Raw genomic sequence first — 288,358 nt, 5'->3', positions numbered from 1 at the left:
ACAAGTTACATGTTACAATGCATTAAAAAAGTAATATTTCTGGTGCTATTTCTGGTGAGGTGAAATGTACACAATAAGAAATAGGACTTAGTGTGTCTATAACTAAGCATAATTATCTAACTGAGCTTCTTTGACATTGACAATGTGTTATGTACACAATTTAAAATGCATTATATTAACAATTCATAATGCATTACACTGCTATAAGGTGCAACACATTTACTGATCAGAAGGTTGGGGGTTCAAAGCTGCCACCATTGGGCTCTGAACCGTATCTGCTCCCAGGGAGCTGTATAATGACCGACCCTGCACCCTGACTCCAACTCCCTAATCAGAATGGATATGTGAAGAAAATGATTTCACTGTACTGTAATGTATATGTGACAAATGAAATCTTCTAATATAACAGTATGTATATTGCCAGTTAATATAACATGTTGTGAATGCAGATGCATATCATTAAAGACATGGTCTTCATAGAAAGTATTTCCCAACAAACCCCTTTATTAAGGATGTTACTAAAAACATGTATAACATGTGAGGAAGCTATGCTGTGTTTGACTTTATGCCTGGCCATGTTCCGTCCAAGAGCCTTACTGAAATTCTGGCATCTAGAATTAATCATTGCAATTAATGCGGTAATTTGTGCTGAAAAATGCTAAGATCATAATACTATGACCAACTATGGAATAATAAGCTAATAGCATGCACAATATTTAGGCATTTTGCAATAAATGGAGGTGAGAGCTATTATTTTGTGTTGGCTACATGGAGAAGAGTAAAAAAAAAATCGCACAACAGCACAGAATGCCTTTTCTCTGCCTCCATCTAGTGGTGGAGTGACTGAACTTGAGTATACATGAGTATAAGTATACATTTTACTTGCTTAAAATAATAAATGTAGGAATAATAAATACATTAAATAATACACAGAACCTCTTCATGATATATACAGCCAAGTCCATAAATATTTGGAAAAGTTCTCAACAGGAGTTGTTGCAGTAAACAACTGGTTGGTTTACTTCCATTCAGTTTTTAGCCAGACAAGGAGGAAGGTATCTTCTCTTGTGATCCTTTGATATGTAAAACAATTCACTGAAGTACATCATGAATGTGTTCGTCTATGAAGGGTTTGTGGAAGGCACCTCTAATCAAATTCATGATGTGTGCCATGCAGGTAATTTGAAGGGAAAGAGGGAAATGGAACTGCAATGCTTCTTTGTATGCTTTCAGCATGTATGCCGCATTGTCATTATCAAATACAATGATATCTTCATTGGCAATGTCATACTCTTGGAAAGTTTTGACAACAGCAATCGACAGGAGAGTGATTGCAATTCTACATGAAAACTGTATTCTCTAGATCAGGGGTTCCCAAATGTTTCCACGGCATTACATTAGGAATTGATTGTGTGTGTGTGGTTGTCTGAGAGTGAGAAATAGAAAACATATTAGCGGGAGGGATGGGCACAACAAATTGTTGAGGCCCCCCTGGCGCCCCCTGGCGGCCCCCAACTGGCTACGGCCGCCAGGGGGCGCCAGGGGGGGGCCTCAACAATTTGTTGTGCCCATCCCTCCCGCTAATATGGTTTCTATTTCTCACTCTCAGACCCTCCCTCCCCCTCCAACACACACACACACACACACACACACACACACACACACACACAATTCCTAATGTAACGTAATGTAAAGATGTAAGATGTAATTATTAATAAAAAAGGGGGATATATTCAGAAGTCTGTATTTTTTTTAATGTGTTTTAAAGACATCTTGCAAAAGAGGGGGCTCGGTCAAATGTTAATGCCATTTGGGGGACCTTGCCCTGGAAAAGTTTGGGAACCCCTGCTCTAGATGTACAGGATTCTTCCAGGCTGATCTTTCTTTAATGGTGCTATCAATATGTTTAGCACAACATCTGGATGGCATAGTGGTGTAATTTTGTCAGCTATTCTGTTTTTTTTTTTTTTTTTTTTTTTTTTTTTGGGGGGGGGGGGGGGGGGATTTAAAATATTCAAGTGTAGGTTTATTTTATTGTATTTTTTCTTTTAACATTTTTTTTTTTGGGAGGGCAGGGGTAATTATATTATAAATATAAATATGAATACTTCTATAAAATCTAATAACAGTACACTTATTTCATGTCTCCTGTAAACAATATGCTTTCTGGAGTATCAAGACAAGCACATGAAAGGTCAGTGAACAACATTAATGAATGATGACCTTTCATTCATCCTCATCTTCTATATGATGATCCTCTGCCCTCTCACTCCTGGCTTTTATACCAGGTGGTCCAAAGTAATTGAATATAGTTGTTTTTCTTCCATCCTGCCCAACTGACTATCTCTCTCTCCTTCAAACTCTTCTCTCTCTCTCTCTCTCTCTCTCTCTCTCTCTCTCTCTCTCTCTCTCTCTCTCTCTCTCTCTCTCTCTCTCTCTCTCTTTTTCTTTTTTTTCACCATTTTTTTTTTTTTTTTGCATATCAACAAAAATTTGTGACAGCGCAGTGTGTCAGAGCAATATAAAAGTTGTCGCTTAGGCTTAGGGTCCCCAAATGTTCAGAAAAAGTCCTTTCACTGCATTTACAGACTTTAATCAACAGCTGCGAATGGAACGGTAATAGTTGGTTTGCCATAGTCCTTACAAGAAATTAAGCAATACATTTCTGACAGCAAATTCATTTAGACATTCGTCTTTCTCCGTGTAATCAAGATTCAAAGGTAAGTATTGTATTGCTTGCATGGTAAATATAGGGTTTTAGACGTCTTGGCATCATACAAGAGTAAAAACTCTTCTTATGACAATTGATTATTATTTAATGCCAAAATCAATCATGCTCTTGCTTTTATTATTATTATCCATCTACCCATCCATCTTCTACCGCTTACTCCTTCTTCAGGGTCGCGGGGAACCTGGAGCCTATCCCAGGGAGCATCGGGCACAAGGCGGGGTACACCCTGGACAGGGTGCCAGTCCATCACAGGGCACAATCACATACACATTCACACACCCATTCATACACTACAAGCACTTTAGACATGCCAATCAGCCTACCATGCATGTCTTTGGCATAATAATAATAATAATAATAATAATAATAATAATAATAATAATAATAATAATAATAAAAATACATTATTATTATTATTATTATTATTATTATTATTGTTGTTGTTGTTGTTGTTGTTGTTATTAATATATTTCAATAAATGACTGAATGCTGCGTTGCGCCGTCTTGTTTACGGTTGCTTAGTGATATTGCTACGGCGGAGTAACAGCTTACTTCCGGTCGCCTGCCATTCCTCAGCCTCCGTTACGCACGCGCCACATTTTTAACACGCATGCGCACATCACACTATCTCCCTTTCTCGTATCCTGTACCCCCTAGTCAGTGATCAACCTTCCCCAGGCGAACATCATCATGTTTTCTGCTGCTGTTCGTGTTTCTGCAGCCGGCATCAGGAGTTTAGCACGAAAAGGTCCTCAGTGCACAGGTAAGTGTCTGATATATATTTTTAAATGTTTTAAATGTATATTTACACGAGTCGTCCTTATCTACTCTTTAGTGTTGTTTAGGTTCCTTAGAAGCTTTGGACTTTATATGGACTTTAAATGGTTCAGGCAAAGTTTTGAAAACTCTCTCTATAGTCCATATATCCAGTTTGGTATAAAATAAACATAGTAACAAGGTATGTTGATAATAATAATGTCTTTGTCACTTAACTTTCACTAGTTAGCATGTTAGCTAATAGAGTACATGCCCTTGTGATGACCGGGAAGTCATTAAACACAGCAAATACACTGACTCAATTCCTGCTACTTATTGTTTGCGTATAATAATGTACAGCATATATAATCTAATATTACGTCTTCATTTATATAGGGATGAAAGCGCTTTATACACCTAATATTAATATTAATTTATGCATTTTATGGCTTGTGATGTCCACTTCCTCATTTGTGAAGTCATCCATTTAATATCAGCAGTACATTTACATGGACAACAATAATTCGATATTAACCCGATTAGGACGATACTCTGATTAAGAAACTGTCATGTAAACAGCAATTTTTTATTACCTTAATCCGATTAAAGTCATACTCAGAGTAAACGCAAATCGAATGAAGACCTATGGAGTATTCCTGTTTTAGTCGCATTATCGACGTGCATTACAGATATGTACACACCTTAATCACACTATTAACGTCGTGTGGGAGTTTTCACCGCATTGTGCGACAGAACACATACACACCCGGCAGTGCTCAAACGTTTTACGGCAAACAAGAGAGCATGGCTGTGTCCGAAACCGCATACTTACCCGCTATATAGTAGAAGATATATATGCATTTCGGTAAATATGCGGTTTGGGACACAGCCCACGGCTTCAAGCAGTCGTCTATTTGCATGATAAATAATTAACTGCACTTGAAGCTTCTGTAAAATTACAAATGAAACACCCAAAACTGTATACGGTACCATAACGAAGAAGAACTGTATGCTGATACGTGAAATTCTGGAGGGAACGTCGGATGGCGTGACGTGGGGACGTAACGACGTGTGATGTTAATCAATCTATGTTCTATAACATGTAAATTAAAGGAATATTCAAAAAGTTACTCATGTAAACACCATAATCAGAATATTGTCTTATTCAGAATAAAATCAATAATTTGATTACTGCTGTCCTTGTAAACGTAGTTATTGTAAATGAGGCTGATTGTCAGTATTGATCATGTTGTTGTCATTATAAGGTGAAAGAGAGACTGGTTGAGACGGGGAAAAAAAGCATATTAGTCATTATTTTGAAAAAAAAAAAAAAGTCGACAGTGAGGTAACCTTTTGATCATTCACCATGGTGAAACCCTGAACAATGCTACTTTAGAATCCAGTTAATCCAGTTAAAGATAATGTGATAGTCCTATAGCAGGTTCTCCTTCATATTAATTCTAAAATTCATCCTAAGAGGTAAATGCTGTGATGATGATGATGATGATTTTTTTTTCCCCCCAGTCCCCTTGGCCTCCCGGTGCTACTCTCATGCCAAAGCAGAGACAGATGAGGAGTTTGATGCTCGCTGGGTCACTTACTTTAGAAAGCCCGACCTTGATGACTGGGAACTTAGAAAAGGTAAAATGTAAGGTGTCTGCTAGTTTGTTCACTGGCATAAATCAACGTTGATGGGTTAAATGAATTAAATAAAGCCAGTCTATTTCCATCAGTCCTGTAGAACCAGCATCATGTCAGGTACACCACTATGTTTTTTTCTCATCTCATTTTGTACTGGTTATAAAGCAAAAACTGGATGATCGGTGACAATGAGAGACCATTCAGAATTGGGACTATTGGGAAGTTATTTACTTATTTATTTTTATTATATTTTATTTATGTAGTGCTTTTGCAGCACTGCTTATTACAGTTATCCAATCAGCTAATCATGTGGCAGCAGTACAAATGCATAAAATCATGCAGATACAGGTCAAGAGCGTCAGTTAATATTCACATCGCACATCAGAATGGGGGAAAAATGTAATCTGTGACTTTAACTGTGGCATGGTTGTTGGTACTAGATGGGCTGGTTTGAGAAACTGCTGATCTCCTGGGATTTTCACACACAACGGTCTCTAGAATTTTCAGAGAATGGTGCGAAAAACAAGGTGTGTAGATGGTCTGTGCTGATGCACCTTGTTGATGGGAGAGATAATAGGAGAATGGCTAGGCTGGTCTGAGCTGACAGGACATCTCTAGTAACTCAAATAAGGATTGTTTACAACTGGGGTGAGCAGAAAAGCATCCCAGAAAGCATAACACATCAAACCTTGAGGTGTATGAGCTAGAACAGCAGAAGACCACATCAGGTTCCAAGCCTGTCAACAAAGTACAGGAATCCGAGACTATCATGGGCACAGTATTACCCAAACTGGACAGTTGAAGACTGAAAAAAGACCAGGTAAAAAAAATAAATATTAATAATAAAAAAAAATCTTCCAACTGTCCAGTTTCAGTAGGTCTCTGCCCATGATAGATATTTCCTGTTAGAGGGAAATCCTCACAATGGTGTGGTGTAATATGGTCAGATGCAAAGTTTGGTTAAGATGCTCAGTCAGTTCGTAAAAGCATACATTTTCTAGCTATTCAAAAAAAAAAAAAAAAATTAGCCTATCAACAATTCAATCCATGACACCATTAGAGGTCGAGCGATAACTAAGTTAGCTAGTACCTGCCGGTTAACCAAATGACCAATGTTTTTAAAATTGATACTGAATGAAAACATAAACACTAAAATTCATTTGAGTGTTTATTGCTGAACTTTATTGCAAAAATATACAGTATTGACTGTACCATGAACATCTACTATACTTTTTTTTTTTTAAATGAGATAAGTATATAAATATTCATATATAAATGATTAATACATTTTAACTTAAATAAAAGATATCCATCCAAGCCAAAAAGTAACAATCCAAATAACAAATACAAATCGAGACATCCAAAATCAATGATAATAAAAAAAAAACACTTCAAATAACACCACAAAATTTGTCAGTGTTAGTTTTTATTTCACCTCTAGAGGCTGCTCTCGTACTGTATAATGACAGCGGACACTTCTCAGCTATTCCTGCAATGGACGCAACTGGGAAAAACTGTCCGTGTGGATTTTTGCAGATAAACGATAGTTCCAGGAATTGGTTATTGGCAAAACCGATCAATTGGTTCAATCTCTCTAGACACCATTATCCACAATTCCTTACTTGTACCCGCATTTTGTATGCATTCAAGTGTTAAGTAAAATGGTGCCTTTTAAAGCCTTCTGTGCCTTTTTTTCTCTCTTAAAAACAATTCATCTTTAGGTGTGAACACTCTGATTGGTTATGACCTGGTCCCTGAACCTAAGATCCTCGACTCTGCACTGAGAGCCTGCAGAAAGCTGAATGACTTGGCCAGTGCAGTCCGCATTTTAGAGGCAGTAAAGGTGGGTTTGTGCACCTCTTATGGCTGCGATACAATGGACATGACGCATGCCATAAATTACTACAGCAGGTGGACAATATAACAAATTATGAGCCAATTAAAGTGTTTGTTTTTTTTTTTTTTTTTTTTAATCTTGGATGCATGTAAATCTATCGTATGAGGCCTTTAATACAAAATTAGACATGTTTGAAAACCATAATAGGTGCTCTTTAAGGCTTTTCTGATTAGCCTCACTGACAATTGGCTTTCTTAGACACAGCCGTTTGTCCTAATCCTGTAATTTCTCATCGCATTATGCATGTGGAATCGCATTTACTTTCGGTATTAAACATAGCTATGAGTTCTACTGTGTTCCACTGTATTTGTTTTTACATTATTCCAGGCAGTGTAGTACCATTGATGGCAAATTGTGATTATGATCCGAGTAATATAGTGTTCACATGTATTGGATGATAATACAGGTCGAGCTTTTGAATTCCAAAGCAAATATTTTCCGTCTCCCCCACTGACAACTTGTCTTATTAATCATCTTCTCAGGATAAGTCTGGACCACATAAAGATATCTATCCATATGTGATTCAAGAGCTTCGCCCCACACTTATGGAGCTGGGCATCTCAACCCCAGAGGAACTGGGCATCGATAAAGCCTAAGCAGGTGCATTCATGGAGTATCATTTGAGAGTTGCCCTTTCTTGTCTTTTGAACACGGTTGCCTGAATGAAATTGCTTTAACTATGATTTTGTTTTAAACATTTGGCATTTGACATTTTGTCACTCACAGGAAATTTTCCTCAATGTTCGGAATACGGCTGCAAAAAATGTTCGATAACTTTGCAAATTCAGCACTTTTGCTTTAAAACCTCCACAGACTTTCCTTACTGACAGCATGCTAACTTGCTCTCTGGAGCAGCATAAAACTCGGCATTGTTTACTGAAAACTCAGTTCAGATCTCCCAACCTGTGCACATTTTGTGAAGGAGCACTGCATTTTAACATCGGAGTACGCTGGTACAAGATATGACTCGAAATATGTGTAAAAGAGCAATCTTCTTTGTTTTCTTCTTGGTTCCTCAATAAAAACAGATGAGCCAGTCGACATATGAATCTGGATTGATTGACAGTAGATATTCTAAACTCCGATCATAACCAACAGCCGCTGGAAGCCCCACCTACTTTCCTCCCATCTATGATTAGTAATATTTTGACCAGTGCTCTTGTCACAACCTGATTTTCCCAGTGAAAACATGCATTGATTACTTTTGTCAAGGTAAATGGAAAATGTCTGAGTTCATTAACATGAAATATCTATTCATGTATGTCTGACTTAGCTGACATTAGACACGTATAGTTAACATCTGTTAATTACATTTATTAAGGATGCTACTGAGAAATTTCAACCTAAATTGATCTAAAACGTTTGAAAGTGGAAGAGCAGCAGCAGTTCATGAGTGAAAAATGTTAGACATGTGGAACCATTTAATGGTTTCTGAGAAATTTGTGATGAGGAATATATTGACAATAGACTTGTTTAAACGGTATGTGCATTTTTTTCTTACTAAAACGTCATAACATCATAATGCCTGATGTTTATATAGTAAGAAAAATATCAAAGTTTATCACAGAGGACTGTTCATATTTTCCCTCTTAAGTTCTTTACTGTCTACAATCTACTATCTTTCTGTGAAAATGCAGCGATTGCATGGGAAGTTGTGTGCTACTGTCTGCTACTAAAGTTTTGTTAAAGTAATTGTAATATCTTAACCATGGCATTTAAGACATGTACACTAAGTTGCCAGATTATTGTATACCCACCACTGTATAGGTATCCAATTACTGACTGATGTGTAACTGCATACTATGTAATCCCCACTCTAGCCCTGTCCATTTAATGGAAAGTCATGACTACCATAAATGATAACCAAGCAGATATTATGCAGATGACACTACCATGGTAGTGTTTATAACTTACGGTTTGCTACAAGGTTTACACACACCAGGCACAAGCAGCTAATAATCTGATAACTCCATGTCGGTATTGCTCTGGGGATGATCAAAAGGTGCACTGTTTAGTTGTTTACAGTAAGTTCTTCTTTGAAATGGTTGGTAATATCTTAATTTTGTCCTCTAGGTCTTGTGACACATCTGACAAGGTTGTTCACTGCACTTCAAGGCTGCCTTGTTTTTTAATATCCAGCGTTCATAAAGTTCTGTTCTGTCCTGTCATGTCTAAAAGTTTTGACCTAATAAACAGAGCAATATTTAATTGGTGTGTTCTTTTTAAGGAGGGATTTTTTTTAGTTCTGTTGTTGACACTTGCCCAAAAGTGCATGCAAATTTAATACTGTGCTAAACCCCCTGTTGAAGCCCCAGCACCACCAAGCTGCCACTGTTGGGCCCTTGAGCAAGGCCGTTAACCCTCTCTGCTTCAGGAGCGTCATATCACGCCTGACCCTTTGGCCTGAGCCCAACTTCCTAACTGTGCTGTAATGTATATTTAACAAATAAAGGCTGTTTCTTCAATTGAAAGAGTGATTAGTAGAAAACCAGAGTTATAATAAAGAAGTTATATTATGCATTCCCTCATAAGAACCTTATCCCCCGTGAGATATGGTGGTGGTAGTATCATGGTTTGGGCCTATTTTGCTGCATCTGGTCCAGGATGACTTGCCATCATTGATGGAACAATGAATTCTGAATTACACCAGCCAATTCTGAATTATACCAGTAAATTCTAAAGGAAAATGTCATGATATCTGTCTGTGAACTGAATCTCAAGAGAAAGTGCAGTGCAGTGCAGTGCAGTGCAGTGCAGTGCAGTGTCACGCAGCAAGACAACAACCCTAAGCACACAAGTCGTTCTATCAAAGAACAAATGCAGTTAATGTTTTGGAATGGCCAAGTCAAAGTCCTGACCTTAATTCAATAGAAATGTTGGGGAAAGACCTTAAGCAAGCAGTTCATGTGAAGAAACCCATCAACATCCCAGAGTTGAAGCTGTTCTGTACTGAGGAATGGGCTAAAATTCCTGCAAGCCGATGTGCAGGACTGATCAACAGTTATCGGAAACATTTAGTTGCAGTTATTGCTGCACAAGGGGGTGACACCAGATACTGAACGCAAAGCTTCACATACAGTCGAGAAATAAGTATTGAATGTGTCAACATTGCTTTCAGTAAATATATTTATATATAGGTTTTTCACATGAAATTTTCACTAGACATCAGGATTAACTCAAGAATTCTGCAAATATAAAGAATTCACAATATTAAATTCCATAAATAAAGTTATTGTGTGGAAGTGGAATGACACCGCAAAAAAGTATTGAAGATGCTAAGAAAAAGCAGTTCTCCAAGGCAAGGAACCAGCTGAAATCCTAAGTAATTATAACCCCAATCTGTGCAAATAAATATCAGCTGGGTTAGTAAATTGATGGTCTTCAAAAAGGCTGTTCATTACCAAGGTGTCACACAAGAAACATCTGGGTTATGCATGTAACCCTGTTAAGTGAGAAGGGAACGAGACATTGCTTTGGCTGAACGCTGTGTGGAGCACCCTTGCACCTATCTGAAGCTTGTGTAAAATCAGGCCTATTTATAGGTCTGCAGTGATCAGGTGATGTGGCAATTAAGCGCATCCTGTGATATATAAACGACACCTGTGAACCACGCTGTCAGCCTCTACAATTTGAAGCGAAGATGCAGTTCACAGGAATGCCCCAGTAAGACAAAGCTATGCAATGTCTCGTTTACTTCCCAGGGAACAGGGTTACATGAACGGGAACTTCATGTTGTGTTAGCTGAATGCTACAGCAACAAGGATACCCACTCCGCCATACTGAGGGTACGGCCTGTTTAAATAGACCCAAGCCCGAGGGTCACTCCAAGACACTCGAGCCTGGGCAGGAATGTATATCCAGGCTGTAAAATCGAATGAATGTGTGTGGCGTAGACCACCCCACCACAGCACACACATCCTGTTAGGATACCCCTTTAGACAAAGCCTTCGAGGAGGCGACCCCCCTAGTGGAATGAGCCCTTATGTCCAGAAGCGTAGCGAGACCGTGTGCCTCATAAGTGACAGAGATAGCTTCCACTATCCAATTAGAGATGCACTGTTTCAACACAGCATCGCCTCTGCTGTCACCACCAAAGCCGACCAGCAGGTGCTCTGACTTACGCCACTGGCCGGAGCGGTGGACGTAAGTACAGAGAGCCCTTACTGGACACAGTCGGTGCAATTTCTCTTGTTCCGATATGAGCAACAGAGGAGGGCAGAAAGCCTGCAACCCCACAGGCTGGGCAGCCGATGTAGGCACTTTAGGAATATAATCCGGCCTAGGATACAGGGAGGCCTTGGCTAATCCAGGGGTAAAGTCAAGACAGCAAGGGGCAACAGAGAGCTTGTAGATCTCCTACTCACTTGAGAGATGTCAGGGCCAGCAGAAGATCTTCCTTTAGAGTCAGAAGCTTCTCAGAGGCTGATACTAAGGGCTCAAATGCGGCACCTGACAAACCCTCTCGGACCACAGAAAGGTCCCAAGAAGGTATGCGTGGTCTGCAGATGTGCCTCAGCCACCTGACACCACACATATCCCTCGAAGTTATAGGATGTTGCCCCACAGAGGCTCCATCAATAGGGGCGTGACTGGCCAAAATGGTGGCCAGGTACACCCTGATTGTAGGAGGGGCCAACCCAGCTGAGAAACATCCTTGTAAGAACTCCTGGACTGTAGCTAATGTGCAGTTCACTGGGTCTACGTGTCGTTCCTCACACCACGAGAAAAAAAGTTGCCATTTGGGCACCTACATTTCGTCGTGGATGATGCCATTCTAGCATTCTACATGGTCTCTATAGTCTCAGTTGTGAGACCAGTATCTATAAGCTGGTGCCATTCAGGGGCCAGACTCACAGTTTCCGTAGTCCGGCCAAGGGTGATAAATCAGCCCTCCGGCTTGAGACAGTAGATTTCTGCTGATGTGAATCTCCGAAGGAGTGCCGTCTAGCGGGGATATCTCTGACAACCATATTCGAGCTGGCCAATAAGGTGCTACTAGCAGCAGACATAGACTGTCTTGGCGAACTCTCGCTAGAACTTGTGGGAGCAGAGCGATCGGGGAAAAAGCATATAGATGTGACCTCGGCCACATGTGCACCATGGCATCCAGCCCTAATGGTACGGGAGGAGTGTTGAGGTCACTCAGCAGGTCTGCTTGGTAGGCCTGCAAGACTGTCATTGCCTGCAGTGACCCACAAGCAAGACCCACTACTGCATAGGCCTTGCCCACCAATGCCACAGTGGCCTTGCACAGCTTGGATGGCAAAGCCGATAGCTCACAAGTGCCTCCTCCACCTTCAGCATAGCTAAATAGCCATGCCGTTCATTCCTCACGATGGCCGAATAATTCGACATCGCGGGGTTATAAATATGGCTTATGCATGGTTTTCCCCCAGAAGCCTGATATTTTGTCATTCACTTCTGGGGGGAAAAAGGGGAGTTTTCTGCAGTGTGAGGGATTTACTTTCACTAGGGAGAAAAAAGCTCATTTAGCCTTAGTAGTCACTTCAAGCAGCTCTTTATATGCTGCTCTCAGTTTTTAGCACACCCTCCTGGCTCCTCGGAGTCAGAGAGGAATTATTATTTTTTTATTTTTGTGTGAGGTTTTTTCTTTTTTGGCCTTCCAAGGAGTCGCCGCAACGCAAGCTCCAAAATCCAGCGGAGAGCCAGACAGAGAAGACCGAGCAAGAGATAGAGCAGTGCTCGTCTCCGGCTCCTCTTCCAGATCCATACAAGATCCTGCGGACCTGAGACGACTAGCTGCCTCGGCAGCGGCCGCCCAGATCTGCGAGGCTCTGAAACCCAACTCGCTTCGGCTTCCGAGAAGAGAGTGAGTCGCGAGCGGAGCCGCCTAATGTAAGGCATTCACAATGCGCACAGTCAGACCTCCTGAGGGCTGCTGTGGCATGCTCCACCCCTAAACACTTCACACAGAAAGTGTGCAGTCCTCCCCATGATGAAAAGGGAAGAAGGCATAACATACTTCCTGAATTCTTTCACTCATACTTTTCTCACTCGCTCATTTTTTTTTTTTTTCGTTACACAAACGACCGACATGCAGTCTCCTGGAAGATAATAAGGCTGATGGCGCGGTTCACAGGTGTCGTTTATATATCACGCGATGCGCTTAATTGCCACGTCACCTGATCACGGCAAGCCTATAAATAGGCATGGTCCGCGGCCACCATATCAACACTGAAAGGTACTGTTGTGGAAATGGAGCACACGCTCTCACGCTCAACTGCTGCTGTAGCGGCCTTGTTAAAGGAGGCGTTTGGTCTAGAGAAGGAGCCGGTTTTGGACCGGCCCCACTGGACCCTTCAGCCCAAGCCCAAGCCTGGTGAACGACCACGAGCTATTGTGTGCAGATTCCACTATCACAGTGACTGTGTTGACATTTTACGCCGTGCGAGAGAGATCCAGCGGATTAAAGTGACGGATTTGACCATCTCTGTTTTCCCTGACTACACAGCCAAGACCGCCCGGGCCGCATTTAATGAGGTTCGGCGTCAACTACGTGGTATTGAGGGCGCTCGCTATGGAATACTTCACCCAGCTCGGCTTCGCATTACATATAACGGTGTTCAGAAGGACTTTATTTCAGCGGAGGAAGCAGGAGACTATGTTAAACTCTTGATATCGGGTTGAACTGCGTCACCTACACAGCAGAGTCTTTTTCACTCTTCTTTTATTTTAATTTTTTGCACTCGGCCTTCCAGCTCTACAGAATTCGGATTCTTATTGAAGATATTGTCGTTGCATTACTCCACCTAGATTTTGTGGACTCACTCCTCTTAAATTAACTTCTGTATTAATGTGTTTCTCTGTTTTGATGCTCTGACTGGGTTAGAGTTTCTGTTTATTTAATTTTATTAGTGTTATCTCTTCGGCTTGACGTGCTACACTGTTATATTATTTGTTACAAGTCTTTAAAAAGTAAGGACATTATATTTATTATTGTGTGCAGACTGTTTATCAGTCTTGGTAATTTTGTTGGTTAGTCCAGCTTACTCTCCGAGTTGTTTTCACATTGTGCACAATGTTTGGTTTCTGTAGGATACACTGCTGTCTCATTTGTTTATGGAGACTTTGGGTGTGGGAGTTTGGAGGATTGTGAGAGTAAGCAGAACATGCCAATGCTTTGAAGGATGTAATGTTATTTAATTGCGAATCTGTTTTTAGAGGATTTAAACCCAACATGGTGAACAAATTATATTATAGAATTCAGGCAATTTTACTGGGGTTATCTCATACTGTGTAGCAAGTAATAACCTGGAAGGACCTTTGTAATATCACAGTCTAAAACTCGATTTAAAGAGAAGCAAATCAGTAAATGAATCACATGTAAATGAATCATACATAAATGAATCACATGAAAATGTATCACTTGAATATGAATCTCATGAATATGAATCACATGAAAATGAATCACATGTAAATGAATCATACGGAAATCAATCACATGTAAATGAATCACATGTAAATGAACCATATGAAAATTAATAAATAAATTAAAGACATATAAATAGGCATGATTTTACACAAGCTTCAGATACCGGTCACATGCGAGGGCGCTCCCCGCAGCGTTCAGCTAACACAACGTGAAGTTCCCTTTGAAAGGGAACATCTCATGATGGGTAAAAGCAAAGAGCTCTCCCAAGACCTTCACAACCTTATTGTTGTGAAACATTGATGGAATCAGATACAGACATATTTCAAAACTTCTGAATCCTCCAGTATTAGGGCCATTATCCGCAAGTGGAAGCAACATGACTCCATCAACCAGCCACACACAGGAGCTCCTCGCAAGATTTCTGACCAGGGAGTCAGAAGAATAGTCAGAAGAGTAGCCCAGGAGACAAGGACCACACGGCAAGAGCTCCAGAAACACTTGGAGGCAGCAGATACCATTGTCACAGAGAAAACAATAGGCAATGCACTCCACTGCCATGGCCTCTATGCACATTCACCCCACAAGACTCCATTACTAAAGAAAAGGCTTATCAAAGCATATTTAAAGGCTGCTACAACTCATTTAGACAAGCCTATGAAATACTGGGAGAGTGTAGTTTGTTCAGACGAGAACAAAATTGAACGTTTTGGCTGTCATTCTACACACCATGTTTGGAGAAGAAATGGCACTGCACATCACCCTAAAAACACTATACCAACAGTGAAGTTTGGAGGTGGAAGCGCTATGGTGTGGGGCTGTTTTTCACTGCATGGTACTGGCAGACTTCATAGAAACGATGAATGGAGACCTTTACCAGGAGATACTTGAGAAGAATCTGCTGCCATCCACCAGGATGATGATGAGATGTAGGTGGACCTTCCAGTAGCACACTGACCCAAAGCATACAGCAAAGGAAACTCTCAATTGATTTCAGATAAAAAAAAAATCAAGGTGTTAGAATGGCCCAGTCAATCACTTGACTTCAAGCCAATTGAACATTTGGGGAAGGTTTACAAGAGAGCCCTCCGGAATCTTCAAGATTTAAAGACAATATGTTTTGAAGAATGGGCAAAAATCACACCTGAATACTGCGGTCGATTAATTTCTTCATAGAGGAAGCATCTTGAAGCTGTTATTACAAACAAAGGCCACTAAGTATAAAATAAATTTCAGTTAGTGTGTTCAATACTTTTTGTCCTGTATCATTCCTCTTTGTACACACAACTTCATTTATGGGCTTTAATGTTTGGATTTCTTTATATGTGTGGATTTCTTGAGTTAATACCGAAGTCTCGTGAGAATTTCATGTGAATGGCCTCATTGGAAATATATTTACTGAAATAAATGCTGATGTGTTCAATACTTATTTCCACCAGTGTATTTTCTCACTCACAGATATGTATTGGATCATTTTTCCTCAATAAATAAATGAGCAAGTATAATATTTTTGTCTCATTTGTTTAAATGGGCTTTCTCTATCTACTTTGAGGACTTGTGTGAAAATTTGATGTTTTAAGTCATATTTATGCTTATATATAGAAAATTCTAAAGGGTTCACAAACTTTCAAGCCCCACTGTATAGATTCATATCACTTCTAAACAAGGCAGAGGCAACAGTGGCAAGGAAATACTCTGAGACAATATAAGGAAGAACCTTGAGAGGAACCAAACTCAAAAGGTAACCCATTCTCTTCACACTGGATTTTGGGATTTTAAATCATCTCAATTGTATTCCAAGTTAGTCAGTACTAAGTCTGTTGGAAGGATGTTCAATGAAAGTATTAATCTTCATGAATTTCACAAGGCTGCTTGACCACAATGTGAGGTATGTTAAAATCTCTCTGTAATATTGCTCAAATTAAGAAATAGTGAAAATATTATGTGTTCACAGAATTTCGGCTGTTTGCAATGAACAAATCAAACAAAAGCAATTTAAATAGTTCAACACAACGAATGCTTCAAGTGGTTTCCCTAAATTCAACTGAAAATACAACTTATAATGATTTCTCCAGTTTTAAAGTTATTTCACCCCTTCCTGGCAAGTAAATTTATTACATAGTAGAGCACCGTTTTGCTGTTATGACCTGCTGCAAATGAGATGCATAGCCACCAGAGACACCAGCTTCCGGCAGTGTTCCTGAGGAATCTTATCCCATTTCTCATGAGCAGTGGCCTCCAGTTCATTAATATTCTTCGGTTTGTGTTCTGCAACCACCTTCTTCAAATCCCACCAGAGATTTTCTATGGGGTTCAAGTCAGGTGACTGTGATGGCCCTGTAGCTCACTGAAACCTCAGTGCCTGTTGCTAACAAATCTAGCTGCAGGTCTTTTGAAGTCACTTTAGGGTTTTTCCACAAACTGTCTTCTCAGAAATCTGGTTGCATCTGTTGATAGTTTCCTTTTTCTGCCCCGTCCAGGTATTTCATGTATGTTCTGCCCCTAGCCAGTTCAAGTATTTCATGTGTTCCAGCTCAAGCACACCTGGTGCAACTAATGAAGCCCTTAGATTAGTTGCATCAGGTGTGCTTGAGACAAGACCTGTTTTGCATATTTGTGCTATTGTGAGGGACTCTATTCTGGGGGTTGAATAATTTTGAAACTGGAGAAGTCATTATAAGTTGCATTTTCAGTTGAATTTGGTGAAACCACTTGAAGCATTTGTTGTGTTGAACTATTTCAGTTGCTTTTGTTTGATTTGTTCATTTCAAACAGCTGAAAGTCTATAAATTTTGACAATAAACCTGATTTGCAATGGGAGGTTGAATAATTTTGATTGCAAGTGTATGCATGTCTGAAATTTGGAGAGAAAATGTCAAGAGACTGAAATTTCAGATTCCCATTGTTTATTGAGGATTAAAAGAGAAACTCAGCAGTAAATCAGTTTAACAAATAAAGATTTCAGCACAGATTAAGTAGTTAGCCAGAAGAAGGTAAAAATATATATATGGAAAATATGGAAGCTGTTTTCACCATACTCCCCAAAAAGGTACTCTTTAATCTAAAGCAGGACTAAATATCAAGTAGCCAATATATGCCCCTTAGCCCAAAAGACAAGTACAGGAATATATACCGTTATGTTCCCTGAATTCCCTCTTTGAGTCTCTCTTATGGAGAATCATAATGCAAGCTTAAATGCATCAAAACCTTTCCAATGAAAATTGTTGGCCAAACAAGCTACCCTTCAACAAAAATCTGCCCAGAAGTTAATTTGTAGCTTCTGGGCGGCCTTATCACTTCATTCCGCGTTTTTGCATAGACAAAAATGATTTTTTTCTGTTGCCATTGAATTATAAGAGAAGTATCCAAGCAGGCCTCACAGCAGACTTGTAGATTATCAATCAAAAAAGGTAAATATCTTGATCCAAAGTCGGTGTAGTATCCAAAAAGTATTTCAATTATGGATTTAAAAAAATAAATAAATGAATTGTAAAACTTTGGAATGTGATGAAAAGGTTCAATCTTTTATCCCTATGGTTGTTTTCCTGACATTTAATGTTACCTACATGATAAATAGCAAATCAATTTATGGTCATATTAAAACATTACATTATTTCACATGAAAGTCTGAAAGCCACATTTTTTTTTCTTTAAGAGACCAAAGTTATTCACAAGGAAGTTGAGGCAGTGTTGATTAAAATGTTAGCTTTTCTGTTGTTCAGATTGGTTGGTGAAATGTCCAGTGTCACATCCCAAGTTGTATAGTTTGTACAAAAACATAAATATAAGTTGGTGGCAAATTAAGGAGAGAATTTTTAAATCTACACCTACTTAAAAGAAATACTACTGTGGAACATGGTTGTATTTTTTCAGCCTCTGGAACTTCTTCCCCATGTACATGTGTTTTACTCATTTTAATTTATTTACTCCAGTTCTAATGGAAAGAAAAATAGAAAATGTGTTAATTAATGGAACTACATTAAACTTTTTCAAGAAGCAGAAAAGTGTTTTACTTACTTCAGCAAAACCAATTAGCTGAATAGTAGTGTCTCCATTAATGGCAATTAGGGACACTTTCTCTAAAGGAACGCGATGTTTAAATGTGCAGTGTTTCAAGCCATTCACATAAACCTGCAGAAGCATGGAAAATATTTTAAATGACTTCGAATCTTACATTTATTTAATTATTACTGTGAAGTAATTTAAGAAACAGACCTCGTAGCCCTCTGATTTAAAGACAACAATAATTTGGAAGGCTCCTCGGCTGGTGAAAGGTTCAATTGGTACATTTTCTGGTGTCTCCCAGCTTCCATTTCTGAAGCTGTTCAGGGTGGTGTGATCACCAATGTGAGGTTTGAAGTGAAAAGCGATGTCATCAGATGGCCCCGTTTTAAAATTGATTTCAAAGCTGTGAAGAAAAAAAGTAGAACAATTTCAAAATCTGTTATGGGAGTTTTATCATTCAAACAAGTTTCAGAGTGATATGAGGGCATACCTAACAGCATTTTCAAGAACATTCCCTTGAACAAGTACCGCCATATTTGGCTTTACCACTACTGGTATTTTTCCTGCATAGGGAATCGCCTGAAAAGATAAAGACAAGATGCACAGTCAAGTATCCACACATTTGAGTGCAAAAGTTTGTGTCAGATATCCTGTGTGGTTCCTAACAATCTCGTACTGTTTTACTTACAGGGTTGCTGATTGATTGTGAAATCTCTAGAGTGATGGTTGTCGAGGTTGTGCTCTTTTTGCTTTGGATTTTCTGAATTTCTTTATAGATGGGAGAACTACTCCAATTCTGGTAAGTAAAGGGGAAAAATCACAAAGCATTTATTTTCAAAGCAGGAAACAGAACAAAATGAAATTTTATCTAAGGTAGCAAGAGGATAGTGTTTACATACATAAATAAAACCAAATGTGGAGATCAAAACATCTCCTTGAATACCAAGTATGGAAACTTGCTCTAAAGATATGCGGTGCTTAAACAAACAGTGCTTTACACCATTCACATAGACCTGCAAAAAAGAGAGAAAATGTGGTTAATGTTCTTTTATTTAAATGAATAAATTATCATACATTATCATAAAAACACACCTCATAGCCCTCAGAGTTGATGACTACAAGAATTACGAAGGCTCCTCCCCTGGTGAAGGGTTTATCAGGTGCAGTTTCCTCTGTCTCCCAGTTTCCGTTTCTGAAGCTGTTCAGGGAGGTATGATGACCAATGCGAGGGTTGTAATGAAAAGCGACGTCATCACCTTCAGCCGGTCCCATTTTGAAACTTATTCCAAAGCTGTGAAGAAAAACAATTGTGTATTTAAGTGTTCTAAACTACAGCGTGAAAGGCAAACCAAACACGCATGTGTTCACTACTCTAACTTTTACTGTTCACGATTCTGTGGTTGTAGTACGTATACATGATGTGTTCAATTTTCCATTCAGTGGGGCTTCAAAGCGAGCGTACCCTTTGGCATCTTGAGGAGTAGTCCCTTCGAAGTATATAGCCATGTCGCTTTTAAACCCTCCTGGTATTTTACCCACAAAGGGAATTGCCTGGAGAGAGCACGTATTAGAATTTTTTTTAATTTTCAATGTTATTTTAGATCAAGTTGGTTGACTCTGAAGAGGTTTTCCTGACATTTTGTAGCTTTTATGTTGATCTTATGTAGTGTTTAACTTACTGGTTTGGTCATTGGCTGTGAAATGTCTAAAGTTGTGGTTTCCACGCTTATTGATGAACCTTCTGTGATTGCAAATTGCTGAAGTTCCGTAAAGAATGAAGAAGTCGTCCAGCTCTGAAGACAAAATTTTAATATTTAGCATGTTCTTTAATTACAGCTTCAACACAAAAAACCCCAAACATATTAATGAATAAAATGATATCCATATAATTAGTTTGCATCTATGCCATTAATAGTACAAAGGTATTAAACGTACATGTATAAAACCACATATGAGGTTGGAGAGATCTCCCCTAATGCCAAGTGTTGAAACTTTCTCTAGAGGAATGCGGTGCTTGAACGTGCAATGTCTTAAACCGTTCACATAGACCTGCAGAAAGGATATATGGTTGATTATGTTCACAGTATTCTGTCTATTACAGTAGTCGTCTCAAAAATAATTAAGAAAAGACACACCTCATAACCCTCAGTGTTGATGACTACAATGAGTTGGTAGGTTTGTCCTGCGGTGAAGGGTTTATCAGGTGCAGTTTCCTCTGTCCCCCAGTTTCCATTTCTGACGCTGTTCAGGGTGGTTTGATGACCAATGCGAGGGTTGTAATGAAAAGCGATGTCATCACCATCAGCTGGCCCCGTTTTGAAATTTATTTCAAAGCTGTGAAGAAAAACAATTGTGTATTTAAGTGTTCTAAACTACAGCATGTAAGGGAAACCAAACACCCATGTGTTCACTACTCCAACTTTGACTGTTCACGATTCTGTGGTTGTAGTACGTATACATGATGAGTTCTATATTTCATTCAGTGGGGCTTCAAAGCGAGCGTACCCTTTGGCATCTTGAGGAATAGTCCCTTGGAAGAATACAGCCATGTCTTTTTGAATCCCTCCTGGTATTTTACCAACATAGGGAAGTGCCTGGAGAGAGCACGTATTAGAAAAAATTATCCATTTTCAATGTTATTATCGAGTAAGTTGGTTGACTCTGAAGACTTTTCCTGATATTTTGTAGCTTTTATGTTGATCTTATGTAGTGTTTAACTTACTGGGTTGGTGATTGGATGTGAAATGTTTAAAGCTGTTGATGAACTGTCTGTGATTGCAAATTGCTGAAGTTCCGTAAAGAATGAAGAAGTCGTCCAGCTCTGAAGACAAAATTTTAATATTTAGCATGTTCTTTAATTACAGCTTCAACACAAAAAACCCCAAACATATTAATGAATAAAATGATATCCATATAATTAGTTTACATCTATGCCATTAATAGTACAAAGGTATTAAACGTACATGTATAAAACCACATATGAGGTTGGAGAGATCTCCCCTAATGCCAAGTGTTGAAACTTTCTCTAGAGGAATGCGGTGCTTGAACGTGCAATGTCTTAAACCGTTCACATAGACCTGCAGAAAGGATATATGGTTGATTATGTTCACAGTATTCTGTCTATTACAGTAGTCGTCTCAAAAATAATTAAGAAAAGACACACCTCATAACCCTCAGTGTTGATGACTACAATGAGTTGGAAGGTTTGTCCTGCGGTGAAGGGTTTATCAGGTGCAGTTTCCTCTGTCTCCCAGTTTCCATTTCTGACGCTGTTCAGGGCGGTTTTATGACCAATGCGAGGGTTGTAATGAAAAGCGATGTCATCACCATCAGCCGGCCCCGTTTTGAAATTTATTTCAAAGCTGTGAAGAAAAACAATTGTGTTTTTATGTGTTCTAAACTACAGCATGTAAGGGAAACCAAACACGCATGTGTTCACTACTCTAACTTTTCCTGTTCACGATTCTGTGGTTGTAGTACGTATACATGATGAGTTCTATATTTCATTCAGTGGGGCTTCAAAGCGAGCGTACCCTTTGGCATCTTGAGGAATAGTCCCTTGGAAGAATACAGCCATGTCTTTTTGAATCCCTCCTGGTATTTTACCAACATAGGGAAGTGCCTGGAGAGAGCACGTATTAGAAAAAATTATCCATTTTCAATGTTATTATCGAGTAAGTTGGTTGACTCTGAAGACTTTTCCTGATATTTTGTAGCTTTTATGTTGATCTTATGTAGTGTTTAACTTACTGGGTTGGTGATTGGATGTGAAATGTTTAAAGCTGTTGATGAACTGTCTGTGATAGCAAATTGCTGAAGTTCCGTAAAGAATGAAGAAGTCGTCCAGCTCTGAAGACAAAATTTTAATATTTAGCATGTTCTTTAATTACAGCTTCAACACAAAAAACCCCAAACTTATTAATGAATAAAATGATATCCATATAATTAGTTTGCATCTATGCCATTAATAGTACAAAGGTGTTAAACGTACATGTATAAAACCACATATGAGGTTGGAGAGATCTCCCCTAATGCCAAGTGTTGAAACTTTCTCTAGAGGAATGCGGTGCTTGAACGTGCAGTGTCTTAAACCGTTCACATAGACCTGCAGAAAGGATATATGGTTGATTACGTTCACAGTATTCTGTCAATTACAGCAGTCGTCTCAAAAATAATTAAGAAAAGACACACCTCATAAGCCTCAGTGTTGATGACTACAATGAGTTGGAAGGTTTGTCCTGTGGTGAAGGGTTTATCAGGTGCAGTTTCCTCTGTCTCCCAGTTTCCATTTCTGACGCTGTTCAGGGCGGTTTTATGACCAATGCGAGGGTTGTAATGAAAAGCGATGTCATCACCATCAGCCGGCCCCGTTTTGAAATTTATTTCAAAGCTGTGAAGAAAAACAATTGTGTATTTAAGTGTTCTAAACTACAGCATGTAAGGGAAACCAAACACGCATGTGTTCACTACTCTAACTTTGACTGTTCACGATTCTGTGGTTGTAGTACATATACATGATGAGTTCTATATTTCATTCAGTGGGGCGTCAAAGCAAGCGTACCCTTTGGCATCTTGAGGAATAGTCCCTTGGAAGAATACAGCCATGTCTTTTTGAATCCCTCCTGGTATTTTACCAACATAGGGAAGTGCCTGGAGAGAGCACGTATTAGAAAAAATTATCCATTTTCAATGTTATTTTAGAGTAACTTGGTTGACTCTGAAGACTTTTCCTGATATTTTGTAGCTTTTATGTTGATCTTATGTAGTGTTTAACTTACTGGGTTGGTGATTGGATGTGAAATGTTTAAAGCTGTGGTTTCCACGCTTGTTGGTGTACCTTCTGTGATTGCAATTTTCTGAAGTTCCGTAAAGAATGAAGAAGATCTCCAGCTCTGAAGAGAATATTAAAATATTTAGCATGTTCTTTAAATACAGCTTCAACACACAAAAAAACCCAAACAATTAAATTGATAAAATGAAAGCCATAGAATTAGTGTGCGTCTATGCCATTAATAGTACAAAGCTATTAAACATACATGTATCAAACCACATATGATGTTGGAGAGATCTCCACCAATGCTAACTGTTGAAACTTGCTCCAGAGGAATGCGGTGCTTGAACGTGCAGTGTCTTAAACCGTTCACATAGACCTGCAGAAAGGATATATGGTTGATCACTTTCACAGTTTTCTGTCAATTACAGCAGTCGTCTCAAAAATAATTAATAAAAAACACACCTCATAAGCCTCAGGGTTGATGGCCACAATGAGTTGGAAGGTTTGTCCTGCGGTGAAGGGTTTATCAGGTGCAGTTTCCTCTGTCTCCCAGTTTCCATTTCTGACGCTGTTCAGGGCGGTATGATGACCAATGCGAGGGTTGTAATGAAAAGCGATGTCATCACCATCAGCCGGCCCCGTTTTGAAATTTATTTCAAAGCTGTGAAGAAAATCAAAAGTATATAACATAATTTTGCTCAACATGTTTCTATAGTTGTAGTATGTTCAGTATATTAATTGTCCGGCATATGCATTTGCCCATAGCATTTTTCCACAATTTGTAATCTTAAAACCTGGATTCAATGTGTACTTAGTTGGGATAAATCTACATGACATAGTCCACAATATTGAAGTGGGGTAAAAAATCTATATAGTTTGCCAAATTTGTTACAAATAAAAATCTTACTGTTTTGGGTATTACATTCAGGATTCACCCATGTTTCTGTGAAACTAAGTTAATAATGTTGCACAACTTAACATCAGAAGTATCATAATTAGATTAATAAAATTCGCTTATGGGCGCTTAAAGTTTCCGATGATTTCAATATATATATATATATATATATATATATATATATATATATATATATATATATATATATATATATATATATACACCTGTTCCTGGATGGCACACAGTAAAATCCCTAGTGTTGAATCAAAACCCAGTGTTCATGTATGTAAACACTGTAGGGTGTAAATTCAACACTGGATTTTACTGTGCAGGAACATACCCAAATAAAAGAGCATCATGAAGACCACAGAGCTTTCAAAACAAGTCTGGGACAAGGTTCTGGAAAAGTAGCAATGAGGATTTGTTTCTTTACAAAAGTATCCCAAAATTTTATCTGTACCCCATTAAATCCATAATAAAAACATGGAAAGAATGTGGCACAACTGTGATTCTGCCCAAAAGAAAACTGTTCACCAAATGTGACTGTGGAAGGAGGGCATTAATCTGAGAAGGAACCAAGAGACCAAGAGTAATACTTAAGGAGATTAAGAGATCCACAGCTCAGCTGGGAAAAGCTGTTCATAGGACAAGCATCGACCAGACACTTAAAAAAGCAGGGGTTTATAAAGAAAATAAAAAATTAAAGCCATATGAGTTTGATAAAATGCCTATTGTAGATTGAACAAGCATATGGAAAACGGTTCTCTGGAAGGATGATACTAAAGTTAAAAATTTTGGCCTTGACACAAAGCATTATTTTGGACAGAAATCCAACAATGATCATCACACTGAGAACAATACTGCTACAAAGAAGCTTGGTGGTGGTATGATCATATACTGGTGATGCTTTACATTATCATGGACTGTGAAACTGTTCAGAGATAATGGCTTGGTGTATGTAGCCAAACACAGAGCAATCCTAGAAGAAAAATTGCTATACTCTGCCAGAGACTTTAGACTATGGTGGAGCATATAAACCCTATGGATAATGCCGAAACTACACTAGACTGGTTGAAAACCAAGACCTTGAATGTGCTAGAATGACCCAGTCAAAGCCCGAGCTTCAGTCTGATTAAGACTCTTGAGTCTCTATCCAGTTTCACACAGCTTGAGAAATGTTGTAAAGTAGAATGGGCAAACATATCAGGAAGCTGATGGGGAAAGATTATTCACTAATTCACTAATGTGTTTTCCATGAGGCTGGCCTGCCTCAAGGACTTTAGGATCACTTGGACATGCTGCATATGCCATGGCTAGTCGCCACCATCAATAATTCTCAGCTATATAGGCAGAGGTCTAAAAACCTAGTTCAGTGAGCTGTTGAAACAGCTAGAACTGTAAAGTCCTTAAATGGAGGGGTGGCTAATTGATGGACTTGCGGGTGTAATTTCAGCCAATAGCGGTTCTACCAAGTCCAGACCGCGGGGGTAATGCTGGTAATTAATGGTGATACTAATCCAACCAATAAATGCCTGGTTTTTTGTATTAATTATGATTTCTGTTGGAATTAAAAGTATTTTGGACCTTTAAATTAGTAATTCAAATAAGTTTTATATAAATATTGTATAAATCTAATGGTAAACATATTCTAGTTAAGGAAATTTCAACTTTAGCTTGTAACACAAGTACAAAATATGGAAAAGTTCAATGGGAGAGAATACAGAAGGAAGACACTGTACATAATGATTTGTGTAACTGAATTCTGTGGGTTTTGACAGCATACCCTTTTGCATTTGCAGGAACTGTGCCTTGGAAGAATACAGCCTTGTCTTGATGTATCCCTCCTGGGACTTTAACCACATAGGGAAGTGCCTGATGACAACAGGTGAAGTGCACAATCAGATATTCATCACTGGGAGAACAAATATTCTAAGATATAATGGTAAAATGCAAGGCTTCTCTCATTGAGCAAAATTGGTTGAGATTAAAAAGTTCCTTCTGACATGATGTGGCTTTCATGTATATATACTTTTTTTTCTTACAGGGTAAATGACTGGATGTGAGATCTCTAAAGGCAAGTATGTCAAACTGGAGGTTGGGCCCTGTGTGGTTGTGATTTTCTTTACTTCCTTAAAGGATGAAGTAGTACTCCAGCTCTGAGGAGAAAATGAAGATATCAAGCATGTTATTGAAATGCAGCTTGAACAGGAAATAAGAAAATAGATCAATAAATATATAAATAACATATATATTCCACTTGCACCTACAAGATTAATAACAAGAAACTTGTAAACATACGTCAATAAAACCACAGACGAGGAGGGAAACATTTCCACCAACGTTAACTGTAGTAACTTTCTCTAGAGGAATGCGGTGCTTGAATGTGCAGTGTCTAAAGCCGTTCACATAGACCTGCAGAAAGAAGGTTTATTTGATTATTGATCATAATATTCCTTTAATTACAACAATAGTCTCTAAACTATTAGGGAAAAAGACACACCTCATAGCCCTCAGAGTTGATGACTACAAGAATTATGAAGGCTCCTCCCCTGGTGAAGGGTTTATCAGTTACAGTTTCCTCTGTCTCCCAGTTTCCATTTCTGACGCTGTTCAGGGAGGTATGATGACCAATGCGAGGGTTGTAATGAAAAGCGACGTCATCACCTTCAGCCGGCCCCGTTTTGAAATTTATGGCAAAGCTGTGTAAAGAAACAAAACTATTGCAAATATCTCTATCAAAAATTGTCAACTCTTCTGGATTACAATTGAAGGCAAAAACAAGAAGAATTTCTTGAATTTTAGTGTGCCTGCTTTTATAACTGTTGTAGCTGTGTATGGTGTTTTCTTCTTTTTCACTCAAAGCGCTTTAGGAGCATACCTAGTTGCATCTGCAGGAACAGTTCCTTGGAAGACTACAGCTATATCTTGTTTGATCTCTTGTGGGATTTTAGCCACATATGGAACTGCCTGGGGAGAGAACAGACAATGTACAATATCAAATATCCATCATGTCAAGAAGAACTGTTTCAAGATTTAAGGATAAAATCGATATTTTCTCCATTATTACAAAGCAGCATTTTGCAAATGAAAATGGGCTTTTCGACAGTTAATCAGATCTATCTTAGGCTGATTTACTCACTGGGTTGCTGATCGGATCAGAAATCTCTAATGGGATAAATGTTGAACTTCCACTTCCCATCAGTAAAGTTTTCTTTTCTTTGATGATCCAAGAAGGACTCTTCCATTTCTGGTGAAAAATTGAAAATCTCAAGCGTGAGGTTTAATGGAGCAACTGATAATGAAATGATAAAAATGATCAAACTACACAGTGACCATTAAGAGCAAGAAGTTATTTACTTACATGAATTAAACCACATATGAGGAGGGAAACATCTCCAGACAAATGAACTACTGAAACTTTCTCTAGAGGAATCCGGTGCTTGAAGGTGCATTGTTTTAATCCGTTCACGTAGACCTGCAGAAATGAGGTAAAATTTATTGTACTGCATGATTCTCTGATTTCAGCATCCTGCTGCATATTATATAAAACATACCTCGTAGCCTACAGATGTAACGGCAACAAACATTTGGAAGGCTCCTCCCTTGGTGAAGGGTTTATCAGGTGCAGTTTCCTCCTTCTCCCAGCTTCCATTTCTGAAGCTGTTCAGGGCGGTATGATAACCAAAGTTGGGCCTGTAGTGAAAAGCGATGTCATCACCGTCTGATGGCCCCGTTTTAAAATTAAATACAAAGCTGAGAAGAGAAAAAAAAAAAAGAATTGCAAACATTTGTGTCAAAAATCTATAGCCTCTTAGGGATTACAATTTAAAAAAGAATTCCCTGAGTGTAACTTTTCTAACTGTAGTAGTTACATATGCCATTTTCTTCGTTTTTACTTCAAGAGCTTTAGGAGCGTACTTTTTTGCATCTGCAAGAACAGTCCCTTGTAGGAATACAGCCGTGTCTTGTTTTAAACCTCCTGGGATTTTAGTCACATAGGGAAGTGCCTGGAGACAGAACAAATGATGTGCACAATCAGGTGGCCGTCATGGCAAGTAAGAACAAATATTCTAAGACTTAATGGTAAAAATGTAAATTTGTTCATTAAAGACCAAGTTTCTTGAGTTTAAAAAGTTCCTTCTGACATGCTGTGGCTTTCCTGTCCATGTCATGTACTGGTTTACTTACAGGGCTACTGACTGGATGTGAAATCTCAAAAGGCATGTATGTCAAACTGGAGGTTGGGCCCTGTGTGGTTGTGATTTTCTTTACTTCCTTAAAGGATGAAGTAGTACTCCAGCTCTGAGGAGAAAATGAAGATATCAAGCATGTTATTGAAATGCAGCTTGAACAGGAAATAAGTAAATAAATCAATACATAACTCCTATTTTTATCTTGCACCTACAAGATTAATAACAAGAAACCTGTAAACATACGTCAATAAAACCACAGACGAGGAGGGAAACATTTCCACCAACGTTAACTGTAGTAACTTTCTCTAGAGGAATGCGGTGCTTGAATGTGCAGTGTCTTAAGCCGTTCACATAGACCTGCAGAAAGAAGGTTTATTTGATTATTGATTATAATATTCCTTTAATTACAACAATAGTCTCTAAACTATTAGGGAAAAAGACACACCTCATAGCCCTCAGAGTTGATGACTACAAGAATTATGAAGGCTCCTCCCCTGGTGAAGGGTTTATCAGTTACAGTTTCCTCTGTCTCCCAGTTTCCATTTCTGACGCTGTTCAGGGAGGTATGATGACCAATGCGAGGGTTGTAATGAAAAGCGACGTCATCACCTTCAGCCGGCCCCGTTTTGAAATTTATGGCAAAGCTGTGTAAAGAAACAAAACTATTGCAAATATCTCTATCAAAAATTGTCAACTCTTCTGGATTACAATTGAAGGCAAAAACAAGAAGAATTTCTTGAATTTTAGTGTGCCTGCTTTTATAACTGTTGTAGCTGTGTATGGTGTTTTCTTCTTTTTCACTCAAAGCGCTTTAGGAGCATACCTAGTTGCATCTGCAGGAACAGTTCCTTGGAAGACTACAGCTATATCTTGTTTGATCTCTTGTGGGATTTTAGCCACATATGGAACTGCCTGGGGAGAGAACAGACAATGTACAATATCAAATATCCATCATGTCAAGAAGAACTGTTTCAAGATTTAAGGATAAAATCGATATTTTCTCCATTATTACAAAGCAGCATTTTGCAAATGAAAATGGGCTTTTCGACAGTTAATCAGATCTATCTTAGGCTGATTTACTCACTGGGTTGCTGATCGGATCAGAAATCTCTAATGGGATAAATGTTGAACTTCCACTTCCCATCAGTAAAGTTTTCTTTTCTTTGATGATCCAAGAAGGACTCTTCCATTTCTGGTGAAAAATTGAAAATCTCAAGCGTGAGGTTTAATGGAGCAACTGATAATGAAATGATAAAAATGATCAAACTACACAGTGACCATTAAGAGCAAGAAGTTATTTACTTACATGAATTAAACCACATATGAGGAGGGAAACATCTCCAGACAAATGAACTACTGAAACTTTCTCTAGAGGAATCCGGTGCTTGAAGGTGCATTGTTTTAATCCGTTCACGTAGACCTGCAGAAATGAGGTAAAATTTATTGTACTGCATGATTCTCTGATTTCAGCATCCTGCTGCATATTATATAAAACATACCTCGTAGCCTACAGATGTAACGGCAACAAACATTTGGAAGGCTCCTCCCTTGGTGAAGGGTTTATCAGGTGCAGTTTCCTCCTTCTCCCAGCTTCCATTTCTGAAGCTGTTCAGGGCGGTATGATAACCAAAGTTGGGCCTGTAGTGAAAAGCGATGTCATCACCGTCTGATGGCCCCGTTTTAAAATTAAATACAAAGCTGAGAAGAGAAAAAAAAAAAAGAATTGCAAACATTTGTGTCAAAAATCTATAGCCTCTTAGGGATTACAATTTAAAAAAGAATTCCCTGAGTGTAACTTTTCTAACTGTAGTAGTTACATATGCCATTTTCTTCGTTTTTACTTCAAGAGCTTTAGGAGCGTACTTTTTTGCATCTGCAAGAACAGTCCCTTGTAGGAATACAGCCGTGTCTTGTTTTAAACCTCCTGGGATTTTAGTCACATAGGGAAGTGCCTGGAGACAGAACAAATGATGTGCACAATCAGGTGGCCGTCATGGCAAGTAAGAACAAATATTCTAAGACTTAATGGTAAAAATGTAAATTTGTTCATTAAAGACCAAGTTTCTTGAGTTTAAAAAGTTCCTTCTGACATGCTGTGGCTTTCCTGTCCATGTCATGTACTGGTTTACTTACAGGGCTACTGACTGGATGTGAAATCTCAAAAGGCATGTATGTCAAACTGGAGGTTGGGCCCTGTGTGGTTGTGATTTTCTTTACTTCCTTAAAGGATGAAGTAGTACTCCAGCTCTGAGGAGAAAATGAAGATATCAAGCATGTTATTGAAATGCAGCTTGAACAGGAAATAATTAAATAAATCAATACATAACTCCTATTTTTATCTTGCACCTACAAGATTAATAACAAGAAACTTGTAAACATACGTCAATAAAACCACAGACGAGGAGGGAAACATTTCCACCAACGTTAACTGTAGTAACTTTCTCTAGAGGAATGCGGTGCTTGAATGTGCAGTGTCTAAAGCCGTTCACATAGACCTGCAGAAAGAAGGTTTATTTGATTATTGATTATAATATTCCTTTAATTACAACAATAGTGTCTAAACTATTAGGGAAAAAGACACACCTCATAGCCCTCAGAGTTGATGACTACAAGAATTATGAAGGCTCCTCCCCTGGTGAAGGGTTTATCAGGTGCAGTTTCCTCTGTCTCCCAGTTTCCATTTCTGACGCTGTTCAGGGAGGTATGATGACCAATGCGAGGGTTGTAATGAAAAGCGACATCATCACCTTCAGCCGGCCCCGTTTTGAAATTTATGGCAAAGCTGTGTAAAGAAACAAAACTATTGCAAATATCTCTATCAAAAATTGTCAACTCTTCTGGATTACAATTGAAGGCAAAAACAAGAAGAATTTCTTGAATTTTAGTGTGCCTGCTTTTATAACTGTTGTAGCTGTGTATGGTGTTTTCTTCTTTTTCACTCAAAGCGCTTTAGGAGCATACCTAGTTGCATCTGCAGGAACAGTTCCTTGGAAGACTACAGCTATATCTTGTTTGATCTCTTGTGGGATTTTAGCCACATATGGAACTGCCTGTGGAGAGAACAGACAATGTACACTATCAAATATCCATCATGTCAAGAAGAACTGTTTCAAGATTTAAGGATAAAATTGATATTTTCTCCATTATTACAAAGCAGCATTTTGCAAATGAAAATGGGCTTTTCGACAATTAATCAGATCTATCTTAGGTTGATTTACTCACTGGGTTGCTGATCGGATCAGAAATCTCTAATGGGATAAATGTTGAACTTCCACTTCCCATCAGTAAAGTTTTCTTTTCTTTGATGATCCAAGAAGGACTCTTCCATTTCTGGTGAAAAATTTAAAATCTCAAGCGTGAGGTTTAATGGAGCAACTGATAATGAAATGATAAAAATGATCAAACTACACAGTGACCATTAAGAGCAAGAAGTTATTTACTTACATGAATTAAACCACATATGAGGAGGGAAACATCTCCAGACAAATGAACTACTGAAACTTTCTCTAGAGGAATCCTGTGCTTGAAGGTGCATTGTTTTAATCCGTTCACGTAGACCTGCAGAAATGAGGTAAAATTTATTGTATTGCATGATTCTCTGATTTCAGCATCCTGCTGCATATTATATAAAACATACCTCGTAGCCTACAGATGTAACGGCAACAAACATTTGGAAGGCTCCTCCCTTGGTGAAGGGTTTATCAGGTGCAGTTTCCTCCTTCTCCCAGCTTCCATTTCTGAAGCTGTTCAGGGCGGTATGATAACCAAAGTTGGGCCTGTAGTGAAAAGCGATGTCATCACCGTCTGATGGCCCCGTTTTAAAATTAAATACAAAGCTGAGAAGAGAAAAAAAAAAAAAGAATTGCAAACATTTGTGTCAAAAATCTATAGCCTCTTAGGGATTACAATTTAAAAAAGAATTCCCTGAGTGTAACTTTTCTAACTGTAGTAGTTACATATGCCATTTTCTTCGTTTTTACTTCAAGAGCTTTAGGAGCGTACTTTTTTGCATCTGCAAGAACAGTCCCTTGTAGGAATACAGCCGTGTCTTGTTTTAAACCTCCTGGGATTTTAGTCACATAGGGAAGTGCCTGGAGACAGAACAAATGATGTGCACAATCAGGTGGCCGTCATGGCAAGTAAGAACAAATATTCTAAGACTTAATGGTAAAAATGTAAATTTGTTCATTAAAGACCAAGTTTCTTGAGTTTAAAAAGTTCCTTCTGACATGCTGTGGCTTTCCTGTCCATGTCATGTACTGGTTTACTTACAGGGCTACTGACTGGATGTGAAATCTCAAAAGGCATGTATGTCAAACTGGAGGTTGGGCCCTGTGTGGTTGTGATTTTCTTTACTTCCTTAAAGGATGAAGTAGTACTCCAGCTCTGAGGAGAAAATGAAGATATCAAGCATGTTATTGAAATGCAGCTTGAACAGGAAATAAGTAAATAAATCAATACATAACTCCTATTTTTATCTTGCACCTACAAGATTAATAACAAGAAACCTGTAAACATACGTCAATAAAACCACAGACGAGGAGGGAAACATTTCCACCAACGTTAACTGTAGTAACTTTCTCTAGAGGAATGCGGTGCTTGAATGTGCAGTGTCTTAAGCCGTTCACATAGACCTGCAGAAAGAAGGTTTATTTGATTATTGATTATAATATTCCTTTAATTACAACAATAGTCTCTAAACTATTAGGGAAAAAGACACACCTCATAGCCCTCAGAGTTGATGACTACAAGAATTATGAAGGCTCCTCCCCTGGTGAAGGGTTTATCAGTTACAGTTTCCTCTGTCTCCCAGTTTCCATTTCTGACACTGTTCAGGGAGGTATGATGACCAATGCGAGGGTTGTAATGAAAAGCGACGTCATCACCTTCAGCCGGCCCCGTTTTGAAATTTATGGCAAAGCTGTGTAAAGAAACAAAACTATTGCAAATATCTCTATCAAAAATTGTCAACTCTTCTGGATTACAATTGAAGGCAAAAACAAGAAGAATTTCTTGAATTTTAGTGTGCCTGCTTTTATAACTGTTGTAGCTGTGTATGGTGTTTTCTTCTTTTTCACTCAAAGCGCTTTAGGAGCATACCTAGTTGCATCTGCAGGAACAGTTCCTTGGAAGACTACAGCTATATCTTGTTTGATCTCTTGTGGGATTTTAGCCACATATGGAACTGCCTGTGGAGAGAACAGACAATGTACACTATCAAATATCCATCATGTCAAGAAGAACTGTTTCAAGATTTAAGGATAAAATTGATATTTTCTCCATTATTACAAAGCAGCATTTTGCAAATGAAAATGGGCTTTTCGACAATTAATCAGATCTATCTTAGGCTGATTTACTCACTGGGTTGCTGATCGGATCAGAAATCTCTAATGGGATAAATGTTGAACTTCCACTTCCCATCAGTAAAGTTTTCTTTTCTTTGATGATCCAAGAAGGACTCTTCCATTTCTGGTGAAAAATTGAAAATCTCAAGCGTGAGGTTTAATGGAGCAACTGATAATGAAATGATAAAAATGATCAAACTACACAGTGACCATTAAGAGCAAGAAGTTATTTACTTACATGAATTAAACCACATATGAGGAGGGAAACATCTCCAGACAAATGAACTACTGAAACTTTCTCTAGAGGAATCCGGTGCTTGAAGGTACATTGTTTTAATCCGTTCACGTAGACCTGCAGAAATGAGGTCAAATTTATTGTACTGCATGATTCTCTGATTTCAGCATCCTGCTGCATATTATATAAAACATACCTCGTAGCCTACAGATGAAACGGCAACAAACATTTGGAAGGCTCCTCCCTTGGTGAAGGGTTTATCAGGTGCAGTTTCGTCCTTCTCCCAGCTTCCATTTCTGAAGCTGTTCAGGACGATATGATAACCAAAGTAGGGCCTGTAGTGAAAAGCGATGTCATCACCGTCTGACGGCCCCGTTTTAAAATTAAATACAAAGCTGAGAAGAGAAAGAAAAAAAAAAGAATTGCAAACATTTGTGTCAAAAATCTATAGCCTCTTAGAGATTACAATTTAAAAAAGAATTCCCTGAGTGTAACTTTTCTAACTGTAGTAGTTACATATGCCATTTTCTTCGTTTTTACTTCAAGAGATTTAGGAGCGTACTTTTTTGCATCTGCAAGAACAGTCCCTTGTAGGAATACAGCCGTGTCTTGTTTTAAACCTCCTGGGATTTTAGTCACATAAGGAAGTGCCTGGAGACAGAACAAATGATGTGCACAATCAGGTGGCCGTCATGGCAAGTAAGAACAAATATTCTAAGACTTAATGGAAAAAATCTCAGTTTGTGCATTATTAAAGAGAAAGTTTCTTGAGTTTAAAAAGTTCCTTCTGACATGCTGTGGCTTTCCTGTCCATGTCATGTACTGGTTTACTTACAGGGCTACTGACTGGATGTGAAATCTCAAAAGGCATGTATGTTAAACTGGAGGTTGGGCCCTGTGTGGTTGTGATTTTCTTTACTTCCTTAAAGGATGAAGTAGTACTCCAGCTCTGAGGAGAAAATGAAGATATCAAGCATGTTATTGAAATGCAGCTTGAACAGGAAATAATTAAATAAATCAATACATAACTCCTATTTTTATCTTGCACCTACAACATTGATAACAAGAAACCTGTAAACATACGTCAATAAAACCACCGACGAGGAGGGAAACATTTCCACCAACGTTAACTGTAGTAACTTTCTCTAGAGGAATGCGGTGCTTGAATGTGCAGTGTCTAAAGCCGTTCACATAGACCTGCAGAAAGAAGGTTTATTTGATTATTGATTATAATATTCCTTTAATTACAACAATAGTCTCTAAACTATTAGGGAAAAAGACACACCTCATAGCCCTCAGAGTTGATGACTACAAGAATTATGAAGGCTCCTCCCCTGGTGAAGGGTTTATCAGTTACAGTTTCCTCTGTCTCCCAGTTTCCATTTCTGACGCTGTTCAGGGAGGTATGATGACCAATGCGAGGGTTGTAATGAAAAGCGACGTCATCACCATCGGCTGGCCCCGTTTTGAAATTTATGGCAAAGCTGTGAAGAAAAACAAAAATGCTTCAAATATCTGTGTTCCGATCGTGTATTTAAGTGTTCTACACTACAGTGTGTAAGGCAAACCAAACACGCATGAGTTCACTACTCTAACTTTTACTCTTGTAGTGAGAGTAATAGTAAAACAGCGATGTCATCACCATCAGCCGGCCCCGTTTTGAAATTTATTTCAAAGCTGTTTAAAGAAAAAAAACTATTGCAAATATCTCTATCAAAAATTGTTAACTCTTCTGGATTACCATTGAAGGCAAAAACAAGAAGAATTTCTTGAATTTTAGTGTGCCTGCTTTTATAACTGTTGTAGCTGTGTATGGTGTTTTCTTCTTTTTCACTCAAAGCGCTTTAGGAGCATACCTAGTTGCATCTGCAGGAACAGTTCCTTGGAAGACTACAGCTATATCTTGTTTGATCTCTTGTGGGATTTTAGCCACATATGGAACTGCCTGTGGAGAGAACAGACAATGTGCACTATCAAATATCCATCATGTCAAGAAGAACTGTTTGACGATTTAAGGATAAAATTGATATTTTCTCCATTATTACAAAGCAACATTTTGCAAATGAAAATGGGCTTTTCGACAATTAATCAGATCTATCTTAGGCTGATTTACTCACTGGGTTGCTGATCGGATCAGAAATCTCTAATGGGATAAATGTTGAACTTCCACTTCCCATCAGTAAAGTTTTCTTTTCTTTGATGATCCAAGAAGGACTCTTCCATTTCTGGTAAAAAAAAAAAAAATGAAAATCTCAAGCGTGAGGTTTAATGGAGCAACTGATAATGAAATGATAAAAATGATCAAACTACACAGTGACCATTAAGAGCAAGAAGTTATTTACTTACATGAATTAAACCACATATGAGGAGGGAAACATCTCCAGACAAATGAACTACTGAAACTTTCTCTAGAGGAATCCGGTGCTTGAAGGTGCATTGTTTTAATCCGTTCACGTAGACCTGCAGAAATGAGGTCAGATTTATTGTATTGCATGATTCTCTGATTTCAGCATCCTGCTGCATATTATATAAAACATACCTCGTAGCCTACAGATGTAATGGCAACGAACATTTGGAAGGCTCCTCCCTTGGTGAAGGGTTTAACAGGTGCAGTTTCCTCCTTCTCCCAGCTTCCCTTTCTGAAGCTGTTCAGGACGATATGATAACCAAAGTAGGGCCTGTAGTGAAAAGCGATGTCATCACCGTCTGACGGCCCCGTTTTAAAATTAAATACAAAGCTGAGAAGAGAAAAAAAAAAAGAATTGCAAACATTTTTGTCAAAAATCTATAGCCTCTTAGAGATTACAATTTAAAAAAGTATTCCCTGAGTGTAACTTTTATAACTGTAGTAGTTACATATGCCATTTTCTTCGTTTTTACTTCAAGAGCTTTAGGAGCGTACTTTTTTGCATCTGCAAGAACAGTCCCTTGTAGGAATACAGCCGTGTCTTGTTTTAAACCTCCTGGGATGTTAGTCACATAAGGAAGTGCCTGGAGACAGAACAAATGATGTGCACAATCAGGTGGCCGTCATGGCAAGTAAGAACAAATATTCTAAGACTTAATGGAAAAAATCTCAGTTTGTGCATTATTAAAGAGAAAGTAGCTTGAATTTAAAAAGTTCCTTCTGACATGCTGTGGCTTTCCTGTCCATGTCATGTACTGGTTTACTTACAGGGCTACTGACTGGATGTGAAATCTCAAAAGGCATGTATGTCAAACTGGAGGTTGGGCCCTGTGTGGTTGTGATTTTCTTTACTTCCTTAAAGGATGAAGTAGTACTCCAGCTCTGAGGAGAAAATGAAGATATCAAGCATGTTATTGAAATGCAGCTTGAACAGGAAATAATTAAATAAATCAATACATAACTCCTATTTTTATCTTGCACCTACAAGATTAATAACAAGAAACTTGTAAACATACGTCAATAAAACCACAGACGAGGAGGGAAACATTTCCACCAACGTTAACTGTAGTAACTTTCTCTAGAGGAATGCGGTGCTTGAATGTGCAGTGTCTAAAGCCGTTCACATAGACCTGCAGAAAGAAGGTTTATTTGATTATTGATTATAATATTCCTTTAATTACAACAATAGTCTCTAAACTATTAGGGAAAAAGACACACCTCATAGCCCTCAGAGTTGATGACTACAAGAATTATGAAGGCTCCTCCCCTGGTGAAGGGTTTATCAGTTACAGTTTCCTCTGTCTCCCAGTTTCCATTTCTGACGCTGTTCAGGGAGGTATGATGACCAATGCGAGGGTTGTAATGAAAAGCGACGTCATCACCTTCAGCCGGCCCCGTTTTGAAATTTATGGCAAAGCTGTGAAGAAAAACAAAAACGCTTCAAATATCTGTGTTCCGATCGTGTATTTAAGTGTTCTAAACTACAGTGTGTAAGGCAAACCAAACACGCATGAGTTCACTACTCTAACTTTTACTCTTGTAGTGAGAGTAATAGTAAAACAGCGATGTCATCACCATCAGCCGGCCCCGTTTTGAAATTTATTTCAAAGCTGTTTAAAGAAAAAAAACTATTGCAAATATCTCTATCAAAAATTGTTAACTCTTCTGGATTACCATTGAAGGCAAAAACAAGAAGAATTTCTTGAATTTTAGTGTGCCTGCTTTTATAACTGTTGTAGCTGTGTATGGTGTTTTCTTCTTTTTCACTCAAAGCGCTTTAGGAGCATACCTAGTTGCATCTGCAGGAACAGTTCCTTGGAAGACTACAGCTATATCTTGTTTGATCTCTTGTGGGATTTTAGCCACATATGGAACTGCCTGTGGAGAGAACAGACAATGTGCACTATCAAATATCCATCATGTCAAGAAGAACTGTTTCAAGATTTAAGGATAAAATTGATATTTTCTCCATTATTACAAAGCAGCATTTTGCAAATGAAAATGGGCTTTTCGACAATTAATCAGATCTATCTTAGGCTGATTTACTCACTGGGTTGCTGATCGGATCAGAAATCTCTAATGGGATAAATGTTGAACTTCCACTTCCCATCAGTAAAGTTTTCTTTTCTTTGATGATCCAAGAAGGACTCTTCCATTTCTGGTGAAAAATTGAAAATCTCAAGCGTGAGGTTTAATGGAGCAACTGATAATGAAATGATAAAAATGATCAAACTACACAGTGACCATTAAGAGCAAGAAGTTATTTACTTACATGAATTAAACCACATATGAGGAGGGAAACATCTCCAGACAAATGAACTACTGAAACTTTCTCTAGAGGAATCCGGTGCTTGAAGGTGCATTGTTTTAATCCGTTCACGTAGACCTGCAGAAATGAGGTCAAATTTATTGTACTGCATGATTCTCTGATTTCAGCATCCTGCTGCATATTATATAAAACATACCTCGTAGCCTACAGATGAAACGGCAACAAACATTTGGAAGGCTCCTCCCTTGGTGAAGGGTTTATCAGGTGCAGTTTCGTCCTTCTCCCAGCTTCCATTTCTGAAGCTGTTCAGGACGATATGATAACCAAAGTAGGGCCTGTAGTGAAAAGCGATGTCATCACCGTCTGACGGCCCCGTTTTAAAATTAAATACAAAGCTGAGAAGAGAAAGAAAAAAAAAAGAATTGCAAACATTTGTGTCAAAAATCTATAGCCTCTTAGAGATTACAATTTAAAAAAGAATTCCCTGAGTGTAACTTTTCTAACTGTAGTAGTTACATATGCCATTTTCTTCGTTTTTACTTCAAGAGCTTTAGGAGCGTACTTTTTTGCATCTGCAAGAACAGTCCCTTGTAGGAATACAGCCGTGTCTTGTTTTAAACCTCCTGGGATTTTAGTCACATAGGGAAGTGCCTGGAGACAGAACAAATGATGTGCACAATCAGGTGGCCGTCATGGCAAGTAAGAACAAATATTCTAAGACTTAATGGAAAAAATCTCAGTTTGTGCCTTATTAAAGAGAAAGTAGCTTGAATTTAAAAAGTTCCTTCTGACATGCTATGGCTTTCCTGTCCATGTCATGTACTGGTTTACTTACAGGGCTACTGACTGGATGTGAAATCTCAAAAGGCATGTATGTCAAACTGGAGGTTGGGCCCTGTGTGGTTGTGATTTTCTTTAGTTCCTTAAAGGATGAAGTAGTACTCCAGCTCTGAGGAGAAAATGAAGATATCAAGCATGTTATTGAAATGCAGCTTGAACAGGAAATAAGAAAATAGATCAATAAATATCTAAATAACATATATATTCAGCTTGCACCTACAAGATTAATAACAACAAACTTGTAAACATACATCAATAAAACCACAGACGAGGAGGGAAACATTTCCACCAACGTTAACTGTAGTAACTTTCTCTAGAGGAATGCGGTGCTTGAATGTGCAGTGTCTTAAGCCGTTCACATAGACCTGCAGAAAGATTGTTTATTTGATTATTGATTATAATATTCCTTTAATTACAACAATAGTGTCTAAACTATTAGGGAAAAAGACACACCTCATAGCCCTCAGAGTTGATGACTACAAGAATTATGAAGGCTCCTCCCCTAGTGAAGGGTTTATCAGGTGCAGTTTCCTCTGTCTCCCAGTTTCCATTTCTGACGCTGTTCAGGGAGGTATGATGACCAATGCGAGGGTTGTAATGAAAAGCGACATCATCACCTTCAGCCGGCCCCGTTTTGAAATTTATGTCAAAGCTGTGACAAGAAACAAAATTATTCCATATGTATAGCTAAAATTTTTAACTCTTGTCGCCTTCAATTGAAAAATTCCCTGAATTTAATGTCTCTGCTGTTGTAATTGTAGTATTTATACATAGTGTTTTCCCCATTTTCATTTAAAGCCCTTTTGGAGCTTACAGATTTGCATTTGCAGGAACAGTCCCTTGGAAAAGTACAGCTATGTCTTGTTTTTTGCCTGCTGGGATTTCACACACAAAGGGAATTGCCTGGAGAGAGAACAGACGGTGTGCAAAAACAATTATCCATCTTGCCGAGTAAGAATAACTATTCTAAGACTTAATGATAGAATGCATATTTTGTCCATTTTAAAGCATTTTGTAATGAAAATGTCTCTTTTGACTTATGTTCAATGTGTCTTTTTTTAGGCTAATTTACTTACTGGGTTGCTGGTCAGATGAGAAACCACTAATGGGATGTATGTCCAGCCTCCGATTCCCATCATTATAACTTTGCTTTCTTTGAACAAAGAAGGAACTTCCCATTTCTAATGAGAAAATTAATATGTCAAGAATGATCCTCCAAGAAGCGACTTTTCTCATAAATTAAAAACTAGAATTGATCCAATTAATATGAATAAACTAATTTACTTACCTCAAAACCCAACCAGTATATTGTAACATCTCCTACTATGCCAAGTGTAGTAACCATGTCAAAAGGAATACGGTGACTGAATGTGTAGAATTTCATTCCATTCACATGGACCTGTAGATAAGTTGTAAATTCGTTTAGACTTTTCTTGAATACGTTTTTCATCAATTATCAGTGATTTATTTGAAGTAACCCACCTCATAGGAATCCTTATTGATGAGAAACAGTAGTTTAAAAAGTTGCCCCTTCACAAAGGGCTTATCAGGACCCAATTCCTCCTTCTGCCATTTCCCATTTCTGAAGTTGTTCATGTATACGTAGTGTCCGAACCGGGGATTGAAATGAAAAGCGACATCATCAGCATCTTTTACCCCTGTTTTGAAGTTTATTTGAAACCTTCATAGGGAAAAAAAAAGTTATTTACAATACCAAAATGGTACAAATGCCATTGAAAGAAATAAAGATTAAGAAATAAATGTTAGCATACTGTTTGGCATTATGAGGAACAGTCCCTTCGACATGTAGTCGTGTTCCTGGTCTTATACCTCCAGCTATTGGTCCAACATAGGGAATGCTCTGTAGCACAATGAATAAATTAGAATTGCCAAATAATAGAATTGCAAAATTCATATTTGGTGCATTATCCTGGGAATGATTAGAATTATTAAAAGAAGGACTTGTATTTATCTTTATACTGTGCTTTTTTTTTTACTCACAGGCTGGATGACTGGATTTGAAACCTCAGGCGGGATGGTTAACTGCGTGACCCCCATACCTTGAAAGAACGATTGTGCCATACCGGTAAATGATTGGACTTCCTCCTGATTGATAAAAAAAATAATAATAATAGGTATCAGAATGAAGTTGGGTGGTCTCAAAAAGTCTGCATTTTACATTCTAAATTATGTTATTTTCTGATTCCAAGATAATCACTCCTGACCACAAAAGAAAATTACAAACAACTGCTGGAGATAACTGTCATTAAACAAATATACAGTACAGTCATACAGTATATACACACTGTATGCAGTAAACATAGTAAACATATCACTCTTCATATTTGTGAGGATTTAGCTCTAAAATTTCATTGTTGTTTAGTGAGACTAAATGCTATGATGTCAGTTTCCTGTTGACCTGTTCAAAGTGACTCTATTTTGAGCTGAACACAATTTTCTCACATGTGACTTTTAAAAGTTACAAAATGTCACCTTACGTTTTGTTTAATATGGTTTGTCAGACTTGAATGTTCAAAATCCTATTGTATAGGAGTAGAGGAGATGAGAGAATATTGCAGCCCTGTGTTAGATATAGGACTTTAGATATAGCTACCATTAAAATCCATCAGGTAAGGTCAAGTTTTCACAAAGTTGTCACAACTTGGCCCAGTATAAACTGACATATAGAACTTGTTCAAAAATCTTAATAATATTGTGTATTCAATTCCTAGGTTTCTTATAATAATAGTAAATGTAGTTCACAATTCATTATTATATAATTATATAGCATAAACTGTATATTATTTATATTGCATTACAAAGCATATATGTGTACATGTGTGTGTCTAGTACTAACCCACTAGAGTCACACACTAGTGTGTGAGGCAGTATATCCACACATGCACATTTGGTTATTACAAATAAAGCAAATAATGCATTACCCTCAGAACGGTACTTACCTCAAAACCAGGACTCCCGTGATGGCTGTGCTCATGATGACCCCTTCCTCTTCCTCTTCCTCTTCCTCTGCCTCCACAACTCATGTTGGCAATAAGCAGGCGGGGCAAAATTCTGTGAGAACAGAATGAGTGTCTGAACATGTGCACCGAGGTTTATATAGTGTACCACTGATGGGGATGGAACTCTTTTTGACGTCAGGATAATGAAAATCCCCAAGGCATTTTAATAAATGTTATGAACTATTTTAAAACCGTTAGCCCTTTGGCAATGAACCGAATTGCACGAAACTCCCAAAACTTTAATGTAATGTACAACAAAATAAGTAATTTGTTACACCGTAAATCAGTTTAAAAAGCCTTGTGCAGGAATTGTGCATTTTGATTTTGACATTTTCTTCCATTCCTTAATACAATTATTTTCAAACTTTGTCAAAGAACATGGAGCATGTTGGTGGACAGCAATCTTCAGGTCATACCCTGTGCTTTGGCTCATTGGAACATACACTGTTCATCATTAAACCCACTGACAGGTGAAGTGAATAACAGTGTTTATCTTGTTACAATGGCACCTGTCAAGCAGTGGGATATGTTAAAGAGCAAGCAAACAGACAGTTCTTAAAGTTGATGTGTGGAAAGCAAGAAAAATGGGCAAGTGTAAAGATTTGAATGACTTTGACAAGGGCCAAGTTGTGATGGCTAAAGGACTAGGCCAGATCTTCTCCAAAATGGTAGGTATGGTGTTCCTGGTATGCAGTGGTTAGTACCTACCAAAAATGTTCCAGGAAGGGACAACTGGTGAACCAGGGGACCTACACAATATTAGGCCCGGGGGGGTGGTTGGGGGGTTAATATTATGGCTGATTGGAATATATTTTTGCCCTATATGCAGATTTCTGACTGACTGGAACAGGTTTGCCTCAACAATTTGCTTATATTGTTCATAAGCACATTATATTGTGATGGCAACAAGCTTTCCAGTGTCTCCTGCTGAAACACAACCCTAAAGCATGATGCTTCCATCAACATGCTTGATTCTATAAATGGTGTTACCTTGGTGTTGCACTGTATGTGATTTGCACCAAATTATGCTGTGGCTTTAGAACAAATGGCAAGACTTTAGTCTCATCAGACCACAAACACTTTATCCTAAAGCTCTCAGATTGTGTCAGTAGTGGCTTCCTTCTGGCCACTCTCCCATAGAGGCTGGATCTGTGATGAGCTGATGACATTGTTGAAGTCTGCACAGGTTCTCCTAATTCAGCCAGTGAGCTCTGTAATCCCTTTCATGTTGTAGCTGGACTCCTGGACACTTCTCAGTCAATTGCCCTTCTTGCTTGAGCATTCAGTTTGGCCTGATCTTAGTAGTGTCTGGGTTTGGCTTTGAAGATGTTTTGATAACCTTCTCCATCTTGTTTCTTCACAATATTTTTTAAAGCTTCATGGGTCTTGGTTTTCATGACCATAGGACTAATCTCATCTGGCATGTTTTGCCGTGAGACCTCCTAAAGTCACTGATATTTACAGTCAAAGCATTCAGCTGGACACAGGAGGATTTAATATTAACAAAAGTATTTAGTGTGAGCTCTTAAAAATTAACTACTAATTCTAATTTCGAGTGCTAAAAGATAAGGGGTGAATACTTAATACGCAACATCTAAAGACTTTATTTTATTTCATTTTTGTAAAGGATCGTGTCAAAATGAGCAGATAAATATCCCCTTCTAATCTACTTAATTTTGATGTTGCAATACAGCAAAGAAAGAAATAATCATTGGTGGGTGGGACCAGGAGGGCAGTACTTCCTTGGGGCACTGTATATAGGTGTACATCTAACATATGTATAAATTAACATCACTTCTTCATAGGCAGTTGAGTGTTCCTGGCAGTAGTAGTGCTGGCACCTTCATGTATTGCTTCTAAAACAGGAAATTATCAGAAGTACCAGTGTGCTGTGAGGTTTTTAAGGTCATGTATCACAATGTGATATGATCTTCATATGATCTGAATGAACCTGATATAGAGCTGTCACTTTGCTATTCAAATTATTCTTTCTTAGCGAAGTCTCCTTGTGAGCCAGGGGCATAAAGCCAGTGGGGTAAATAAGAAGAAAGAAATGTAAAAAATAAGAACATTTCTTACAATTTCTCACGGGAAGCTCATTTTTGTATTCTGTTAACTCTAATGAAATATGGTGGCCAGTCACAACATTTTTACATTTGAAACTTAACTACTCAGCTAATTTATTCATCTTTATCCTGGAAAAGGTTGCTTTACATCTGGCATGAGGCAGAAATACACACTAGAAGGGACAAAAGCCATACACTTTTATTATTCTCATGGCAACCTTTTATTTACATAATTATTCATCATACCTCAGTAACTAATAGGTCATCTTTAAGTTTTTCTTGTTGTTGTTGTTGTTGTTGTTGTTGTTGTTGTTGTTGTTGTTTTCTTTAAGCTGCTGTAAACTTTTAAAGACCAGCTAAATGTCCTCACAAGGTCATCTTCCCAGTCCACAAAAAGATACTCTTGTTCTTGTTGGGACATAAAGCAGGATTACCTTATAAACACATATCTTGTAAACACAGACACACACACACACACACTGTTGCACCACTGTTGAATTTATTTCATATTTATCTCCACTGTATAGGGTTTATGGTTTAGTTTTATAGCAAAAGTAATATGTAGGCATAATAAAGCTAGACTGTTGATGAACATGGCTATACACATGGAGGTGCTGCTAAATAAATATTTTATGTAACAAGATATATCATTTAAGTCTAAGTACAGTATATCATACATTTAAATGTACTTTTAAAAAATTGTTTTCAGGAATTTTTCACATAGCAATGGTACATGTATTAAACCTTGTGTGGAGTTTAAACTAAAAAAATGGGTCAAACGATAAATAGTGTTATTAAGGTCTAAAGGCACTAAAATTGCTATGCTCACATGCAAATGACCTGTTCTGATGCAAGAAGGAGGATGAAAGGTAGATCAAAGCAGCACACTCACATTTATTTGGCTGTTTTGCAATGCTGATTTGCAATGTAAATTTGCATCTAAAAAAAAAAAAAAATCTTTAAATGTAACAAATTCTATCAACTCATAGTGGGAATTGGATGTTGGCAGACTTCTAAATGGCAACAATAAAATTACATATAGTAGACAGCAGAAAATATGACTGTTGGCTTTTTCAAATGAGACCATCAGGCTTCTTTCTTATGTCTCATATTTATTAATGTTTCATACAGTCAAATCTGAAAACAAGCATGCACACATTTTACTCACAGTCTCATTGTTCAACAAATTCATATTTCATTTGGTCAGAGTGTATAAATTGAGTGTATAAAATGAAGTGTAAAATTTCAACAACCTAAAAATGCCTTCTTTACAGTTTAATAAATCAACATTAGTTATTATTATAGCAACAATCCCCACTGTCATGGGGGGACAACCAGGAAACTTGTGTGGCTAATTGCAGACATTTATTTTTTTATACAGTACTCTCCACCAATACTGGCACCAATGGTAAATATGAGCAAAGAAGGCTGTGAAAAATTATTTTTATTGTTTAAACTTTTGATCTTTTGTTTAAAAAAAAAATCACAAAAATATTCTGCTCTCATGGATATCAAACAATTGTGAACACAACACAGGTTTTTAATTTTTTTAAAAATATATGAATGGTACAATTATAGGCATCCCTAGAAATTCATATGAGAAAAATACATTTGAAGTATATTCCCATTATTAATTTAGGGCACTGTATGTTAATGGTATCTGGCTGTTAACACCTACCAGGTAATATGCATGGAAGGCTTCATAGCCTATACTATAATAACTATAATGAGTAAAGTAGTGTAGGTATTAACAATAAAATAGAAAAATAACATTGACAATCACAGTTGCACACATGGAAACTAAGCACTAAATTAAGTTGATGCAGTTCAGTGACAAGATGGCTGACAGCCTGTACAGTGTAATATCGCACAAACAAACTGTGTGCCCCTTGCTGATACTGTTCTTGTCCGAGGTCGAAGAGGCGACCTTTCAAGCCAAGGTCCTGTCTGAGGTCAAAGAGGCGACCTCTCAAGCCAAGTTCCTGTCGAGGTCAAAGAGGCGACCTCTCAAGCCAAGTTCCTGTCGAGGTCAAAGAGGCGACCTCTCAAGCCAAGTTCCTGTCGAGGTCGAAGAGGCGACCTCTCAAGCCAAGTTCCTGTCCGAGGTCGACGAGGCGACCTCTCAAGCCATGTTCCTGTCCGAGGTCGAAGAGGAAACCTCTCAAGCCAAGTTCCTGTCCGAGGTCGACGAGGTGATCTTCCATGTCACATTCCAGTCTGAGGTTGACGATGTGACCTTCCACGCCAAGTTCCAGCCTGAGATCAACGATGTGACCTTCCATGCCAAGTTCCAGTCTGAGATTGACGATGCGAACTTCCACACCAAGTTCCTGTCTGCGATCAACGATGTGACCTTTCAAGCCAAGTTCCTGTCCGAGGTCGAAGAGGCGACCTCTCAAGCCAAGTTCCTGTCCTAGGTCAAAGAGGCGACCTCTCAAGCCAAGTTCCTGTCCGAGGTCGAAGAGGCGACCTCTCAAGCCAACTTCCTGTCCGAGGTCGAAGAGGCGACATCTCAAGCCAAGTTCCTGTCCGAGGTCGACGAGGTGTCCTCTCAAGCCAACTTCCTGTCCGAGGTCGAACAGGCGACCTCTCAAGCCAAGTTCCTGTCTCAAGCCAAGTTCCTGTCCTAGGTTGACCCTGTTCTACTGAGGAAGTTTCTCCTCCTCCCGTTGCAGCCAAGAGCTCCATTTTGCTTCCCTACACTTTCGTGGATGCAACTACGACATGGTTCTATATGGATGTCGCTCCATTTTCCCATGCCACTGAGAACATCGCTCCGCCTTCCTGCTCCGCTGAGGACCCACCTTGAAGCTCCGCTGAGGAAGTCGCTCCACACTCAAGAAAAGCCGATGAGATGGCCCACCAAGTCAACCCCCGTCTAAAGCTGGCGACACAACTTCCAAAGCCTGGATCTCGCCTAATGACCCTGGCAAACCAGACCCAGCCTCATGTTTGCTCCATGGCTCCTCGAGAAAACTGCTACTTGTTGGACAATTCCTGCATTGGAACCTGAGGGGCTGTGAGGGGGTTCTGTCATATCACAGCAAACCAGTGACTACATTTCCCATACTGCACAGTGGCCTACAAACATGGCCGCCATGGACTGAAATTCCCAGAACACTCACACACACACTCACACACACACACACACACACACACACACACACACACACACACACACACACACACACACACACACAAACACACAGAACACTCATTCTAATCACATACACCTGCATCCAATCTCACACACACACTCACAACCACAGTATAAAAGAGACTTTGTGTACATTTAGACTTTGCGAAGTATTACGCGAGTTTTCCGTATACCAAACATTTGTTCTCGGTTCATGTGTTATTGTTTTGATCTTGTTCTCACCCTCGTTCTTGATTTTGGTTTTGCCTTGTTTATGCTTTTTTGCCAATAGCCTGACCCATTGCCTGTTTTTTGACCATCTGATGTTTTGGATTTGTCTGCCTGCCTCTCTTTAAGTAAAAGCTATTATCTCCACTTGCATCCATCCTAGTGTTCTTTACGTTTATTACGTGACAAATGTGCTTTGTTACTTGTTTCAAAACAGTTCTGAGAGGTTCACAGATCTGTGGGCCAAGCACAAGCAGCTCACAGGCTTCAGTACAAGAAACATCACTGTTTGGTTGGTAAAAGAGTATATGCTGTATACAGTATATGTCCTGGCCGAACTACTTTATCTACTAGCAAGCCATGTTTGTTCAAATGAAACATGACTGCCCCCTACTGGTCTTGTATTTCCTATGCCCGCAGCATGCGCATGATACCGCGTGATACTGCATGAAGTCGCAGGATCCCTTTTCTTTTGACGCACATTTTCAATGACCACATCTATATTTAGGATATTATTGCCGGTGGCCACAGAGGTAATATCTAATGCATAATTAACCAATACACTAATTTCTAAAATGTATTACATCACCAATAAGGTCATTAATGTACCATATAAACATGCTATTTAGTATAAACTCAGTATAAACTAAGATTGATTTGGTATACAACTGGTACACAATTATTTTGAATATGCACTGACTGGCACGTATGTGACAATCAGTCTTCACTTAAGTTTAGGACTTAACCAATATAGTTAACATAATAATCAGTTGAAGGATATGGGACTGGTTTATAACAACTTTTAATCCCCAAGGAAGGTTGTATAAAGAGATATGTGATGTGATGTGGTTATTTACATTACTGATTTTTTTTTTTTCAGACCAGTGGGAGGTGAACATTGTTAGATTCACATTGTAAATGTATTTTCCTCATCAGCTTTCACTATTCCAGTAAATTAGCATTTACTTTTTGGTGTTATGGTCCTCCCTAATCTAGAGAGAACACTATTTACAGTTTAGGGATATAAAAAGATTAGCATCTGAACCTTCATGTTTCCATTTTTTATTGAGAATTAACAGATAAATCAGTTCAACAAACAGAAATTTAACCAGTGAGCTAGAGAAAAGAAGAGGCCTGCACAGTTTTTAAAAAAAATTTTTTATTTTTTAAATCATATTACCCAACAAGGTGCCCATTTTTCAAACACAGGACTAAGTATGCATTGACCGGTATTAATACCCCTAAGCAGATAATAAAAGTATATGAAAGATTCCTTATGTTCCCTGAATCCCCCTTTGAGTCTCTCTAATAGAGAATCCTAATGCAAGCTTAACCACATCAAAGGCTTTCCAATGTAGATTGTTGGCCAGACAATCTACCCTTCAACAAAATTCAGAACAGAGTTTCACTTGTCACTTCTGGATGGTCTTGTCACTTCTTTCTGCATTTTTGGATAGACAAAACTTTTTTTCACCATTAGAATGCAATGGAAGTATCCAAGCTGGCCTTGCAGCAAAACTTAGGTAACCTGATGTAGAGACAGTATCCAAAATTTATGTCGAAATTATGTTACTCTTCTTAGATTATTATTTACTGATAGATGAACTCCAGCTCTAATGGAAACAAAAATATAAAACATGTTAATTAATGGAACTATAAACCTTTTTAAAAACTTGCAGAAAATAAATTGGAAGCAGAAAAATCTTTACTTACTTCAATAAAACTAATGAGCTGAATGGTAACTTCCCCACAAACGGCAATTGTAGAAACTTTCTCTAAAGGTATGCGATGTTTAAATGTGCAGTGGCTCAAGCCATTCACATAAACCTGTAGAAGAATGGAACATTCATTTAATGGTTTTTCACCATGCATTTGTTAAGTAAAATAAATTAAGAAACACACCTCATATCTATCTGATTGAAAGACAACAATAATTTGGAAGGTTGATCCCTTAGTGAAGGGTTTGTCAAGCACAGATTCCTCCTTATCCCATGAACCATTTCTGAAGCTGTTCAAGGCAGTATAACGACCAATCCGGGGGTTAAAGTGAAATGCAATGTCATCATGGGCACCTTGCCCCGTTTGGAAATTTATATCAAATCTATAAAAAAACAACAAAATGTTGAAATGTACTATAAGTGTATATGTTTTATTGTTCATGCTTCAATAAATTGAAATTTATTTTCTATATTGGCATTTGAGAGTGATGGGAAAGTATACCTTTCTGCATTTTTAAGAATGGTCCCTTGAAATAGAACAGCCAAATCTTGTTTTCTGACTGGTGGGATTGTACCTATATAGGGAATTGCCTGGAAAGAACACATATAGTGTGAATAATCAGGTATCCAACAGGTATAGTAATGTAGGAGCATGTTTTCTTATTCTTAATAGTAAAACCAATGTTTTTATTTATTATCATAGCTACATAACTACAGTAAATTGAATGCAAATAATTCTTTCTGACATGTTGTGGCATTCAACACCATACCACAATGCTATTTTACTTACAGGGTTGCTGATTGATTGTGAAACATCCAGAGTGATGACATTTGAGGTTATGCTCTTCATGCCTGTGTCTTTCTTTAGTTCCATAAAGAATGAAGAACTGCTCCAGTTCTGGCAGAAAAAAAAAATGTTAACCTTTTTCTTTTTCAAAGAAATAATAATAATTAAAAAATGGCATTATAGTAAAATTAGCAAGATGCTGTATACTTACATCAATAAAACCACATATGATTTGGGAAACATCTCCACGAATGGCAAGTGTTGAAACTTTCTCTAGAGGAATGCGGTGCTTGAATATGCAATGTTTTAAACCATTCACATAGACCTGCAAAAAGAAGGAAAATGTGGCTTTTAATGTTATCCTTTCATGTAAAATATGCATGCAGATGACCATAGAACATACCTCATAGCCCTCAAAATTGGTGACTATAAACATTTGGAAGGTTGCTCCCTTGATGAAGGGTTTGTCAGGTGCAGTTTCCTCCTTTTCCCATCTTCCATTTCTAAAGCTGTTCAGGTAGATATATTGACCAATGCGAGGACTGAACTGGAAAGCGATGTCATCACCATTAGACGGCCCTGTTTTAAAATTGATTTCAAAGCTGTGAAGAAAAACAAAAGTATTGGAAATAGCTATCTGAAAAAAAACATAATGCACCTTCACAGAACTCCCAATGTAGATCTAGATCCCTAATGAGCAAGCCAGAGGCGACAGTGGCAGGGCAAAACTCCCTGAGATGACATCAGGATGAAATTTTGAGAGGAACCAGACTGAAAAAGGAACACATCCTCTTCTGGGTGACACCAGATAATGGGATTATAAATCATTAGAGTATACAGGTGTAGAGAGGAGGACCAGTATTAAATGTATTAAAATATTTGACACATCCCAGGACTAATATTTGACACTAGTAATCTGTAATCTGTATGCTTTTATGTACAGTACTTCAACCAGATATTTTCTTCATGTCCATTCAACCAAATTTTGAGAGCATACCCTTTGGCATCTGTTGGAACAGTCCCTTGGAAAAGTAAAGCCACATCTTGTTTTATCCCTCCTGGGATTTTACCCACATAGGGAAGTGTCTGTAGAGAGCACAGACAATGTGAACAATTAGTTATCCATGATGGAGCAAGCTGGGTGACTGTGGGAAACTCTCTATTCTCTATTCCCTCAGATATGTATAAATATGTTTAGGTTATAGTTTAATTTCTGTCTCATGAACTTTCCAGACCTGTCTGTGATGTGTATTTGCCAGTAAAAATGTCATCATAGGAACTTCCTATTTTTTGCTAGCAAACATATACCATAAATGATCAAAACCTGTTGCACTTCCCTATCTGGCCTAGGATGTTTTTTCATGTACGTGGCCGACAGTTTAACTGCCACATTATTTCCACACAGCAGTACGCCTACCCCGGCTATTTGTACCTCTGTATATGTATGTAAACCTCTGTTATTCTACAATAAATCAGAAGTCTCTCTGAACTGCTCTGATTGCCAGTGTGTTCATTTAGACTCTCCAGGCCTGCATACGCTCAATCGTAAACCACATGCGCTAGTTTTTCTCTCGAATAAACGAACCAAGAGGATGAAAGGGTGTTGGAGGAAAGGTGAAGATAAAGCTATTATTTGCTTTATCCCAACAAACTGGTTTCAGAAGCGGGAATTCTCCAAATCAGGGTAAGTGACCATTCATTTTGTTCACTTCCCTGGTGTGGTGAATCCCTGAACCTTTAAATGTGAGTGAGTGTCTTGGCTTAGGATAATCTGTACTCTGTCTAGCTCCTCTGCAACGTCACGACTGCCTTATAATAGAAATAGTATTATTTTCCCGTTTGCACTTTTGTGGTTTGCCAGGGAGTGTATTTTTGTAAGTTTTGTGTTAAGGTGAAGATAAAGCTGTTATTTGCTTTATCCCAACAGTGACTATAGAAAGTTATGCCTGACATGTTGTTATATTCATTTTGTTTTATGTGCTGGTTTACTCACAGGGTTGCTGACTGAAAATGAAATCTCTTTAGAGATGGGTGTAGGGCTTGAGGCCCCTATAACTGAGTAAAAGGAAGATGTCTTCCAGTCCTGAAGAGAAAGGAAAACGATCAAGTAGTTTCTTTAAATAAGCAGCTTCTCCAGAAAAAAACGAATAAGAATAAACAACTTACACCTAAACCATTAATAGCAAGAAGCTTACATTATACTTACATCAATAAAACCACAGATGGGAAGAGAAACATCTCCACAAATCGCAAGTGTTGAAACTTTCTCTAGAGGAATGCGGTGCTTGAACATGCAGTGTCTTATGTCATTGACATAGACCTGCAGGAATTATGTACATTTAATTAATGCTGGTGCAATTGTTATATATATATATATATATATATATATAAAATGTAATCTCAAATCAATATTAGAACACACCTCATAGCCCTCAAATTTGATGACTAGAAGAATTTGGAAGGCCGCTCCCTTGGTGAAGGGTTTGTCAGGTGCAGTTTCCTCCTTCTCCCACCTACCATTTCGGAAGCTGTTCAGGTAGACATACTGACCAATGCGAGGGTTGAAATGAAATGCGATGTCACCGCCATCAGACAGTCCCGTTTTGAGACTAATTTCAAAGCTGCAAAGAAAAACAAAAGTATAGCAAATATTTCCTTTAAGGAATTGAACTATTCAATTCAGTTTTATTTGTAAGCCCTTTTAACAATATACATTTCCACAAAGTGGTTTAACAGAAATTTGGATATAGATGTAAATCCTTAATAAACAAGCCAGAGACAACAGTAGCAAGGAGGAACAAAAATCCCCGAGGTGACATGAGCAAGAAACTTGGAAAGGAATCAGACTGAAAAGGAAGCCCATTCTCCTCTGGGTGATACCGGTGTGTCTGATTATAAATCATAACAGTACACACTCATTTTAAAGTCAGTGAATGAAGTGCAGTTCTCTACTGTGTCCAGGTAATAATTTGCACTTGCTAAAAACTATAAAACTGTTTTAAGCTTCTCAAAAATAAACAAATAAATAAATAAATTCTCTAAGTCTGAATGTTTTTAGAATTATAGTACTTCTAGAGTATATGGTGTTTTATCATTTGGGTGGCTGAGGATCAGGTGGTAGAGCGGGTTGTCCAATAATCGTAGGGTTGGCGGTTCGATTCCTGGCCCACGTGACTCTACATACCGAAGTGTCCTTGGGCAAGACACTGAACCCTTAGTTGCTCCTGATGGCAAGTTAGGGCCTTGCATGGCAGCTCTGCTACCATTGGTGTGTGAGTGTGTGTGTGAATGGGTGAATGAGACACAATGTAAAGTGCTTTGGATAAAATTGCTATATAAGTGCGCCATTTGATATCATTTCAATTCAAGTGCATACCTTTTGGCATCTACAGGAACAGTCCCTTGGAAAAGTATAGCCATGTCTTGTTTTAGCACTCTTGGGATTCCATTTATATAGGGAAGTGTCTGTAAAAAGAAAATAAAAAATATACAAACAATCGGGTATCTATCACGGAGCAGGGTGGCTGACTGTAAAAAGTTTCGTTTGGCATGTTGTCATATTCATGCCCATGTTATGTGCTGTCTTACTCACAGGGCTGCTGATCAGATATGAAACATCTTTAAGGACAGGTGTAGCGCTAGAGGTCCCTATACCTGAGCAGAAGGAAGAGGTCTTCCAGTTCTGAAGAAAAAAGAAAAATATCAAGTATGTTCTTCAAAAAGAAGCAGCTTGCCCAGAAAAAACTAAACAAGAACAATGAACAAGAACAATCAGCTTACACCTAACTGTTAAACTTACATCAGTTAAACCACAGATGGAAAGGGAAACATCTCCACGAATGCCAAGCGTTGAAACTTTCTCTAGAGGAATGCGGTGCTTGAATATACAATGTTTTAAGCCGTTCACATAGACCTGCAAAAAGAAGGAAAATATGGCTTTTAATGTTATCCTTTCATGTAAAATATGCATGCAGATAATCATATAACATACCTCATAGCCCTCAAAGTTGGTGACTATAAACATTTGGAAGGTTGCTCCCTTGATGAAGGGTTTGTCAGGTGCAGTTTCCTCCTTCTCCCATCTTCCATTTCTAAAGCTGTTCAGGTAGATATATTGACCAATGCGAGGATTGAACTGGAAAGCGATGTCATCACCATTAGATGGCCCCGTTTTAAAATTGATTTCAAAGCTGTGAAGAAAAACAAAAGTATTGGAAATAGCTATCTGAAAAAAACATAATGCAGCTTCACAGACCTCCCAATGTAGATCTAGATCAGGAATGAGCAAGCCAGAGGCGACAGTGGCAGGGCAAAACTCCCTGAGATGACATCAGGATGAAATTTTGAGAGGAACCAGACTGAAAAAGGAACACATCCTCTTCTGGGTGACACCAGATAATGGGATTATAAATCATTAGAGTATACAGGTGTAGAGAGGAGGACCAGTATTAAATGTATTAAAATATTTGACAAACACTGTGAATAGGAGAATAAATATTACAGATCTGAGGAAGTGAGAGCACAACTCTCTACTGTAGCCAATAAAGTCTAGCCCTTTCAAAGGACTATGCCGTGACTATAAAAAGTGTCCTATGCTTATGCCAGGACTAATATTTGACACTAGTAATCTGCATGCTTGTATAAGTACAGTATTTCAACGAGATATTTTCTTCATGTCTGCTCAACCAAATTTTGAGAGCATACCCTTTGGCATCTGTTGGAACAGTCCCTTGGAAAAATAAAGCCACATCTTGTTTTATCCCTCCTGGGATTTTACCCACATAGGGAAGGGTCTGTAGAGAGCACAGACAATGTGAACAATCAGTTATCCATCATGGAGCAGGCTGGGTGACTATAGAAAGTTCTGCCTGACATGTTGTTATATTCATGTCTGTGTTAAGTGCTGGTTTACTCACAGGGTTGCTGACTGAAAATGAAATGTCTTTAGAGATGGGTGTAGGGCTTGAGGCCCCTATAACTGAGTAAAAGGAAGATGTCTTCCAGTCCTGAAGAGAAAGGAAAACGATCAAGTAGTTTCTTTAAATAAGCAGCTTCTCCAGAAAACAATGAATAAGAATAAACAACTTACACCTAAACCATTAATAGCAAGAAGCTTACATTATACTTACATCAATAAAACCACAGATGGGAAGAGAAACATCTCCACAAATCGCAAGTGTTGAAACTTTCTCTAGAGGAATGCGATGATTGAACACGCAGTGTCTTATGTCATTGACATAGACCTGCAGGAATTATGTACATTTAATTAATGCTGGTGCAATTGTTTTATACACACTCTCGCACACACACACACACACACACACACACACACACACACACACACACACACACACACACATATATATATACATATATATATAATGTAATCTCAAATCAATATTAGAACACACCTCATAGCCCTCAAATTTGATGACTAGAAGAATTTGGAAGGCCGCTCCCTTGGTGAAGGGTTTGTCAGGTGCAGTTTCCTCCTTCTCCCACCTACCATTTCGGAAGCTGTTCAGGTAGACATACTGACCAATGCGAGGGTTGAAATGAAATGCGATGTCACCGCCATCAGACAGTCCCGTTTTGAGACTAATTTCAAAGCTGCAAAGAAAAACAAAAGTATTGCAAATATTTCCTTTAAGGAATTGAACTATTCAATTCAGTTTTATTTGTAAGCCCTTTTAACAATATACATTTCCACAAAGTGGCTTAACAGAAATTTGGATATAGATGTAAATCCTTAATAAACAAGCCAGAGACAACAGTAGCAAGGAGGAACAAAAATCCCCGAGGTGACATGAGCAAGAAACTTGGAAAGGAATCAGACTGAAAAGGCAGCCCATTCTCCTCTGGGTGACACCGGTGTGTCTGATTATAAATCATAACAGTACACACTCATTTTAAAGTCAGTGAATGAAGTGCAGTTCTCTACTGTGTCCAGGTAATAATTTGCACTTGCTAAAAACTACAAAACTGTTTTATGCTTCTCAAAAATAAACAAATAAATAAATAAATTCTCTAAGTCTGAATGTTTTTAGAATTATAGTACTTCTAGAGTATATGGTGTTTTATCATTTGGGTGGCTGAGGATCAGGTGGTAGAGCGGGTTGTCCAATAATCGTAGGGTTGGCGGTTCGATTCCTGGCCCACGTGACTCCACATACCGAAGTGTCCTTGGGCAAGACACTGAACCCTTAGTTGCTCCTGATGGCAAGTTAGGGCCTTGCATGGCAGCTCTGCTACCATTGGTGTGTGAGTGTGTGTGTGAATGGGTGAATGAGACACAATGTAAAGTGCTTTGGATAAAATTGCTATATAAGTGTGCCATTTGATATCATTTCAATTCAAGTGCATACCTTTTGGCATCTACAGGAACAGTCCCTTGGAAAAGTATAGCCATGTCTTGTTTTAGCACTCTTGGGATTCCATTTATATAGGGAAGTGTCTGTAAAAAGAAAATAAAAAATATACAAACAATCGGGTATCTATCACGGAGCAGGGTGGCTGACTGTAAAAAGTTCCGTTTGGCATGTTGTCATATTCATGCCCATGTTATGTGCTGTCTTACTCACAGGGTTGCTGATCAGATATGAAACATCTTTAAGGACAGGTGTAGTGCTAGAGGTCCCTATACCTGAGCAGAAGGAAGAGGTCTTCCAGTTCTGAAGAAAAAAGAAAAATATCAAGCATGTTCTTCAAAAAGAAGCAGCTTGCCCAGAAAAAACTAAACAAGAACAATGAACAAGAACAATCAGCTTACACCTAACTGTTTAACTTACATCAGTTAAACCACAGATGGAAAGGGAAACATCTCCACGAATGCCAAGCGCTGAAACTTTCTCTAGAGGAATGCGGTGCTTGAATATACAATGTTTTAAGCCGTTCACATAGACCTGCAAAAAGAAGGAAAATATGGCTTTTAATGTTATCCTTTCATGTAAAATATGCATGCAGATAATCATATAACATACCTCATAGCCCTCAAAGTTGGTGACTATAAACATTTGGAAGGTTGCTCCCTTGATGAAGGGTTTGTCAGGTGCAGTTTCCTCCTTCTCCCATCTTCCATTTCTAAAGCTGTTCAGGTAGATATATTGACCAATGCGAGGATTGAACTGGAAAGCGATGTCATCACCATTAGATGGCCCCGTTTTAAAATTGATTTCAAAGCTGTGAAGAAAAACAAAAGTATTGGAAATAGCTATCTGAAAAAAACATAATGCAGCTTCACAGACCTCCCAATGTAGATCTAGATCCCTAATGAGCAAGCCAGAGGCGACAGTGGCAGGGCAAAACTCCCTGAGATGACATCAGGATGAAATTTTGAGAGGAACCAGACTGAAAAAGGAACACATCCTCTTCTGGGTGACACCAGATAATGGGATTATAAATCATTAGAGTATACAGGTGTAGAGAGGAGGACCAGTATTAAATGTATTAAAATATTTGACAAACACTGTGAATAGGAGAATAAATATTACAGATCTGAGGAAGTGAGAGCACAACTCTCTACTGTAGCCAATAAAGTCTAGCCCTTTCAAAGGACTATGCCGTGACTATAAAAAGTGTCCTATGCTTATGCCAGGACTAATATTTGACACTAGTAATCTGCATGCTTGTATAAGTACAGTATTTCAACGAGATATTTTCTTCATGTCTGCTCAACCAAATTTTGAGAGCATACCCTTTGGCATCTGTTGGAACAGTCCCTTGGAAAAATAAAGCCACATCTTGTTTTATCCCTCCTGGGATTTTACCCACATAGGGAAGTGTCTGTAGAGAGCACAGACAATGTGAACAATCAGTTATCCATCATGGAGCAAGCTGGGTGACTATAGAAAGTTCTGCCTGACATGTTGTTATATTCATGTCTGTGTTAAGTGCTGGTTTACTCACAGGGTTGCTGACTGAAAATGAAATGTCTTTAGAGATGGGTGTAGGGCTTGAGGCCCCTATAACTGAGTAAAAGGAAGATGTCTTCCAGTCCTGAAGAGAAAGGAAAACGATCAAGTAGTTTCTTTAAATAAGCAGCTTCTCCAGAAAACAATGAATAAGAATAAACAACTTACACCTAAACCATTAATAGCAAGAAGCTTACATTATACTTACATCAATAAAACCACAGATGGGAAGAGAAACATCTCCACAAATCGCAAGTGTTGAAACTTTCTCTAGAGGAATGCGATGATTGAACACGCAGTGTCTTATGTCATTGACATAGACCTGCAGGAATTATGTACATTTAATTAATGCTGGTGCAATTGTTTTATACACACTCGCACACACATACACACACACACACACACACACACACACACACACACACACACACACACACACATACATATATATATACATATATATATAATGTAATCTCAAATCAATATTAGAACACACCTCATAGCCCTCAAATTTGATGACTAGAAGAATTTGGAAGGCCGCTCCCTTGGTGAAGGGTTTGTCAGGTGCAGTTTCCTCCTTCTCCCACCTACCATTTCGGAAGCTGTTCAGGTAGACATACTGACCAATGCGAGGGTTGAAATGAAATGCGATGTCACCGCCATCAGACAGTCCCGTTTTGAGACTAATTTCAAAGCTGCAAAGAAAAACAAAAGTATTGCAAATATTTCCTTTAAGGAATTGAACTATTCAATTCAGTTTTATTTGTAAGCCCTTTTAACAATATACATTTCCACAAAGTGGTTTAACAGAAATTTGGATATATATGTAAATCCTTAATAAACAAGCCAGAGACAACAGTAGCAAGGAGGAACAAAAATCCCCGAGGTGACATGAGCAAGAAACTTGGAAAGGAATCAGACTGAAAAGGAAGCCCATTCTCCTCTGGGTGATACCGGTGTGTCTGATTATAAATCATAACAGTACACACTCATTTTAAAGTCAGTGAATGAAGTGCAGTTCTCTACTGTGTCCAGGTAATAATTTGCACTTGCTAAAAACTATAAAACTGTTTTAAGCTTCTCAAAAATAAACAAATAAATAAATAAATTCTCTAAGTCTGAATGTTTTTAGAATTATAGTACTTCTAGAGTATATGGTGTTTTATCATTTGGGTGGCTGTGGATCAGGTGGTAGAGTGGGTTGTCCAATAATCGTAGGGTTGGCGGTTCGATTCCTGGCCCACGTGACTCCACATACCGAAGTGTCCTTGGGCAAGACACTGAACCCTTAGTTGCTCCTGATGGCAAGTTAGGGCCTTGCATGGCAGCTCTGCTACCATTGGTGTATGAATGGGTGAATGAGACACAGTGTAAAGTGCTTTGGATAAAATAGCTATATACGTGTGCCATTTGCCATCATTTCAATTCAAGTGCATACCTTTTGGCATTTACAGGAACAGTCCCTTGGAAAAGTATAGCCATGTCTTGTTTTAGCACTCTTGGGATTCCATTTATATAGGGAAGTGTCTGTAAAAAGAAAATAAAAAATATACAAACAATCGGGTATCTATCACGGAGCAGGGTGGCTGACTGTAAAAAGTTCCATTTGGCATGTTGTCATATTCATGCCCATGTTATGTGCTGTCTTACTCACAGGGTTGCTGATCAGATATGAAACATCTTTAAGGACAGGTGTAGCGCTAGAGGTCCCTATACCTGAGCAGAAGGAAGAGGTCTTCCAGTTCTGAAGAAAAAAGAAAAATTTCAAGCATGTTCTTCAAAAAGAAGCAGCTTGTCCAGAAAAACTAAACAAGAACAATGAACAAGAACAATCACCTTACACCTAACTGTTTAACTTACATCAGTTAAACCACAGATGGAAAGGGAAACATCTCCACGAATGCCAAGCGTTGAAACTTTCTCTAGAGGAATGCGGTGCTTGAATATGCAATATATTAAGCCGTTCACATAGACCTGCAAAAATTATATATATATATATATATATATATATATATATATATATATATATATATATATATATATATATATATATATATGATCAATGCACTTAAATGTTAAAAAAAAACTAACAAAAAAAAAACACACCTCATAGCCCTCTGATTTGATGACAACAAACATATTTAAGGCTGTTCCCTTATTGAAGGGTATATTAGGTGTAGGTTCTGTCTTATCCCAGCTACCATTTCTAAAGCTGTTCAGGTAGACATATCCACCAATTCGAGGATTGAAATGAAATGCGATGTCATCACCATCACATGGTCCTGTTTTGAAATTTATTTCGAAACTGCAAATAAATTGTAAAAAAAAAAAAAAAAAAAAAAAAAAAAAATTATTCACAATATTTTGGTCTAAAAAGCTTTATCCTAATGTGTTTTAAACTTCATTGTAACATACGCCAAAAGTGAAATGTTTCTGATCCCTGAAATATTTTGGCTACTCCGAACTATGTTAATATCACTTATTTTTTCTACAATTTCACTGATTTTAAAATTTGTTTGTACCCATTAGCATGTGCAGGAATATTCCCTTGGAAGAACAAAGCCATGTCTGGTTTTAACCCTCCTGTGAGCAAACCCACATAGGGAAGTGCCTGGACAAAACACAACCAATATTCATAATTACTCATCCACGATGAGTGATAGAATGCATCGATTAAGATATGGACATATACATTTTAAATTTCAAATGAAACATATTGTGACATTAATCTCCATTGATTACACGGTTCAACTCACAGGCTGGATGAATGACTGTGAAACCTCTGTTGGTACAGGTAACAGACTTTGACTTCCCTTGCTTGTGATTTTAGATTGGTCCGTAATGAAAGAGGAATTGCTCCAGTTCTGATAAAAATGGAAAGATTAGACATATTCTAATACATTAATTCAAATTATCAAGCAAAACACATATTTACTTGCATAAAATAATAAGAAACAGCTTGACTTACATCAATAAAACCATAGATGGGGATTGAAACATCTCCATATATACTAAGTGTACAAACGTTCTCTAAAGGTAAGCGGTGCTTGAACATACAGTGGAACAGTCCATTCACGTAGACCTGAAGAAGCAAGGTAAGGTTCATATTTGAATATTTTTTGTTTCAAATATTATTATTATAATAATAATAATAATAATTATTATTATTATTATTATTATTATTATTATTATTATTATTATTATTATTATTATTATTTTAAGTATCTACAGATGTGGCCATTAAAAATGCTCGTCAAAGCAAAAGGAAATCTACGATTTCATGCAGTATCATAGAAGACCAGTAGGGGGCAGTCATGTTTCATTTGAATAAACACGGCTTGCTAGTAGATACAGTAGTTCTGCCTGGACATATACTGTATGCACATATATTCTTTTACCAACCAAATGGTGCTGTTTTTTGTACTGAAGACCATGATCTGTTTGTACTTGACCCGCAGATATGTGAACTTCTCTCAGAACTGTTTTGAAACAAGTAACAGAGCACATTTTACGTGAACCATTCGAGCACACATTCCATTTTTATTCTACCGTGTTCTGCTACAGTATGTTGTTCCATGCGCCACCTAGTGGTTATTGTGTGAAGCACAACAAATGAAATAAAATTCTTAAAACCATGCCTGCAGGATACCATGTGATCACACGTGCCGAATCACGTGAAAGTGCATGAAAAAACGCGCATTCTTAAAGGTCACATCTGTTTAGGCAAATTAAACTAAGAAACACACCTCATAGCCCTCTGATTTGATGACAATAAACATATTAAAGGATGTTTCCTTTGTGAAGGGTTTGATAGAGGCAGATTCCTCCATTTCCCAACAGCCATTTCTGCTGCTGTTCAAGTATACAAATTGCCCAATGCGAGGGTTAAACTGAAAAGCGATGTCACTCTCTGGACACCAACCTGTTTGGAGGTTTATCTCAAAGCTGTGAAAAAAAAAATCAAAGTCATACAAAATACAAGTAAAACTGCCATGCATGGGAGTATTTTTAAAATGATATGTAATGCAAAATATATTCATGGTCACTGTATTATATTGTTTGTACTATGTACTATAAATAGGACTGTTTAATTATCACGTCCTTTTTTTGTATTGAAGAAGAGTAAAGTGAGACCCTACCTTACAGCATGTGCAGGAACAGCCCCTTGGAAATATACTGCCATATCCTGTCTTAAACCTCCAGGTATTTTAGCAAAATAGGGAGGTGTCTGGAAAATGCATGGACAGTATGCAGAATTAGGTAACCATCTTTTAGATGTCCATGTATAGACTAAATCTAAAAATTAATGTTTGCATATTTGCATTGTCATGGTTCATTATTATTTTCGATTTTGTGGCATTCGTCTTGGTTTCATTTTCTGTGAACTCACAGGCTGAATGACTAGATGTGATAACTCTGAAGGGTTTGCTAACAGGCTTGAGAATGTGCTCCCCATGCCTGTGATTCTTGATTGATCCAGACATAAATATGAACTGCTCCAGTTCTGATGAGAAAATGAATATATAAGACATGATTATCAATGAAACAGTTTGACCAGAAAGCACATTCCAACAACGTACACAATACATCATTGTACATACATCAATACAACCATAGATGGGTTTGGAAATATCACCGCAAATGCCAAGTGTCGAAACTTTCTCTAGAGGAATGCGGTGCTTGAACATACAGTGCCGCAAGCCATTCACATACACCTGGAGAAGAGTTATACATGTATAAATTCACCTTGAGAAGTAGTAAATGTGTGTGTTTTTATTTATTTATTTATTTATTTATTTATTTTTTATAAGAGTGCTTGTTTAGAGGAATTTCTGGCAAAATAATCTTTAAAAAAAAAAAAAAAAAACATCACCTCATAGTTGTCTGACTTGATGACAACAAACATATAGAAGCCTGCTCCCTTGGTGAAGGGTTTGTCAGAGACACAGTCCTCCTTCTCCCAGCTACCATTTCTGAAGCTGTTCAGGTAGACATATTGACCAATCCGGGGGTTGAAGTGAAAAGCAATGTCATCAACATCAGACTCCCCTGTTTTGAAATTTATTTCAAAGCTGTGACAAAAAAATAATAATAAATAAATAAAAATAATGAATCATACATAAAACAACAACAACAGAAAAAACAGGTCATTAATACATGATAAATGATGAACACATTAATAATCGACTATTATGCTGTGATGTCAACCGAAATGATATGTTCATGATTGTATAATTTATAGCTGATTCTTTTTTAAAGGCTAGAATTTAGTTAGCGTTTCTGCATTTTATTTGAAAAGTAATGTGAAAACATACTGTTTGCCGTTTATTGGAATGGTCCCTTGGAAGAACACAGCCATATCTGGTCTTATTCCTCCTTTGATTCTACTCACATAGGAAAGTGTCTGGTAAAACAAAGGAATTTACAATTTAAAAAGTTATATTATGTTCAGGATTCATGGCTGTATTTAAAAGATATTTGAGATAACATGTTTTGACATTCTTCTCCAACACATATGTTGTTTCACTTACAGGCTGGATGAATGGACATGACACCGCTGATGGGAGTGATAAGTGTTTTGAAACTAAACTCCCCATGACTGTAGTATTTGATTGGCTCATATTCAGTGTGTTCCAGTTCTGATAATAGACATACCGATCATCATTTTTAATGTAACAGCTTGACTAGAAAATGCATTTCACTCAATTCCCAAAAGACATCAGTTTCATGGAATTGCTTTACTTACATCAACAAAACCAAAGATGGGCAGGGATACATCTCCACGAATGTTAACTAGTGAAACTTTCTCTAGAGGAAAGCGATGTTTAAACATGCAGTGTCTTATGCCATTAATGTAGACCTGCAGAAATGAGACATATTTGGTTGAACCTGATTTATTTTAACAACAACAGTTGATAAATGATCACAAATACACACCTCGTAGCACTCTGTTTTGATGATGATAAATATTTGGAAGGCTGATCCCTTGACAAAGGGTTTGTCAGAGACACATTCCTCCTTTTCCCAGCTTTCATTTCTAAAGCTGTTCAGGTAGACATATTGACCAATGCGGGGGTTGAAGTGAAAAGCAATGTCATCAACATCAGACTCCCCTGTTTTGAAATTTATTTCAAAGCTGTGACAAAAAAAAAAAATAATAATAATAATTACTCATACAAAAAAAAACAACAGCAACAGAAGCCATGTCATCCTCCTGCTGCTTGGTTTTAAAATTAATTTCAAAGCTGTGAAGAAAAAAAAAAAAAACTTAAGTCTTACAAAAATATGCAACACACTTTGTGTATTCTACTATTTGAAGTTGATTTTTCAGTATTTGTTTTAGGAGTAAAATGAGAGTATACCCTTGTGCATGTGCTGGAAGAACCCCCTGGAATAACACAGCCATATCTGGTTTTATCCCTCCCTTGATTGTACTCACATAAGGAAGGACCTATGAAAAGCACATGCAAATATGAAAAAATATAAACTATATATATATATATATATATATATATATATATATATATATATATATATATATATATATATATATATACACACACACACACATATATATATATAATTCAGATATACAGTCGAGACATTGTTAATCTTGTAAACGACTATTATGTAATCTTGTACATCTTCTCGAGATGTTAATAGTCAATGTCGACTATGTTTTCTATTCATTGTGCAACATATTTGATGAATAAAAGTATATGTTTTCATGGTAAATGTGACATTTACTGAGTGATTCCAAGATCTGAACAAGACATTAGAAATATATTTCTTCAATTATACCGTGGTACCTTGGCTGTGTCAAAAAAAAATGATCAAAAAGTACATGTGGCATTGTTGTCCAGTGCAATGTGTGCTTTGACTCACAGGCTGGATGACTGGATGTGAAATTTCTGATGGGACTGGTAACAGGCTTGTGAATGATCTCCCAACGTCTGTGAGTTTTGGTTGGTCCCTAAAAGTGTATGATCTTCTCCAATTCTGGAAAAGATAAAGCATGATATTTATCAAAACAGTTTGAGAAACAAACGGGTTGCTAAATGATGGCAACATCTGGGAATATTTTTACTCACATCGGTAAAACCACAGAAGTTGATGGAAACATCTCCCCAAATGTGAAGCGTAGTAACTCTGTCAAATGGAATGCGGTGCGTAAATGTGCAGTGTCTCCATCCATTCACATACATCTGTGGAACATATGTATATGTGCATTTTGATTTTATGTAATCATTATGATACAATTTAATTTAAACCAAATGTCGCTCATTGAATTCAAGAGACACACCTCATAGCCTTTGGAACTGATGAAAATCAATACATTAAAAGCTGTCCCCCTCATAAAGGGTTTTTCAGCCGCCAATTGCTCCTTTTCCCACACACCATTTCTGCAGCTGTTCAGGTATATGTAATGACCAATTCGAGGGTTAAAAGTAAGAGGAACATCATCACTGTTATTCTGCCCTGCTTGGAAATTTATCGAAAACCTGTAATAAAAAATACATATCATAAAGTATTGCCAGTCAAAATGGAAAATATAAGCCTGTAAGTATGTAACAGTATAGATATTATTTTTTTTATTCTATAGCAATAGCACAGAATTAAAAAAAAAAAAATCTATACTTTGAAAGAGAGAGAGAGAGAGAGAGAGAGAGAGAGAGAGAGAGAGAGAGAGAGAGATGACATACTGATTGCCATTTGCAGGAACCATTCCTTCGACATACAAAGCCATTCCTGGTTTTATCCCTCCACATAATGCGCCGATGTAGGGAATTTTCTGTAGCACAAATACCATGTACTTAATAATATCCATCACAAGGTATAACAAATTAATAAATACAAATTTCTAAAGATAATATTTGGTCCACTTTTTGTTTGTATATTTTAAGAAGTTTCTGAACATTTGAAGTTTCTTTACTGTTTAACTCACAGGCTGGATGATTGGATTTGGAAGTTCAGATGGGATGACTAACAGTTTTGATTGGTCCTTAAAGAAAGATGATGCGCTCCAGTTCTAATGAAACGATAGAGGCATCAAACATGATCTTTAGTAAGAGAGCTTGACTGGAAAACACTTTTCATCTGCTTGTACACAATTTAAATTTAATTTCAAGAACCTGTTTTACCCACCTCAATAAAACCATAGAAGTGGACTGAAACACCTCCCCAAATGCCAATTGCAGTCACTTGCACTAAAGGAATGCGGTGCTTGAACATGCAGCGACTTTTTCCATTCACATACACCTGCAAAAGGATTGTAAATTTGTTTCGTGATTTTATGTAAATATTTAATTTAAAAAAAAAAATGTAATTATTCAGAGTTACACACCTCATAACCTTCTGATTTGATGACAACCAACACAGTGAAACTTTCCCCTCTGATGAAAGGTCTATCACAGACCAGCTCCTCTTTCTCCCATATACTGTTTCTGTAAGTGTTCAGGTATAGGTATTGATCATACCGTGGGTTGAAAATAAAAGCGACGTCAGCGTTATAATTTTGCCCATTTTGAAAACCAATTGCAAACCTGTAAAAAAAAATATATATATATATATATCATGTCACAAAATATTTGTCAAAATAGAAGAGTGAAGACTAACTAATTTACACTGCTAATGTATGTATGTAGTTGTTTATCTATCAATTAAACACTTCTGTACTTAGATTATCTTTTCTAAATTTTGTTTGAGGAGTAAAATAACACCATACTGGCTGTCATCTGCAAGAACAGCGCCGCGGACATACAGCGCCATTCCTGGTCTCATTTGTCCAGTTATTGGTCCAATATGGGGGATTCTCTGTAGAGTGGACATTCATTATATGTATGTGTCTATCTCTCTCTCTCTCTCTCTCTCTCTCTCTCTCTCTCTCTCTCTCTCTATATATATATATATATATATATATATATATATATATATAAATCAACTTTGCAGGTGCAGTTCTACTCACAGGCTGGATGACTGCGTTTGCAATCTCTGATGGGATGGATAATGGACTGGTGACTGAGGTTACTTTGTCTGTGATTTTCAATTGATCCCTAAAGAAAGGTGATCTGCTCCAGTTCTGGTGGTACAATGTAAACATTACACATGACATGGAACGAAACAGTTTGGAACCAAAACATTTCATTCACTTGCACAAAATACATTAATATAAGAAATTGGTTTACTTACGTAAGTAAAGCCAAAATAGTGGATGCAAGCATCTCCACAAATGTAGAGCGTGGTAACTTTACCTAAATACACGCGGTGTGTGAATGTACAGTGTCGCATCCCATTCACATAGACCTGGAGAACAGTTGCACATTTGTTGAAATGACTTCGATTTAATTCAAAACAATTAAATATTGATCAAGTAACATACCTCAAAACACTCTGTATTGATAACAATCAATATACTGAAGGTTGCACCTCTGGTGAAGGGCTTATGGCAGACTAATTGCTCTTTTTGCCAGATACCATTTACAAAGTTGTTCATGTACACATATTGGCCAATTCGAGGATTGAAGATAAATAGGACGTCATCATTAGTGTTCTGTCCCGATTTAAAATCTATTCGAAACCTATGATAAAGAAATAATAGTTATGCAAAATAATAAATGTCAGTAGCATAACTGAGCATGATGATAAATGATTAGGGGTGTTTCTCGATTCACGATACTGGCTACATGATACATTAAATATTCTGAGAATTTGATTGTCTAATTATTTTGACCGCAATTTTAATGAAGAAAAATTATGACTGAAAAGACTCCTTTTATATATATATATTTTATAGTTAACGATGTAAAACAATGAGCATTTTTATGTATACAGCTAAATAAACCAAATATTGTTATCAGCAGAGGTTTAATATTGTAAGCCATACATCACTTTATCTTTAAACTTATAAACTTTCTTTCTATATTGGCTATTCATTAGCATACTGATTTGCAGCTGGATTAACAGTCCCTTGGACAAACAGAGCCATTCCTGGTTGTGTCCCTCCAGATATTGGACCAGTATAGGGTATCGTCTGCAGTGCAAACAACAAAATATATATATTTTTTAATATAATGCAGGAAAAAAATGGAAACAAGGCCTAATTTGTACGTGGTTTTAAACTCACAGGCTGGATGACTGGATTTACAAGCTCTGTAGGGATCGGTAACATTTTCAAGAATGAGCTCCCCAAACCTGTGATCTTTGACTGTTCTGCAAATAAAGAGGTCTTGCTCCAGTTCTGATGCAAAGAAAGATAGATCAAACAAAATCTTCAATAACATAACATTTGATAAGAAAATTAATTGATTCACTTGGACAAAAACATTATCAAGAACCTATTCTACTTACATCAATAAAACCACAGCTGGAAATGAAAACATCACCACGAATGCCAAGTGTCAGAACTTGCTCTAGAGGCATACGATGTTGGAACAGCCAGTATCGCAAGCCATTCACATAAACCTTCAGAAGCATGGCAAATTTGCTTTTAAGATTTTACATAATCCTTGTGTTTAAAGTAATTATCTGCAGTTTAGTTTAAAAACATACCTCATATCCCTCTGACTTGATGGTAATCAGTAGACTGAAAGATGTCCCTTTGGGGAAGGGCTTGTCATAAACAGTTTCATCCTTTTCCCACTTACCATTTCTGAGGCTGTTCATATATACATATTTAACTGTAATACGAGGGTTGAAGTGAAAAGCGATACCATCACTATAAGACTGCCCTGTGTGGAAATTTATCTCAAAGCTGTGAAGAAAAACACACAAAAACATGCTTTGAATTGCAATGTAATGTAAATTATATGACTGTATCCATAATCCTTAAATAATATTTCCGATGCTTGGGCAGCTATTTCGTTCACATTTTCTTCCTGTATTTGCTTTAAACGTAAATCGAGAGCTTACAGCTTGGCATTTGCAGGAACAGCCCCTTGGATGAACACAGCCTTATCTGGTTTTAAGCCTCCAGGGATTTTTCCCATATAGGGAAGTGTCTGGGGAGAGTACAAACAATATCAATCAAATAATCAATCAAGTATACAACAGCTACAGGGAAATATATAAATTACCATAAACATGAAGTGTTTTTTTTTTTTTTTTAATTATTATTCTTTAAGACTACATCCATTCATCTCTGTAGAACATGCAGTGTAACTCACAGGCTGTATGACTGGATTTGAAACTTCAGAAGGAATGAATAATGTGTTTGTGAATGTGCTCCCCAAGGGTGTGACTTTTGATTGCTCCATAATGGAAAAGGATTGGCTCCCCTTGTGATGGAAAACACACACACACACACACACACACACACACACACACACACACACACACACACACACACACAAACAAACAAATATATATATATATATATATATATATATATATATATATATATATATATATATATAAAATCTAAACTCTTGAGTTTCTTAAATGTAATCTGTTACCAACAAAGTAGAATAAATATTTGCTAAGCTAAGTAAGCAATATGAAGTAAGTAAGAAGTAAGAAGTACAAGAACCTTTTGCTAATTCAGATCAATCATTCATTAAAATTTTTTTTACTTGACATAAATGTACTCACAGAGCTGGCGTGGCAACTCATGTTGTCAACACTATGCAGGATGAGAAGATTTACACACCAGGCAAAATTCTGTGAGAACAGAATAAGTGTCTCAGAGTGTGCATGCTGATTTATAGAGTACCATTGATTGGGTGGATCTTCATTTAACCCCAGGTTAATGAAAGGCCCCAATAAGTTTTCACAAATGTTACAGACAAGTTTAAGCTCGCTCATTAACCCTCTGGCTATTAACTCTCCAGGGAGAACAGAAGTGACACAAATTCCTAAGGTAACTCAAAACCCATGATGTTCTCTCCAGTAAAACAAGTTATTTGTTACACAATAAATCAGTGACATTTCTGTTGTATAGAATGTGGTATATAAATGTATTTTTTTTATTACTCAAATGGAAAATTGGCTTGAATTATTGGATTTTTTTTTTTACACTTATTTTATTATCATTTGAATACTGAAGGTTTCAAGGCAACTGAAATGCAAATGCAATCTTTAAAAGTATTTGAAAGTGCTAATAAAAACAACATGGGTGTGTTTGTGTGAGTTTGGACACACGCACACACACACACACACACACACACACACACATTTACAGTCCCCTCTGAAACTTAGAAGGGCAAGGCCAATTCATTTGTTTTTTCTGCCCTTTAATAAAAACCTTTTTAATGCACTTGCATGTGCCTCACCCTGCTTTATGTGACACTTCTATGTTTTGGATCATGAGCAGATGCATTCTTTCTCCACACTTTGGCCTTTCCATCCCTTTGGTAGAGGTTAATCTTGGTTCCAGAACGTTTATGGCTCATCTCTGTATTTCTTTACAAATTCCAATCTGGCTTTCTGATTCTTACTGCTCATGAGTGGTTTGCATCTTGTGGTATGGCCTCTACATTGCTGCACTTGAAGTCTTTTTTGGATGTTGGATTGTAATACCTTCACCCCTGGTGTGTAGAGGTTGTTGGTTATGTCACTAACTGTGTGTGTGTTTTTTTTTTGTTTGTTTTGTTTTGTTTTTGTTTTGACAGCACTCACATCAGCTGATCAGTCTGTCATCAGCTGCTGTTGTTTTCTGTGGTCAACTTGATCCATGTCTGGTTGTTAGTACACCAGTGGTTTCTGTCTTTTTCAGGACATTCTAAATTGTTGTATTGGCTATGCCCAGTGCTTGTGCAAAGGCTTGGTTTTTATCCCATAGTCAGCTCTCTGGTCTTCATGTTGGTGTATTCTTTAAAAAAAAGAAAAAGAAAATTAAATGTAGTCTTCACAGGTGCAACCCAGGGCTCAAACCAAGAGAAGGCATTCAAAGCCATTAATTATTTGAACAATCAAATTAACAGGGCACACCTGGGCAGCAAGAAACACCTACCAGTTTTATGTTCCAATATTTTTGATCACTTGGAAAAATGGGTCGGTTAAAACAAAAGCTGCCATGTTTTAAGTTGTTTAACCAATATAGATGTAAATATGAGTAATTGAAAGCTGAAATTCTGAAATCGCAAACACAAATCTCTTCAATGTATAGCGAAAACAATAGAATTAGACTTACTGTTCCAATACTTTCAGAGGGGACTGTATATTAGGCATCAAGTGAACAGTCAGTTCTCAAACCTGATGTGTTGGAAGCAGGAGAAATGGGCAAGCGTAAGGATCTGAGTTACTTTGACCCGGGCCAAATTGTCATGGCTAGACAACTGGGTCAGAGCATCTCCAAAATGGCAGGTCTTTTCGGGTGTTCCCGTTATGCAGTGGTTAGTACCTACCAAAAATGGTACAAGAAAAGACAACCAGTAAACCGGCGACAGGGTCATGGCCGCCCAAAGCTGACTGATGCGTGTGGGGAGCGAAGGCTAGCCTGTCTGGTCCTCACAAATTGCTGAAAAATTTTATGCTGGCTATAATAGAACGGTGTCAAAACCAGCGTGATGCTCTGGGCATTGCTCTGCTGGGAAACCTTGAGTCTTGGCATTCATGTGGATGTTAATTTGACACATACCACCTACCTCTTTCAGCAGAATAACACACCCTGCCACAGTGCAAAAATGTTTCAGGAATGGTTTGACGAACATGACAAAAGTTCAAGGTGTTGACTTGACCTCCAAATTACCCAGATCTCAATCCAATCAAGCATATGTGGGTTGTGCCGGACAAAGGCATGGATTTTTGGAGTCTATGCCTTGATGGATTGGAATTGTTTTGGTGGCACAGTAGGGACCTACACAATATTAGGCAGGTGGTTTTAATGTTATACAGCTATCTGCATCAGCAAGAGAGGAACCTTGTACTACGAGTCACAGAATCTATAATTATGTATATGTATGTATAATCAACGTTATTATTATTATTATTTTTTAATTCACTCATCTCATGCAATCTCCATATTATTAAATCTCATGAAGTTAAATGTTTGTTTAAAATATCGTATTTGAAGAGCAAAGGCCAATGACTTATGAGGTGGATAATGTCTAAAGAGAAGAAAACTGCTAGTGTAAAAGAGAGATATGAAAGGAAGACACGGTGTTTGGCTCGCAGTCATCTAAGATTGATTTGCATCTGAAATTTGCATCTGAAGAATCAAGTCTTTTGGGAAAATTGTCTCTCATGGGCTTTTGGATGTCGGCAAGCTTCTAAAAAGCAACTGTTTTGCTTAGGTAGAAAATGTATTGAACAAGATGTTTTAGCTCAGGGGAGTATTAGTCTTGTCACACAGCAACCAAGGGTACAGAGAAAACTGGTGGCTTTCTCCTCATAATAGCATAATGGATAGCATGGTTGCATAATGTCAAATCTGACAGTGAATCAAGCATGCACAGTTTTTAACTGACAGATTTATCATTCATCAGTGTCATCTTTGGCATTTCTGTATGATCAAACTCACACATCTGGCTAAAGTGTGTAAATTAAACGGTAACGTTTTAACATCCTGTTAAACACGGGATGTACCCGTGGCCTGCCGTTTTACCTTGACTGAAGAGCACACTGTTGCTGAGGCACATGACTGTCTGATGATTTGTGTCTAACCAGTAAGAATTAAAACTATTGTCTGATATGTATACTCTCGCCTTTTTGAATAAACGGAGAGACTTTGCTGTCTGACCTTTTGTGTGTGTGTGTGTGTGTGTGTGTGTGTGTGTGTGTGTGTGTGTGTGTGTGTGTGTGTGTGCGTGCCTTATGGCAACTCTCCCAAGCGCTTGAAACAGGATATAGCTATGGCAGTGTGACAGCGCCTATTATTCTCATCCTCATCAACTTCACGTTTGAAAGCCCACTGCTCCTTGTTCTATATTTTCTGGGTAATTTTTTTTTTTTTTTTTTTTAAATATGGTATGGTAGCTTTCATTGTCAATGGCATAGCTATTTGATTCAGCAAAGCCAAATGACAGACACCAGCTTAGTACTTGTTGAAGAATGGGACTGAAGAATGGGACTTCCTCTTACTTAATTTTTTTCAAGAAGGAAGTACTTTTACTAGGACCACAGGAAACTAGAAGAATGAGCTCTGATTATGCAGTAACTCAGGAAGGGTTTTCTGTCGAATGATGTACAGCACTGAAAGACCTTGGTGTGGTTACTGACTCCAGTCTTGCATTTAAATACATATAGATAATACAACTAGGATAGATTTTTCATCTCAGAAATATTGCTACAATAAATATATTGTCACCACAGGATGAAGAAAAACTAGCTCATGCTTTTGTTACCTTTAGCTTAGACTACTGTAAAGCCTTGCTCTCTGGATGATCCAGTTGATGCATTAATAAGTTTTAGTTAGTACAGAATATAGCAGCCATCTGAGTTCTCCTAGAACCAGAAGATTTTCTTATCCACACTGCACTGACTCACAGTAAAATGAAATATTGATTACAAAATACTACTAATGACCTATAAAGTACTGAGTGGTCTTGTACCGCAGTACCTGGGTGAAATTTTGGCCTTTTTTGATCTGCCACACCTGCTTTGTTCAAAAGGTGCAGGCTCTTTCTTTGTACCTAGAGTAACAGAGACCACAGCATGGGGCAGAACTTTTACAAAGTTATTTTACAAACACTTACAAAGCCACAAAGTTATGGAACAGCCTTCCAATTAATGTTTGGGACTTTAACTATTTGTTCAGACAAGCTTTTTGTTTTCAAGCTTTCCTCTTAAATAGGTACAGATCTGGGGGTACATGGGAATAGAAAGTTCTGGTAAACTGGGATGTTTGGATGCTGGTTCTTTTCAACACAGTTAGCACTGTTTGACTTTACAGTGTACAGCTGTGGATGAGTAATGATTCGTAATGCCACATTCTGGGGTCACGCAGAAGAGGACTGATTCCATTTTGAATTTGATCCCCCTCAAGATCTCTTCCTCATGTGTTCTCAGGGAGGTTTTCCTTGCCATCACTGTCTTTGGCTTGCTCATCTACATATCAGTATTTCTATAAGGCTGCTTTGTGACAATGTTCATTGTAAAAAGTACTATATAAATAAAATTTAATTGAATTGAACTTGAAAAATGAATTGCATTATAATAAAACATTCATCCAATCATTTATAGTTGGCTGTTAAAAACAGTTGACAGTGACAAACTTTGGAACTGGATTAATCTTGTCATTTAAAACACAAGTCAGTGAACTGTACATTTGCACATCACTCCTGTACTGTAAAGTGCTTCACTGCATGATCACTTGCAGACAAGGTGTACAGACATGCAGTGATCCCCAATGAAATTTCCCTGATTCCCAAACCCCACTGTCCCATGAGAAGAAATGTAAGAGCTGAGTTATTACTTTGCTATTCAAATATGTTCTTTCATAGAGTTTCTCAGAGTACACCAAGTCACATAACTCTCCATGACAGCCAGGGGCATAAAGTTGATGGGCGTAAAGACACTTGACAACAGCCATACTTACATAACCCATTGCATTAAACATTATGTCTTTCTGTATTTTAAGTTGTGCATATTATATAGCAGTTACATCTTTTTTTGCATAGAGTGTTTTGCATACTATATATCAATCCCTAATATTGCATAAACGCAGGCCTTATAGTCCCAAGTTTGCACACAGAGTGACTGGGACTGTTGGTGACTGGGAAATTTTAATAATATTTAAAATTTTAACAATAGTTGTCTAAACACTATGCTTAAGTACATGTGGACTGCAATCTCAAGACTAAATTGTAACAATTTGTATTATGCCTAGTTCAGACATGAAACTCTGACCACACACTGTTTGGCTCTTTCGACACCCTGAAGCAGCCTATCAGCCATGCCTCTCCATCTATGTAGCCCCTTATCCTGACTAACTTGCCGGTTACAGCCTCTGCATGCTACGAAATTTCATATCCTACGCTGTCAAATGCTGACATTTGATCACAAATGCTTGTAACAAACGAGGGTAACATTGGTTAATTCTGACAAACACTAACAAATGCGGTGAACATTGGTACATGCAGATAACAAGCTTAATGTGGGCAATACTAATAATCTCTGACAACCGCATTAACGGCTAGTAAATGCTGCTTATAACCACTAAACGCCTATAACACCTGGCAAATAGTGATTCTTGCTGGCAAAAGCTCATAATGGCTGACAAACCCTGACAAGGCTGACATAAATCTGGTTGGTAAATCCTCATAAATGCTGATAAAAACTGATCACAGCTAGCAAATTCTTATAATGGCTTACAACACTAATAATGGCCGATAAACACTGGTGATTGCTGATAAATGCTAATACACATGCCAGTAAAAGACACAGTCATCCTTGAAAGTTTGGACCCTTTAGAATGTTATTTATTTTTGCATAAATATGTCCTAAAACATCATCAGATTTTCACACAAGTCCTAAACGTAGACAAAGAGAACCCAATTAAACAAATGAGACAAAACTATGTACAGTATTATACTTGGTCATTTACTTATTGAGGAAAATATTCCAATATTACATCCAATATGATCCAATATCTGTGAGTGGTAAAAGTATGTGAATAGAATTATTTGATCAACAACAAATGACGCCTCACTTTCTGCCCAATCATGTCTGCGATTTGCTTTGTGTGTCGTAATGTTCGAACCCCAGTCACACATTTCTCTCTTTCTTTCTTTTACAAGTATAGTATAATACATTTTTGGTGATGAGAATGGGATACACTATGGTGCTACCCAGTACGATCATGATGCTAACCTACAGAGGGCACTGCATGCGCTGAATGATGTGGGACTCAAACTGAACATGTAAAAGTGTAAGTTCAACCAGACCTCTCTAAGTTTCAAGGTTCACACCATATCCAAAGACCAAGATCGGGTCAGTGCAGTGGTCAACGCACATCCCCCACATGACACATCCTCCCTGTGATCCTTCCCTGGGCCTTAAATCATGGTATCACAGTAAGTTAATTCCTGACTTCTCTACTGTTGAATGTCTATAGTGTATGAATGGTTGTGAATGTGTATTTGAGTATGCCCTGTGATAGATTGGCATGGTGTACCCCACCCCATGCTCCCTGGGATGGGCTCCAGGTTCCCCGTGACCGAGTAGGATAAGCAGTATAGAAAATAGATGGACGGATGGAGTTGTCATAGCTGAACTGATAGTATGCTTTGCTTAACATCAACCAACCATGAACACTAGTAACATTAAAAACAAAAGTATTAACCAGAAAACTATATTCATCTTATTAAGATCTTTATCAACGTATTTGCAGTTGAGAACAGGCAAAAGTCAGAAGTGAGGCTGAATAGAAAGTTATATTATTTATACATGGAGAAAAGTTAAATTAATTCTCAACATTTGGTACTCAATTTAACCTTAGCTAATTTATGTGGATTTATTTTAGTCATCAATGGCAGAAACTTTAGGCAATGTGGGTACATGTTATTACTTTGTTAACATTATTTATGGTTAATCAAAGCTAAGTAAATGATTTGTTAATGTTACTTAATGTAGTAAATGATGTTAATTAAGGGAACTTAGTGTAAAGTCTTACCTCTATTTCTAATACACAGTTGAACGGTTATATGCAGAACACAACAATTCTGATTCTAATTAAAACTTTCAGGTGGAATTAAAAAAAAATATAAGCAAAATTAAATGCTAGTCCATACAATGATGCTAAATGACTATTACAAAACAAAAACCAGCACAGTTATGAAATCTTGTACTTCCATTATAATTACCGAATTAAAAATCTTCAGATGATGTGCTGATCATCTGATGGGATGAGCCTTTCCAGGATGAGGTCTGCATGCCTGTGATTTCATTATTTTCTATGATGAAGGAAAATTTGCTCCAGGTCTGGATAAAAAACAACAACAACAACAACAACACACACACACACACACACACACACACATATTTATATATATATATATATATATATATATATATATATATATATATATATATATATATATATATATATATATATATATATATATATATATATATATATATATATATAATCGGTAGTAAATATTGTCACAAACTTGCATTAAACACACACACAAAAAAAAATGTAACTTGCCTCAATAAAACCAATGAAATTGATGGAAACATCTCCACAAATGCCAAGCTTAGAAATGTTCTCTAAAGAAATGCGATGTTTGAATGTGCAAAGTTCCAAGCCATTCACATAGACCTGTACAGACATGGAAATTTGGCGTTGGACTTATATTGTTCTTCAGATATATTTAACCTGTATTTGTGTGGCAGCCTGGGAAAACCTTTCACATCTACTATCTGCTATGTAAAGTTAGGTTGCCTTGAACTGAAATTGTTGTCTTTTTTGCACATAGAGCACAACATATAAAGTTATAGCATTACTAAAGGGGTGTGGGGGGGGGTGTGGGGGTTAAATTGCATTTAAAACTTTTAAGAATTTACAGATTTCATTCCATTTTAAATGAAAAGAACACCACATTGTCTAAAAGCAATAGCTATTTATTTATTTTATTTACCTTAAATTCAATATGTAAAAAAATAAATAAACATGTCACAATAATTACATTTAAAACTGTTTTAATCGTAATGCGAGCCCTTATTCATAGTCTACAAACAGACAGGCTACTCAGTAGTTCAACTCCTCTGGTAGTCATTTCATGTTTAATAAATATATTATAAATTATAAATAAACTTATGTTAATAATATGTAAGAATGTGTTAATAATGTGCTTTCAATATATAAACTATTTCTATATTGATTTGGTGAAATACAATTGACTTTTTCTTTCTTTTTTTTTTTCTTTTTTTTTTTTGTCTGTTTGACATTATTCATCCATAGCAATATCTAATGGGTTTTACCAGACTGCACTGGTAATGATTTAATGATTTTTGATTTAATGATTTAATGATCACATTTAATGATTGAGACATTAATTTAAGGTACACACCTCATACCCCTCTGATTTAATGACGACAAACATATTAAAGGCTGCTCCCTTGGTGAAGGGTTTGTCAGAGGCAGATTCCTCAGTCTCCCAGCTACCATTTCTGAAGCTGTTTAGTGCCACATAATGGCCGAGTTGGGGGTTAATGTGAAAAGCGATGTCATCACCAACAGACTCACCTGTTTGGAAGTTTATTGTGAATCTGTAAAGTACAAAGATTAGTAACAAAAGGAAAAAGTTCTAATATTTGATTCAAGTAAAGAGTGAAATTAACATTTTTTGAAAATCACTCATGATTCAATAATCAATAATGAAAAAGTATAAGTTCTTGATAATTGGCATACTCATTGGCATCTGCAGGAAGAGCCCCTTGGAACAAGACAGCCATATCTGGTCTTGCCTTTCCTGGGATCAGTCCTACATAAGGAAGGGCCTGGGGCAGAATGAAGTGAAGAATCAAGTGGTGTGATTGAATAATCAGAGGGTAGGCTTACATTATTAAAATTCTAATTATTTTTTTGTAATTCAAATAGAAGTGTTCTAAATTTGTGGTATTCACATGTGCTATTTAACTTACAGGGTTGCTGACTGGATGTGAAACCTGTGATGGGATTGGTATAGGTCTCCAGCATGATCTTTCCATGCCTGTGATTTTAATATTTTCCATAACCATGGACGAGCTACTCCAGTTCTGATAGAACGATTACAAGAAAAAAAAAAATCTAATTAAGATCTCCAATTGGACAATGAAATAATGTCTTAAATATAAATTAAACAGCAAATAAAGGAATTTGTATGACTTACATCAATAAAACCAATGAAATTGATGAAAACATCTCCACGAATGCCAAGTGAAGAAATGGTCTCTAAAGGAATGCAATGCTTGAATGTGCAATATTGCAGGCCATTCACATAGACCTGAAGAAAATTGGTTATTTTTTTATTGTCTTCGATTTATTTATTTAATTATTTTATTATCTGGATATTGATTTAGGATACACACCTCATAACCCTCTAATTTGAGGACAACAAACATATTGAAGGCTGCTCCGTTGTCTGAAGCTAAATCTTCACCATTTCTGAGACTGCTTAGCACCAGAAAACGGACAATTTGGGGATTGATATTGAATGCGATATCATCAGAGGACTGACATGTTTGGAAATTTATTTCAAACCTAAAGAAAAGAAAATTGAGCAGTGAAAGGTTGGGTCAAAACATATTTAAGCACATTCATATTTATAATTCCTTAGTTGGATGGTGCCTTACTCATTGGAATCTGCAAGAATTGTCCCATAAAACAGTACAGCCATATCTGCTCTTATCCCACCCGGGATGCTGCCCACAAATGGAAGTGTCTGGGGAAAAAGAAAATTATGTACAGTTATGTAAACTTTAGATATTGGATAAAATAAATGCTTAGTTGCTTACAAGTTGGTTATTTATCATTTTAAAATCCATACTAATGGCATTTGTGTTGCATCACTAATGTGATTTAAAATGTTTGATTTAAACAAATCAAGAGCTGGTTTTGCTGAACTCACAAGCTTGTCTGTTGTGATGGGTAGAAGTGTCACGGAAGTGCTTCTCATTTCAGTGCTTTGCTTATTTTCCAGTGCCAAAGAAGATCTGCTCCAGTTCTGTGAGTAAAATGAAATTATTAAACATTTTCTTAAAGTAACTGATCTAATGATTAAATATATCGAATGAAACACTTCAAAATCACAAGAAGCACAAAATTAAATAATAATAATAATAATAATAATAATAATAATAATAATAATAATAATAATAATAATAGTAATTCCACTTACTTCAACAAATCCAAAGTAGTTGATGATAACATCTCCACAAATACCAAGAGTAGAAACGTTCTCTAAAGGAATGCGGTGCTTGAATGTACAGTGTTGCAAGCCATTCACACAGACCTGTTGGAACATGGTATATTTTGGTATTTGACCATTATCAGAATTTGTTTTTAGTGTACATGTCTGCTCACTGATTTAGGAAACATACCTCATATCCCTCTGAGTTGATGACAATGTTCATATTCAATGCTCCTTCCTTGGCAAAGGGTGTGATGGAGGCATGTTCCTCAGTCTCCCAACTACCATTTCTAAAGCTGTTTAGGGCCACTAACTCTCCAATTCGGGGGTTGATATGGAAAGCGATGTTCTCACCATCAGACTCACCCGTCTGGAAATTTATTTTAAACCTGAGAAGAACAAAAAAGACAAACTTTCTCAAAACACATGCTCAGTGGTGAATGGTTTTCAAGTTCAGTGCAGCAGCAAAACATGTCATGTTCCTGGTCACTGATTTTTATTGCTTATATCCCTCTCAGATTTAAACCTCCTAAATAATTTGTTCCAAGTTCAGCAATTGAAATAAAAATGAAATTGTACTCTTTGGCATCTGCTGGAATATTCCCTTGAAAGATTACAGCCATATCTGTCTTTAATCCTCCTGGAATTGCACCAACATATGGAAGTTCCTGTGAAAAGCAAAATGTGAATAATAGAGCTCCTTAAAGGAAAAGAGTTACAAACTGAAGCTCAAGATACAGTAAATAGTTTCCAAATCTCTGTTAGTGGTACTTTATCTTATAGTAAATACTTTTGTGAATGTAAAAAGGATTTAGGTACAAAAGGTTGTGGCAGTCATGTGTACTGCATTTCCAATATAACTCACAGGGCTGCTGATTGGATGTGAAATCTCTGATGGCACGTCTATCAGGCTCCCAGTAATCAGTGACATGTCTTGGATTTCATTACTTTCCACAACCATGGACGATTCGTTCCAGTTCTGAAAGATAAATAAAAATATCAAATGGTGTCTATTGTTAAGTACCTCAAAGCTGTCCAGTAATTCATTTCTATATGTCCCATCAGTAAAAACAGTAAAAACAGTTGCACTTACTTCACTTCCACGGTGAGTAATTTTGAAGTTCACTGCACTATGAAACAAAATGTCATGTTTGTGATAAATAACTTTTTTTCTCGTAATATCATATTTGATGTAACTTTCATGGGTATTTGTTCAGGTTGTAGCTAATAGAAAAATGAAACCATACTTATTGGCATCTGCAGGAAGAGCCACTTGGAAGATTACAGCCTTGTCTGTTTTTAATGCTTCTGGGACTGTATCTACATGTGCACTTTCCTGTGAAGAGCAAAAATGTGCACAGGTCTCTTCCTTTTAGATAAAGTTGTACTAATTGAATTGAAAATGTATGAATTTAAAATATCAGCTACTGGTACATTATCTTATACCAAATGCTTTATCAGAAAGGAAATAGCTACAATAAGTAGTGGCAGTAATGTGTGTGGCATTTCCACGCTAACTCACAGGGCTGCTGAGTGGATGAGAAATCTCTGATGGGACGTCTATCAGGCTCCCGGAAGTGATCGACATGTCTTGAATGTCATTCATTTCCACAGCCATGGAGGATTCACTCCAGTTCTGACAGACAGATCAAATAATTTCTATTGTCATGTTTTTAAGACAAGTTGCCCAGGAATTCATTTCTCAATGTCTCATTAATACAACTTCTAAAAAAAAAAAAAATGTTTTACTTACTTCAACAAATCCAAAGTAGTTGATGATAACATCTCCACAAATACCAAGAGTAGAAACGTTCTCTAAAGGAATGCGGTGCTTGAATGTACAGTGTTGCAAGCCATTCACACAGACCTGTTGGAACATGGTATATTTTGGTATTTGACCATTATCAGAATTAGTTTTTAGTGTACATGTCTGCTCACTGATTTAGGAAACATACCTCATATCCCTCTGAGTTGATGACAATGTTCATATTCAATGCTCCTTCCTTGGCAAAGGGTGTGATGGAGGCATGTTCCTCGGTCTCCCAACTACCATTTCTAAAGCTGTTTAGGGCCACTAACTCTCCAATTCGGGGGTTGATATGGAAAGCGATGTTCTCACCATCAGACTCACCCGTCTGGAAATTTATTTTAAACCTGAGAAGAACAAAAAAGACAAACTTTCTCAAAACACATGCTCAATGGTGAATGGTTTTCAGGTTCAGTGCAGCAGCAAAACATGTCATTTTCCTGGTCACTGATTTTTATTGCTTATATCCCTCTCAGATTTAAACCTCCTAAATAATTTGTTCCAAGTTCAGCAATTGAAATAAAAATGAAATTGTACTCTTTGGCATCTGCTGGAATATTCCCTTGAAAGATTACAGCCATATCTGTCTTTAATCCTCCTGGAATTGCACCAACATATGGAAGTTCCTGTGAAAAGCAAAATGTGAATAATAGAGCTCCTTAAAGGAAAAGAGTTACAAACTGAAGCTCAAGATACAGTAAATAGTTTCCAAATCTCTGTTAGTGGTACTTTATCTTATAGTAAATACTTTTGTGAATGTAAAAAGGATTTAGGTACAAAAGGTTGTGGCAGTCATGTGTACTGCATTTCCAATATAACTCACAGGGCTGCTGATTGGATGTGAAATCTCTGATGGCACGTCTATCAGGCTCCCAGTAATCATTGACATGTCTTGGATTTCATTACTTTCCACAACCATGGACAATTCGTTCCAGTTCTGAAAGATAAATAAAAATATCAAATGGTGTCTATTGTTAAGTACCTCAACGCTGTCCAGTAATTCATTTCTATATGTCCCATCAGTAAAAACAGTAAAAACAGTTGCACTTACTTCACTTCCACGGTGAGTAATTTTGAAGTTGACTGCACTATGAAACAAAATGTCATGTTTGTGATAAATAACTTTTTTTCTCGTAATATCATATTTGATGTAACTTTCATGGGTATTTGTTCAGGTTGTAGCTAATAGAAAAATGAAACCATACTTATTGGCATCTGCAGGAAGAGCCACTTGGAAGATTACAGCCTTGTCTGTTTTTAATGCTTCTGGGACTGTATCTACATGTGGACTTTCCTGTGAAGAGCAAAAATGTGCACAGGTCTCTTCCTTTTAGATAAAGTTGTACTAATTGAATTGAAAATGTATGCATTTCTAAATATCAGCTACTGGTACATTATCTTATACCAAATGCTTTATCAGAAAGGAAATAGCTACAATAAGTAGTGGCAGTAATGTGTGTGGCATTTCCACGCTAACTCACAGGGCTGCTGAGTGGATGAGAAATCTCTGATGGGACGTCTATCAGGCTCCCGGAAGTGATCGACATGTCTTGAATGTCATTCATTTCCACAGCCATGGAGGATTCACTCCAGTTCTGACAGACAGATCAAATAATTTCTATTGTCATGTTTTTAAGACAAGTTGCCCAGGAATTCATTTCTCAATGTCTCATTAATACAACTTCTAAAAAAAAAAAAAATGTTTTACTTACTTCAACAAATCCAAAGTAGTTGATGATAACATCTCCACAAATACCAAGAGTAGAAACGTTCTCTAAAGGAATGCGGTGCTTGAATGTACAGTGTTGCAAGCCATTCACATAGACCTGTTGGAACATGGTATATTTTGGTGTTTGACCATTATCAGAATTTGTTTTTAGTGTACATGTCTGCTCACTGATTTAGGAAACATACCTCATATCCCTCTGAGTTGATGACAATGTTCATATTCAATGCTCCTTCCTTGGCAAAGGGTGTGATGGAGGCATGTTCCTCAGTCTCCCAACTACCATTTCTAAAGCTGTTTAGGGCCACTAACTCTCCAATTCGGGGGTTGATGTGGAAAGCGATGTCATCACCGTCAGACTCACCCGTCTGGAAATTTATTGTAAACCTGAGAAGATGAATGTGAAAAATATTTGTCAAAACACATGCTCAATGGTGAACAAAATACCATGTTCCTGACCACTGACTTTTATTGCTTATATCCTCATGAATTTACTTCTCCAAAGTAATTTGTTTTAGGGATTGTAGTTAATATGAAAATGAAAGCATACACTTTAGCATCTGCAGGAAGAGCCACTTTGAGGAATACAGCCATATCTGTCCTTAAACCTTCTGGTATAGATCCTACATATGGGAGTTCCTATGAAAAGCAAAACTGTGCACTGTACAAACCATTCTTTGTTTTTTGGTAGTAATTGAAGAGAAAGATGTATAATCTTTAACCACTATTAGTGCTACATAATCATACTCACAGGGTTGATGACTGGATGTGAAATTTCTGATGGAATGTGCATCAGGTTCCCAGAAATGCTCAACTTTTCTGGAATTTCATTAATTTTCCTAGCCATGGAGGATGTGCTCCAATTCTAATGGGAAAACAAATTATGTTCTTTCCATTCTTCGGGTAGACAACCTATAACAGCCCACAACTAGACATGTCTAATCTTATTACCAATAACTGGATGCAACCAACAATCCCATGGCAACGTTAGAAAACTAAGCCAGGTGTTAGTGTTAGTTTTATTACAACTTGGGAAAAGTAAGATGACTGCCGGGTGTCCCACCCTCTTGAATATATGCCATACTCTAGTGATGGAGGATTGTTACACTATTCAGAAAATGATTCTTCAATAAGAGTTTTACCTACTTCAACAAAACCAAAGTAGTTAATGGTAACATCTCCACGAATGCCAAGTGTGGAAACCTTCTCCAAAGGAATTCGGTGTTTGAATGTACAGTGTTGCAAGCTGTTGATATAGACCTGTAGAAGCATGGTGAAATTTTTCATGAATGACTTAGGATTGTAAATGTTTCATTTTCTGCTTTGAATTTAAGAAACATACCTCATAGCCCTCTGAGTTGATAACAAAAAACAAATTAAAGGATGTTCCCTTGCTGAATGGATTGTCAGAGGCATATTCCTCAGTCTCCCAGCTGCCATTTATGAAGCTGTTCAGGGCCATAGATTTACCAATTCGAGGACTGATGTGAAAAGCAATGTCATCATAATCAGAGTCACCCGTCAGAAGATTAATCTCGAAGCTGTAAATAAAATGAAAGATAATAACAATATGTGGGTCAAGCACTGATTGCGCGTAAAAGAATGAAGTCTTCAATACTGAAATTAATTGTGATTTTTAAATAGCTGTTGTACCTTGGATTTTTCCCTAATTAACCTTAAGTATAAAGTCAGGTGATACCTTTTGCCATGTTCAGAAACTGTCCCATGGAACAAAACAGCCATATCTGGTCTTATCTCTTCTTTAATGGTACCCATGTAGGGTAGTGCCTACAAAGAACAATATTATGGTGCATTTCTTTGCAGATGGTATTTCTATTTAAAAAGTTCCTGCAGATTTACTCACTGGCTGGATGACTGGATGTGAAACCTCTGACGGAACTGATAATTGTTTTGAGAACGAGCTCCTACATCCTGTGGCATTTGATCGGTCCATACATAAAGGTGATCTACTCCAGTTCTGATGGGAATTAGCATATGGAACATGATCTTCAGTGAAACAGTTTGCTGAGAAACATTTTTATCTAACTGAATAGAAATAAACTGTAATATCAAGAAAGTCTTACATCAATGAAACCATAGATGGCGACTGAAATATCTCCAAAAATGGCAAGTGTAGAAATGCTCTCTAAGGGAATGCGATGCTTAAATATACAAAGTTGCACACCATTTACATAGACCTGTGGAAGCATGGTAAATAACTTTATATGATTTGTTTAATTAACACATTCATCTACAAATTAGTTTAAGAAACACACCTCATAGCCCTCAGAACTGATGACGACAAACATATTGAAAGCCGCTCCCTTGGTAAAGAGTTTATCAGGTGCAGTTTCCTCCTTTTCCCAGCTTGCATTTCTGAAGCTGTTCAGGTAGACATGTTTCCCAATGCGGGGGTTGAAGTGAAAAGCGATGTCATCACTATCAGACTGCCCTGTTTGGAAATTTATTGCAAACCTACAAAGGGAAACATAGAAGACATATGTACTATGTTGTTTTTTTTTTTTTTTTTTTTTTTAACAAATCACATTGAATGCATGTTATGTCTGTGAAGACAGTTGGACAGCACATGTGAGGTGCACTGTAAATAGTGCATGAAAATTGATGACTTAGATTCCTGAACTTAATTTATTAAAGTATTTATTGAAGGTATTTATTTATTGTATACATTTTGGCATGTGCAGGAAGAGTGCCCTGAAAGAATACAGCCGTATCTGATCTTATCCCTCCTCTGATTGTACCCACATAGGGAAGTGCCTGTGAAGCAGAACAATATGCCAGACCAATTATCAATTATGTGGATAAGAATAAATGCACGAAGATGCAGACTGGCATATGCTTTTCAACTCACAGGAAGGATGACCGGATGTGACACCTCTGAGAGGATGGGTAACAGGCTTGAGAATGAGCTTCCCATGCCTGTGATTTTTAAAAGGTCTGTAAAGTTAAAGGATTTGCTCCAGTTCTGGTAGGAAAATAGAATGAAAATTGATCTTTAACAAGCAGGTTAACAAGAAGAAAAAAAAAATCATCCTTTAAAAAATATTAACACGAAATGATACTTACATCAATGAATCCATAGATGGAGATGGTAACATCTCCATAAATGCTAATTGTTGAAATATTCTTTAGAGGAACGCGATGGTTAAACATACAGTGTTGCAAGCCATTCACGTAAACCTGGGAATACACAGCACCATAATTTAAATATTTTTAACGATTTAATTATTTTTCAATTCTTTTTTTTTATATATATATATGATTATAATATTTAAAGGTGTCGTGTGCAAATTAAGTGCAAATAAATAAATAAACAAACCTCATAGCCCTCCGAACTGATGACAACAAACATATAGAAGCCTGCTCCCTTGGTAAAGAGTTCATCAGAGACACATTCCTCCTTCTCCCAACTTCCATTTCTGAAGCTGTTCAGGTAGACATGTTTCCCAATGCGGGGGTTGAAGTGAAAAGCGATGTCATCACTATCTGACTGCCCTGTTTGGAAATTGATCTCAAACCTGTGAAAAAGAAATAATACAAAACTGTATACTTTTACTACCCCCCCCCCCCCCCCCCCCCCCATTTCCTTTAACCGTATATCAATTACATACTCTTTAGGATGTGCAGGAAGAGCTCCTTGGAAAAATACAGCCATCTCCGGTTTTAACCTGTCCCCAATTGTACCCACATGGGGAAGTATCTAGGGAGAGCATAAACAACATGTACATTTAGTAATCAAGCACTTCTTCTTTAGTGGATCTGAAGACTTATTAATCATTACTTATGAGTCATTACTCCTGGTCAGCATTACAGTGGATCAGGCCCAAATACATGCATTCCAGCATTCTGCTGTATTTTTAAGGGTGAGTAAACTACAAATTTCTCACAGGTTGTCTGAATAGATTTGTATGTATGACTAAAAGGTTTTAATGTTGTAGCATTCGGGGGTATAGGGGGTTAGCGGCAGGCTGGAGAGGGAGGGTGTTATGTAGACGTCAGCAAAAAGAAGCCAAGGGTGCTGAATGAGGTTCAGAAAAATAGGGTGGGTTTTGGAGAAGGAAAATGATGGCTACAGATGTAAACTGCCCTTCAATAGACACAGCTGGGTGAAATAATCAGTTCTGTTTTGTAGAATCTGAATTAAGTAGGGTATAGATAGTGGGTGCACATTATTCACTGTATGTCAACCCACTTCACTGTAATTAAGCTACTTCACCTAACTGTTGACTAAGTACAACCGAATTGGGTCTGCATGAAATAAGAACAGACAACTCATGACTACACAAATTAAATCTGACACTCTGGAACTTTGTCATCATAGACAGAGAGTAGAAATTAGCCAAAACAACGTCGTTGAGTTCTTTCTACTAAAATACGGTGTTACTAATATAGTTACTGAAATAGAAACACCATCTAATTCAAATCATTACAAAAATATCACTGCACTAACCTATCAGTGTACACAACACACATTTGACTAATGCAGACCACACCCGTAACTAAATGACATAAAGAGTGACTGTAAAAAGTTCTCCAAATTTTGAGTTTGTAGAACTCAAAATTAATGTGCAGGAGTAGTTGACAGGAAACAAGGAGACAGAAAGGTGTTGTGTGCAGAAACTTCATGTCATTTGTGTGAGAAAGAAAGAGAGAGTATTTATAGCAAGTAACTAGGAAGAAGGTAGAGCTTCAGGCATGGTCTTTCTGGCTAATGTCAGCTGTTTCAAAATTCCATTTTTAAGACAGTGGGAGAAGTCTATTTGATTGGATATAACAATTTTACAATGTAGATATGTATGTATATACATACAATACATGCATACAAGGTTGCAAATTAGAGTGCACTCTTCTGCCTAATTGTGTCATCATAAAAATAGGGCTCTTATGCTTTTTCAAAGTTGTAACTTTGTGCATTAGGGGCAAATTAGCTGTATTCAGAAAGTTCATGTCCATTATGTGCTGTTTTACTCACAGGATGAATGACTTGATGTGACACCTCTGATGGGATTGGTAACATGTTCAACAATAAACTCTCTGTGCTTGTAATTGCTTGCTCTCTAAAGCTGGATCTTCTCCAGTTCTAATGGCAAAATTAAAATATAAAAAATACTCAGTAAACCAGTATAGCTTTAACATTCCATTCACATCCACATGCACAGAAGGCATTAAATGAAATAATTAAAAAAAAGGGTTTTTTTTTTTTTTTTTTTACTTACTTCACACAAGCCAAAAAAATCAATGCTAACATCTCCGCAAATGCAAAGTGTAGTAACTTTCTCTAAAGGAATGCGGTGCTGGAACATGTAGCGTCTTAAGTCATTCACATAAACCTGGAAAGGGAAACTGTATGAATTTATGTTATATTTACAACAAATATCAGTGAGTTCATTCATAAAACACACCTCATAACCATCTGTCTTGGTGACAATGAACATATTGAAGGCTGCTCCCCTGGTGAAGGACTCATCGAGAACACATTCCTTCTCCTCCCAGTTTCCATTCTGGAAGCTGTTCAAATATACATATTGGCCAATCCAGGGATTGAAGTAAAAAGCAATGTCATCGTATTTATTCTGGCCCGTTTGGAAATTTATTGAAAACCTGTGGGAAAAAAAGAGCAAAGGTCGTGCAAACCTAACTGAATAATATCGATATAGTATGGTGGTCTTCTTATTTTTACCATAAAGGCTAAAAAGAAAGACACTGTTTAAACATTTAGTAATTGTGGTACTTTAAAGAGAAATAATTTTTAAAAAATCATACTGATTGGCATTATCAGGAACAGTCCCTTGAACATAGAGAGCCATTCCTGGTTTTAATCCACCAGATATTATTGGTCCAACATAGGGAATAATCTGTAGCATAAAGAACAAGTTATTTATCTAAAATAAAATGCTAAAAACTGATAAAAAAAATATTTCACATACTGTGAAATAGTTTAAAAGCACATGAACATTCATTGTAAGATGGAAACAAGAATTGTTAAAACACTTATATGACATCTACATTCATTCAAACATTGCAAATACTGTACATGATATAACCTTACTGGGTTGGCGACTTGCTGGTGTCCAGAGTGGAAGCAGGTGTTAGAACAGAACCAGCTGCTTTCGGAAATATCTGATCTCACAAAACTCATGATTGCAAAAATACAGTATGCACTAACAGAAGCGTTCCACTGTGTAGATTAGGTTTTGTAATGTACTGTATAGTATAGTGGAAGTTTTATAGTGAAGGGGTGGGACTGCTCTTGTCCCCAGGGAGGTTTTTTATTATTAGTATTATTATTATTATTATTTTAAAACCGTTACAGATTAGTTTAAACCCATTAGCCCTCTGGCAATTAAACTAAGTAAACAGAACTACGAAATTGGTGTATATTTCACACATAACTGGAAAAAAACAAACATGTTATGCAATATGTTTGAGGCTATGGAGTATCTTATTTCAAAATGAACTGCTTTAAATAGAATACAGTTCTTTGAAGTATACAAGCTCTTACTGGACAATCATCGAATCCAACATTAAACGTAACTTCAGACTGAAAAATGTTGACAACCAGCCTTCACTTAGCTCGAATTATGTTTCGATAATGAGAAAGCTGATCAATCACACAGGCTAATAGTGTTCAGAGAAGGTCATTGCTACTTTTGGGAGAAGACATTAAAACTCATTCCTGGTGAAGGTTTACTTACTACTGGTTGTCTTACTACTGTAAGACAATGTACCATTTTTTGCTCAAGGATGGTTAGAAGCTCCAATTTCCAATACATTATCATGTTTATATCATGTGAAATACATTAACACGTGGTAAAGTTACACCCTTGATATTCAAATGCTTCTTTCATCAAGATTCTCAGAAACTTCAAAGTTACTGGTTAAGGCTTCAAGTCATAACGACTGCTTGCACCAGAAAAAAAAAAACAAAAAAAAAAAAACCATCATAACGGCCAGGGGTATAAATATTATGAATAGATTACTATATGTACATCAGATTAATGTTACAATTGTTACTGCTAAACAACTTCATCCATACACTTTATATCTCTCTTTTCTCTTTTTATATCTCACTTATAAGTGAACTTTTACGTATTTAGTAGTGGTTAAAATTACGTAAACCTTCATCCATAAACATATACAGCATAATAATATGTGTCATAATGATCACCTTAATATTAAAAATCCCATTTATTTATACTCTTAATAATGGTGTAAATGTTTGTGTCTGGTAAACTTACTTATTTTTATTTTATTTTTTTTTCATTACAAGACTATTTACCAGATTTGGCATTACCACTGTATTTTTAATAATGCAATGTATAATATTAAAGTTTGAAATGAATGCAACTTTTGTATATATTCTGAATATATATATATATATATATATATATATATATATATATATATATATATATATATATATATATATATATATATATATATATATCTTTAAGAATGTCACAAGGCAGAGGTAAATGTAAGTATGAGCTGTTAACAATCCATGCAGACAAACTTGTGGTTAAAAAAATAAACAAAAACATATGGGGGTCACACATCAGGCATCAGAGCAATGCATGTAATCAATCTTAAAATGAGGGCAGAAGCAGAAAGTCTAAAACCAAGAATAACAAATGCAGAAAACAACGCTGAGAATGAACACTGGAATAGTAAAACCTCAAGAATTAGTCAGGGGGTCTGTGATTTTCTGAACTGAATTACAACAATGGAAATTAAAACTAATCATTATGTTTATAAGCTTGTATATATTTATTTTTTGAGTTCTTAATGTTATTAGCCTAATTTGGACCTGATGTGTTCTATCAATGGACAGTGCAAGTTACTCTTGATCATTGGTAGGTCACATGATCATAATATGTATGTAGTTAGATCCTCAATAACTTATCTAAAACACTTGGAAGTGTGGCTGCTCTGCAAATCCATGGTTTAAAATCCCAATCCCAAGTACTTTTCAGTTCCAGATTATAACATATGGAATGTCCAAATAAAATGTGGAAAATCCAAGAGGGGTGAATACTTATTCAATACACAGTATAACTGGAAAAAAAAAAAAAAAAAAAGTCTTTTTTTTTCTTTTACACTGTATAATAGCCAAATCACTCGGATGAAATTCTAAAGATAACACATTTATAGAAATGGCAATGTAATGACGTGTAGGTTGTTGGTTTGAACATTATTTCTACAGAATAAAGTATCACATTACAAAATTACTGGGTTAAAGAGGAGATAATAGCTAGACCTGCATGCAAAAGACTTGCTGGGATCAGAAGAGAGAGAGGAAGGGAAGTTCAAAGAAATACTTTGTATTTAAGTTAACATTTCTAGGCAATTAAACAGCAACTGACTTTATGATGTCGATTTACATTTATATTTACATCTGTAAAATCTACTCATTCGTTCTATCCTTGGGAAAACTGTATCATTCATATTAAATCTTTTATGGGGGTTGGCTGCCGGAAGGTTCTTATCGGCTACTGTTTTGCTTGTAGTGAAAACAACTTGACGGTAATGACTAATAAACACTTCTTTGTTTAGTGGAGTTTTATTTTTGTCCAGCTGTGCTAACACCAGATGTGAATAAAATATGCATGGCTAAAAAGCCCATTCACTTGAGTGAAAGAGGATACGTCAAAAAGGCTTTTTGTAGTTCAACTAGATCGTAAACAAGTGCGTGAGGCTTGGGGTTACATCTTTCTTCAAGACTTAACAAGGACATCCTGTTTTATACATCACCAAATAGACTATATATATGCAACATGCATCTGTTAAATTATGTCAAATAAGCTCATTAGAACACTGCACATGTTAAGAACACATTATTTATTGATTTGCGTATAATAAAACACGTTTTACTAATGTTAATTACACAGGTGTTCCTAAAGGCTAAAGCACGAACAATGCGAGATGCATTGTGGAGCCAGACTCAGAAGTGGATGTACGAGAGCTGGACGTCTCCCTCCAGCTCCAACATGTCGATCTGACTGTAATTCTGGAAACGGTGGAAGAAGTTACACATGTGCTGCCCATTTACATACACCTTAAACTTCTCTTCACCACAGCGAATGGAGATCTGCAAATGGGAATGCGAGAGAGAGAGAGAGAGAGAGAGAGAGAGAGAGAGAGAGAGAGAGAGAGAGAGAGAGAGAGAGAGAGAGAGAGAGAGAACAAGACTGGCTATGACACATGCTATCTATAACAATATTGATAACACATTAAAACATCGATATCAATGAATCCTTACCTCAAAGTACTGTCCCTCCAGGAAGGGGTTGAAGTTAACGTCTATTTCTTCTTCACCCCAGCAACCACCAATCAGGCTGTTACGGACTACCACTCCCTCTCTAATTCGAGGGTTGATGTGAAAGGCTATGTCTCGTGAAGCCCCAACTAAAAAGTTTATGCAAAACCTGCAAAGTATAGGCAAAACATTCTCTCTTTCACACCAGGAAAATATACAATTGTAATTTCCAAAGATCTCATGTGTTTAATGCTGAAACAATTAAATAACTATTCTAAGTAGATTATGTTTGTTAGTTTAGCTTTGATAATGCAATTTGTTCTATCATCTATATGAGATTTTTAATGTTATAGTATATTAGTCCTAATATAATGTTAATTTACCTCCCCAGAAATTACTATCTAGCTTAAAACACAGATATATAAGGACAAAAACTAACATGATTTAACCAAAAGTCAGTGAGGTCTGACCTCACCACTGTTGTGTATGCTTAGTTTAACATGTGTATGCAGAAAACTATTGCACAGATTGGAAAACTACGCCTAACATTAAAACAAGGCATTTCACATGCATACCTGTCAGCTCCATATGGCACCATGCCTCTAATGATAATGGTCCTCCTGGATACCATCCCACCAGGGATCATGTTTGAATAAGGAACCCCCTAAGCATACACGTAAAAGCGACAGCTGACATTTAGCATAAAAGTACCATTTAGCTCATGCAACTTAAAAATTTAACTTATGATTTTTTTTTTTTTTTTACATATATTTTCAACTGTGAATCTAAGAAAACATTTATTTAACCATTCAAAAAATGTCTTAACAGACTTCAAGCATCATTTCTTTGCTGACAATGGCTACATTTTGCTATTAAAAGAGTAACAGCATTGTTAGCATAGAATTATCAAATACATAAAACTAGCATCCATGTTAATGGCATGAGGACAGTAAGGACGTTCTAATTATTTACATTCAAAGTGACCTTCCCTGTCAATATCACACTGTCATTTCTTCTTCCCATGATCTTCAGCAAGCGCTAATGTTAACTTGTTAATGTTAATGTTAACTTCCTGTTAAACATGTTATATTCTAAGTATTTCATAGTATTAGCTACATAGTTTAAACGAATTCTGTGGAACGCAACCAAAATGCCTGCTTTTCATACCTTTTTCATTTCCTTTTTCAAGCATGTTTCTACCATGAGATGTTAGATGGACTAACGTTGCAACAAACATAAAAACTATCCAAACAATACATAAAACCTTCTTCCTACTTACAGGATTGAAGACAGGCTGCATTCCCATGACCTGATGACAAAAGAACAAGATAATTAGTGTGAAATGGCCTTAGACAAGAGTTTTGCCACAAACTTAAACATAAATATCACTTTATTAAGATATGGGAATGCACAGAACAGACTGATTGCAAGAATGAATTCTGCATTGTTCAGTAGCCAAAAAAAATCAGGACGTTGTGAGTTCTTGGCACTGATATGTTTGAGCATGACCCACAACCTTCATCTGATCATCAACTCAAGTTGCTTAAATGTAAGGATAAAGTGGGCTTGACTGCTATAAATCTAGAGGATTGGCATTTCCTCTTTGGAGGAAATGCCTAATCCATGGTAGGTGGATTGGCATTTCTAAAGTGTCCGTAGAGCATGAATGGGTGTGTGAATGTGGGTGCACGGAAGGAGCACCATGGGCACACCATGGGCAATGAGCGGCTAATCCTTCCACCACGATGGTTCCACTATGAAGTGGAACCTCGACACGAAAAGAAGAAGATGTTCTAATACATATACCTACACATAATAATCACATAATAATCAGATACTCAAGTATACATACTGTATATATACTTACTGGCAGATTTGTTCCTGGATACTCCATGCCTCCTCCTCCCTTCAAGAAACAGACTTTAAAAATTATTACAATGATACTGAGACAAATACTGATTTTCATTGTCTGTCTGCCTGTTTTGACAATCAATGAATAAATAATTCAATACAACAATTACTGCACTATACACATTACACAGTGTATGTGTCCAGGGACAATTCCACCTTTGGCCACTAGAGGGCCTCCTAGAACTTCTTCTTCTGTTGTCTCTCGCATTACCTGTAAATCCATACTCATGTGTTTAGTGCTCTATTTAAATTTCCTCCTTAGTTGCTGGAGAATTGATTCTAGTCAGGTCATGTTTGTGTTTGGGCCTTTTATGGTTGTTCTTGTTTTTATGTACTCTATTTTGATTATTTAGCACTTTTTCTTAGGGTTTATTATTTTAGTTCCTATGTTTCTGATAATGCCGGTTCCTAGTGTGTCTTCATCATGTTTGTTTCCCTGAGCCTGTTTCCCTGAGACCATTCCTCTCTCTGTCTGCAAATAAAGAAGTTCTGCATTTTGTACCTGCCTCCATGGACTCACAGCATGACAGTATTACACCTGACACACATTCAAATAGTACATTAAAATCCATAGAAATATCAGCTTACCCCAAACCCAGGTCCCGGATAACCTCCCTACAAAACAGAAAATGTGTGTGTGTGTGTGTGTGGGTGGGTGGGGAGGGATTTATTGTTAATTTTAAGTAATTACAAAAAAAAAACAAAAAAAAAACATAATGAGGTGTGCTGTTACAGGAAAATATTCACTGATAGGGTGATGTGATGTGGTCTTAACCAAAATTATGATTACCACCTTGAAATTCCAAATAACAGCACATGCTGAAGCAATCTGCTCTGAATGCTCTCCCATAGCCAATCAGATTCAATTCTGATTGGCTATGTGGTATAAAAGATGGAATCGTATTATAACCAAACATTCATACATATCATACACTCATTGCATGTGCAGACACACACACACACACACACACACACACACACACACACACACACACACACACACACACACACACACACACACACACACACATTGCTTTTCTTACCCCCATGCCACCCATTCCACCTCCTGGAAAGCCGCCCTGCAAGTATAATGTGTTAAATATTTGAGGGGGAAATCTTAACTCATGCCTAAATATATACAACATATGACGTGGCTTGGTGATATACGCACCCCCATTCCAGCATCAGGATAAAATCCCTGTTGAAAATAAGCAATGATTAAAATATACTCTGTATAGGACATACACATAGAATCACGTGTACAATGGACAGTTCAGGAGGTTTTTTTTTTTGTGAAATATGAGATATCTGGACCTAATCAGTTGTTAATGAAGTGCCCAGAATGCACAAATTATGAAGTGTGTTGATTCAAATTTCTATATAATTCTACATAATTTGTTTCTGAAGTTTTCCAACCTCGATATTTGTTATAATATGCATAAAGCATCCTAAAGGATATACAAATACAGATACAAATAGTCTACAGACATTTATTTATTTATTTATTTGGAAGTTTGCTAGAAAGGGCATCTATTTGATAGTAGATCCAGTGGGAAGCAAAAATAAAAATAAAAATGCTGCAGGAATGGAGTGTGTTTTTACTTTCATGTGATGTGTGCTCAAGGACGCTCGAACATGAACATGGACAAAAAAGGTCCTTTCCTTACACCTGGTCAGGGTCGTGATGGGTTAAATTAGACCACTTTTTTATGTAGGAGGTAGCATTGACTAACTACAACTACAATAGCTCAAAATTTTCAGGGATTAGACGCAGGAGACATTTTTTTTCTTTTGTTTATTATTATTTATGTGAGAGAGAATTTAACAGTGGTGCGCACACATTTCTGATTTATTTATAGAGTCGCTGTTCTGTATACAGCAGGGCACACAGATCATTCACTGTGCACAGGGCAGCATATTTCTTCTGGGGTCTCCAAAAATATTGATTAGCCTGTATGTTTATTGCACACGTTTTGTTCTTCTTGACTGAACGTTCTCTATCATTATTATAAATAAGAATATATAATGAAATGCAGCTTAAAGGACACCGTTTTGACTAGCAGCAGGACTGCATCACAGATTCATTACAGATTCCGATAGCGTGTCCAGTGAAATTTTCGGATCTTTTCTGGAATTTAACTCAAAAATCCGACAGTAAATCTTTGCCAGAAAGCTCCACAGAACAAAGAGTTCAATAAAGATATATTCTGCAAATTGCTATTTGTTGTTATAATTTGGGAATGAAAGAAAAACCCCAAAAATCTTATTTTTCCAGCAGGAAAAAAAAACAACAACACAAAAACAAAACCAAACAAACATACAAAAACACATAAACTAGTATAGATTATACCTACTTCCAATATACTGAATATACTGTAGATACAGGTATAGATATACTGTAATCATGTTCATTTTAAGGGTAGTAGGACAGAAAGACTTACACCAGCTCCACCTCCAGGATATCCTCCCTGTATTGGGTAAGCAGATTAGCATTAGCATATTTTTAACATCTCCATGCTCTGCGTTACATGATGACACAGGAAAATACATATTTATGGCATAAATTTCATGCACTCACCCCCATGCCTCCTCCCATTCCGCCTGGAAATCCTCCCTGTATGGGTTAAAATAAACAGAAACAATTTCATAGCCTTTTATAAGTAAATACAGTCAATTACGCCATCGAGTTTATCTTAATGTATCCCCATACAGATCCTGCTGTTCTTATTTAGCAAGGGTTGTGTTGTTGCTGTACTGTCGTATGTATTTAATGTGTTTTAACTTTGTTTTATTAAAGCTGTTGTTTGGCACACACTGTAGTACTAGTACTAGAAGCATGATATGAAAAATAACTCTTGTGTAACATTTCCCATTTTTAATTGACATTATATACAGGACTGCAGGAAATGCCCTATTTTATCATCTGATGAAATCTAGTATTGGTTGAGTTTGAAAACACTGCGGAAGTGATGCATCCTGGGGTTTAAGGTAAGTTATTGAGTCCATAGCATAGACATAGCCTACATACCATACCAAAGTATTGCCGAGCCCATGTCAGGATATCCATTACAGACTCATGACGGTTTTTAAGGCGATGACATCTGAGGGATTGGAGATCACACGCATTCAGAAGTGGTTTTCGGCCTCTCCCTTTACGCACTGAGATTTAACCGGATTCCTTGAATCTTTTAATTATATTGTGTACTGTAGAAGGTGAAATGGCCAAACTCCTACCAGTCCAGTATGAATTAAATTCAGTTAAAATATTTAGTAAATGTCGCACATTTATTTTGTTAAATAATAGCCTCATTTTCTATTACATCTACATAGCTTTTCAGTTATATCTACTCATTTTGTTGTACCTTTCATCTAGGGTTACTATTGCATTGACTTAGGATTTTAATTATATCTACTCAATTTCATGTGTTATGGTACTAAATGTAGTTATTCCGATATTTCGATGATTTCACAGCTTTAAAATGAACTCAATATTTTTAAGTGTAAAAATGTTTCACCAAAAAATTGAGCACATCATAGTTTAAGTTTTCAGAGTGTAAGTTGGACAATGAAGCAATAACTTCCGTATGCATAAAGCTTTAATAAAACCCTACAATGTTTGTCCTTATCTTGTACTTACTTGTTATAACAATACATCTGTTTATGTTAAGCTGGCTTTTTCCTTTACCGAACTTCTTCTCTGACTAATGATAAAAGCTGTGTTTGTACTGTAAGTGTGAGTTTCGAAATAAGAGGAAGTGCATGGTTTTAGCAATGCTTCATGGTCACGCCTCTTCCCCACCACAATATGAATAAAACTACTATGTATTTCTTGTCAAAAACCCAAACTTCATTTATATAATATTCAAATGCATGAGCAAAAAGAGACATTAATGCACTTACCCCCATGCCTTGCATGCCCTAAAAAAGAGGTGGATGGTATAAAGACTCACAGAAGCAGCTTTGGTCCAGTTAAATGTATAGAAATTAAACATACAATAAATGAATGAATGAATGAATCGATCAATCAGTAAAACACACGGTTCATCTTTACCCCGATGATGTTGATACTATCAATGGACACATCTCCTCCAATCTCCAAGGCACACACCCGTTCCACAGGCAATCTGTGCTGAAAGAGGTAGAGCTCCTGCCCATTCACATTCACCTGTATGTTAATGAAAGCATATTTATGAGATTTGCATACTGTTTTTTTTATTTTATTTTATTTTCAGCAGAATAAATAAATCCTGGCTGAATAGTAGTGTCTACTGTGTTAAACATTAAAATAAATTTTGGCAAAGTTTACAAAAAACACCTGATAGCCCGTTGAATTGACGACAATGACCAACTCGAAATGCTTCCCCTTGTGGAACGGCATCTGGTGGACTTTCTCCTCTCCTTCCCATACCCCGTTCTGGAAAGTGTTGAAGACCACTTTGTCCCAGAACTCAAAACGAGGGTTGAAGTGGAAAGCAATATCGCATCCTTCAAATTCACCACACATCAGATTTATATGAAACCTGTTGGGTGTTGCAGTGAGGGCCAGAATTATTTACTTCCATCAAACATTAATACAGATAAAGTGATTAATGTTCCATCCTTGTGTAATCGGCCACGCGGTCATCATGCGTATAGAAACCAAGATAAAAATTGCTGTATTAATGTGAGCTTTATGTGAGTTTTAATGTGAGAGACTCTTTGGATTTTGATTGTTTGAGTATTACCAGCGTCATGCACTTTGTGTGATATGAAAAACAAACGGAAACACCTTTAAGTACACATAGTGAGTAGTGAAATATATGTGTAAAATGCCATTTGTGGTATTTGTGGAGGTATAATAGAATAATAAATTCCCAGTTTCATATATATATATATATATATATATATATATATATATATATATATATATATATATATATATACACACACACTACCTCCTGTTGTAATTAAACATTCCACTACCATGCAATTGAAACTGTCTTCTATAACATGTATTATTATCATTGAAAATTACATTGTGGGTGACATGGTGTGGCATATCCTTCGGTTAAACCATTTTGATGTAATTTGATTAAACCATATCAAAATCGCATTCAAATATAATCCCTTGAAATAAAATGGCATGAAACACAAGGTGCTTGGGCCCCCGTTTTTTTTTTTTTTTATTTTTTTTTTTATGCGCACCTGCTAATATGATGTTCCATCTTTCCCTGGATATAGAGCGACATTCCTGCTCTAAGACCCCCATTGATAGGGCCTACATATGGAATGCACTAAATAAAACACACACACACACACACACACACACACACACACACACACACACACAACAAGAATGATATTCTATACCTAGTAAAGATAAAAATGTAAAGATACTGTCGATAATATTGCTATGATAGACAGCAAATATATACTCACTGGATTATAGATAGGTTGGTAGCCTGGTGGTGCTACAAAAGCCATGCTTTCTGGATACTAACTGTATCTCCAGATGCAGGTAAGGAAAGAAAAATGTACTGGCTGGCACAGAACAGAAACAGTGGCAAAATCAGTAGCCTGTATTTATATCCATGCCTAATGGGGGGGGGGGGGGGGGGGGGGTGCGTTAACCTGTGTTCATTTACTCACTGCTTTGTTTGCACTAACACTCTTATCAGCATACCAGTTTGACAGACCAACAAAAGACAAGCAGCTAGGGCAAGTAGCCGATTGGGTTAATGTGTGCTCATGTGTTTTACAAGGGTGTGTCTTTGGTCATACTCACACTTGGCCCATTTAAGCCATTAAACCAGTCGTTCAAGTTGTGCACATGATCCAGTGTTCAATCAATGCATGCTACCCATCAGATTTTGCTACCAGGGCTTTGTGTCTGTGCATCGCTGAAAATATATGCTACCTTTCAGAATGTGCTAACAAACTTATCATAATGTGCAATAAAAAATGTTAGAATGTGCTACTAAAACGATATTCGCAGTTTTAAGGTTAGGATTAGGGTTTGGCGTGGGTAAGGAGTTAGTAGCCACTTACTATATCATTATATATATATGATAGTTATGTTGGTAGCATATTCTGACAAGATGTCCTACGTACATTTTTATCACATTTTACGTGGTGGTAGTACATGCTGACAGGTTTTCCTGTGCCTCACGCCAATGATACTCATTTTAACTTAAAAAATGACCGATTGGCGCTATAGTAGGAAAATCTGACAAGGTAGGCATGAACACTGGTATAGTCTTTGCCTGTGATCATGTGCAAATGTTTTTACTTGCGCCGACAGTGTTTATTTTGCTTTTATTTTCACAGTCACATTAGATCAGTCACATCAGAGTCAGTGCTCGGGCACGGTTCAAGGCAACTGGGCCAAGTGTGAGTACGCCCTGTGACATGAAAGAGTTATCACTTAATGAGTCATGTAGTTGTTTGGATTACATGTCCATTACTGTATGGTACGTCAATAACGCATGGTTCAAAAGGTTAGAGGAAATTATGATCAATTCATTCATCAATTCATTAATTATTCACACTTGGTGACCCAATATCTTTTATGTAGCAAGGTTCCTGCATATATCCAAATACTTAAATTACCCCATAGCATGATTTTTACATGAACGTATTTTGATTTTATTTATTTTTTTTAAATTCATTTACTTTATTATTTTTATTATTATCCATCCATTTTCTGTAACGCTTATCCTAGATGGGGTCACGGAGAGCCTGGAGCCTATCCCAGGGAACTTGTAGCACAAGGCAGGGGACACCCTGGACAGGGTGCCAACACACACATTACAGACACATTCACACACCCATTCACACAGTACAGACTATTAGGAAATCAGCCTACAGCACATCCTACACCACACCGTATATTTGGACTGGGGGAGAACTGGAGTACCCGGGGGAAACCCCTGAAGCAGGGGGAGAACATGCAGACTCCAGGCACACATGAAGAACCCCAACCCCAGAGGTGCGAGGCAAACTTGCTAAGTTTTGTCTTTGCTGTATACTGCCTCCTGAGTCCAGGTGAAAGGTATACACTCCTTGAGTAAATATCAACATGCCTGATAACATGCCAGCTCATTATTGAATAGTAGTAAAGTGGCTAAACAGGCTACTTTTAAAGTGATATAGTGGGATAATTTTATTTCTTTTGTCTACAGGTTGAGATTTGGATATTTTTGCACGTCTTAGATCACAGGTTCCCATCCCTGGTCCTAGAATACACCATGCCCTGCACGTTTTACTGTTTTTCCTACTCTAACACCCCCACTTCAACTCAGGATGTGATATTTATTAGCTAATAAGTTAAATGTGGTCTGTTAGAGCAGGTAAAGCATTCAAATGTCCTGGACAGGGGGTACACCAGGTCCAGGGTCGGAAACCTGTGCATTAAATGAATACAAACAGTTTACTTATTTGAAAATCAATTAGGCAAGCTAATTTGCATAGCCTGTTAGCTATGTGTGTGGGCTTTGCTTTATGATTCTGATTAAAAAGCAGTAAATTAACAGGTGAAACCTTTGACATGTTTTATACGTTTGTTCATACTTCTACTGCATAGTTGTGCTTGTTATGCATCAGTGAATCGGTCCATTCCTGTTCAGAAGCATTCTCTATTTAAGAAAATGCACTGTACGTCATAATATGAGACCATTTTGCAAACTTGAAAGTGTTATTCATGGAAAATGCATGTTTGATTTAAAATGCTTCATTGAAAGCATACGTATGCTTCGTTTAAAATACCTATTCATTTATACCACTTAGATCCTCTTCACAAGCCAGGTAGAAATCAAAAGCCTACCTGCTCAACGAGGATTAGGCCTCATATTCCACAGCTAGCTAGCTACACTGTATGACTATATTTACACCCTTTAATGCATCTACACATAAAACCTCAGCTATAAACAGACTCACTCTTCAGACTTCTACCGTTATTACGTCCAAGTGCCAGAGAGTCTGCTTACATAGCTTATCAAAAAAAACGTATGGCCTTTTAACTGATATGCATTCTGATTTTATTGCATAATATTAATTAATGATTAGTTTAAGCCTGACTCAATTCTCTTTCTGGATGAGTTTCATATTTTAATTCCTCTATTAACATGTGCATTGGACATCAAGAATCAGTTAAACAACATTTTTCATGAAAAATAAATAAATACAGTGAATCAGAGATGCTCCTAAAATATTATTTTATTGAAACACAGTGAGATTTTAAAGAAAATCAACCTCTATCCTTCACACATTGGACACAGTCCCTCACTCTTCCCTCAGACGTGCAAAGTAAGTGTTTGCTCAATATGTATGTGTGGCTCTGTGTTTTCTGTGGCTCAAGATCTTAATATAATTTATTTGGCTAATGTGGAAAAAAAAAATGTATATGATATTGACTTAAAAGCAATACCGTAATTCTGCTGGCGAAATCACAAATCACCCGTCATCTGTTTTCAAACTGGATGCAGATTTCACCCCCCCCCCCCCCATCACTAACTTAACTTTAATTATCCGAAAAAAAGAAAAAAAAAAAGTACTCAATACATATTTACTTAAAACAGAAAGGTGGAGAACATGTCGTATTCCAATGCTCCAACAAAAAATATATATATTTATACATCTATATATTTTTGTTAAAATAAGTTAATTAAATCTACAGTATGTAAAGTTCTTCTCGTCAAAGACGTACATGACAAGATGGGAACGGCGGTCGTACTCTATACATCCAAATAGAAAACCTGTAAGCGTAATTTCCTTCTCAAGGTAGCATTCATTGTTCCTTGTCTGTTAACAGTGTTTCTCTACAGGTTAATGAAACATAAAATATCCTCTCCTATCAAGATGGTATAGAACAGCCGAGTTGCAAAACTCTGTGTGAGTGAACATGGCACAGAAACAACATCTCATCCTAAGACTTTGCAGTGCAGAACAGTTCATTCAACATTCATACAAAGTTTGGGTCAGTTTTGTAGTATATATAAAATTGTCTCAAGAAAGAAATTTTGAGAAAAGGCCTTTGGTTAGGTTCCTCTCAAAGATCGCATATTAACGTTTTATATTGCGTAGAGCATGACTTTAGCAGTGATATGGCTCTGGTTCTGTTGCTCTAGTATGTATGTGTATAAATACACATGAAACCTCAGCTATAACATACATAACAGACAAAAAACATCATATAGTGCACTAAAATCCAGTCTGAAATATTATTCTAATCAAACTATGCAATTTAATGATAAATTAAAAAAAAAAAAAAAAAAAAAGGATCAATACTGACATCCTATAAAGCAGTATCACCATACCTGCCATTATTGTAGTTTATTCAGTATTAGGCACTGTAATGTTTTAAGATCCATAAAAACATACAGACAAGACTGAGAGATGGCAGGCTCGAGCATTCTTTTTTCTTTTTCTTTTTTCTTTTTTTGGTCTGATATAATCCTTCATATTTTCCCACATTAAAATAAACTTTTCTTACAATCAACTTTCTTCTCTCGGTCTATTGCTGTCTCTCTCTCTCTCTCTCTCTCTCTCTCTCTCTCTCTCTCTCTCACACACACACACACACACACAAACACAAACACTGATACACACACATTGCATACTGTATTCATCTTTCTCTTATTCTGACAATAACGTGAGTAAATAAAAGGCTTGGGTTGTAAATGTGTTGCTCAAGGTTGTTCTCAAATAGCAACACTGGAACAATTACATTTGCTCTCCTTCTGTATTTCCAAGCACACTCACACACGTACTAGTGCACCGGCAACGTAAAATTAGCCAGCGAGCTGATCCTCGTATTGCTTTCTGAAACAGTCGCCAGCTGGGAAGAAGTCCCAGCATCGCTCCTGGTACATTTTCCACACATAGGATTCCTACAGGGACAGAAAACGCGGATAAAGTAAATAAGAAAGGAGGGAGTATAACAAAATAAGGAGGCCTATGCACTGTGATACCAACCTGTCCAGTGTGCTCCGTTTCATCTTTATTAATTAGATACATCAGGAAGAACCTGTTGGATAGAACAAAACAGAAGATGAAGCGATGTGTCTGTATATATATATATATATATATATATATATATATATATATATATATATATATATATATATATATATATGACTTTTTTTTAAATCTGTTTATTATACACTATATATGTAGTGCGCTCACCATTTACAATACCATATTAGAAGGTGTGCATTAATGTAAACCTATCATTTGAATTACAGTCAGCACTACTGTCAGAGCGGCTGTTCTAGAAAACTTCTTCTCACCAATCGGATTTCAGAAATAAACCGTGCTGTGATATACTAACACGTTTCTCACCTTGGTTATCATTTTGCATTATTGTCTACGAGTGTGCCTTTGTATAGATGGTGAAGCATCTGACTTTAGATTGGAAAATATACTGAATGTTCTCAAACCCAAAAGTATACCTTTTAAAATTCTCTTCTTAAGTGATATTATCTCTTAGACTGAGGGAAATGCGGGCTCTTAAAAAGGTTTGCTTTATCACTGCTTTAACCAACACCACCTCCAGAACCAGCGTCCTCCTTCCCAGGTCAGTGCAAAAGGGGTATCTACAATCCCTGGAACTGTTTTACTCACATGTAGTTGGCTAAGTTGTGCTCTTCCATCGTATGTGTCTCGAAACCATGCGGAGTCGTGTCAAAGTAGTCACTTCCAATTCCGCAGATGAAGCATTTAGTCTGAGGAGGAGAGGAGAGGTCAGTGTACAACAATTTTTTTTTTTCCCCACAGTCTTACAGTTAACTACAGCAATCCCTCACAACGTTTACAATAACAATTAATATAGGATATTGGGCTGTAAACTGTAAGTTGTGAATAGAAAAGACGTACCTCCATGTCCTCTCTGACCTGTTCCTGCTGATCTCTCAGCTCACCGAAGGCATCAATGATCAGACCTATACAACCCAATATAGCAGTTAACAGTAGTATCTATGTTTTGAAAACATTTGAAAACCCCTGAATTCCTTTGCTGTGTGTAAACAAAACTGTCCAAGTCCTCACCCTGAATGATGGCCAAAAGAATGACAATGACGAAAAAGAAGAAAGTGATGTCAAAGACGACACGGTACAGCTCATATTCATCTCCAGCCGGATCCTCAATCTCATCACCTATACCACCACCGGCTCTCACACCCACATACATGTGGAACAAGTAGCACTGAAAAGAAGAGGGAGACAGAATAAGTGTCACCTACATAACATCTTTATTATAAACCTGAAATTTTCAAAGTCACTTACAGTCATCATGTCATCGCACTTCATGTCTGGCTCATCCTCGTCCTCGCTCTTGTTGTAGAACTTGCGGAAGAAGTTGAAGGCCACGACAGTGTACAGGTACACGACTACAGCTAGCAAACCCACTGTCATCACCAGCTGCACCAAGAACAGATATGGAAGGTAAGCAAATATCAGATATGTTTAAAAATAAAAACAATATTAATTTTTTTTTATATCCACTCAAACAATAATTCTGCTGCACCTGCTTGCCATTGTGTGTCACGGAGGACAGGATGGTGCGCAAGGTTTTGACGCCCATGGCGATGTCCAGCAGGTGACAGGCGAAGAAGAAGTTGTTGTAGTGACCGAGCAAGGACATGACCATGTACCACACCAGGTAGAGGAAAGTCTGGAATAGGATTTAAACAAAGTGAGCATATTAAAATAAATTCAGACAGGAATACAGTAACACACACACATTTGGTAAAAAAAAACAAAAAAACAAAAAAAAACTTACATTATCTGTGAACACAACTCCAAACTTCCAGATCTGGTACTTGATGTCGATGGAGGTCAGCCTGAAGACACACAAATACATTTTCTAGTGAACCAAGTGCATGTATTTGTGTGTATGTGAGAGTGTGTAGTGATTCTGTACCAGGTGAACATGGAGTTGTCAGGTTCAGGCTTTTTCTCATGCGTCATTGCACTGACATCCAGCGATGCCAAGTCCATTCCTAACAGCTCGGCAATCCTCTCTCTGCCATAGATATCTCCGTACTTCTCCAACACCTGCCATCACACACAAATGTTTTCATAGGAATATATGAATGAATGCGTGGTTAAGGTTGTGGGTAGTTTATTATCCAGTTGTAGGGCTGTAAACACATTTTTTCTTGTAAATTAATACATGAGCTCCGTTATGCATGAAGAGTAGTACACTGGTTGCACTGAATGTACATTGAAACATTCAATGAGAACAGATTTAACACTCACCTTTCTCTTTACAAACTTGTCCCAATAGTTATTTGGGAAGGTTCTGCATGAGGAAAAGATCACTTTGAAATGGTATGTAATTACAGCTCTTAATACACAGTTAATACATTGTGTCCAGTTTATCAAGTGTGTTTACCGCATTTAAGGCTTAATTTTTTTTAAAATTCTGTTTCCAAAAATGTTATGATCCACCCATCATTTTTTAAACATTTTCAGGAACTTCACATTTGCAGATATACATAAGTTTAAAGCTCCATATCTTACGGTGTATTTAACACCAGTCTATCCCACTGGCCCTTGATGTCATCATCTTCTGGCTGTTCAGTCACATAGAGGCCGTCAAATTCCATCTTACGGGCCAGCTCCTTCTCCCTCTTAAAAATAACCAAGGGAACCTAAAGCACACAGAAAGAATACAAAAAGCAAGAGTATTTGTGTGGTGGACTGGGAAATTCAGACCAAAAAAAAGGATAAAAACATATTTTTTGAGGAAAAAGAACATAAGACTGATAGATTTTGTTTGTAAAATGTCAAAATACCAACTTTGTCAGCTTATCTATGATTTACACATCATCATGTCAAAATCAACAACCTACGAACATGGCCGCACCCATGCTGCGTTCCAAATCGCCCACTATCTGTCCTAAATAGAATTCAAGATTAGAATGAATTAGTTTTTTATTTTTTTTTTAGAATTAATTAATTATTTATTTATTAGTGTTCCAAATGGTAGTATGTTGAAATGAGTATCCCAAAGCTACCCGGATGGTCTACTATTTCCAGTAGATGTTTGTAGTAGCGTGGATCCATGGACACTTTCTCAGCTAATATTACCCCCGACACCTTGTACGAAGGAGGCAGAGTTTTGTGAAGGTTTTCGCCGAATTCAACCCGCAAACATGGCGAACGAGTGTAACGTCGGTGATGTGTCTTCAGTATGTAAGTGTAAGAACTTAAATGTTAAGCACTAAACAAAGTTTCTTATTGTTATGTAAAATTAATGGCTGCACGTTGTGTAAAAAGAATAGTGTAAATTATTTAATGATCAATGAATAAAGAAAAGCTGAAATGCAACGAGGAGTTTGTTTACAGTGACAGTGTGCATAACTAGGCAACAACAATGTGTTAGTGTGTCCCAGTCCTTGCATACTCTTTTGTTACACACTCAAAAGTATGTGCTTTTCCTTTTTTTAAAAAAAAAATTAACATGATTATAGTGCATATTATAAGTACATTTCATTATTTCAGCACTAATGTAGGAGCAGACAAAAATCAGAAAGCAAGGCTGTGGCTCATTATTGTCAAGCTCATATATTTGCAAGCAAAGGTAGTTAGCTTGGTTACACTTTCTACATGCAAAACTACTGCACTGTACTAAAACCCATAGATTAACTGCATAGCACTTCTACACAGGTATAAGTGTATAATCTCACTGACCTTGAGACAGTTGTAGCCAATAATGCAAAGAAAAGATATGACGGTGTGTAAAATGCCGAAGAAGGCCATTGCAGGTTCCATGTAACCGGTGCTCTCTTCCAGGAAGTAATAGAGAGGCCCTTCTTCGTCATCTTCCTCTCCATTCTCCTCCATTCCAGAACCCTCAGGTTCACCGCCAGAGCCCTCAGGAATTCCAGAACCCTCAAACATGCCCGAACCTTCGAACTCCTCACCTGGGGGGCTGCTGGACACCTGGCAGAGTGAGAGAGACAGAGAGAGAGAGAACAGATTTATCAAGGCAAAGCTGTTTCAAATTCAGCAAAGATTCTAATCTGTTTGTACTGACCTTGTAAAAGAGCAGGATGAAGTTCAGAGCAAAGGCAATGAACAGAGCCAGGAAGCGCAGGTTGTAGAAGTTGCGAGACAGGTAGTTCTAAAATTGAGATAACAATTATAGCAGACTGTCCAAAGAAAGAGGCAACTGGAATTTCTAGCAATTAGAACGTTAGTTCAACATAAAAATTCCTTAAAGAACTGATCAATTGCTAAGCTCTCAAACATAAAACAAGACCTTACCATGAACTTGATCCTCTGCACCTCCAATTCATTCCAGAGCTCAAAGCTATCTCCAGCAGAATGTTTTTCTTTCTTGGCTTTGGCTTTTACTTTTGTCTCCTCCTCCTCCTCCTCAGCCACTTTCTCCTCTGGTATGGGCTCAGGTTCTTTCTTAGTTTTCTCTCCATTTTCAGCACTTTGATAAATTTTTCAGCACAAAATTACTTACATTTTTCAGCACAATATTTCAGAACCCTAAACTAAATCTGAAATGACTATAAGGTAGAATTTACAATAAACAGAAGCACACTAATACTTTATCCGTCCCTAAACTGATTGTAGAGTGCTTTGATTTTTAGACTCACTCTGCCTTCTCTGGTTCTGGGGTTGGCTCTTCCTTTGCTGGCTCTTCTGCTGCCACTACTTCTCCCTCTGCTCCTTCAGTCCGCTGAAAAACCATAAGAGACAAGCAGATAGAAAATGAATCAGTACTGCTGATGAACAATGCAGAATAATAAAATGGCAAACTTGTCTTAATGGGGCTCACCAGTTTCCTCATCAGTAGTGGGGTACCCTCAGGTGTTGGGGGTTCCTCAGGCTCTGTCTCTCCCATATCTCCTAGACCTCCAGGGGCATCAATTCCAGGTCTGCCTCCTCCTTCTGCCTCTTGCCCATCCTCATCTTCTACCTCTCCACCACCTGCTTCCTCTCCATCTCCTGATCCACCTGCTTCCTGGACGTTTCTAGCTCCAGGCTCAGATGCTTGGTCACCGTGCACCTCGTCCTGAGTTGGATCAGGCATGTTAGTAAGAATTTCTGTTAACGTTATCTTTTTAGCTCCCTCCACAAGGCCACCACCAAACAGCGTTTTCCATATCAGCAGGAAAAAGCCTTTGCATACGCTGTAGATAAAATGAAGGATTCCAATGATGACGGTATAGAAGAAGGTGACCAGGCATACAATCATTTCCTTTATAGTCATCTTCCGAAGTCTGCGATAGCGTCGTCTAAGGTTGCGGAAGGTAAACATATTGAAGAAGTTCACCATGCTCTTGATGAAGTCTGCGAATGCTGAACTGGACTCGGCTGGGGCCTCGTCTCCATTCCCTTCCTCTCCTTCTTCTCCATTTGATCCTCCACCACTTTCCTCTTCTTCTTCATCATCCTTATCTCCAATTCCTTCTTCCTCTTGCTCAGAGATCTGGGAGGCAATGTTCATCTCAAAGATGGTGTCCTCGCAGAAGTTGACAAATAGCTCCATCTTCTCAGACTCACCACCTTCATTGACCACATCGAATATAAACTGCCTCTTAGATTCTCTGACCTGAGGCATTTCCCACTGGTTCCTGTTGGCCTCACTGATCTCAAAGTAGATACGCTCAATCCTCCGACTGGCGCCCATGATTTCGATGCGGCCCAGGAAGGGACGGAAATAGTTCAAGATGCTTTCAGCTTGCTCCAAGAAGTTCTGCAGGCGCGTGTCATGGGGCACATGCTCTGAAAGGTTGGTGAGTAGAACAGCAATGTTAAACCCAATGTCCTTGGCTGGCTCCTGAAAACGATCAGCAAACTCTTCAAAGTTGATCATTTCGTTTTCATCAGCCTCAGAGCATGACAGAAGGAATTGGATCTCAGATGGAGAGTACTGCTTTTGGCTATCCATGGCTTTGGAAAAGTCCTTTTTAGAGATCAGGCCACGTGGGTCAGTCACATAGTCCCGGAATGCATCCGAAGCCACAATGTCTTTCAGCTTAAGGAACATGTCAAAGAACTTGAGGATCATCTCTACATTGCTAGATGACTCCACCAACATGTCCACCATCTGGCGAGCAATGGTGCCATTCACAACGTTACCTGATAAGAAATAACATACAATCCATAAATGTGGCAGCAGTACAGCCTGACTCTCACATATTCATAAGAAGCTAAACTATTCCATTAAACACATCTATATTAAACACAATGGGGTGTTATATAATCCACTATGGAGTGGTTTGATATGGCCTCAAGTGAGCCACTCCGAAGTGCCCTAATTTAGTTTTAAAATACTGTACATTAATGAATATCATACTTTTTAAACATGTTTAGTTACATTTAATGTTGTTGATCAGCCTTATTTTATCAATTCAGAATTCAGAAGCACACATGGCTGGATATAAAAAGGCAAGACCAGTATGCTGGAGTGAGCCACGTCTCCGTTGCTAAAACTAGTAACATGGTGCTCTCTCTTTCATTTAAAAGCCAACCAGGAAGACGACGACGATGAAGAAGACAACGCTGCCTGGCCTTCCCGCACTCTCCACCGGTGGGCACGTACCATTCCCGTCGCTCTGGGCACCGACTCGACACTGCTACAACCCATACACCGCGCTCCGTGCCAGGAAGGCCGCACCTTGCACCTATACACTCCCCTCAAGCACCCCTCACCTCCACACAATGACTTTTAATGCAAATAAAAGAGCATTTTTTTCCCACGTCTGCCTCCCTTGTGTCTGTTTTCTGCCCTGCTTTTAGCTCTGAATAGCCACGCGCTCTTTTGCAGTTAATACGACAAAAAAAAACACACACACAGCCATTCACGTTACCATGTTTCAGTCCTGAAAACTTTCCAGTTGCAGAAAACTTACTGACTGTTAGAGACTCCTGTTTGAGGCAGAAAACTCGCTGACACTGGTTACTCCTTCCAGAAATGTTAAATAAACAAATAAATAAAATCTCAATACAGATATCTTCACCTTTTTAACAAACAACTATAACATTTTCTTTGTTAAATAACATTTTTATCCATCTATTATTAGCCTTAGATTCTGTAGATCATCCACCATACAAGTCCCTGTGAACGAGTTGTTACTATAGAAACAACGATATATTAAAACAAGCGCAATAATTAGACTATTATTACCATTATTATTATTGTATTATATAATCAACACCTTCTGAGCAACCCGATTTTAGAACATCGACGTAGTATAAGGTGTAGAAAAATATCCTACCCTCCAGAAGTGAAAGCAGCATAACCACCATATCTTTCTGAAGGTCTAGAAGCTCTTTTAGGAGACCAATCTGACTGGAATCCTAGGAAGGGACAAACACATATACACACACATACCAAAAGGAAACATGTCAAACAGTATTTAACAATTTTGATTCATCATTCACCTTCTCTGAGTACAAAGGCAGCATTCTGTTAAAGGCATGTCATTCATTTTTATTAGATCTCGCACAACAGGAGTTTAATACCGCCTTCTCTTTCCCCATTAGAAAGCTGAAAATATTTTTATGATGACCAGTCAACACAAGTTTAACCCTGAGCAGCATTTTATTCACATTATTTTCAATGTTATGGGAATTATAGCGCCTCTAGGACGAAGCCATATGACTATAACCTTACCTCTGGGTGTGTTTTACTCCAGAAATGATCCTGGGTTTGCATTTATCAACAACAGATATAAATAGAGCATCACACATTGGAAGAACGTTTTACTGTATGTCAGGAGATATGATCGGGGATGGAGGAAAACACACAGGCAGAACTAAAAAAAAAAAAAAAAAAGCAGCTGGAAAAATAGTAGCGCTGAAGTAGAACTCCAATAAAGCAGCTAATTTGGGTTACTCTATGTACCATAACTACATGGTATCATTAAGTAGTAGTCTTAAGTACTACTGGCATTTTATTCCATGACATTTGAATTTGTTATAAATGGATGGATGTTATAATCTATATCCATCATTCATTTGTGGTGATGTATGCCAGGCAGTCTTGACGGTGTCTAGCAATTTAGGTTATAAACACGGGATAGCATGTGGATTAAAACAAGAACCAGGCACACACAAACCAATGGGTTAACTGCTGCCGACTACACGGTGAAAGTAGTATGAAGTGTAAGGAACAGGGCTAAAGGTGTGAGGTTCTCAGATAGGTACGTGGCAGCCGTTAGTCATAGAACAGCTAACACCTCCCTCATTCCCTCACTTGTTCTACAATCTGCAAATGCAAGGCACATAAACTGAAGAGCACTGTCTCATTTGTTCTTAGTTGAACAAATAGAGACAAACCTGACTGATCTCAGTGTTCATGTGGAAATAAACACAAAAGCAATGACAGTACACTTCAGAAAAAGGTACAGCCAGAACATCCCACAAAACTGCCAGAAGCTGGGTGGTGGTGTTTGGGGTGTGTGTGTGTGTGTGTGTGTGTGTGTGTGTGTGTGTGTGTGTGTGTATGTCAAGCAGCAGATAATTTACAGGTAAGATAAAAGCAAAGGCGGAATACAGATCCTTACGCCATTTCGGAGTCCTGGGTCAGGGTGCATCTGGCGAGGTTACACATCAGAATAAAAAATGTTATCTAACATTTTTCATTCATTTTTGTATTTATGTCTTCTCTCCTTTGTGAATGCACTCCAATGTTAATTAAAATATACCTTTTCAATTGGAGCAAGCCCCAAAGCTGTAGTTACTACGTTTAATAATCTTAAATACAGAATCCCTGCAGCCAAGCTACAAATTTGATGACTATTTTATCAATAGAGGGCTGGCAGTATGCCTCAGATATAATTGGGCTTGGTTTGGATTTGAAGTCCAGTACATTGACCAGATGCGTTAATGCTACCGAATACTATTAAAAACGATCCACAGAAATATATATATATATATATATATATAAAAATTTGTCCAGGTTAGAAATTGAAATTGGTTGGAAATTCTGGTTTTGTACATAATACTAATATTTCCAATTAATCTATCTTAAATGACATCTAGAATAAAATCGAGAAGAGAAAGACATACAAAAATGTATTTGATCAAGAAAGATGTGTACCACACTTAGAAACAAGAGAGCAAAACCAGGCAGTAACAGGTTAGAGGGGTTAAAAGAAATAAAGAATGAATTCAATATTACACAGATTATTTTTTAACTGTATCACTATGCAAAACAATTATGTATTATACTTTATTACGCATATACAAACAATGCAGCAAACTAGCACGGTTAGTCTCTATGCTATTTAAAAGCAGGAAGCAACTGGATTACCAAATTAAGGGACTATAAATATTATATAAACAATATAGAGGAGGAGAGAGGGGAATATTGAAGAGTTTAAGAAATAAATAAGTAAATAAATACATACTTTACTCTGCAGTCACCATGTGAAAAGAATTTATATAATTATTAAAAGAAAAAGTCAGAAAATAAACATTGTAAAATGTTATAGGTTACACTACAGGCATCACTCAGCATAATGCTCAGAAGGTAATATGCAAGTCTAATAGTATATCATTATTAGTATAACCTGCATGAAACATAATGTATACAGTCCCCTCTGAAAGTATTGGAATGGTAAGGCCAAGTCATTTGTTTTCACAATACACTGAAGACATCTGGGTTTGAGATTTAAAAAAAAAAAATGAATATGAGATGAGAGATTAGACTCTCAGCTTTAATTTCCTTTAATTTCTCCATCTAGATGTGTTAAATGACTTAGAACATGGTACCTTTGGTGTCAGACCACCCAATTTTAGTATTGGAAGAGATAATATTAAAATTAATAACACTTCTTTGGTTGAATATCTCTTGCTTGCAATAAGTGCATCAAGTTGGTGACCCACTGACATGACCAAAGTGTTGTATTCTTCTTTTGTGATGCTTTTCCAGACTTGTTTTTGGGTGTGGCTCATTTCTGTATTTCTTTGCAAATTCCAATCTGGCCTTCGGATTCTTAATGCTCATGAATGGTTTGATCTTGTGGTAAGGCCTGTATGTTTCTGCTCTTCAAATAATGGATTGTGATACCTTTACCCGTGCCCTGTAGTGGCTGTTTGTGATGTCACTGAATGATGTTTTGGGGTTTTTCTTCACAGCTCTCACAAAATTTCTGTAATCAACTGCTGTGTTTTCCTTGGCCAACCTTTTCCATGTCTGGTTGTTAGTACAACACTGATTTCTTTCTTTTTCAGGACATTCCAAATTGTTGTATTGGTTATGCCCGATTCTTGTGCAATGGCTCTGATAGATTTTCCCTCTTCACAGCTTCAAAATGGATTGCTGTTCTCCCCTAGACAGCTCTCATGTTTTCATGTTGGTTTATCTATTTTAACAACAAATGCAGTCTATACATGCAAAGCTCAGGGCTCAATCCAGGAGTAGATATTCAGAGCTATTAATTGTTTAAACAATCAATCTATCAGGGCACAGCTGGCCAACAAGAAATACCTGTCAGACACAAGTTCTAATATTTGTGTTCACTTGAAAAATGGGTGGGTTCAAATGAAAGGTGCCATGTTAAGTTGTTTAACACATGATAGATTATATATATATATATATATATATATATATATATATATATATATATATATATATATATATATATATATATATATACACACACACACACACACACATATATATACATATACATACATAGATACATACATACACACACACACACACACACACACACACACACACACACACACACACACATTTTTCCCCACTGCCAGCAGCAGCAGCGCCTTTTAAAAGCTGCCACATTCCTCCCACCTTCAGGCAGCTTTTACATAGCATTCCATTGAAAATGTGCACTGGCGGTTGAGAAAAACAAACAAACAACAAACCAAGAAAAAACTAACAAAAACCCACCACCATCAAGCTCAACAATAAAAATTCACACTGTATCAGAAAAAACACTGCTTGTGTTGTGCTCACAGACTTTATGAACATTGCTGAACAGTTTGCCAGACATTACAACCGCCGATAAAAATCTGAGAAAAATCTATGTGCTAAAGAAATATTTTCAGGATATCATGTGTGCACTACAACCAGACATTATTCTAAACTCTTAATGTGTGAATGTGTATGTTAGTGTCTCTGTGTATATGTGTGAGAGTTTGTGTTTCTGGCTTCATACCTGTGCCAATTTCATCATCATGTGTGCAAATACATGGAGGAATCCCACCACGGCATCCCACAATCTACTGTGAGCCAGAGACTGCTGGTTCCCAGTGCATGGGCCCTGAGGAATGGCAAAAAAACAAGGTTCAAGGGCGCATTGAGATTATGTAGTGAACACGGACAGTTTACATGGGCTAGAAATCGTACCTGTATGTATTCCGTGAGACTGTTAAAGACCTGCTTGGCCACTGTCATTGCTTTGGAGAAGTTCCTCTTGCCTGGTGCATCGATGATGTCTTTTCCAGAATAATACCAGTAGAAGTCGCTGATAGATTCCTAAAAGTGAGTTGAGGAAGTCAAGGATGTGTGCAAAATAGACGCAGAGAGAGAGAGAGAGAGAAAGAGAAGGAGAGCATAGAAAGTAGCAGTTTAATGGCATTGTGAAATCAGTACACTGTAAAATAATACTGTAAATTTACAGTATTTATTTTACAGCAAAATACTGTTTATACTTATTTTACAGAACTGTACTGTAAACAATGATACATCTAGAGCAGTGCAGTGGTTTACAATAAAATACCAGACAACACAATGCATAGTGGGATCTCTAAGGTTTTTCACATGGTGGAGAATGGTAAATGATGTCATCATCTGCAAATTAGTGGATCACATTTGGGCCCTTTAATGTTGAGACTATTTTAGGCAAATACAAACCCTGTTTGAGTTTAACTTTACATACTAGTACAAACTGGTTCAGTTTGTAAGCAGCAACTAAGTACTAGATTATGTTTTATTTAATACTCTGTAAGATATTACACTTTACTGTATATACAGTCCCCTCCGAAGTATTGTAACAGCAAAGCCAATTCTTTTTTTTTTTTTTTTTTTTTTTTTTTTTTTTTCCTGTACACTGAAGATATTTGGGTTTGATTTCAAAAGATGGATATGAGACGACAGATCCGAATTTCAGCACGCATGTCCTATTTCAAGTTATGTGTTTAACAACTTGGAACATGGCACCTTTCACTTGAACCCACTCATTTTTCAAGTGAATAAAAATACTGGATACTGGAACATGTAACTGACAAGTGTGTCTTGTAGGTCAGGTTTAGATAGGTTGATTGTTTAAACAATTAATAGCTATGAATGTGTACTCTTGGTCTGAGCCCTGGGGAACCAACATGAAGACCAGAAAGCTGTCTATGGGAGAAAAGTAAGTAATTTTGAAGCTGAGAAAAGCAGGAAAATCAAAACAGAGCTATTGGATGTTAGCCATCCAGTACTTTCAAAGGGGACTGTATGTTATACGGTTATTTACAGTAAATTTAAAGTATTTTGCTGCCTGTAAATTACTGTAATTTTTTTACAGTACAGGGTCTAATTGCCTGTTGACTTGGGTTTATAGAGCAGAATTTACAATAATAGAAGACTATTCTAAAAAAGTACATTTCAAATATCAGTTGCAAGAAGACAACATGAATGTGTAAGTGAGACTACATGTCTTCTTACCATTTGCATGAAATATATGACCCCACAATAATATATATATATATATATATATATATATATATATATATATATATATATATATATATATATATGTATATATATATAAAGAAAGAAAGAAGGTGCAAATAGGTATGACTGAGGTAAGACTGAGCCAAACTTTTCCTATTTGAAATGTGTTAGTTAACAATGATAATTATTTTAATTGAAAAAAATTAATGAGGGATTAATTATAAACAAGTAGTGGCCTCAGATGCTTAGAGAGTAAACGATGTTATACCTGCAGTCTCAGCAGGTAGTCCACAGTACAGATGATAATGTTGATGGTGGTGGTGCTGCCAGTCTGGGTGCGCAGGTAGTTCTGGAAATCTGTTGTTGATACACATAAAACGATACATATAAATCACACAGCAATGTTTTATTTATGAATATTAACCATGTATTTGAGGTATTTTATAACTTGCCGTTATTGTGGCCCTCACAAAGCAGCTGCAGGAAACGGAAGAGGTCGCACGTGAATTCATCATCCGCCATCACTTTCTCATCTGCGCACACGCACACGCACGCACACACACACCCACAGTCAAGGCCATTAGATAGTGCTTGTGTGTGAAAACAAGTTAGACTTGAGTAGTGGCTTAAGCACTAGAGGCAATAAGAAGGATTTTCCATGCGATTAAATTTGTTACATGATCTCTGAACTACAGGGAAGCAATTAAGAGAAAGAAGGAATGTATCTTGTTTAGAATATTTCAGAAAGGTTTTCTTCGGAGACAACAAAGCAATATGTGGAGAATTAGGTATGATTACAGACACACACACACACACACACACACACACATACACACGACATGTGACACAGTCCAAGACACGCTGACAATCACAGACAGCACACTGACAAACACTTATATTTCACAAATAAAAGGACAGACTCTGGACAAATACTGGATAAATGAATATGAACATTGACATTAACTTGGTCCATAGTGGTAACAGGATGAAGAACATGTGCATGGAGAGATCAGAGAAGAGTTATGGTGGCACATAAAGGGGTACACACAGAAACACACAATCATGCAAGACAGATCTACAGTACTGCAACTCTGGAGTATACAATGGAGTAACACTGAGAGGAAAAAAGAGGGATAGAGTGGAGGAGAACCAGAGAGACACAGCCTGAGAATAAGAATGGGTGTGAAAACCCACAATAACTTGACTTGTCAAAATACACTCAGCAGTTGAGGGCCTTGCTTAAAGATCCAACAGTGTCAAACTTGAAGAACTTGGATCTGAATTGATGACCACAAATATATTTTATAACCAGTACGGGTAAAGTGAAATAAATATAAACTGAAATGATGTTAATCGGTGTTGTAAGTAGTTGTGTAAATGTTCAAGGAATAAAAAACAGGATCTAATACAAATCTTAACACATAACTAAACGATGTACCAGGCAAATCTGTAGGACAGCCGAGAACGATAAAATCATTGCATAAATACTCAAAACAATGTAAAAAAAAATTTAAAAAGCGTCAGCAACAAACAAAAGTTTAGAAAGTCAAGAGAATAACAGTCCCCTCCGAAACTACTGGAATGGCAAGGCCAATTTATTTGTTTGTTCTATACACTGAAGACATTGGGGTTTGAGATCAAAAGATGGATACGAGATGAGATATAGGATTTCAGCTTTTATTTCCTGGTATTTAAAGTATAGGAACAGATAAGTCTTGACGTAAATGAAAGTAAATAACACTTAATATTTGGTTGCATATCCCTTGCATGCAATAACTGTATCAAGACTGTGACAACTCATTGACATCACCAAACTGTTGGTTTCTTCTTTTGTAATGCTTTACCAGGCTTTTACTATGGCTTCTTTCAGTTCTTGCTTGTTTTAGGTGGTTTCTCCATTCGGTCTCCTCCTATTCAGTCTAAAACCTTACCCCCCCCAATCCCCCATCTCCTCTTTGTTGAGTTGGTAGTGTGGTTTGGATGATCATTGTCTTGATTGTATGCATTTCTCAGTAAATAATCAGTAAAGATTAGTGAGAATGTTCCAGAAGCAGTCATGCAAGCCTCAGCCATAACAGTACCGCCACCATGTTTCACAGATGAGCAAGTATGTTTTGGATCATGAGCAGAACCTTTCTTTCTCCACACTTTGGCCTTTCTATCACTTTTGTAGAGGTTAATCTTGGTTCCAGAACTTTTGTGGCTCATCCCTGTGTTTCTTTGCGAATTCCGATCTGGCTTTCCAATTCTTATTGTTTATGAGTGGTTTGCATCTTGTGGTATGACATCTATATTTCTTCTCTTGAAGTTATCTTCAAACAGTGGACCGTGATACCTTCACCCCTGCCCTGTGGAGGTTGTCATTGACGTCATGGACGGTTATATTTGGGTTTTTCTTCACAGCTCTCACAGTGTATCTGTCATCAGCTGTTGTTTTCCTTGGCTGACTCATTCAGTGTCTGATTCTCAGTACACCAGTCTTTCCTTCTTGTTCAGGACGTTCCAAATTGTTGTAAGACAGCTCTGTGATTTTCATGTTGGCTTGTCCTTTTTAACAGCAAATGCAGTCTTCACAGGTGAAACTGAAGGCTAAAGACAATAATAGATGTTCAGACCTATTTACTGTTTAAACAATCAATCTATCAGGAAACACCTGGGTAACAAGAACAACCTGGCAGTCACATGTTCCAATATTTTTGCTTGCCTACAAATTGGGTGGTCTGATACAAAATTGCTATGTTCTATTTTGTTTAACATATCTACATATAAATACAAGGAAATAAAAGTTTAAATTCTAAACTCTCTTCTTATATTCATTTTTTAAATTCCAAGTCTTCAGTCTACAGAAGAAGAAAAAAACAAATGAACTGGCCTTGCTGTTCCAATAGTTTTGGAGGGGACTGTATGGTATTAGCCAGATTAATGTTACATTTTAGAACTTGTTTTAGAAAACTACATTATATATCCAAGAAGTTCCAGGTAATTGCACACCCAACCAAGGTAAGTTTCCACTCAAAACAAGAGTATTATTAAAGAGTTAGCACCACACTTTGCTGCTGTATCAGTCTATTCTTGTGGAATAGTGTTCCATTCAAAGCTTTAAAGCTTTATCTGTTTGGTAGCCACAGACAAGGAAAGCTAAGATGCATTAGAGAAAGATGTTTTGTTGCTCTGCTCTGAAGTCGGACAAAATTAATAAGGCTATTAAGGTTCATATAGGATTACAAAACAGACAAAAAGGAAACACATCAGGAGATAAAATAATTTATTTTGTCAATCTTATAGATGCAGACATCATGTTTTCTGACAGACATTTAAATCACCCAACGTGAAAGACATCCATGCAATAGATGGAAACTATCAGCAATTCCCGATACTATTGTAAATTGTCCCAAGTTTACCCGAAAGCATCTAATTTTCCTTCTGTGGAGATTACAATAGATGTGTCATTAATAGCTTAAAAGGTGGCTGGATACCTTTGGACATATAGTGTACTTGCGTTAATCCATGATGGGCATGGATTAATTTTTAATTATTAAAAGGTAAATTATTCCATATTAATACATTAGCAGTTTCAAAAACAGTTGTAATTCAGTGTGTACTGCTCTTAATTTTGTTTGCATTACATGCCTTTCAAAATCCCTGCTTTTGATGTCTAATCATTTGATGTCTAATCATAATTATATTGTTTTGCTATAGGACGTTTTGCTACCAACACGTTAGCAGCAGATTCTTTAAATCCTGTAAGATGTGAGGTGGGGCCTCCATGGAGCGGAATTGTTTGTTCAGCACATCCCATAGATACCCGATCAGATTGAGATCTGGGGAATTTGGAGGCCAAGTCTTGAACTCTTTGTCATGTTCCTCAAATCATTCCTGAACAGTTTTTGCAGTGTGAAAAAGGTCACTGCCATCAAGGAATACCGTTGCCATGATGGGGTGTACTTGGTCTGCACCACTGTTTAGTTGGTATGCATGTTTGGTGGTACACGTCATCCAAACATGACACATACCATCCACATGACTGCCAACACTGTCCAGAGCATCACACTTCCTCCGCCGGCTTGCCTTCCCATAGTGCATCCTGGTGCCGTCTCTTCCCCAGATAAGCGACATACACATACGGCCATCCACGTTATGTAAAAGAAAACATAATTCGTCAGGCCACCTTCTTCCATTGCTCCATGGTCCAGTTCTGATGCTCACATGCCCACTGTAGGCACTTTCAGTGGTAGACGGGGTCAGCGTGGGTATCTGACCGGTCTGCAGCTACACAGCCCCATATGCAGCAGGCTGTGATGCACTGTATATTCTGACACCTTTCTATCCTAGCCAGCATTAAATTTCTCAGCAATTTGAACTACAGCAGCTCTTCTGTGGCATTGGAGCAAACAGACTAGCCTTCGCTCTCCATGCGCATCAGGCCCAATGAGCCTTGGGTGCCCATGACCCTGTCGCCGCCGGTTCACCGGTTGTGCTTCCTTGCACCACTTTCAATAGGTACTAATCACTGCATACTAGGAACACCCCACAAGACCTGCCGTTTTGGAGATGCTCTGACCCAGTCGTCTAGCCATCACAATTTGGCACATGTCAAAGTCGCTCAGATCAACACCGACTTCAAGAACCGACTGTTCACATGCTGCCTGATCTATCCCACCAGTCGCCATTGTAATGAGATAATCAAAGTTATTCACTGTTATTCAACAGTGATTTTAATGTTATGGCTGATCAGAGTATATCATAGTATTGGTCTTTTTTTCCCATTTTTAAATCGTTTACATTTTCTGTCAACCCTCCAGGCTTAAAGGCACATGCTTGTGTTTAAAGGTGGTGGTCTAGACATTATAGAAAACCCTGTCTCTCCGTATTGTACTCAAGAAAAAAAAAATAAAAATCTGCCAACCTCAGAACTGGCCTCTGAAATGGCCGTCCAGAAAATCAACGTAAATACCTGGAAAATTGCCCCATGTTGCTACTGGAATAACTTTTACACTCAAATCGCCAACTCTGAATATGGTGAAAACAAAAGCTTGCATGGACGTGTCTGGTTCTCATGAAGCCTTTATGACACCTTATCACCTGTCAATGTAAAACACATAAATAGTGTGTGATGATGTTTTAAAAAATATTTTGTGGCTCCTAATCCTCTTATCGTAACGATAGTAAGAGGGAAATTTCTCTATTGCTGCAATTCATTTCATGATTTAAGGTGACGCTAGTCACCACAGCTCTCTGTGATCTCTTAAGAGAAAACTGGTCAGAAAAGAGAGGACAAGAGTCTTTCTTTCCACACAGCCATTCAAAAGAGCGTTGGAGTTACCGCAGATCTGTGACAGAGCACTCAAGGGACAAAATGAGCAAAGAAATATTCCAGTCATTGGACACTAATAATTCAGTAGTTTCAAAATACTTTCCATAGAATGTTTACATTGAAATCATGCTCCAGTTTTTGTTGATGAATTACAAATAATATGATTTTCTTAAAAAAAAAAAAAAACCTAACATGTATGATTTAAGCTTATATAGTTAATAAAACGCTGTGCCAATGACTGAAAAGCTCTTTTCGATTTTCCCTTGAGTGCGAAATGAAATGCAGTCCAAACTACACGCCACAAAATCAAAAAGAAGTGTGTAAAATATAGGTAGAAGACAGGAGGAGATAGGACAGATGGGAAGAAAGAAGGTTAAGAATTATTTACCCCGTTCTAGCTTCATATCTGAGTACCGAAAAAAGGGGGGCAAAAAAGGAGAGGAGAGATATCAATATATAAGAAGATACACTGCAGTGGTTCTGTAGGGAAAAGAAAAGTTAGACACAGTGCTAATACCTTCTGTACTTACCACATAATGAACGCATATGTCGTAAAGTACTATATACAGTACATCAAAATAATATGTCCTGATGTTAGCATTTCTTGACATGATATTATAATGCTGCATTAACGTGGTCAGAATATGTTGGTCACTTTTACGTTACTGTCACTACAGTGCAGTGACTCACTTGTGCCCTCCTCTGAAACCATTCCAAGCCCTTCTGCTTTATTCTGCCTCTCAAATGCATTCAAGTCCAGAACACTGCAACAGACACAATAAGCATTATCAAAATCATGCTTCAAGCAAAAGTCCAGTTCAGAAATTAAATTGGCTACACTGTAAAACCGGATAAGTTCATTTAACTCCAAAAAATTTGAGGAAAATAATTATCTCGAAATTTTTACGTCGATGCATCAATTTCTTTAAGCCAAATACACTTAAATATAACAAAAATTTAACTCAAACTTGTTATATTTAAGTGTATTTGGCTTAAAGAAATTGATTTATCAACTTAAAAATTTTGAGGTAATTAGTTTCCTCAATTTTTTTTTTTGAGTTAAATGAACTTATCCGGTTTTACAGTGTCCTTGTTTTTATATTATTAATGACTTTATTCAGTATTATTTAACAGCGATTTATAATAATGCAATTTAATAATAATTTTATAATGTTATGTTATTATAATAACATAATAACACAAATACAATTATATAATGTTCATATCTATGCTCCATTTAACCCTTTCATGCATACATTATTTAAAAACACCCAGATTCTTTAAATGTTTTTTAAAAAAACAAACAAACAAACAAACAAACAAAAAAAAACATATCATTGCATGTCATATGAATTTTTGCATTTTTTCTAAATAAATGGTAATAAATGGTAATAACACCATAAATAATAAAATTATTATTTTTAAAAAGATAAAACTTTCTCCTGAAATGGGAGAGGAAAAAAAAAAAAAATTATAAAATAAAACATTCAGAAGAGACGTCCCCTACCTGCAGGTCTGCATCAGAGTCTGCAAACTCAGGAAGAAACCAACGTCTTTCTTATCCTTAAGGTAATCCAGCATTCTCTGTGAAAGATCAGTACACACAAAGCAGTGAAACCCCTTATAATCAGTTTAGAGCTTTTCAACCTGGGTTTTTCAGTAACCTGGATTAGGATTGTGCATTTCAACAAATTTCACGTAGTAAGGTGTAACAGGTAAATGTTTCTTAATAAATCTAGCTTTTCACACTCACAGACATCATGGCCACACATTTTCATACTAGTTATATCAAGCCATGTTTAATGGACATCATAAGGGCGTTTTCAGACCTGTAGATCTGCGCTTTGTTACGAAACAGGACACTCACTGTATTTTCTCCTTGGCTCAGTTCGCTGTCACAAGGCAACATTTTAAAGCGTACCAAAATGTGTTTATGCAAGTCACATGTGAGTAAAATGTCCTCTCATTGGTCAGAGTGCGCCTGTTTATGTTCTGGGGTTCTGCTCAATGGGGTCATCCATCAAGATGGATAGACAGAAGCTCTGTGAGCTTATTGTGGCTTTCTTGTTAGCTGTAGTAATTATAATCTATCAGTTTCAGTGGGATTGTGATTTACGTTGCAAGCCATTAGCAAAACAAACACGCTATTTACGTAATGCAGTTCCCATCATGCATTGCTATATAGGTTGGTTCGTTGGTCCGCTGGGTTGGATTGCTTTCTCAACACAAACGAACCACTCCATAGAACCACTCCTAAACAAACTGAAACAAAGGAGAAAAAACACCATGTTCTGAAATAAATGGTCCAAATGATCCAGGTGTGAAAACGACCTAAGATAAAAGCAGGATAAAGCAGGATAGGTGTCCAAGGAAAAGACAGAAATTAATCCCAAATTCCACAAATCTGCTCATCTGATCTGCCTTAAAAAAAGAAGAAAAAAAAAGACTCGATTGTCAGTTAATTGTGTTCTCTGCATCAGCTGTGTTACAGCATGGAAAACTTCAGGATTTGTGTATAAGTGAAGCTGACCTGCTGAACATCACAGTTGCCTCCGTTAAGGATGGAGATGCCCAGCTTGAGTGTGGAAGACACCATGGCTCCAGGCTCACCTGGTAGCAAACAAACAAAAGTTCTTTTAGCCTGTAGATCTTTACCTCAAAATGCAGTACTGTGCAAAAGTTTAAGCACCCTGTTATTTTTAGTACAAATTTTGTATGGAAAAAAAAACAAAAAACAATTGTGCATTCTTAAAGGCCAGATCTGTACCTTTGCAGGCGCTTATCATCTGCAGTACCATCTCAGCTGCTCCACGGTCATGGAGTCGCGACTGCTGGTACAGGAGCCTCTGCTTCTCCATCTCCTTCTCCTGCTCATCAGAGAATAGCAAAGTGAGGAAGGAGCCTTGAGCCATATCCTCTAACTCCATTGACACACACACTCAACCATCCACACACACACACACACACACACACACACACACACACACTTCATTTCATTCACTTAGCCTGGGGGGCCAATCTTCTTGATGTTGCTATTGATAATATTTATCTGATCAGACTTTGTTCGAATGTATTTTTTAATTCATCATTAATTTTATTGTCTGGGAACTCTTTAGACTTAATATGCAATTACAGCGATGCAATTACACCATGTTTATTCCTCTTCCTATTAAAATTACGTACTTATATAATCACTTATTTATTACATATTTATTCATACTCCATTGCCCTTAATTATACAAATTGTATAAATATACAGTACGTAATGCATTTGCTGTAATAAGAAATTACGTTAAAAACGCACGTTGTTTTGTGCATGATGTGCGATGAAGATAAAAACCGTGATTTGAAGTATGGTCATGCAATGGATCTGTCTAGAATGCTTATGCCTTTTTATTTTTCTGGCCCTGATATTAGCTTAGCTCAAGCCAGAAAAGAGCATCTTTAAATTAAACTGATCATTTTAAATAAATCATTCTTTGTTTGGTTTATGGGTCTTATATTAAAAAAATAAACAAACACACGCACGCACAGATGCACACGCATGCACGCACACACATACACATACACACACACACACACACAAAGAAACACAACACCACTATAAAACCGAGTGGTGTTAGTGATGATTGTTATTTTAGCAGCCCACATCTGGCGACGTTTAATGATGCACAAACGTTTGACTACAGCAAACAGCCCTGGTCACGCCTATTAAATATCTAACCTGTGATCAAATATAAAAGCTGCTGAGACCCCCAAATAAACCCCGCCCACTAAAGCCTCACCGTCCTACAGTCTGTTGTAAACCTAGTCAGGTTTCACCTGAGATCTTGTTCTAATAAGAAGAGGCTCTCTGCATTTATACACAGTATGAGCATGTGTGTGTGTGTGTGTGTGTGTGTGTGTGTGTGTGTGTGTGTGTGTGTGTGTGTGTGTTGTGTTTAAAGGAAAAGAGAGGATAGGTGTAAGGATACAGGGTGTCTGACTGACTGTGCAGGCTTTTACTGTAGTTCTTGGTGAGTACAGAGAGGGAGATTGGAGAATCCAATTAAGTCATGAAGAAGCAGCATGGCACATGGACTAAAACACAAACGCCTGGTACCAGTCCAGAGAAATCATGTGTTGTGAAGTTGTACTAATAAAGTTGGAAGATAAAATCACAGGGGTGCATTTCAATGAGCTCCATAGCTCTCAACGTCATGAATCAGTATATGGTGTACACGAGTCGGGGCACTGGAAAGGACCCTGACTCGCTACACATTGTGACACCGATGACTCAATTTCCAGCGGCATGACTACGTAGTCGTGTTGTAAAATGCCACCACTGGCATTTATCACCAACAGGCAGGACCGATATCTTTCTGACATTACATGTCGTATAAATGTGTTAGCTCAATCACATGCGTTTCTGTCACGGTACTTCAAGCAGGATCGTACACTAGCTAGTGGGATTTTTTCACTCATTAAACACTTCAAAGTCGTTAGACTCAAACAAACCATATATAAAACGTCAAATAAAGTTATAACCTTATCGCTAACGTAAGTAATCATTTGAGAGCTACAACAACGATAAAAAGCTGCTTACATTTAGAGACAAAGTTGGCTGAGAGTTCGTCCGACAGTCTTTTTTCAAGCTGAGAGGCTTCGGACAATATGACATCATTTCCAATAAGAGAACATAGTGAGCATTAATGCTCCCTGTTTTTTGTGGTGCATTGTGGGATTTCTTTAGGGAGCAAACGTAAGTGCATTGGAAGGATTTTACGATTGAGACAACCCTTAAAATAGCCGACTCCTGGATCAGTACCCTGAGTACTGAACTAGGGAGTTGATTGAGACGCACCCTGGGTGTTAATTAGCAAAGCTTTACTACTGAAATCCGAAATCTATCAATCAAGGCATCCAAGTGACGTCTGATTTCCTGGATTGGAATCAGGCCATAATATCAAGCAAAAAAATTTTTGTGTTGCTTAGTAGGTATGTAAAGGTGTTAGAGGCAAAGGGAAGCTGATGCAGAAACACACACACACACACACACACACACACACGGCTGAGTCTGGAGAGGTGGGACAGGACTGCTACTATATTAGGGGAAATGTTAAGGACTGTCGTGTGAGTTGCAGTTTGCGTGTATGAGTGTGTTTTGTGTCTCACACACCCAAACTCTAGCACATACACACATCTACTACTACATGGTTTTAGAGGACAAAAAATGCATTATGTCTAGAAATAATTTCAAGAGATACTAATCTTTTTGCTTTTTTTTTTTTTTTTGGAACGATATTACAGTGTTCCAGCAGAGGTTTAGTGTAAATCTCAGATATACACATTAGTGTCCTAAAAGCAATGCTGAACACGAGCACATCACTCTAACAGATGTCTGGTTCACTCTCTGAGTCTGATTTGGTCACATGTTGGTCTGTGTTCAACATGTCTCTTTTGCTCGTAGGTGTTTTGCTTTCCATCTCTCTGCACTCGCTCGGGTCAGACACAGTACACGTGTGACACGATAACCAGGACGCAAGACTCGAAAGAGCAAAATCCAGCAAAGGTGTGCACAAGTCAGTCCACAGCATAAAGACAATAGGTGCAGGGAGAAAGAGAGTGAGAGAAAGAATAGAGCGAGGAAGGAGAAAAAGAAAGAAAAAGGGGCCGTAGGGGTCTAGATGTGGGACGAGGGGGTGTGCAGGTGCAGTGTTTTATCTCGCTGTGTTCACTCAGTGCTTGGTTTGACGGCTCTCTCTGGTGGCGCGAGACCCCCTTGGACCCCCCATACCATCTCATTCTGCCGCACCTCAAACGATGGCTCCTCGCCCCCCTCCTCCTCCTCCTCCTCCTCCTCTCCCCCTCTGTCCTCCTCACCCATGTGGCAGCTCTGTGGAGAGAGAACAGTACAGTGACATTTACCATTCATGACAGACCAAAAACAGTAAGTAAGTAAGTAAGTGAATAAGTAAACAAGTGAGTAAGTGTAGTACTGTGAAAAAGTATTTGATTTCTTTTTTGTGTGTGTATATTTCATACTAAATTGCTTCAGAAATTACAACAAAATCTATGATAAAACAAAGGTGACCTGAGTAAACACAAAACACAGTTTTTAAATGATATTGTTATGTATTGAAGCAAAAAAAGTTTTCTAATACCAACTAAGCCTGTGTGAAAATGTATTTGCCACCGTAGTTACTAATTCCCCAAATCTATGAAGCTGCACTCATAATAGGGTTCAGCTGGACTAGACACAACCAGGCCTGATTACTGCAAACCCTGTTCAATCAAATCAACACTTAAATAGAACTTTTTCAACAGCGTGAAGTTGTTAAAAGGTCTTACACAGTAACACACTATGCCAAGGTTGAAAGAAATTCCAGAAATGATGAGGAAGAAGGTGATTGAAATACATCAGTCTGGGAAGGGTTACAAAGCTATTTCAAAGGTTCTGGGACTCCAAAGAACCACATGGAGAGCCGTTATCTCCAAATGAAAAAACTCTGCACAGTAGTGAACCTTCCCAGAAGTGGCCGACCTTCCAAAATTTGTCCAAGAGCACATGGACAACTCATTCAGGAAGTCACAAAAGAGCCAAAGACAACATCAAAGGAACTACAGGCTTCTCTTGCATCAATAAAGGTCACTGTTCATGACTCCACTATCAGAAAGACACTGGGCAAAAATGACATCTATGGAAGAGAGGTGAGGTGAAAACCACTGCTAACCCACAAGAACATTAAGGCTCGTCTGGATTTTGCCAAAACACACCTTGATGAACCTCAAAACTTTTGGGAGAATGTTCTGTGGATTGAGTTAAATATGGAACTGTTTGGAAGACAGGGGTCCCGTTACATCTGGTGTAACCAAACACCGAATTCCACAAAAAGAACATGATAGCTACGGTCAAGCATGGTGGTGGTGGTGTGGTGGTGTGATGGTGTGGGGATGCTTTGCTGCTTCAGGGCCTGGGAAACTTGCAATAATTGAGGGAAACATGAATTCTACTCTCTACCCTGAAAATCCTAAAGGAGAATGTCTGGTCTTCAGTCCATACGTTGAAACTTACTACAACTGGATTATCCAGCAAGACACTGGTCCAAAACGTAGGAGAAAGTCCTAGTCCTAGAAGCAAATGAAAGACTGATCTCCAGTTATCAGAAGCGTTTGGTTGCCATTATTGCTGCTAAAGGTGGCACAACCAGATTTTAAGTTTAAGGGGGCTACTAGTTTTTCATATGGGTAATAGGTACTGGATAACTTTTTTTTTGTGTCAGCAAAAAATATATTAAATAAAAACTGTATTGTGTTTTTTTCTTAGGTTGCCTTTGTTTTATGTTGTTTGAATTTCTAAAACTATTTAGTATGATACATACACAAAACAGTAGAAATCAGGAAATCAGAAAATACTTTTTCACAGCACTGTAAGTAAGTAAGTAAGTAAGTAAATAAAATAAAATGAGTGAAAGAATTAAATAAATAAATAAATAAAATAGAATAAATAACGAAAACATTTACAGTTCACCTTCACGGATAGATAGATAGATAGACAGACAGACAGATAGACAGATATATAGATAGATAGATAGATATTTTTATTTTTACCAACCTTTGCCATAATATCAGCATATGCCATGTACAGATGATCTACATCAAGTTTTCTGCAGTAAAGACAAAATTGGGTGTAAGTGACAGATATAACTCCATTGATTACATCAGTATCAGCAGTGTCTGATACGTAAAATATCAGTAAAGTATAGGATGAAATACGTAAAGTGAAGGCTTTACGTTTTTTCAGTGAGAGCTGTGCGGCTAAAGTGAAGAATGAGCTGATGCAGAGGATCCGGCTTGGCCTCGGTCTCCTCTTCTTCCTCCTCTTCTTCCTCCAATGTTTTCTGTAAAAAAAATAAAATAAAATAAAAAATTCCAGAACAATCCCAGTTAACCTTGTATAACCATAGTCTGTAAGAAAAGCAGATGAACACACTCACAGACAGATCATTGATCATCTTATCCTCGAATGAGTAGCCCTCGTTCTCCAACCAGTTGCGTCTGTAACCATCTAGGAACATGTTCGACCCCCGGTGCCTTTAGACCGGACCAAGAAAGATATGAGTAATACAGTGGGTGTTGAATATTGCTGTAATGCCCTACATTTGGAGTATCAAATGTGAGAAAGTGTGTGAAGAGAATAACCTTGGGATATTATACAATGGAGTCATTCTGAAACATGCCACAACAGCCCGGCGACGCTGCTTCGACAACAGCTTGTGCCAAACCATCTTCTTGGATTTATAAGGGTGTTCAGTCTGAGGGGAGATAACACAGTAAAATCTAAATATTTATACACACCTGTGAGTGCATCACAGCAATTAATGAATACTGTATTACTGCAGCAGGTTTTAAAGCAACAATCCTCATCATTAAGGTATTTCTCTGCCCATAGAATACCTAAATCTTTGTTAAGTTATGAAGCTAACTGTTAAAAGACTACACTCCATAGCACAAGAATTGATTCTTCTGAATATTATTAGTAGTAAATATAATTATTATCAAACAGTGGATTATATTACGTCTATGTCAGCATTTTAGAAAAGCAACAAGCTATTTAAGGGTGTGTGTTACAATGATTTTATCACACGTAAGTGGGTTTTAGGCACTCTGCTTAAAAATAAAATTACTGTAATGCACGCCCCCATGTGGATTATTGATTTATTAACACTCAGGAGTATACATGTATAGGTCTTTTGGGGCATTACAACTCTATATAAAAATGACGAATCAGTAGTTGTTTGTGCACATGTTCGTGTGTATGTCTGCTTGTGTGTGTACAGCTTACCACTTCAATATGGTAAAGCACAGCAGAAACTTCCTGTACTCTCTTCACAACCTTCTCTGGATTTTCAGCATCCTCCGCTTTGCCTGAGGTTTCCTTATACAGAGCCATCTGCCAGCGCATGGAGGGGTCCTCCACCTACACACAGCCACAGAGAGAATGAGATACTTCACACACACACACACACACACACACACACACACACACGCATACAAAATCCATCCTCACCTTGCCTTGCAGATAAAGGTTATTCTGCAGGAACTCCCTCACTTCCTCATCTGTGTCTTTCTGTAATGAGCAGAGAAATGGACTCATATATTTTCTCTCAATGCTTTCATATGTGCTTCCTTTTATCTGAATTATAAAGTGATCGCGGCTCTATATAAATAAAACGAATAGCAGTGATCATACTACAGTGCTACTGAATTCTCCAGTCTGAGTGTTCAGAAGGTGTTGATTAATATTCTATAACAGCAGCTGTGACAGTAGTGTAATCACAGGTTTATACAGTATTAAAGGATGCACTTCTTGTTATGTGCCATCTTTTTTCTTTTTTTTTTTAATAGTAACAACTTATTGACATGGACATGACATATAATCGTTGACATTCATGTTGTTTATTCTCCAACAACAGCACACCGCGAAGTGCTTTATTCCATACTTATTGGCTGCAATTAGTTTCTCTTTACCAGTGAATAACGGATCTTCGCCAAGTTGATGAGCTCTTGATCTGCAGGAGAACACATATTCAGACCAATGGGCAGGAGTTTCTTCAGAGCAGCTACAATCAGCGAGGTCTGGACCGAGTAGCGATCACCACGCCGCTTCTTCTTCGTACGTTCCGCATCAGCTCCCCCGCCCTGTAAAGATCTTGTCTAGTTAGATGGCAACCATGAATATTCCTGAGGAATCCTATTCCTGGGGAATGTATGGCTTCGTTTATTTTACCCTGGTATCGGGTGCAAAAAAAAAAAAAATATATATATATATTATATACAATATAGTAGAACATGTTCCAATGTATCAGCTATATCTATCTTAATATAAAATATTGAATATACAATATTTCTACATCGCCCATTTTTTAAACGATTGTAACATATTGCAAAAAAATTAATACAAACGTTAAAAAATATATAAAAATATCTACCATAAATATAATGGTGGCAAAAAAAGTGTATATTTACCTAAATATAAAGTAATGAATTGTAAAATATTTCTACATCGCCCATTTTTTTTTTACTTTTGTAGCATGTGGCATTTTTCTTTTCTTTTTTTATTTTGCAAAAAAAAGGAATGAGGGTGATTTGTGTTGCGGGGAAATGAACGGTGTTATTGAACTATTTTCCGAGGTAACACCATGCTAGTCAGGTAAGTGTTATATATTAAAACCCATTACTGTAAATTGTGTATTGCAGTTGCAGAAGTGCAGTTTAGAGGCAGCGGGAGTTAGAAGTGAGAGAGCAGGTTGGAGAAAATGTTGCTACACACACACACAATGCATTTCCAGTGTTAGTTGCCCACCCTCTGGCACAGCACACTCAAAAACAAGCAGGAGCCTTCTGCCTCACCCCAAATCCTCTCACTCACCCACACACACATACATTCTACTGCTGCAGGTGCAGGACCCGGTTACTGACTGTTATCTGCTGCCGTGTGAGTGTGTGTGTGTGTGTGTGTGTGTGTGTGTGTGTGTCTGCATGTGCTTATGTGTGTTAGGCAAGGAGGGACCAGAGGAAATCATAGCTGATGCCCCATTAATGACCATCCTCTAGCCCAGCTGTAGAGTGTGTAATTCTCAAGCCTGTCCTCCTTAAATTGAGAGTATTTGATCCCATAGACATTTTATGAGAATTGAGTGGGTGAGTTAGGTGACATCATTATCTACATTTTGGGTAACACTTTAACCCTGCATAGTAAGACGAACAAAGCTGTGTCATAATGGTCTCATGGAAAATGTCACATGCTGTCATGAGAATCTTTATAAAATATTTTATATCATAGGAAGGCACAGTGGCTTAATGGTTAGCATGTGTGCCTTGCACCTCCAGGGTTGGGGGTTTGATTCCTGCCTCTGTGTGCAGAGTTTGCATGTTCTCCCTGTGCTTCAAGGGTTTTCTCCCCAGTCGAAAGACATGTGTTGTAAGCTGATTGGTATTTCCAAATTGTCTGTAATGCATGAATGGGTGTGCAAGTTTGTATGTGATTGCGCCTTGACATGGGTGCAGGGTGTTCCCTGTCTTGTGCCCCAAGTCCCCTTAGATAGTCTCCAGGCTCCCCACAACCCTGTGTAGGATAATATGTACTGAAAATGGACACATGGATGAATTTTATACCATGACTATATTAATTTCTAATGGACAGCCAGGTGCCAATTATTTTCTATTAACCACAACCCTGTTAAATAGTTCCGACTGCAAGGTTTATATTAATGTGCTCATTCTAATATGTTATTGCTTCTATCAACGACGTACACAGGGACTTATATGGCGGACGTTCAGTATAAAGGGATTTTATGAAAGTGTGTAGCTGTTGACATGGTGAAGCTTTCTGTGAGGAGATTAATTTCTATGAGAAGTTTATTTAACAATTTTGGAAGGAGTCTCCAGTGTCAGTGCTTGTTACACACAGAGGGAAAGTTGTAAATGCCACTGGAAAAGTTGTCAGGACAAACATCTTTGCAGTTTCTCTGTAGCATGAAAAGCTGCATCTTTTTGTCTTAATAACTTCAAGAGAGAGAAAAATGAGAGGCTGGTACGGGAACGACTGTTTATAGCTGCTAAACGTTGGAAAATTCATAATCGGAAGCAGAGAACGCAGGATTCAAATATACATCTAGGGCTACATAGGAAAACCCCATGCCTATGTACCCATGACATTTCACCTATAAGAAAGCTAGTGATATGTGATTACATATGTGATTACATTCTGCTAAAACACTGTAATAAACGTTGAATGTTTTAGTCAATTGAAAATGGAAACCTACGGCACATATTCAGTCAATGCTTATTTTTGCTGTATCGAAAATATACGGTATCGAGAGACCACTGTATCCTATAATATCAGTTTCAATTGTGTGTATCATTAGACCACTAACTGCTATACAACAGGACATGCAGTCAGATCTATAAATATTTCACATTGACAAAGTTAACTAAAGTTAATTTAGGAGTTGAAATTAAATAAGGAATATGAGCTCAAACTTAGACTTTCATTTTTAATTTAAGGCTATTTACATCAAAATCAGGTGAACAATGTATGAATTAGAGCACTTTTTATATGTCTTGGTTGCACATTCTTTGCAGTTAATGACTGCCTGACATCACCAGACATCTGCACTTTCTTCCCTGGGGATGCTCTGCCACTTCTTTACTGCAGCTGTCTTCACTTCCTGCTTGTTCTTGGGCGTTTTTCCTTCAGTTTTGACTTTTGGAAGTGAAATGTTCAAAGTGTGCTTCGGGTCACTAACCATCTGCACTGTGATTTGCCATCCAATGAGTTTTGAAGCATGTGGCTGAACCTGAGCCTATAATTTAGCCCCATAAACTTCAGAATACATCCTGTTACTTTTGTCAGTGGTCACATCATCATTAATTACAAGGGAACCACTTCCATTAGCCATTCCATACATGACATGAGGTGGTATGCTTCAGATCATGAGCAGTTCCTTCCCTTCTCCATACTCTTCTCTTCCCATCACTCTGGTACAAGTTGATCTTTCAGACATCTGTCCAAATAATGTTGATCCAGAACTGTACAGACTTATTTTTAAAAAATTGGTTTAGATGTTAATGGCAAATTCTAACATGGTCTTCCTGTTTTTGAAACTTACCAATGGTTTACATCTTGTAGTAAACCTTCTTCATTTACTCTGGTGAACTTTTTTCTTGGTTGTTGACGTTGACACTCCTAAAGGGTGTTCTTCATCTGGCCAGTTGTTGTGAAGGAGTTTTTTCTTGGCAATTAGTTTGTCCGTTATCTACCACAATTGTTTTCTGTGGTTTTCTAGGCTTTTTTTGGTTTTCCTGAGCTCACCAGTATTTTTCTTGCTTCATTGGCAAATGACAGCTCTTTGGACTCCATATTGAGACTTAAGAGCAACAGATTTAAATTGCAAATCAACTCTAAACCTTTTATCTACTTACTTGTAACTGACATAATGAGGGAATAGCACACATCTGGCATCTGGCCATGGAACACCTGAATAGCCGATTATTCAATTACTTTGGTCCCTGAGGAACATATATATAAAAAAGTGCTGTGATTCATACACCATCATATTCATTCTTCAATTTCATCTCCTATAAATTCTCCTATAAAGAGTGAGAATAACAAATACTGTACATTATGTCAATGTCCAAATATTTAATGGACCTAACTAACATGTCATGACAACTCATAACAGCGTATGACACGTGACATGTTTATGATGTGGTTGGGTAATTCTTATGGTACAGAGACCAGGTAAAGTGTTACCTAAATCTGCAAATTATGTCAATTAACTACAATAAGTGGATTGAAAGGTATTTTAGAAGTACAGATGCTTTGTGTGAATTAGAATGAAGGGGGGTCAGTATCAGATGCGAAATGGGATGAAATTGTAAAGTCATGCCCACCCCTCCACAAAATACCCACATTTTCCATGATGCCACATTTATAATATACAAAATAATTTCTAAAATCTATGACCAGACGAATTATGGGCAATGATGCATTTGTATTTGTATAAAGAATAGCTTAAAAAAAAAAGAGATCAGGTAAATTACAGAGAACCCTGCAAGAAAGCTTCACCACCAAACAAGAAAATGCAAGAGGGAAAGAATTAAAAAAAAAAAAAATAAAGAGGAAAGAGGTAAACTGCAACGATCTGCAGCAAACAAGATCCAGCAGGTGGCAAACCCATCAAACTCATCAACTCATTGGCAGGGCAATGGGACTCAAACCCAGCAGCAAACAAGCAGCTGAGTAGAGTGCCATGATCCTGATCCTGCAAACTAGAGCTGAGAACTTTCATCAAGTGCTTTTACAAATGCCTGCTCACACACACACACTGGCAACGAATGAGTGGCACACTCTTTAAAATGTGGCATTTACAATACATGAAGAATTTGTCCACAGCTTCTTACTGTGTATTTTCAATAAGAGTGGGTGTGTGTGTGGGTGTTTTTCCTGCTGTGCCAGTGTGTGTGTGCAAGTTTGATAGAAAGCCTCGGCGATGTGGTGCCATGCGAAACAGCACAGCTTTTTGTCGTGCAGAAATGTATTCTGACCTCTCCATCCCCAGCCTAGAGAACCCGGCGTCCACATCAGGACAGAACGCACACACACATACAGAATTCATCATTAATATCTTGGCTCCATGTGTATTCAAAGACAAAAGATGGAGACAAAACGGCAATACCAGACAACAAGAAATACCGCTGCTGCATATCGAAAAGTTTTTTGTTTGTTTTTTTTTTTCCTTAGAATAAAGCAAGCAGATGATAACAAAATAACAAACACTTGTTGGTTACATTGATTTTAGCTAACATTTACACAATATACTGGTCCAGGTCAATTTCAGAGGCAAAAAGAACAGTATTCAAATAAATGATTAGGGGAACGTGATGTGGGGAAATTAATCATATTATCACACTAAAAATTCACAACACATAGAATATATAACAGTATTTAGTTTTGCAAACAAAATGCCACTAAAAATAGTTATGCAAATAGTGCCTTACATAAGTATGCACCCCCTGTTACCCTTGGCCTCTTGGTCATCCTCTGACTAATCCCCTCTTTACTCAATCACTGACTTTTGGTGGATGGCCGCCTCTGGGCAGAGTTTTGGTTGAATCATAGTCTTTCCATTTTTTTTCTATGCAAGATGTGTGCATTTGGGTGTGTATTTATATTGAAATATCACAACACTTTAATTACACACAGGTCGACTCCATTCAACTAACCATGTGAGCTCTAATGGCGATTTTGTTTCACCCGAGCTAATTTAAGGATTTCATAGCAACGGGTGTGAATACTTTTGCAATCACTGCAAAAGCACCGTTTATATGTTTTTAATTTGTAAATAGTTTTGCAAACTTTATTAACTTCCCCCAAACACTGCAATATTTGTGGAGGGTGTGAATATTTATGTAAGGCATCGCATACATTTGAAAACCCACGGGTTCAATTACATTTTGATTTAATTTTATTTTATATCTATAAAATAAATAAATAAATAAATTAATGCAAGGGAATCAAAGTGAGAACAGCGACAAAAAATTAGAAAAGTGTCCTGTGACATAGTTCAGCACAGCAACACTATCATCATGCCTAGCTCTATTAAGTATAAAATTGTCACTCATTAAATAAATGTGCTCATGCGGTCAGATGACACCTCACCTTGCTCATCTTACTCTTGCTGTCAGCGGTGAGGAAAGACATGTTATTAATCTCATTCATCACCACAAAGTTCTGCTCCTCGCGCTTGAAGTTCTGCAATGTTCAGAAACAACAGTAGGTAGTGTTTTCTCGTAGACTATTTGTAATGAACATGATTTTTAAAAAAAAGAAAAAAAAAAGAAAAAAAAAACCAAGATGTCTTCAAAGAAGGTGTATTTTAAACGTGGCTGCAGTTAGACTCACATGAGATTTTGACCAGAAGATGAAAACTTCTCCCACCATCCTGAACAGGTCTTCAGCATCAGGATCAGGGCAGGTTAGCCATCTTGCCCTTCAAAAAGACAAGATTAGCTTGGTTACAGCTTGGTGTCACTCAGTCACAGACAACACTGACACTATGCTCTGTTTCTAGAATAAGTGTACAGTATTTGGGTGAAAACTTTCTATAGGTATGTTTCGACCTAAATGTGATACACTAAATTAAATTGTCTAAATTAGCTAGCTTAGCTTCTAGCACTTCCAGTAAAAAATGTTTCCCTCAGCTTAATTGGCTACTTCCTGTGGTTTTGTTCATAATCATATACTACAATAATTTGGGATGTTACTGCCAGACACAAAATGGATGATAACCGCTGGAGTAAGGAACTAGATCAGGCAAAAAAATAAAATAAAATAATGGATGGGTAGGTAGTAGAGAGAAACACATTCTAATTGGTATTTTGAAAACATTGATGCTGAGGTAATCATCTAATAATAAACTGTTGCTGATTATGAAACTGTGACACTGTAACAACCCTAACCTGCAATTTAGCTATTTGTAAGGAGGCTCAAAGAGTATCTCAGCACCTGTTGTTGTCCACATAGCGGATGAGCAGTGGATAGAGGGCATACAGGTCCCTGCAGAGCACAGCAAACTCATCTCGGATTGTGCCTTCTTCACTGTCCACCTCTGTCTTGCCCTCCATACGTAACTGATCCTCCTCAGCTACTACCTTCCCTGAGCGTTTCTTCAGCTTCTCCATCGTGGGGATGAAGTGAGACTTGAGCATCTCTGGCTTGGCCCTGCTAACAATAGGCTGGGCAAAAACTGAGGGAAAAGAGAAAGAAAAACGGCAGAAGGATGAACACGTAACATCTGTGACCTTTATTCTATATAGGTTTTTGCAATGCAGCGTGGGTTAATGATACTCAGTAAACAGAACAAATATAAAGAATGTGGCACCATATCCCAGACAATTTTTACAATGAATAATATACATAGTATTAAAAAAAATTAATGAGACCGATCACAGAAATAAGATTCTGGAAATGTCATATTCTAGGAGTCATTCAATTTATATGCTACTTCTCAATAAGGAATAATACATTTTCAGATCATTTTCTTGTTTATATAAATCTAGAAAAATAATTTTACCTGTTTATAACACATACTGTACCTTGTGTGTGTGTTTATACATCCATATATATATATATATATATATATATATATATATATATATATATATATATATATATATATATATATATATATGATGACAAATCTGTGCTGCCAACACCATGTTAATTATTGTGTTGCTACTGGTTTCAGTAAACGAGGTCATGCCTTTTAAAAACTCCTTGGCCAAAAATGGGACAGCAGATGTAGTATAAATCTAGACTTCAATACCAGATCTTACCCAAATCTAGAGAAATTCCCTATAGAAAAAAGCTCAAATGTTTATAAGCTTATATGTAAATTCTACAAGAGGTCACTTACGTGATGTTAGTCATTCCAAGTTAACAAGAGACAGCTATATTGGAAATAAGGGTTAACCTGTGTGCCATACTAACCAGCCAATCTCTTCATCCAGGAGGCCTCATCGATGCCCAGGTTGTTGACCACGATCTTCATGATGCTGCCCAGCAGCTGGTTGAGATGTTCAGAAGTGACCTCAGTGCAGAGTTGTCCCTCCTGCTCAGGGAAGTTCTCAGGCCCTCTTTCCCACCAGCGCGGGAGGTAGTTACACAGCATGGGCAGCGTGATCTCGATCACGTGCGGCATCTCAGTGTAACGAGCTCCAGACTCTGCCAGGTCACTAATCTCTTTCATTAGCACTTCCAGCTCTGGGATGTCCAAGCACAACTCTTGCACCTGACTCGGGAGTCCCAGGACTAAAGGCGCAAGGAGTAGAAATCTTAGTACACAGATATAGAGAATATACGGTAGGTCCACTGTATAAACATTTTACTCCATATTCTTACATTTTTAGCTACAGTAAAGTGTAAAATTCAAGTCTATTGCCAAGATGGATTTTTTTTGTTTGTTTCATCAATTCTCAAAACCAGACAGGAATACATTTTCCAGATCATTAATTATTAACGTGCGCTTACGCTCAGGCATTTTGCAAACTTGTAATGAATGGATTTGAGTCAGGGTTAGCGTTTGTAACCCTTTTCTTACTAGTTCATTCATGTAAAAGTGCATGAAATCCAACTTAACATTAAATATTTTATACTAAACATATTTTAATGAAATCTAGTTACATATTTAACCCTCATATTATGTTGAAAAAAAAAAAAAAACAATTACACCTATTATGTTATGGGTCAAAATGACTTCCACAGTTTAAATACACACAAAAACAGCAAAGAACAGTAAACCTTTATTATGGCTTGTCAGAGAAGACAAAAAGAAGAAATATGAGAACATACAGTATGATTTATAAACTGCATTTAGTATTTTTTTAATGTATTTAACTGTATTAAACTCTTTTTAACCACTATTTATTAAACATTTTCTTTCTCATGAACTGTGAAACTTTCCTGTAAAAAATATTTTTTTTTACCGTAATGTAAAAAATGCTAAAGATTTTTTATTTACCTAAATAGGCTGTTTCAGAAGAAGATAATATATTTTACCTAAATAGGATGTTGTAAAACTTTGTAACCTTAGTTTTTTTAACCTTGGTGCTTTATAAGCATAGTTTCAGATCCCGTAGAGATGATTTCACTCTTTTTCCCTCAATATTACTCTGTACATGATGAGCACAAAGTAACTCTGTGTATGCTTTCTGCAGATGTATTTCCTGCACTGTACACATATGGTGCTGGTTTTATTCTGTTTCTGAAGGGGGCCAGACCTGGCATCATTTCAGTTTCTTACACCTGTATCCACTGAAACCATTTCTTGCAAATATGGAAATACGACTAAGCTCCCTTTCACCCTCACAGGGCAGTGAGAACAAGACGTAACAATATACATCAAAGAAATGTTTTTATTTTGGGTCTGTGCAACTACCTTTGAACATGGATGTGTAAGAGTCAAAATGAGCCATAACATCATCTTTGAATACAAACTATGTTCAGACTTTCCACAACACATCAGTGTGTCCACAATTTGCTTATAAGTTCACGACCCTAAATGGGGAAAAGTCAAAGAATTTCAAAGAGAAAAAGAGCGAATAAGTAGTATTTCAGATATCTCAAATGTGGAAATTGGTCAAACTGACCCATAACATAATAGGAGGTTTAAGGATAAAAGATATAAAATCTTGATTAAGTTCATCTTTAACTCTTTGATAAATATTTGTATGATTGTGATGTGAGAGCTATTATTTAAAGGATGACAAATGTGTGCTACCAACACAGTGTCAGTTATTGTGTTGTTACCGGTTTCACTAAAATTGAACAAAACTTCTTTTTCAAAACTGATATTAATGAAGAACAATGTAAACTTTTCTATGCAGCTAAATTTTCTCAAACACTGCTGTGTACTTAGGCTGGGTAGATTCCACGTTGACGGTCAACTTGTATGATCAAATACACTTAGTCAATGCATGTGTGTAGTCCAATACAACTGTAAATGATGTTGGCAGTATAGCACGATATGATCTAATGTCCACAACAACTGAACAATCTAGAGCTGTGTCTCCACACTAACCAATTTCCCTATTATTGTTAATGTTTGAATAGTAATAATAATCATTAAAAAAAAAAAAAAAAACTTCAAACCTAACATAAATTCGGTTTTGCACCTGGACCTAGGTTTGTAAACAAAAACCTAAATACTTTTTAATTTAAAGGTCATAATTGTAGATTTGTGATGCAATTCGTGGCAAAAAATAAAGAGAATCTAAGAGAAAAATGTGCGTGTTTAACATCTCCATGCCGCTGAGACAAAAATGTTTGCTGATTGATATAAGACAAGGGAATTGCTACTCACTGGCTCTCTCTCTTGGTGTTTTTGTTGTGTAGACCGAGTATGCATTGAACTCATTGAGGTGGGGCTCAAGATAGGCCACAGGCATGGCAGCAGCCAAATGAGCCAGACACTCACCAAGAGCAGGCCTTAGTCTAGAAAATACACATTTTCATCAATACTTAATACATCAATACTTAATACAGTATTACACACATCTTTCTCAATATACACAAACCTCATGCTACTTGCGTGATGAGTGAAGGTGTTAACTAAACCTTATTTCTATGACATTACAGTAAAACAAAGGTAGAATGGGATTTCACTCACTTTTCAGCATGAGGGGTCTTAACTGTACCCACTGAGTAGATGCTGCACATGAGACGATAGCAAGATATCTGCAAGTCATCCACTGGAAGAAAGACAGGTTAGTATGTCTTTTAATAAGGTTCGTTTTTCATGCTAATAAAACACAAATGCTTAGGATATCTCTGCAAATGTTTATGGATCATATGAGTGGACTTACAGATGACATCATCACCAAACTGGTGCTGGGCGATGTGGTCGAAGAGTGAAGTAAGCACTGGCAGTAGGGCAATGGTAGTGTAGTTAATATTTTGGGACACACCTTTAACCTTTGGAATGACAGAAAGATATATATATATATATATATATATATATATATATATATATATATATATATATATATATATATATATATATATATATATATATAGTGAGGGAGATAATCAGTGTTATGTATTTCAGCAAAGTGAAGATTTTGTTGCAATAACTTAACATACTATAGAAGAAGTCTGTTCTGGTATCTCACCTGGTTTTTGGTGGACACCTTGCCCAGTTTAAGATTCTCAACCATCTTCTCAATGTCATCAGCAGCGCTCTCAAAGAATGAACGGAGGCCTGCTTTTACGATCTCAGGTCCAGATTTCATCACAGTTCTGCAGGGAGAGGAAGTTAGTTCAGTGCTTCTTGTTTTGCATTTTGATGCTACACAACTTTCTATGCAACCCTAAAATAACCTAAAATAAACAGTTTTAGATGAAAACTGTAAAGCCCCCAATCTTCAACTGTCCAGTTTGGGTGAGTCTGTGCCCAGATTAGCCTCAGATTCCTGTTCTTGTCTGACTGGAGTGGAACTCAATGTGGTCTTCTGCTGTTGTAGCACATCGACCTCAATGTTCAATGTTTTGTGCATGCTGAGATGCTTTTCTGCTCACTACAGTTGTAAAGAGTAATTATAATAGAAATAATATATCCTTCTTTGCAGCTTGAACCAATCTGTCCATTTTCCTCTGAGCTCTCTTATCAACAAGGTGTTTCCACCAACAGAACTGTTGCTCATTCGATATTTTTTTGTTTGTTTTTTTGTACCATTCTATGTGAATGCTAGAGACTGTTGTGTGTGAAAATCCCAAGAGATCAGCAGTTTCTGAAATACTCAAACCAACTCATCTCGCACCATCGCACCAACTCATCTCAACTCATCAACAGCCATGCCACTGTTAAAATCACAGAGATCACAATTTCTCCCCATTCTGATGTTTGATGTGAACATTAACTGAAGCTCTTGACCTGTATCTGGATGTTTTTATCCACTGTGCTACAGCCACATGATTGGCTGATTGGATAAATGTGCAGGTGTACAGGTGTTCACTAAAGTGGACGGTGAGTGTACATAAATAGTTGTGAGGTTTTTTTCTCTTCTTTAAAAATAAAATAAAATAAAAGGCATGGCTTGGGTCGATGGGATATCCGTGATTAAGACATAAAAATATAAAATATAAAAACTCATCTCAACTTTACCTGGCATCCAGTGAATGAGACAGGATGTGTAAGCAGTTTACCACTGCTGAAGCATCAGTTCCTGTACACAACACATGCCATAAACAGAGGTCAGGTGCACATTAATAGATGTTAAGCATTGAAGTTTGTATCCAAGACTGTTATTTCAATGAACTCTAAACAATACTGCTAATTTCAAATCAGGATTAGTGTAATAATGAGTGCTTCAGGTCATTTTGAAGGAAATGTTAAATTGTTGATTAGTAGAAAACTTCTGCCAGTACGATATCCATGCCAAGTCACTAAGCATCCTTTGGTGTCAGAAAAGCACTATAATAATAACACGTTGTTGTTGTTGTTATTATTATTATTATTATTATTATTATTATTATTATTTAGTAGTAGTAGTAGTAGTAGTAGTACTATTATGAATGTATCAATATTTATTTTTTTTCAGACCGAAAAGGAATACATACCGATACTCATACTGAAATGAATAACTTAGCATTAAGCAATCAGGGACGTCACTGAACATTTAATTCACCATGAACAGTGCATACAGCGGTGCTTGAAAGTTTGTGAACGCTTTAGTATTTTCTGTATTTCTGCATAAATATGACCTAAATCCTAAGTCTTAAAAGTAGACAATGAGAACCAAATTAAACAAATGAGACAAAAATATGATATTTGGTACATTTATTTACTGAGGAAAATGATCCAATATTACATATCTGTGAGTGCTAAAAGTATGTAAACATTTGCTTTCAGTATCTGGTCTGACCCCCTTGTGCAGCAATAACAGCAACTAAACGTTTGGGGTAACTGTTGATCAGTCCTGCACATCCATTTGGAGGAGTTTTAGCCCGTTCCTCAGTACAGAACAACGTCAACTCTGGGATGTTGGTGGGTTTCCTCACATGAACTGCTCGCTTCAGGTCCTTCCACAATATTTCTATTGGATCAAGGTCAGGACTTTGACTTGGCCATTCCAAAACATTAGCTTTATTCTTCTTTAACCATTCTTTAGTAGAACGACTTGAGTGCTTAGGGTCATTGTCTTGCTGCATGGCCCACTTTCTCTTGAGATTCAGTTCATGACCAGATGTCCTGACATTTTACTTTAAAATTCGCTGCTATAATTCAGAAATCATAGCTCCGTCAGTGACGGCAAGTTTTTGCAGACAGATGCAGCAAACAGCCCCAAATCATGATACTTCCACCACCATGTTTCAAAGATGGGATAAGGTTTTTATGCTGGAATGAAGTTTTTTTTTCACCTTTCTCCAAAGATAATGCTTCTAATTTAAACTAAAAAGTTCTATTTTGGTCTCATTTCTCCACAAAACATTTTTCCATTAGCCTTCTGGCTTGTCCATCTGATCTTTAGCAAACTGCAGAGGGGCAGCAATGTTCTTTTTGTAGAGCCGTGACTTTCTCCTTGTAACCCTGCCATGCACACCACTGTTGTTCATTGTTGATCTTCTGATGGTGGACTCATGAACATTAATATTGTCAATATGCCAATGTGAGAGAGATCTTTAGTTGCTCAGAAGTTGCCCTGGGTTCTTTTGTGATCTCACAGATGATTACACGTCTTGCTCTTGGAGTGATCTTTGTTGGTCGACCTTTGTTGGAGGGTAACAATCGTCTTGAATTTCCTCCATTTGTACACAATCCGTCTGACTGTGGATTGGTTGAGTTCAAACTCTTCAGAGATGGTTTTGTAACCGTTTTCCAGCCTGATGAGCAACATCTCTCTCTTGCTGAGGTTTTTTGTTCATGCCATGATACACCTCCACAAACATGTGTTGTTAAGATCAGACTTTGATAGATCTCTGTTCTTTAAATTAAACAGGACGCTCACTCACACCTGGTCCTCATCCCATTGATTGAAAACACCTGACTTTAATTCCACCTTCGAATTAACCGCTAATCCTAGGAGGTTCACATCATTTTGCCATTCACAGATATGTAATATTGGATAAATAAATGACCATGTATAATATTTTTGTCTCATTTGTTTAATTGGGTTCCCATTGTCTACTTTTAGGACCTTTGTGTGAAAATCTGATGATGTTTTAGGTCGTATTTATGCAGTTATATAGAAAATTCTAATGGGTTCAGAAACTTTCACACAAATGCATGCCCATGAACATTCTTTATAACGTTAACTAGTTGATTTTAAATGTACATTATCTAGCTACATTATTAATCTCAGTTTGAAAAGGCCTGTTATGGAAAAGAGTGGATTTTGCTTCACTTTGGAAAAGTGCTTCTGTTAAGCTTTAAATAAAGTATGTTTTATTGTTTTTAGAATCCTTCAGATTAATAGTGACTGAATGTCAATAACAATACACTGAGTAAGAGCTGTTGTTTTCACTCACCTAGCGTTGTCTGTAGACATTTTTTTTTTCTCACCTAGCTAGCATTTTGTGGCTAGCAAAGAACTCATGATGAGTTTTATGTTTAATGTGTTTTACCAGGTTGCTTGTATTGTAGGAAGATGCTGTAGTTCCTCCTCTTGATATTTTCACAGAGCACAGTTTGCAGTCTGGTTTGCTTAGATTGCAAATCATTAATCATGAAATATGTTCAGATCATTTTCATTTCATATCTGCCATTAGTGTAACTTATGTCACAGATTATCACGTGGCATAAGAGCATTTTATAAAATAACCGAGTATAATATCTGACCAATACTAAATAGCAGTATTGGTATCGGTGATTAATTATTATTCTCAGTCTCACAGCGCAATCATGGATGATGGGAGAGAACTGGACAGCATTGTGCTCTTTAATTCTAAGATCATAATGGAATAAAACTTTGGTTTAAAGTAACTGCTCAACAATGACTACAGTCACAATGGTTGCAATGAAAAAGCACATGCTGAATACTGCAACAAAAACTGGAGCTGGTTGTCCATTGTTCATTGTGTACGATTCTAGTTATAAAAACTAAGTAATGTCATCTTCATTTTATCTTCAAGTCAGCATTGTGCTGCAAAGAGTTAAGCGAAGCACAGCAAATAACAGCAAGACCACAGCAACAATGAGAGTGTGTGGGAGAGGAGGTGTTTATAAGGGGCAGAAATGGCGATAGGTAAGGAGGAAAAGCAACATGGAAGCTCGTATGAATTAGGATAAAAGAGATGGCCAGTGGTTATCCCTTACGCAGGTTTCTTACCAAAGAGGGAAACTCTGTGCCTCACTAGAGCAGCCAACTTACAGAAGATACTGAGGTGTGAAGAAAGAGAAAGAAAGGGAGAGAAGGGAAAGAAAAGAGAGATAAAAGAAAAAAGGAAGAAGGGATGGAGGAGAAAAAAAAGAGGGTGAAGTTCGAGCCATGAAAACAGAGGGGAAGAAATTAACATGGTCCAGTAAAAGAATGAGGAGACAGAAAAAGAGAGGGCATTGGGACATGGAGTACCAGAGGCAGAAGAGAATACAAGGAGCAGATGCATCTTCATCATGTAATAGTTTTATAGTATAGTCATAGTCATTAACGATACTTATAATCCTAATTTTGCATCATACTGTGCAGTCTTGTGCACTTTTGTCGACAATATCTATCAGGCGGAGGTTTAGTTACCTGGCAATCATCTCTTTTTCCTTGTTGGAGGCATGACCACCGCTGCCCAGTACTTTAGCAGGAGTAGAAAGGAAGTAGAGGCAGTGGTTTTTAAAGTACTGGTTAACCAGTGGCAGCAGGATCTAAAGGTAGAAAAAATGTGACAGGAAACAACACTTTTATTGACCTGATCAAGGTGTAATGAGTTTTCCTATAAGGAAGACTGAAGTTGTCTGACCTTGGCAAAGAATTTGATCTCCTGCTCATGAGGGGATTTCTCGACTCTTCCACTACTCACAACAGCCTCTGGATTGACACACACACAATTTTTTTTTTTATTATTATTATTTTTTAAAGCTATCAAGCTGAGTTGAATATGTATTTTACATTTACATTTTATGGCATATGGCAGACTCCCTTATCCAGAGCGACTTACATTAATCTCTTTTATACAACTGAGCAGTTGAGGCCTTAGTCAATTCTCCCAGCAGTGGCAGCTTGGCAGTGCTGGGATTTGAGCTAATGACCTTCTGATCAATAGTCTTAACCAATGAGCTACCACCTCCACTAACCCCCCCATAAAAAAGAGTGTTTTCACATTGAGTGTTATCAGAGACTAACCCAGGTGTGCAATGAACTCTTGAGCAATCTCCATCCACTTCAGAAGCTTCTGGAGGAAGCCATAAGCGAAACGTTTCTCAATGGAGGAGATCTCCTGCTCCATGTCCTTCAAGCCCCTGCAGAAAATGTGTACAGAGAGATGAACAACACACTTAAGGACAAATCAAACCATTAAAAAAAAAAAAAAAGTTGAAAAATTGTACAACATTGACAATGGCTGTATGTTTAATACAGTACCTAGTGACAGCATAACCTTCAAACTGGAGGAATTTAAGGAGGTCTTGAGCTTTTTCCCTGTCACGGGCTTTCTCCTTGGCCGTCAGAGTGTCATAAGGAACAAGCAGAGGATGGGTACCACCACCTATAACAACACAGCGTTCGTTCAGAACATTTGTTTATTCACAGTAATGATAGTATACAGCAGAGCTGCAAATGAAATACTGGATAATTAGAATAGTTGTACATGAGATTTCTCATGATTCTCAGATTTTTCATTTGTCCTAGACCGGGGGTGTCCAATCTTATCCACAAAGAGCTTATATGGGTGCAGGTTTTCATTCCAATCAAGCAAGAGCCACACCTGATTCCACCTGTTTAATCAGTTGAGCTTGGCTTTCAATAGACTCAGGTGTGGCTTCTGTTTAGTTGGAATGAAAACCTGCACCCATACCGACCCTTTCTGGATAAGATTGGACACCCCTGATCTAGACCTCACCTTTGGCTTGAAGCTCCATCTTCTTCTTCCTGCCCCAGGTATTGTGGTAATTTTCAGCCAGTTGCTCTGCCATAGACTAGAGATGGAAATACAGAGAACGTTCTTTGTGCAACTGCAAGCCAAGAACACAGGTATCAGTATATAATGGTTTTATCCTATTGCATACCTGCAGCTCTCTGGACAAAGCCATGGTGGTTAAATCCACAGGCTGGGGCGAGTATCCCTGACTAGGATCATAAGTTGCCTACAGGAATGCACAAATACACCAAGTTTAGACCTTTTAGCACTGTTTTGCTTTCTTACAATCTGTTTTATCAGAGAATTACCTGAGCAGTTTGAGAGATCTTCCTAGTGGCGGCCTTTTCAACCTTCTCACCCTCATCTCGAGCTTTCTCTAAAGTCCACTCCCAGGCCAGCATGGCTTTAATGGATTCTTTGATGGGCCAGCGGTAGATCTCCTTATCCTGATGAGCATAGATCGATAGTGTGCTCGTGACACAAACATTTTTTTTTTTAAATTAAATCAATGAATCGTCAAAATCAAGCCTGCTAACACTATATTAGATGAAGTTTTAATCATGAAGAATCAGATTATGCGTTCCATACAAAATATATGACTTTGTATGAATATAACACACAATGTATGCATTAAGACCTTTTCAGAAAATGTTTTATAAGGCCGGAGCATAGGATGGGTCTTCCCAATCTCATCCAGTGTCTCTCCATAGGTCCAGTTATTCTGGATCTGAACACAGAAAACATTTTGGGGTGTTTCATAATGCAGTGGTTTTTTTTAATAATTTAAATATTTTCGGTGAAATTTGTGGACTAACCTTTTCAAACGCCCACCTATCGTGAGTATTCTCTGCAAATTTGTTGATGAAGGCATCTAGTTTTTCTGGGATGATGGTACTATGAGGAAGTAAGCGAAGGCTTGTTTACTTGAAACGAATATATAATAGACTTCTAATAGGAATTATAGAGGCAGTCAATAAACAGTCTGTAAAAACATAATTTATGTAACATGTAGAAGAAAAGAATAAACAAACAAAAAAACATGAAATTACCTGAAAACCAAAAAAAACATTTGACAAAATGTAAGTTGCTTTTTCAATATCTATACATATATCAATAGCTTTAGCAAGACTTTCTCCAAGACAATCTTTTCCTGAAACCTTTATTGTTTAGTATGTTGTTTTCAATTTGTTTTATAAAGACACTTAGTTTAAACGGGACAGCACAATAGTGTTGCCACCTCACAGATCAAGGGTCCATGGTGTGATCCTAAGCTCTCTTTACAGTCTGTGTGGAGTTCCACGTGATATGTGCTTGGGTTTCCTCCCAGCTCTCTGGTTTCCTCCTACCTTCAAATAAAAACATGCCGGTAGGTGGACAGTGTATGCTAAATTGCCCCTAGGTGTGAATGAGTGTGTGAATGTGTTTGCAAGGTCCCCCGCGATGGACTGGTGTACTATTCCTTGTGTGTTTATGTCTCGCATACAGTGTTCTTGGGATACGCTCCAGCTTCACCTTGACTCTAACGAGGATAAAGCGGTTACTGAAGATGAATGAATGAATGAATGAATTAATGATTTTGAACATTTATTGAGTTTCACACCTGCCCTCAGACATTCATTATAAGTGAGTTTCACATCAGCAGGTGTTTTCTGAGGACTGCAGTTGCAGATGCTGCAGATGTGGTAAACAGGGATTCGGGCAAATATGCAGGAGTACTCCTTGTAGATGGCTGAATAGTAGTAACGATGGATTTTTTTATTCTGGAACATTTTATACTGTTTGTTTTAATATAACCAAGACACACTGCCATCATAATACTCACTTGGTAGTCTCCACCGGTCTGGGATCGAAGTTGCCCTCAGCATCAACTGTGGCTTTTTTCTCCGTGGCAGAATAGCTGGCATCTACATAGTCAGGAGGGATGGCACCAGCAATGGCACAAATGCATGGCATGGCAATCTTGAACAACTCCGCATCAAATTTCTGTCAAAACAATCAATATGCATGTCTTAGCAGTTGTGCATCCCTGTATTCCTTTTCTCAAACCTAAGTTTTATGCATGTGTGTCTCACCTTGTGTGCTAGAGACTCAAAGATTCCCCAGAAAAGTTTACGTGAGAGATGCAACTCCTCCTCTGATGTGGTACCAAAATTGGCCCAGCCATTTGGTAGGCAGTAGTACTTCCAGCAGCGCTCATAGTGATTAGTCAGCAGCTGAGAGATGAGAAATAAAGAGTCACCTCGTATATAAGCATTAGAGTAAGGAAGCGCAAATGTGTGAAAATGAGCAATGAATGAGTGCCCATACTTTCAGAGGCATCTTGGCATATTCGTTGAGGATTGGCACATCGAATACAAGTCTCCGCAACAGATGCTGCAGCATTGATGGGTGCAGGTACCTGAAAACAAACAAGGACGCCAAGAGTGTAAAACAGATGCTATCATGCTAACATGTAATATATCAAACTGTGGACATGGCTAAGGTGTGTGAAAAGGTTAACCATTATATTACGCTGTATTGTTCAAAAATCAAAAGATGTCCTATTGGCTGCTGAGTATAGAATATGAATAGAAGCCTAACTGACTTGACCAAAGACATGAGGCAGTCCTCGATGACATCACGCTGGGCTTTGGTGAGTGCGCGGCCGCGGGACAGTCGGTAGATGGTGTGCAGCATGGAGTCAATCATGATGGCACGGTGGTCAGTACCCGCAAACAGTGGAGCACACTTGGTCAGAAGTGGTAGCACAGCTGAACACAGATAACGGTTGAGTGCCAACGCCATCTCGGTGGTACTGAATGCCACCTAAAGTCCAAACAAACATAAACCAATAAAGAAACATGTTCAGATATCATCACTCTATGACCTAAACCATTAGAGTTACGTTTTGTCAACCACTGTTAAAGTTATTAGAAGTGTTCTGTACAGTATCAGGCAACTGAATTATGAATAATATCACTTGACTCTAACTGCAATTCTAATAAAGAACTAGGAAAGGTGTTTTAAAACTACTTTTTTCCATGGTATAACTGGATTGAGTTTTGTGGGTCGAAAGTTAAGGAATTAACATTTCTGATGGCTCCAATGAATTGTGTTACGTTTTTTTTATTTTTTTTTTCCCATAAAACAAATATGTGCTTATGTACTGCAAACATATGGTGTCTTTTTAATATTTAAGAAATTATTTCATTATTTTTTTCTACACTGGAAAGGTTAAGGTTAATACTGTATGTAGTCTAGATTACTGTTTCTCAATTCTGGTGCCACAGTTTTTGGGAGCAGAAAATACATAAAAATCTGTAGGTTGGTGGTACTCCAGGACCAGGATTGGGAAACACCGGTCTAGACAAAACATATACATATACACTTTACTTGACATTCTGTGGAACTGTTTTTGATAAAACCCAGCTAACAAAGATGTACAGTATCTAAGCATAACTAGGACAGTCATTGCTGTTAATGTACTTGTGCCTCTCTGTTATGTTATGAAATAAACAACAGCTCACTGTGTCCAGAGAAGCTGCGGCTCTCATGTCCGGGAGGAAGCCGACTTCCAGCACATGCAGCAGAAAGTCTTGATTATCAATGCCATACACTCTGTCTAGGAACAACACCATGGAGGCCTTGTGGTCTGGTACAAAACTGGCAGACATCTTGGGTTCAACAATCTGTTCATCTATGGAAAGGATAACACTTACAGAAGGAAAACCAACAAGGCGACAAATGTCCAAAAATTTTTTAAAAGCAACATAAAGGAAGACATTTTAAATGACGGACTCATATATTCAACATTCTTATCCCATGCATTGTCAGCATACCTTTTCCATAGGTTGGGATCTGCACCGGAAGACTGATGACTCCCACCAGGTCTTCTATAGGAACCAAAGACCTCAAGATAGCTCTGATTCTCAGAGCCTCACCCTTGCCAGCCTGGATCAACTGTGGACAAAAGGACAGACCAATATTTATACATCTGTCCCTAAATAAAATCTTAAATTGTTCCAATTGTTTTCAGTTGTCTACAGAATTCAATATGAATTGAGCAAAATGTAAACATTATATTTCACTTACATGCATCTCAGGGGCACAGCGACCCAGCAAGTCAATTAGCGCCGAGTAGAATGACATAATGGCATTCCCAAGATGCAACCTGTTCTCCTCCTGTTGCTCCTCTGCACCAAACCTGAACCAATCACAGTATTTAATTCAATTTGAAATTGCTCTAATTCATAAGAAAGTCAATAGGCATTGTGCAATGAATGCATAAAAAAAAAATAATTAAACAGTACATGAAGCGTCTGTCTTTCTTCGGGGTTGGTCCGTCCCTGGCTGGATCCTCCGAGATCTTAATGGCTTCCTCCATAGCAGCCAGCAGCCCAGCTCCTCCCTCTCCTCTCAGGGCAGGGCCAAAGCACTCAGGACGACGGATGAGCAGGCGCACAACCACATTAGCGTTCTCCTCCACACTCTCACCTGCAAAAAAAAATTTTCAAAGCTCAGTGTTATCCTCAGGAAAACCTTTAAGCGCTCATACAGAATCTAGAATTTGATTCACCAGTTGAAATGAAATCACTAACCATTAACAAACACAGCAAAGCGGAGGAAGTCCAGATAGCGCTCTCCGCCGCCGGGGTTCCAGCCGATGTCCGGGTAACCTTTAGACAACAGCATTGGGCACATCTGCAGGCCACATCCAGCCAGATATGTCACCACCTAATAGAGAAGATAAAAACTGTGAGCATTTCAGTAGTACACTTTTTCATCTGTGCAATTTCATTACTACATGCAAAGTTATCTTACCATCTCCAGGTCTTGCTCCTGCAATGCTAAAGCCAGCTCATTGTTGTCAATACAGGAAGCTGCAGCTACATCCAGGGGTGTAGATCCACGCATTCCTGAACAAATATCCATCTTTCAGACATGGATCCCACATCATATATAATACATAACATGTTTAAAATACATTTTATAGACAGCTTTACCCAAGCCAATGCCACTGTTCTGAAGCAGGTATGAAAGGTGGTCGAACATGGAGCGTTGGTTCTGACGACTGATACGGCAGAAATAACACAGGAAGCGGCAACAGTTCGTCACCATTTGGGGGAATCTAATTTCCTTTTAGAAAGAGTCATACGTGGGTTAAAAACTATTCTACTGTAAGTCAAAATACATCGAGGAAAGCAAATTTAATAAATCATCTTAATATTGTTCCATTGAGTCACCTTTGAGTCTCCTCCACCTCCGAGCACGTTGACCATGACCTCCATAACGGTCTCGTGCATCCCAAGAGCCCTCATTAAGTTGGGGTGCTGGTAGAACAACTTATTGTTCATGATGTTACTGTGAGACAAAATATACTGTAAGCATGGACATTATCAACTTCAGTTCTGAGAACAAACATGAGCAGTTGAAGAAAGTATCTCAAGAGTACTGTGAGAATTATGAAATGTCATGGTTTAGACAGTGTGTTATTTCGTAGTGCGAACCCGATGCTCTGAATCATGAGTCTCTCCTCTTCAGGACCCATCTGAACAATGAGAAGTGAGCGGATCTGGCCTAGACACTCTAGAAGGTCCATGGTGTCCTGCACGGACACAGCGTTGATGGCGTAGGCTTTGGGCACAGCTCGAATCAACTCGCCCAGAGAGTCATACTGCCGGTGCAGCAAGCTGAACATCATTCGCACTAGCTCTGGGTTTTGGATGAATGACTCCTGAGCCCAATGGATCATTGTGTGAGAGATCAGCTCCTGCAAGGTGCCTGAAAAAGAAGGAAATATTTAATACAAATATTTAAATATTATCCCTGCTGCATCACCTACTGACTGAGCCCATAATCACGGTCTCTTAAAATCTTTAATTTTTTTTTGTTTTCTTCTATATTCATCGTGATCATATCTCTCTATCTGTATCTCACTAGAAATCTAACCCTTTCATGCATAAACTAGTTGTAAGCATTAAAATTACATGACATCTGCATGTTGACGTTCATGAAATTTCACTTATATGAAACAGTACATGGATTGTCCATGTGTAGGATTTCCACGAGTAAACAAAAAACAATTAACATTCATAAAACAATTTGAACACAATATAGATCAAAATCTAGAAAAATGTAAATAAATGAAAATACTAACAGAATTTGATGGCTGCAACACATCTCAAAAAAGTTGGGACAGGGGCAACACAAAATGGTACACTTCATCAGTTTAAACATTTGATATGTTTTCTATGTTCTATCGTGAACAACATACGGGTTTATGTGATTTGCAAATCACTGCATTCTGTTTTTATTTGCATTTTACACAGCATGCCAACTTTTTTGGAATTGGGGAATTGAATACAAATATTCTTGACATGTCCAATAAAAAAAGTTTTTAGTAATCTACTTTTTTTTTTCTTTTATTTTCTTATTTTACTTTAGTAAACATTAGTAAAGATATTAGAGAAGCACAACACATTTGTTACTCACTGGGTTTAGGCTCTTCATTGGGTTCAGGCTCTTTTTCTTCTTCTTCCGGCTGCTTACGCAATTTTTTAACTCTTTCCACCAACTTGAGCAATCTTCCTTTAAGCGACATGTCCACCTCTTCCTCTTCCTCCTCTTCTTCCAGGTGTATACCTGAAATTGAAAATTAGTCATTTGAAAAATAATGTTTTCTGTCACTTTCTTAAAGATGCAGTGCATATCATTTTTTGTTGAAAAATTAAATCACACACACAAAAAAATAAACAGTCAGGGGAGAACAATATAGTTTAAAGTATAACAATTCACAGAAATTTATAGCCAGTGCTGCTGGGTTCGAGTTTGTGTATGATTCTGAATAGACAGTTCAGTCAAGATATGCCCAAAAAGTCCTGGACTAACTGGACACTGAGGACAGTCTAGGATGAGCAGCAAGTTTAGACTCACCACAATGATTCAGGATGTCACTGTGGAAATTCTGGAGAGGTTCTCGTACTTCCTCAGGTACTGGACACTCATCATCTTCAGGACTGTGCTTGAAGTTAGTCAGCATGATAACCTAAAAAAAAAACAAAAAAAATATCTCAAACACATACTTACACACAAATGAAGTGTGTGTGTGTGTGTGTTATGTGTGTGTTTACATGGTCTTGAAGAGGACAGAGAACAATGAGATGAGTGGGTACCTGCTCTTGCGGAGGAGACCGGAACTCTCGGGTCCTTCGGGCTGTCTCAGCAGCGCTCATGGTGAACGCTCTCATGAGCTGATTGTAGCGATAACGTTGGTTGGTCTGGATTTGCTGCACAAATGTATCGGAGAAAGCAACAATGGCTTCTACACGGTGCCTCAGCTCACAGTCACAGAAATACTGCAGCAGGGTGCACATCTGGGAGAGAGACAGAGAAAGAGAGAGGGAGAGAGACAGAGAGAGAGAGGGAGAGAGAGAGAGAGAGAGAGAGAGAGAGAGAGAGAGAGAGAGAGAGAGAGAGAGAAAAGCAAAAAAAAATACAATAAGTGCTAAGAGAATGTGATGTTCCTAGGAAAAATATATTACCTAGAAATGACAAGTGAATCGTACTAAAGTGGCAACCTAAAAGTGCGTAAATAGTTAGTAGTAGCAGTAGCAATAATAGTAATAATAGTAGTAATAATAGTAATAATAGTAGTAGTACTAGCAATTAGTAGTATAGTAGTAGTAGAGCTCACCTGCAGTTTGACTGACTCGGGAAGTTTCATTTGCAGCAGTCCTTCCTCAGGCACCTCCTCCTCTTCCTCATGTCCCTCTTCTCCTTCCTCTGCCTCTTTCTCCTCCTCTGCTTTTTCTCCACCCACTTTTTGTCCTGCCTGCTGCTCCTCCTCTGCCTTCTCTAGCTCCTCTCCCTCCTCCCCTTCCTCCTTCTTGAGGGCTTTGAGCTCCTCGTCCTCTTCCTCTTCTCCTACTCCTTCGTCCAGCAGCTCCGCCTCTCCCTCAGCGGCCTCCTCTTTCTCTTTGGTTTCCTCTCCTTGCTCTTTAGACACAGCTTTCTCCGCTTCCCCCTCTCCTTCCTCCTCTGAAGCTTTCTCTTCTGCTGAGCTGAAAACACTGGGGTCAATCATCTTAAGGATGTGCTTGACGTCGTCGTCGTTGAAGATGCCCATGATGAGGAGAGTGCTGATGAGTTTAAGGATGGGCACAAAGTGGAACTCGACACTTCCCCCTACTGGATCACGCATAGCCTGACTGCCATCCATTACAGCCTCAGTGAGCATGCACAGAGACTTGGTCTTTAGCTCCTATAGGATATCATATAACAGTACAATCATTTAGGTTTCAAATAAAATATTTAAATACAAACATTACAACTTTATGATTCCTGATACAGTAACACCACCTGATTCAGTGGCACTTTCTCATACATTGGAACTGTCTGACACATTAACACACCCAGATGCGCCAGAACTGGTTAATGCCACATAGCATACCTGCAGAGGGAAGGTAGGGCTCAGAGTATACAGGTCTGGATCGGTGCCCACAAAGTTAATAGCTGAGAAGTGGAGTTTGGGCCTGAGGCAGGTGGTCAGACCCACACCAGGCAGATCATGGGCTTTTTCAGCATCTGGGTAAAGAGTGATACTGAGCGTCTCCTTCGTCATGGGCACTATAAACTCACGGTTAGTGCCCAGACGGTTGCGCTTGGCCGACTCTAGATGGATGCTGATGAGCAGGTCGTAGTAGCCGATACGCAGCGGCCCAGGCAGGTATGTGTTCTCGATGGCGTAGAAAAGCTGCGACTCATCCACGTGGCTGCACAGAGCGTGGGCCACACGATTGTTGCCCAGAGCACACACAGCACAATACAGCATCAGAGTGTGGTGGTGGAACTTCAACAGGTCTTGGTGTTCGGACAATTCCAAGATGTCAATACATCTGAACAGTAAAGAAGAACATACAGATTACATGGTCAACACTACAAAACACTACTATTCAGTACATGACTGTCTTCCAGTCCTGACCATCATGTAATAGTAATACTCAACAACTGTGTTCAATTCAGAAGACATTTGTACTCATACAACACACATCAGTTCAAGTACAGGACATCTGTCATCACACTCCAACTTTAGGCATTAAAGAAGTCTAACTGCATGGTGACAGGGCAGAGTCACAGCCAATCAGGACAGAACATGACACAACATAATATAATACAATAAGAAGAAGATGAAAGAAGAGAGGTAAAGCAATATTTCCCCCCTTGATGAACAAGTAAAAAGCCAGTGATTGTCAACTGATTTATCCTCAGTCTGGAATTTGTATTGTTACCCAGTTGTGTTTTAGTTTAACAGATATTTATATCTGGATAGTCACTAACTAGTTGAGTTTACTGTGAATTATTACACTTCAGACCTACTTTTATCACAACCACTATGTGTATTTTATCCATTTTTGTCTATTAGCAAATTTTACCCTAATTTCTCCATCTGGGCATTAATAAAGTATTATCTTATCTTAAATGGACATGACAGTTTTGTTCTCTGTTACCAGGCTAGCTTACTACCAGCTTTAAACCAGAGATTATATTTTAGCTACCTAGCTAATGCTGGGTGCCTAGTTCATTCTGTAAGCTATGTGCTGTTTATAATTTCACAGAATGAGCAGTTACTATTAAGATATACTGCTGACCGTATTTATGACGCAGATTCTCACAGAATGTGCATTGACGTGGTACTTACAGCCATAAGACTAATCTGTATGATGGAGGAGGACAACCCAAGTTATGAAATATTGTTCTATGAACTACGTGACAGGACAAATCATATTTTGACACACTTTAATGAATCTAAATCTGACCTGTTCTCCTCAGGGATGTGCAGTGCCATCAAGGTGAGTGGCTCAGTGCATTCTACCATCCAGCCGTGCCTCTCACTCACTTTACCCACTTCGGGTTTCAAGAAGTGGTTTGGGACTCGACTCCATATAACCGGTGTGAGCATCTCCACATCCAGACGAGGAGGACACTGAGGCACTGGGTTCATCCTTTCACTGCGAAACATGGCCGCTGAGAGAGGCATAATATTCTAACGGAAAGAGAGAAGAAGATTTAAGAAAAGAGACAAGATAATTGTCTTTGAATTAAATAACAAAATAAATACATTATGTCTTTTAAGTTTTTCAGACCCTCTGGTTATTTTAAAATGGCTAGCTCAACCAAGCCATGGAAACCAACGTGTGTAATCATGATTATGTGTTCAACGGGTTCATCGGTTCAATGTGCATTATATAATGGATGGGTAAAGATATAATAAAGAGAACAGTAACTGAGAATTATATTAAAAGCAGTGCTAGAGAGACAGAGAGAGGGAGAGAATGAGGACGAGATCTAACCTTTAGCTTTCCCAGCTCAAACTGTAGCATGTTCTGGCTGAAGGGCTGAACAAACACAGCAGGGAAAAGCTTGGTGTTGGGCTCCACCTAGGAGAAAACACACATTCTATGTCATTATGCAATGCAACACAACGCTTTGTCAACAAACATGGTCCTAACATGAAGTTTGAACTGTTTTTACAGTTACGGAAACACCTGGAGAATGAGAAAATCGGTTAAAAGTATTGAAAATATTATCAAAGTCCTGGAAAAGTCCTGAAAAACTCACTTACATGCAATATCAGCTGAGGGACTGCAAAAAATCAGAACATTCTCTGATATATGCAATTATATTTTCGCTTCACTTATCAGATTTCAGGTAAACTCTAACGTCAACGTCAGCAGATGTTAGTTGTTCTGACTACTTGTCCTTATTTTGGGTATGTACAGTACGTCACTGAAAATGTCCCGGAGTATGATTCCCTGAAAAGAGTGGGAACTTTGACAAAGGTTTTCACTTAACCAGGTCATTTTAAAATTTCTAGTAGTGTTCAGTCATGCTCGTCACTTACTCCTAGACACCATTATAGTTTATTTTCCTGAAGTCACGAATGCCACATATAACAGCAAGATAAAATCAAAGCAGAAAAAGCAAAAAATAAAAAGATCCACATGACTCCAATGGGCATGCTCTCTCTTAACACATAACATAAGCCTATCTCACCTGGTAAAAGGTGTTGATTTCCTTCCCATTGGCCATGAAAGTCATAAGACCAGTGGCCAAGTCTACCAAGCAGCCAACTACCAGATCCTCCTGGCTGAAGCGCTGCTGGGAACCACTGATTAAGTCGCCTCCCCACACCATGTAGCAGTTGCTCCTTTTTATGCTGATGTTATGGTAATGCACATGTTCATAAACAGCAAATAACACAAAGCCATATTAACCTGACGGAATATTTTGTGAGTCGGACACTGACGTCTATGAAGTTGTTCACTGAAGTCGTTACTTTGTGATTGCGTCTTTAAGACATATGTGGTACTTTTTTATAGCAAGTTCATATGTATTGCAAAATGATTGATGATGATTGAGAAATTGGTGCTCTTCAAGTCATGCTTTAGAAATAGTATTAGAAGCTAGAGAAGGTTGACATGTAGCAACTAACAGTTGCCTAATCTTTTTTTTTGGAGGACTGATCTATTTTTGATATCAAAAGTCACTGTTAGAGGCACAAAACATCTGCTGCCAATCCTCACCTGTCATGAATGTTGCCCTTGTCATCACCTACAGTCACTGTGACAGTACGAACTTTGAAGAGGTCAAAGCTAAGATCGTACTGGTGGTAGTCAGGGGTGACCCAACCAACCCAAACACCACCGGGCTCTTGACCAGCAAAGATCCGCACTGAGTAATAATACTAGAGAGAGAGAGAGAGAGAGAGAGAGAGAGAGAGAGAGAGAGAGAGAGAGAGAGATTTTTTATATAAAGGATGTCCCATTGACTCAAATGATCTGTTTTGATTTTAATAGTAATATATCTATTATAAAATGCTTATAATATTATAGCAATGTAAACGATATCTGTGGAAACAAACATATCCTGTACTACCCTTTCACATACTTAGGCATATTTCCCAGTGGTGTAAATAAGAATTTTATTAACACTTTTAGTTAATCGCAATGCTCTCTAGCCAAAAATTCCTTTCACTTTCACTAGAATAATGCAACCAAACATATACAGTTTCACTGGATAAAAGTACTTCAAAATACAGTACTTTTATACAGAATACACGTGTTTGAAAAGCTCACAGTAGTGGTATTGAGAATGATCTCAGGATCATCACGTTCATCCGGCACTACGTCCTCGAACAAGCGAGGTAGAACAGGGGGAGGAGGGGGAGGAGTGATCATGGCTGCTTTCTTAGCTTTGAACAGGAAACTGAGAAGAAAGGAAAAGCAATCAGAGCTGAACCCAACAATGTTCTTTTGATAAAGTTACATCCATGCACAATGTCAAGAAAAGATTTCACAGTAATGTTTGTCCCTAATTCATCAATCACACATTAGTTTTAATTGTTGTATTCAGCATAATAGAGCATTAGCTCCATGCTGAGATTTATCAGTTAAACCATATGACTTTCTCTCCAGGGATATCTTGGATGCATGTCTTAGATAATGCAAAAGTCTAGAGTTGTTTCTAGATGTTGCTCAGTTGGAATTTGTAGTCCAGCACTGTCATTTTTGAACATTTGAATAAAAAAAAAAAAAAGAGTCTATGACAGTAAGACAGGCCACTGTCAGGCTGTCAAATGAGAATAAAGCAAGTAGATATACCAGAAAACTATTAAGAAGGAAGAAAGAACAGGTGGAATAATTGGTAGAAATGTCTGTACTTTTAAACTGACTGTTTGATTTCAGACACAAATTACCGTAGAGTCAAAAATCTAATCGCTATATAAAAGGGCATTCTGTGTCACTAGTCTATTCTCACCCTTTCTTTTTGCCTTTTTCAGAGGCAGTGTCCTTGTCATTCTCCTTGACACCAGGTATGTCTCTGGGCACAGACGGCTCCTTCTCTTTCTCCTCCTGCTCCTTCTTGCAGGCTGACTTCTTCAGCACTTCGTAATCAGAGTCAGGATCCACCTCCAACACTTCATCCTCCGGGATGGTTAGGGTTCGAGTGAGGGGTGTGGTGCCTGCCTGCACTTTGAAAGTCTCGTGGAACTCGATAGGTATGCTTAGCCTCAGGAACAGCATGTCTGTGTTGGCATTCTGAGACCCAAAGGTCTTGTGGGTGAGTTTCAGACAGGGGGCGCAGTCCACCGTGCCATCCACACGAGACAGCTGAGCAATGAATAAATTTCAGTCAAAAACATGTAAAACATTCTTCTGAGCCAGTGTAATACAATACAAATTTGTATAGCTTCAGTTAAGGAGATTGTCTTGAGATGCCATTACACCAAATTCTGTACAATTCTAATCAAATATTGCCCAGGTATTTTTGCATCCTTGGAAATACTAGGAAATACTATATACCTTTGACTATGTTCAGAATAGTTTCACTTGCTAATGTTATTTTATTTTATTTTTTTTTACATTGGAAGGATGTAGCAGACACAACAAGCATACAGATAAATATTATTTCATATTATCAAGGAAGTATCTTTCCTTTATCAGCACATTTTTTTCTAATTCAGTGTCACTTTTTTGCAATATTTAGGCATTTCCGTTCCATTCAATATTTATAACATTCTATTATAAATGAAAGACAAGACCTCAATGTGATTGTGGTTAGTAGGCACTGGGATGAACTGGGGCAAACTCTTGCTGAACCACATGGTGATGTCCCTCTTCATGTTGATGGCGAAGGGCTCAAATCCCTCCTGCAATCCACAAATGGCAAAATAGCGCAGACTGCTAACATTCTGGCCCAGGTTGATACGGCCCATCTGAGACAGGCCCAGTGCACACACGGGGATGAAACCTGACAGACAAGGAACAAGACATGTGAGGAAAGGATAAATTAAGCTAAGAATCAACAAAATCCAAATTCTGTATATAAAAATAAATGCTACAGTTGAGTTCCATCCATCCATCCATCTTCTACCGCTTACTCCTTTTCAGGGTCACGGGGAACCTGGAGCCTATCCCAGGGAGCATCGGGCACAAGGCGGGGTACACCCTGGACAGGGTGCCAGTCCATCGCAGGGCACAATCACATACACACTCACACACCCATTCATACACTACGGACACTTTAGACACGCCAATCAGCCTACCATGCGTGTCTTTGGACTGGGGGAGGAAATCGGAGCAACCGGAGGAAACCCCCGCAGCATGGGGAGAACATGCAAACTCCGCACACACATGGCCCCAGCAGGACTCGAATGCTGGACCCTGGAGGTGTGAGGCGAACGTGCTAACCACTAAGCCACTAAGTTTTGATTAAAAGAACCCAAAAGCTAAAAAAAAAAAAGGCACAACAACAAGGTGAACTAATTCTGAACACCACCCTGTTGAGCATAACTGGGAGCACGTCTCCCTATGTCTACTACTGAAAAAGATTTAAATCCCTGTTATCCAGCTCACCATCTCCAATCTCAATGTCTTTAAAGGCCATCTCAGAGCCAGAGTCACTGATCAGCATCTCTCCATTCAAAGTGAACATGATGTTCATCTCTACCAGGTCAATCATGCAGCCCACCACGTCTCCTGACAGCCACTGGCGCCCGAATGGCTCATTTCCAATGTGCCAGCGCTGAGCCTGGAAAAGAAAGCACCGCATGCAAATGTTCAATACATAAACGCCACTATACTTTTCAGCAGCAAGATCTCTCTGATATGGCTGACATAACAATTTGGAACTTAAACTATCAAAAAACAGTGGGTTTAGTGGATTTATTCACATTCATTATCTAAAGTGCTGCTTATGCACCAAGTATTTAAAGAGCCTGTAATGTATATGTCATATCCTTCAAACAATCCCAGTGTCGTTGAAATAATGCGAACTGTACTGTACACTCTACTGCATGATGTTGCCATATGGCAACATTAAATTTAGCTCCAAATTTTTGATAGGCAATAATACAAAACTACTATTTTCCTTTGTAACTGGAGAAAGGGGGCTTTAACGTTGACATAACAAGAAAATGCCATGTCACATGACCAGGAAGTGCTGTTTTCACTTCCTTTTCTTCAATCACATGGCATGGTGAAGGTCATTATTAAATTATTATCGCAGGGCTCTCAAAATGTTATTATTTTTTTTTATACCACAGTGGTTTGCCAGCGATGAAATTTTTTACATTTATTAATGAAAGAGGTCATGCTCTTTACCGGTTTATAGTTATGTATCATGTTGTCCCTTATACAAACCTGTGATTTGAATTACAGGCAGCTCTACTGAGCTGCAGTTAAGGAAAATGAACGAACACCATCTGATTAATCAGATTCAGGAATTCATCAGGGCTGTGCTGTAATTAAGATGACCTGTCGTTATTTATGGACATCTACGTATATGTAATCCATGGACAGTATAGTACGACTATCGAGGAACAGTCATGGGGGCATTACAGGTATAGCAGACGCAAAACCCCATGGGGCATAGACAAAATAGATTACATAAACTATTATATACCCTGTTTCCATTGAAGACGTAAGCCAGTTCATCAGCTCCGAGTTCAGTGCCTGCACGCACGTTTGGTCGAGCCCAGCCTACCCTCATCTCTCCCGTCGTCACGGCCTCAAACTCAAAGTACCATTTCCCTGAGGTCACGGCATACTGCTTCTCCGCCCTGAAGATTCGCACCTTATCCCCTCGTCGGCTGTCCAATGAGTGGCCACCTAGAACAATGAGAAACAGGGGGTTTATGTTTAGGGTGTGTGTCAGTTGAGGTATTAGAACAATAGAACAAACCCAGGATGGACAATTGGAGGAGAACAAGTTGAGTATTTTTATACAGTTTTATACACTAAGGTCTAGAAGTCCACTGAATTCACTTCCAAGTGAGCACTTATTAAAACGTATTAATAGTTAATACAATTTCAGTCAGTTCTTATTCAAGAGTACAATATAAAAAATGTAGTTTTTAGCTGTTTTCACTCTTGTATGCAAATGTAAAAGTCGAATAATGAAGGTTTTTGGTCCCTACTGTGTAAGTGTAGATTTTACTGTATTATTGGCTAAAGAACGGTAGGTCAATAGAATAACTGTGTGCAGTGTGTGTGGAGTGTGTGTAATGCTTGCTTACACTGTCACAAATTGAAAAACATTAATATGGTGAGAACCACGGTCTAAAAAACTAGGACAGATAAATTTCGATGCCTGATATCATCAGTACTTACTACTCTCCTGGTCTGGTGGCTCGATATTGTATCCGTAGCCAATAAGGGTGCGTACAGCATTGTTCACACTGTCTCTGTTGGTTTTCTTGGTTCTCTCATCCAGCAAGACGTACGGTACCAGACGAGGGTTACGTTTATTCAAAATATCCTAAGGATAGCAGTGCATGAGTAAGGACGAAAGGATGAAGACATATGACTGCTCCACACTTTAATTTAATTTAGCAAAATTCAGTTCAAGTTATGAATAATTTCAATGATTTATGACATCTGTAAGTCAACTGTTCTTATTATACACAGGTAACTAGTACAAGATTTGGTACTTAAAAAAAAAAAAAAGTTGTAATAAGCACCATGGCAGTAGCACACAATATTAGATCCCCAATACTTCAAATTTACAATTCCCTGTATGATATGTCATAGTGAAAAAAAAGTTGAAACAATAAACCCTGAATGATACCTGTACGATGCTGTAAGTCCAACCCTGCCTCACACGGTCTCGTGCCCACACATTGTGTCCATTCTCCGCCAGTTTCTCCACCAGCTGGTTCTGGTTGGGAGTCAGTTTCACATGGCTGAGGTCCAGAGGAGCTGGCTTATACCCACTGCTCATCACATACCTGAGAGATAGAAAGAGGCAGGAAAGGAAAATAAATGTGGTTTGTTATGTTCACACACACACACACACATATACATGTGTGTGTGTATATATATATATATATATATATATATATATATATATATATATATATATATATATATATATAATCAGTTTATTTCTTTCCTGTGTGTGTATGGTATTTATAGTTGCTTTCACATTTTTTCACCAAGTGACAAAAATATTTAGTTATTTTATTATAATTTGTTTGAATGTAGAGTTAGTGTAAATAAACTCAATATAGAATGTAAATGTATATCCCTAACAACTCTACTTGTAGTAGAGAAAATCATCTATATGTGTGGTGGTCTGGGAAAACCATTAAAAAAGATATGAAAACATATGGATTTTTTTCTGCCTATAACATCTCAACTAAAGAAAACTTTATGAACTATAAACTATATCATCAAACCAATATGTTTTGTATACCCTTGCTATCTTCCAGCAAATATCATGAGGAATAACGAGTTAAGCCAGTTAAACAAACACAATGGATAAAACATTCAGTCTGCCTAAAGATACCTAAAATCTTGCTACTGTAACTAATTGATCGAGAGGTTTTTGTTGTAATTCATGACTAATTAAGTGATCGCTTTTTAAAGCAGCGTGATGTTTACTGCGTTGTGACATATCTAAAAATGATCCCACTTTCTTCTTTGCAACATACGTTTTGGGCAGCTTGATCTTCTTCAGATTTTCTTCTGCTTTCTCATCTCCCATGCCCACATGGCAGCCCAGAGCCAGAAGTGTCCTGAGGAATTGAGTAGAAGCAAATAAGATTATAGCCAAATAGATTTTTTTTTTAAATAACAATAACAACAAAGACTGAGATTATTTGAGTGTAAGAAAATGATTCACTTTAAAGTTTCTCCAGACATCTGCAAGTTGTAGTTTCTCTCAGGTTCTGGCAGGCTCTGGAAGTCGACCAGGCATGGGTGCAGTTTCTTATTATCATCACGGAACTGACAAAGACAGGAGATGATGTGTTTAACTCAACATATTCAGTATAAGTGAATACTTGTGTGTGTCGTGTGAGAAGGCAGGAAAGAAATTCACTTACTAGACCATAGGTCCAACCCTGTTCGATGCGAGTGACAGCCCACAGCTCATGAATGTTTTCAGCCAGTTTTTCTCGGATGCGCTCCAAGTGTGGGGGCAACACAATCTACTCAAACACAGATGCAGAAAAGCATCTTTTTGAGATTTATTACTTCTTTTTTAACCGAAACACAATTTTGAGAAATGTGTAGAACAATGAGTACTTGTCATTGAGAAGGAGAGATGGAAAGTGTGGGTGAAAGCACCTGAGCAGTGTCCACAGGACAAGGTGTGAATGAGGTGTGTGTAAGCGACTGTGTGGGGCCCAGGAGGTTTCTGACTCCACTAAAGTCATGCTTGTACTCTTTGATGGGCTCAATTCGCATCCTCTCTCTGGGCAGGAGAGCCTCGTAACATGGAGCATACCCAGGTGGAGGGAAGAACTTAAAGTCACCATGACGTCCACCCAATAGAAATCTAGCTCTGGAAACGTTAATGAGGGTTAAGAACATACCCCAAGCGAAAATCTCTCTCAATAAATACAAAAAAACAAAAAAAACACGAATTTTATAAATTATCACAGAACTGTAAAGTTAAAAAGAAATAGAAATTTCTCACTTGACCCCAGCTGAGAAGCTAATAACAGGGAAGAAGAGGCCGTCCAAATTGAAATTCTCAAACATGCCCTGAACAGGATGCCCATTGATGCGGAAAGAGATACTGGGCACGCTCAAATCCAGACAGCAGCTTACGACGTCATCAGCTGCCAGGATGTGCTGATTGGGTGATGCCACCTGACGAGCCACATGACCTAGGAACAACACATTCTAATTTGTCTGGGAATTCTGTATGTAACTACTCATCAAGTCATACTGTGAGAAACAATCCTGAAAGATGTCAGAGGAACCTTTAGGCATCCACACTATATAAAAATTTCAGGCTTGCACACTCACCTGACCACAGGTGAAGTCCATCAAATCCATAAGAGTAAAGGTCATCACCAACTCCATTGCTTCCCCAGCCTTCTCCTCCTCCAGGGTAGGGACTATATCCTTCTGTAAGTGCCCAGCCAACACGCAAATGAGTAGCCTGAGCCGACACAAACGGCTCCACGTAGTCCACAATCATCTCGTAGTACCACTTCTTATACTGTGTTGAGCCCTCACATGTTCCTAGGAAGATATTTGGTCTTACACTGTGAGGGAAAAACAAATAGTAAGCCGTGTTAATCTTTTGAATTCTCTTGGAAACAGAAGAAAAGTTAATCCTTCATGTTTTATCATCAAGCAGAGAATTTGATGTAAATTAAGTAAACGAGGAGGCACGGCGCAAAACGGGCTGGATGCAGATGTAAAATGCACTCGCAATGTGTCTGAAATTAAATGTTCAGTTTATTAATGTTGCAGCTCATCGTGCAAACTGCACCTGGGACCAGCTGCTAAATGCACTCTGTACTGAAGACTAAATTGCAGTTAAAAGCCATAGTAAAGTGGTGACGCTCCAAAACACAGAGCTATCAAAAAATTCGGTAAAAAAAAAAATAAATAAAAAATGAATCAATGATGATTAAGACTCATCACAACAAGTAAACAGTGTGAAAAGCATTAACTCTCTACTGAATGAATTATTACATTTACATGAAAAAAAAATTGTTATAAAAGTATAAAGAATAAAACTATTTAAAAAAAAAAAAGAAAATAAATTTGGGGGCTGTGTCGAAATTGTGTTGTGCAATGGAGGAAAGTATCTTATAGTCAAAAAAAATAAAATGTATGAGATTACAATTCCAATTACTGCATTTTCTAGACTATAAATTGCAGAGGTTTTTTTTATTTAAGTAAACAGGAAAAAGTTTGTCTAGAAAAGCCTCTGGAAAGGAATTACAGTTGTAAGTAGTATTACATTTAGAAAATAAGATGCAATTGCAAAATGTCTGAAATTACAACAGTTTTCTTACTTTGCGAAAATATAAGATAATCCTAGTGTCTTGTTTACTATGTAGACCTGTCTTAATTCATGATTACACATACCACAGTTCCATTATCACATGCTGTTGCCGCATGGAAACAATTATATTTGACCATTTAACAGAATACTCAACATATATAGACTTTTGGTTTCCCTTTAAGTAGTTTGGCCTAAATATTGAAAAAAAAAAAAATTGAATTCTGAAAACCCTCCGATGATGACCTTCACCATGCTATGTGATTGCAGAAAAGGAAGTGTAAACAGCACTTCCTGGTCATGTGACATGGTATTTTTTTTTGTAATGTCAAAGTTAAAACCAGCAATTTCTAGTTACATAGGAAAATAGTAGTTTTGTATTATTGCCTTTCAAAATATTGGCGATAAATTAATTAATGCAATAAAGGGTTAATATGGCTGATATGCCATCTGATTACTAAATAACGACTGGGTACTAAATCATTTAGCGTCTTGTGTGCAATTAAACTATACTTTATTTACTAAGTTTACTCAGCTGTGCCTTTTATAACACAGGGATAATTGGCAGTGTCACAAAAGCTTTGTTTAAAATGTTGAATTTCATTATGTGCTATGATCAGGGTTGTAAAAAAAAAAAGAAAAAAAAAAAAAAGAGCAACAAAAACAGGCCAACTGACAAGCTGTATTAAAACATTAGTATTAAATAGTTCTTTCCCCAAGGTCCTCCTATGGTCTGATATTATTACTCACTTTGCTATGAATTAAAAATATCTCTGAGGATGAAAAAACTTGCTCTGGCATTCAAAATTCTGTGAGAAAACCATGAATCTGGCAACACCTACCTGCCCAATTCCAAGCAACACACTTTGTGCGTTTACATAGGAAGAACAAACACAAGGCACTTTACCTACTGACGTAATTTACGATGTTGGTCTGGAGCAGAAGCTCACGACGTGGTAGCAGATTTTCTGTGATGAGGTTCTGGTTGGACCTCACGGCCACGCCGTTGCATACACACAGAGAGCGCAGCACGTCCAATACCTAATCAGAAAAAAGATGACATCAGCCCCTGCGTGTCTGAATGTGCATATGCTTAGATCGGTGTAACTATGTAATGAAGAACCTGGTCTCTTGAAACATTATTTTTTTAATCAAGGTAAACCCCAACCCACCTCAAATCGCAACCTTTGTAACCTCAAATCGCAAACTTTTCATCCAAACTAAGTCATGTAAATAGTTGAATGCAGAGATACCGTATCAGTAATGACGGTACACATACACGAGCGATTCGAGACTAGCGGACCTTGTGATTGCGTCCGTGCTTGTCCAGAAGAGAGATAATAGACTTGATGTGGTTCTCCTGGATGATGTTCAGGACTTCAGGGCTTTCAATCAAAATGCAGTACAACACCTCCAGAATGCCTGTAGAGAGGAAGTACCAAAAGGTAAAATGGTGTAAATTAAGCAGCACCCTACGTACATGAGGTCATTCGTATGATGTCTGAGGGCAGAGAGCTGTGTACCTGAGGAGGCCTCCAGACGGTCCAGTTTACTGACCAACCAATCCAGATTATCGCAGAACAGAGCACAGTTAGCACGGTTCCCTCTGATAAGCGAGGCTGCATAATAGATAGTAACATGTAACATGAATACATATTCATCGCACTTTATTAAGGATACAGCATTACATTATGGCAATTATAGAACAAGAAGTATACAGTATGTAAGGAATAAAAAAATGATAGAGCATGCTGTTACAGAAAATGAATCAACAATTATTTTCTAATAATTGCCACGTGCCGAAGTGTTTTAATCGTCTTATACAACAGCAACTTGCCAACACTAACAATCTTTTATTTATTTATTTATTTATTTATTTATTTATTTATTTATTCATTCATTCATTCATGTTATCAAGCAATCTTAGTCAGTAAGCGTGTTATACAGTCCCTCTGGGATTTCACGATTTTGCAATCGTAATTAACGCAAACTCTGCTATATTCGGGGGAACTTGGGATATTTCAAAATGACACTGATTTTCTGCAGATTTGGGCACTTCATGTGACATCATCACGACGCGCATTCAGGCAAAGCCCTCTTCGATTCACGTGCTTCGAACATGACTACAGCTAAAAGGTCTCATTTACCAACAAATGTCACGGCGAAAAAAATTTGTGCAATCGCAATTTCGCCTTTTCGAGTAGTTTTCAGCGAAAAGAAATTATTAAAAAATTTTAAACTCTACTTTAATTTTTGTATTTATTTATATTCTACAAAATTACATGATTTCTGTGATGGCACATAACAGTGACAGAATCCAGGTTCTCACCCAGCAGTTCATAGAGCAGGTTGACTATTTCCTTCCAGGACTCAGCTGCCTCTTCCCCAGCAAACTCGGAGAAGTGAGCAGCAGTGTTGTACACATTAAGCCTGTCCACACACTCCAACACGATGGTAATCATTCCCTAGAGCACAATCAGCATTGATCAGAAACATGCAGTCAGTTGAATCTAAGGAGCAAATCTTATCAGTGTAGAAGGTTTGTTTAAGTTTATCTGTGACTGTGATGATCTGAATACGAATCTCATTGTGTAATACACTAGTCTATTACACTACTTTGAATGATCCAGATAAATACATTTTATAACAAAATATACCTTCAGTACAGTACAGTCTTGTGCAGCACACACACACATGCACATACCTCTTCTTGGAAGAGGTTCTGCCGGTTGCGCAGTGAGCGCAGTTTTGTTTGCTTCTCCTCATGCTCCAGCTCCTCCTCAGGCGGCTGGAAGTAGTGGATGAGATCCTGAAGGGAGAGAACCACTCCATCCAGAGGCAGAGAGACCGGACCTGCCGCCCTGTTCTTCCCACTCAGAGAGTCCAGCCCCCTACACACAAACACAGGGTGAATAGAGCTCGATCTTTCTCATATTCTCATACTAAAGTATGACGCACAGGCAAAGAACAAAGAGAACAGTTTAGCCCTACAGCTTTTATCCTTCTGACACCTACATAAACAGAGCAAATCCAGGGTAGAACATTTTGAACAATTCATGGTAAATGGTCTGCACTTATATAGCGCTTTTTTAACCTTAGCGGTTCCAAAGCTCTTTACTCGTTCTTATTCACCCATTCACACACACACTCACACACCAATGGTAGCAGAGCTGCCATGCAAGGTGCTAACTTGCCATCGGGAGCAACTTGGGGTTCAGTGTCTTGCCCAAGGACACTTTGGCATGTGGAGTCACGTGGGCCGGGAATCGAACCGCCAACACTACGAACCCTACGAGCCCACTGTATACTATTAGCGATTCCAGCATTTTCTACAGTATATTCCGTATTTACTTATAGATAATTTTGTAAGAGGACATTGTTAAGAGCCAGTTTTGTAAGAGCCAGTTGTGTTAGAGCTACGATTGAACTTTCATCATGGTAGATCTCCACAGATGAGGTTGGGTCATACTGTTTAAGATCATATGTTTGTCTAATCATATTAATAAAATGGGTAAGTAATATTTTTTTTACTTGCTATAATAATAATAATAATAATAATAATAATAATAATAATAATAACTATTTGTCTGCATTTTGCAGTCCAAAAAACCTCCCACAGTCCTACTGAATTGTATCTCCATAGTTAGTACTGTATCTTCAGGATTTATCAAGCTAAATAAATCTCAGGACTTAGCAGGCAGTGAAATGTACTGTTACATACTTGATGAACTGTTTAAAAAGGCCTGTGGTGCTGTAGATCATGCGGGCTGCCTGAGACTCCTCCGTCTGAGAACGTGACATCACCAGCGCATCATCCATGTGGCCTTCCTGATGCAGAGTAACCTGAAGGAGAGCAAGAGAAAGACATAAAGAAAAACAGACATTTATTAATTTATATATAAGTTGCTTTAGATTTTTGTTCAGTCAGGGTTTACAATACTCAACTGCACATGTATCAGTTATACATTAATCATGCAGGGCAGACAGGTTAAGTGCTCTTGGAGTGTGTACTGTACCTTTCTTTTCAGAGTACCCAGACGAGCTGCTTTGGCATCGAGGGCAGCGTAGGTGAGCCACAGACCCGTGGAGACGTGCTGTACAAAGCACATCGACTCGCCATACTTGATCTCTGCAATCCCCATGCCCTCAACATCACGCTTCTTCACCACTTCCACCTTCTCCTGCTCAGAGGCAACAACAAATCACAGTAAGAGTGAAAGAATGGGAGTTAAAAATAAGAATGTTCTGATGGTCAGTTTTATATCATTTTATGTTAATAAATGATAAATAAAAAGAAAATTGTTTGAGTAGGTGAAATGAAAATCTATTTTAGTTGTAATCAAGAATTTAGACCATATAGAGACCTTGGAGGCACGGAAACAGAAAGCTGACTGCTTGGTGTTGGCTTTCTCAGGGTCGAGCACCATCAGACCTTTCTCTTCATTCAAACAAATGTAGCGTCCAGTAGTGATGTGGCGTATGCGGAATGGCTGACCCCACTTCATATGACCACCACTCCAGCTACAGAAAGCACACATTTAACCCTCTTCTGCATGAATTATTACAAATACAGTACATAAAAAATGGATTTGAATTAGTTCAAGTAATAAAAAATATATATGTGTGTGTGTGTGTGTGTGTGTGTGTCCGGGAGGGGTTGTCGTATGGCAAGAATGTATCATATAGTCAAAAATGTATGAAAAATTATATCTTCTAGAAAGGAATTACAGTTGTGTAAAAAGTATGTGGGATGAAGTATATTTTTAAATCCTCTGTCTTGAATTCTTAGTTCTTTCTCTTGAAAATAAGGTGCAATTGCAAAATGTCTGAAATTTGTGGAGAAAAAAAAAAAAAGTAAATATACTATTAGAGAAGCCGAGCGTATTTTTTGATATGTGGGCCTGTTTCAGTTGATGAATGCACGTACCACAGTTCCATTATCGCATGCTGTTGCCAATTATATTTTAGCATTTAACAGAATACTCAAAATATAGAAACAGATGACAAAAATAAATGGTAACCTCTCTCAGATAGTGTTTCATTGTTTTCCTTTTAGTACTTTTAAATATTGAAAAATGTATCACATTTTGAGAGCCCTCCGATGATAACCTTCACCATGCCGTATGATTGCAGAAAAGGAAGTGCAAACAATACTTCCAGGTCATGTGACATGGCATTTTTATTGCAGTAGAAGTCAGTGAACTTTACTTGCAAATGTTCTTGAAGACATTTCGCCACTCACTAATTCCCACCTCTGCACTTCCGTGGTTGCCATGTGACCTTCAAGATTTTCATGTAAATTTCCAGATCATTTTTGTACAACTTATGAAAAATCTCAAATGAATGACACCTATTGGAAACCGTATGTGCTTTTGTGTTTTGTACATGTTCCAACTCATTTTTACTCAAAACAAACAAACAAACAAACAAACAAACAAAGACAAATATACATAGAAATGTTCTTGTCAATACCAAGCATTTAAGCTAATATAATAATATTAGCCACTGTCTTGGATCTTTATCTGCTGAATTTACCGCTCTGTAAGCTCAACCATTATATCTGTATATCTGATCATCCAGACATCACAGAGCTGTAATAAAAGTTGTCCTTGCCTGATTCTTAAAGGTTCAAGTCTCCACAAAGAGCGTGCTTGACTACAGACGGCTCCTGACTCATACTGTGCGATCCTGAGAACGCAGAGAACGAGACCAGAGGGAGAAGAGAAACAGAAAAGGTTGTCAGAACACATGAAAGAGAAAACGAGAATACATTTATGCCAAAGCCTTATGCTCGCGAACACTGTCTTTGTTTCTCTTACTTGCGCTGATCTTCTCCTTGATCGGGTGGCGGTATGGCCAGACACTCGTCCATATGACCGTGGAACAAGCGTAGAACATGGCCTCCAGTCAAATAACCTATTGAGGAAATATACATTAAAACAGAGAACTAATAAATCAACAAAATTGCTAGAAATATTGATTGCTGAAATATTGATATTGATGGCTTGGAATCAGAAGTGTGAGTGATATTTTTGCTGACCATCATGTATCATACATACAGTGAACGCATTTACTGATATGTTATAATGAGTATTTCAGAATAAATTGACAATTATACTGTTATAAAATCAAAATAGATGCCATGGATCATTTAGACAACCTTAGTCAAGTAGTAATCACAACAGGAAGGGATAATGATCATGTAAATGTAAAATACATCTTACCCTACATTAATACTGACAGCATTTTCTCTTTGCTTTGTTCAGATCGCTTTGGTTGTTAGTGGGTGTTCCTATATTTAGTTTCCTGTCATGGTTTCCCTGGTACTGTCTGGATAATGCACCATCGACATAAAAAGGACATTACTGTGATGAACCATTGGCTTGTTTTGGCTTTTGGGGAGAAATCAGAGGAATCAAATTATTATTATTTATCAGTGAGTCCATCTGGAGCTGGTAGATTTTCTTTGTTTTTATCCTATCCTATTTCATACAGCTACTTTATTATATTGATTGTATGGTGTTGTCTTTAACATACTAACAAAGCTAACCTTGGGCTAAAAAGACCCCCAAAATTTCTCACAACACACGTGTCCCTCTTATTTGTCGTTTCACTTTAGCCAGTGCTGTGCTTAAGATGAGATGTCTTGACCAACATGACCACAAATAAAAACATCCTGAGAGAATTCTTGTGTAGTATCAATTGGACCCATTGATTTCTGCCAGCTTTTTCTCAATATACATGGAACTGACGCACATCATGTCATCACAACGCACATTCAGCCAAAGCCCTCTTCGATTCATACATGTCGGACGTGAGTACAGCTAAAAGGTCTCATTTACCAACAAATAAAATCACTGCGAAAGACAATTTCATGCAATTGCAATTTCGCCGATTCGATTCAATTCACAAAAAGAAATCCACAGAATCCTCAAACTCCACGTCAGAAAACACAACGCTGCCATTCTGAACACAGGGCCAGGACCTAAAATTAAACTGCAAAAATTAGATTTGAAAAAAAGTGATTAAACAAAAGCTTACCCTCTGCTAGCTCACAGCCTGAACACACTGGATTCATGTTCCACAGAGTTTGCATGAACGAGGCGTCTACCATCAAGTCCCCACTGGCATAGGACAGATGCTGCAAGGACACAAAAATCACAGGAACTCATAATCAACAACCAAACAGATACTCAGAATGACATACACATGCTGTAACAACAGTGTATATGCCAGGAGATATGTATGTACCCAAAAGGAAGAACCAATAGCAGGAAAAGATGACAAAGGAAGATGGCATTTCCTACCAGATATCTCTCAGATGACACGCTAACCAGGATCAGGTCATCTCCCACTCTGACCTTCTCACCTTCTGACCTCTGCTTGGATGCAGGGTGGATGGTCCACCAGCACGCTTCGCCTACGGTAAAGCCGTGCCTTATTACGAAACCCCATGAACCACATACTCACAAGCATTATAGAAAATATAGCTAACAGTGTATGGCACATGTCCATTCTGTGTAACGCCTTTATTATATAAATAAATCCACCGTTTATCATGCCAGCATGTGAAACCCCTGACTTTCAATATTTATACACAATATTTTGTGTATTCTTGGCTAGTTTTGTAGATATTTTGGTAACACCTATGAAGTCTCATAACTGTTCTTACTTTTTAAACAAAGTGCTAATATACAGTACAGTGCATGCTGATATATACTGTACATGTGTGTATATATAAACAACCCCAATTCCAAAACAGTTGGGACGCTGTGTAAAATGTAAACAATTAAAATAAATGTACATTACATTTACATTAAAATAAATGTAAATAAAAACCGAATGCAGTGATTTGCAAATCTCATAAACCCGTATTTTATTCACAACAGAACATAGAAAACACATCAAATGTTTAAACTGAGGAAAGGTACAATTTTAAGGAAAAAATAAGGTCATTTTCAATTTGATGGCCACAATGCGTTTCAAAAAAGTTGGGACGGGGGCAACAAAAGGCTGGAAAAGTAGGTGTTATTAAAAAGAAACAACTTGAGGAACATTAGGTTCTCATTAGGTTAATTGGGAACAGGTCAGCAAGATGATTGGGTATAAAAAGAGTACCTTAGACAGGCAGAGTCACTCAGAAGTAAAGATGAGATGGAATCTGGATGGAAGCAGATTTTGCTCTAAATATACCTTTCAGCATTGATGGTGACTTTCCAGATGTGCAAGCTGCCCATTCCATAGGCACTAATTCACCCCCGTACCATCAGAGATGCAGGCTTTTTTAACTGAGCGCTGATAAATAGCCGGATGGTTCCTCTCCTCTTTAGTCCTCTTTTATTTAGAGGATGCGGTGTCCACGGTTTCCAAAAAGAATTTCAAATTTCGATTCGTCTGACCACAGAACAGTTTTCCACTTTGCCTCAGTCCATTTTAAATGAGACGATGAGATATTCAAAGTCTTCGCAATTTTACGGTGAGGAACATTATTCTGAAATCGTTCCACAAATTGTAGGCAGTTTTTCACAGATTGGTGAACCTCTGCCCATCTTTACTTCTGAAAGACTCTGCCTCTCTAATATACTCATTTTATGCCCAATCATGTTACTGACCTGTTGCCAATTAACCTTCAGCTGTTTCTTTTTACTAGCACTTACTGTTCCAGCCTTTTTTTGCCCCCGTCCCAACTTTTCGGAGACGTGTTGCGGCCATCAAATTCAAAATTACCTTTTTTTTTTTTCATAAAATGGTACATTTCTTCAGTTTAAACATTTGATATGTTTTCTATGTTCTATTGTGAATAACATATTATTTCTGGTTTTCATCCTTTTTATCTCCAACTCCGATTACCCTAACATTTTTTCAACCCTGTCAATCTGGACTCTGCCAGTATCATACTACAGCATCCTCAGTTTCACTAAACAGCAGCAAACTTCACCAAAAACCGTGCTGTGAAAATTTCTGCCCATGTCAGAAGCATGAATGTTCCTGTGTGTGTGTGTGTGTGTGTGTGTGTGTGTGTGTGTGTGTACCTGTAGAGTCCTCTTGCAAGCCCACATCGAAGGCCAGCTTGTCCGTGAGCGAGCGTGATGTGGTCAGGCAACTGAGGTACTGGAGGTATGAGGTATGATGCTTAGTATATACAGTATGACAGTGTAAACTAACTATCAGTGTAATACTGTGATAATAAAAACATCGTTATCAATCAATCTCAGGTTCCGCTGTACATTGAAAATGTAGAATGACTGATTGATTTGTGGCTCACCATGCCAGAGTGGCTGTGTCTCAGCAAGATGGCGTGGCCATATAGAAGTGTTCGATGGCCTCCTCCCTGAGAGGACTGGAGATGGAGAGCCAGAGGAGAGAAGAGAAGAGTATTAAACATAGGTATACACTTATTTTCCTTCATACCTGGGAAGGGAGTGTGACTGGGTGGTTATAAACATCTGTGAATAGGTGTCTGTGCATGCGCATGTGTGTGTGTGCCTGAATGTGCTGTGTACTGTATATGCCACAGCATCCTCCTTTTAAAATGGATGTCTTCTTCATTCTTCATACATTAAAAACAGAGATAAGTAGCAGGACAAACGATGAGAGGAGAATGTAAAACACACAGAGAATCATGGGAAGAAAGAAGGAAGAGAAGCCGCACAAAGGAGGAATGGGCATCTCTTCACCTCCTGTCAAGCTTGAAGGAAGTGAGTTACGGTACCACAGGAAAGACCACACATGAGTACAAACAAAGGTCAAACAAAGGTCACAGTCCACACCAAACCGAAAGAGTTCACAAAAGGCTTCCATGAGGTCACAAGTCACAATACAGTATGTGGTCAGTTTACCTTAAGGTTTAGGAATGAGGAGACACAATGATTATTGTTATTAGTGATTATCATCAGCGTTACTATAACTGTAAACATCGTCATCTGTGTGAGTAGCATGGCTCGGGTGAGAGAGAGTTTGCACACTGCAGGTCTCTGTGGTTAAGCACACCTTAATCCACCTGTGTGGGTCAGTGTGTTACGCCACCATCTGTCATTTTATTGACAGTAGCAGCGAGGGGATTTTCTCTCAGCACCTCAGTGTCAGATTCAATCCCCATTGACTCCGCCCCTCCCTCCTGCTGGGACTTCCACATGCCATGCTATTCTCATTATCATGGGCCATTGCTTGTCTCTAGAGACAGGTCCTGCTAATACTCTCTCACTCTCTCTCTCTCCATCTCTCGTATCAAGTTAATACCCAGATATCCTTACTGCTGAATTTTTATATCCTGAAGTACTTCTAGTTCCCTCCAAAATGATTAGAACGGCAAGGCCAATTCATCTGTTTGTGCTAAACATCAGAAATATTTGGGTTTGAGATCAAAAGATGGAAATGAGACGAGAATTTAGGATTTCGGATATGATATCTAGATGTGCTAAACAACACAATTTTGTGCTTTTCCCTCTTTTCTCAGCTTCAAAATGGCTTGCTTTTCTCACATAGACAGCTCTCTGATCTAAACGCTGGGACAAGTGTATTGCACCACAAGGAAAGTACTTTGAAGGGGATTAAAGGAGAAATGCTGTATGTTGTATACCTTTTTTTTTTTTTTTTTTTTTTTTTTTTAATAATTCTGGGAATTTTTGGGTTGTCCATCATATACCAGGTATTTTATCCTAAATGGTATGTTTGTTTAAAGCAAGACCTGTATATCCACTGGTAATTAGTTAATCGGACATGTGTGTTTATCTTAATCTTCCTCTTCCTGTAAGTCATGAGGAAACAATGGAATGGATGAGAGATGAGGGAAAAGAAAAGAAGGAAAATTAAAATATATATATATATATATATATAAATAAACAGTGACGCCATGCTGTGTTTGACCTTAAGGAGGATGGCGAATGTTTTAGTATTTAGTAATGATTACAAAACCATGATATAGTAAATGAAAGCTTGTTATCAGTGAAAAAAGTAAAAGATGGGATGGTAGTTAGTGAAAGGGTGAAGGTGCTGCATGAAATGGCGGTGTGGCAGGCACTAATCCAAAGACAACTCTGTGATTCTTTAAGAAAATGAAAAAAAAAGGGTTTTAGTTGATTTGTTTTTATCCTCAATTAGTTTGTAAAATGTACAGCCATGGTAAGCTTTATGTGAGTAATGGGCAGGTGACTAAGGTAAAAAAAAAAAAAAAGCAGGGGATGTCTAGCCTTGACCACCAGGATTTGAACCACTGGATCTCTCTCTCTCACTCTCGCGCTCGCTCGCTCTCTCTCTCTCTCTCTCTCTCTCTCTCTTTCTGATGTTTACTCTGGGACTATATCTTGTCGGAAATGTCATTTGGAAACCAAATGAGATTCCGGCTATACAGTCAGTATGAGGAACAGGCGTGAACAAAGCTGAGGAGGAAGAGAAGGCTCAGGGGAGGAGGACAGTAACTGCAGCACCATTTCATTTCATCTAAACGAGACACACTGGGAAAGAAGGACAGGAAGAAGTGGAGGAGAGGTGCTTAGATCAGATTGGGGTAGACAAATAAACAAGAGACATGTGCAAGGACATACCCACTGGTCCAAATCGACTGCCTATGGGCGGCAGAGAAAGGGACGAGGTGTCGGGGGAAGAGAGAAAAAATGCAGATGAAGTTAAGATACGCTAATAGAAGCTCTACAGATGTGTTGTCCAAAGGCAAAGACATGAACGTCCCTTACATCACCTCCATATGCCCTAACACAACCTTTAGGTCAACTCTAATCAGAAACTAAATCAGATAAATAAATAAATAAAGAACAGCTGATTAGATTATTAGTAAAGCGTATCTTGTAATAACAGAGCTTATCCTGGAGCTTCACAACTTAAAAAAAAAAAAAAAAAAAAAAACCTTTTCTAACTTTTTCTTTCTAGTTTAAAATCTGTTCTTCGTTTATTTTTACTTTGCAGCACAACTAAGGTGGGCTCATCATGACAATTTTCACCCAAAGTCTACACAACGTAACGCAAGACTACACACTTTACATCGTCTTACCTACACTCTACTATGAAACCAGGCTCTGGTTAGTTCACAGTCACCTAGCACTTCAGCTACCATCTCATTTCATCCTCTCTACCTTTGACTCTATTATTCCTCTGTTCCTTAACGTCTCTGGCTCTCACCTCCATCTCCATGGTGTTGGCCAGCATCTCCTGTAGTGCCCGAACCGAGAGTGACTGCTCCAGGATGAAGGCACAGATAGCCAAGTCAGGGGGCACATTCTGGACAGAAGACAGAAAAAAAAAAAAAAATGTGTGAATGTGTAAAAATAGAAATTTACACTAGCACTCTTAAACTCGAGGAGCATTTCCCTTTGGTTATGGAACATCATATGTGAGAAGAGTCATGTTTGTTGTATTAGAAACGTCTTTTTAAAATTTCATTTCCTGTTTCGATATGACTTTAAGATTTTTAATAGCATGCTTTCATTTAGGATGTTTCCTTTAATAGTATCAGTCATATCTGTCCTGCAAAAAATATGATAAGCTTAGAAATACTTTAGCATGCTTCACTTATCATCTACTCCCAGAAGCTCCCATTTTGAAGAGCACTAATTGCCTTGTATATAATAGCTAATGCTGAAGTGAGAAGTCAGAAAACATGGAATGGTTCTGTGCTTGGAATCATTTTTGACCCCTGTGGAGCTAAAAAGCGGGGGGAGGAATCATGGATGCCTCCATTTTCATCTTTTCTCAGCAACAAGCTAGCAGGCTTTTGCATACCGCTTATCCTACACAGGGTCACATGGGAGCCTGAAGCCCATCCCAGGGAACTCAGGGCACAAGGCTGGGGACACCCTGGACAGGGTGCCAACCCATTGCAGGGCACAATCGCACACACTACAGATAATTTGGAAATGCCAATCAGCCTACAACGCATGTCTTTAGACTGGGGGATGAAACCGGAGTACCCGGAGGAAACCCCCAAAGCACGAGGAGACGATGCAAGCTTCTCACACACAGGCGGGATTCGAACCCCCATCATCGGAGGTGCGAAGCAAACATGTTAACCACTAAGCGACCATGGCCCATCCCTACAGACACATGCATCCAACTTTGAGGATTGATCTATGACTAAAACAACGAACTACATACTTGAAGTTATAGATTTAACAAAGCAGTTATGCTTGTATGTGTATCTAAAGCAAATACTAGAACATGTACATACAATATAATGCATTTAAAGGTAAGAAGTGCAGCTTTGTTGACCGTTGATGCTGGGAGCAGCCAGGATTGAGTTATGCGTTTTAGTCAAATGCAGCATAACAGATACATGTTATTGGCTACCATTGCTCTGATTGACAGAGGAGAAATTTAGACCATCCCTCCCACCCAGACAGCAAGACAAGTATGTTGTCCTGGACTCCAAATCATGGACAGCTGTGGCATTTTCACAATTCGAACTTGTGCCCTCCAGAGAAAAAGGCGAATGCTTAGACAGTTGTGCCTTTCAAAAGACTTTCTTTAAATACTTGAGTATCTAAAGTTTGTGACCGCTCTATTGTCGTAGGCCAGAAGATACCTGGGCATTGGATGTTGTTTCAAGGAAGCACAATCGGTTCCCGAAGCCCTCACAAGACAGGCACAGCTTGATCTGCTCCTTCAGGATGGTCGCTGTACACTGGAGCACCACCGTGTCATCCTGAGATCGCACAGCACCGATAAGAAAAAAGGATACATGTTAGTAAAAATCAGGAGCATAGGACAAATAAAGCCAGACAACTGAGAGTGGTGCATGACAATGGGCTTATGGTTAATTAATTCTCCTAATGTGGGACATTAATAGGTACAGATTTGAGTTGTTCTAACACACACACAGCAAGACAAAAACAAACACACAGGCCTGTCTAGAGGCATGGTGGGGTGTAAATACACCAATAAACACTCCCAGATCCAACTCTCCACCTGACACAGTGCATTCTCAGCTGTTCCCCTGTCACTCATTATGCAAGCATACTATATCCCTCTCTCTAGACATCTTTTTTTTCTCTGCACTTGGAAGCATGTAGTTTCATTCTGATCTAAGCTTGTGAGGTCATGTGTGATTAGCTATTGTCCTATTGTCGCTGATTGACAATAGTATCAAATGTGGCTTTGATGTGGGGAAAAGAAAGGAGCATGGCCAGACATAGGCAGCATGTGTCATGCACATGTTACATCATTACACAGAAAAAAATAATAATACTGGAAGCTCCTTAAGAGTCAGCTAGCTTTAGCATCCAGTCATTCCTTTGTTTTTCGCTTAATGGGATTTGAGCCCCCAACCCCGGAAGTACGAGGCAACCGTGATAACCACTACACCACCATGCCCCCATATAGGCTACAATATAGGTGAAAAGGAAACACATATTACGAACAACACCACAATTGATTTTTCTCAGTCTTGAAGCTGCAGACAACATGCTGTCCGTCCAACTTGATAGACATCACGATAGTTGGAATCTACTGTATCTGCGATTCTCGATACTATCGTTGATCATAACAAGCCTATACACATCATGTCTCTCTTTAAAAAAAATGTTAGACACTGAGGACTTGTCGCCACTCTTTATGAAATGTCATGTCTATTTTATGATGACACCACCATAACATATTCTCAATGCCATAGAACTTCCCCAGGTCCAGTTCTACAGAGCGTGTGTAATCTCCTAATGCTTTCTTCCTTTGGAGTTAGTCCAACGTTTATCTTCTGACAGCCCAAATCTGTCTGCTGAACTATTCCACACACAGGAAATGGGGACAGGGTGCCCTTTATTATATTCTACAGCCTCTACCAACCTCCTCAGATACACAGACACACACACATACACAATGTACTGTTTCTAGTTTATTAAGAATTCCAATTAGCTGCACCAGAAAGTTCTAAATATTCCAGACTACTTCAATTACAGTCTGTAAATACTCTGGACTATGTCTGATATATATATATATATATATATATATATATATATATATATATATATATATATATATATATATATATATATATATATATATATATATATATATATATATATATATATATATATATATATATATATATATATATATATATATATATATGTTGAGACGGCTGATGGATGAATCTGATATTTGGTCCAGAAAAGACAGTATATATGTATGTGTATATATATATATATATATATATATATATATATATATATATATATATATATATATATATATATATATATATATATATATATATAGCAGTAATTTTTAAGTCTCAGTGTTACTGTGAAGGAGTGTGTGCGTGAGAGAGAGAGAGAGAGAGAGAGAGAGAGAGAGCGAGAGAGAGAGAGAGACCTGGCCCTGATATGGAGATGAAGCAGTGCTCTAAATTTCTAAAACGAGCCAGCTGCTCCGGTGACTCACACTCCTCATCGGTTTGAAAATATCAGATAGCAGTGTAGTCACTGATGAAGGAAGATAGGTCTGAGATGATTATACAGATTAAATACAATGGGCAAATCATTTCTTTAAGCACATGTGGGTAAGGATAATAAAAAAAAAATGTAATTAAGTTGATAAAACGCCTACAGAATATCAATATCATCTAAACATAAACGCATACATAAAGAAGACACATCAGTCGATTAAGATAAGCTTACAGTTTAGGGTATAACAATTTACACTGATCATCCTGTTCAAAAGTTTACACCCCCCCACCCAGGCTCTAAATGTATCGTTTTGCCTTCTTGTGAAAAGATGGATTTCAACATCATATATGTGCAGATTAACTGCTCAGGACAAAGAAGGGACATATGAAGAACTATCACAAAACATAAAACAAATGCTTATCATCCAGGTAACAGCACGCGGTATTACGAATCGAACGTGTGTAAACTTTAGAACTGGTTCGTTTGTGTAAATTCAGTTATTACTGTGTCTTGTGGAGAATATGTAAACGTGTTATGTGAAATAGCTTTTTTTCTTATTTTTATTAACATATTACAGATTCTGCAAGGGGTATGTAAAATTATGAGCACAACTGTACCTAGTTATGTGTCTGGGAAAAAAAAACAAAAAAACAACAACAACAAACCACAGGCAGCACATTGGAGCTTGTACTTATAGTCTAGTTAATGATTAAAACATTTTCTTACAAACAGTAGATATAGAATCCAGTCTGCAGTCTTCTTTGTGCCAGACAATAATGCCATGTTACAGTAATAAAATTCTAAACAAACACAATAGGTTTTAAGGCCTTTTGAAGATACAACATTATTGTTTCTTTTTGTGTATGTATCAGAATGCACAATAGTATGTTTTTTTTTGTTGTTGTTTTTCTTTTAACCAAAACTACATATGCTTCATTCATTCATTCAAAAAGCACTTTATTCTGGTCAAGGTTGAAGAACTTATGGTGTCTGTCCCAGGAACACTGAGCATGAGACAGGAATGCACACTAAAGGGCATTGCAGGGCATCATGCACAAACACACACGCACACACACACACACACACACACACACACACACACACACAAACACACACACACACACACACACACACACACACACACACACACACACACACACACACACACACACACACACACACATACACACTACTTTAGACCACTAATTTAGAGTGGTCAATCTACAGTACCCACTGTCATGTTTTTGGGAGGTGGGAAGAAACCAGAGAACCCGGAAGAAACCCACACAGACAGTCACCTCAGCTTCACCACCATTCCACTTACATTTGCTTTGTATTAACTCCAAAATAGTGGTCATGTTCAAACAATGTCAGCTATAAAAGGATTTAATGATGTCACACTCATACAGTTCTATCCATAGATAGCTAATGTTAATTTGCTTCAGCAGGATGGTTTTAACAGCTATTAACCACTACTCTATAGTTAGCCAAGGGATGAGTTACAAGATATATGTCAATCTCTCTCTCTCTCTCTCTCTCTCTCTCTCTCTCTCTCTCTCTCTCTCTCTCTCTCTCTCTCTATCTATCTATCTATCAATCAACCATACATGACTTTTTTTAAACTTTGTGACAGATTTATACCACTCTTTACTCATATTTTCCTAGTGTGATCAAAGTGTTTGCGATTCTTATATTTTCATAAATACTATTTCTTTTATGTGATTACTATGCAATATGTGACATTTGATGTGTGATTATGCGATATTGATCGATTACTAGATAGTATATTGACAGTTTAGCATGAGAAAGAAATATGTACACTATGCAATACAAGTATGATGGGGAGGGGGGGCGTATTTCAAGGTGCAACGCATCTATTTAAATATATTTCCCAAGATTAAAAAAAAAAAAAAAAAAAAAAAAAAAACTGCCTTCAAAATACAAGAAATCCCTCAAGGTTGACACAAGGTCGTTTGCGTAAACAAAGCCCAAAGAAAAGCAGAGACGGTCTTTATTTTGGCTCAAGTGTTTTGGCTGATGGGCAAAGGGATGCTGAGAGCATTCACAGCAAGCCTAAGTAAATTTACTAATCCTTAGTTCGAAGTTGTGGGTTATTGAAAGACATGGAAGTGCTAGTTAAGTTGACATGTACTGGACAAATCCAACATTTCTGGACTATAAAAGTGGAAGAAAAAAAAAAACATACTAAAACAATTAGTCGAAAGGTTTCTTTTGCTGAACCAACACAAGCAGGTCTGCAAATGAACATATCAGCAGCTTCACTACGGAGACATCCATGTGCAAAGCTGCAGTCCTGAACACCCAAACTCACAGGCTTAACCCATGGCCATACAAATGCACCTAGAGCCATGAGGGGATTTGGGGGATCTACAGTGCTTTACATTATTCTCCACACACGACCAATAGCAACATGCCATTCCAAGGCTTCACAATTCACAGAGATTAAGGTGAACAAATAGGAATAGAAAGCATATAATGTGTGTATGATTAGTTCCAAAGACAGGCTCAATGAAGATTAAAGAATAGTCAGCTAAGGCAGGTATAAGATTACAGCTAAGCCATATTTAGGACAGGATTCAAGTGACACTTAGACACAAAGTAAAAGTAGTACAGAAAATAAAAAACACACAAACAAGACCTGACTTCATTGAGACTTTTGAGAGTTTAATTAGAATTTAAGTTTAGAAATTAAGTTCTGATTTAAAACCAGGACCTTTTTTTTTAATGCTGTGTTATTTAACAAAGCATAATATAATTATTGATATGATGAAGAGTTCTTGAAGATGTTTAGTTAGCGATTATGGAAGGAGTCTCCAGTATCAGCATTTCAGTAGCAGTCAGTGAGTTTTCTGCAATAGGAAAATGTTGAGTTTTCAGCACTTTCAAAACTTTCAATTTCTGGTTTCTCCGCTATAACTAACTTGTTTTAAGGAATGTTCCACAGCATTCAATTTAATTATTTAATTATTCAATTAAAGAAATGTAATATCATTGATAACAAATTGCTGCAGTAAGAGAGGAACAAATCACGTCTGGGCATGCTGTTACAAAAAAATAAATAAATAAAAAATCAACTAAGAAATTGTAATGTGTTCATGATTTATGTAGGTAACAAAGCTCAGATATATAATTAAAATTGAAATGCCTGTCTACCATTTAAGTTCATGATGTTCATTTCAAAGAACAGCTACACTGGTTGTTCTTTCGGACTAATTTTTTACCCACTCACAATTTACAATGAGAGACTTTAGCAGGTTAAGAGCCCGTGTGGTTTGAATATTCAGCCCACGGTGATTCACCTGAGTGTCAACAAAGTCTAAACTCTGTAGTGTGACTCAACGGTAGTCAACCAAGGTTCTGTGATCTCAGTGGGTGCATGTGCCCACCATGCTACTTTCAAAAAAGACCTCCCAAGGTCAGCTACAGGTGGCTGGCATCAAAGGGACCTAACAAAACCAGCTACAGTCTCGTGTCTCGAAAAGATGAGAAAGAACTGGACATTTATTATTATTTCTTTTATTTTTCAGCACAAAGCTCTCAGCACATGGGCCACACTATTAACATGTCCCTCCAAAATATGGGTACTTCAGCGGAATAACTAAAATTAAGACAAACCAAAGGCAAAAGGACTCAGTAAGGATTATATGCATGATATGAGGACTAAGATGAGAGATCCATCATTCCTTTAGACAGCTTCCAGTTGTTTTTTAAGGCTCCCTTGCACAGACCCACCAACATCAGTGACTTACAGTCTGTACTGAGAGACAATTGAAGGATTCCCCCTTTGCCGAATTGCTGATTTAGATCTTCTCATGCCAAAGCTCCAACTTGCACCCATTACATTGACTACAGCCCTTCCAAGATTGATAGAAAGATAGATGAGGTGGGTGAATGTGCAGACTACACTGCACAGAAGATGAGGCAGGGAAAACTGATACAGGTTGAGGGGTGAGTTTGAAGGGATGACCTTTTTAAAATGCTTTTGTGTGCCCTGAACTGATTGTTACTTCCACTATGGCTGAATAACCAGTAGTCTCAGTTGGTGTGATATTTATGGGGGGCAAAATGGTCTTTTGCCCTCTATAGTACAACAAATTTCCAAATGCTTACACTGACATTGCCAACTATGAGCAATTAGACAGCAATGAAATGTCAAACCATACAGACATTTTGATCAAATCCTATACATTTTTGGCTTACCCAACCATCATAACTCATCACCCAACACAACTCCAACCTAATATTAGCAGACCCCAGGAAATTAACCACTGTGTTCTGTTGGAAAAAAGACGTTTGTCTGATGTATTTTTACTAATTCTAACACACAGTATCTGTAAGCATAAATACAACAGTAAGACCGTAATAATAAAATGTAATGGTGGCAGTATCATTGTTACAAAATGGTCCAGATATATAGAAGTTACCATAAACTCTTGTATTATCTTTGATCAACCCCTGTGGTTACTATAATACACCACAGTAAAACCATAGTTTAATAGCATTAAAAGTTTAACATACAGTATATTAAGCACAGTTGCCATAAAGTACTATAGTCAATTATGTTAGTGTTATAGCTCAATCAATCAGGCTTTTTTTTTTTTTATTAGCACGTTTCATACAAACAGAATGTAACACAAAGTGCTTTACACATTAAAATACCAATACCCCACCCCATCATAGACACACAAAGCATTAAACAATATTATAAATACTAAGGAACTGAGAGATTAAATTCACTTAAAAGCCAAACTAAAAAGACTGGTCTTAAATTCGGTTTTAGAAATATCAATATTCTCTGCTACCTTCATATGAATGCTACCTTCAGCTAAGTAATAAATGCTTAAATGTAAAATTATTAAAACATATAACATAAAACCCTTATGCCGCTTCTGTTTAATTTTGTGGAACATCTGTTTAAAAATAATAATAATAAAAGCTAGTTCCTGGGAATTGGCACCCTGTCCAGGGTGTACCCCGCCTTGTGCCCCATGCTCCCTGGAATAGGCTCCAGGTTCCCCGTGACCTTAAAGAAAGGATAAGTGGTATAGAAGATGGATGGATGGATGGTTCCTGGGATCACATCCGTATAAACAGTCATTCTTTCACCAACTACTATATATTTTCTTTCTCTTGCGGTTAATAAGACCAAATATTTCAGCTTGTCATCTTATTGAGAAACTTGAAAATTGTCCGTCCTAAAGACTTTCAGCTCTACCTCTGACTGTCACAAAGCACTGATGCTGGAGAATTGTTACTATAGAAACAATAAGGTATTAGTGGCAGCACATTAATTTTAACCTGTGATTGCTTTGCAGCCAGAACTAATGTCAGATCTGCTATTCTAGAAAATTAATCAACATCCTCTGACCTATCAGAATCAAGAATGCAATAGTGGTATGAATATAATTGTCCTAAAGCACCATAGTAAAACCATGATGGTCTCCATCCATCCAATTTCAATAGCACACAGGGTCGCAGGGAAACCTGGATCACATGGAACTCGGAGCACAAGGCGGGGGACATGCCTGGACAGGGTGCCAACCCATCACAGGGCACAATCGCACACACATTCATACGCTACGAACAATTTGAAAATGCAAATCAGCCTTCAATGCATGTCTTTGGACTGGGGGAGCAAACTGGAGTACCTGGAGGAAACCCACAAAGCACAGGGAGAACATGGAAACTCCACGCACACAGGGCAGAGATGGGATTCAAACCCCCAACCTCGTAGGTGTGAGGCAAAGCCACCACAGTATCATCATATAGATAATGTTATATAGTTACCCTAACACACAACAGAAGTATTATAGTTTAATATATATTAAGTATAGTTGCCATAGTTACCACCAATGGCAATGTAATAGTTTAAAATATGCTACCAAAAGCATCATAGTATAAACACATGAAGTGTTATGGTTTAATAATGTCCTAACTACAGTTACAATAAAGTACCACTGTGAAATTATGATAATATATGGGTTCAGAGTTGGATAGCAGTGGTTGAATCCAAGATGAATTGTAGTGAAAAAAGATAACAACAAAGTTCTAGCATCTAAAGTGTATCATTTTAAAATACTCCTCTTTACGAGACAACCACCATTAAAGTCATTATCAAATTAGAGCAAATTACAGCAGAAGCAGGAACAAACTGGACTCTTCCATGAGACGCTGCCGTACTGAGTAAGGAACACACTTAGAAATACATTCTGGAATTAATGTGTGAGCTAGAGAAAGAAAATAGAGGATAAGGCACACAGTAATATCTGGCTTAGACTGTATGTGCTGAGCAAAGTGAAACTGAGAAAATTGACCCTGGTCGTGAACTCTCAATCCCCATCTGACAGGAAAGAGATTTTTTTCTCTTGGTGAAACATGACTCTGGCTTCTATCACACTTCCAGACAACAAGTTCACAATTATTTGCCAATTTTCTCAGTTTTAACTCATTTCCTCACATCGTCACCTCCTCCTTCTCCCCGTTCTCCTGCTCTCTCTCTCTCTCGCTCTCTCTCTCTCTCTCGCTCTCTCTCTCCTCGACTCTATTTCGGTGACTGCACCTGTCACTCTCGCATTCCCCTGCACTGCTGACTGGCAGATAGTTTGGAGGCACGTTCACACTAGCTCAAACTTCTAATCAGGAGAACTATACTCACTAACTACTGATTATGCACAACATTGAACACAAGCCCAGACACATAACACGCATATACACATATACAATTAAAAAAAGCCTACTGAGCAAATGTTAGACAAATTTAACTGTATCTAATAATATATCAGATGTCGTGAGTGCAATGTGCGTTTATTAACGGTGTAATGCAATGACAATCTGTATCTTTTTAGCTTTCTAAATATCATTGTCTCTATTCAGTTATTAAATTAGAGGTTAAATTCTAACTCTGATAGTTCCTCAATCTCAGCTATGTCCATTGAGTTCCTAATTGCTGTGAAGGAGCAAAAGGTTTTAAATCTTGCGTGTGCAGGTATTATTTTTGTTTGTATCCACTGATATGTTCAAACAAATTTAAGTGGTTCTGTTTTCCAAAATACAAAAGTAGTAGCATAATTTAAAGCACCTTGGCCTAGACCATTATTTAGACCACCTTGGCCTAGATTATTATTATTATTATTATTATTATTATTATTATTATTATTATTATTATTATTATTATTATCATCATGTTTGCCTCACACCTCCAGGGTTGGGGGTTCAATTCCTGCCCTGCTCTCTGTGTGTGGAGTTTGCATGTTCTCCCCATGCTTTGGGGTTTCCTCTGGGTACTCCGGTTTCCTCCCCCAGGCCAAAGACATGTGTTGTAGGCCGATTGCCATTTTCAAATTGTCTGAAGTGTGTGACTGCATGTGTGAGTGTGCCCTGCGATGGGTTGGCACCCCATCATGGGTGTTTCCCACCTTGTGCCCTGAGTCTCTTGGGATAGGCTCCAGGCGATACCATATAAGCGGTATGGAAAATGGATGGAATTATTATTATTATTATTATTATTATTATTATTATTATTATTATTATTATTATTATTATTATCATCATCTCTTTACATACAGAGATTACATTCAGTTTTTAAGATCCATGCTACTTTGTTGAGCATTTTTCTCTATTACATAAAGAAGAATGTGGTGCAGTTTCTAATTTATTGGTCAGAATTGGGAAGTAACAAAGTGCAATTACTTTGTTACTATACTCAGGTGTTTAAGAATCTGTAATTTACTCGGCTTTTTCCTTCACCTAATACATCTGACTGTGACTTTCTACATTCCAGAAGAAAAATCTCTCTTTCTGCTCACTACACTTTCAAACATCACTCCATTACTCTACAATCATATATTTGTAAAAGTCATAAGGTGACTTTTAGCATCAGATGGCTTCCAGGAATTGATCTACATGAACAGATGTGACAGTAAGAATAAAACCTAATACCCATCACTGTAATCTATCTGCTTTTACATGCACTTTGTATTTATCACGGCTGTATGTATTGTGGCACCTAGCGATTAACATTTTGGGGATAGTTTGTATGGTCATGATAATAAGTAATTATCATGCTAGATCAAATTTGAGAGATTAGGAACGAAGCTGTTATATCACCTTTGCTTATGTTTCCCCATGCTCCTTGGTCCCTTGGTGATCATGGAATTAATTTACCAACAGTAAGTAAAATCAGTGTGTGATTTGAAAAATTAAACAGACGTCCTTTTTCTTTTATGAATCTTTCTTGTCTTTTTTTTTTTTTTTAACTTGATACTTAAGGCAGGTTTACAACTTTTCTACTTTAACTTGAGCAAAGATTTTTTTATTTTTATTTTGATAAGTAATTGCATTTTTATTTTTATTTTTTTAAATAAAGAATTGTGGTAGATTCACTCTTCTGCTACTGGCATGTGAAATTTGGAATGTGATTTTTTTTTATTAACTCAATTCATTGCATTCTGGTTATGTTTACTTGCTTATTATTTACAGCCTATTAATTATTATTTTTGTTGTTGTTGTTGTTGCTGCAATATCTTATTTTCACTACCTAATCAACATACTTGTTTCATTATTTTCCCCATTATAATGCACACTGAACTACTACTTCTAATTAATAATAATAATAATAATAATAATAATAATAATAATAATAGTAGTAGTAGTAGTAGTAGTAGTTCTAGTAGCAGTTGTAGTAGTAATTGTTCTAGTAGTAGCAGTAGTAGTAGTAGTAGTAATAGTTCTAGCAGTTGTAGTTGCAGTAGTAGTAGTAGTAGTAGTAGTAGTAGTTCTAGTAGCAGTAGCAGTAGTAATAGTAGTAGTAGTAGCAGTAGTAGTAGTAGTAGCAGTTCTAGTAGCAGTTGTAGTAGTAATTGTTCTAGTAGTAGCAGTAGTAGTTGCAGTAGTAATAGTTCTAGTAGCAGCAGTAGTAGAAGTAGTAGTAGTAGTAGTAATAGTTCTAGTAGCAGTTGTAGTAGTAATTGTTCTAGTAGTAGCAGTAGTAGTTGCAGTAGTAATAGTTCTAGTAGCAGCAGTAGTAGTAGTAGTAGTAGTAGTAGTAGTATTAGTTCTAGTAGCAGTTGTAGTAGTAATTGTTCTAGTAGTAGCAGTAGTAGTTGCAGTAGTAATAGTTCTAGTAGCAGCAGTAGTAGTAGTAGTAGTAATAGTTCTAGTAGCAGTAGCAGTAGTAATAGTAATAGTTCTAGTAGTAGCAGTAGTAGTTGCAGTAGTAGTAGGATCATGTTACAGGGTTACATAATCAGGATACAAAAAAACAAAACTGGTAATTGTAATCTGTTACAGTTACATCAAAAAAAAAGTAATCAGACTACAGGTACATTTTGTAAAAAAAATAGTTTTTTTTTTTTTTTTTTTTTTCATTTAAAACCAAAGAAATTAATCTTTTGACATAACACAATATAGACCGCTGCTTGATTATAGTCCTGGTTCTCTCTTGCCAGTCATGGCTCAGATGAGCAACCTCCTGGTGCGTGCGCGAATAAATTTTGCAGACGGTTAATTCATCTGAAATCTAAGAAAATATGAAGGGTGAACCTCATGCTGCAAAATGCAATTCTGCAGTAAATGGGACACTTTCAGAGACTTATTAAGCTGAGTCGACATATAGTGCATCATTTATGAATAGCTGAAATACCCTATGAAGAAAATAATTGAATTATATTTCTTAGAAAACAGTCAATAATATCAAATCTAGCATTTTAGGTTGTGTAAATAACTAGATATGAAGAGATATTGTAGGTGCAGCTTTAATGCTTAAAGACACATGCGTATCATATGGCATTGTTTTCCTGACACCTGCTCAAAAAAAAAAAAAAAGCAGATGAGTAATATCTAGGATGAATATTTAATGTTTGTTTAGAGATGACTGTCAGTAATAATTTTGCTTAAATTGCAAACTGAACTCAGTTATTACTCAAATACAGCTGTAGCAGACACTCACATCGTATATCACACGCATACAACTATCAATTAGGGACTGATATCAGCACGTTAAACTCACACGCTTTAAAAGCATGCGAAGCAACAGCTGAGAGCACCTGTTTATTGTTTTAAAGCTGATCGTGACAGATTGAATGAACACCAGTGAAACAGGTGCTTGTACTTCCCCATCCATCTCTCCATCTCTCTCTCTCTCACACACACACACACTCTCTCTCTCTCTCTCTGCCTCACTATACCGTGAACATGTGTGTGCTCAGCAAAGCCAAACCCTAGCATCCAGTTAGAAATAACTGTCTTTATATGACTGGGACCACAGCAGCACTTAAATAAAATTAACTCTAACTCTATACACACTTTTACTGTATATCTGGAGGCCAGTGGTGTGGTGTGAGGCAGGAATGAATTTCAGGAGCAGGGTGAGGAAATACACTAAATAAAAACCTCTGCATATTGATAAGTGCAATGCGCTCATGCATTTTGGGTGGATGCCATGCCACCCAGTAGTAGGAGTGGTGATGGTATTTAGAATGAAAACAGACACTAAGGGCTTTAAGAATTTGCCTTTATTTCTTTTCCTTTTTTTTAACCTACCCTACTAGATTTAAATGTTATAATTTCATTGTGGCAGTTGTATAGGGTGTTTTACAATAAAAAAAGAAAAAAGAAAAAAAAGTTTTAGTTATGCGGTCTGTTTTATTTCTATACCAATGTTATTGTGGTGAATTGTTTGGCCAGCTGCGGGCTCACACCCCTCCCCATTCCCATTGCCCTGCTCACCAGCAGCTATACAGAGAGTCACGATACTCTACACACAGAAACCCAACAGTGTTCTGACTAATCTTTTAACAGAGTTGCAGCGATAAAATAATGCACGTTTATACTGATTGAAATTGATTGTCCGATACATCAGTTTCCATTCTGCCCATGGAATGGAAAGCTAGTGTTCTGCAAGAACGGGATAATAACTTTGCCATACATGGCATCACCTCTGAAAATTCTTAAAATACGATGATAGTATTAGGGGGAAATGCAAACTTATAAATGTCATATAAAACAAGATATACCCTTTTTTTGTCATCCTGCAGTAAAATTTCAGTACTCCATGTCAGTATTCTTATACTCAGCTAGGAGTGTAGATGGATAGCTAATAGCTTTGAAAGAGAAATGGGAAAAATGCACAATCCTGATTGGTTAATCCAGTTTGCCACTAGTAGCTTTCAAAGATATGGTCGATGTCTTTGCTGAACTTTTATGAACATCATTATAACAGTTTCTGAGGAAAATCTATTATTCGATATATACATACATAAACATCTGTGTTATATGGGTGCAATATTAACTACCATTTAACCAGCAGGCATTTGGTTAAAACCCTCCTAGCACCCACACCTCTGCCGGACCATGTTATTTCTACATATCTCCTCTACATTCAACCAAGCTTCAGTTCCACCTTTTCCCTTGGATATGAATGTGCACTTTCAACAATTCTGAGGTAAAATAAAAATGGAGAGGTGTATTAGGTGAGGACGCTTCTCCAAGACAAATAGCATCACACTTTAACAGTCTTAAGTTACTAAAACGTTTCCTTTTCCTCTCTGAGCTGCTTTCCTCTCTCCATTTTGTGCACTTGACATAATTCAATAGCTTAGAAACATAGGCGGACCTTCACAATTCTTACAAACACACGTAGAATCCTCCCGAAAGATTCAAGCGACGAAGAAGTAGGACACAGGCTTTCTTGCTCTCCTCCCCCTGAGTGTCAGACACTTATAGTGGCAAAACTATAAAAAGAAGCATCTGTTATAACCTGGAGCCTGGACACCCCCTGAAAGCTATCCAACATTTCTTTTAGGGGTGATCATAATGACACTATACCACGATATGGAAAACAGAAATAGTTAACCAGTTAAGTTAAGCGATCAATGATCCAACAATAAAAAATAAAATAAAAAGTATTTGAACTAGGCTTTCATATTTCTAGAACAGTGTAGCCTTTTTTTTTTTTTTTTAAAGGACAAACATGCCAAAATACAGCGATGATTTAATATTTATCAATGGTGCGATGCTGCTCTTGTACTGCATGTCATTTCATGCTGTCCTCTTTAAACATACAGAGTGGTAAGAACTTGCCATGATGTACAGAAACCACATTTTTCATATAAAATAAATATCATTTCTCTCTTAACACTTACTCCAACCTGATTTACGTCATAGTGTTAAAAACTTCCACTCACGCACGTTATAAATCACACACCCAGCATGTATTAAGTGTATCTTGCTCTGATAATGTCTCAATGTAATACGATCATTACAATTCATTACACTGACCATTCAAAAATGGGCGTAAAAATTGCACAATAGAGAAACTATTAACTATCCTAGCAAGGACACACACAGCATCATCGAGGCATCGTAGAGTGTTATTAGCACCACCTTATTGTTCAGCATGTAGAAAAAGATCATTTGTGTCATTCTGAGTGGATTTACTCCCAACACTGGCATTTATGTTATTGTGTTAACAGCTTTCATCACTGTTTATACAGTAGCCAATATTTATCCAAAGGCTCAAACAATCCAGATATGAATTTGCACAGATAATTATTACGACAGATATTAAATGGTTACCCAAATTCTCGGTCATCTCTCATAGAGTACATAAGGACCCATTACTCATCTCCTAGTGCAGTTTGTTTACATTCAGTCTGATATTATAAAGAAACACACTTTTTTGTATATTTTATATATATATATATATATATATATATATATATATATATATATATATATATATATATATATATATATATATATATATATATATATATAGACTTGAGGCTGTAATTGGGGCCAAAGGTGCTTCAAGTATTGCACAAAGACTGTGAATACAAAATCTTACAAACAATACTTGGGGTATTGTTTGTAGAATTTTGAGGAAAATAATGAATTTAATCCATTTTGGATTAAGGCTGTAAAATTATATATATATTATTGTATTCTTTTTAACTTATTATATTAAGTTAAAAAGTAAGATATTATTGCAATATAAAATTACTTGGCTTTGACTTTTCTTAGAAATCCAGGTGCTTCTTTACGTTTTTTGTTCATCCTTCATGTATGTTTATGCATTAGATCTGAATTAATACCATAATATTTATTTTAATATTGAGGGAAATGTATAAAATATATTTATTTTACCTACATATTGTATTAAATATATTATTATTATTATTATTATTATTATTATTATTATTATTATTATTAGTAGTAGTAGTAGTAGTAGTAGTAGTAGTATTATTATTATTGCATACCTGAACATTGCTATTGTAATATTTGTTGTTTTGTTTTATATTTATTTTATTTTTTTTCAATAATTGACATTTCTCCAAACACATACTACATTAACATATAATAAATAAATAAATAAACATTAATACTACATTAATATTTACTCTTCTAGAAGAGCATAATATTTATTGTCTTTTAATTTATTCACTTTTTATATTTATTCTTGATTTTGTGTGTGTGTGTGTGTGTGTGTGTGTGTGTGTGTGTGTGTGTGTGTGTGTGTGTGTGTTTTGCTTATTGTTATTTATTATTTCTCATTTTCTCATAATCTGATATTTCTATTTTTTTCTGGAAATGCCAGAATGCCATAGTATTTGCAGCACCTCATTATCATCATCATCATCAGCCACTTGTTGCTATTTTCTACTCTCTACTTTATGTTTAATGTATTGCCATAACAACAAAAAATAGACAGGCATTTCAAGGTTATAAAATTTTGCAATAAAGACCATGCTGACAATAGCTACAAGATTTCTGCAATATGAATAACAGAACTGAAAGTTTTCCAAAGTATAACGTGAATCAGAATAATGACAGCATCAAGCCTTTGCTTTAATCTCATGATGCTGTCTATAGAGCTGCTCTCTAAACTCGAAACTCTCCAACACCACTTCTGATGCATCTTAATAACCCTATTTAAGCAGATTTCAATGGGAATATCTTCAGTGACTTGTTATTGTTGACCTCCCCAAGAGTACTGGCTTCCAAGTCTCAGTCCAGTCAGATGAGGCGATATAGACGAGCTATACCCTCCTCCACCTCCCCCCATCCCCTCCCACTTCTGGGTCCTATGAATTGCTTGCTCCATCTTCTACCCTCACTCTAAACGTCTCCCCTTTCCTCTCCTTGGGTAAAAATAGATAACGATGCTAACAGATGTACCAGCCTTTCCTCACAAGTGCTCGAACGAAAGACGATTCTGGAACAAATGGCGGAAAGGTGCCATGAGGCTATAGAGTTTAGGATGCTACTACAGAAAGACACAAGATCGATAAAGGCAAAGTAAATACATGATACTGTTAAAATGGTGAAACAATCAAAATTAAGTTAAAGACTCTTGAGGGGGAAAAGGAAAAGTTGGGTTCCTTGCTAAACTGGGGCAATGTCGATGAGGAGGCTGACATTTATAGATATCAGCCAGTCAAGGAGCAAGGTGTCAAATCCATCATGAGCTCAAGAAACATGAGTGTTCTACTAGAGGAGTGAAAACTTTCACAATAAAAAGACACACACACACACACACTTCTTCTCAGATTACAACATGTCATATAGTGTAGGAATCACAATACCAATAAATAGCTGTAATGCAAACACTATTATATGAATAAGCCCCCATTTTCAAGCCACACACACACATACACACACACACACACACACACACACGATCAGAAGAAGTAAGACACCCTTACCGTTCGCAGGAACTGGATCTCCTCATCCCCTCCCTCTCCTTCCGCCATCCTACTCCCAGCGTTAGCAGCAGCTCCTCAAGAGAAATCACAAAATCCTTCCGTTGTTGGTGTTTCTTTTCTTTTCTCTTCACAGAATCTCGTTCTCTACCTTTCTCTCCCTGCTCTCTCACACACTCTCTCTCTCAGCTCTGTGTGTAGGTGTGTTGGAGGACACCATGTGTCCTGTGGCTCTCACGGTGGCGTGGGAGAGAGTGACAGGAGATTCACTAACTCTTCTACTCTCTCTCTCTCTCTCTCTCTCTCTCTCTCTCTCTCTCTCTCTCTCTCTCTCGCTCAAAGCCTGTCCATATTTGCACAATTGAGCCACCCCCTTCTCTAAACCTGGTCCTCCCTCAGGGTCTGGTGGCCTATAAAAGGCACGTTTGTGCGTGTGTGTCTGTTTGAAATGTGTGTGTGGAGGGGAGTATTAAAGAATTATGTATAAGAAATTAAATTATATAACAGACTTGTGGCCCAAACAGTGTTTACAGGGGAGTCCTATTGAATATTTATATAACAGAAGATTCCAATGCTAATGCAAATACTGAACCATCACAATGTTCCATGATTCTCTTGCTGAATAATGCATAACCCTTACCCTTATATGTGACTGACAGCGTGTTTTTTTTTTTTTTTTTTGTAATATCTCTCAATTCAATATTTAATCCCCTAACAGAGGGGGCACTAGAGTAAAAATCCAATTTCTCTCATGAATTCATACAATACTGTATGTAATGAAGAAAACACTTGGGGGGAGTGTTGTTATAGGAAAATAATCAATGACTGGGTACTGTGAAGAAGCGGAGTTATCATTACCACACCAAAATTCCAATAACAGCACGCTATGCAGAGTTTTATTCCCTATAAACACCACAGCAATTTGTCAACAGTTGCATTTTTTAATTTAGTAAAGAACAACATTGCATTTTTAACCATTTAGAGTTACATTTAATGTTGTGGAACATCCGTGAGACAAGTGAGTTTACGTCGTAGCACCTACGACAACCTCACTTTTTATTCCCTCTTTAGACGTTAATAAGAAAGAAATCGCAGTTTTTCATGTTACAGAGAAACCAGGAAGTCCTGAAGAGTTTCCACTGCTGGAAAACCTACTGACTGTTACAAAGCGCTGACACTGGAGACTCCTTCCATACGTGTTACAAAAAACCTTCACTATATCAACGATTATGCAACTTTGTTTAATAACAAGTCATTTTTTTTAATCCATTTTGTATTGGGCTTTTTTGGGGATTATGCAGAACATCTGCCATACAAGTTGAATGAGCTGTTACTATAGAAACGATTACATGTTTGGACGTGTTAAACCCCGTGATTTGCCTTGCAGACAGAACTACTACCATTCTGACCAATTAGAATCGAGAATTCAACAGTGCTGTGGTACAAACAGCTGAAATATTCCAGTGCAGAACATTAAACATAAAGAATTATGTTGCAGGAGGTGAATATTTAGGATATTAAAGATGCAATTAGTAATTTTTAAACGTGTTTCTGGGCCTATAACATTCATATACCTTAAAGATAGCTTAGAAAAAAGACAATTCACAATATTGGGATATGATGGTTCTCACAAAATTTATAATTTCTTACTTCTATTTACTTTTTTTCTGGCCCAGAAATTAGCTCCTCCCCCCCAGCCAAAAAACAGACCTGTGTAACTGCGTGCCTTTTTGTTGAAAGGACCCTACACGGCATACATAATTTAACAGAGGAGGCAGGGTCGGTTGCACGGAAGCAGAATGTTTTCATTGCAATTGCATTTTACCTCACAGCAAGCAGTGGGCCCTTAATAAAACTGCCCCTTTAATTCAAACAAATTGAATATTTCCAAAGAAATTGATTTCTAACTGGAATTTAATTGTTTACATATTTATTCAAGAACGTCTATCAACTCATACGTGGACAAAATGAATTAGACAAGATAGTTCAGGATTGAGGTAGAATCAACTCAAATCAACATGTCTATACAATGCTTTGCATAAGTATTGAAGTTTTCTGTGATTTGTAGTGTTGAAACCTGGAACTCATATTGAGTTAATTGGGATTATATGTCATGAATCTATACAAAATAGTCCACAGTATTGAAATGGGTGAAAACTTGATTGTTTGCAGAATTATTTATATTATTGTTATGTTTTATATATAAGTTAACCTCCCTATGGGCACAGCAGTGGGTTGCAGGATTTGAGATCACAACCTTCACAGATCTTTTTTTTCTATTTACAGCCTTATTTACCACAATCTAACAGCATTATTTTTATATGATTATTTATAGATCTTACAAGAGTGCATGCGTCAGTCTATGCTTCATTCTACTGCTTAAAAATAGCAAGAATAATGATCAAAACATCCAAACAGGCTTGTCCAGACTTCCATTGTCCAACTGTCCACTGGTTTTGGCCTATTTATTATTATGCATTTGTTACAGTGCCCACTTTACTGTTCTGGAATAATAAAGCAGGAGTTCAACATTAAAGTGTTTTGAAAGTAAACAGCTGGGCATTAGGCCAGAAGATCAATTTACACGTTTAAATGAATGAGTAGGAGGATTTTTGAGAAAACAAATGACAAACATGGGCTTGATCTGCAGAATGAAAAACATGAGTCTGTGTGTGTGTGTGTGTGTGTGTGTGTGTGTGTGTGTGTGTGTGTGTGTGTGTGAACATATTTCAGTAATACATGCAATTGTGCATTTATCAATCTATAGAAATAAAATATTTATGCCGAAATACACACTACAAGTCAAACACGCACACACACACACACATACACACACACACACACACACACACACACACACACACACACACACACATACATACAGACATACAGACATACATACACACACATAGACAATGGAGTCTGTATGCACCGCACCTGCACAATCCCCATCTACGTATCCTCTCTCAGAGCCATCACTCGTTCTGGATGAAGAGCAGCTGAAACACCAACTACAGTCTTTTCAGAGGCTCCTCTTGGCAGCTCAGACATCAGCTTAAGAGAGCATGCTCAAACATGACATCAGCGTCTGTAGTCTCAAAGGAATGCTGGGAAATGAATTTCTTACAGAGTGTGTAATGAATTGGGGAAAGCTCTATGAGTAGTGATTGAGAATGCTCACTAGATGGCAGTGTTCCAGCTCCAAATAAATATAAACAGTACAGAAGGATGACAGTTTAACGGAAAAAGCAATACAATGTGTATTAGTAAGGTGTTGGGCCACTACAAGCCAACAGAACAGCTTCTACTGCTTCTATATGTCTCTGGAAGTGTACTGGAGGGAAGAACAGAATTCTTCCTAATATTTCCAAATATATTCCCAAAATAGTTGTCATGGAGACAGAGAACCCCATCGCTGTCTAATACATCATTACAAAATCTCTCATAAGAGTTCATTTGGGCTGAGATCTGAGGACTGTGAAGGCCATAGCATATGGTTGACAACATTTCTATCCTCATCACATCATTCAATGCACTGTACATGGGGGTGGAGTCATCCTGGAAGAAACCACGCCCAACAATATAGAAAGATTTCCTCAATAAAGGTGACCAGTCAGAAGCAATTTTGCATTAACTTGCACTTCACTATAAGGAAAGAAGAGCTGCCAGTACCTCAGATGAAAATGTAAAAACTGGTTTATAATTTGGTTTATAATGGCTGGTTAATGTATGTATCTGAATTTACAAAATATTAGAGCTCTGGGCGTGTAGGAATTTTGTCAGGTGTAATAGCATTCAAACGATTCAAGCACAACGTTATGTCAATAAAAATCTGACCGTAAAAACTGAGAACCAAAATCGGCCTGCTGCTGGAAAAAGCCAACCATCAACTGTCATGAAGTAAAGTGTAAGCAGGACTGTAGACCTGTGTGAAATGATCAGACATAAATCCAGTGGCTTTCATAAGTATATACCCCCCTTGAATTGAAATGGACATGATGTGGAACTGAGCTCATATGTATGAACGTTAGGTTGCACACAATCAGACTGTCCTTGCATCACACTTTGAAGATTTTACGCAAATCTGGATAGCGTCTGAAGTAAAAAGGGTTTTTTCTTCCGTTTTCTGGATATTAAACATACTTATCCGAATACAAATGTCCATACATCCATCTTCTATATCGCTTACTCCTTCTTCAGGGTCACGGGGAACCTGGAGCCTATCCCAGGGAGCATCGGGCACAAGGCGGGGTACACCCTGGACAGGGTGCCAGTCCATCACAGGGCACAATCACATACACACTCACACACCCATTCATACACTACGGACACTTTGGACACGCCAATCAGTCTACCATGCATGTCTTTGGACTGGGGGAGGAAACCGGAGTACCCGGAGGAAACCCCCACAGCACGGGGAGAACATGCAAACTCTGCACAATCGGGGCCACGGTGGGAATCGAAGCCCCAACCCTGGTGGTGTGAGGCGAACGTGCTAACCACTAAGCCACCATGTGCCCCTGATTACAAATTTAATTTAAAAAAATAATAATAGCCTGGACACAATATCTACTTGTCCCAGCCAACTCGTGATGTTTAAAGCTCTCTCTTTAGTGCATCCAAATTATATGAAGATCTGAAGATCTGTGAATATGACTGATAGCTCGATCAGAATTAAAATAGAAAATGAAAGAAGAAGTAGACTTGTTTAGAAGATCACTTTTAGTTTTCAGGAAAACAGTGTATTGATGTATAGCACTACTAGAACACAACAGCAGAACATTCTTCTGATGGAAACGGGTTGCATCATAAATAATTTCAAGGTCTCACAGCGACAAGGTTGAACACATATGCAATCATTACTTAAAATGCTATACTTCCTTTTGTAATATTGTAAATAGTTGAATCATTTCAGGTTATAATGCAATAAAATGTGGAAGTTCATTACTTATGCAAGCCGATGTACTGTCTGCACTCCAACAACACTGTTATTGATAACCATGTTAATGAGGAAATGGTAATTTGTTGAAATGTTCATACCTATTGATGTGGTTTTGTTAAGATTTCATTCCTTAGGATTGCTTGGCTCTATTTGATATATTTGCTTTTATCGCATATAGGTAAATATAGACTTTTGGTCCATGCACAATACAGAGAGCGTTTAATCAAAGGCAGGTGGCCAAAGCACACACTTTAGCTTCTGTAGCTTCTGTTTTACATGAGAAGATTACTTGTTCTTGATCACTGACTCACAGTGTTAATTCTCTTAGCCTATAAGCTCCTTCACTCAAAACCCCACTAATGTGAGTGCCTCAAGTATGAGAAATCACACAGGAGGAGTAAATGGACATGGACAAGCATTAGGCCTATTGTGAGCCATAAACACAAAGATACAAGGAACATTTCTTTTCAGTTTATTGTTATACATTATCTACGGTAAATTCGATTAGCCTGTTAACGATATGGCCGTCACATGAGAATCAGTTCTAGTGGGGAGGTGTTTTCTTCACACAAAATAGCTGTAACTTAAAACTGTTTACATGGATTCACAGAAAACTTGAGCAGCATTTTAAGAACTATTTTAAGACGTTTGTGGCATGGTCATCTATAGAAGGCGGAGGTAAATTCAAATAACTTTTTCAAAGGATCAGATCGGATTGAAATTTGGTAGACTGTATCGCTATGCTAAGCTGTAATTCTGTACCTAATAATGACTGGAAATATATATATATATATATATATATATATATATATATATATATATATATATATATATATATATATATATATATATATATATTAAAAAAAACATCCATCATCAGCCAATCAGATATTTGATGGGGTTAACATTGAGGTATCATCACAAAACAGAACAGAATTTCCATCTCTTGCCTGGGAGGGATATTTACAAAAATGTGTGTTTGGATCCAACATTGTAACTTGCAGCTAGAAGAAGAAGAAGAAGAAGAAGAAGAAGAAGAAGAAGAAGAAAGAATGAAATGTCAAAAATGCAGAAATTCAAATAACTGAAATGTCTTTAAATAAAACAGAAAACTGTCAACATCCATACAAACAGATCAAACAAGGCATAGTCTTAAATGTACTGTTTAATGTACATGTACAAAAATGAATTGAAAAGCCACAAAAAAATCATTGATGAATTAAAAAAAATCTTATTTTGCTATTATAGTCACAGATCATACATTGCAAAACTGCATGTGTTTAACTCTAAGAATTGGTTTGTATTTGTATGCATTATTCAATTTTATTTTCAATTCATCAATTCACTCATTTTATATATTGGAGTAAATGGGAATAAGTTGTTTTACTTTAATGTTAAACGCTGTTATGCAACCACATTTGTCTTTGACACACACACACATGTAAATGACATTTCTTAACAGCACATGTCCAGAAACCAGAAGCATAGTCATTAAAAAAAACTAAAAATTACCTACATAAATAAACATTGAAAACAAAATAAAACTAAAGTGTTCAAGAAGTTTATTATTTAAAAGCTTATTGTTTTCCTTAAGTCAGAGTTTCTGTTTCTTTGGTAGGCTTCAGTAATTTTTATTCTGGTGTTTGATGAACCAGCGAGTGGGCCGTAGGTCAAGCCTAAGCTGCTCCATCACCCACGTGTCTCTCTCTGCTCCTTCTATAAACTCCTCCAATGAAATCTGACCTACAAAATTTAAATAATAAAAAAAAGCACCTTGGTGCACAAATATGAGATTGCACTACTATGAATACATTATTTATAAGTCCTGATTTCTGATTTTAGACCGGACTGTACTGACTTTATTTATTTATTTATTTATTTATTTATTTATTTATTTATTTATTTATTTATTTTCCCTTTATAATAGTTGTAACAAGCAGGTAATGACAATGAACCATTTGATTTGGGAACTTACCATCATGATTTAGATCAACAAGCTCAAAGATCCTGTCACTTATCTGATCTGGATTGAGTTCTTCAGGGTCTGAAGGGTTCTCATATTTTCTTAATTTGTAGATTATCTAAAGATGGAAGTATTGGGACGATATGGTTAAACATACGCATGCTGTAATGAATAAATAAATAAATAATCATTTAAATAGTCAACATGTTTCACATTTCCAGTTTAAAATTAAATTAGACATTTACACCCCCTGCCACACACACTCACCATCTACTTTAATAGGAACACCTGTACACCTGAACACCTGTACACCTGAACACCTGCTCATTCATGCAGTTATCTAATCATCCAATCATGTGGCAGCAGCACAATGCATCAAATCATGCAGATGCAGGTCAAGACCTGAGGTGGATGGGCTACAAGATGGGCAGAAAAGCTTCTCAGAATGCACAACACATCACACCTTGACGCGGATGAGCTACAGCAGCAGTAAACCACGTCAAGTTGTACTCGTGTCAGCCAAGAACAGGAATCTGAGGCGATCGTGCACAGACTGACCCAAACTGGACAGTTGAATTCAGGTGAGTCTGTGCCCATGATAGCCTCAGATACTTGTTCTTGGCTGACATGAGTGGAACCTGATGTGGTCTACTGCTGTTGAAGCCCGTCCACCTCAAGGTTCGGTGCATTTTGTGCATGTCGAGATGCTTTTCTGTTCACCACGGTTGTAAAGAGTGATTATTTGAGTTATTATATCCTTCCTGGGAGCTCGAACCAATCTGGGCATTTTCCTTTGACCTCTCCCATCAACAAGGTGTTTCCAGCCACAGAACTGTCGCTCGCTCAATGATTTTTCACACCATTCTGTGTAAACGCTAGAGACTGTTGTGTGTGAAACTCCCAGGAGATCGGCATTTTCTGACATGCTCAAACCAGAGAATCTGCTACCAACAACCATGCCACAGTTAAAGTCAGAGAGATCACACATTTTCTTCATTCTGATATTTGATCTTTGCTCTTGACCTGTATCTGCGTGATTTGTTGCACTGAACCGCTGCCACATGATTGGCTGATTAAATAACTGCACGAATGAGCAGGTGTACAGGTGTTCCTATTAAAGTGGATGGTGAGTATATGTGTGCCCCTGCTTCAGTATGACAGATGAAGAAAGAATGTTCCACTGATTTCACTAATGCAAGTCAGAATTACCTCAATTACATGTGCTACCTCTTCTCTGTCCAGTCGTCCATTTCCATCCCTGTCATAAACTTTGAAAGACCACTTCAGTTTATCCTCAAGCTTGCCACGAAGGACCAGATGCAGTGCAGCCACATACTCTATAAAGTCTATCATGTTATCCTCAAAACGTCGGGGTGCACAATAGGTCAAATGTTAGTCTGAGACCAAAATCGGTATTCGTTGAAGTTCACTAAATTCTTTAAATGTTGAAATGATTTAAGGTAAAGCAGCTTCCTTGGGGGTGGTGGAGTTATAGGAAATAAATCAAAGGTGCAATGGTGTGAGGTGGCCTGTCACAAAGTGGAGTTACTGATGTAACCCTGAAATTATTATTATTTTCCTATAACAGCATGTCCCGACTTGCTTTATTCTTCTTATACCACAGCAATTTGCCAATGATTACACGTTTTACTAATTGAACAATAACACATTTCTTTTAATCAATTTAAAATCTGTGAAACAAGCTAGATCCTGTTATCACTCGCACGAACCTCTCTTTTTTCTCTCGAAGTCAGAAGTGCAGCTTGTGATATTACCAAGAACTGCAAACCGCAAAAAAAAAAAAAAAAAAAAAAAAAAAAAGCCAGCTGTCCTGCAGACGTCTGGAGATATATTACGTACAATGAGCTCATTAACATAAACCTTGCACCTGGAAATACTGTCAGAGGTGCTGTTATAGAAGATTAATTAATACCTTCTGACAAATCACGAACAAGAATTCAACAGTGCTGTGGTATAATAATCCATAATTAATCTTATCCGGCTAGAGTGGCTTTACATTACGTCGATAAAACGTCCTGCTCTATGAATCGGATCATATTTACCTGCACCATCATGATACTTACATGATTAGCATCGAATGATCTAAACAAATTCTCCATGTAGGCAGATTCTTCAACAGATGAGTCACACGTGATCCCGAAGAGCCGTTTGAATTCATGCAGGTGCAGGTTTCCACTTGGGCACTCACTTGCAAACTTCTTGTACATCTCTTGAATCTGAGAAAGAGCTACTTCACTGTTCTCCGCGCCCTGTGATTGTCCCATTATTCTGTAACACAGCTGCGGATTTAGGCAGGTAAAATGGCTTGTGTAAAAATGTTCAATGGTCTATGACGATCCATGACGTTCTAGTCATTGTCTCTTGATGGTACAAGGTGATGTGAGCCCCATTCGCTGCTGTTAGTGGATTAAGTCTTGAGTGCTCAGTATTTTTAGACGCAGATTCCAATCCAATCGTGTTTCAATGGTCTCTGCTTAATCCCCAGCTCGTGTGGTAGAGGGTCTCTCATACATATGACGAGACATACTAGATTCTTAGAGTACTCATCTATATTGGCAACGATCTCTAATAAATGAAAAAACTTAACAAATCACTAAAGTTCAATGGCTTAGTTATATGTGCAGTAGCCTTTGAAAACCCTTTCACATGGTGAAATATTTATATACATATAAATATATTGTTCTAAAAACTATGAACTGAAATGTGTCTCACTTGTTCATGTATCAAAGCAGTTGTAAAATTCGAGCATTTTAAATTCTGGTTACTCCAAAAGTGTGGTACAAGAGCATCATGGACTTTTTTTTTAAATTTTACATACAGGCAGAATCTGATTACGGGGATCAAAAGTAATGAGCGACATGTACTCTCATTACAGTACTCGAGGACTTTTTGTGTGTGTGTGTGTAATTAAATAATACTATTTTTACTTGAGTTTATTTTTACATAAAATAATAAACTTTGCTACATTTATTTTGTGATCAGTGTTACAGAGTAAAAAGTTAATAATGTCTTCAACTTCGAAAGACTGTAAGACGATTAAAAGAGTATGTGAAAATTCTAAATAATTCAATTTCAAGATCCAATCGGGGTGGTTAGCACGTTTGCCTCACTCTTCAGGGGCTGGGGGTTCGAATCCCACCTCCGCCCTGTGTGGGCGGAGTTTGCATGACTCCCCATGCTTCGGGGTTTCCTCCGGGTACTCCGGTTCCTCCCCAAGTACAAAGACATGCATTGTAGGCTGACTGGCATTTCCAATTTGTCCGTATTGTGCGAATGGGTGTGTGAATGTGCCCTGCGATGAGTTGATACCCCGTCCCCACTCCTCGTGCCCAAAGTTCCCTGGGATACGCTCCAGGCTCCCTGCGACCTTGTATAGGATAAGTGATACAGAAAATAGACGGATGGATCCAATCAAAATAAAGCAGGTTCTTGTAGAAAGTGTACTCTATAAACGCTTAGCAGCAATGTCTGAGACAGTGGAGAAAGACAAGTATAACTGGCCCAATTTATCAGGAATCTTCAGTTTTAAATGCTTCAAAGTAAACAGTGTGAAAATGATCTGCAAATGATGTGAACCAAAACCTGTGGAGAAATCAACATTTCACAGCTCAACATCAACCTGTGGAAACCAGTAAGCAATTAGCCATCTGTGTGAACTAGACTAGCTAGCCAGATATTTTGATCTTTTAGAGAATGAAAGCTTTGTATTAAACCTAACATGTCACTTTCATGTAATTTATACTGTATATACATACAGCCTATAGATAATGCTCAAGCTATCGTGGAAGGAGCATCTTTGCTATATAGTTAACTATGTAGCTGGAGACATGTATGAATGAACATGTGCTAGCTAGCTAACAAACCTAGCAAGCTATTGAAACGTCAACAGGATTTTGCTACGCTAGCTAGGCAGCTACAGTTAGCTTTGTTTATGTACTGTTGATAATGTAGGTGGTGTTCACTTCAGAATAGCTCACTTGGTTAGTTAGCATAAGAAGAAAATAGGTCCTAGAACATTTTCAGATTCGTGGTGTCACTTGCAGACATTAAGTAATTTGTACAGTAATTACTTTGTAAGGCGTTACTTTTCTTGATCATATGTCCTCATACAAAACTATACAAAACTTTGTATAGTGAAATTATGACATTCATTATGTGGGAACATTACACTTAGCTAGCCAAGTCATAAACAATTTGAAAACACAATTCATAATCACAGAGTATATGAGAAGCATGCACTTTTTGTTTCACACTTCAGGAAGTGTTTACTATCTGGGGGAGGGTCACTGATATGCTCAAATACAAAATACATAAGCAGTAGCAGTCAAAACATCTCAATGCGATATAACATCTGCATAGAAAATCACAGTGGTGTATCCAGATTCGACTAAAATGAGTTTGAGTGGGAAAACAGTTGAGTTTCAGTGGGAAAACAGTAGGAATTCGGCCTGAAATTTTCGGAGGATGAAGAAAACAGCGACATGGCCGATACACCTGTATAAATAGGATATTACCCCAGGACCCCATGTAAATTTAATCCCAAATACAGCTTTAGATATCATTTTTATGGCGGCTTTATCTTTGCTATCTCTAGTATGTATGTTTCACTTGGTAACGTCGATATAATGTACCTTATGAAACGGTTTAAGCTACATATTCCAACTGTAATTACTTTTTAGAGTAAAGGCTTAAAAGTACACACTGCATATGCACTTCTCTAGGTAAAAGAGAACGCTATAATAGATGTACGCTTGAAGCTACAACTCCACTGACAAAGAAAGGTACAGTTTAGTACACATATTTTCAGAGAGTATAGGCAGACTATATTGTTAAACAGTTAAAGGCATCTGTTAAAGTTTTAACTTAAACTGAGTCCTTATATCATGATATTTGTAGGAAGATAACCCTGGTGTCAAAGGCTTTTTTTCCCTCAGATCACCACATACACACACACTGTATCTAACACATAAAATCGTGAAACAACTTTCTATTCACACTTCGAGGCGCCATCTTTTAAACAATGTATTAAAAACATGTGCACTACCTTGTATCTTAAAGATTTTTATTTATGCATACAAACCATCATGCAAATTATAACGATATCATATTTAGCTGGAGTCTGTTAGTTCAACTGAATCTGAATTATTTTCTTTATCATTAAGATCACATGACAAAAGATCCTGGTTGTGTGAGGACAGCTACAGTGTGACACAGCCATGTAATCCCTGATTTATTGTGATCCCTCCTTGTGCATGTGCAGACATACACACACATATACACACACGCTTAATTTACTAACTTTTTGTTAAGTTGCTCATCAATTTTATTTTGTAAGTTGTTTTAAATGGTCTCTCTTATCGTTAAAAATACTTAGCTGTTTTAAGTTTTAAGGTTAAACTTTATGTTATGAACTGTTTTATTCTGTGACTTGCTCTTCACAGCCACCTTCATGGCCGTTTCCTAACCAAATATGTTAAGTGCATGTGTTGGAAGCATTCACTGAATTTGCAGCCTTGCATATGCTGCCATCTTATGGAATTTGTTGCATATTACATGTGGAATGTTTGTCTTTTCTGTCTTTCCTGCATCATCAGTAAGTACTTTATCCTGGTCAAGATGGAGGTGGTCTGGATACTATCCCAGGAACAGTGGGTGTAAGGCAGGAATACCGTATGGGACACCAGTTCATCACAAGTGCACCATGCACACACACATTCAAACACTCATTCGCGCCTAGGGGAAATTATGCAGAGCCAATACACCTCCCACCATGGTTTTTGGGAGGTTGGAGGAAACCAGAGACCCTGGAGAAAACCCATGCAGTCATACAAAGTGTAACCCGAGCTCAGGAACAGGGACCGGCCCTGGCAAAAGCTTGACTTTTCCGAACCCCTCTGTTTTAACTCTGTCAGATACCATACAATGTCAAGTTTAGATGAAGTTTAGATGATGTCTTATTGCAGAACATACCCACATCTATCTAATTTTAAACTGCTAGTATTTCAAATTGCATCTTAGAGGTACACTTTTCTGTTTTTTTTTTACTCAGACGCCTGGAGATGTGCAAACTTTTGCACCCAACTTTACTCCCATCCTTTGAAACTGTTTGTCCAGCATTTAAAGCCTCGCAAGTTAATTAATGGAGACTTGACACTAGCTTTCTGTATGCTGGACTCGTGTCAAGGGACAATCAGGTTGAAAACAATAGCTTACTCGTTATCCCTTATGCAATACGATGTTATTAGTCACATAAATCTGTTACATAACCAGCTCATCTTACCCTGAATCCCACTCCATCCGGGGGCATTTTAATCCTCCTGCACCCAATTTGCCCACTAGCCATTTCAGCCTGCAGAATAGTGATGCCTTGTTCGCAAGCGAGTCGACTATTTTGAGCTGATTCTTTTATGTGGATTGGCACCCTGCACAGGGTGTACCCCGCCTTGTGCCCCATGCGCCCTAGGATATGCTCCATGTTCCCCGCGATCCTGAAGAATAAGCGGTATAGAAGATGGATGGATGGATGGATGGTTCTTCCTGTTGTTTTAAAGCTCAAAGGCACAATCACTTTTCTCAAATTGGCTACAATAAACTGGCAAACACTTACAGATCTGATCCAATGATGTTGGGACTGTGCAGTTAACCCATATAAACAGACACAGATTTCAAGCTCAGAATATGGAGTGCAGAGAACACACCCACACACACCCACACACACACCCCCACACACAGTGTAGTGTTTGTGTTGAGAATAAAACAAGTTAAATGAATAACCTAATTCCTATGTGATGTTTTTTTTTTTATTATTATTACTTATTTAGTAGAACAGAATTGTATTGTCCCATGTCAAACAGTTATTACAGTTAATACAAATAGATTTTCAAGCTCTTGTGCAGTGCCACTTTTCATGTAAAACCACTTGAATTAGGGCACAGGGCACTGCATAAGAGCCTGGAAATTGTGCCCAATGTTATCTAGGCAAGTATTTATTTCTCATGGGCCCCCTGACTAGTTCTTGGTACCTAATCCACTCCATTTAAGAAATCCTGCAATCGCCCCTGCAATCAGCCCACAGTGCATGCATTTGGACTGGGGGAGAAAACTGGAGTACCGGGAAAAACCCCCCAAGACACAGGGAGAATATGCAGGCTCCACACACACAGGGAAAAGGTAGGATTTGAACCCCCAACCCTGGAGGTATGAATATAATATGGAGGTAAAATATAATATTGTCGGTCATCTCCATGATTAGGCTCCTCGGCCCACAGTGGTATATTTCTATTGATTTTCTAGCCTTAATATCTTGGCCACCTTATTCAAAAAATAACCACAATACCACCTTATTAAAAAATAACCACTATGCCAACTTGGTACTCCATAATACCAAAATTTACTGAGGAAAATGTAAAGGAGCCGTTACAGAGTCCAATGAGTCGACTCTTATTGGTGAATCAAGCCATCTGGAGACCCATCACCATTAGCACCTGTGCCAATCCAAAGAGGATAATCCATGAATCACATATTTATGACAAATCCTACAAAAGGCTTTGCACACAAGAGCAGATGAGCTGGCTGGTATGATGATGTCATGCTCAATATAAGATACAAGATATATTTTAAAATATATAAGATATATTTTGGGAAGCGGTCAAGCAGATCACAGTAAATTGATATATAAGTTTAACTCTAGCATTGCCTGTATAATATCAAAATGAATATAACTGAACAACACATAAATGTGTGTGTGTGTGTGTGTGTGTGTGAGAGAGAGAGAGAGAGAGAGAGAGAGAGAGAGAGAGAGAGAGAGAGAAAGAAAGAATACTGTACGCAAGTGGAGCTCAGATTGAGATCATCTTTTACTCTGTCTTGGTGTAATCATTGCATTTTCATCTTAACAGTGTGGGACTAATTCTATTACTTCTTTGTCCCAAAGGGTCCTAAAGATCAATCATTCAGGGAACCAACATCGGCAAATAAATATCAGGTTACTCAGGTAAATATGTGTTAGAAACTATACGCTCTATTGATGCAATCGCATTATCTACACACTCATGGATATTCTTTTAAGCACTAATGTTACCTATAACTACGAAAAACAGGGTCTGGAGCTTTTAATACCACGTCACCCTTATGAGGATGGAAAGTTATTGTCTTGTCTATTTTTATTTGTGATGAAATCTGGTTTGCGCTGTTGAAACAGTAGATGTCTGATGTGAAATCATTTTAGCAAGCTTTTGAAGCACTGTTTCAGTACTGTCTTAGTCAGGAGTGTAATTAGGAGGGAGTACAGGGTAGCAGAGCTCAAATACTATAAAATGAAGGAAATGAAAATCACTACTACTACTACTACTACTACTACTACTACTACTACTACTACTACTACTACTACTACTACTAATAATAATAATAATAATAATAATAATGTGTTCCAGTCAAGCTCTTGAGATTAAGTACTGTATCATGCATCTTTAACAGAAAAGAATCAGAAAAATAAAAAAGAAATCTGACATTATAATCATGAGAAGCAGAAATATCAAAACTTGTTTTAATCACATTTTCACAATATTGTATGAATGCTTTTGAACTCCTGACAATTAAATTTGTGGTATTGTTCTCTTTTTTTTTTTTTTTTTTTTTTTTTTTTTTTGTTGCTTCTCCATCATAGATTCATAACAATCCTAATTTAATCCCTGGTTATAGTTATATTAACCCTTTCATGCACAGTGTCCACACTTATCAACACATGCTTTGAAATCACTTGGAGTGAAATTGTGAGCTTTTATAGATGGGCATGGAGTGTAAATAGGTTTGGTCTTGGTGGACTAGATCTGATACACTGCTGCTGCCGCTGAGCAAGTACGAATACTTGCTCTGAGAGACATGGACACACATATAAAAGAAGAGAAGCCTGCTGCTGCTGCTGCAAAGGGTACGGAAGGAGAAGCAACCCCCGCCAACCCCCCCCCCCCCCCCCCCCCCCCCCCCCCCACCCGCCCATGGCAGATCATGGCAGGGGGGTAAGGTATGAAATTTATCAGCACGCACAGGCCGTAAACTTGCGAGTTGCTTGGGATTAAAAAGGGTTTAAATGGGTGGAGAGGCATGTTGAGGGAGCCAATCAGGGCTCAGACAGAGTTTCATGGCTGAACTGGGCAGATAGATAGATAGATAGATAGATAGATAGATAGATAGATAGGATAGATAGATAAATACAACTCATAGGCATAAAACATTTATATTTTATTACTTTTTTATTGAGACATTATAGCTATACTGAACACATACTGAATGTATAGAAAGTCCATGATTAATGCCATCTATTAAAAACAATTTTCTTATCACACATATTTATAGTATTTATGGAGAAAAAAAATCTAGTACAATACAGCTGATATTGGAGCATTCAGGATTTCCTGCAGAGACATTTTCATCTCAGAAATGAGCACTTTTCCTCCTCTGTTCTGCCACCCAAATATACGGATTCATGTCTAAACGCAACATGTTAAGAATCCATGGATCTTTCTGAGCACCTGATAAAAACTCCTGCAGTGTAATCTGACCTAAGAGAGACACACAGTCATCTAAACATTCAGTAGACCGGTAAAAAAAAAAAAAAAAGTCAAAGAGCACAAGAAGACTTTATAGAGCGTTACATGTGGATTGTTCTGTACAGAAGCCCTGAACTGCAAGGTGTGTGTTCTGTTATTTTGATTTACTAACTCATTATTTCAAGATAATATCCATTATTATGACTTACTAACTTGCTATTTGGACAAGTGAGTACACGAATTATTAGGTCATAATAACAAGCTATGAAGTTATAATAAAGAGTTCGTATTACAGCTTATTACTAAGTCATCATAACGAGATCATATCATGAGATATGAGATAATATCTTGGTAATATCATGAGATATGAGATAATACTAAGTCATAATAATGAGTTAGTAAGTTGGTCTTTTGAGTTATTAAGTCATAATAATGAGATAATATCATGAAATAGTATTTATTCCATTAATTTAATGCACAAAGACATAAATAATTATCATGCAAGTTCAGATTTACTCACCATCTCCATCCATATCTACCACTTTGAAGATTCTTTCACAGATTTCATCAAGGGATACCTCTGAATCTTTCCTGCCTATCCTCCTGACACAATATATAATCTGAAGTGAGAAAGTTAATAGTTTGTAACTGGAACAGTCTAAATATCCATCCAATAGAACACCTTCTTTGTAGTATTGTATTAAATGAATCTTAACTTAAAACCTGTAAGGAAACCATGCGTTATCAATCTTGTGGTTAATTTTCCATTAGTTCATTCATTCATAAACACTTTATTGTGATTAGTCATCTGGTCTCAGATAACAGGGGGGGGGGGGGGGGGGGGGGACGACGACCTACTTCAACAATCGCCCTGAGTTCAGCTCTGTCTATGAAGCCGTTGCCATCCTTGTCGTAGACTTTGAATGACCATCTCAGCTGGTGCTCTAAATCTCCCCTGAACACCAAATTCAGAGCAGCCACAAACTCCAAGAAGTCAATAGTGTTGTCCTGAAGGATAGACAGCAAATATGGCTTTCATGCCAGAGTATACAAATGGAGTAATATTACTTCAGATCTACCAGAGAAACATGGTCTCGCAATTTAAAATTTGTAACACGTGGTTAAGGTTTAAGTAGGGTTAGCGCTCATACCCATTATATCACTTCATTCTCATCCAACCACATCAACTTCATTCTTTCAAATGTGTACAAATTTCTCATGAGATCTGATCAACCTAACCAGAGCATTATAAACTATATTCATTGGTTACCATTCACAAATTCTTTCCTTGTTATAAAAAAAAAAAAAAAAAAAAAAACATGCTTCAACTCATCGGTTAATAGTGTGTTACACCAGAAGAATCTAAACTAGAAAACTAGTCTAGCTTTATTTTTTTTTTAGTTCTTAGCTTTTCAAAAATTTTGCAGATAAAAAAAATACCATAAATGAGGGTTAATAGTTCATTTCCAGGCTATTTCTTTCCTTCTAGGTTCCATCTTTGGTCCTTTGCACTCTCAGAAATAATGGTATCAGACTGTACGTCTCCTTGTTGGCAGAGTGACTCTATCAATGGTACACATTTCGCAACTTTGATATGTATCTTTATACCTCTATAAAAAAAAAACCTTTTGGTCCATAATTGAACCTTAAGGACCACTAAAAGCACCCCTCATAATAGAGACATGTTGTATTAAAGGCCCTAATTACAATATGTACATTTTATGGTACCACTCTAGCGTCAAGGAGAAGTAAAGTTTGGTACCATTATTTTAGACAATTGGATAGAACCTACAGGACAAAAAGGAACCTGGAAATAAACTATTAACAAACCTTTACGAAAAATGGGTTTCTAATACATTTTGCAATGCAACACATGCAACAGCAGTAAATAGGCGATTAAAATGCACTAATAACAAGTCATTTTAAAGCATTTCTGAAAAGAAAAAAAAAACATCGAACTTTTGTATTATACGTAATATGTTTACGTTTTTATTCTTCCCTGGTCTGTATTGTCCAGTGGGACTATTGGTATCCGGTACATGCACTAAACACGTGTATGTCTTTAGAAAGACCAGAAAAAGCTACTTCTCACCCCATTCTTGTCAAAGGCACGAAACATATTCTCTGCGTACTCTGATGCTTCCCCAGAGGGTCCCACTCCGAAAAACTTCTTAAATTCATGCAAAAACAATAGGCCGCTCGGGCACTCAGTCACAAACTTTTTATACATGTCCTGAAGTGTAATGACATCAATCTCTGCATGTTCGGTTTTCTCCATATGCTGAGTTTGTCCCATGTTTACTCTTTACAGTGCGTGGTTCTAAAATCCCATCCTGAATCCTGCTCTCACCATGCAGCCAGATTGCTAAGAAAGTTTAATGGAGATTAGTCTTGAGATGGAGAGAATGAAGAGAGAGGAGGAGACCCAGTGGAGGGGGTCTGCATTAGATAAAGTCACACAGTCACAGCATGGACAGCGCTCTTCAGTAGTTCTCTGCTTCTTTGTATGTGTTACCTAGACAATTGATTATTAGACAGCAAACAATGTGTACAGGATAATAATAATAATAATAATAATAATAATAATAATTATTATTATTATTATTATTATTATTATTATTATTATTATTATTATTATTATTACTAGTTATTCAGTAATGACACACCTTCATTAACGATGCTATAAACAGTCTAAGACAAAAGAAATGCCAAAAAAAACTGTTAAATGACAACCCATTTTAAATTTGTTCCTTAATAGACTTAAATACATAATATCAAGCAATAGAACAAAGTGATAAAGGTACGATTAGTACCCGCTGTAAACCAAGTTCTAAATTAGTAATAGAGCACTGTGAAATGGCTTCTTCTTCTTTTTTTTTAATCAGAAGACCTCTTGAAATTCTTGAAATCAAGTCAGATTGAGTCCACACTGTGACCATGATAGTTTTAATAGTCACCTTTGCAGTCTTCACAAATCTTAGATTTCAGTTCAGTATTTCTGTCGAAGCTACATTCGTGCAAGTGAGTTTTAGAAAGAGCATAGTGACCGGATTCAAACCAACAGATCAAGCTGTTTCACTTATACAGAATATTCAACGACCAGGTTGATCACACCATATGTCAAAGTTTATTTTTAGCATGCTCCTCAGAGGGAATGGAGAATCCTGCCATTTGATGATTAATATGATTTACATTGGGCTTAATAACCAAGTAAAAAAAATAAATAAATCAGATATATAAAGCATTAGAATTATAAAAGGAAAGACAGCAACATAACCAGATCCTTATGCTACAATCCTTATAGAAATGTCATAATGTGGATAATCACATGATTCACTTGTGAGATTTACATGTTTGTTTATTTATATATTTATTTATTTATTAGAAAGGTAACATTATATTTAATATAAAAATGTTCATTATTTTTATTTCACACATGATTTTCTTCCCACATAATTTAGTTATTTTGTCTAAACCGTTATTTATGCTTCTTGTCATGGTGACAGCACAGTTACACCGTGTAAGTAGCATTGATTTAGCACTGAATTGCTTAGGAATCTTGAGATACCGTATAAAAATGTTGTAAAACTAACTACAAATTAATATCTGGCATGAAGTTAGAATTAGAAATGTTTATTTCGCTGTCAGAACTTTGACACTTGAGTAATATTCATCTAAATAGAGAACGGAATGAGCGTGAAAATGTAATGAATGCTGGTCATGTAGAAACTCTAGATCTGAAGTGTCCATCAAATTGTTCACAAGTTACTGCTGATTTTAATCATCGAGGTTCTTAGTGAAAACTATATCGAAAACGTGTGAGCTCAGGTTTTAACTCTGCAAATGCAACAACTGAGATGACTCTGCTTGTCACATAGTGACCTTGTGGAGATTAAATAAATCATCACCAAGAGGGGGTGCTGTCTTACAACGCTTGCGTAAAACACACATTATAGTACGCACATAAGGATGACTGAAAAAAAGCAGACAATTTAAAATCAACATGTCGATGTCTTCCCTATTAGCAAACAAAGTTGTTGTAATGGTTTTGAGATGTAAATTGCATTGTATACTATGTGGGATATTATGAAACAGAGAGAGAGAAAAAAGTGCTTGTCAGCATTTTCCAGAATTTGTAATAATTCTGTAGTACGATGTTTGTTCCACTGTAACGAGTGCTGATGTGCTGCAAAACTGCAAAACTGCTACAAAACTGCTGCATAAGTGGATCCTTTTTTTTTTCTTTCTTTTTTTTACAAATGAGCTTTGTTTACAATTAAAGCACCTCATTCTTTTTTCTTATAGAGGACTTTTTAGAAGAAGAAGAAGCCTTTATTTGTCATATATACATTACAGCACAGTGAAATTATTTTCTTTGCATATACCAGCCTTGTTAGGAAGTTGGGGACAGAGTGCACGGTCAGCCATGATACTGCACCCATGGAGCAGAGAAGATTAGGGCCCGACAGTGGCAGCTTGGTGGTGCCCCCGACCTTCTGATCAGAAACCCAGCACCTTAACCGTTGAGCCACCGTGGCCCGATTTAATGAAACCGTGAAGTCAAAACTAAAAATATAAATATAGCAACACATCTCACAACTGCAAATTCATATCAATTAGCACCACACCTCTCACGTGAAAACGCAACTGCAAGTGTCAAAACCACAGGCTTTGTTTTTGATCCACGTGCGTGACACAGAGCCACAATTACCGCGAGAAGCGAAGTTTGAAGTTGGATTTTGTCAATTCTGTGTAAATTAGGTGTGATATGGCAAAGCGACAAATAAGAACTATTAGGTCAAATGTTACAAATGTTAACCTTTATAAAAATCCTCATTCCCAACACCATACAGTTTAAATCAATACCTCTTTTGAGTGAACAATGATTTTAAAAATTGTTGCTATTTGACAGATATAAGCCAACATTCCATTGATCTTAATGCGCAGTGTTCACTGCCCCATTTGGCACTACAGAGTTATCATATACGGTCAAAAACTGCATCAAGCACTAATAGAGGCCTACTGGTGCAGGAAACATGCTGCCCCATGCTTACTCTATGAACATTTTCATTGGAGCAGCAGTCAGGGCAGGTTTGTGCTTTGTGGACAGGTTTGTGGTTTGTACACCAATCTGGGCTAGTTTAAAAATGCTCCTTGGCAGCCAAGCAAACAAGTGGAATTAAATTTAATACATTTCTGCAAAATGTAAGCGCAGACAGTGTGTCAGTGCTCTACAGAAACATTTCTATTATAAGCTGTACTGCAAAGATTGAGAGATGGAGTGGGGGAATAAGGAAATGTGTGTGCACCACAGTGACCTTCTTCTCCAAACAAAGGCTTAGAAAAGAAATGAAAAGAAAAGAAACATATGTTTCCCTTCATCCCATTCATCCATCTTCTATACCACTTATCCTTTTCAGGGTCACGGGGAGACCTGGAGCCTATCCCAGGGAGCATCATGCACAAGGTGGGGTACACCCTGGACAGGGTGCCAGTCCATCACGGGTCACACACTCACATACACATTCACACACCCATTCATACACTATGGACAATTTGGACATGCCAATCAGCCTACCATGCTTGTCTTTGGACTGGCAGAGGAAACTGGATGTAAGGAAACCCCCGCAGCACGGGGAGAACATGCAAACTCCGCACACACAGAGCAACGGCAGGAATCAAACCCCCAACCCTGGCGGTGTGAGGCAAACGTGCTAACCACTAAGCCACCGTGTGCCATGTATCCATTTACACATGCCTAATTTTGGGCATTTTAGTGGTTAGCATGTTTGCCTTGCACCTCCGGGGTTGGGGGTTCGAATCTCGGCTCCACCCTGTGTTCGTGGAGATTGCAGGTTCTTTCTGTGCTTTGGGGGTTTCCTCTGGGTACTCCAGTTCCCTCCCCCAGTCCAAAGACATGCATTGTAGGCTGATTGGCATTTTCAAATTGTTGAGCATGTGATTGTGCCCTGCGATGGTTGGCACACCATCTAGGGTGTCCCCCACCTTGTGCCCAGAGTTCCCTGTGATATGCTCCAGGCTCCCCCATGCAGAATAAGCAGTATGGAAGATGGATGGATGGATAAATGGATGGAAGGATGTTACCTCTTCTACGTGCAACTCGCAAGTGGCAAGAAAAACGTTAAAGCTTTTCTAATGGTTATTATGATTAAATCCAACAAATAATTACAATATAAATAAATTCAATTACAAACGACAATAACGGTAAATGCTGTGTTAAACCGATGAGGTTAGAATCCGCTCATCCCCGTGAGAAATTCACAGCAAGCTATAAATATACAGTGTTGCCACTATGTGCGTCAATCGTCCTGACACTTTTCTGAGAGAAAAGCAGTCCTTTGCGTGAAGAACAGGGTATGTTTAATTAATGTACACGTCAATGTCAAGAAACTGACTCCACGCAAGGTTACAGAAATAAACGTTCTCTGCTTTGAAGATCTGAACGCTCTTTTTCACCTTCTGACATGTTTGACACTTCTGAGCAGCGCGTCTATGTAGATACACTCTACAGAAGATGCACTAGACCTCGTTGAAGGTCATAGGATGAAATGAGGCTGATGAAAAGCTTCAGAAACCTCTGAGTACGTGAATTCTGGTTGGTGTGTTCTTCAGGCAATGGATTTCATCACGATTCCTCTCAAAGAGACTCAATAATGGACAGTGGTGTTGCTAATGGAAAAAGGCTTCAACTGGCATTGTTATATAGTGACAGCTTGTTTCTGAGCAACCCTGAGCAGGATAGATCAGTTACTGAAGGTGAATGAATAAACACCTGTTTCATTGTTTTTGAGCATTAGAAGCAATTCAAGACAAAATGCCAGGCAAAAACTGATCATCACTATGGGTTGCATGACTATTAATGTTTGCTAGTCGACTAGTAGTCTTTTCCATAATTAATGCAAGAACTGTTTCAGTACATTGTTCGTTTTTGGGGTGTCTTATTTGTACAGTTAAATGCTGATAATTACAGTAAAAAACTCCACAACAAATGACAGAGGCTGTGATGTAGCACACGCACAAGTGGAGTCCCTCTACCCCACTGAAGCACATTATTTTCATATAAAGCAGCCTTATCTTGAGTGTGTTCCTCCACAGTGATTTGCAGAGATTTACAATGTTTAATTTACAAAATGTGGGGGGCACAGTGCCGTGATGGTGCAGTAGTATCGCATCTCCATGGTTGGGGGTTCGAGTCCTGTGTGTGCGGAGCTTGCATGATCTCCCTGTGCTTTGGGGGTTTCCTCCAGGTACTCTGGGTTTCTCCCCTAGTCCAAAGACATGCGCTGTAGGTTGATAATTACTAAATTATCCGTCGTGTGTGAGTGTTTGTGTGCAATTGTGCCCTACATTGGGTGTCCCCGAGTTCCCTGGGATAGCCTCCAGGTTCCCTATGTGTTGGATAAGTGGTATGGAAAATGGATGGATGGATTAATGTATGAAATGTCACACATTTGAATGGCTTTGTAGTTAGATTTAATGTGGTGGAATGGCCGAGAGTTCCTGTTTTCTATTATGTTATATAGCTACAATAAACAATCATTCCATCACCAGCTTCTCTTTTTTTTTCCTCCATATGCACCCATTTGGATCACCGGAGAGCTGACAGGGCTCAGCTGAAATAGCTGAATTCAGCAACATTGATTCTGGAACTGAGAGCTTGATGCATGGAAGCTCATATCCATCAACAGATCCGAATTTGTGACATGGCGCATTATCATGCTGGATATATAAGATTATAAGATGGGAAAATTGTGGCCATAAATGGAATGCACATGGTCAGCAGAAAATAATGGGTGTTTGGTACACTGTAAAAAAAAAAAGAAAGAAAAAAAAAAAAAGAAAGAAAGAAAAGTTGACTTAACTTAAAATTTCAAGGCAACTTGATGCACAGCTTTTTTGAGTTTACTCAACTTAACTCAGTTTTTAACTGTGAGTTGAGTAAACTTAAAAAAAGATTTGCAGCAAGTACCCTTGAATTAAAGGGCCAATGTGTGCCCAAAAACATTCCTCACACCATTATACCACCACCACCACCATCCTGAAATGTTGACACAAGGCAAGTTAGGTCCATGAACTCATGCACGAGAAGACTCCATTGTGGTCTTCTGCTGTTGTAGCCCATCTACATCAAAGTTCACTTTATTGTGCATTCTTAGATGCTTTTTGGCTGTATAGACTGTCTTTTTTGTTGTTGTTGTTGTTGTTGTTGTTGTTGTTGTTGTTTTGTAAGATTTGAGTTGTATGTGAAAATCCCAGAATATTAGCAGTTTCTCAAATGCTCAAGCAATCCCATCTGCCAGTCTTCCAGATGTCAAATGTCACTCAGATCACATTTTCCCCCCATTCTGGTGTTTGTGAATATGAACTAAAGCTCTTTACCAGTACCTGCATTATTTTATGAATCCTGCCACATGATTGGCTGACTGGATAATTTCACTTTAATAGGTGTTCCTATTAAAACAACCATGCGTGTATACATATATGAACAAAGTGACTGCGGATTATTTTTTTATTCCCTTTTATTCCTTAATGCGTACATTCTCTAGATGTCAGTCTAAATGATTTGTTGTTTTATTTGCATACACATAAAGTTGTGTTTAGCAAGCATTGGATAGATCGGACAGTGATGGGCAGATGGATAGCTATTCTCCAGAGAGTGAGAGAGAGATAGAGACAGAGAGAGAGCGAGAGAGAGTTTCCTCTCGTCCAGCCTTATTAGCTCCAGCTCTGTCCATATTATCTTCAAGACAGATGGCCTCCATGCTGTTATCTATATTAAACTCACAGCAGTGTATCCAGGTCTCTATAATGCCAAGTCATCCTACATGACCTCTCACCTGTCATCACTACAGGAATGATAAAAGGAAATGGACGATCTTTAGCTATAGAGTGAATGTGTGTCTGCTTCATTAGTGGGAAGTAGAAGATGCAAGAAGATGGAACGGAAATCGTCTCTTCTGAAAAACAATCGGAAGCAAGATTGACAATATGATATTCGCAGGCAGTGAAAATCACTAAGATGTGCTTTCATTACTGAATTTATGAGAAAAGATAACAGAATAATTTGAATAATACACATAGCAGTTCTCTATGGAGCTCTGCAGAGGCCAGATCCAGTATGCTCAATAAATATTATATATTATATTAGACACTGATCAGCCATAACAACATTAAATCTACCAGCCTAATATTGCGTAGGTCGCCTTTGTGCACCAAAATGGCTCTGACCCATCAAGGCATGGACTCCACAAGATTTCTGAAGGTGTGCTGTGGTATCTGGCACCAAGACGTTAGCAGGAGATCCTTTAAGTCCTGTAAGTTCAATCGGACTTATTTGTCCAGTACATCCCACAGATGCATGATTAGACTGAGATCTAACACCTTGAACTCTTTGTCAGGTTCCTCAAACCGTTCCTGAACAATTTTTTGCAGTGTAACAGAATGCATTATCCTTCTGAAAGAAGCCAGTGGCATTAGGGAATAGCGTTGCCATGAAGGGGTGTACTTGGTCTGCAATACTGTTTAGGTAAGTGGTACCTCACAGGGGTCACGGTGGGCACACTAACCGGTCTGCGGCTACATCGCCCCATACACAGCAAGCTGCGATGCACTGTGTTCTGACATATTTCTATCACAACCAGCATTATATCATTCATTAAAGCATTTTTAATTCCTTAAAGACGGCAAATATTGTGATCACACTGAAAGAAAAAAAAAAAGATTTTCTCAACCAGCTAAAACAAAGTATTAGTTTTTGTGTGTGTGTGTGTTTTTTTTCTGTTTTTTTTCCGGAATAATAAGTATCAGCTGCAGGAGTCAGAACTACAGATCCTTCTGTATAGAGCCTCACACAGCGTCCCTTCGGGTAACACGCTTCTCGCAGTGCTTACAAAACCGTTATGAGTTCTCTTGCACTTTTTTTCTTTGGCAGTTGTCCAAAATAGCATGAGCTGCCAGTAGCAATCGAAGTTAAAGCGAAGGAGCAATTTTGTGTTGGTGGTGAGGGCAGGGGTGTTAGAACGGTTAGAACTACATCAACATGTAAAACTTTTAATATATATATATATATATATTCTGAGGCGAAATACCAATATAAAAATACATTTAAAATACTCTTATATATAATATTAAGCACAAGGCCAGAACTAAAAAGTTTTAAAAGTCTGGAACAGTAGAAAGAGAGGACGGTGACAGGCGAAGAAGATGCCAAACAACACAGAGTTTGAAAATCAACTATTAAATGGCAACCATAAGCTGTTTGAAAGCTTTGCGGCTTATATGAGGAAGTTTAGATCAAAACAAAGCATAAGACTCTGCCAGAAGGTTAAACTATGGATATAGATGAATCATTCAGCAAGATACAGAGGAGGGGGGGACCGTCCAAGTACACCATAGAAATGTTCGATGTGGAGGAGTGGAGATCATTCTACATGTCTCTCCAACCTTTTAGACATTCCAAGAAAAGCCTCAGCATTGTTATTCTCTCAAGACATGGCTTCAGCAAATAATGCTTGTAGATATTTTATTAAAGCAACAACATTCATTATGTTTACGCACAAAATATCACTTACTAGTGGTTATTTACTACTAATTCTTCATTCATTCACACCTGGAATGAGGTGGGAACACATCCTGGATGGAACAGCGGTCTATCACTGGTCATGCCCACGCACATACATGAATTCAAGCCTAGAGGCAATTTAGCACAGCCAAACCAACTACTGGCATCATTTTGGGAGGTAGGAGGACACCAGAGAACCCAGAGGAAACCCCACCAAGACATATCCACAGAAAGTGGATATAAACTCCAAGTAGACATTAACTCATTAACCTGAGCTATGAGCTGCTTGTGTGGTTTTAATAGCATATATGTAGGGCTATGCTACAGATGTAAGGATACGCTATATATATATATATATATATATATAGCACTCTACCTAGAAGTATCAAATAACTGTAATAGGATATTGCTTTTAAAACGACAGAATATTAAAAATGTAAAATGGAAATTGTGCTGTTTTTTTCTACACAGCACAATCTTAGAATAAGATGAATTGTGAATACATGCTACGTTACAAATATTCAATGGTTGTGTGTAAAAAAAAAAAAAAGAAAGAAAAAAAAGAAATGTATGTTTTTACGTTTGTCAACTTTCCGATGTGTCCGTCTCGAAATATGTCTCCAAATTCAATAAACTGCGCATTAAATGGATAGAGTCAGAGCGAGATATGGAGGTAGAGATAAGACGTGGGTGAATATTAATGTTCGTGCAAAATTCGTTTTAAATCAGCTCAAAAATCCACATACAGTAATTTCCTTTTCTCTCATTTCTTATATCCTGACAACTAACTGAAACCATGCCCATGTTCCGACCTCTGTAAGACATTTTTCTTTACAATGTGAGTTTTAAGCTCTGTTGGGCAGATAAGGATTAGTTACTGACAGGGAAAGTAAAGAGGTGCTGAGTTTTCAGAAGTCAGCCAGAAATTCATTGTTAGAGGCTCTCTACACACATTTGAACTGAGAACATCCATTAGATGTGAAGGTACTTTCTTTGTGAAAAATGATTAAGCATACACCAATACTGAAGAGATATATACACGGCTCTCAAGTACTGCTACAGATCCAAGCTTTGGATGTGCCAAAAGAATGGAAAACTGTAACTGTTCGCATGCCCAGGAATCGTTATTGGACCATTATGATCTCTCCTTCTTTCACTCTGACAATCCATTTATTTTGATATAGTAAATAGTAAATTATTAGTTCTATACTAAACTGTTATTAATTACACTGGTAGATGTTGACCCTCTATGGCATTACTGCCTGTAGCACCTCCTCCGGTGCCCACTGTATTACCCCGGTCTTCCTTCAGCCTTGTCAGCATGTCTAACACAACCAAAGCCATACAATCCTCCCTATTGACTAAGGCTGTAACGGGCCCCACTGGCACTGTTAATGCATGCCCAGTGCTACTGGTTGCATATGGTTTCCTCCTGTTACACATAATACGACTCAAGTCTTACACAACCAAAGCCATACAGACCTTCCCAGTGACTCAGGCTGTGACAAGCCCTACTGGCACCATTAATGCATGCTCAGTGCCACTGGTTCCATATGGCATACATCAGCTACAGGGTCATCACCTGGGTACCACCACTCAACAACGTTTCGCTCTTTTAACCCCGGAACATTTCCTGGTGGTGGAGCAGTCTCCCTGCCACAACCTGCAACTAGACCTCGGGTTAGGTATTACTACCCCAGCATTTCTCCTTTCTCATCACCCAGAGCCAAAATCTGCTCTTCTCAGTCTCTTAAGCTAGGTCTTTCAGGGCCTTCGGATGGTTTGCCCCAGTTACTCCATGTCTCTCACGAGGTGAACAGTTGATTTTCCAACAAAGTCACGGCACCCTACTTCTACCGAGTAGATGATGGTAGATTATGGTAAAAATAAGCTTTTAATAAATGCCTTAAAGCAGATTATTTGTATCTGTGTAGAACCAAGCGCAACACCACCACGACCAACGGTTGTACAAAGAATGGTATGAAGAAGCAAGAAGAGAAGCTGGGGCTGATTTCTTTCTAGACCAGACTGTAGATTCATGCAGCCAATCAGTGCCGGTCATGTCAGGTCTTAGCAGTGTTAATGGCATTACCATCAATATACGGACTTTACGAAGGATTCTCATTTCATTTATACATTTATACAGATACAAAAATTGGCCAGACCTCTTGAGGTTGCTTTATTCCTAGCTGAAGAACTTGAATGACATGGGAAACTTGATGGTTACAAATTACAGCAGATGAAATGTTAAAGGCTGGGTTTGTTGTTATGCAAAATCCTGTGCAGCTTCTGTTAAAAACTTTGAATCGTCGTGGAGTCGAGCTGAGACGCAGGAATCGTCTTCAACGCAGGCTGCTTTGGAAGGCCTGGTAAATACTGATTAAGGATACACTGATACTGAAGATATATACAACGAGTTCTCAAGTAGTGACAGAGCCAAGATGTACGATGTGCCATCTGTGGTCCTTAGAAAGAAAAAAAAAGGCAATTGGCCACACTCCCAGGAGCCGGTGCAGATGCCTTATGGCCTCAATCTCTCTCTTTCTCTTTCTCTCTGTCATGGAAAAATATTATATGCAATAATAAGTTCACATACAGAATATTAAAGAGAGAGGTCAAGTGTTTGTGCAAACCTCGACCATGCTGGAGTGTGTAGTAAAAGACAAGATGTTTTGGCTGCTGTGCTTTTTCAGTTTTCATGTTCTTTCTTTTTTTTTTCTTCTGCATTTGTATGCATTGGCATTTATATGTTTGATGTTTGTTGACTTTTTTTTATTGTTTTGCTGTTTTTCTTCATTGCTATTTTTGGCTGAGCTCCAGACCCAATCCTGGGCGCCGGTTTCCCGTGGGTCTTTATCCATCATGTGTGATGTGTGTCCACCCACTCGCTACAGAACGAGTGCAGCGTCTGATTACTTACGGCATGACTGTTGCTGTTGTCAATGGTGGAGAGTTTGCATGATCAGTGGTCTCAGGACTGCGCAATAATCTGTGCGGCGATGTGTCTGGGCTCTCTTTGTGGATCCGTGGAGCAGTATTCCAGACAGTGTGTGGATTGATGGTTTGATGGGATAGCAGCACTTTGCTTGCACGCTGTACCACATCACACCACCCCAGCCTGCAGTATTTTCGGGTAACAGCGCAGTCTGCCATGTGTTCTTCCTTACTTAATGTACCTTTTATGTTTGTCCAATTTTTTTTTTTTTTTTTTTTTTTTTTTTTTTTTGACTAGCACACCTCTGGGGTTGTGGGATTTGGCTCCCGCCTCTGTCCTGTATGTGTGAAGCATGCATGATCTCCCAATGAGAAAGAAAAGCTCCTTGTGTGTGACATGTTGGAAATCATGTGATGGGAGTGCAGTAATACTCATGAATGAAGTTCAGACATGAAGGTAAATCAGCACTCTAAAGGCTATGTTCATAGGTCAAAAATTAGATCAAAATACCATCTTTTTTAGCAGATTCTTCTGTTAAAGTACTGTATTAACAACAGGCAGCTCTTTAATCAGAACTTGCGTGGTGTGGTCTGTTTGTCTCTCTCTCTCTCTCTCTCTCTCTCTCTCTCTCTCTCTCTCTCTCTCAGTGTGTGTGTGTACCTCTCTCTCTCTCTCAGTGTGTGTGTGTACCTCTTTGTCTCTCAGTGTGTGTGTACCTCTGTGTGTGTGTGTGTCTGTGTGTGTCTGTGTATGTTTGTGTACTGTACTTCTCTCTCTCTCTCTCTCAGTGTGTGTATTTCTGTGTGTGTGTGTGTGTGTGGGTGTATGTGTGTGTGTGTGTGTGTGTGTGTGTGTGTGTGTGCGGACTGTACTTTCTCTCTCTCTCTCTCTCTCTCTCTCTCTCTCTCTCTCTCTGTCTTTCTCTGCATGCTTGGAGTGGGCTGAGAGTGGTGTTGTGTGAGATCTGAGCTGTGTCAGTTCACCTAGTCTTAATTATGGTTTTCTACTACTTTTTTTTTTTTCTTTCTTTTTTTTGTTGCATGTTTTGTTAGATTTGATTAAGACTCAGTTTGATTTTTGTTGTGGATATTGCGCAATGAGATGCCGTCATTGTCTTAGCGCAGTGGCTTCAGGTGTGTGCCAGAGGATGGCATCACAGTGGAAAATGGGCTCATTTTGACTGGTGACGAAGTAGGACATTCCAGAAGTGTCCTCTTCTCGCATGAATAAAGCCATAGTGGTGTTCTTGAAAGATCAAAACCTTCTTAATCGAGAATGGTCCTGTTATAAATGATAACTTTGTTCAGGTTACCCCAGTACATGCTCCAACAGCGAAAATCACGGTATCGAATGTTTAACCCTTTTATTCCGGATGATTATTCCGCGTTGGAATGGGAATTAGTACGGTTTGGCACATTCGCCAGTGTTTTCAAAACAATTACACTCGGCTGTAAATACCCATCTCTGAAACACGTCAAGTCTTTCAGAAGGCATGTGTTTATGTTTCAAGACTCCCATGAGAATACGCTGGATGTTTCATTCCGACTACGATATGAAAGGAGAACTTATATGGTGCATGCAACAACTGGTTATCTATGGTGCTTCGGATGTGCCGATTTAGGTCACAAAATGTTTGCATGCCCACATAGAGAGCGTGCAACGGAGAATAGGCCTCCTGTCTCAGGAGACGGAGATATGAAGGAGCATACTGCTCAAGAGGAAAAAGCAGGCTCATCAGAGATAAGCGACTCTGGTGCGGCGCCATCCGATATAGAAACACATGAGTATGTTGTTACTAATGAAAATATTGCATATACTGTACAAAATATCAATGCAGATGAGTAGCAAGATAACATTGTGGTAAACGTAGGGCCGAGTTCAAGTAGGTGTGAGGAGCTTGTTTGTTTGGGTATAAGAAAAAGAGTGTTGTGTCTCAGCAATGATGGTGGTGCAATGGATGATGTCTTATCTGATGAAAATGGTTCTCTTCTTGAGTAGGAATGTGCCTCAGAAGGAGGTTCTGTATGCGGACCTAAAGGTGAATCGCAAGATATGTCCATTAAAGATCCTTCTTTGTATACATTAGAGGAAATTAATGGCTTTCTTGATTAGATGTTTGGTGTTGAAAAGTTTGAGACGCCAGTGGTGTCGCTTCAGAAGTTTGGGAGTCTGAGTGAAAATAAACGTATTAGTTTTTTTAAAAAAAAACATTACAGTCATTAGAAAATATAGAAGGGCGGATAAAAAGAAGAGGCTAAAAGCATTCTTATAAGTGATTAGCCATGCATCACATAGTGTTCTTGTCTTTTTATCTACTGGAGCCTTGTTTATTCTTCCTAAACCTACACATGGATCTTCTGAGGGTGGGTTCATTAAATATTAATGGAGGGAGGGATAGACATAAACAAGCCTTAGTGTCTGAAATAATGCAGAATAAAAAGTTACACATCATTTTATTGCAAGAAACCGATAGTGATATGGACAATGAAGCAGTAAAGTAGAGAATGTGGTGGAAAGGTCAGCGTACACTTAGACATGGTACAAATCTGAGTGCTGGAGTTGCTCTCCTTTTTCCTCCAGATAGAGTTAATGTAAAAATAAATAAATAAATAAATACAATTTTTCAAAAAGAATAATTTGTAACAGTTTGTTTTGTTTTGGTTAAAACTATTATTGGAGGGACTATAATTTATTTTATAAATGTTTATGCACCAAATGTTGGACATTTTTTGGACTACATTTTTTTAGTATACATACTAACGTTTTAAAACATGATTTTAGTGATGGAAACATCATTATTGGAGGAATGTTTCAGTGTTGATCGTAACAATGAAGAGTCTCATATACTTTCCTCCAACTATTTGCCAAGATTAATGAAAAAAAAAAAAAGCTGATTTAGATTTTAGATATGTGGAGAATCAAGCATCCAGTAGACAAACAATATACATTGTTACAACTTCTGACAATAGAGTTGGTGCTGCTTGATTAGATAGGATCTATGTTTAAATTTGTTTTAATAACACGGTTATTGATTGTTGTGTTTCTCCTATAGGATTTTCTGAGCACCAGTGGTTTTTATTTCAGTAAATATGGCACAGTTTCCAAGAAAATCGTCGTATTGGCATTTTAATCCCAAACTGTTACAAACTGTTTTTTCTTTGTTTGTTTTTTTTTTTCCCCAGAACATTTCGTGGTATTTTGGAATTATTGAAGGGGGGGGGGGGTGATTTTTATGGGGGAATGACTATGCTGTTGACAGTATACTACCATATTGTACTACCACTCAAAGAGAAACCATTCAAGCCCTGGAAAGAGATATAGAGTCTATAGAGACAGAGCTGCTACGAAGACATGACAGAGCCTTTATCAACAACTTACAACAAAAAAAGAAACAAATAAGTTTTCATTTGAATGAGAAGGTGAAGGCAGCTTTGGTGAGGTCACGATTCACATCAATCAATGATATGGATGCCCCAAGTGCCTGTTTTTTTTTATTTAGTGACAATATAGAAATGCATGGCCATGCTGTTGACTTTTATTCTTGTCTCTACAAAGCTGAGCATTGCAATTCTTATTGTACAGCACAACTTTTGCATGAACTTCCTCAAATAGCTTCTAGGACTGCTTTGGATATGCAAATTACCTTTCAAGAACCCACTATTGCTGTTGGACAGTTAAAATCCGGTCACTCTCCTGGCATTGAAGTGTTGACTCCTGGATTTTATAAACATTTTTGGAAATATATTGACATGTACCTTTATGAAGTTTTCTGTGAACGTTATAAAGATGGCGTTCTTCCTGTTACATGTCAACACGCTGTATTGTCCCTACTACCTAAAAAGATAGACTTGACTTTGTTGAAGAACTGAAGACCTGTCGCTCTATGAACCAAAGAGAATAAAATCTTATCCAAATGTCTTTCTAATAGACTTAAGAAGTTTTTACATTTGATAATTCATCAAGAACAAACCTATTGTGTTCCAAAGAGATCTATAATGGATCATTTTTAGTGAGAGATACCTTGGATATCTGCAAAAATGTTTGATGCAGAGGTTGGACTGATTGCTTTAGAACAAGAAAAGGCGTTTGATCGGGTTGAACATAATTATCTTTTTAATCTACTTGTTGCATTTGGGTTTGGTTGGGATTTTATCAAATGGATACAGTTATTATACACTGGAGCTTCTTATATGGTTAAGGTCGGGGGTGGTCTAAGTTGGCCTAGTTTGGTTTCAGGGTGCATTAGACAATGATGCCTTTTATCAGGGCAATTGTATAGTATTGCTATTGAACCATTACTTTTTAATATAAGGAAAAGTCTAACTGGTTTATCAATACCCACAATGCCTGAACATTCAAGAACTATATTTACTGCTTACACTGATGCTGTTACAGTCTTTGTCAATGACAGTAATGATATAAAGGCTCTGTCTAGAGTACTTGATTTGTATGAAAGAGCATCATCAGCAAAAGTAAATTGGGATAAGACTGAGGCTTTCTGGTCAGGTGAAAGAAACTTGGAAACCCCAGTTATCCTACAGGGGGAGAGTTTTAGTTGCCAACGAATTGCTTGCTTCTGCTCTGTGGCATAAATTTATTGTGTTAGAGCCTCCCGCAGGACTAGTTCAAGACATTCAATGGATTCTGGTGAACGTTTTTTGGTCAGGTCAGCTGTCTTTTTTTTGTGCAAGAACGGGGGCAAGGTCTTGTAGATATCAGATCTAGACTTATGGCTTTTCGTCTGCAAGCTGCTCAGAGACTATTGCTTGGTTTAACACTGCAGTAGCACTCCTGAGAAAATCAGGCAACATGGGACTTGATAAGCACCTCTTTTTTTTTTTTATTAAACTTGAATGAAACAACTTTAACAGACTTGACATCCTTCTAAAGATCTGTGATGGAAGTCTGGAAAGGTCTCAAGACCTGCTGGAATTCATGCAGGCTTTTGGCTGACGGAAGAGCCATTGTTCCAGAACCCCTTTTTTTACCATGTAGACACTTATTCTTTGCCAATTTGTCATCACGCCTGATAGCTGCTGGATGTGTAAATCTTGGCCAAATCTCAAGCGTCAGTTTGGATACCCTGGGTGAGAGAACTGGGATAAAATCTATCAAATTTTTGAAACAGCTTACCGATGAAGTGTTTGATCAACTTCTTTGATCAATTGCTGGATTTTGATCAACGACTTTTTATCTACAACTCTAACCATAGTAAAGAATGGATAGCTGGGTGTGACTATGATTTTCCATCCTTGAAGATATCTGCTGAAGTAAGGGAATGGCATGAAGAGTAATGTCTTATAATGTCTTTTAAAAACCCCTCAGCTGGATAATTCCCACCGTGGCCCTGTGTGTGCGGAGTTTGCATGTTCTCCCCGTGCTGCGGGGGTTTCCTCCGGGTACTCCGGTTTCCTCCCCAGTCCAAAGACATGCATGGTAGGCTGATGGGCATGTCTAAAGTGTCCGTAGTGTATGAATGGGTGTGTGAATGTGTATGTGATTGTGCCCTGCAATGGATTGGCACCCTGTCCAGGGTGTACCCCGCCTTGTGACCGATGCTTACTGGGATAGACTCCAGGTTTCCCCGTGACCCTTAAAAGGATAAAAGGTATAGAAGATGGATGGATGTAAATATCCTTCGTTGATGATCATGGGTTTGGTAGAATCAAGGCTCAGGGTAGAACAGGCATATTACAGACTGGTAGGGTGCTTACCAATGTTTGTGAATACTTGGGCTATAAATGCAGTGTTAATGAAATACAGTACAGAAATACACTTAATGAAAATTATCTACTATTGACTTTTTAAGTTATATTGTCATTTTTATTTTTACCATTATCTACTTATGTATATATATATATATATATATATATATATATATATATATATATATATATATATATATATATATATATATATATATATATATATATTTGTAATTGAGATTGCAGAAGGTAGATTTTCAGTGGTAAGACGGACTGATTTTACCTGTATGTAGTAAATAAAGGTGATTCAACGTCCATCTCTCTCAGTGTTTGTGTATTTGTACCTCTCTCTCTCTCCCTCTGTGTGTGTGTGTGTGTGTGTGTGTGTGTGTGTGTGCGTGTGTGTGTGTGTGTGTGTCTATGTGTTGTACCATTAAAAGACATAATCCTTTGTATTATCTCTAACCCTGCACTCTTATCTCTCTCTGTCCAGGAGACCTGTGGCGTTTTTGTTTTGCAATTACTCCCATATCCGAATTGTCAGGAAATCCATGTTATCTGGTGTATTTGGTGTGTGTGTGTGTGTGTGTATGTTTATTATTTATTAGATAGAACATTGAATGCACTCCCTATACTAACTTCACTAAACCCTTGATTAGCGAAACTAATCTAAACAACCCCTCCAGATGTAGGCTATGAAGACGTTATGTATTCTGAGTGGTGTGTGTTTGGGGGATATCAATGAATGCTAATTTGACAGAAGACAGAAGGGAGTTTTGTGTTTTGAAATTTTATGAACAATTGTTGCAGCTTTTCTCACTGCTGTGTGATGTGCTCATGAAGTGTGTATGCAGTATTGATCCTCTATGCACCATTCATGCTTGATCCACTGTTGTGTGGCTTTCTCTTAAACACACACACACACACACACACACACACACACACACACACACAGGGTCAAAACTGTCACATATTCCTATCCTTTAACTATTCTATCTATTATCACACCATGATATAAACACACACACACACACAAACACACACGATGAACGTTTTCTCTATATGCCTTTCAATGAGTGTGTTCTTGTGTATATGTGTAATAGTTTTATGCATATAATGACATCCTGTGTTATAATGCTCAACCATAATAGATTACTGCAGGGATGACGTATTTTCGTAGACCAACCCGGAAGTTAGCATCAGCCTGGATCCCATAGGATTTTCCTCATTGGCTTTTGGATTATTGCAGAAAATAAACTCTGTGACCAACAAATGTTTATGATTCTTACAAGTTTTGTTCATCAAGATAATCTTCACAAACGAACACAACTTTTATGGATTTTGACACCTAAATACAATCAGCAGGAGTAAAAAGCTAATGCTAGGCTATAAACGAACTACACCACGGTCACATGACATCAACGTCACCATCGCTAGACTTTATATCACTACAATTTGAAAAAAATGACTACAAATTGATAAATCTGCAAGTTGGAATAGTTTGAGTTGGAGTAGTTTGCAAGCGCGCGAGTATCAACACAACCAGGCTGTAGTAGAGGGGTTTTCCTGTTCGGCGTGATGACGTTTAATTTCCCCGACAATCTCTGTAGTCAAATTTAGCCACGTGTTAGCAAGCGCCCTTTTCAAGACACGTAAAAGCTTTTTAAAAAATCACGAGCGGGGTATTACTGGTGTATTTTATGTCATAGAATAAAACATAAAAATATTTTGAGCTTATGTTAACCACAGACCTTATTTCAAGCCATTTAACGCTTACAAAAAGCCCATTGACTTCAGGAAGACGTGCTAACATGCTAACTCATTTCCGGGTTTAAGGACTCATTTCTGATGCTCTATTGTCTCTTGATAGTAACACTGATAGACAGATAGATTGTTATTTGAATTTTTTAGGCTTATAGAACAAATACAAAATACAGTAATTGAGCTGTGAATATAAATATAATCAGATGACGTTAGATGTAGAAGACATATCGGATGTTACATGTGCAGAGAGTTAATGGTACAGCCCTGCAGGGTGTCTAGAAAAAAATTGCAAAGTGCTGTTGGATTCCGTCCCAATAAGTAATTTCTTCCTAGCTAAATTAACAATGAGGCATAGAGCTTATGGTTGTCGTAAAACTTACAGCAGCCACTGAAATCGCACACTGTAGCACACATTCTTGTGTTTTTATCGCATGTGGCTGAAGCATAGTGAATCACAGCATCATCATTTATTTTAATTTACCACCATTGGAGTTGAACATAATGAGCAGGTGTGTAGAGAATAAAGTGTGAAAAAGGTAAAATGAAAGATAAATTTGCACTAGTAAGACAGTGGAAGTATGATAGATGAGGTACATTGTCTTTTCAATGTCTAATACACTTCACCGTGGGTTTTTTTTTTTTTTTTTGGTTTTGTTTTTAGTCTTTGATACCGAGCAGATAAAAGATTCATTGCGTAATTCGCCTCAGATACAAATCTTGGCATCTCCTTCCTGACATGTTTGAAGATCAAATTGCCCTGGTATTTTTACACAGCTTCACAGATATCGTGCATTCTTTTCTGAATTTCTCTCAGTTCCCTTTTTTCTTCTTCTTCTTCTTTTACCTATGAAAGGAAATTTCAAGGCATTTCTACTCACTGCTCAGATGCATCCTTTATGCACCATCATCATGTGCATACAGATGATGAATTAAAGCTAAGATCTGGGGCTCTGTTCTGCTCTTGTGCTGTGGGGGCATTTATTTATTTATTTATTTATTTATTTATGTGTTTATGTGCATGTTTTGAGTCCATTTAGTGAAGGATCACCGCAAATACCTACGATGAAACATTTCTATCCTGGTGGGAGTGGTCTCTTGGAGGATGACCACGCCCCCACTCACAGGCCATAGAGGTTCTCTCTACTTAGATACAGCACAATATGTTTTGTAATAATGGTGTCCATCACTCCATTACAGTTCCAGAGACTACGGTTCTGATGGCTCATGGTGGTCCAACACCTCACTACCAAACAAGATATATATATATATATATATATATATATATATATATATATATATATATATATATATATATATATATGCAGGAATTACAAAAGTCACCCAAGCACTAAGAACACAGAGCTAAATAAATAATCAGATATTCTAAAAATAATTTTGGTGATGCTTTGGCACAGTTTGTGCCTCATGGTTCAGGTCACAGCTTGTGTCTTATTTTTTTCTCATGGTGGCACTGACTTGGTTCGACTTTTGACTCTTCCTCCAGTCTGACTTTCCTCTGAAAGGATTTTTTTTCCAAGTCTAATTATTCCTAAGACTTTCAGCCTGTATCTTTCTTTTACTCCAGCTAGCATTTGCAGCTATAATTATTTTAATAACATTAGCAGCTTTTCCTTGTTTAATTGGAATTACATTAAAAGAGCAAAATGCTTAAAATATATATCCTTGAATAACATCCTTGAATAATTTTTGGAGCCTATACAGGGAACTACGGGCACAACGTGGGAGACATGCTGGTCAGGGTGCCAACCCATCGCAGGGCACAATCACACGCTCACACGTCCATTCACACTCTACAGACAATTTAGAAATGCCAATCAGCCTACAACGCATGTCTTTGGACTGGGGGAGGAAACCGGAGTATTCTGGAGGAAACGTGCTAACCACTAAGCCACTGTCCGCCCATTTTTGCTAATGTATGTGGAATTTAATAATGTATTGTATAACTTTTAGTCAGTGCAGGTGGATAACTGATTAATGTTAACTAATGCAATAAACGATATAAACGATATAAAGCATGATCCTTTGGAAATCTTAAAACAGTAAGGATTTTAATCTTAGTTCTTGTCACATGACTTGTTTTGATAGCTCCTGGGTCTTTGTGATGCTGGTTGTTTAGGTATGTTCTTTAACAAACTCTGGGTTCTTCCAGAAACGTGTATTTATAGTAAGGCCATGTGCTCCTTGCACACAGGTCGACGCCAACAAATGAAGTGACTTCTGACGGTAGCTGGATGCACTAGAACTAATTTAGGGATTTCAGAACAATAGGAGATGAATACTTATGCAGTGACACCTTTGCTCAACATTTTACAAACTATATTGACTTTTCACCTCACTTCAATTTATGGATTATTTTGTGCAGAATCATGAGATTTAATCCCAATGAAGTCCATTTCAGTTCCAGGTTGTAACACTACAAAATGTGGAAAAGATGTCAGGGGTGAATACGTATGTAGTGCATTGCTATCAACAAGGTGAGGATAAAATGCATATTTTGTTTGGATATTACTCAGAAATCCAAATATAAGGCTTGGCTCAGGACTCCCATTGACTTGGAGTGATAAAGAGATCTTTCCAAGCCAATAAATATGGACAGAATGACACTGTAGAGTAACTGAAAATATAAACAGTGAAATCAACACCAGCAAGTGTTAGCTCCACACATCCGCATATACAGTACACATCTCACGTTTTTTTTTTAAATTATTTATTTATTTTTATTTTTATTACCATCCAAAGTCATCATGCTTTTCAAGGATTGCACTGCCAGATCATGAAATTTACATCAAAATTCACAAGGTTTCACAAAGAGATCCTCTTCAACAGCAGAAGTGGGGAATAAAGAAAACATCCTGTTTTGCTTGCAAACCAGAAAGGAAAAGTGAGAAAAGAAGATGTCATACCTGTCAATTTTAGACAATTTGGAGGGCGGAAAGTAACCTGTGTGGAATTGGATTTGCCTGCGCTGCTCAAACCCAATTACCGTCTCTGTCAGAGGAAACAGCAAGGTTTCACCATCTCTACTTCTCCTTTTGTTTTACACGCCAAGACTGACTCAGGACGAGATGAGATAATGGATTGCATTAACAGTTAGGCTGAAAGTGATGGACAAAATGAGAGCTTTAGTGGTTTCTGCTTGATGGTTCATTGGAAGTATATATTTTTCAATGCTTTGATTGAAATTCTTTCCATGTCTTAATGGAAACTTGGTTTGGGTTGTACAAAAGGTGACTGGCAACATCATTTTTTGCACATAAACTCCAGTATTTGTATGGGTGTTTTTTTGTTTTTTGGTCATCATGAGCTTCCAGACCATTAGCTGACTACTTCTGACAAACCATTTCTCATGTTTAGACAGTTCATATCCATTTATTAGCTTTAAGGCATGTAGGATTAACCTGTGGAGGAATAATAAATGCAGAATCTACAAGGGCCTGTCTGAGAAAATGAAGAATGTGACTAGGGTGCAATTGGGATGCGAGCGTGAGCATGGGGGTGGAGGAACGGTGGTGGGAGGTGACGGTAAACTCGAGACGAGAAATGAGTCTCAGGGGGGTGCGTAGGCACGGAACGGAGAGATGTCTGTGTAAATTAGGCGCTTCGGTGGTCCCAGCTGAGCCCAATTACCTGGAGAATACAATCTCACATGCAACATAACACAGCCATCGATCCATTAGAGAGAAAGGAAGCAAGAGAAGAGGGAGGGAAAAGGGATCGAAAAGAAGGAAGCAATGCACATGGGAAGAGAGGGATGAAAATGCAGTATATTGTAATCTAGCTACATTTTTTTCAGTAGCAGATTGCACGGGATTAAGTATGATGAAGAGTAGGGCTGTAACGCATATCTGTGTGTGTATCTGTATCGATGTTTGGATTTAAACCCAAAGTGGACGTGACCTTCTGTAAATCAGAAGGATATTACATATTGTTTTTTTTAAATCAGAAATGTGTGCAGGACTGTATTTTTAACCTGCATACACAAATATGATTGTACTTGCCCATGACATTTTCTAACAAATTTATTTTAGGCTACGTCCACATTAATCTGGATAAATTTGAAAACGCATCCTTTTTCTCGACGTTTTTAGCCTTCCGTCCACACAGAGACGTCGTTTTTGTCTGACGAAAAGAAAGCTTTTCGAAAACTCTCTCCCAAGTGGATAAATTTGAAAACGCCATTTTCGTATTTTTAGTCATGTGACACAGTCATGTGACCCAATCAACTCAAAACAAAAAAGACGATGGACAAAGTTGTACTTCAGTTGTTGTGGCTGTTATCCACTTCGATAGCTTTGTTAAGATTAATGTCATGAAAATGCAGTTTTCAGAGCGTTCTCAATACTCAAACTGATGCTTCCTCGTTTCCTCGCTCCTCCGTCCTCCAGCCCGTGACCCGGAAATTGATGGACGTGAGCCATCTTGAAGGACATATCAATTCTCTAATGGCACAGTGGACGAGGAGTGAGGAAACTTCCAGAGGAGCTCAGAGCGAGATTACACAGGTGAATTCAACGTAGAAGTGTTTCTTATCAAAAAGCCTGACGCACGTATACATTCCCCTGCTCCTTTACATCGGCCCCGATCTCAAACAAAAAGTCCTTTGATGATGTGATGGAATTTTGTGTGAAATATAATTAAATAATACTATGCTTACAATGAGCGTTGTAATTCATTGATCCTTGCATGTTTGCACAAAAAAGATGCGATAATGTATGTATTGCTTATCAATTCATCGTTGAATAACCCAGACTTATTATTATCAGAATGTTGTTATTAACCACACTCCAATAACATTACAACACATAAAAAAAGCATTATGGCAGATCCCTGAAGCGCAGTGAGGTAATCCAGCTGAGTGCAGTCATCATTAATCGACGTCACTTTGAAGTGACGCTTGAGAGAGCGAAGATATTCCATTTGACTTGCTTTGATTCCTCTCTCCTCACATCTCATCCTTGCATCCTTCTCCCACATCCCAAGGGGGTGGAGCTAAGATGCAAGGAAAGGAAGTGAGGAAAGGAAATGCGCATGCACAAATAAGAAATGAGAAGCACCCTTAGTAACCTAATTCACACTATGAATGAATGAAAGAACACTATGAGCGCATCGCTCACATTAATGAATGGGGTCTTTGTTTGTCCTTCAAGCCTCACATCTGACCTTTCACCTCTCATGAAAGTAAAAACCTCTCGCTCACATGACTTTTTTTTTTCGCTCTAAGTCAACCAGAGGAACCTTCTGGTGCTCCATCTATCTATTTGTATCTGAATTAAAACACATGACCCATTCATTGCAAATAATGTATTTAGATTCATCCCTAGTACGATGTATAACTGGGGTGAATAATATGAGACTAAACACATGTTTGGTATTCTGTTTATTTTTTTGCATTCTTCTATCTTCAGATAAAAGTTTTTACTTCTGAGCTATCACAGTGCTGTTGTATTTTTAATCAGCTTCACATATATCACACTCACGTTCCTAAATATCTCTCTTAACACTCTGCCTTCTCCTGTGATGCTGGAAGTGGGAAGAAAGACATGCACAATAGCTTGTACTTCCGAAACACATGCATATTTGATGCAGAAGCAAAGCGCAAATGCCTCTTTTGGGAGGTTTCTAGCCCTGAACTCATATCTTGTAGTAGATCAGTCCTCCATTTCCCAGCCTCTCGCTCAGGGACTGTGTGGGGCCTGAAAGGCTTCTGGTGCTAGACAAACACAGCACAAAATGTGTTTTTTTTGGTGCTCTGCTGAATTATTCAAATGCTTCATACATCATCACAGCGAAATTGAAGGGGCTTCGAATTGAGCTGTTGAAAGACAAATGGTGAAGAGGGATGAACATGCACACTTACATGATAACATGACCTAAGATCCTTTTGATTTTCCAGAGATAGTGTAATCAATATTGTGCAATTGAATAAATAAATGGTGAGCTGCACAGCAGACTTATTTTTATTCATTCATTCACCTACAGTAAGCGTTGTTTATTTTTTTTTCTCGTCTTGATTGAAGGTTTCACTGTGGATAGACAGCCAACAGGGACAGCTGGCATAGAAACACTATCAAGGTGAAGCCGCGCTGTCTTTCAAAGATAAAAAGCAGCAATGCTTTATTTTTGGCATTCACAGCAGATTATTTGCTGATAACAAAGGTGGATTATTTGGGATTTTTGTGGAATACAGCACCTGGGACTACAATGGATTAGTGGTTAGCACATTTGCCTCACACTTCCTGGATTGGGGGTTTCAATCCCACCTCTGCCCTGTGTGTGCAGTGCTTGCATGTTTTCCCCGTGCTTCAGGGGCTTCCTCCAGGTACTCCATCATACCCTGCGATGGGTTGGTACCCTGTCCAAGGTGTCCCCTGCCTTGGGCCATGAGTTCCCTGGGATAGAATTCAGGCTCCCACACTACCCTTTGTAGGATAAGCGGTATGGAAAATGGATGGATAGATATCAGGTCCGAACCTCCTGGTACAGAGTACACTTACAATAATAATACTCAGCATAAAGAGAATATTGCAGGATTGAAACACATGAGAAAATCAAATAATTCCACTATACTATACATTTGCACCTGGCTGAAGCATTATTCTGGTGTGAAAACCTGACAATACACATGGGAGGAAACTGGAGAACATGGAGGAACACAGGGTGGACATGGAAAAGCATACACAGACAGTAACCCGAGTGAGGAAGCCATAAATAGTTGCTGTAGCCTATTTCCATAATCTCAGCCATTATTCCACTCAGATGTGCACTCGGTACCATGCTGAGAAATATAAAGCATGATGCATGAGCATTTATAAACTACATTGAATGTTCCACCTACACACATAAACCACAGTGTATTCAGTTTGCAGTCCTGAAAAGCATTGGAATAAATGCCAAGTGGACCACAAATATAGATGTAAGATTGATCTGATTTTCAGTCTATGTCTGAAGGAGGTGATGAGGGTCTCGATGGAGTGGCCTGAGCTCTTCCTTAGCAACTTAATACAGGGACTGAGAAAAAAAAGATTGCTACTAGAAGGTCTTTTTCTTCCCATCTACACCTAAATCAATCTAATGCCACCCCCCTGCTGTTTCACTTGCCTCTACCTCAAATGCTCAGCACCTGTTTCTCATCACCACTGCAAACTGCACTATAAATAAGAGTCCATTTGCATGCAAACTACTGTAAATCCCCTTTCCCTCTCAGAAAGCAGGCACTAAACTACAGTTTTAAGTTGAACACTTCTCACTAGGATGATATCCTCAAGGGTACATCTTTTGCACTTTAATTAGAAGAACATAATTGCAGAGAAACATCATTAAGGAACATAACTGGACCATGAGGAGCCATTCGGTATGTTTTTTAGTTATCTTGCAAGTCTGCTGTGTGATTTGGTTCTCTATGAATTCCTTATGTTTGTGTCTTCCTGAATTACACTTTTTATTAGTGTTCTTCCTGCATGACAATGAACGGTAAAGGGAGCAAAAACTTTTTTTGATGTAGCACCTGAGACAAGTGACATGCATTTTTGCTGACACTTTATGGGCTGATTTATGGTGAGACGTCGTACCCACTTTGCATCTCAGTGTACGCCTGCTTGTAATTTTATTCTCATAATAAAGACAAGTCGGGCTGTTTTAGGTATAACTCGTGTATCTACATCAAAACAGATGGTCGTGATCAGTGAGACAGGTTCGCTAATCCGTGAACAGGATGGCAAACTGTCATTAAAATATGAAGCTGTAAGAATTAATAGGGTTTCAGGTGTCGATTTCTTGCCTAGTTAGTGAGATGAAGATCAGTCTGGATCAATGGAACATCCACTGCTAAATGAATGTCAGGGTAAGATACATGCCGCCTTTAGTTATAGTGAAGAAAGAGTTTAGTACATGCAGTACTTGAGTCCTCGAGTAGGATTTCCGGTCCCATGGGTTTTCATTTCTACTATGAGAGAGATTTACATAAGGAATAACATACAACAGGCTATGCGGTTATATAAACATAATCCTTATCTGAAGTGAATTATTTTCATATAACCAAAGAGTCTAGATGATATTGTTCCACTGGACTATACTACAGCTATTTACCAACAGTTACAATGTTTAATTTATTAATGATTGACAAGTTGCACATTTTAATGTTTAAATTTAGATTTAATATTTTGGAACGCCCGGAAGACAAGTTAGTAAATAAATATTAAATAAATGTATTTTTTATATATATATATATATATATATATATATATATATATATATATATATATATATATATATATATATATATATATATATATATATATATATATATATATATATATATATATATATATATATATAAATTGATTACATTTATTATTAGTCTTAGATTATGTGGAGGGTCCTCCATACAAGTCCCTGTATACTGTATGAACTGTTACTATAGGAACAGTAAAATATTAGAATAAATGAATTAATATAATATTCATCTATTATTCATGTTACAACCAGAAAATAATGTACACCTTCTAACCAATTATATTTGAGAATTCAACTACACTGTGATATGAGAATATTTAATCTATTTATGCAGTGAATTTTGTTATAACCTTACTGGATTAAACATTATGATTGAGGACAGCGTGAATAAGGGCAGATCTGCATATTTAACTAGTCACGAGTGACCTGAGTTATTCTGGTAATTTCATAGAAAAACCTAAATTTAGAGACTGTTAATCATAATAAAGCAATAATAAAATGCCACACTAGTCCCACCTGCTTATTATATGAATTGTACCTTTAAACCTTGGTTTATTTCTGCTGGAATAATGCTGATTAGGAGGGAAGATGAACATAATGTCAAAAATAAAATAAAAGAAGAAATAATATAATAGGCCACTGCGAGACGGACGCTGTTGGGCCGTCCTGCCGGAGGTGTAATTAACTGTCACTCATTTTTACAGCAGAAATCTCACGCCATGCTTTTTTAGAGAGCATAATTGGACAAATTCATATCTCTAATTTCTCAGGACATCATTCAATCACACAGTTTAAGAGCATTACAGCGGAAGAGGAAACTGATTGTTCAGTTAAAGTAAAAATCCTCCATGAAAGACTTGCACATTAATCTTCATAATTAATATGTGGTGGCGCACAGTGGCTTAGTTAGCACGTTGGCCTCACACCTCCAAGGTCGGGGGTTCGATTCCCACCGTGGCCCTGTGTGTGCGGAGTTTGCATGTTCTCCCCGTGCTGCGGGGGTTTCCTCCGGGTACTCTGGTTTCCTCCCCAGTCCAAAGACATGCATGGTAGGCTGATTGGCATGTCCAGAGTGTCCGTAGTGTATGAATGGGTGTGTGAGTGTGTATGAGATGGATTGGCACCATGCCCAGGGTGTACCCTGCCTTGTGCCCGATGCTCCCAGGGATAGGCTCCAGGTTTCCCCATGACCCTGAAAAGGATAAGTGGTATAGATCAACTAGAATCCTCTCAAAATAGCATAACATTTTGTGAATATTCATTAAAATTTTTATTAAGCGCTATGTTGTCTAGTGGATACACCCTCAGAAATAAAGGTACCAAACTATGCCTATTGTTGTCATCTATGAGTAAAAGTTCCCTGACTTGGGAAAGACTTTCTGTATTTGTGTTAAAAGATTGGTCTGGTTGAGAGATGTAGCTGAGGTTGAGGAACTGTAGAAGTGCAGGAATCGATTAAAAATCGACTGTTGTTATAATTTATCAATGAAAAAGATTTCTTTTTCAGCAGCGCTGATATTTCGTCAGTGTTTTTCCAGTGCTTCCAAGGGCAAAGTGGCAGGGTTCACGTAAAAACAAAACAAAAAAAACTGCACCTAACAAAAAATGTTCATTATTTCATAGCCTTCTAGTACAAGAAATGATCCGCATCTCAGCACCATGCTTTACTGCCTGTTTTCTGCTTATCTGCTCTTTCCCATAATCCCTCAACACACATTTATCTCACGTTTTTATATTTGGGGACACAAAGCTCATGACTTCAGAGGACTTCGACTTGGCTCAGAGAAGAACTCCAGAACATCACAGTTAGACTCCCTACTTGTTTGTAGTGTGCACATAAGTCATACAGGACTCCCTCCCTATCTCTCCATCCAAATAGCTCTCTTTTTTTCCCTCTCAGCTTTGCCTAAATCTACTTACGCGCTCATGGACTGCTCTCTCATGCAAACAAATTGATTTCTGTGTCAGTTGATTTCAGGAGCTGGCTGTGCTGTGAGCTTTTTGTGTCAGGCAGTATAAATAGACAGAACATCAGCGGGAAACAAGTGGCTCGGTGCTGCTGTGAGACTGATAGTCTTACTACTTTTTGTCATTTGGATACATGCTATTCATGACAGCATCATGATTATTATCAAGCATACAGCACACTGCGTTCCATTTTATGTGCATGGGTCATTTTTGCGTAATCCAGTGTTTCATGACCCAGCTCTCTTTTGTATATTTTTACGCATGTGTGTAGATGTACGTGTAATTGACCTTAAAGCTCAAAGAAAGAGAGTTAAAGGTGAAGCAGTGGGATGGCTGATGGATGGGACTTTGCCTAGAAACATTATTGATCTGATTTAAATAGACCTCCTGAGCTCCAAAGTACATCACATAAAACACCTGTGGCAGGCCAGAGCTCTCTGAAAACCCCTTATCCTGCCATTCAGACACAATCAGCCATTTTTAATGTGGACTTGCACAGAGGACAGACCTGGGAGTAGCTGAGTAAACAGTCTTACTTAATCCTTGTCTGTCTTTGATGTTAAATACTCACCTTAAATAATCATTTGAACTGTCAGCTTAGTGTTAAGCCTGTGAAATCTTAAGAATCGTATGTCCTTTTTTATACCTTTACTTTATTTTTTGGTTGAACACTAAAAACACTATGTTCCTCCTAATCCAAATCATTTATAAACTATAGGTCAGATTCTGATTCTCAATTCTGATCGGTCGAAAAGTGTTTATTAAGTAAGGGATAATCCACGGCTAGGTGTGCATTAAACAATTTCGATGCACGATGCGGACACAAAGAAACACCCAGTACGAAGCGGAGGGCATTAAATACGTGTGCCGCACACCTAGCCGTCGATTAACCCACTTATTCCATGGTCATGTGCATGCACTGATTATTTGTTGCTATTTATTTTATATATACGGGTTAGATCTAGAATTCTTCCCACTCTAAATCACACACCGAGATAAGGTAGTGTGATAAGATACATTTATTTTTAATACATTTATTATCACTCTCTAATAAATATGATAAATATTTATTAGAGAGTGAGAGTGTACATGTATGAATTACCTGCATCTGTTCAGTGTCTCTACTAATAATGAAGCTGTGAATTTAACTACTGTATGCAACTGTATCTGTATATTACCATGGTTACAATTGTTTATATGCTGCACATTAGTTTAGAACGGTATTTAAACTGACTGGAACTATCTGTGCATTATATGGTTTGAACACACACTTTCCAGCCAATCAGAATTGAGACTTCAGACAAACCATGGTAACAATTTTCAAAAGCAGCAGAGCTAACAATAGTGCTAGCCTCAAAGTTTATATTAATGCACTCATATCAACTCGAACATGCTAGTGTTGACAATGTGTAGATAATATGGTCCAGAACATCCCAAACAATTTTGTAGCTAAAAAGTATACCTACCTATCTATTGATCTAGCTAGCTAGCTAGCTAAGCACCAACCAACAATCTACAGTACAAGACATTTTCTTTTGGAGTGGAAATTTCATTAAATGTGAGTCAAATTGACCATATCTGGTGGAATAATACCAATTATAAACATAAGAAATGTCAGAATTATATATCCAAAGGTCCTTGACTATAATAGATTTCAAACAATACATCCAGTATTTATAAAGCCACTTATAAGGTTGGTAAAGCAGACATGACCTATCTTACAATGCTGTGTTTGGAAGTGTGTATCAGTGTGTCCCCAGAGTGGCCAATTGCTACACACATGCACTCACTTTCCAGTTGTGATTACACCAGACATCCTACAGGCTGATGATTGTATGACCCCATTACCACTGACCTCCAGAGAGAGAGAGAGAGAGAGAGAGAGAGAGAGAGAGAGAAAGAGATTCCACTCATACCACATATAGCCACAAGCTAGGGCTCAGTCAACAAAGGTGGCAGAAGCGAACACTATATTTCTAAAAGTATGTGGACACCTGACCATCACCCATATGCGATTATTGGAAATCCCATTCCAAATCCATAGGCATTAATATGGATTTGGGTCTGTGTTTACTGATATAACAGCCTCTCCTCTTCTGGGAAGTCTTTCCATTGGATTCTGAAAATGGCTGTGGTTTGTATGGTGCTGGGGCATTGTCATGCTGGAAGAGGATTGGGCTTCTTAGTTGAAGTGGAGGAAATTCTTAATTCTGCAGACTACAAAGATAAGAGAAGACAATTATGTGTGGGGAAAGCTGACATTCTATGTGTACGATGGTCAGGTGTCCACATACTTTTGGCCATACAGTGTAGTGTACTGAGAAGAAGCGCATACCTTTGTTACTCTGGTATAAACAATTATTAGGTTTAACAGTTCTACTACATAAATTTAGATTGCAATTTGCCTCATCGATTGGAAATCAGTCAGATCAGTATGCCAAAACACGCTAACTAAATAAACAAAAATAAGAATAAAAACATTGCACTGGACATTGATTCCAAATATTTGTCTAATGGAGCAAGGACAAATCTGTGAATCTGCACAGCACAATAAGATTACAAGTACATTTCATTTAGTCTGGGTTACTGATCAGAAGGGAAAGTTTTCAACCCCCAGCGCCGCCAAACTACCACTGTTTGGCCCTTGAGCAAGGCCCGTAACTCTATCTGCTCCATCACTGTATCATGGCTGACCTGCACTCTGACCTCGGCTTCCTAACAAACTGGGATGTCCGAAAAAAGAATTTCACTGTTCCGTAATGTACAGTATATACGATGAATAAAGGCAACTTATTCTTCTAATCACCAATGGTTCAGCGTTAAAAGGTAACTCCTACCACCATTCTGCCATACTCATATTATTAGTTATCCAAACTTTTGTAAGCAAGCCTTCACAAGTTTCAGTGTACCCTAATCAAATAGCAAGTGGCACAATGCACAGTATCCAAAGCTCTTGCCTCATTAATCATGTTTGAAATCTGGCTAGTTGTGTTAAGCATTACTAATGGGAATAGAGCATCATTGCAGTTCCTTATTATCAAGTCAATTAATGCGCCGATAGACAACAATGTCACTAGAAAATGGGGAAGTTAAAGTTGGGCAAGCAATAATTACAAAACAGTTCATTTAAAAACATGACTTGAGACAGTGGGGCAGTGTTTGTTCAGGGTTTATTGCTTGCTTTGCCCTTTCACTAGGGACTTTCTTCCTGGACTCTTATGGAGAGTGTGTGGATTTTCTCAATGACAAAACAGTAGACAGAAATGTCATGGCCATGTTTGAGGTTACACTAGATGTGAATGAAGACTTCCAGCCACTTGCTTCAAAGTCAAGCCTGATTCAGTCTCAAACAATCCTATCCACGGTGACCTTTTGAAATTGGCTGTTATAAAGTGTTACCAGTTCCATGGGGGGTGGGTACTTCAACTAAATCAATAAGATTGTCTATGCATAGAGAGCAGCAGAGTTCTCTCAGTCTCTACATCCCTGGTCATGCTTTGTGCACCCGATGTACAATCTACTGTTGCAATGAGTACCAAAAGTGCCCCACACAAGACTACTGTTGAGTAGGGTTGTTACACAGCATGATTTTATGTTTAATCACAGTGTGTGATCAGAGAGTTACCTCGCTATTGACCTTTTCCATCTATTACCATCTACTTGTTTGTTTGTTACCTGAGTTTTGTGGTTCTCATCCCTTTTTTTTTGTCCAGCTATGACTCCCCCTAAAAATGTAAGTTGTATTTTGTCTGGGCTCACCCTAAATCATACTACAGCAACCTGTATTTCTCAATGCAGGGGATGCAACTGCATTGAAAAGCTTTTGGCTATGTAATCCTCTACTGTTGTAAATACGTTCCATTGCTACCTCTGCTGCCACTGTTAGCACTTTATCATCAAATGCTGAAAAGAACATGTCATTGCTGAACAAAACTAAATGAAATAACTATCTATTTTTGGCAGCCGCGCTCTCTTTAAGCGTATTACGATGATATGATAAATACTGACATTGAGATTCGATGGAAAATTCATTCTCAATGATATCTTTCTAAGAACTGATTAAAAATAAGGTAATTTGATCATTTGTCCTTTTGGTTTTTGTCAATGATAACAAGGATGGCCAAAGACACTACTGTAATCTTTTATTAATAGTTGCTTAATACAGTGGGTGGCACAAGGCTTAGTGGTGGGCACATTTGCCTCACACCTCCAGGGTTAGGGGAACGAATCCTTGTGCGTTCAGAGCTTGCATGTTCTTCAGGGGTTTCCTTCAGGTACTCCAGATTCCTCCCCCAGTCCCAATCAAATACGTGCATTGTAGGCTGATTGGCATTTCCAAATGGTCTGTGGTGTGTGCAATTGTGCTCTGAGATGGGTTAGGACCCTGTCCAGTTCCCTGGGATAGGATCCAGGCTCCCCTGTGACACTGTGTAAGATAAGCGGTATGGAAAATGGATGGCTGGATTAATATAGTGATGCCATGAAAGCTTGATATTTTAGGCTTACTTATCATACCATGAAATTTTCAGGTTGTAGCACCTTTACTGTTAAGTCAACTGACAGACACAGTGAGATCACAGTATTCAATCTGGGTCATCCACAGTGAATTTGTGCACACTGTTCTGAGATATTTTTTGAGATATTCAGCTCAGGCTCAGCAGTTTCCAAATTCAGGGCAATGAAGTTAATAACACCAGAGTGTATCAGTCAATGTATTGTTTGTCGGGTTGGTAAGTCTGACAACTGTGCAATCCTCAGCTTTGCCATTTTTTTCTTGCAGTGCTGTGGTCAGCATTTCTGAGACTTAAGCGATGTCTCGACAGACTGTTCACACACAAGCACTTCTTTTTCAAGTCCTGACTATTTTCTCTCTGTAGACTATACTGTGTGAGAGACAACTGCTACAAAACACTGTGTGTTGTCTGGTTGCAGCTGTGATAAGACACATCCTAGTCCATGATCAGAGGCAAATACCACAGAGACTTGGGTCAAATACGGTAAGCATGAAACTTTTGACAGTGCAGTCAACAGTTCAGTGAAACTTTTCTCTGCTTTCATAGGCCATTAAAGTTTGGTAGGTTTCTTAGGTTCAATTTCAATTCCTTCCAGCTTTTAACAATAGACATTGTCACAAAGCAGATCCCTAATAAGCGAACCTGAGATGACAGGGATGGGTGGGGGGAAACCATCCTCTTCTGTGTGATGCTCTGTAATTGGAAAGAAAGTCTTACATGGGTTTACTTGGTTCTCCAGTTTCCTCCCACTGTCCAAAAACCTGCAGGTAAGCAGACTGACAATGTAACCCTTACAGTGAACTACCATTCCATCCGGTTTGCTCACCTTGTCCCCAGTGTTCAAGGGATAGGCTCCAGACCCACCATGACCCTGACCAGGATGAAGCAGTTACTGGAGATGAATGAATGTTATTGGAAAATAATACATTTTAGGGTAGTAACAGCAACTCTGCTTTGACTTTGCTTGCATTACAATTCTCTGCAAATTGGAATAATAATAATAATTCCTTACATTTATATAGCACTTTTCTAGACACTCAAAGTGTCTTTGTGCATTGTAAAAACGAAGTGGTCTCAGTCTGCTTCACATTGCTTTATCGATAAAGAGCTTGAGAGTTGCTGTACATACATAGCTCCAGTTTTCTGTCACCTAACAGAAAAACAAGTCAAATGGGTTCATGTGATCTCACAATAAGGTTAATTTCACTCACTTGCCCAAGGTAAGCATACACTATAAGCTGATCTTGAATAATTTTGCTCTTTTACACTAAGGTGTATTCTCACCTAGTACATTTGAGCTCTGAAAGCAGTCTCTATTTTTGGCTGTTAATGGGGCAGTGGTGGCTTAGTGGTTAAAGCTCTGGGTTACTGATCAGAAGGTTGAGGGTTCAAGCTCCAGCACTGCCAAGCTGCCACTGTTGGGCCCTTGAGCAAGGCACTTAACTCTCTTTGCTCCAGGGGGTGCTGTATCATGGCTGACCCTAAACTTTGACCCTAACTTCCTGACATGCTGGGGTATGTGAAGAAAGAGTTTCACTGTGCTATAATGTATATGTGCTAAATAAAGACTGATTATCATTATCTAGACCCTAATGTTTCTTTGTCTAAAAGCAAAGTCATATGTTTTGTACCTTAAAAAAAGCAATAGTTTCATGTTTCTCTTTTTTTTTTTTTTTTTTTTTTTTTTTTTTTTTACCTGTGCCTCTTTATTTGATCTACGGATTTCTAAATGCCTGTAATTACCCTGTCTGCCTGCACTTTGACCCTGGTACCATTCTTTATCATTATTCCTGGACCCAATATAATAACAGCACAGTGATTTTATTCACCTATGTTACGTCCTGCCTCCCATTATCATAATTGCGGCTGTAGGACTTGTTTCCAAGACCAGTATTTGTACCTGGACTTATATTGCTCTTAAGCATTGGTCTTGCAAAATATAGGCTTTGTGTTGCATTTTCTTTCAAGTGTACAAAGTTTGTTTTTTGTTTTTTTTTTTGTTTTTTTTTTATGTAATTCCGTCTTTTAGAGAATAATAACCTAATCACTAATGCAATGCTTGAATGAAGCCAACTACTTGAAGTAACAGCTTGGCCTCAAAAAAAAAAGGATTTGATGGTTTTCGGTCTTGATTATTACTTGCTGTTGTCCCCTTAAGACTTGGCATTGGCTTGATATTGGCTAGTCCTGGTCTTGTCTTAGACCTCACAACGGTGGTCTTGTTTATTGCCTTGAGTTTAAGCTTAACTCAGAAAATATAATGAGCAGTAAGTTAACTGCACTTCAGGCTTGATGCATATTTGAAATAAATAATATAGCAAATGCCACAAATGGAGTATATTTTAGACAGTATATGAAAAGGCTCTGGCCTTCTGTTCCAAAGCAGTGTCGCAGGAGGGATCAGAATTACCCTCAGACTATATGTTGCTAGTGGCATTTATCACCAAGAGGTAGTTCACCTGGAAAAGAGAACGATGGGACAGAACCAAGAATGTCTTCAATGTCTTGTTGGTAATTTGTTACGTTGGAAGGGAGCATAGAACAATCAAAACTAGCTTTATGAAAATCCAGATGTAGATTTGGATTCCTAATGAGCAAATGACAGGGATGATTGGGGCAATGACATGAGGAAGAATCAGAAAGGAACCCATCTTCTTTTGGGTGATGTGGGATTATATATCATTCTACAGCTGGATACGCTTAAGTCAAATAGTAGTAAGTGAGATGAAAGGATCTCACGCAGGAAGGTGAGACTTGTGCACTGCACTGTTTATTCATTCCTCACACATAAAACCCAAAGTCATTTCAGGCTACAGGATATTAATTATACTCTTAATTAAACACCAACTAGAACCTAACTGTAATCTCTTATTTATTTGCCACACTGGCTGCACAACTTGCTTATCCTTGTCTGCATTTTACTTGAAGCAATAATTAATACAAGAAGCACACAGCGTATACTAAGCGTGCACATCACAGCCTTTGAAGACATATTTTTTCTTCATTTGAGCAGTCTTCCCTCACCAATAATGATAACAAATGATAAAAAAAAAAGAAAGAACAATTTAACGAGCGCATCAGTTCCGTATGAACGCTGATTGGATGTCTAGCCGTTTTGGATGTAATTACCCTATAATCATCGGATTGCCATCATCCTAAGCACCACTATCATAATCACTGCCAAGGTTATTAATTTAGAAGTAAGAGCTCATTTGCAAGTCTTGTAATATTCATGTGGATTTGAAGAAGGCGGAGAAGACGATTGCCCTACTCTGCCCGAGTACTTGTGGTTCAACCTCAGAAATCCTCGGATTTACATTTCCATCATGCTTGCACATGAGGAGAACTTAATATGTAGAGGGAATTTATAATAACAGAAATGAGCAATGGTTAATATACATGAACTATATTCGTGTTCGCCGAAAGACAGCGTTATACCTTTAAAACGGTTTTCGACTGTGAGATTACAGCTATCTTTTAAGATTATTACTTGTCACACTGTATGGGATAATCTCAATAAAGTCTTGTCTGGATTCTATAACAGACTGTGTGTCGGATTATACAGTGAACATCCCGATGAATGAAAATGACTACGTTCTGCTAATGTCATCAAGCAGGTGATCTGGGCTTGTGCAGATAATAGGATGGCATTAACAGAAATTAGGAATCAGTATAATAGTAATGAAGAAAATAACATGGAATATCCATCCATCCATTTTCTGTACGGTTTCTCCTAAGCAGGGTCGCAGGGAGCCTATCCAGGCGGGGGACACTCACACATTTTGGACAATTTAGAGATGCCAATCAGCCTACAGCACATGTCTTTGGACTGGAGCAGGAAACCGGAGTACCCAGAGGAAATGAAGAACATACCGTATAGCAACATTTTGTGTGTTTCACCAAGAGTTGTAAACCACATAGATAGGTCAAGCTGATAGGTCTTAATAGTAGTAACGGCCGAATCAGCTTTCTTGTAGGTCTGTACGGTTGCAGTGATAAGTGCTCATTGCACAACATTCTGCTCAATCTGTGCGAAAAATCATATAAAGCACCACGTATCTGTTTGAAACGTTTAAAGCTGTTTTTTTTGTTTGTTTGTTTGTTTGTTTGTTTGTTTTATTTACTGTTAAACCTATGTATCAAAAATGGGCATCTGAAGGTTAAACAAGTGCCAGCGTGTGAGAGGAATTTCTCATGAGGTGATAAATTAGAGTGTTTAGGGAGATATTAGTGTTATTATTTGTGTTCTGCAGAATCCTCAGCCCTCTCTTTATCCCCGCATCTCTCTCTCTCTCTCTCTCTCTCTCTCTCTCTCTCTCTCTCTCTCTCTCTCTCTCTCTCTCTCTCTCTCTCTCTCTCTCTCTCTCTCTCTCTCTCTCTCTCTCTCTCTCTCTCTCTCTCTCTCCATTGCTGTGTCCTACAGGACAGATTGTATTGTTCAAACTGGGTCTGTGGAATTAGTCATGGACCACTGGTTCACATCTCCCCACAGAGGGCAGGAGTGTGTATTGTGTGTGTGTGTGTGTGTGTGTGTGTGTGTGTGTATTGTGTGTGTGTGTGTGTGGTTCTGGCACAGTAGCATGTGGTACAGAATAAATCTGATTTTAAACAATAACGGCTGCAGCCACAGTGTCCTATTGTTTGTTTACTTAGCAAATCAATACCCATATTGTTGCTGTCCAGACAAACGTAATTACACAGTCTCACAAATCTAGAAGAATTTCCACAATCCAACCCTTATGAAAATGGGTAACTGCTAAGGTTATGGCAAGCTAGGGTTGATTTTATAGGGTAGATGACTCCACTTATATGAAATGAAGTGAAATGAAGATCTCTTGTTTATCGGAATTCCTCAGGACCACTGTAATCACAAAGGACCCAAAGAAATAAAATAAAATAATAGTATTAATAATAATAATAAAAAAAATGTATTAACATTAAGTCATATACCATTTTGCCTTTGTTTTAATGTTAAAGCATATGCAAAAAGACCATTTTTTCCAGTCTCTTCCGCTTTCCATTTTCCACTCACTTTACAGTGAGTCTGCGCTCACTGTTAGCCTCCGATTCTTGTTCTTGGCTGACACGAGTGGAACCTGGGGTGGTCTTCTGCTGTTGCAGCCCATCTGCCTCAATCTTTGAAATGGTGGAGGATTTTCTGCTCAGCATCGTTGTAAAGAATGGATATTAGAATTACTGTAGCCGTCCTTTCAGCTTGAACAAACCTGGTCATTCTCCTCTGACCTTTATGATGCTAATATTAACTAAAGATCTTGACCTGTATCTGCATGATTTTATGCATTGAGCTGATTGGCTGATTGGATAATTGCATGAAAGATCATGATTATCATAATAATTTTGATCAACTTATTGACTCTGCACTTCCTTGATTACTATTGTAAATGCATAAGGTTTTAAATATTGTGTAAATCAAAAATGCTTAAAGAAAAAAGTTTGCTTAAAGGTGCAATATGTACGATTAGTCCTTTTTTTCAAGATTAGGTCTGTAATGTTTAAGTATGTGGGTTCGACATTTGAATGATTTTTTTATTTTTTTTTTTACATCTTGAGCCCAGCCTGTCCCCTCATTTCCGTCGATGTTTACGAAACTCCGCCCCAAGGATCTATGGTAGCTCGTAGAGTACAGTATACTGTATATAAAATGACTGACAAGTGGCCCATCCAACCACAAACAAGCATTCTGAGCCCGAAGTCAGTTTACCAAACAGGGTTTTCTCAGCTGCTTGATACACTTCTGCTAAGGCCATGGCCTAAACTATTATTTTTTTAATCATGTTAATCATATCTTTCAGATTATATGTTAAAAAAAATCGATTATTGCACCTTTAAGACACATTCAAATTATTAGGTCCATATTTATCCATATTTATTTTAAGTCCTTTTTTTTTTGTTTTGTTTTTTAATGGTAGCTTGTTCAGATAATTTAAAGTGCTCTTGCTGTGCAGATGATGTTTACAAAGATGATATGAGACTGCAAAAAATAACCCATCGCACTCCGGTTCTTAACTCAAACTGAGTCACATATTACAGTGTAACCTTTCCAACAAGTCTAAAAACACTCCATCAGAGTGAATCATTTGTACAGTCTGGATTCAGGATACTTCACTTTCCCTGTGCAATGAACCTGTACTGCCCAAACATCAATAGAAGTAGGTTGAAGTGAAAGGTCTTTTTTGCCCCGTCAGAATAATCTGTGAACTCTGAACCCCCAGCTGTGCTGCACTTTAAAGCAGCCTAGCTCAAAAGGATTAATTTATCATACCAGTGCTGTTATTATTGCTTACATGAGTAAGGTCACCAGGGCTGTGTTGGCTGTAGGAACCAATTTTTAATGAGGGATTAGAGAGAACAAAGGGAACTGAAAAGAAGGGAAAGTAATGTTAATGAGACATGCTGTCATATTCATACTCATCAGAGATGGGTTTTTTTTTTTTTTTAGATCAGCGATGCTGTGTGTGTAATCATTTGAGAAAACCATTCTACTGTTTTGTTGCACTAACATAATTCGAGCTTGAGCTTTTATACTGTAACTGACTCTGCCAAAGTCACTAAAGTGGACACGTTAAAAAAAAAATTAAAAAAAATAAAAAAAATACCTTTTATAAAGTTATGTAACATAGTAAATGGTACATTATTAAATGCATCTCTGTTGGTGATTGCCAATAAGAATAATGAAAAAGGTTTAAGAAAGATGGCACCTTTTTAAAGAGAGAATGAATTTAATGCATTTTGGTAACTAAAATACATATAAAACTACCATGCATTTTGAACTAAGACTAAAAGCTGCCAAAGCCTAATAATCAAGAGATTACATGTGTTTTCAAAACATGAATTAAACACTTATTTACCAATTTTAATAATTACTGCCAGCATTTTATTTTGTAGATGTGAGCTGCAAGACCCAAATTGAGCCTCGAGCTGTAGTGCTACATAAATGCTACGTGTTCTGGAGACTTGGATGAACAAAAAGAGAAAATAAACACTGGATGTGATCTACAAAATGTGTTTTATGTGATTTATAAGCAAACCGGGCAAACGTTTGTTTATCTTTTTGAAATCAAACCAAACCAAATAGCTAACAAACCAATTTTGCTCTGATTCCCACTTTACAAATGGACTAAGAGGTTTGAAAGTGCCTTTAAAATCCACTTACTGTACCTGGTCTGCCTTTGATTTATCTGGTTCTGTAATTATTGACAGCATGACTCAAACTCATCCAAATGCAGTAAAGGTTTTGCATAAAGCTGCTTTAATTGATGTTCGGAAGCATCCTGCACTAACACTATATAGAGCAGAGAAGGCAGGTCTTGTTCTATGCACATTTGTCTACAGTGGCACTACCCCTCACCCAAAGCTGATATTAAATTTATTAACATAGATTAACTATACGTATGGGGTTTGTGCTTATTTGCATTAGACCATAAATCAAATATGAAGCCATTCACTGTGTTTAACACTTTTTAATCCAATGACATTCTGAACCCACATCTCAAAAACAGCACCATTAATACACTCAGTGACCAGTTTATTTGCAACACCTGTACACCTGCTCATTTATGCAATTATTCAATTAGCCAATCATGTGATAGCAGTGCAATGCATAAAACGCAGATACATGAAGACGAGGGCGTCAGTTAATGTTCACATAAAACTTTAGAACGGGGCAAAAATGTGATGCCAGTGGCTTTGACCATAGCATCGTTGATAGCATAAACATAAACTGCTGATCTCCTGTGATTTTCACTCACAATGGTCTATAGAGTTCACACAGAACGGTGCAAAAAACAATAAAACATCCAGTGAGTGGACAGAAGTAAAATCACTAGAGAATACCACTGTCATCTTGAGGACTTGTTACAGTGAACCTGCTTTATATCTCGCTCTTTCCTCTGGATCCGACTCTCCAGTTTTTAGAGTGAAGTGACTTCTTCCTCCAGTATGGAGAGTCATTGCCATCCAGGCCACGTAAGACACTTCAGCGCTTATTGGCAAAGCCTATGCAGCAGCGGGTCTTGCTTGTGGATCTCGGCATACAATGGCAGTGTTGCAGGCCTACCAGTCAATTGGACTGTACCCTTTGCACATACAGGTTCAGGATGTTGACGCTCAACCTTGTCATTCCACAGACTCAGTTTGAGGATTGCTTTGTGATGATAGATCTAAAAAAAAGACGCATATTCCATTGCCCAGTCATGAAGTTCCTGAGGTTTGCGTTTGGAGGCAACGCATATCAATATCAGTTCTTCCTTTCACTAGCTTTATCCCTCGCACCTTCACGAAGTGAATGGATGCCACGCTGGCTCCTTTGCGACTTCAGGCCATCTGTGCGTAAAACTACTTGGACAACTGGTTAATTCTAGTGCGGTCCAGGAAGTTAGCATTTGAACATCGAGAAGTTGTTCTGACCCACGTGAGGAGCTTGGGGCTCAGGTTGAACCTCAGAGAAAGTTGCTTCTCCAGTCGAGAGTGACTTTTTTAGGGGTTATATGGGATTCGAATATGATGAGGGCGTGTCTATCCCCAACACACATAGGGCAATCCTATTAACATTGAGCAAGATAAATTTAGGTCTGGCCATCCCCATCCAGTCTCTATGGAGACTGTTGGGGCTTACAGCAGCAGCAGAGAACATCATGCAGTTGGGCCAATTGCACATGAGATTGTTCATCCGAGGACAAAACCCCTGAGAGTAATCAGGGTCATGCGGCGATGCCTATGTGCTCTGAGAGCTTGGAAGTGTCCCCGGTTTAAGATCTCCAGAATTATGTCAGGGTACTCCTCATTCAAGCCATGGAGGAGGGTTGCAACCTAATTGGTGAAGGGTCTGTGCAAGGATGCATTTGCCAATTAAGAAGATCCTTCCCTCGCTTTCTTGTGAGAGAGGACATAACCTGTGATGTTGACAAAGTGCTATGGAAAGATCCAGCTAGGCGAAGAGATGATGCTTAGGTTTTTATTATTTTTTTTTTTTTAAATTAATTTTAAATTACATTTTTTTTTAAATTAATTAATTTTGACTGTTTTTTTGTCTCCACAAATGTTTTGGCTGTGTTTATGTACTGTATTAGAATATGCTCTATTCTGATTTTCAGTGCAAAATGCAAGCTCTGGAAATGCATGGATGTATTGACTGATTTTACAACGTGGAGAGGAATAAATATTTTCATCAGCGTGCAGTACTGGTCTTGTGTGTCGTGTTTGGTCAATATATTCATGTACTTTACTCTAACAATATCTCTAGATTGAGCACAGCATTGGGTAACTGGTTCAAACAGAATCAGATTGTATGAACCATGTGTGTGCCATACGGTGCCATACTTGTGTGTGTGGTTGGGTGAATTGTGTGTAGTGTTTTGACAAAATGAGCCCTGTTTTCAAAATTGCACTTAAGCAATCATAAAAATAAAAAATAAAAACTGTAATGGAGTCAAGGACATGCATGAGGGCATGAAAGACATGCAGCATGGATAATTACAGTTGCTTGACTAAAGCTTAGAATTATATAATTAAAAAGCGATAAACAGCACTGAGATTGTCTGCGTTTAGTTATTCTCCATCTGGCTGGCAGATGGCTCATATGGCCAACACTGCGGGAGCTTCTGTATTTTAGGTGTGTGTGTATGTGTGTGTGTGTATGTGTGTGTGTATGTGTGTGTTTGCTCGCATGTGTGCGCATGTGCGTTTGTGAATGAGTGGGTGAGTGTCCAAGATGATAACAATGGTAAAAGTATGCTTAGAACAAAAATGCATACATGGCATATTGACAAAAGAAAGCAACTCTGCATGAAAAAATAATAAGAGAGAGACAGAGTAATAAAAAGAATGAGAGTGATATTCTAGCTTGATCTATGCAAATAGAGAAGAGGCTATAGAGAAGGAATGACATATAAAGGCAGGAAAGAGACGATGGACTTGTATTGATTTCCTCATTGGTAAAAAAAATATAACCAGGTCTGAAAACATTCCATTTTATGCTTGAAAAGAACATTTTTGCAGAAGTGCATAATACTGTTTTGCTGGATGATTGAATGGCATAGTTTAGGACAAATACTGCAGGTCTCTGTTTTACTTTTGATGCAATAACACTGTCTACGTCTGCATCTGTGTATGTATCTGTATCTGTTAAATATTATAAGAAATAGTCTTATCTGTATCTGCATTCGGATGACTTTTACCAGGGGGCATGGTGGCTTAGTGGGTAGCATATTTGCCTCACACCTCCAGGGTTGGGGGTTTGATTCACACATCCAGCTTTCTTGTATGTTCAACCTGTGCTTCAGGGCTTTCTTCAGAGTACTCCGGTTTCATCCTCAAGTCCAAAAACATGCAGTGTAGGTTGATTAGCATTTCCAAATTGTTTCTGGTGTGAGAATGTGTGTGAGATTGTGCCGTGTGATGGCTTGGCATGTCCCCCACTTGCGCCCAGAGTTTTCTGGGATAGGCTCCAGGTGACCCTGCGACCCTGTGTAGAACAAGTGGTATGGACATGGATAGATGTTTGAATGGATTCTTATCTGCCTTCAGATTTAAACCCAAAGTGATTGAGGCATTTTTTTTTAATTAAATATGAATCACACCACCATCCCCCTGGAAACACTGGAGAAAAACAGACATGGAAGTGCCAGCACATCATAAATAAATGTTGTAAATGCAGAAGTGCTTGGTGAAGAGACTGGTCTTTAGTCTAGACTTTAGTTTAAAATTGATTAGAAGAGATCCGGTGACTCAACTGGACAGCCAGTGGACGTTTATTTCATCACCTGGGTGTCAGGACTGAGGAGTCTTGACACGTTGAGGAATAGTGGGCTGAATCGAGCTGTTTTAAAGGCTTGAGTGACGTGTGGTGCGGAGCGGGGTGTGATAAGTGTCTTCAGGTAGCTGGAGTTCTGTTTTTGCCTTAAATCTCATGCAGGAATCTACAGGAAGCCAGCTGGAGGAATGCAGCAATGGGGTGGGGGATTGAAAACAAGTCTTGTAGGTGCAAGAGAGAGAGAGAGAAAGAGAGAGAGAGAGAGAGAGAGAGAGAGAGAGCGAGAGAGAGCATGTGTGTTTCCTGCATGATTTTAAAAGCTGAAAATTGAGAAAGAATGATCATGAATGATCATATTCTCACATTCAGACTTTCTCTACACATGCCTTTGCCTTTGGGTGGCTTATGTCACATATCTGTATCATAAATATCACCTCTCTCCTCTCATTCCCTTCCCAATTTTCCACACCTCCTCAGGCTTTCTTATCTCGTCCTGACTGATGCAGCGCCCAGGGTGGAAACGGATGCAGAGGTTTGCCCACGAAAACTTCTTTTGAGTCAGTCTGCTCTGTTAATACCTACACACCAACTCCCTATACATCTTTTAGGTCTCATCTCATCTGTTCCCTTCAACTCCCATTCACCAGTCACACTGAGCTCATCTGAACTCAACTTCTTTCAGTCTGCTTCACACCAGGTCTTTTCATCAGCTTGTTCTCCTCTCCTGGAGTTCCAGGCCATGAGATATTAAGACATTAACCCTAGGGCTTATACAGCGTGATCAATATCTGCAGCCTCAGCTAGATAAATGACAGCTCGGAGCAGATGATCAACAATAACTCCCAGCCAGAAAGATCTTCCCAGTCTATCAAAGTGCGACAGCTTCTCTTGTCCTTATCAGGAACTGATAAGCCTTTGACAGCAGTAATACCCCATGTGCAACCTACCCTATATACCTATTCTATAGCATGGGGATTCCATTTTCAGGCATGTATAGTATAAAATGCACTGCAGTGACACATTACAACCTATAGTATACTACAGGACACCCATGGCAGGTTATAGGCAGACCCTAGAGTTTATACAGAATGGTGTGGAAAACAAAAAAAGATCCAGGAAATGCCTTGTTGATGAGAGAGGTCAGGGAAGAATGGTCAGACTGGCTCAACAGGAAGACTGCAGTAACTGAAATAACTCAAATAATCACTATTTGTAACCATGGGGATCAGAAAAGCATCTCAGAAGGTACAACATGGTTAACCTTCAGGGGCATGGGGCTACAACAGGCAAAGATCACATCAGGTTCCACTCCTGTCAGTCAAGAACAGAAATCCGAGACTAAAGTGTGCACAACATCACAGAAACTGGACAATCGGACAAGCTTTAATGCAGTTGTAAAATATTTATGTTATTTGCATTGGAAAACCAAGACTCTACGGTTTCTGTCACTGTTTTGTTGCTTGTTTGTTTTTTTGTTGTTTTTTTTAAATATTTGAACAGCAAAATATTTGTACAGCAAAAGTCATAAAGCAAAACTCTCTAACAAAGTTTATCTGATCTTGCCGAGACAAAGCGTAATCAGAAATCTAATGCTGTTGAAATTCCCTATTAATAATAACAACACAATTTTGCCCTTGCTTTTGGCTAACTTCAAATATCCCATTCTGAGTTCCAATAATAAGTGTTAATGCCAGAGGTCTGGATCTTTTTTCCCCAAACCTATGATGATTAAATAATTTGTTTGTGTGATGTTTCAAGCCTCCTGATATGAAAGTGGTGCCTGAGGTATAATCCTTCCTGATCACATCACACCAAATGAAACCCACTTTTCAGGCAGACAGTGTAATTTCTTACATCACACACACCTTTTTATGTTGGAGAGCTGACAATGATTGTGATTATGATGATGCAAGAAAATACAAAGTAATACAAAGATGAACAGAATACAAACCCTGGTATATTGGAATGAATTCTCTTCCTATAGAGATTTTGTTAAGGAGAATTTTGATACAGGTGGGTCTAAAGTGGCAAGACTTGATGGATGGATGGATGGAGAACGCAACGACAAACACATCAGAAACACATCATACTTAATTCAAAATGGAAACGGGAGGTCCTTTTTGAATATCACATGCTTGTTGATGATTGGACATCACGATTGACTTTTACAAAAGCCTTTTTTAATCTGTTATCTTATTAGTCTAGTGACAATAATTCAATGTGATGTTATTTATGTTATTATAACGAAGAGTAATAATTTCATTAACTTACATGCATTTACTTACAAGTTGGCATCATATCTAAAATATCATCATATGAATTCCGTTGATAAATATAAAAAAAAATCCTCCAATAACTAAGTGTTTCCCCCCCAAAATCTACTAAAACCCTCTATTCAATTTGGCATGTCAAGACTTGACCTAGTATAAAATGTTAATGAGGTGGAACCACTCCTCAAAGCCTAACCTCGGTAACTCTCTCACGGTTTGACATAGGCATTTAACTGTTGATCCCAGAGACTGGCACATTTACAAAGTGTAACATTCGCCTCGCAAGGGTTTATCAGCTTTTAGCTTTAATACTGCTAGCGAGTGAAACCCATACGACACAAATCTCCATTTATCCAGAAGGATTTAAAAGAATGATAAAGGCTGCCTAAATAGGGCTGCTTGATGTGGAAAAAAGAAACACCTCTGTGTGATAAACTAGTAGGATATCGTTATAATGATATGAGATACAATGATTTTAAGACTACAGCTTTAAAAATGTAATGCATCTCTGACACAAAAAAATAAAGTAACGTAATATAAAAATAATGGCAACATCACTTAAAGTATCACACTATTAAATGTATTAAATCACAAGAAAGAAAGCATGGAAAGGCAGCATGCATGTGAGTATATCTTTATTGTGTCAAATACAAGAATCATAGTCAGTATACAAGGTGAAGGAGTGAACACAGTACTGATGAACACAGTAGGGTAACCACACTATGACAGGACAGGGGTGGAGACAAATCTAGAACCAGTAAACAAAAGCACATGACAGAAAATCAGTGCTCATGGTGCCAGAAAATATTAAATATTAGAATATAATAAAATTAGAATAACTTGTTTGCACTGGTAATATACTGTACTATTAAAAATATAATTATGATAATAAATCACACCTATCCATGTCCCTCTACACAGTATATATTTGGAAATAGAGTATATATCATTCTCACACTGACTTCTGTGTTTATGAGCTTGGGTACCACAGCTGATAAATGCCATATGGTTATTATAATGATGCACTCCCGTGAGAGTTTATAATATTTGGAAGTTATTAGACGTTAGGCTGCATGCTGAAGAGAAAGATGACTAAGAGCTGTCTTGTGAGGCTGCTAGCTAATGTCCCAAACCCACTTTACTTTCCATCAGTAGCGAAATAAAATTATTTGAAGCCTTAGCTTGGAAAGCACTCGTCAAAGAGAGGCACTTTTAACACCAATAATGCATGCAATACTTAGTGGATTTATATAACATCTGTAGGATCATTCTTCTGATTCCTTCACAGTAACGACGCTAAGAAATGATTGTGAAAGAGCACAGCAGCAGCACCTGCACACCGCATAGCAGGAGGTCGAGACTGTTCCTTCCTTTCCACGCACCAATAAATGAGAGATTTTTTCCCACTTTTTTTTTTCCTTCTGTCACTCTTCAGCATGTCATGAATGCATTTCAAGACCAGATGCCAGCGTATTTTTCTCCCAGTTTCTTCTTTCTGCTTTTCACACTCAAGCTTTTTTTCTGTAATGATCCCGCATCAGTTCATTGAGTATAGAATAACATGCTGTATTTTATTGGCCTTTGCGTGATCAAAAGGGAGCGTAAAATTATATTTTAAATAAATAATGATTATAAGTCTCCGGTAATGTGTTCGGCGATCTTTAAAAACCTGTCACAGTACTGGAAAACAGCCAAGAATGATGCAAGATTCAGAGTGTAAGTTGTTACTATAGAAAGGATAACGTATTAAAACAAGGGCATTTCATATAAACCTGTGATTTGATTGAATTACAGCTGGAATTACTGTCTGAGCTGATGTTATAGAAAATTAATCAACACCTTCCGACCAATAAGATTCAGGAATGCAAAAATGCTGTAGTATAATGAGTAATAAATTGATCATAACACTTTAATAGTGCTCTCAGTGACGTCTCAACACAACATGTATAAAGAAATAATACTTCAAAAATGACAGTCAGTCAGTCAGCTTTATTTTACAGCTCAAATTCAATTATATTCAAACCTGTCATGTCTGACAGGTTTAAAGTATTAAAGGATTACCAAAATATCAAGCGAAATGCTTGTAAACAGGATATCCACATAGATTACATATGAGAATTTCTCACAACATCAACAGAATAAATTCCATAAACAATACTTCATACGTTCGCCTCACACCTCCAGGGTCGGGGGTTCGATTCCCACCGTGGCCCTGTGTGTGCGGAGTCTGCATGTTCTCCCCGTGCTGCGGGGGTTTCCTCCGGGTACTCCGGTTTCCTCCCCCAGTCCAAAGACATGCATGGTAGGCTGATTGGCGTGTCTAAAGTGTCTGAATGGGTGAATGAATGGGTGTGTGAGTGTGTATGTGATTGTGCCCTGCAATGGACTGGCACCCTGTCCAGGGAGTAACCCGCCCTTTGCCCGATGCTCCCTGGGATAGACTCCAGGTTTCCCCGTGAACCTGAAAAGGATAAGCGGTATAGAAGATGGATGGATGGATGGATGGATGGAATACTTCACACGAACCCGAATAAGCTCTGATGTTGTTGAATAATTTTCATATAATATTCAATAATATTCACCAGCAACCATAGATTTTGGTGGAACAGTCCAACATTAATAACAACATAGCCTCAAACAAAATCAAGAGGTCGTTACACTTGACTTATATTATAGCCAACCCTGTGAAAGGCATTTGAGAATCAACACCATACAGTCATCCAGCATAAAGTCTATAGGAGCTCGTTTTGAGTAGTTTTCGGCCTATCTTTGTTCATCTGTGTTTGAGGTTAACCAGCGTTGACAGGTTGCAGCAAAATCTCCAGCCCAACCACATATCCAAAGCTACACACAAACCCTGAAACTAGTCCAAAAAAAAAATTTTCATTGGAAAAAGGAGATGTGTCCTCTTTTCCTCAGCCTTTCTGCAGGGAAATATATCCAAGTATTTCACATGTATTTCTGATCTACGGACATTATCCACCCTATACCTCCCTTTCCCTCTCCCAAACATTGCAATATATCTTACAATAGATATTGTTCTGTATATCACAGCCTCACATTCTTCACTTACTGTACACTTTGCCATTTTACAGAAATGTATTTGATTCTATTCAGAGTATTTCGTAAAACAAGATCTTGGTGGTAACAGAGTATTTAAAAATATCCCAATCTGGCAACCGTGGCATTAACAGCCCTATCTGCCGCTCATTCTCCACTGACAATGCTTATAGAGTGAGCATGGGGCTCCAAAAATCCTGCCGTTACGGATCTCTATTAGAGCTTGCTGCAGTTCACATTGATCACTGTGCAATTATAACTCCATGGAAGTAAATGGGGCAGGTAGAGTGCTGCCCTGCAATTGGAAAACATCTAGAAACACATGAAGATCAACAGAAAATGAGCTTATGTCTGCCAAATGACAGCATTTTTTTTTTTTTTTTTGTAGTTCATACCATATACAGTATAATATATATTGTATACTACAAATATAGTATTTCAGCGGAATTTAAAATATATGTAGTTGGGAATGAGGAATTTATGAGGATTAATAGTTGTTGAATAGCTGATATCAACAGCGCCCCTGTGATATTTTCTACTTATTAAAGCAATAAACCACGAGAGGGTATGTTGCAGTGATTTTAATGATGCATGACATGAAACCCCTTACCTGCGGTAAACTCACTGTAATGCACACCATCTTGTGGTAAATATTAATAATATTCACAGTGAACAATTCTTCCGCCACAAATGTAGTCTAACAGTTAACAGTAAACGTTGGTTGCTAAGCAACACAACAAACAAAACTGATGTATATTCTATTGACACAACAACCGCTGTAGTGTAACGGTTTGATTGGCTCAAAACCTGGTGCATTAATACAGAATTTAATTACCGTGATGCGGTCACAGGTGTGCAAAAATTGAACACGGCACAGCCAATCAGATTTAAGAACAGAAGCTAGCATTTTTATGAACACGTACTTACAGTATTAGCGATAAATTAAAGTCTAATGTGGCTACACTGAAGTGTTATTGTTTTTGTTTTCTGCATTCACATCATGTTTTTACAGTAACCTCAGATTCTCTTGTGGTGGATATTCTGACCAGATGATTTGTATGCATTCCACTTCCTGTGTGTGTGTGTGTGTGTGTGTGTGTGTGTGTATGTGTGGGGGGGTTTCTGTCTCATTACACAAAGTCCGGCGTATCCTGCAGGAGTGCAAGGGTGAGGGCAGCGATGCAGCATGGGTAGTGTCTTGAATACACACCATCTCCACAGTGCAATTAAAACCTCCCCCTGAGCCTTTCAATCAGAACAGCTGTAATTAGACAGCGCTCGCTCACTCCCGAGTCAGGCATCACCGCTTCAGCTTATTCAGCATTCACATCAACATTCAATTCCTTTTTACTCTCACTGGGGAATGCAAAATATTTGTGTAGTTGCAAAGGTGCATTCTCATTTACTGTAGTTCACCATTAAGCATGTGCACGCACATAAACAAACCCAAACACACACACACACACACACACACCTCTCACACACACACACACACACACATACACACACACACACAAATGTACTGTCTTGCATTGCATAAAGTAATACCTTACCAAGTTAAAAAAAAAGAAGTCACAACAATGTTGAATTCTCGATTCTGATTGGTCAGAATGTCTTGATTTATTTCCTATAGCAGCAGATCTGATTCAGTAATACAAATCACAGGTTTATATTAATGTCCTCATTCTAATAGATTATCATTTCTATAGTAACACCATTCACAGAAACTTTTATGATGAATGATCCACATAAACGTGTGTGTAACTGTTGATACGGTGAAGTTTTCTGACAGGAGATGTTTATTTAACACTTTTGGAAGAAGTCTCCAATGTCAGTGTTTTGAATCATTGCGGCCTGTGTAGCAGATCATCAGCCAGTCACATGTATTTATGCAAATTACTTAGCTGAAAGCTCATTGGACTAGAAACTATCTACAGGGCTGGAGACATTAGGTCAGAAAGTTTTCACATCTTGTTCACATACTTTTGTACATTTAAATATATATATATATATATTACCCAAAATTATTGACCTATATAGCTCTATCCTAAGAGTTTAAGAATTTTCTGATTAAGAAGAACGGACTGGTCATATCCCCTTGCACATTCTTGTCAGTATCTCTAATTTAGCATTTACAATCCAGACATCATGAGCCATCATGTTCAACATAACAACAGTACAGCAAAAATAACATCTTATGATCTGCATTTATGAATTATTGAGCTATTGATACTGGATTCTATCCCAAGTTTGTTCCAGTAGTCTAAAATTTCCTATTTGTTTCATCATACGCATGATAATATGGATGAGATCCAGCTGTAACATCTGTGGGAAAGGAACGCATTTCATGTCAGTGTGGTTACCGTATTCAAGGCTGCCGTTGCATCACTTCTCTGCTGTGACAGATAAATCCACTCATTCAGATTTAAAGAATGTTGTTGTTTTAATGAGCTACTGTTGAGACTTTGGGAGAAAATAGCTTAAGAGCCTTGTTAGCGAATGCTCTGGTTTAGAGTACTGTAGGTGCCTTTCTGAGAAAGAGAGACAGGGATAAATATGGACTAATATTTCTGATTGTTACAAATAGACCCGAAAAAAGCATTTGTGTAAATATATGCATAATGTCGTTCCATCATCAGTCACGTGAGAAAGAGGACGTACTGGAGGATTTTAACTGCACTCTGATAAGGATGTGAATAAGAATGAGGGAGCTATACAAGACTGCACTGTAAGAACTAAAGGGTTATTGTCATTGTTCATCATCTGACAATGCAGTAAAAAAAAAATAACGCCTGGCACCAAGGCTTTGATAGAGAGAACGGATTTTTCTATCAGATGGAATTACAGGAATTTTCACTACTGAGAGCTGTTTCATCAATTTAATCTACATTAATCCAGCCAGATCAGTTCATATCCAGTTGAACTTTGTGTATTATTTAAAATATGATTATATGATGTCAAAGTCATTTTGGGTAAAGGGTCAAAAAAAAAAAAAAAAAAACTGTTTAGTGACCGATACCACATCAATACTTCTCATGAAAGCTACATTCTGAATGCACAAACAAATTGAACATATACAGTATGATATATTTAACACTTATGGAAGAAGTCTCCAGTGTCAGTGCATTGTAACCATCAGAAGTAACTTTCTCAACTCGCGAATGTCTTCAAGAGCGCTTTGTTTGTTTTCTGGTTGCATTTTTTATTTTTATTTTTTGTCTTATTTACTTCAAGAGAGAGAAAAAAATAGATACTGGTGAGGTGTAAATGTTCTGCACTTTTATCCAAAGCGCTTTACACTGTGTCTCATTCACCCATTCACACACGCACTCACACACCAACGGTAGCAGAGCTGCCATGCAAGGCTCTAACTTGCCATCGGGAGCAACTTGGGGTTCAGTGTCTTGCCCAAGGACACTACGGTATGTGGAATCATGTGGGCCGGGAAGCGAATCTCCAGCCCTACGATTAGTGAACCACCTGAGCCACTCTACCACCTGAGCCACAGCTGCCCCGTGATGACATAACAGGAATTAACTTGTTTCACAGACATTCCACGACATTACATGGAATACAAGTATGACAGAGGGCTCTTCATTAAATAAAAATTGTGAAATTGTGGGGGGAAAAAAAGAGTTCCGTTTGAACTGTTATTGGAAAATAATCAACTTTTGGGGTGTGCATCACACCACCTCGTCATTGATTATTTTCCTATATGTATATATATATATATATATATATATATATATATATATATATATATATATATATATATATATATATATATATGTTATGACAGAGAATTGGATCGGCTAGTTAACAAGCTACAAGATGAGGGGCATGATAACAATGATGGTAGTATTAGCATGAAAGTTTAAAAAAGTTTAGAAAAGACTAAAGTGCTGCTGCATCTCTTTATATAGAGATGAAATGAAGGCTAAATCCCACTGTACTGCTATTGACAGGTAGGCCTTGTGGGTAAAGTGTAAATAGACCAACATGTCAGTGAAAGAAGTATAATATTTTTGGCTCTTTTGTTTAATTGGGTTCTTGTTGTGTACTTTTAGGACTTGCAAAATACTGATGATGTTTTAGGTTGCATTTGTGCAGAAATATCGAAAAATTCTTTCAACAACAACAACAAACTTTCAAGCACCACCGTATATCTGCCCAAAGAAATAGTCTGTACAGTCAAAAGTCAGCATGATTGCTTCAAAGAAAAGCCCACTGCTGAGCTTTAGACTGAATCACTGGTCAAAGGTCACCCAAGATAAGAGTTATGTTGACAGTTTCCAGAAATGAAAGCTCTTTGGATGTTTTGAGAGAGGAATGATCAGAGAGAGGTCAGAGATGTGAGTCAGAGAGGGCCTGTCATTCTGGAAAAGGTTCAGCGCGTTGCGGTTTTCCCCCAGCAGTCACTAATGTGTACAGCTTCGAGGAAGGAGAACGGCCTCGGCAATGACATGTCACGTCAGCCTTCCTTCAAACATAATGACCACTGGAAGACAGACGGAAACCAACACGTGTTGTTCTACCAGACAGACTACAATCATCTCGGTACTCGGTGTTCACAAAGTGGAAACATCCCAAACCTTTCTCCAAGCTCTTAGACCTCATTTTCCAGCCACATTGTACTTCTTATGTAGTTCTTGATTGGATAAACCAGCACATCACATCACATATTATCATATCACCCACACGCCCATCCCACACATTTTTTGAGGTTGCCACATTTGAATAAATGACAGATTTCTGTATAATTTGTATTATATTACAGATGATGTGTTTTCTGTGTGCGTCCCCCATCCCCTTATTTACACACATCCCCCATCAACCTAGTCACCAGGAAAAAAAGAAACGAAACACAAAAGAATAGAAAGAATGAAAAGAGAAGGGGAAAAACTATGAAAAGTGCTAATAATAACTAAAATTAATCCAGTATGGAAATGCATGGATGGATAGATGGATATATAAGTGTTAATATAACATAGGTGTTAGTTTCAAAAACAGGAAACGGTGCTGTGTCTAACAGTTAACGAGCAAGCAATCCACCTAGAGTGACAATCTTTGTGATGACTTATGCGGCTGCTTCATTCATTTTATCAATATTGCAATGATCGATGGTCTTCATGTAATCTCAGATTATTTTTGCTTGCAACTGTAATCTCTGGATTTTTCATTAAGAACAAATGCACATCAGGATTTCTGTAAAGCTGCCTGATTAAAAACACTACACCTTTAGTAATACTTACTGAAAGGTCCCTGTTCAAATTGCTAAAAAATTATGAATTCAAATGTATATATGTGCACTTAATGTGAATATGTTAATCTCTATAAATTATGTATGTTATATATGTGGAATAGCGGGCAGAAAGAAAACTGGAGGAGAAAGACTAAACAGAGGCAGTGCATTGAGATGGAGGTGTGTGTGTGTGTGTGGGGGGGGGGGGGGGGGTTGATGGGCAGTGTGAGCCAGTGATAGATTGAAGAATCTCTGCTTTGCATTTCCTCTCAAAGAGAAAAGCAATAAGTAGTTATGTATCATTCTGTCAACGTATGCTCCTCAGCAGTGTGATGCACTTCATCACCTCACGTTGCCTTGGATACAGACAGACACACTGGGGTGAAGGTCTAAGGGGGGTTCATAATTATTATCAAACCATAAGATCTGTATCCACAAGGGCCAAATACATGGACAGGTGAAATATTCAGCCAGTAATAAATAAACTCGACAGTATGAACTCACACTCTAACATCAACAAGTGTGTCTGCATGAGATACATATAAACCAGAAGTAGAGATGGTGATAGATGTGGAAAAATATAGAGACAAGGTCCAAGAGTTTGCTACCTAGAACTTTTTGTTGTTGTCATTTCATCTATGTAATACACATTAATAAAAAGAACTTTATTTAAAACTGAAACATTCGTTTTCGCTGTGTTCGAACAAACTGTTTATGCCCCTTATTTTTTTTGTGGTAACTAATTATGAGTCAGTCTCCACAGTTCTCGATGTGTTATGCATTGCTACTGATCTCAAGGAAATCGTTTTCTTTCTTAATGTAGCGAACACATTATAAGACGATTAATTTTGTCAGTACGTCCATCGATCCGAGATTTGTTACTGAGATATCTCAAGAACGTGTGGTTAAATTAACAGATGAACCAATTCGATTTTGGAATTGATCCAACCAAAGTCAAGGTCAAATGTCTGAAATAGTCTTTCTTGAATAGCTTCCTTCATGTTTGTTATACGTTATGTGTTACATGTTATGTACACATTCATGTTTAGGAACTCGAGGGCTATTTTTGTGCCTACCATTTTCACCACTGTTCCATCGGTCCATATGTAAGTATGCTGGTAGGAAATTCTTGTTAGAGCAGCATCGCAAAAATAAGTGCTTTTCATAAAGAAATGATTGAAATAGAAAGATCCTACTTTGTGTGGTAAGGGCAAGAGGCAGTGTGTATACTCAGCTTGAGGTTAATTTGGGAAAATCCAATAATCATACTTAATGTCAATGGCGGGGGGAAAAACTAACGGAGACATTACAAAGTAAGGAATAACACATGAATATACAAAAGTGTTATACGGCAGGGAGGTACTACTGTTTATAATATAGTGATTTGCCAATTATTACAATTTTAAATGTATTAATGAATGACACTTTGCACTTCTTAATGGTTTATAGTTTTATTTTGAGACAAGTTAGTTCCTGTTATCGTTTAAAGTATAATAGCAATGATAAACGTCATTTCCTCCCCAGCATCACGTTTTTCTCTCTTGAAGTTAATGAAACAACAATTATAAAGGGTAAACTTCTCTGTAATGAAGACTTTGCTGTGCTGGGAAACTTTACAAAGCAGAGTGACTGTTAAAAAGTGCTGATAACTCAGACTCCTTCCACAGACGTTAAAAAAATATGAAGCATTCTCCATAAAAGTTCCTATGTATGAGCTGTAATTATAAAAATGATTATGTATTAGAAAAACCACAGGACAGAAATCAAATCAAAGCACTGACATGAACATAGGAGCAATGACTGTTGTGCACCAAGAACTACATCGCATAGTTAAGACTTTTTAAAGACTTCTACCGTACTTGGAGCCTTTTGGGTACACTCAGATGTAGGTTTAAGGGTCTTCCCAGATGGAATACCGAAGAACCCTTAAGGGTTTTAGGATTTACTTATACTTCTTCAAGAGGTCCTTTAATAGTTAAGAGTTCTTATCTCAGAAAAGCTTCCCCTGTGGACCAGTTGTGGATCAAACAAAAAAAAAGTACTAGGTTTAACGTTCATTTTAGAAAATGTATTGGTAAACGAGATGGCTAATGGTTGTAATGGTATCATATAGTTGTGGTTAACCAAAATTCTAGGTAATAATATGTAAATAAATCTAAACTGCACTACTAAGATTTTGATTCTTATCACAAACCAGCTCAAAAGCTAATATTAATATAATGGTGGTGTAGAATGGTGTTCTGTGTATTAGCCAAAAGTGTTATCCACTATATATTTTCCATTGCTGGAGCATTTGGCATCCAACCCAAAACTAGAAAAGTGGCTCTAAAATCCTACGGAATTTCGAAAAGGAATGACAACACTTCTGAACTAGTGCAAACCTAATGGAGAAATTTATACTTTTGGTTTGTTTGGTATTTAGATTGATTTGGTTTCACATTGCACATAATTTAAAAAAAAATAAAAAATTGGTTGAGGGGTGTGTAGGGCTGAAAATGTACTTTTTAGTTATTGTTCTGAGATTTTGCAATGGAAAAAAAGGTATTATTTAACATGCTTTGTCTCATTTCTGCAGCACACATCTACAAAAAAAAAATTGCTTTTGAAAATTCACGCCATGTTTGGTTGACTTCCTGCAGCTGAGTTGATTCCGTTTTTTCACAGACTTTACATCAAACTGATCGGAATCACTGCACCAAATTTGAATCTTTTCTGACTTATTTCACATGATATACAGTATATCTATGAGTCCATTCTTTGCTTATATGCCAGGATAAAGAAGACAGCACGCACTGCCTCTATGTTTAATAAAGTGAAATGGTCCGCCATGCAGTTTGGCCTTTAGTGTCTGTCTTCTGGGACCACAGATTCAGACAGATAGGACCTCTGAAATCTCATTGCATCCCTGATTGATATTTACAGTAGGACCTTACCCAAGTGATCAGATTAAGTCACTGCCCTTTGTCTGGGTGTGGATAGAGAGTACTGAGAGTTCCAGCTCTTCAAAGAAACCACACACTGCACCAAAAGTGCTTCCACATCCTGGTAGGAAATATACATTCTTAAGGAAGGCCATATTCTTAGCAGAATCCTGCTCTCCACATTCCAAGCTATAGCCAAGCCCTGGCTAGAAAGACCAAGATATGTATACAATTAGGCTGTTGATAGAAAGTTACAAAAGCAGTGCTGTTTACTTAAGAGCATGAACGAAGCTTTTAAACCAAGGTGGACTATACAACAACACAAATACATGTTTTAAAAAAAAACACTGCATGTAAGCAATGGTATCAGTAATTTTTTACATTCAAATATATTGCACTTACACATGCACACAATCATAATAACATGTCAAAGCTGAGCAAATAAAAAATAGTAAAAGGGGAAATGCAATGATTATGCATGACTTAAGCTTTTCCATATTGTGCATTCTGACTGTGAGCTTAGCGTTACATTGCTTCGTAAAAGAAAATATGGCTTAATATCGCTCCAACCACACTAATACACTCATCTTGCTGTGAATGAACCAAATCCAGTTCCACAGTTGTTTGCTAACTTGGCAAATCCATCCATCCATCCATCCATTTTCTATACCGCTTATCCTTTAGGGTCGCAGGGAACCTGGAGCCTATCCCAGCAAGCATCGTGCACAAGGTGGACAGGGTACCAATCCATCGCAGGGTACACTCACACAAACATTCACACACCCACTCATACACTACAGACACTTTGGACATGCCAATCAGTCTACCATGCATGCCTTTGGACCAGGGAGGAAACTGGAGTACCCAGAGGAAACCCCCGCAGCACGGGAAGAACATGCAGACTCCGCACACACAGGACGGCGGCACCAATCGAACCCCCAGCTCTGGTGGTGCGAGGCAAACGTGCTAACCACTAAGCCACCGTGCGCCCAGCATGGCAAATATATGCTTTAATTTTGTAAAAAAAATAAATAAATAATAATAATAATAATAATAATTCAGACTCCATCCAAATGTACTCATCTGGTAACTCTACATAGTCTTTCATGTGTTCAGTCTGTTTCTAATCACGGCTCTTCTAATGACACTTCCGCTCATTATATTCTAAATCTGCTATTTTTATAAATATATTTCAGCCGGTATTTATTTTCACTGTGTGCAAGAATCCCAGTCATTATTTTAGATCAGGAGAAAATGTGCACTGTTTTACAATTGTAAGTAGTCTGTATTGAATTTGCATTTATGGCATTTGGCAGATGCATTTATATAACTGAGCAGTTGAAGGTTCAGGGCCTTGCTTTAAAGCCTTAGCACTGGCAGATTGGCAGCTCTTGGCAGGATTTGAACTCACAACCTTCTGATCATTAGCTCAATGTCTTAATCACTGAGATCCCTCTGCCTAGTGCCATGCATTACATTCGTGATGGCACATCACGAATTAATAAATGTCTTTTGAAGGAATTTTGATGGAAAACCTGGAGGAAACCCACACAGACACTGGGAGAACATGAAAAACTCCTCAAAAATACATTTTATTCTGTCTTGGAACAATCTGTTCTCTTGGTCATTTTTTTTATTATTATTAACTAAATGTAGTATCTGTCTTTCACACTATAAAAAAGTGACTAAACTAGTTCGTGTCTGGAATTGTATATTTCACTTCACACAAATCTGTCCCACAGAAACACTCTGAGTACACAGCTTTACAACCAAACCAGAGGATCAAAAAGAAGGAAATCACCAGGCCTAAAGGCTGTCTGACTGCAGGTTTATTCCTGAGTGATTTAACGCTGCAGCATCCTGAATCTGTGTGCCTGTTTCTCCTACAGACAGCCAGCAGCATTGCAAATCACCCCCTCTAACCTCCTGGCCATGCTTCAGTGGAACCTCATTTAAGGCAAGACCCTACAGGTGAATAGGGTCAATTAAAAAAAGATATCACACTCAATCTTTTCCAGATGATTGCAGATCTTCTTACGATAATTATTATTGTTGTTATTGTTGTTGTTGTTTTTACTGGAACCTTTTTAATTGTATTTATTTATGGAAAGGAGGCTTTGGGTAATTAATTATACAGAAATTTCCATTTCTGTGAAGGCTCTTTTAAGTTAAAGATATTTACCGAAAAGTATGTATATATATATATATATATATATATATATATATATATATATATATATATATATATATATATATATATATATATATATATAGACACACACACGCACACACACACACACACACATACATATAATATATATATATATATATATATATATATATATATATATATATATATATATATACATATTAAATACCATGCAATTTCATTTTAAAATTAAATAAGTTAAATAAATAAACAAATAAATAAAAATAAAAAGCTGAAAAATTAACAAAGTGACCAATATTGTTGTTTCTACTGTACCTGTAGTGTCTTGCCTTAATCCTTATGTTCTATTTGGGTCAAAATTATCCATTTGAAACTGAATATCTCACTTTTATCATTTTCAAGTCTCATTTATATTAAAAAGATGATGTTCAAGCCATTTTGACTTGACAGAAACAAATCTGTCCCAGGAACACTGGGCACATCGCAAGGCACATCGCAAGGCACCATGCACACACACACACACACACACACACACACACACACACACACACACACACACACACACACACCTAAAATAAGTTTCCCAATTTAGACTCACCATTCCCTCTACTGGCATCTTCTGGGATGTAGGAGGAAACTAAAGGAAACCCAAATGGACACATGGAGAACATGTGAAACTCCACAGAGACACTAACTCAAGCTCAGGGTTGAATTGAGGACCCTGGGGTTGTGAGGAAGCTGTAAAGGTTCCTGCTGCACCTCTGGGCCACCCTTTAAACTGAATATGAGATAAGAACAATTTCATGTTGCGATGTGTAGTGAACAGAACAGCAAAAAAAGGCACAACTGTGAAAAATAAAACCACTTTCTAGCATGGCAGGTTAGAGAAATTACCTCCATTGGACCTTATTTGAAAATAAGAGCTATGTAATTTATCTAAAGATAGCAGTAAAACAGCAACGCTGGAAAGGAAACATTAGTGTTTACGTATTAGAGTAGAATTGGCTACTTTGTTGTTAGAGCTTAGTAAGAGCAGGGATTAAAAGGTCTTTATTTAGGGCACATGAGGCAAGTCTGCCACCAGAAGTGTGAAATAATCATTTTGTCTGGCAGCTCAGTTACTGTGCAGGTACTGACTATGATGACTCATATGTATTAAAATGTGGGCAGCCTGATTTCAAGTAGGCTTTTGAAATTCCAACAGCGTGTGAAAACCTTTTCTTTATCCATTATGGTAGGATGCAACACAAATATCCTATCACTTCTATGCCCTGGGAAACAGTACATTGTGAATTTACAAGCAGCTCATGCCCTCATAGATAGCTCATATAGGCAGCAGACGGTGACCTTTCAGATAAGGTCAGTCTTCTAAATAAACCTCTATCGAGAGTCCTGATAATCACTACTACAGCAAAAATGGACAGTGAGGAAGTCCAGATCCTACACTGGACAGGTTGCCATACAATACAGTGCACTTGAGATTAATTTTTCAGTGACAGATGGTCAGGATAGTGAATGGAAAGGCTAAAAAAGATTTTACTACCTAACAGTACCCCAGCATTGCAGTAATTACTAGATGACAACCACAGACAGTCTACTCGGAGCTGTTTACGTTGTCGGACTCGGAATTATGCGTTTCTATACAGAAAAATGAATCTCTGAGATGATGTTGTTGACAACTGAAAAAGACATAATTACAACATTAAATCTCAATTTTTATGCTCTTGCTAACTACTGAAGAACCAGATTATTGAATAATAAAAGAATCAGGTAACAATAACAGGAATTGGTAATGTGTTGCTGCAAACCTAAACAACAACTCCAACTCAATGCTAGCTACATTCAAATGTACTGTATGTCTTTAGTTTGTTTTCAGATTAATCTTGCATTACTAAGACATAATAATAATAATAATAGTAAATTATATAAATCATTACACAGAAATATGAGGAAATAATGACTTTACTACATTTTACTGCTCAAGCCGCCACCATTTTGAGTGTTTCCACATGATGTTGGCGAAGTCAGGTGGTACAAGTCGGCGCCCTCAGAAAATTCCTAGCTTACAAGTTGTAATTACAAGTTCTACGGAGATGTGAAAGCTTCTTACAAGTCAGACTCTCATAATTATGGTAATTACGACATGGCATAGGGCGCACGGTGGCTTAGTAGTTAGCACGTCTGCCTCACACCTCCAGGGGCGGGGGTTCAATTCCCACCGTGGCCCTGTGTGTGCGGAGTTTACATGTTCATCCCGTGCTGTGGGGGTTTCCTCTTTACTCCGGTTTCCTCCCCCAGTCCAAAGACAAGCATGGTAGGCTGATTGGCATATCCAAAGTGTCCGTAGTGTGTGAATGTGTATTCACATGCTATGTGTGATTGTGCCATGGGATGGATTGGCCTTGTGCCCGATGCTTCCTGGGATAGGCTCCAAGTTTCCCCGTGACCCTGAAGAAGGATAAGCGGTATAGAAGATGGATGGATGACACTTAGTCTTTACGAATGATGAAGTCTTTTACATTACGTTACACTTTTACATGCTCCATTGTATTCCACGTGGGCCTTCTCAATCACTCCTGACGATGTATTATTGTAGTAGCAAATAAACTTGCACATGAAATCATGACACAACTGGGTTAATAACAAATCAGCCCCAGTTTCTACTACATACTATTTGGTGTATTTGTACTTATGACCATTAGTGGTGCTGTTGTTCTTGGATAAAGAAAAATAATCAATAATAGTTTAAGCAAATTTAAGCAAATAAGAGAAAATGAATGCCAAAGATTGAGCCTTATTTGATGTATTTTTCCTCAAAAGAGAGGAAGGACTTAGCCCTTAGCTAGTATATTTATCCCAGACAGCTAATACTGATAATAAAATATTTGTCATCATTACAGTTAGTATCAGCAATCAATAAAAAAGCTATGCTGAAAATATTCTCTTCAAAGAATATCCAAACACAGCTAGATGGCATGTTACTCATAGCACTGACACCTTCTGAAAGAGAAATGGTGTACCACAGGCATGCATCCAACACCCCTGTGACTGTGGGATAAGAGCATGCGGGATTCCAGCCATGACAGCTAGGCAGATCAAAGCGTTCTGCTCCCGCTCTCTGCATCTCAATGGGCTGCACGCTGCCATCGACACTGCAGGCTCACATCCTCATGTTACATTTGCATGTTGTTTTTGTTTTTTGGGTTTTTTAACTTTCCTAGACTTTCTGATCCGTCGGTCCTACTGGAAGCCATGAAACCTCTTGCACTTCGTCACTAAACTCAATTAATTTAGCCATGTGTCCCAAGTCCATGCTATTGCGCCTTTGTGGCACAATGTCCACCTTTTACAGACATCAGAGAAGCAGAAATGCACCATGATATTAAAGGTGAACTGCAACATTCATAATTTATTGTACATACAGTGTGTCATCTCTGCCACATTGAGTCATCATCATTCTTTTCAGGGGATCGATGAGAAAAATATGACGAGAATGACTGTGAATATATGGCGACATTCACTTAAAGCAATAGCCAGGCATAAAAGGACGAGCAATGTCACTTTTTTTTTGTTGTTGTTTTTGATGATTTCAGTGAAGAGAACTTCATTCGTATGCATCAGTAGACTTGCACTCTGCATTATTTTGTGTGCTACTGTTTATAGATGGAAAAAAAATCGATGTATACAATTTTAGTGCAATTTTGAACATGTGATGACGGACACTATAGCCTTAACACAAATCATAAGGCAACATTTATAAATATATCAAAAATAGTCATTCACAACTCTCTATTATAAAAAAGGTACAAAAACTTTGTCCGCCACAAGCGAGATGGACATATTTTTCAGTTCCTCGGCAGACTTGACACTTTTATAGCCCAGCCTGTGCAATATCTTTTGGCACACAGATTGTGTGTAGTCTACCATGTCAAAGGACAGTTTGAGTCTCCAGCTCTCAGCGTTAGCTGCCGAATCTCTCACTGTTCCATACTTGTGTTTGGTCAAGAGCTCATTGCTCCCCCTGGTGTTTGCCTGAATCCAGTCCACGACATTTTTGTCCATTGATAACCCAAGGTAGTCATAGATATCCTTGGTTTTCTGGAGAGGGTTCCTTGCTAAGTCCTCATATCGCACCAACATGTATTTCCCCTTTAGCCAATAAGGGTGGCTGAGTCCTGTAGAAACTGAGCTCAAGAAGTCCTCACACACTACTGTTAACTGAGTCAAATCTAGGTTGTAGGGTTTCCTTCCGGTTGCCCTCCAGATCCTCCACAGACGGTACGTGTCCCGAAAGGTCTCGATACGAGAGGCGAGGATTCCTCTTGGGTCTCTGACCAGCTGAACGACCTTCAGGTTGAGCCGTGGATCCTCCACAAGTGCCCGCAAATCCCCTATTTCAGGTACACGAACGATCTTTATGGCAACATGGCGCTTATCCCGGCAAGACTCGGCGGCAAGTGTCATGTTTAGAGTCGCACACTTTTTCACACAGTCACCCTCCTCAACATTTGTGTCACCAGGACTGAAGGCGTCACAGACGGGCTGAGAGCAGAGCGCTCGGCTGGCCCCGCGACGGAACAGCTTGTCCGTGGTGTGGTTGGTTGGTGGTGGCTTGATGTAGTTCTCCAGAAAGTGCAAGTCACATCCATAGAGGCTTCGCAGCAAGTCCCGGCTGGCTCCCAGCATCACTCGCCTGTCGGCCGCATTCCGGCTGTGGGAGAGACGAGGAATCAGAGCTGTCTGGACATGGTAAAGCGGCTCGAACAGGTAGAAGATATCTGAGTGCTGATTCAGCAGCTGCCCCACGAATGATGATCCACTGCGGGTTGTCGCTAACACCAGGACGTGGGTCTTTCGTGATGTGTTGAAACTAAAGTAAGTATATTCGTCGCATCCACGCTCGAAAAGGCTGTCTGTTTCCTGGCCACTCAGGCTGCAGTTCTGTTGGATTGGCACGTGGCAGAGCTGGAAAGACTTGGATGTGAAGGTCCGGATGGCCGTGTACTGGATGGCAATGGAGGCCAAGGCTAGCAGTATCACAGCCTTCCAAGAACATTGCATGGCTGGGAAACTTCATCCAGGCTCTGCAGACGGGATCTAGTCCTGTCTGGAGTGCAGAGAAGGAAACATTTAATTACTGCCACACAGGGATATGACCGCGAGCAACACAGAGCGAGCATTCATGCCTTCCAGTGACCACAGAGGAGGAGGAACAAGTCAACACACCGTTTTCCTTTCAGAAAGGCACTCATGTGAACAGTGCTGTTCAATCTGGGGTAAAACATTCACATGGAAGGACACACTGTTAAAGATTTCACCATGTTTTGTTTTTACGTGACACAAAAATCTGAACTGTATGCACACATAATATCATCACAAATTATATATATATATATATATATATATATATATATATATATATATATATATATATATATATATATATATATATATAGATAGATAGATAGATAGATAGATAGATAGATAGATAGATATGTACACACACACATACATAAATACAATAAAAAAAACAATAACATGAAAACAATAAGATGTTTTCAGGTAGCATCTATTTTAAGAAACATGAAAATTAACAATAAATATTGTTAACAATTAACAATAAAGAATTAGTTTGTTTAAAAAGCACACTGCATGTTGAGAGATTTCCAAATTGCCTTAATACATCCATGTTAGTTAATCATTTTTTCTTTTCTTTTCTTTTTTTTTTTTAAAGGAAATACGAGTAATGGTTAAATATAGTTTGTTTTATATCTATACTGGAATAAATACATGACAAATATTACCATGCACAAAGCATTTAAGTATGTCGTATGTTAAAAAAATTTTAAAAATAAAATAATAATAATAATAATAATACAAATTCTACCCACTCACTTCGGTATAGTTTAGAGCTTATAGTTTACAGTTTATGGCTTAGAAGCTCAAATGAAAGCATATACACTACATAAGATCAACAATGCGACAGTGAATCACATCCAGCTGTGGGTTTGATATGAATGAACAACAAACCAGATGTGATTGTTTTTTTTTGTTGTTTTTTTCTTCTCCTCACCTCCGAGCTGGTGTTAAAGCCGTCACGAACCGCAGGCTGCAACAACGGCAGCATCAGTGAAAGTGTGTGATAGTCAGCTGGAAAAGAAGGACCGATGCCAGCGATGTAGATCCATAGAGTGCAAAAAAAAACCCTGAAAGTGTCTAAATACTGAGATATAACAGCACCGGGCTGGAGAGAGGACGGAGGAACAGCTGATATCTCTGCCTGAATGGGAATGAGATAATGCGCGTGGGTTGCTGGCAATAAAAATATATATAAAAAAAAAAAAAAAAAAAAAAAAAAAAAAAACGGGGAGACGCGCACGCGCTGAGCGACACACACACACACACACGCGCGCGCGCGCGCGCGCACAGAGAGAGAGAGAGAGAGAGAGAGAGAGAGAGAGAGAGAGCGAGAAAGAAAGACAGATGATGATGATGATGATGATGATAAAGGACGAATAGGCCAGTCCTACTCTCTCTCTCTCTCTCTCTCTCTCTCTCTCTCTCTCTCTCTCTCTCTCTCTCTCTCTGTCGTCCGATTCGATTCAGATCTGCTGGATTAGATTCAATTCAAAATGATGTGAAAGTTATTTGCACAGGGTTCGTTATTGCCAAACAGTACAGATGCCCTTGCTCAAAAAGAAAGAAAGAGAAAAAAAAAAAATATATATATATATAATATAGTATATTATGGGTATTGGTTTTAATGGAAACTGTAATGGTCCCTGTGGGTCTCTACTGGTAATCTGTTGCCTTTTATTTGTATCATGTTATGTCTAGTGGATACCATTAAGGACCAGTATTGGTAGTGGTTTTAATGGTTAGCTGATGGTTTGTAATGGTATTTGTAGTGGAAGCCATTAGGATTTCTGTGATGGTTTATATTGTTTGTTGTTGTTGTTGTTTTTGTTTCCATCACAACTCTAGCGTGGAACAATATCAAATTATGAGATTGGGAACTGAAATAGTCAAAGAAATTACAGAGAGACAGAAAGACAACCAAGGGAAAGGGGGAAGAGAGTAGAGGGTGAAGGGGTGGATTATTCACCCTTCATCTCCACCACTACTGTCATCATCCACTCTCTCTCTCTCTCTCTCTCTCTCTCTCTCTCTCTCTCTCTCTCTCTCTCTCTCTCTCTCTAATATTCATTCATCATTCATCTTCAGTAACCACGTTATCCTCAGCAGGCTCAGGGTGGATCTGGGGTCTTTCCTGGTAATATTGGGCAAAATGCCAGAGGATTCACCCTGGATGTGATGCGTTATTGCAAAACAGTACAGGTGTATTAATTGTACTATAAGCATTAACAGCAAAAATGAACAGGCAACAGTTACAGAAATGAATATGATAATAAAACCTAAAATAATTTTTTAATGCTATCTGAATGCATACTGTATTATCGCTAGGCAAAATTAACTTTCCTTTACCTCCCAAAAAAAAAGTGGTGGGTTGGTGTTAGACGTAAGTCTCATACCAGGACCATGTTGTGGCTGATTAGACGGACAAGCTGTCAAAACATGTCCATTGTCCTCATGTGTCTAACACAAACACTCTCATGTATCTGACACTGACAGTCAGAGAACATTGAAATCATGCCTTATAATTGCAGTGTTTTATTGACAGGTAGTGGTTAAAGCTGCTATATACAAGTATAAAGAAGAAAAAACGAAGACATTTATCAGCATGTAGCTTTTCAAATATTGTTTGTTTTTATAGTGGTAGAGAAAATTATAAGCACAACAAATGTTTGTGTTTGTCTGAACATATAACTTGCTGCCAGACTCATGCATATAGTGTGGGATTGCAGAATACATTCGTACCTGCCTTAAGTCTGCTTTAAAAAAAATTTTTAAAAAGTGGTAAGTGTATATTGTGTTTCATTTTCCATAGTAGACTTGCTTTGTTTTTCTGTCACTCTCACGTCCGGGGGTTATACAGGGTGGCTCAACCTGGACAGCTATTTGCCGCAGCATAAATGCCTCTTTGTGCCAAATTCTATTTGCCATGCCTTACAATTTATGTACATTCATATATATTCTACTGTGACCAGTCAAAATCTGTACACCTGAGAGCACCTGTTTGTGAAATATTATCACATTTTTTAGTGACTCCAAGTCAAGTTTAAACGTTTGACCTATAATCTAGGCTACGGTTATGTTTTAAACAACAATTGTGTTCTGCTGAAATTCAATTCAAGGCACGTTGGACACCTTTAGCACTGAAGGTAAGTCGGTGGTGCCGTGGGTAGTGCTGCGGCCTCACAATACCAGTGTCTCTGTGTAGACTTGCTGTCTGCAGGGAGTTTTCTATGTTCTCGTCATGTCCATGTGGGTTTCCCTTGACGTCGCTGGTTTCCTCCCACCTCCCAAAAACATGCATGTAAGTGGATTAGCTGTGGTAAATTGCCCCAGGTGTGAACGAGTGTGTGAATGTGAATGCGTGTGCATGGTGCCCTGGGATGGACTTTCATACCAGTAATGTTGGATCTGTTATAACGAATAACTGTAATAATCAAGGAGGCTTTATAAATCAGATCCCTATGTATTAGATCATAGTATCAGATCTAAGAGAAGCAAAACTATGACATTCAAGAATTGTACTGTGGTTATAACTGTGGTTGACAAGCTGTAGGTGTATGGGGGGGGGGGAGCTTGGTTAGGGTAATTATTTATTTACATTTTCCATTTACATTTATTCATTTAGCCGGACACTTTTATCCAAAGCGACTTACACATGAGGAAATACAAGCAAAGCGATATATATAAAGCCGAGAACAATACAGGTAGTGCTACCGTACAAGATTTTTAAATTGAGTTCTAGAAAAGCAAAGAGCGCAGAGTAGACGTGTAAGAGCCAGAGTAACTTTTTTATTTAATTTTATTCTATTTATTTATTTTAAAGGATAATGTGGAGGTTAGCATTTTAGGGGTTAGTTACGTGCTCAGGGAAGAGGTGGGTCTTTAGCTTGTTTTTTGAAGATAGTGATGGATTCTGCAGTCCAGAATAAAAAGGAAAATAAACTGCACAACTCCTTATGTAACACTGCACTAAGAGTAGAGCCTTGAACTCATATTCACTTTACTTTCTTTCTCCCCGTTTTTTTTTCCCTCTCAGAACCAGTGAGTCAACAAGTATCCGATTGTTAGTATTACAACTACTGTAAGCTGATACTAATGAATGTGACCTTAAAGCAAAAAGCAAATTAAACTGTTTAGGATACTTGTACAGTATAGTTTGATTTATCTGGCATGATTGTTTTCATATATGGCTAGTAGTGATATTATCTCCCTCTCGTTCAAGATGAATAAAAATAAGTGGTTTTTGGCATCCATATCACATCATCTCAATTGCTTAAATATCCTAAGGCGGACATTTTGCGGAACCAAGAACAGCAGTACCATCATTAGTCATAAGAACAGATGCACAGATTGGAATGAAGTAGAGGTTGGGGCTGATTTCTTGTAGATTAACACAGCGTATGGTTAATAGTTTTGTCGGGTGATTGCACCGTAGGGATTTCAGATTGCAATTCACATTCGGCAGCAGCTATAGTGATAGCCTCTTAGCTTTCCTTTATTCCTAGCAACATAAACAAAACTCCGGCCGCATTCAGTTTAAAAAATAAATAAATAAAATAAGCAAGTCTTTGTTGAGTTAGAAATTAATTTATAATTTTAAGGTAAGAATTTTAGCAGGGATATTGCCTCCAAAAAAAATATGAAATCACGGCCGAAAGCCGAAAGAATTGGGAAGTATCTATGCTACTTAATAGCTCGCCTGCAATTTGGTGCTTCATGAAAGAGATGTATTTCATTTCCGTTCGAGTAAAAGTTTCACCTTGAGAAATGCCCCATAAACTTTGAATTATAGAGCAGCTCAACGAGTCCAAGTACGCCAAAAATGCTAGCATCACAAATTTATCCAGTGTAAGCCATTAATCCCCACTTTCTAAATATATACCCACTGAATTATAAATGAGAAATATAACAGTCTAGGAAGGATTTGAATGTGTACAAATGATTTTTGCTTCTGCTGCAAAAAAAAAAAAAAAAAAAAATGAATACTGCTTCTAGTTAACTACAACATATTGTGGCCTGTTTGTTAGCAATCTCCCTGTCAGATTTCTACTATAAATACTTCATGAATTGGTTACAGTTTTTTCCCCCTACTTTTTAGATTTATGCTCTTGTTCTGCTGTTCATGGCGCAATGGCTCCTTCTCCTCTCCTCTTTCTGTGCCTCCTTCCCATAACCTATTTTACTTAGCCCTGGGGCTAAGTCCAGTGGCAACCCAGTGGAATAATCATCCCACTGGGTAAGTCAAGTGCTCCTACTGTGCTACCAGGTAGACTCGGAGCGCCTGAGTGGTCTGGACTGCTTATCATCTTATAAAGTGACTTGAATATGACATGGCACTTGAGCTGATTTTTTTCTCCAGATACTTTCAAGAAGACATTAAGGACATACAAAGCTGTAAGTGTAATTTGTACATATACGAAGATTTTTAGGACAGAGGTTCTATACTTTTTGCAGCTAATATATATAAGTAATATAAAGGGTCATCTCCCCTTTAAATTCCACAGGCCCTCAGTCTGACAGTGATCTGGATACATTTTATGATTAATGATGACCATTAAAGCAAAACAGACTGGAAATTGAGCTTGGAAAGTATCAAAATGAGCTACTAGAGCTTCTTCCTACAGTACAGGAGCTATAAATAAAACCATTTAACCCATAAGTGAAAATGAATTAATTATGTGGAAAAAATATAAGCAGATGCCTTACACGTGAAACGACAACATTTAAAACATAATGTGTGAAGTGTCTAAAAATCCACGTGTAAAATTCACGTGAAGTTAGTTGTGTGACTTTTCTTTGTAATAAAGGATTTATTGTACCCCTCAAACTCCAGCATACTCGAATATCCGTATGCAAATGCACTGGAATTAGCTGTTCCTGTTAAACCGCTATTACAAGATAAAAAAAAAAATTG

The 288,358-nt window shown here is 37.9% G+C and overlaps 9 protein-coding genes across 28 annotated transcripts; 1 reads left to right on the top strand and 8 right to left on the bottom strand.

The window, feature by feature from the left end:
* The first annotated feature begins 3,333 nt into the window (after window positions 1–3,333).
* Window positions 3,334–9,233, top strand: LOC108264777 (cytochrome c oxidase subunit 5A, mitochondrial). Its single transcript, XM_017466631.3, has 5 exons — window positions 3,334–3,494; window positions 5,012–5,128; window positions 6,850–6,971; window positions 7,508–7,625; window positions 9,099–9,233. The coding sequence occupies exons 1-4, from the start codon at window positions 3,422–3,424 to the stop codon at window positions 7,619–7,621; spliced, it is 426 nt and encodes a 141-aa protein (XP_017322120.1). The 5' UTR covers window positions 3,334–3,421; the 3' UTR covers window positions 7,622–7,625; window positions 9,099–9,233.
* An 8,071-nt stretch (window positions 9,234–17,304) lies between these two features.
* On the bottom strand, window positions 17,305–42,452 carry LOC108264746 (uncharacterized). 4 transcript variants are annotated; one of them, XM_053677852.1, is made up of 82 exons: window positions 42,339–42,452; window positions 41,380–41,484; window positions 41,151–41,239; window positions 40,861–41,059; window positions 40,667–40,777; window positions 40,455–40,559; window positions 40,193–40,281; window positions 39,832–40,030; window positions 39,630–39,743; window positions 39,374–39,487; window positions 39,101–39,189; window positions 38,735–38,933; window positions 38,542–38,655; window positions 38,320–38,427; window positions 38,059–38,147; window positions 37,488–37,686; window positions 37,286–37,399; window positions 37,038–37,151; window positions 36,765–36,853; window positions 36,402–36,600; window positions 36,209–36,322; window positions 35,980–36,087; window positions 35,719–35,807; window positions 35,148–35,346; window positions 34,946–35,059; window positions 34,698–34,811; window positions 34,425–34,513; window positions 34,059–34,257; window positions 33,866–33,979; window positions 33,644–33,751; window positions 33,383–33,471; window positions 33,005–33,203; window positions 32,803–32,916; window positions 32,555–32,668; window positions 32,285–32,373; window positions 31,920–32,118; window positions 31,727–31,840; window positions 31,505–31,612; window positions 31,244–31,332; window positions 30,866–31,064; window positions 30,664–30,777; window positions 30,416–30,529; window positions 30,146–30,234; window positions 29,782–29,980; window positions 29,589–29,702; window positions 29,367–29,474; window positions 29,106–29,194; window positions 28,728–28,926; window positions 28,526–28,639; window positions 28,278–28,391; window positions 28,008–28,096; window positions 27,644–27,842; window positions 27,451–27,564; window positions 27,229–27,336; window positions 26,968–27,056; window positions 26,590–26,788; window positions 26,388–26,501; window positions 26,132–26,245; window positions 25,873–25,961; window positions 23,657–23,855; window positions 23,457–23,570; window positions 23,199–23,312; window positions 22,982–23,070; window positions 22,612–22,810; window positions 22,412–22,525; window positions 22,171–22,269; window positions 21,954–22,042; window positions 21,584–21,782; window positions 21,384–21,497; window positions 21,143–21,241; window positions 20,926–21,014; window positions 20,556–20,754; window positions 20,356–20,469; window positions 20,100–20,213; window positions 19,883–19,971; window positions 19,513–19,711; window positions 19,320–19,433; window positions 19,109–19,216; window positions 18,911–18,999; window positions 18,631–18,823; window positions 18,433–18,546; window positions 17,305–18,349 (listed from the first exon to the last, which is right to left on the bottom strand). In XM_053677852.1, exons 1-82 carry the CDS (start codon window positions 42,420–42,422, stop codon window positions 18,335–18,337), a joined length of 10,320 nt encoding a protein of 3,439 aa, XP_053533827.1. In that variant the 5' UTR covers window positions 42,423–42,452; the 3' UTR covers window positions 17,305–18,334. The 4 variants fall into 4 exon arrangements, with proteins under 4 accessions (XP_053533827.1, XP_053533829.1, XP_053533828.1 ...); XM_053677854.1 differs by lacking the exons at window positions 18,631–18,823; window positions 18,911–18,999; window positions 19,109–19,216; window positions 19,320–19,433; XM_053677853.1 differs by lacking the exons at window positions 21,584–21,782; window positions 21,954–22,042; window positions 22,171–22,269; window positions 22,412–22,525.
* Window positions 42,453–48,870: 6,418 nt separating this feature from the next.
* Window positions 48,871–69,897, bottom strand: LOC124626084 (uncharacterized). Of its 3 annotated transcripts, XM_053677850.1 has the most exons (62): window positions 69,830–69,897; window positions 69,406–69,516; window positions 69,152–69,240; window positions 68,792–68,993; window positions 68,591–68,704; window positions 68,367–68,480; window positions 68,185–68,273; window positions 67,623–67,821; window positions 67,433–67,546; window positions 67,209–67,322; window positions 66,969–67,057; window positions 66,588–66,786; window positions 66,389–66,502; window positions 66,189–66,272; window positions 65,947–66,035; window positions 65,547–65,745; window positions 65,335–65,448; window positions 65,129–65,242; window positions 64,606–64,694; window positions 64,181–64,379; window positions 63,990–64,103; window positions 63,775–63,882; window positions 63,559–63,647; window positions 63,117–63,315; window positions 62,845–62,958; window positions 62,634–62,747; window positions 62,383–62,471; window positions 61,990–62,188; window positions 61,212–61,325; window positions 61,000–61,107; window positions 60,766–60,854; window positions 60,350–60,548; window positions 60,104–60,217; window positions 59,898–59,987; window positions 59,682–59,770; window positions 58,740–58,938; window positions 58,452–58,565; window positions 58,239–58,328; window positions 58,027–58,115; window positions 57,314–57,512; window positions 57,122–57,235; window positions 56,915–57,004; window positions 56,699–56,787; window positions 55,745–55,943; window positions 55,463–55,576; window positions 55,250–55,339; window positions 55,038–55,126; window positions 54,325–54,523; window positions 54,133–54,246; window positions 53,926–54,015; window positions 53,710–53,798; window positions 52,756–52,954; window positions 52,540–52,653; window positions 52,327–52,416; window positions 51,331–51,419; window positions 50,737–50,935; window positions 50,545–50,658; window positions 50,337–50,444; window positions 50,049–50,137; window positions 49,731–49,929; window positions 49,542–49,655; window positions 48,871–49,441 (listed from the first exon to the last, which is right to left on the bottom strand). In XM_053677850.1, exons 1-62 carry the CDS (start codon window positions 69,848–69,850, stop codon window positions 49,415–49,417), a joined length of 7,596 nt encoding a protein of 2,531 aa, XP_053533825.1. In that variant the 5' UTR covers window positions 69,851–69,897; the 3' UTR covers window positions 48,871–49,414. The 3 variants fall into 3 exon arrangements, with proteins under 3 accessions (XP_053533825.1, XP_053533826.1, XP_047009530.2); XM_047153574.2 differs by lacking the exons at window positions 48,871–49,441; window positions 49,542–49,655; window positions 49,731–49,929; ... (1 more) ...; window positions 50,337–50,444; window positions 50,545–50,658 and adding an exon at window positions 50,992–51,127 and having other exon boundaries at window positions 50,776–50,912; XM_053677851.1 differs by lacking the exons at window positions 50,737–50,935; window positions 51,331–51,419; window positions 52,327–52,416; ... (3 more) ...; window positions 53,926–54,015; window positions 54,133–54,246.
* Window positions 69,898–76,455: 6,558 nt separating this feature from the next.
* On the bottom strand, window positions 76,456–89,760 carry LOC108264058 (uncharacterized). 3 transcript variants are annotated; one of them, XM_017465365.3, is made up of 43 exons: window positions 89,614–89,760; window positions 89,328–89,419; window positions 88,967–89,165; window positions 88,781–88,894; window positions 88,537–88,644; window positions 87,176–87,264; window positions 86,884–87,082; window positions 86,631–86,744; window positions 86,416–86,529; window positions 86,233–86,321; window positions 85,823–86,021; window positions 85,631–85,744; window positions 85,411–85,524; window positions 85,246–85,334; window positions 84,889–85,087; window positions 84,693–84,806; window positions 84,298–84,411; window positions 84,097–84,185; window positions 83,735–83,933; window positions 83,533–83,646; window positions 83,302–83,415; window positions 83,026–83,114; window positions 82,872–82,908; window positions 82,644–82,757; window positions 82,358–82,446; window positions 81,969–82,167; window positions 81,767–81,880; window positions 81,536–81,649; window positions 81,261–81,349; window positions 81,107–81,143; window positions 80,879–80,992; window positions 80,593–80,681; window positions 80,204–80,402; window positions 80,002–80,115; window positions 79,732–79,827; window positions 79,457–79,545; window positions 79,193–79,364; window positions 78,994–79,107; window positions 78,767–78,880; window positions 78,534–78,622; window positions 78,193–78,391; window positions 77,328–77,441; window positions 76,456–77,098 (listed from the first exon to the last, which is right to left on the bottom strand). In XM_017465365.3, exons 1-43 carry the CDS (start codon window positions 89,701–89,703, stop codon window positions 76,985–76,987), a joined length of 5,166 nt encoding a protein of 1,721 aa, XP_017320854.2. In that variant the 5' UTR covers window positions 89,704–89,760; the 3' UTR covers window positions 76,456–76,984. The 3 variants fall into 3 exon arrangements, with proteins under 3 accessions (XP_017320854.2, XP_053533824.1, XP_053533823.1); XM_053677848.1 differs by having other exon boundaries at window positions 76,965–77,098; window positions 78,369–78,391; XM_053677849.1 differs by lacking the exons at window positions 81,107–81,143; window positions 81,261–81,349; window positions 81,536–81,649; ... (2 more) ...; window positions 82,358–82,446; window positions 82,644–82,757.
* A 2,623-nt stretch (window positions 89,761–92,383) lies between these two features.
* LOC124627891 (galectin-6) lies at window positions 92,384–100,274 on the bottom strand. 2 transcript variants are annotated; one of them, XM_047154687.2, is made up of 15 exons: window positions 100,150–100,274; window positions 99,916–100,004; window positions 99,047–99,251; window positions 98,783–98,896; window positions 98,632–98,649; window positions 97,310–97,345; window positions 97,173–97,199; window positions 95,903–95,929; window positions 95,775–95,810; window positions 95,320–95,346; window positions 94,688–94,726; window positions 94,100–94,129; window positions 93,396–93,484; window positions 92,824–92,989; window positions 92,384–92,652 (listed from the first exon to the last, which is right to left on the bottom strand). In XM_047154687.2, the coding sequence occupies exons 1-15, from the start codon at window positions 100,192–100,194 to the stop codon at window positions 92,506–92,508; spliced, it is 1,095 nt and encodes a 364-aa protein (XP_047010643.1). In that variant the 5' UTR covers window positions 100,195–100,274; the 3' UTR covers window positions 92,384–92,505. The 2 variants fall into 2 exon arrangements, with proteins under 2 accessions (XP_047010643.1, XP_047010644.1); XM_047154688.2 differs by lacking the exon at window positions 95,320–95,346.
* Window positions 100,275–102,906: 2,632 nt separating this feature from the next.
* Window positions 102,907–198,968, bottom strand: LOC108264731 (ryanodine receptor 1). Of its 12 annotated transcripts, none has more exons than XM_047154685.2 (108): window positions 198,683–198,968; window positions 182,102–182,221; window positions 180,703–180,801; window positions 180,114–180,134; window positions 177,836–177,910; window positions 177,603–177,681; window positions 175,878–175,990; window positions 175,612–175,711; window positions 174,390–174,486; window positions 174,184–174,258; window positions 172,935–173,091; window positions 172,587–172,751; window positions 172,292–172,413; window positions 171,275–171,461; window positions 170,900–171,035; window positions 170,094–170,189; window positions 169,874–169,992; window positions 169,478–169,611; window positions 167,580–167,821; window positions 167,245–167,437; window positions 166,893–167,109; window positions 166,649–166,753; window positions 166,447–166,550; window positions 166,256–166,339; window positions 165,391–165,550; window positions 164,934–165,081; window positions 164,227–164,432; window positions 163,179–163,353; window positions 162,365–162,573; window positions 161,581–161,933; window positions 160,899–161,028; window positions 160,347–160,507; window positions 159,817–159,979; window positions 159,114–159,200; window positions 158,580–158,806; window positions 157,214–157,658; window positions 156,458–157,024; window positions 155,937–156,137; window positions 155,698–155,809; window positions 155,257–155,406; window positions 154,272–154,545; window positions 154,008–154,125; window positions 153,768–153,900; window positions 153,586–153,680; window positions 153,363–153,498; window positions 153,075–153,258; window positions 152,857–152,968; window positions 152,604–152,724; window positions 152,292–152,461; window positions 151,370–151,590; window positions 151,093–151,183; window positions 150,858–150,998; window positions 150,608–150,768; window positions 149,601–149,679; window positions 149,423–149,512; window positions 149,094–149,231; window positions 148,934–149,011; window positions 148,768–148,843; window positions 148,290–148,413; window positions 148,053–148,168; window positions 147,670–147,737; window positions 147,453–147,574; window positions 147,048–147,097; window positions 143,885–143,945; window positions 142,893–143,019; window positions 142,587–142,695; window positions 142,391–142,472; window positions 142,085–142,215; window positions 139,714–140,034; window positions 138,730–138,970; window positions 138,127–138,214; window positions 137,884–137,976; window positions 136,770–136,784; window positions 132,189–132,359; window positions 131,728–131,787; window positions 131,503–131,637; window positions 130,860–130,972; window positions 130,655–130,751; window positions 130,452–130,558; window positions 130,273–130,324; window positions 128,455–128,553; window positions 125,446–125,545; window positions 125,209–125,288; window positions 124,186–124,262; window positions 123,369–123,442; window positions 123,067–123,084; window positions 117,817–117,897; window positions 117,633–117,721; window positions 116,054–116,182; window positions 115,863–115,967; window positions 113,241–113,270; window positions 111,951–112,032; window positions 109,505–110,811; window positions 109,323–109,405; window positions 108,979–109,153; window positions 108,749–108,835; window positions 108,403–108,654; window positions 107,230–107,360; window positions 106,966–107,008; window positions 106,628–106,761; window positions 106,487–106,547; window positions 106,232–106,378; window positions 105,991–106,125; window positions 105,754–105,910; window positions 105,583–105,647; window positions 105,331–105,431; window positions 104,683–104,734; window positions 102,907–104,597 (listed from the first exon to the last, which is right to left on the bottom strand). In XM_047154685.2, the coding sequence occupies exons 1-108, from the start codon at window positions 198,728–198,730 to the stop codon at window positions 104,499–104,501; spliced, it is 15,276 nt and encodes a 5,091-aa protein (XP_047010641.2). In that variant the 5' UTR covers window positions 198,731–198,968; the 3' UTR covers window positions 102,907–104,498. The 12 variants fall into 12 exon arrangements, with proteins under 12 accessions (XP_047010641.2, XP_053533816.1, XP_017322035.2 ...); XM_053677841.1 differs by having other exon boundaries at window positions 128,473–128,553; XM_017466546.3 differs by lacking the exon at window positions 113,241–113,270.
* Window positions 198,969–205,242: 6,274 nt separating this feature from the next.
* On the bottom strand, window positions 205,243–207,869 carry guca1g (guanylate cyclase activator 1g). The gene is made up of 4 exons (XM_047153573.1): window positions 207,669–207,869; window positions 206,794–206,943; window positions 205,597–205,702; window positions 205,243–205,364 (listed from the first exon to the last, which is right to left on the bottom strand). Exons 1-4 carry the CDS (start codon window positions 207,867–207,869, stop codon window positions 205,243–205,245), a joined length of 579 nt encoding a protein of 192 aa, XP_047009529.1.
* Window positions 207,870–215,037: 7,168 nt separating this feature from the next.
* LOC108264218 (guanylyl cyclase-activating protein 2-like) lies at window positions 215,038–217,449 on the bottom strand. The gene is made up of 4 exons (XM_047154563.2): window positions 217,246–217,449; window positions 216,012–216,161; window positions 215,674–215,773; window positions 215,038–215,165 (listed from the first exon to the last, which is right to left on the bottom strand). Exons 1-4 carry the CDS (start codon window positions 217,447–217,449, stop codon window positions 215,038–215,040), a joined length of 582 nt encoding a protein of 193 aa, XP_047010519.1.
* Window positions 217,450–280,690: 63,241 nt separating this feature from the next.
* On the bottom strand, window positions 280,691–283,606 carry LOC108264188 (carbohydrate sulfotransferase 1). The gene is made up of 2 exons (XM_017465522.3): window positions 283,382–283,606; window positions 280,691–282,415 (listed from the first exon to the last, which is right to left on the bottom strand). Exon 2 carries the CDS (start codon window positions 282,367–282,369, stop codon window positions 281,101–281,103), a length of 1,269 nt encoding a protein of 422 aa, XP_017321011.1. The 5' UTR covers window positions 282,370–282,415; window positions 283,382–283,606; the 3' UTR covers window positions 280,691–281,100.
* Window positions 283,607–288,358: the final 4,752 nt, after the last annotated feature.

Source organism: Ictalurus punctatus, chromosome 4 (assembly GCF_001660625.3).
Source record: "Ictalurus punctatus breed USDA103 chromosome 4, Coco_2.0, whole genome shotgun sequence".
Lineage (NCBI taxonomy): Eukaryota > Metazoa > Chordata > Actinopteri > Siluriformes > Ictaluridae > Ictalurus > Ictalurus punctatus.
This window is presented reverse-complemented; position numbering and strand designations above follow the sequence as displayed.

Bases quoted from the DNA above. Each gene is read 5' to 3' on its own strand.
- LOC108264188 (XM_017465522.3), bottom strand. From the start codon at position 282,369: ATGCAATGTTCTTGGAAGGCTGTGATACTGCTAGCCTTGGCCTCCATT.
- LOC108264746 (XM_053677852.1), bottom strand. From the start codon at position 42,422: ATGAGTTGTGGAGGCAGAGGAAGAGGAAGAGGAAGAGGAAGGGGTCAT. The intron at 38,428-38,541 runs GTAAGTAAATAA...ATTTTTCACCAG, and splicing joins TCATATGTGGTTTAATTCAT to AAATGGAAGAGTCCTTCTTG. The intron at 28,392-28,525 runs GTATGTTTACAG...TTTTCTCCTCAG, and splicing joins TCGTCTGTGGTTTTATTGAC to AGCTGGAGTACTACTTCATC.
- LOC124627891 (XM_047154687.2), bottom strand. From the start codon at position 100,194: ATGGCTTTTGTAGCACCACCAGGCTACCAACCTATCTATAATCCA. The intron at 95,930-97,172 runs GTAAGTCTTTCT...TATTTTCAACAG, and splicing joins ATCCTGGAGGTGGAGCTGGT to GGATTTTATCCTGATGCTGG. The intron at 92,653-92,823 runs GTAAGGATTCAT...TCCCATTTGCAG, and splicing joins TGGAGGGACAGTACTTTGAG to ATCTCCATTCGCTGTGGTGA.
- LOC124626084 (XM_053677850.1), bottom strand. From the start codon at position 69,850: ATGAGTTGCCACGCCAGCTCT. The intron at 63,883-63,989 runs GTAAGTAAAGCA...GTCTATTATCAG, and splicing joins CCATCTTTGGTTTTGTTGAT to AACTGGAACACACTGAATAT. The intron at 60,218-60,349 runs GTGTGTTTTTTT...TAATTTTTGCAG, and splicing joins TCAAATCAGAGGGCTATGAG to GTCTATGTGAACGGCTTAAT.
- LOC108264058 (XM_017465365.3), bottom strand. From the start codon at position 89,703: ATGAGTTTTGTGAGATCAGATATTTCCGAAAGCAGCTGGTTCTGTTCT. The intron at 87,083-87,175 runs GTATGTAATTGA...TCTTTTTCACAG, and splicing joins CTTCCTGCACATCCTAAAGA to GTTTGAGATCAATTTCCAAA. The intron at 83,115-83,301 runs GTGAGTTAGCGT...TGCTCTTCACAG, and splicing joins CTCATCCACTCAGCAGCCCT to GAAAGTCCACATGTAGATAC.
- LOC108264731 (XM_047154685.2), bottom strand. From the start codon at position 198,730: ATGGCGGAAGGAGAGGGAGGGGATGAGGAGATCCAGTTCCTGCGAACG. The intron at 151,591-152,291 runs GTGAGCTGTTGT...TTTGGACTTTAG, and splicing joins CCGCAGCTTCTCTGGACACA to GTGGCATTCAGTACCACCGA. The intron at 148,169-148,289 runs GTACTGTATTAA...CATTTTCTGCAG, and splicing joins GAAGGTTATGCTGTCACTAG to GGGCTTGAAGGACATGGAGC.
- LOC108264777 (XM_017466631.3), top strand. From the start codon at position 3,422: ATGTTTTCTGCTGCTGTTCGTGTTTCTGCAGCCGGCATCAGGAGTTTA. The intron at 3,495-5,011 runs GTAAGTGTCTGA...TTTTCCCCCCAG, and splicing joins AAAAGGTCCTCAGTGCACAG to TCCCCTTGGCCTCCCGGTGC. The intron at 5,129-6,849 runs GTAAAATGTAAG...ATTCATCTTTAG, and splicing joins TGACTGGGAACTTAGAAAAG to GTGTGAACACTCTGATTGGT.
- LOC108264218 (XM_047154563.2), bottom strand. From the start codon at position 217,449: ATGGGACAAACTCAGCATATGGAGAAAACCGAACATGCAGAGATTGAT. The intron at 215,774-216,011 runs GTAGGTCGTCGT...TTCTCACTTCAG, and splicing joins AACTCAGGGCGATTGTTGAA to ATTATATATTGTGTCAGGAG. The intron at 215,166-215,673 runs GTGAGTAAATCT...TGTCTCTCTTAG, and splicing joins GGTAGATATGGATGGAGATG to GTCAGATTACACTGCAGGAG.
- guca1g (XM_047153573.1), bottom strand. From the start codon at position 207,869: ATGGGACAATCACAGGGCGCGGAGAACAGTGAAGTAGCTCTTTCTCAG. The intron at 205,703-206,793 runs GTAATTCTGACT...TTCCATCTTTAG, and splicing joins AGGTAGCACATGTAATTGAG to ATAATCTACAAATTAAGAAA. The intron at 205,365-205,596 runs GTAAGTTCCCAA...TAAATTTTGTAG, and splicing joins TGTTGATCTAAATCATGATG to GTCAGATTTCATTGGAGGAG.